At 37.7% G+C, this 288,358-nt stretch overlaps 13 protein-coding genes across 16 annotated transcripts; 5 read left to right on the top strand and 8 right to left on the bottom strand.

Annotated features, from left to right (window-relative positions):
* The first annotated feature begins 283 nt into the window (after nucleotides 1-283).
* LOC141430358 (eukaryotic initiation factor 4A-like) lies at nucleotides 284-3,318 on the top strand. Its single transcript, XM_074091026.1, has 3 exons — nucleotides 284-569; nucleotides 665-835; nucleotides 1,526-3,318. Exons 1-3 carry the CDS (start codon nucleotides 392-394, stop codon nucleotides 3,223-3,225), a joined length of 2,049 nt encoding a protein of 682 aa, XP_073947127.1. The 5' UTR covers nucleotides 284-391; the 3' UTR covers nucleotides 3,226-3,318.
* A 2,442-nt stretch (nucleotides 3,319-5,760) lies between these two features.
* Nucleotides 5,761-17,846, bottom strand: Tmx3 (Thioredoxin-related transmembrane protein 3). The gene is made up of 8 exons (XM_074091028.1): nucleotides 17,440-17,846; nucleotides 16,952-17,201; nucleotides 15,251-15,434; nucleotides 14,692-14,836; nucleotides 14,399-14,621; nucleotides 13,960-14,176; nucleotides 10,267-10,462; nucleotides 5,761-8,376 (listed from the first exon to the last, which is right to left on the bottom strand). Exons 1-8 carry the CDS (start codon nucleotides 17,477-17,479, stop codon nucleotides 8,354-8,356), a joined length of 1,278 nt encoding a protein of 425 aa, XP_073947129.1. The 5' UTR covers nucleotides 17,480-17,846; the 3' UTR covers nucleotides 5,761-8,353.
* Nucleotides 17,847-18,055: 209 nt separating this feature from the next.
* On the top strand, nucleotides 18,056-32,967 carry Psa (puromycin-sensitive aminopeptidase). Its single transcript, XM_074091024.1, has 12 exons — nucleotides 18,056-18,583; nucleotides 18,661-19,616; nucleotides 19,861-20,050; nucleotides 20,471-20,584; nucleotides 20,868-21,002; nucleotides 21,884-21,976; nucleotides 22,967-23,116; nucleotides 23,586-23,863; nucleotides 26,783-27,002; nucleotides 27,533-27,655; nucleotides 28,421-28,641; nucleotides 32,231-32,967. Exons 1-11 carry the CDS (start codon nucleotides 18,212-18,214, stop codon nucleotides 28,631-28,633), a joined length of 2,844 nt encoding a protein of 947 aa, XP_073947125.1. The 5' UTR covers nucleotides 18,056-18,211; the 3' UTR covers nucleotides 28,634-28,641; nucleotides 32,231-32,967.
* Nucleotides 32,968-35,064: 2,097 nt separating this feature from the next.
* LOC141430359 (F-box/LRR-repeat protein 16-like) lies at nucleotides 35,065-55,956 on the bottom strand. Its single transcript, XM_074091027.1, is given in 9 exon segments — nucleotides 35,065-39,499; nucleotides 42,935-43,083; nucleotides 44,529-44,724; nucleotides 51,590-51,758; nucleotides 53,039-53,161; nucleotides 53,264-53,694; nucleotides 53,697-53,753; nucleotides 53,756-53,943; nucleotides 55,780-55,956. Coding segments are annotated over 8 exon segments (1,356 nt in total). The 5' UTR covers nucleotides 53,838-53,943; nucleotides 55,780-55,956; the 3' UTR covers nucleotides 35,065-39,350.
* Nucleotides 55,957-56,680: 724 nt separating this feature from the next.
* On the top strand, nucleotides 56,681-84,777 carry Nup160 (nuclear pore complex protein Nup160). The gene is made up of 27 exons (XM_074091107.1): nucleotides 56,681-56,898; nucleotides 57,000-57,105; nucleotides 57,337-57,553; nucleotides 58,755-58,860; nucleotides 59,136-59,331; nucleotides 60,351-60,520; nucleotides 61,342-61,505; nucleotides 61,590-61,683; nucleotides 62,392-62,543; nucleotides 63,632-63,771; nucleotides 64,375-64,456; nucleotides 65,769-65,898; nucleotides 66,313-66,521; nucleotides 67,403-67,529; nucleotides 67,609-67,705; nucleotides 68,958-69,098; nucleotides 69,991-70,212; nucleotides 71,302-71,420; nucleotides 71,926-72,098; nucleotides 72,443-72,538; nucleotides 73,815-73,947; nucleotides 74,523-74,684; nucleotides 75,682-75,830; nucleotides 77,292-77,373; nucleotides 78,177-78,208; nucleotides 80,169-80,366; nucleotides 83,732-84,777. Exons 1-27 carry the CDS (start codon nucleotides 56,805-56,807, stop codon nucleotides 83,834-83,836), a joined length of 3,696 nt encoding a protein of 1,231 aa, XP_073947208.1. The 5' UTR covers nucleotides 56,681-56,804; the 3' UTR covers nucleotides 83,837-84,777.
* PMP34 (Peroxisomal Membrane Protein 34) lies at nucleotides 83,863-88,545 on the bottom strand. Its single transcript, XM_074091029.1, has 3 exons — nucleotides 87,965-88,545; nucleotides 87,808-87,868; nucleotides 83,863-87,717 (listed from the first exon to the last, which is right to left on the bottom strand). Exons 1-3 carry the CDS (start codon nucleotides 88,025-88,027, stop codon nucleotides 86,990-86,992), a joined length of 852 nt encoding a protein of 283 aa, XP_073947130.1. The 5' UTR covers nucleotides 88,028-88,545; the 3' UTR covers nucleotides 83,863-86,989.
* A 4,004-nt stretch (nucleotides 88,546-92,549) lies between these two features.
* Nucleotides 92,550-103,428, top strand: Strump (WASH complex subunit strump). Its single transcript, XM_074091030.1, is given in 13 exon segments — nucleotides 92,550-92,765; nucleotides 92,767-92,846; nucleotides 92,932-93,034; nucleotides 93,383-93,574; nucleotides 94,523-94,734; nucleotides 95,194-96,272; nucleotides 96,275-96,610; nucleotides 96,697-96,965; nucleotides 97,151-97,278; nucleotides 97,590-97,991; nucleotides 99,556-99,779; nucleotides 99,953-100,103; nucleotides 102,297-103,428. Coding segments are annotated over 13 exon segments (3,360 nt in total). The 5' UTR covers nucleotides 92,550-92,723; the 3' UTR covers nucleotides 102,439-103,428.
* A 199-nt stretch (nucleotides 103,429-103,627) lies between these two features.
* On the bottom strand, nucleotides 103,628-105,213 carry LOC141430363 (leukocyte receptor cluster member 1 homolog). Its single transcript, XM_074091031.1, has 2 exons — nucleotides 104,890-105,213; nucleotides 103,628-104,517 (listed from the first exon to the last, which is right to left on the bottom strand). Exons 1-2 carry the CDS (start codon nucleotides 104,910-104,912, stop codon nucleotides 103,647-103,649), a joined length of 894 nt encoding a protein of 297 aa, XP_073947132.1. The 5' UTR covers nucleotides 104,913-105,213; the 3' UTR covers nucleotides 103,628-103,646.
* A 643-nt stretch (nucleotides 105,214-105,856) lies between these two features.
* On the top strand, nucleotides 105,857-115,370 carry LOC141430383 (uncharacterized). Its single transcript, XM_074091060.1, has 5 exons — nucleotides 105,857-108,819; nucleotides 108,922-109,097; nucleotides 109,704-109,914; nucleotides 110,669-110,812; nucleotides 115,157-115,370. The coding sequence occupies exons 1-5, from the start codon at nucleotides 106,186-106,188 to the stop codon at nucleotides 115,304-115,306; spliced, it is 3,315 nt and encodes a 1,104-aa protein (XP_073947161.1). The 5' UTR covers nucleotides 105,857-106,185; the 3' UTR covers nucleotides 115,307-115,370.
* On the bottom strand, nucleotides 112,375-114,944 carry LOC141430385 (uncharacterized). The gene is made up of 3 exons (XM_074091063.1): nucleotides 114,676-114,944; nucleotides 113,365-113,544; nucleotides 112,375-112,916 (listed from the first exon to the last, which is right to left on the bottom strand). The coding sequence occupies exons 1-3, from the start codon at nucleotides 114,766-114,768 to the stop codon at nucleotides 112,476-112,478; spliced, it is 714 nt and encodes a 237-aa protein (XP_073947164.1). The 5' UTR covers nucleotides 114,769-114,944; the 3' UTR covers nucleotides 112,375-112,475.
* A 6,615-nt stretch (nucleotides 115,371-121,985) lies between the features above and the next one.
* LOC141430386 (chromosome transmission fidelity protein 8 homolog) lies at nucleotides 121,986-139,522 on the bottom strand. The gene is made up of 2 exons (XM_074091064.1): nucleotides 139,432-139,522; nucleotides 121,986-122,336 (listed from the first exon to the last, which is right to left on the bottom strand). Exons 1-2 carry the CDS (start codon nucleotides 139,449-139,451, stop codon nucleotides 122,015-122,017), a joined length of 342 nt encoding a protein of 113 aa, XP_073947165.1. The 5' UTR covers nucleotides 139,452-139,522; the 3' UTR covers nucleotides 121,986-122,014.
* Nucleotides 122,246-138,823, bottom strand: hay (ATP-dependent DNA helicase hay). Its single transcript, XM_074091062.1, has 15 exons — nucleotides 138,672-138,823; nucleotides 138,358-138,505; nucleotides 137,134-137,274; nucleotides 136,646-136,840; nucleotides 135,622-135,767; nucleotides 134,952-135,103; nucleotides 134,232-134,398; nucleotides 131,009-131,179; nucleotides 128,349-128,569; nucleotides 127,623-127,806; nucleotides 126,398-126,741; nucleotides 124,858-125,000; nucleotides 124,626-124,709; nucleotides 123,357-123,535; nucleotides 122,246-122,336 (listed from the first exon to the last, which is right to left on the bottom strand). Exons 1-14 carry the CDS (start codon nucleotides 138,730-138,732, stop codon nucleotides 123,359-123,361), a joined length of 2,334 nt encoding a protein of 777 aa, XP_073947163.1. The 5' UTR covers nucleotides 138,733-138,823; the 3' UTR covers nucleotides 122,246-122,336; nucleotides 123,357-123,358.
* A 1,330-nt stretch (nucleotides 139,523-140,852) lies between the features above and the next one.
* Nucleotides 140,853-199,726, bottom strand: LOC141430389 (uncharacterized). Of its 4 annotated transcripts, XM_074091074.1 has the most exons (6): nucleotides 198,921-199,005; nucleotides 166,496-166,623; nucleotides 150,125-150,239; nucleotides 146,188-146,365; nucleotides 143,428-143,532; nucleotides 140,853-143,383 (listed from the first exon to the last, which is right to left on the bottom strand). In XM_074091074.1, exons 2-6 carry the CDS (start codon nucleotides 166,602-166,604, stop codon nucleotides 143,240-143,242), a joined length of 651 nt encoding a protein of 216 aa, XP_073947175.1. In that variant the 5' UTR covers nucleotides 166,605-166,623; nucleotides 198,921-199,005; the 3' UTR covers nucleotides 140,853-143,239. The 4 variants fall into 4 exon arrangements, with proteins under 4 accessions (XP_073947175.1, XP_073947172.1, XP_073947174.1 ...); XM_074091072.1 differs by lacking the exon at nucleotides 140,853-143,383 and having other exon boundaries at nucleotides 143,437-143,532; nucleotides 150,125-150,222; nucleotides 198,921-199,726; XM_074091071.1 differs by lacking the exons at nucleotides 166,496-166,623; nucleotides 198,921-199,005 and adding an exon at nucleotides 161,220-161,671 and having other exon boundaries at nucleotides 140,853-143,532.
* Between the last annotated feature and the right edge of the window lie 88,632 nt (nucleotides 199,727-288,358).

Genomic DNA, 288,358 nt, shown 5'->3' on the forward strand with positions numbered 1-288,358 from the left:
TAAATTTAGGGTATTTATAGAAAATTATTTAGGGTAATTTTTAGGGTAAAATTTTTCGAATAAAATGTACGATTTCAAGAAAAAAAAATGTTTCAAAACGATGTAGTAGTTTAGTTTTTTTAGGTTGTTAATAAATCCCATTTATTTGCTTTTTTTTATTAAAAAAAAATTAGTGTAAAAATGTGTCTAATTTAGGGTAATTTCGTGTAGCGTTAGGGTAAAAAAAATATCTGAGGTGGCAACACTGAAACTGACTGTCAGTTTGACGTATGTTTTCGTAATGAATTTCGTTCGTACTCGTACGTACGTTTGTATTTTCACCCGGCATTGGATGGAATTATAATTTTTATATTATTAAAGTTCAATTTGTTAATTGAGCTACGAACTAAAGATGCTGCTGGCACATAATTTAAAGATTCATCGGACTCAGGATGTAAAAATATCTCAAAACGTAACATTCGAGTCAATGCTTTTGAATGAAATTACCTTACAAGGTTTAAAAGATTCCGGTTTTTACAAGCCTTCTCCTATCCAATTACACGGAATTCCATTAGGAAAATGTGGATTTGGTAAGCGGCATTCCTACGTTAGCCGGAAATCCATAAGTATATCCCCTATAAAGTAAAATGATACAATAACACAATATATATATATATATTTTTAGATTTACTACTAGAAGCTAAATCTGGAACTGGAAAAACTGCTGTGTTCACCGTCATCGCCTTGGAAAAAATTAATTTAAACAATGGCTTGCAAGTAGTTATACTTGCACCAACCCGAGAGATTGCTTCACAAATTTGTGATGTGATAAAACAGATTGGATCAAAATACGCAGGTAATTCACTTTTCCGATTATACACACGCACACACACACACACAAATATCACACCTGTATTCCTAAATGGGGTAGGCAGAGCACACAAAAAGTTACTCGGAGCCACTTTTAGCAATTTTAGGTACAATAGTGATAGGTGATTATGCATAATAAAAATAGGTTTGTCATCTTTTTTGGTTATGGTACTTTTGTATTTTATTGTTACATAAAATAATGTATCATTTTAGTTTGAGTGGACATAGTTTTGCAAAAATGATCCATATATATTATTTCTTCGCTTTTGACGCTACTGAAAGTGAATCCAAAATAAATAAATAAATGTTGCGGTTTGGATCATTTTTGCTAAACTATGTCCATTTAGACTTAATTCAACTTTTGGAATGACTAAATTAAAAAGGTGCATTATTTTGAGTTGACCCACAGTTGATCTGGGAATGCAATATACTGCCAAATTACAGCTCAATATAAGATTTGAAAGTTGTCCAAATTTTACTTCCAAGATTGTTAATTATAATAAATAAAAAATAATAAAAGATATTTATTTAATAGTTTGCTTACAAATTCTACATAGGTACATAACAAATAATAAGTACAATCAAACTATCAAAATATATATATGTACTTATAAATTTACAGGTAAAGATTTCAATTCAAAATTTTAAATCATCACTATCTGCTGTTTTGTTATAGGTCTGTCTGTAGAAGTTGTTATGGGTGGCCTGCCCGTTGCAGATGATATTGAAAAACTTAAAAAGAATGTACATATAATTGTTGCCAGCCCTGGACGCCTGCACCACTTGATAAAAGATAAACATGTTGACACATCTGCAGTCAGGCTTTTGGTTCTTGATGAAGCAGATAAGTTAATGGAAAAAAGTTTTCGGTCAGATATTGACTCAATTTTTTCCTCATTACCACAGCAGAAACAAGTTATCTTGAGCAGTGCCACATTCCCAGAAGACTCTAAGCCTTTTATTAATAAATATGTTCAGCTCCACCAGCACATTTGTCCTGATAGTAATAATGTCTTATTGGGTATTTCACAAAAAGTTACGCTTGTAAACCACCATACCAATATAGTCAGGCAAACACAATATAGGTTTGAAGAACTTCTTAACATATTGTCAAAAAAAGAGTTTAAGCAATGCTTGATATTTTGCAATTACCAAGCTAGAGTCACAGATTTATATAAAATGTTGAAAAAAGCCAAGTGGCCAGCAGAAAAGTTATATGGTCAGCAAGAACAAACAGACCGCTTAGAGGCACTGAAGACTTTACAGGAATATAAATGTAGGATATTGATAGCAACAGACCTTGCGGCGCGAGGGTTGGACTCGTCTCATGTGGATTTGGTTGTGAACTTTGAATTTCCTCGAGAGTGGCAAACATACTTGCATAGAATAGGAAGAGCTGGTAGGTTTGGATCATATGGTCTAGCTGTCACCATTCTCAGCAACAAAGAAGAAGAACAGTTTAAACAGTTACTAAATTCCTTACAATTTCAAATAGATATAAGAAACTTTTGGACTGATGATAAATATGAATATTCAAATTTTGAAGCTCCTGAAACAACAGAACAAACAGAGTGCTTATTAAACTGTCATGATGATGAAACTTCGGAGAAGGATACAGACTTATGGGATGATATGGTATCTCGATACACAATCTCATATAAAATAGAAACTTTTGATGAATTGTGTGAATCTCTCAAAGAGGCAACTAGTAAAACAGAGACTTCTGCTGAAGATTCTTTCCATAATGCTGCAAATGATGATACTAATGCATGCACTGAATTTGATAATCAGGCTGAGATCATCAATGAACATGAACAAGACATGTGTAACCAAGACATTCCTACACCAGAAACTGAGAATGTGACCATAAGAAATAATAAATGTAGTAAAACTACCATCAAAGATAATTTAGAGACAACACAAAATAGGTCACAGATGGTGGAAAATAGTGAGTCTAAAATTTTCTTCCAAGATGACATTACTTTTAAAGGAAAGTGCCCAACTAAAGATACCAAAATTTCTAGCAAACAGAAAAAGTCTGAATATGACGAAGCTGAATCAGAAAGATTATACCTTGCTTATGTCAAGGATAGTATGACATCAGACGAAAGCAATGATGGTGGATATAACACTGCATCTTATGGTAACAAGAGGTCACAGTTAAATTCTAACAGTTACAAAATATTTACAGGACCCATTTCATGTAATAACTGTGGTTCTAATCCTCATAAAGAAAAATTAACAAAAATACAACAATCTAATGTGTATGGGTACACTACAAATTACATTAATTGGTACAATTATTTGAAATTCAGAACAAAACAGATTGAAATGGCTGAGTACATAAGTGAAATGTTAAAGTTGTATGTTAAGTAACTATAAAATAGAATTGTTAGGTTTGAAGTAAAAAAACGTTATTAGTAAAGATTTTTTTATTAATCTAAATTTGAATAAAATTCAAAAAAATTACATCCAGTTTTTTAATTTATCAAAAGTTTAGATACTAAACTAAACACACACATAGGCGGCACATCTTACACTGCCGCCGCACGAAACTGCGATGTGCGGAGCGACAAAAGTCGCAGCCTAATTGTACAGTCGCGTGCACTGCAGGGCTACTACGAAATTCGAAACTCGAAGTTCGTGTCGTGCGGTCCCACTGACAGTTATACTATTTAATACGAGAGCGAGTGGGACGGTACGATACGAACTAGAGTTGCGCCCGCTCGATCTTTAAAGGGAGCGCTCCGATCTCGGTCAATCGGTCAAATGAACTAGTTCGGTCTTTTAGTTCCTTTAGCTCCGAGGAGCGGCTCCGACCGAAACAGGGAAAAGGGAAGGGAAGGGAGCGAGTTTAGACTCGAATCGGTCATGAACTGAACTGGGAGCTAAAGATCGAAATGTTAAAAAATAAGGAGTATAATAAAAATATAACGTTGTAATCAAGATAAAAACAATCAAATATTCATTTGTTGTCGTAGTTTCGTTTAACCGGGTTTCTAATTATGGTTCTTTGGTATCATCAAACAAGCAGACAATGTACAATGTAAAATAAATGCGTGTCTCTCGCACATACGCTTTCAAATAATACTATTTGTCTCGTTCACATCGACCGAGCACCGCGCCATGCCGTCCGCTCCGCTCTTTACCTATTCGTTTCCTCGTTCACTCGCTCACTCCCAGCTCCCGCTCCGTATTAGCTCCGGAGCCAAAGGAGCGCGGACCGAGACCGATTAAGATCGTTTACGAGGAACTAGTTCTTTTCGGTCCGCGATGGGAATTCATTATTTTTAGTTCTTAGTTCAGGACCGACTCAAGCCTAGTTTAGAGTTTCGTAGTAGCCCTGCTGCACCCCCGCATGGAGATACGGAGTCGGTGTGTCATACCATACAGCTTTTGTACATAGGTACCTTATCAAGATTCTACAGTGAAATAGATAAAAACCGTACCACCGCTTACCGCAACGGGATGCGGTGGCAGTGATAACCGCCTTACTTAATAAATTAAAAACGTAAGTGTCGGATCAAGCAAATAAATACAGACGCACCTTTGCGACAAAACTGTGACATATGGTAATATCGCAACTTTGGAGATGGCACAGGTTTGTTGCAAAGAAGCGAGATGTAGTCACAGGATGTAATGAATAATGTTTTGCTGCCGTATTTTGTATCAAGAGTTCGTATTTATCTTGCTATCTCTTGCTTTAGTAAACTTTAGTAACTTGAGAAAGAAAGATAAATCGTCAGTACTTTGAAAAAATCTGGTATCTCAAATCAATACGTCAACAAAATTGAACCTTGACCCAATGGTCATTAAGTGCACTCAGAAAAGTTATCCATTTTGAGATACGAGTTTTTTTTAAAGTAGTGACGAAATACGAACTTTTCCCACAAAATACGATGGAAAAAACATCTAGATCTGTACGAAGAGTTCCGTAGTCAAACTGAAGTTAAGGTGGTTAACAAAACAAACAAAAACGACAATGTCGATATCGCGAGACTGTACCTTCATAGGAATATGAACCCATCAATATTTTTGTAAATCAATCAGTTAGGGCTTTGAACCGGCGTTTTTCATAGGCACGACAGAATGAAACTAAATAATCCATTCTCGCTACGGGACCCTTACAATGTGAAAGAGGCTTCAAATATAACGTTTTAAACTTTCGTGATTCTCACTCATAGTCAAAATACCACAAACGGGACTTATCACGCTATTATTACACAAGTAATATTTACCTTAGTTGCCGAAACGTCGAGGTAAATATTACTTGTGTAATAATAGCGTGATAAGTCCTGTTTGTGGTTTTTGACTATGAGGCTTCAAATATAATACCTACATGCGAAAGGAAAATTACTTTACATTAGCTCTTTTTCTTTTGCAATACCTCCAATACTCGTACCTATTTTAATTAATTTTGTAGTAGGTACCGTAAATTTTAAAAATACCTTATAAATGCACGAAGTAAATACAAATGTAATGTAAAAACATGTAAGAAAACATTAAAATCGTTTATTCGGAGAGTTAATCAGCTTCTATTATTGGCATGTTAAGCAGCTGTCCCATTGGCGACGATTATTTAGAAGCGAACTAGAAAATACACCTCAAATTCCCGCCGTAGTTGTAGCACATCGTAGTTCTCGCTGGCAGTGTGAACAATCTATGATCAACTATCAATACACTAGTTTGTACACGCGGCTTCGCATGCGAAAATCATTAGATACAACAGTTGAACAGAAACGTTTTAACTTTCGTGATTTTCACTATAAGTCTACCACCAACGGGACTTATCACGCTGCTAGGCAGACTTGACACCCCACACTTCAGCCTGCTCGTGACCTCGGCCACTGCAATGTTGCCGAAACGTCGAGGTAAATATTACTCGTGTGTGTTAGCGTGATAAGTCCCGTTAATGGTATTTTGACTATGAGTTGAATAGAAATTCCGGGATTTTACAATATTCCTGCGGGAATTAATTACTTATGCGGGATTTACACTCTCGCCTCGTACCTCGTCTCGCGACTCGTACGCGAGTGTAAATGCGGCATTAGATAGGTAGAAGTAATCCACCCGGGCGCCAACCCATGATCGCCACCACTGAAAAAAGCCAATGTGGTGCTCTATCAGTTTTTAAAACAAGATCTATTCTATCCTATCAAATGCATATTTCGCTAAAGTCGAACTTTCAAGTTGACAGACATGTCTATTCGCATTATTGTTTTATGATATGCAAACAATAAATCAACTTTAGGGTGGTAGACCACATATTTGGCTGATTGATGGTAAATACATACCAAATTTTATCTAAAGCCATAAACACACACACGCGTACAAACTTTCGCCTTTGCATTTATTTATAATATTAGTAGGATGTACTCTCTTATTGGCACAGGATCTACATCTCTATTTTACGGTTCTTGAGCGAGAAAATAGCATGTAGCTAATGCTATCCTCGTCAGCATTGGGACAGCTGCTTTGGCTAACCTACTCGTATGCCGTGACTAATTTGTTTGATTTGATAGCAGGTACTAATTATTTTCCCTGTAGAAATTTTATGGCACATGATTGAAAAATTGATAGTTCTTATCGCCTCACCTTCGTACGATTTAACTAAGTAACTTATATGTAAATACCCTTTTAATGTTTGATAAGACAAAACATGCTGTTATTGAAAGAAACATTCATCATGTGAACAGATTTCTTATTTGATAGCCATTTATCTATTGGTTAGAATAAAACATTAACAAAACATTCATATTTAAATTACAGTAATTCCTTCGAGGGAAACTTTAATACATTGAATAAAAAAGATCTAAGAATACTGTAGGGTCTCTATTTTTCAGGCCTATTAAGTACACTACATCCAAATTAATGTGGTGTTAAGGGGAAGAGAGGACAAACCAATAGTTTTTGTTGTGTTCACAGTAAAAAATAAGGGTCACTCGCGCTATCGGGTTCAGATAACCGCGTAGTCTACCTAATAGACCTAATAAATAATAAAAAACGGTTAAGTGCGAGCTGGACATGCGCGCTAAGGGTTCCATACAAAAGTAAAAAATACCCTTTCAAAACGTCTTTTGATAGCCACGACTTCGAAACTTAATTTTTTACAGCCTGAAAAGACCATAGTTTTTAGAATTTGATGTCAATTTTCTAGTGACCGACAGAGGTCCACCAGGCCGACAACGAAGCGTTCCTATGAGAACTCCTAAATTCTATATACGTAACATCATTTGAAAATACCACAAAACTTAGTTATTTTAAGTAAAGTATTCGTTTTAAAATAATTTATGAATGTTTTTAAAATTGACTACCTATTGTAAAATACTTTGGTAAAACATTGAAATTAAACAGTAAAAATGCCATATGTCCTTACTATGCAATTGTACTAAATTTCAATTCGATCATATCCTACTTAATTATTCTGCACATGAATGACAGCGGCAGTTGTCCATTCTGTGGTCATTTCGCAGACGGATGGAAACATGGACGTACTACCTAAACGGGACCGAGCACTTTCAGCTCAAAAGCACGACGAACGAGATAGCTAGTACCGATGCCCTTTGTCCCTTTCAATAGGGTGACCATACCTAAGATTTTTGTGAGACAAGTTCAATCTTCCTGCTCATTGTTTATTATAATCACCTAAGGTTTTTCATTAGCTAGTGTATATCAAACTTTCAAGGAAAACTATAACGGCTAAGTTTGCTTGAGAATTATAAGTAGTTTAAGAGTAAATAGCAGCCTAAGGTATAAAATATACCTAAACTTGGAAGATTCCGTATAAAATACGAAATCCTTAGAAAAATATAACTTAATTTTTTCCTAATGGCTACGGAACCCTATTTTGGGCGTGTCCGCGTTTTATGTATAGTTAAGCAACGGGTTAATAAAATTGCTTATGCAAGGCAATATGCCATCTTTACAATATCAACAAATTATGAAAAATCGTGCGCCAACTTACGAACAATAATTGACATAACTCAAGTTATCGATAATTATATTATTTTCTAAATTGATTAAGTACTCGGCAACTAATATTGTAAGTCAGCTACTTTATTTAATAATAGTAAATTGGACTACAGTAAGGACAGAAGGACACACAAAAATCATGTACATAGTCGTTAGATTTTAAATAATGGTATTTTATTGGCTGGCAAGATGAAAGAACGATACAAATGGCATCGGTTGTAACTATCCCTCTCATCGTGGATTAGCCTTTATATTAGGCGCTATGGAAAAAAATACTTTCTCTCCTTGCGATATGGTTCATTTTCGTAAATACGAATTTTCAGAGTACTTGGTCCCGTTTGGATAGTACGTCCATGGATGGAAATACGAGCAAGAGATCTGAGTTGGAGTCCCAACTTTCACGAGGCTTAAATAAATTAGACATAGTTTTATAACTTAAATACCTATTAAAAATCTGACAACACAAATACGAACTTAATGCTGATATTCAGCCACTGGTCTGACGTCCAATACCTAGTCACTTTGGGGTTGTTTAATCGTTCTTCTCGTGGGTTTCTGAAAGATAAAACAATTGGCTCAATAACAAATTATCTCAAACTATCGTTTACCCGCGGCTTCGCACGCATTTACATTTATTAGATACAGCAGTTGAATTGAAATTCCGGGATTCTATTAAATCTCGTGGGAATTCCCTAAAATTACATCGTGGTTTTCATTGACGTTAAATTAAAACACCGATGCCAAATTTCATGACTCTAAACCCAGCGGTTGTTATTTCGAGATTTCATCCCTATCCCGTGGGAATATCGGGATAAAAAGTAGCCTATGTGTAACACATAGGTATCCAGGTTATAAACTAACTTTTTGCCAAATTTCATCCAAATCCGTCCAGCCGTTTCAGCGCGAAGAAGTAACAAACACACACTCACTCACTCACAAACTTTCACTTTTATAATATTAGTAGGATAAGGACTTCTTACAAAATCAGTGGCTATCGGCTAACAGTGGGACGGAGGGGGCATCCTGCAGTACCAGGGGGCCTCTCAATGTCCACAAGTCTTGATCAAGTCCTCAATTAGGCTAAAGATAAGCTAGGTGCAGTCGAGGAAACTGAATCACGTACACGGGTGATACCTTTGTGCTATTTACTAGTGTCATGTTGACATCCCATACATTTTCCACATAAATTATAGTAAAATTGATTATGCTTCCACCCTGATCCGGGATTCAGTTTCCTCGACTGTACTTATAATCGACTCCTAAGTGTCTGGGTTCATTCAGAGTTGCCACCCGAGCCCGGAACAGGCTTAGTCCACTGTACAAAATAGTACGTTTTTAACCCCCCACGCAAAAAGAAGGCTGTTATAAGTTTGATCGCTATGTGTCTGTCTGTGGCACCATAGCTCTTAAACGGGTGGACCGATTTGAATGCGGTTTTTTTTATTTGAAATCAGGTTTTCTAGCGATTGTTCTTAGACATGTTTCGTCAAAATCGGTTCAGCCGTTTTTGAGATATTGAACTTTGAAGTGACAAAGTCGGGGGTTTTCCATCTTTTTGTTGGTTAGGTTATTGAGTTAAGTACACACGTAGACAGGCGGCACGCAAAACAAGTTAAATTTAATCGTGAATAAAACACCCATGTTTCTATGACCAAAGATAACCACGTGTGACAATAATGTGCCGTGCCGTCAAATTTTTTTGTTGTTGATTGGTAAAGAACGTCCCTGCGCTAATTAGGCCAAGCCATTAAACATTTACCTACAGTACCTACCTACACAACATTTTTCTGCACAATAGCGAAACGACAAGTAGACATTACTGCTGATCAATTTCTTTTCTTTCTGCATTAGTTGAGTTTAGTTTAACGTAAAATGCTTCATACATTAAGGGGCTGTTTCACCATCCATTGATTAGCGTTAACCGACGGTTAAATGTGATGCCGTCTCCGTCTATTCGATCAAAACCAATAGAGACGGCATCACACTTAACCGCCAGTTAAAACTAATCAATGGATGGTGAAACAGCCCCTAAGTATGCCTGATCAACAAAGGCTACTTTTCATGCAGTGTTAGTTTCCGCGGGACGCACACAAAGTTGCGGGCAACAAAATTGAATCAGGCGATACTTTGTGAATGTTCATATCAATGAACCAAAACCAATTACTTTGCTCACCCGCGATCTATGATAGCTACGTCTATGTGAAAATACGTACGCATAGGTACCTACGTAATATCCAACTGGAGAGATTTATCTAATGTGGTGTCTCCTACGCCATATAAGGCAAGTACCTACTAATAATAATAATAGGTGTGGCCGGAGGATCCAGTCCCGAATCGGCCTATTCAGTCACGAGCGCAAGTGTCGACGTGATGCTACTTAAATCATCTGTAAAAGATGTCAAGACCTATTATTAACATGTATAATAGGTAACTATTGGTCAATACCTGCGACTTCCTCTTCCTCGGCGTCCAGTATATCAGCGCAGCAGACGGAGTAGCAAATGAGCGACAAGAAGCCGAGCGGCAGACCGAACACGAGCGCGGTCAGGACGGGGTTCCCGCGCCACATGCTCGCGAGCGTCGTCCGCGCCTCAAACAAGCCTCGGTACACGCGCACCGGCCAACTGTTACCGCCGTATACCTGGATACACACGCATATATAGGGCTTATATTGCAAAGTGTAAAATTCGAACTACGTATCTTACCGTCCCGCTGACACTAATATTATTTAATACGAGGAACGGCACGATACGAACTTCGATTTTCGAATTTCTTAGTAGCCGCCCAGGCTGTAATGTCTATTAGTTATCTAGTATACTGTTTTCTGGGGAGTCTGTCTGTCTATGGCATCGCAGCTCTCAAGCTGATAGACCAATTTTGATGCGGGTTTTAGGGTTCCGTACCCAAAGGGTGCCAACGGCACCCTATTACTGAGACTCCGCTGTCTGTCTGTCTGTCTGTCTATCTGTCTGTCCGTCTGTCACAGGGCTCTATCTCTGAAGCCGTAAAAGTAAGACACTTGAAATTTTCACAGATTATGTATTACTGTGGCCGTTATAACAACAAATACTAAAAATAAAGTTAAAAATTAAAGGGGGTCGTCATACAAGAAACGTGTTTTTACAGAGTATTTTGGTTGGTAGGCGTTATTAGCCTTTTTCGATTTTAATGATGTTTTATAAAAGCTTCGATAATAAAATATAATATAGTGACTGTCTCATTGTGTGGTTTATTCGTTTTTGTGCAAAATTAATAAAGCAATTTATGAACCACAAACCTCAGTGAAGCCAACTTTGATAAAGCGCTCGCCAATTCCACACCGTATTACATAGTATTGTTTACCTATTGTTTTTTACACTAAAAAATCATACTAAGTATTTATTTACAAGGTTTATAATACAGTTTAAAATTTATTCTCACTAGTCGATCTTCTTATTATTTAATTACATAACATACGAAGTCCGGCGAATTTCCTGAGAATGAACCGCGCTGACAGCTTTTTTTTTTTTGAGCCGCGCGCGGCGCGTCACGGGCAATGGTTTCAGAAGCAAACAGCCAGAACTAAAGAGGATGAGAATTCCAATTGTTTTTTATTCGAAATACTTGCACAAGTGCTTACATTTCGGCGATATTTTAGAAGCTTTTATTTAGCTTGCCCTGTTTGTTTATTTATTTATTTATTGTTTGTTTGGGTCAAATCTTGAAAGCTAAATTTGACCCACTTCCAGTGGTCCGATCGACTTGAAATTTAAGTAAATTTGGTGACAGACAATACAATAATTTGGTAGTGACATCTTGGTGGTCCTGCCAGAATCTTCTCTGCAGGAGGCAACTTCTCAATAGTTAATAGTACCGACCTTCAATTTGGTACAGATATGTACTTTAGACGACAATGCAAGTACAGTCAACAAAAAGTACCTACGTTCGGCAAAAAAAAGCTTGTATTAAATTTTTTTTTTAACAAAAACTTATTCCAAGCATTAAGTATATTTATTTGCAGTGTAATGTAACTATGTTTTCATCACACTTGCTCGTAAACAGTGTCGTAACATGCAGGCTACCTTGGTTGCAACCCCCCAAATAAAACCCTCGACCTTAATGTGCTCCTCATGTAACCCGTGGTCGGTAAATGAGTCATTGCCCGTACTAATTTTCTTGTCATGAAGCCCAAGGTCGGTAAATGAGTAGGATACTGCATGGCGTGCAGGAGCGCGGCGCGTGCACGTCGGGCACATGCTGCGGGGGGAGGGGGAGGGCGGCGCGGAGGCTGGCGCTGTCAAGAGCGTAGTCAGCGGTATCGGCAATTTTTGAATAAATATTAGTTTTTCTTTTACAAATATACAATTTTACTCGCAAATGTGATAAAAAACATTGTATGTCGCACGGGCGGTACTAGAATTACGAACATCGACTCATTAAAGCCCTCAGTCTTCGACTTCGGGCTTCTAATAAGCTCTCGTTCGTAATTCCTTGTTTACCGCCCTTAAGACAGAATGTACTATTGCTCGGGCGGGTGGAATCTTTCAGCTCAAATTTGAAGTGGATATCTTCAACCGATTGAGCTGAAATTTTACACGCATGTATAAATCCGATGACAATGCAATGCAAGCTAGCTTGATCTGATGATAAAGCTAGCTGGTGACCATAGGAACTGTGTGATAAACGACACGACCGCATCGAGTTTGGACTCGTTTGTCGTCTCGACGAGTACTTTCGTAACCAGGGGCATAAAATACAGTCAACAAAAAAAATATTAGAAGAATTTTAAGATAAACTTTTACTGAACTGTTCACGGAACCCTTCCTTCATGTACATACGAGTCCGACTCGCAATTGACCAATTTTTGATATATTAAACTTTGAAATGACAATGATGGAGGTTAAGATTGTTTTTTTTGGAATCTTTTTGTATTTTTTATTTTAATTCCAATTGTTTTGTTACTTTTACTGTCATCCCGTAAAATCAATATCGAAACCAATTTGGAATTAAAATAAAAAATACAAAAAGATTCCAAAAAAACAATCTTAATTTGATTGCTTAATAACGACATTTTGTCCGGGTGAGCGGTTAGTTCCATTGGGCTGATGAAAGGTTTCTCGATGAGGGCTACAGCATAGATGTCGCTAGTGTCGCTGCTTAAGTGACTAAATAAGAAAACAAACAAGCTGAGATCTGTGGTGCATAGGAGAAATTCGTGTCTGTATCACTGTCCAGTGGTGGTTTAGTGGTATAGCACGTGGCACGGAATGCCGAGGACATGGGTTCGATTTCCAGCGCCGGTCTTATTTTTCTGGTTTTCTATGCATCTATATTTCAGTTTGTATTTTCGAATGTTGGAGGTTTTTCTAACCTAACCTAACCAAGGTTAGTGATCATTTTTGGCCCACTTGTCACATTCATCTCAATCATTTTGTTCCTGTATCACAAACCGACAGATGATTTGTGATGTACTTTTTTATTATTATTTATAATTTACGGATGGCGCTCAAGCAGAATTTTTTGTGACTTACTGACTCGGGCAGCAGCTCTTGCGCTGTGCTTAGACGCAACTACACCTATTCGTAGTAGTATGTGCTCTTATTCATCAGTGATGTATGAATGTGATGTGATGAATCATCACTCTAAACCCTTGTCACTAAAGAGCGCGGTGGCGGGGCGGTGCAGCGCGGCGCGGAGGCGTTGCCAGTTGTAATATTCGAGCTAACATGAAAGAGGGCACACAGAACACCGCGCGGGAAATAAGCGTGGCACGGTATTCTTGTGTGCCCTCTTTCACCTTAGCTCGAATATTACAACCGGCACCGCCTCCGCGCTGCGCCGCACCGCTCCACCTCCGGCGCCTGTGTGTTTCTAGCGTTATTATTATTTATTATGTCAGGAAGTTTATTTTTTTATTTAATTGTGTTACAATAGCTGATTTGAGTTGGAGACTGCTGGGGGAGGCCTTTGCCAACAGGCACACAGATGCTGAAGACTGAATAAAAAGTAAATGAAAAATACTGTTGTGTAATAATTAATAGGTTAAGATTTACATAATTATTTTCATTATTTTGTATTAGGATTGCATCTGAATAAACAAGCTTAATAAATAAATAAAAAAGTTGATTAGAATGAAACAAAATATGCAAAATTATTTACCGGTGCAACCTGATTATGGATTTGATCAAGGAACATCAAAACAGCCTCTGGTGTCATGAGAACAGGGTCATCATCAGGCATGTGGTGGTGGCTCGTGGTGGAGTTGAGGACCAGAAGGTGGGGGACGGTCAGCTCATACATGGCTATAGAGTTGGCTAACTCAAGGGAGCCCATCCATCCAAATTGGAAACGAGAATGTAATGTTTTTCGCTTTTGCCTGTAAATATGAAATAAAAACAAATCCAACAACCACAGCTTGAATGCTTAATACTATTTATAATTTTGTATAAATAAATGAATGGAATATTTGTTTTTTCATTAAAAGAACAAGCACTGTTGCTCCGTGGCAGGATACTTTCCTAAAGTATATTACATTGGTGTCAGACCTGTCAGTATGCATGCTACCATTCATTCATTCACGTCTTGTTTATTTACTAACCTAATAATTCCTTCAATCATGTCCTTAAAATCTCTTTCTGTTTGGGTTATCTCGCTCAGCTTATTCTCAGAGACAACAGCAATCACTATGTACTTCTCAGTGTCCATTAGGTGGTTGATGTTTGACCTAGTAATTTTAGGGAAAAAACCAAATCTTTCAGAATTGATCCATTTATCTAAAGTGTTATTCAAGGCTTCATTATCTTCTAACAAACCAGGGTGAGCTGAAAAATAAGATGGGACAATAAAAACATAGTCTATGTCTCACAACGCTTCCATTACTTCAAATCTTACCACCAAAGAAGAATGATTCCTCCTCTTTGTAGACAAATATTGCTGAGTCATTTGGTGGATTCAATTCATTTTTGACAATATCATGCGACATTGCATAAAACCATGTATGAGGTTGATACTTGTCAGCATGGATAATAAACATATCCTAAAAATAAAATGAAATAAATTATTTGTAAAACCTAGTATACAATGTGTTATATTTGATTTCTGTTGAGTTTAAGGGAACATTCAACAGGTCAAATAAAGTTAATTTGTCTAAGATGTGGCCTAACTCTATACCGTTTAAAATTGGTACTGCATAAAAGATAATCAAGAATAAAGATAATTAATTATGTGAAAATCAAGAAAAACATGGTGTACAGTATTACAAATTACAACTATTATATGCTATGCTGTCAGTTGTTTTTATTTAAGTCTGCTACACATTAATCCAAGAGACAGGAAAAGTATGTAATGTATAATTGTTTTTTTTAAATTTAAATGGAAAATCCTCAGACTCTCAATTTGCATTAATACTTCTGAGGGTTTTTTTTCATGACACTCAAATTTAGTTGCTTACCCATAATGGTCCTTGCTGCTTCCCAACAAAACCAAAGAATATAGGGTGTGTTTCCTTCAAATATCCAAAGCTATCTGCCTGAGTCACCCTCTGTACAGCTGGCTGGGACATTCGCACCGCATAGTTTACCATGTCATCTTTCATTCTCTCTCCATTGTACTCATGATGATGCGATCCTTTGATGCTGAAATTAATAGAAACCTAAAATTTACAACTCAACCCCTACTTTGTCATTCCCATCCCCATCCCAGCCTATATACGTCCCACTGCTGGGCACAGGCCTCCTCTCAGAACAAGAGGGCTTGGGCCATAGTTCCCACGCAGGCCCAGTGAGGATTGGGAACATCACACGCACCATTAAATTGCTTCGCAGGTTTCCTCTCGATGTTTTCCATTACCGCAAAGCTTGTGGTAAATATCAAATGTAATTCCGCACAGGAATTTCGAAAAACTCAGAGGGGTTGAGCCGGGGTTTGAACCCACAACCCTCTGCTTGAGAGGCGATAGGTCAAATCACTAGGCCACCACGGCTTTTTAACTTTGTCATTAAGAGTCATTATTTTATCAGCCATTGGAATTTTTGGAGTGAATGCCTAGATTATGGAGAGGACAAGTGTTACCAAAAATACTACTATATACTGCTTTTACATAGCTATTTTTCGTATTGCGTAAAACTCTGAATGTTGCTTTTTTACCCGACTGCGAAGAAGGAGGGTTATGTGTTTGGCGCGTATGTATGTATGTCTATTCCGATGTCCTCTCGTAACTACTCGATGGCTCAACCGATTTTGATAAATGATACGTCATTGGATTCGTCTTGATGACGCAAGTGACACTGGGTACATAAAATTCTTGAAAAATCAAAATGGCGGATTTTTGGCGCCAAATTGTAAGTATTCAAAAAATGTTTTTTATTCAAACCTATCGAGTGGGGTATCAAATGAAAGCTTATAATTAGACCATTCTAAATATATATATATATAGTTTATAATCGTTTTTATATACCATTTTCACAGAAAAGTGGGAAATAAAACAATCAAAAAACGCGACTGCCTTAAAAAATACTAAAAAATGCTCAAAAATGATTACCTAATGGGTCCTGACTGTTGAACTTTAAGTTAGCTACAAAGTTCTAGCCCACTAGACTTGTTTTCTTCTTTTTAGTATCTTTTAAGGCAGTCGGGTTTTTGATTGTTTTAATTTATCAACTTGAACCACTGGTACGCGACGCGGGTCCTTGCCAAATAATAATGCTATCTTTTTGTTTTTTATTTAAATCCGCAGTTGTTGTGCTTATTAACACAAATGACACTTGAATGTGGTATTTTTTAGTTCCCTTATAAAAGGGGTTAATGAATATCACTCTAGACTAGTATTTTACTTTTAAGCCTTTTATTTCAGATGCAAACTTTAAAAATAATATTGAAACAGCAATCATAATAATAATAATCTTAACAATCTGTGTTTTTTATTAGGCAAAGGCCTCATGTAGCAGTCTCCAGTCCCTCTCACACTACCAAGAGTTAAGTCAAATGATATTGTTGGTTGCAAAGGACAAGTACAATAAAATAAACATTATTTATTTATTTGACAAAAAAAAGCATTTACAAACAAATAATTATTACAAGAAGAATAACTGCTGACTTAGAATTATAAATAATTGGGTCACATGAATTCTCTAAGATACTGTTAAGTACTTACAATAAAATTGTTGGATAAGCACGAACTTTAAAATGGGTTGCCACCGCAGGGAACCTTGTGCAGTCAACTTTGGCCACCTTGATGTGGCTGTTGTAGAGTGACTGGGCTACGTGGGCCCATATGGGCTCAATACGGCGGCAATGGGCGCACCACGGTGCGTAAAACTTCACAAACCACATGCCATCACCACTAATGTCTATGAATTTATCACTTAACTCCAACACTCTTGAGCATGATACTCCATAGATCGCTAAAAATATAATACACGATTAAGGTTAGGCGCTAAATAAATTGAGGAGGAAAAACATTGGCCGGCAAGTTTTTGTTGTTAAAATATTTGTTACGACCATTAAAAATGTTATCTACAAACAATATAAAAACTGACTATTCTATCCGTTATGCAATACCATTAATTAAGTAAGACGTAATTTAAAGGAATAGACGGCCTCTAATATAAACAAAGAAAAATAAATAGCAAATATACTAACCTGTAAATACTATCAACCAAATCCTAATTATATTATTCATTTCGATAACCTACACTTTACAAAGCAATACAACAGAACGTTCAACACAATATTTATAATATGTTTGTACTCATTTAATACTATTTTACTTAATACTACTGCAATAAGCTTAAAATCAATACACAATACTATAAACTATAATTCCGAATGCTGAAAGAAGGAGAACAATATTAACCACAGTAAAGCATTTATAAAGTTATAATTTAGGTATTATTTCTTCTTTGTTAAGGGCAAAAATTGATTGCCAAAGACTACAGTATATATAAGGACTTATTTAAATCAATGTTGCCTAGTGTACATGTCATGCTGACTTGAATGTCAAACGTGTTTCAGCTACAGAAATAAACTGAAAAGTTTAGTAATGCCAATTTTTTACTTTTTTTTATAAACTTGCATGCAAAAATAATTTCCCGAAATAGACTTATTGTAACTATGTAATTTACATAATTTCTCGAAATAGAATAGATCTTGTTTATTAACTTTGTCCGAAACTTTTTAGTTACTGCGTTCTCACTAAATATATATTTTTCTCGATTTCTTCTTATCTATCCAACTGTCATATGGTATGATACGTCAAAAAGACGGATTTCACGGGATTTCATTCACCATTCCAACCTCAAATTCTTTTTTTCAGTATATACAACCTAACATAAATGCAACTCTATTCCTTTGCTCTATTCTCTCGAGCAGTATAACTTTCACTTTCATCAACGTCATCGCGATATCGCTTTCCATGACGCTACAGTTACTACGCGTCATACGTAATTCATTTGCATTTGGCTTTGAAAATTGCATTAATTTAAATCGCCATTGTAAGTTGTTACGTACGAGTGAATACCGTTATTCGGAGTGGGGGAGAGTCGGACGCGCGAGGGGGGCAATTGGCGGCGCGGGAGCGCGGCGAGTTCACTCTGTCACTCGGTCATTACGGTATTTTTCTGTTGCGCGGCCAACAATTACAGTAGTGAAAGAAAAAGTGACAATGCCCGAAAACAAACCGTTTCAGCGTCTCCCCTTAAATGTTGTGCCCAAACATTATGATCTAGAATTGGTGCCGGATCTCGGGAAATTAACGTTCACGGGAAAGACAGCAGTGAAAGTATCGGTAAGAGGCAATTTCATCATTCGTCCGGCCGTCGCAAATTATCTCGTTTCTTTTCAACGTGACGTATTCACTTTCAGATCGTCAATCCTACCAAAGAGATAGTGCTGCACTGTTTGGATTTGGATTTGAAGAGCGTGAAGTTAGAGTACGAGGATGGCGGGCCGGCCCTGTCGCCTGCGGAGGTGCGGCTCAGCGCGGCTGAAGAAACCGCGACCATCGCGTTCGCGGAGCAGCTGCCGGGAGGCGAGGCGGTGCTCCTGTGCGAGTTTACGGGCGAGATCAACGACAAGATGAAGGGGTTGTACCGCAGCAAGTACCTGACGCCGGCTGGCGAGGAGCGCCACGCGGCCGTCACGCAGTTCGAGGCGACAGACGCGCGCCGCTGCTTCCCGTGCTGGGACGAGCCCGCCATCAAGGCCACCTTCGACATCTCGCTGCGCGTGCCGGCTGATCGCGTTGCGCTCTCCAACATGCCCGTACGCGAGGAGAAGCTCTGCGGAGACACACGCTACGTGCGCTTTGACACCACGCCGATCATGTCCACATACCTGGTGGCCGTTGTTGTTGGCGAATACGACTATGTGGAAAAGACCTCCCGCGACGGCGTGCTCGTGCGCGTATATACTCCTGTTGGCAAGAGCAAGCAGGGCATGTTTGCCCTTGAAGTGGCCGCTCGTGTCCTTCCCTACTACAAAGAGTACTTTGACATAGCCTATCCACTGCCTAAAATTGATCTGATTGCTATAGCAGACTTCTCAGCTGGAGCTATGGAGAACTGGGGTCTGGTAACATACAGAGAAACATGCCTTCTAGTGGATGAAGAACACACATCGGCTGTCAGGAGGCAGTGGATTGCTCTGGTGGTTGGTCATGAGTTGGCTCACCAGTGGTTTGGCAACCTCGTTACTATGGAATGGTGGACTCATCTCTGGTTAAATGAAGGCTATGCCTCCTTTGTGGAATTCTTGTGTGTTGACCATCTGTTCCCTGAATATGATATTTGGACTCAGTTTGTCACAGAAACTTACATCAGGTATGTATGCATGTTTTTATTTAATAGATCATTAAAGTTTATTTACACTTGAAAGACCAAAGTTTGTACAGCTGGCATGTCTCATTAATTTTTATTGTCTTTGTGTAATTGAAAGTGCAGAATTGGCTCATGTCCAATGTAGTACATGAGCAAGCATTTTCACAAGTACATACCTACTGCTCAGTCACCTTAATTGTTTCCATACAGTGTTTTCACAACTATTAATAGAACAATGCATTTTCAGAGCTCTAGAATTAGACTGTTTGAAAAATTCCCATCCTATTGAGGTCCCTGTGGGTCACCCTTCTGAAATAGATGAAATATTTGATGACATCTCATACAACAAGGGTGCCTCTGTCATCCGCATGCTGCATAGATATATTGGTGATGATGATTTCCGCAAGGGAATGAATATCTATCTCACCAGGCATCAGGTGAATTTATCAGTTTCCTATGTAGATAAAGATTTACAGATGTTTTGGAGGTCTTAACATTGACTTTCAAGTATCTCCTCTATCAACTTATCTCTAATCCCTTGTAATCAAAAATGTGATGGCAGAGATATAAATCAATGTTGATATCTTCTTTTGTCAAACTCTTTATTTCATGTATTTTTGTACATGCTGGAGTAACTAAATACTATTTACCTTTTCCGGCATAGTCAAATAGAAGAAAACTTCTTCTTGAATTGTACTTTTTTTCTATAAGTGTGGGTATATTTATATTTATATAAAAGCATAACCTCAATCCATATGTCCCACATGTAAAAAAAATGATCCATCAGGCGAATTCTACACCTATCAAAACAAATAATTGTCAAAGACAACAATCTGATAAGTCTATACAAATTTCAGTACAAAAATACTTTCACTGAGGACCTTTGGGCTGCTTTAGAGGAAGCTTCAAACAAACCTGTTGGTGCTGTAATGTCCACATGGACCAAACAAATGGGATTCCCAGTTGTACAGGTTGGTAACTCTTCTGTTTCCAATTCCATTTTGCTGGTTATGTATGTATATGTCAAAATTGTAATAACAAATAATCAGCAGATGACTAGTCCTTCTACATATTTGTTGATTCTATATTAGTAACAATAGGTTCATTAAATATACAACACAATCATGTTGCATTAATAAGTAAGTTATATTCATTACCCATTGTGTGCACAAGTATTGTTTTTAAGTCAACATACCTTTGATAATTATACCAGCTTTTGTTATAATGTATAAATTTAATTGTAATTGTCCCTAGGTGCACTCAGAACAAAAGGGTTCTGATAGGGTGTTGACCCTCACTCAGCAGAAGTTCTGTGCTGATGGTAGCCAAGGAGATGATGTTTTGTGGATGGTGCCCATCACAATCTCGACACAAGAACACCCAGCCAAGGTAAACATGCACATGAAACCATTCCTGTTTTGATAAACTGGATCTCCACACCAAGTGTTTACTTTGCTGTTTAGAAGTAGGCAACATATGTATATGATTGTATATTATGACAAGATTCATAATATAAACTCGAATAGAATATGATTCATCAATTATTGTGATGTCCTTACTTTCCAGTGATAAGTCAGTCCTTTAAAATCAAAATAATATTGATAAGATAATCTTATCAGTGAGCCATACTGTTTGGGAAGCAGCATTGACCTACTTCGCCTGTACTTCCTTTTTGATAGTGTACATCAACTTCCTTACATGATAAAAATATTAAAATTCAATGAATTGCAGTTGCAACAAATGTTCGATGGTACAGATGAAGATTGCAAATGTCCAACGTCTGAACTCCTGACCACATTAGAATTCAAAAAGACTGAATATAATGTAATTCATTTTGAAATAAATAAATAGTATTGTAGATAAACAAAGCAGCTTCATGGCTTTTAATATTTTAAATCATGGTGATAGTTACACATGTAATAAAAACATAGCTTAAAAATTACAATCAATTTTCTGCACTATATAGATTATTTTAACTACACTAGATATTTCCATTATGTTAGTTTATTGATTTGTTATTTTTGAGAAAATTGCACAATGTAGTTTGAGTAACTGTTGTGTTATCTATATAAATCTTCTATCTTCTATATAAATATAAATAAATCGTAAAATGTGTTGCTAAGCGCAAAACTCGGGAACGGCTGGACCGATTTCATTTTTTATTTTTTGTTGTGTTCGTTATTGTCAGGAGAAGGTTTTTATGGGAGAAAATTTAGAAATATTGCAACGGGGGCGAAGCTAATGTTTAATAATAATCCGCTTTTTTCCAGGTGGCGCTTTCAACTGTTTTAGAAAAGAAGAGCCAAGAAGTTGTATTAGAAAATGTTTCAGAATCTTCATGGGTCAAACTTAACCCTGGCACTGTAAGTTACTCCAAAAACTAATAAATAAATAAATAATAAAAGATAAGTTTACATGTTATACATACATCACAAAATAATACAATCAAACTATCAAAAGGGAAAGCGACTCAGCTTATGCCTGCGCCTTGCAGAACAAAGTCCCTTGGCTAACAGATGCTGTTTTTCAGTCGCCACCATAAACCACACCATAAACCATATAAATAATTTAGTTATTGCACTCGAAGCTTTATAAAAAGTAAACAATCTAGCTTAGGCCTTAGCAGAGATATTATCATAGCATAATAAATACTCAAGTCTCGTTGGGATAACTAATTGTGCATAAGACAATTTTGCTGGTTTGTTGTTCTTTTTTACAATAGTGTCACAAAAAAAATGTGATGCACATATATTTTCTATTCTCTATTGTGCTAATTTTGAGTAAACACATAAAAAAAGCAAATGCTATTGAAAGTTTAAATAATAAAGCTTGAAATAACTATTATTTTAACTCTAGTGCATTGTTTCCCAACCTGTAGTCCACAGTCCCTTAGGGGTGCGCAGACAATACCAGAATGAAAGTTAAATTTTAAATGAGTTTCACAAGTTTAAGTTTTTAGGGATCTGCTATTATGGTAATGAGGTGCTAGGGCCAGATAAAGAAGTGGCCTTGAAAAATGTTTGGAAACACTGCTCTATATAGTGTATTTAATATACGTAGGCGCCAAATCCTTTGTAAGTAAAAAAGAAGAAAAACACAGTAGCCTTTAGTCATATAAAGTATGCGTCAGGTTAAGGGCTTCTGCTAAATCGCGCGGGCGCGCGGTGTGCTTGTTTCATGTCATCTAGCTAAACCACGCCGCGCGAGCACCCGCGCGATTTAGCGGAGGCCCTAGAACCACAGTCCTTCTAACGAATAAGCATGTTTGAGATAATTTGTTTAGTCAAAATATATTGTTGTGAATTATTTTTTATGATATTTGAAGGGATCAATAATGTAATGGGTGCATTCAGGTCGGGTACTACCGCACGCGGTATGAGCCTTCGATGCTGGCGCAGCTGGTGACGGCGGTGCGCGACGGCTCGCTGCCGCCGCTCGACCGGCTCGGCTTGCTCGACGACTGCTTCGCGCTCGTCCAAGCCGGGCACACGCACACCCACGAGGTAACATGTTCAACATAACATCGCCATTTAGTTTTATTTAACTTGCTGTGTTAGGCTACGTACCTATAGACTATGCGGCTAACCGCGACGTAACGTGTGTAAACAACATGGAAAAATATTAATCACTAGATCTGTCCAGTTAATGGTACTCTATCTTTTTTTCATCTCAAGCCCCCATTTACACTGCGAGCTGAGCGGACTCCGTACGGACTCAGTTTAACGTACAACGATCGGCTGCATGAAAGTTGGTCAAACTAAGTCATTAATGAGTGCGGTTCGTTCGCGGTGCCAACCGTTCTTTATTGTTTTCATGGCATTTTAGTGTACACTAGCCTTTATGTATTGATCAGACATTAACATGTCTAAATGACCACTCATGAACGTGAACTTTATCCGTGGTTGCGCCCGAATCGTCGTTACATCTTTACCAATAAACAAGCAAATCAAAATCACAAATATTTTATTGCAGTCCTTGAAACTGATCGAGGCCTTCAGCAACGAGACTAACTTCACCGTCTGGTCATCAATCTCAAACTGCTTGTCGAAGCTGAGCGCTTTGTTCTCGCACACCGCTCTGGACAAGCCTCTGAAGAACTACGGGCGTCGCCTGTTCACCCCCGTGACACGGCGACTGGGCTGGGAGGCGGGCGAGAAGGAAAGTCACCTCGACACTTTGTTGCGAAGCCTCGTGCTCAACAAGATGATCAGTTTCGAAGACCCCGAGACCATTAAAGAGGCTAAAAATCGGTAAGCATAAGTTTTTGCTAAGTAACTGGGTTATTCTGTTCATGTGAGCGTTCTCACTTTGAAAAGATGCCGGCGGCGTTCTTGCGATTTAGTGCAGACTTCATCGCCGTTTCTTACGGTGAGCTCGTGCTGCGAAATCTGACAGTTTTTTTGTTTGCAAACAGTTTATAATCTACGGGCTAAATCTTTTTTATCTTTAAGCGAGCAATAATTCTTGTGTATTTATTTATTTCGAGAATTTCGGGAAGAGCTCTAATGATTTTGATTAAATTTGCTATGTGAAGGTTTTTGGGGGCTTAAAATCGTTCTTGCTTGGTTTTATTTCTGCGAAAAGGCGTGCTTTGTGTTCTAGTCCGTGCGCTGCTCGGTCGCCCAGGTAATCTTCCTAGACGTACGACTGGTGCATTAAAGATTCGAGAAAAGAAAGGTGCGTGAAATTAAATTGCACAGCGGTGCGATGAATTCTGCCGCGAAACTCGAATTTGGTCTGGGAATTATATTCGCGTGATTTTTTTTTCGGACGTGCGTGCATGTGGTTTCGTAACATTTCCATATGGTGATGTTTCGCAACGCGAGCTTAGCCTTAGTAGAACGGTTTAAACTAAAGTGAATTTAACATAATTCTGGATGTTTTGAGAGCACTCAATTTATGGAGCAGCATGTACGTTAAGTTGAACTGTACTAAGCGAAAAGTCAGTATGAATTCGCATGTAACATTAATTGATAAACAGCACTGTTATAACTGGAAATGATAAAGTAGATAACACCACTTGGCTGTTCTTTGTGCTTAAAGTGATAAAAGGTATGATATGGTTGTAAAACTGGTAAGGTATTTGTTTCCATACAGTCCACTTCCCCTTTCTCGCACAGTATTCATTCTCATTCAATTGCGGTTTGCTAGTATGCTATTGTTTATATGTTGTGTGTGCAGGTTTCCTCACGATGTTTCCCTTCACAGTAAAGCTTGTGATAAATTTCAAATGTAATTTTGCGCATGAATTTCGAAAACTCTGAGGTGCGGGTCAGGGTTTGAACCCATCAACCTCTGCTTGAGCCCTCTCATTCTGAGAGGAGGCCTGTGCCGTAATAAGGCTGGAATGTCTTTGTGAGTACCGGGACCACCAAGCTTTGCTCGGAGTATTTTTTTTTTAAAGGCTGCATATTTAAATAAGCTATAAATGTAAACAGTAAACTAAATAAACCATATTAAATGAAATGAAAATAAAATTTTAAATTAACTAAGCCTGTCCGAGTTATAATAAGGTTTATACCTTAGGCTACGTTTCCACCAGAGATGTGCGAGGAATGTGTGTTTTTCATGAACCAATAGAAACACTTCATTTACCCTCACTCCTCTGGGCTATTTCCACTAGAGCGGTGCTAAGCGAGAATAGGTAAATGAAGTGTTTCTATTGGTTCATGAAAAACATTCCTCACAACGCATCTTCTCACATCTCTGGTGGAAACGCAGCTTTAGACCTCCAATTTTGCTAATATAACACTATCGCTAAACCACCTAGCTAATATCGAAAATACAAACTGAGACATGGATGCACAGAACAACCAGAAAAAGAGACCAGCGCTGGGGAGCACTAAGCAATCAAATTAAAATCAAATCAAATTAATTATTTAATTTGATTGCTTAGTAGCGACATCTCTTGTCTGGGTGAGCGGTTAGTTCCGAAAGAATGTGACGTCTCTCGACGAAACATAGATGTCGCTAGTGCTGCTGCTTAAGTAGCATACTAGAAATAAGCAACCTGAGATATGTATGCATAGGAAAAATTCGTGTCTAGATCCCTGTCCAGCAGTGGTGTAGGGGTTATAGCACGCAGCACGGATTGCTGAGGAACTGGGTTCGATTCCCAGTGCTGGTCTCTTTTTCTGGTTTTTCTGTGCATCCATGTCTCAGTTTGTAGTTTCGATATGGTTTCACGGGATACCCGTAAAAGTAACAAATTTGGAGTTGAAATAAAAAATACAAAAAGACTCCAAAAAAACAATCAACTAGCTGATGACAGTAAAGACGTAATTTCTGGAGACTTGGTAGACGTTGATCGATATTTTCTATCATACCAATCGATCGATCGTCGATCGATGGTAGGCTCTTGGTCGACGTTGGTCGCTATTTTCTACCACATCATTCGATCGAGTAAAGTTAGGCGTGCCGCGTAAACGGATAACCGGGATAACATTTTGTACTGGTGACAGTTAGATCTCTATAATTTTCTCATTCTAAAAACAGAAATCCGACTATAGCCTAGGCCGCAATACGGGTAAACCGCGTGACTTTGTGAATCAAGTAAACTTAAAGCCGCCAGTGCGGCCGCTTATAGTACATTGTGTCTTAAGCGCGGTAAATAAGGAATTACGAACGAGAGTCTATTAGAAGCCCGAAGTCGAAGACTGGGGGCTTTAATGAGTCGATGTTCGTAATTCTAGTACCGCCCGTGCGACATACAATGTTTTTATCACATTTGAGATTAAAATTTTATATTTCTAAAAGAAAAAATATAATTCTTCCAAATATTGGCGATACTTTAGGCTGCGCTCTTAGTAGCGCCGCTCTCCGCCGCAGCGTGCGTGTGCTGGTTCTTCAGCAGCAGTGCGCGCAGCACCATCAGTACACACATTGAATCATTTACCGGCCTTGGGCTTCATGACAAGAAAATTTGTACGCGCAATGACTCATTTACCGACCACGAGTTTCATGACAAGCACATTAAGGTCGAGGGTTTTATTTGGGGGTTGCAACCAAGGTAGCCTGCATGTTTCGACACTGTTTACGAGCAAGTGTGATGAAAAATTACTTTTCTTGATTCGCAAAGACACGCGGTTGAAAACCGCGGCGGTTTAGCCGTAGCGCGGCCTGGGCCTATCACAGGTGCGCGCGTGGCCTAACATTGATGGTGGTTGCAGTTTCGAGAAGCACGTGTCGGGCGCGTGCACGCTGCCAGCGGACCTGCGCTCGGCGTGCTACCGCGCGGTGCTAGCGGAGGCGGACGAGCCCACGTTCCAGCGTTTCCTGCAGCTTTACCGCTCCGCAGACCTGCACGAGGAAAAGGACCGCATCAGCCGAGCGCTCGGCGCCGTGCGCGACCCGCAGCTGCTCAATAAAGTGCTGGAGTTTGCTGTCTCGGTGAGAATGCACTGATTACCCTAGTATAGTTAGTTGATGACACTGCAATGCCGCGTGACCAACAATGAAATGCTGGAAGGCTTTAGATTTAATGTCTATGTGTTTATATATATACCTGCCGCGATATCTCAGCTCTTTTTATAAGTTACGCGGCATTAGAAATTGCAAGTTACGCGGCATCGCAATATCATCGTGGATAAGCCAAGATCTGTCTCTGTTTGTTTTGTCCAAAAAAACAGAGACAGAGGAAACTGAATCATATGCCTGGGTGGAACCGTACACCATTTTAGTAGCACACAGGTTCTACTCTGTTAACTGAGTCGGGTTCTTCGACTTTACCTTCAAGCTATATCTGCGCTCCTTGTTGCTGCTGGCTCTAAGGCTACGTACGCACTATGTAGCTAAACGCGAAGCGATACTTTGAGAAGGGACACCGCGAGGCTAACCACATAGTGCGAACATAGCCTAAAAGTGGTCGAACACATGAAACATTCATATAATAGTTTTTTTTTTTTTTTTTACTACAACAGGACGAAGTGCGTGCTCAAGACACGGTGTTCGTGATAGTGTCTGTGGCCGTGAGCCGGAACGGGCGCGACCTGGCGTGGCAATTCTTCAAGGACCACTGGCAGGAGTTCATGGATCGCTACCAGGTATAATTATACGAGAAATTCCTTTTAAAGGACTTTGTTCTCGTTCTGTTTTATAATTAAGGGTCCATATTTTGTGGAAGACAATGAAGAGCTAGCTGTTATGTTTAATTCTTACAAGGTTTTATTGTAAAAAGGTTATTTGCTTGTATGTTTGTTAAGGTCAAATATTGCAAATCGAATTTCACTCGCTTCCAGTGGTCTAATTTACTTGAAATGTGGTCTAATTACAACAAAAAGAAGTTTACCTTAAAAATTATAATGTATGTATGTATGTAAATACTTTATTGTACACAAAACACAAAAATAAGATTTACTGTCATTTGGTGCAAATGTAAAATGGACAACTCGAAATTATACCACAGAATAAGTACAGAACAGAAGCTTCACTGCCGTACAAAGGTGACGTTTAGGCATAAGAATCGTGCCTTCTGTACTTGTACTATTACTTATTCTGTGGTATAATTTCGAGTTGTCCATTTTCCATTTGCATCATATGACAGTAAATTAACTAGAAAACAAAAAAAGTACAAAGGCGAACTCATCCTTAAAAGGGATATTTTCATCCTAACTTAAACTGGAAAGGAAAACTCAAGGATAGGCGAACAGATTATATGTTAATGTAAAATGAGCCTATCAATATCTCAAAGGGCCGGCAACGCACCTGTGAGGCTGTGATACCCCTCGTTTTGCGGTTTTTCATCAGCGACGGTGATTTATTCCCATCAGGTTATTTATTGATCTTACATTAAACAAAAATTTGCTCAGGGCGGATTCCTACTGGCGCGACTAGTGAAGTCGACGACGGAGAACTTCGCGTCGGAGTCAGCCGCGCAGGAGATCGAGGAGTTCTTCCGCGCGCACCAGTCGCCGGGCACCGAGCGCTCCGTGCAGCAGGCGCTCGAGACTGTTCGGCTGAACGCGGCCTGGCTGCGGCGCGACCTCGCCTCCACCACAACCTACCTGCAGTCCTACCACTGACGCGCCCGGTAACTACACATTTTAAGACATTACCACCACGGCATCCTGTTGTCCTTAAGGCTACGTAAGCACTATGCGGCTAAGTATCGCTGTTAGTGCTTGTTCAAATGACGTGATTTATAGTCCGTCCAGTTGCGAGCTACGTGCATTCATTTCCTTTTTCAATGTCTACTACCAAGTATCGCGCGGGTACTGGACGCAATAACTGTGTTTCTAGTGGTTGTACCTTGTTTTGCCTAACAACTTTTTGCCTAATTTTAGGTAACCTAATATAACTTAACCTAATATTTCATTTTAAATGACCTAATTTTCATTTTGTATAAACTTATTTCGTATAATGTTTGACTGACATAATTATATTTTGTCTAACATACGTGTTGCATAATTTCATTTTGTACAAACTTATTTCGTATAACGTTTGACTGACATAATTATGTTTTGTCGAACATACATGTAGCAAATTTCATTTTGTATGAACTTGTTTCATATAATGTTTGACTGAAATAATTATATTTTGTCTAAAATACATGTCGCATAATTTTATTTATTCTAATCACGGTTAATCCGAATACAGTATATACATAAAACAAAGTCGGTTCTGGCGCTTCGCCGGCCGCTCCCGCGGTACGCTCGCTTCGCTCGCTCGGCTCGCTCACTGCTGGGTCGCAGTTCTACCTGACACACTCTCACTCACTTCGCTCGTCGTAGTACCTATTCCCAGTATGTTTATAGTTTAGACTTTTAGGTATTTAAAATAATGTAAACAAACGAGAGCTGTCAAAAATGACAGATCCAGAGGTTGTGAACCTTTATGACGAGAATAAAAATCTAAAATGTAGCTAGTACCAAATAGGTACGCTATTAGACTTCTTATAATGATTCCATTTTATGTAAAAGCATGAAATCTAAACGTTGTTGAATAATCAATAATATCACTGGTGAATAAAGTAATTGCTAGTCTTTCATTAAAATGTTGTGTGGTATCAATATCCTATCTACTAATCCACCACCGCAATACCATCCGAGTCAATATAATCAACGCTATTCACTAAACTTGGTTTTGTCGAAGGTGGCGGTGGAGATAGAACACAATCGTGGGTTTTGTATTCTTTGAAAACACTGTACACGGTAGGAATCGACAGCCATCTTTCTGGCGGTTTTTTGAGTTATGTCAGTTTTGGATGAATTTCTATCTTTTGGCCACGTTTCTTCGACATATTTAAATATGTTCACAAGCACATTCTTTTCCAATGATGGAAGATGTCCTGTCTTAGTTCGCTTCTTCTTCGGAGAAGGAAATGTAAGCAAGGAACTAGCCCGGCTAGTTCCCGGCTCGCCATCACCCATGTCTTCGTAAAATACACAACTCCGTAACAAAATAAACAAATTAACAGAAAACAACGAACTTAATAAAGAAGAACAATAAATGAAATTTCTAAAACACCACAAGTATCGCACTCGTATCAGATTACACCAAGCAATGGCGAATGTCAAACCGAAAAAGTTAAAAATCACGTAAATACGACACTTTATATTTTAGTCGCATTACATTCTGATTAAATAAAACCTTGCGTTTTAAACCTCTGCAAGATTGGGTATTTTTAGTGACAATTTAGAAATTAAATATTCATTTTACATGAATTAAATATTTTTGTATTCGTAAATGTGTACATATTCAGTAAAATTAAGCGTAATTACATGTTATTAGAATTGAACGAACTGACGTAGGTTGCTCATTTATTTTAAAATAATAAATATTGAACAGGAACCAAACATTGTCTCAGAATTAACCTCTTTAATGGTTTGTTTACATTCTTTTAAATACCTAAAAGTCTAAAAGATAGTATTGTTATTTCCTTGAACCGAATAAATAGTAAAATATATGGATTAATTTATTTCAATTTTAAACTACCTAATTGATCTTATTTTATAATAAACATTTAGGTACCAAAATTAAATTAGGCATAACATTAGTAAGCAAAACAAATATTATGATAATTCGATATTAGACAATCCAATGTTAGTTAAAACGTTATTCGGCTATAATGATGATTAGTTGAAATAAGAATCGACAAAGTGAGTTTTCGATAAAACAATATTCGACAAAACAAGGGTTATGCAAATGATGTTAGTTAAAACATTATTCGGCTATATGATGATTAGTTAAAATAAGAATCGAAAAAGTGAGTTTTCGATAAAATAATATTCGACAAAACAAGAGTTATGCAAATTATGATCATTTAGTGAAAATGAAAATTAGACAAAATAAGAATTATGAATAATGAAATATACAAATTGACTTCGACAAACTATTCATTATAGTAAAATTTGTTAGACAAAGTGAAATTAGACAAAAAAAAGTTAGACAAATCAAGGGCCCAAAGGGCCGTTCCTAGTGCCTCGAGTCACGCGCAACACACGCGAGTCGAGGTTCCCGCGACTGGCACTCGATTCATTTAGACGGAATGTATGAGCCTCTGGTATCTCATGCATGATCATGCGATTCGAAACTTGTGAATGCACGTAAATCGCGCCATCTAGAACGCGGCGGATAAAGCGGACAGTCACGTTCTAGAGTTACGCAGTGACCAACAGAAATGTGCCGGTGTAAAGCCTGTTGGAGTATATGGTCATCAGTTCTCAACAGAGGTTTTTCCGAACCGGTGGTAGATTTTTTTTGACATTCATACGTGCTTGTGATAAGCCTAAATTGAATAAAGATATTTTGACTTTGACTTTGAGTTCTCATTGTAGATGTACCATCAGCGAAATAAGTGGTCTATCAATTTTTAAACAAGATCCCACCAAATATATGTCGCTAAAGTCGAACTTTCAAGTTGACAGACACGTCTATTGGCATTATTGTTTTATGACATGCAAACGATTATAAACTTTAGGGTGGTAGACCACATTTTTGGCTGATGGTACCATTCTGTCAAGCTTTTATTTAACGTGTAATATTTGTTAAGATCAAATTTCACCGTGCACTTGTAGTGATCAACTCTATTTAAAATTGTGAAAATACAAGTCTGTGTGAAAAATGCAGTATAATCTCACTAATCCAGCTCTATTATAAACCAGAGGGTGCCGGATTATTGGAATGTTCGGATTAATGGATTATAGAGAAAAAAATATTATTAATAAAATAAAGCATTTCATAGAGAGAATACATATTATAATGTAATTAAAAGGTAAATACTAGACGACGACGCCGCGACTGGAGCGTATAGGCTCAGAGGGGCGAGGGAGGCGTGGGCGGAGGGTGCCGGATTAGTCAGATTATACTGTAATTATAAAAAATACAGTCTGTATTTTATGGCTCGTCACAAAACGGACACATAAAAATTTAATGTTTCCATTAAATCCAATTAGGAAAATTGTCTTTGTACAGAATTAATAGTCCTTAGTTCCGAGTAAGAAAAACCCAAAAATTCTTCATTTGAAAAAAAAGTCTTATACTGGAAATGCCGACAGAATGCTGACTGCGGTGCGACAGATGGAATACTGACTGCGGTGCAACAGTAAACTATTCAAATACGATTCTTTTAGCTACCTTAAGTCAAAACTTTTGTTATAACGATTTTATCTTTGTTTCAGGACCAAATGACTCAAGACTGAAACTACAACGAAATACCTATTTACCGAGCCGAGCTGCTATCATGTTGAGTTATATTTCCGGGTGACATTTTGATCTATGATCTACGTATACACCATGCCACTATGAAAAAGTATTTTCAGAATATTGTTAATTTTATTATTGTCTGCACATGTTTTCAACTGAACGCTTACTTTCCTACTTTCATTCTTGTAAGATCATAATAATGAGCACCTTATTTTAGATGTTTCGAAGTATAACTTAGAATATTAACATTTCCATCATCAATCACAGCATAAATTGTTGACACTTATTATGAAGATTGATATAAGATGAAACGGACTCGCCATGCGATTTTGATATCACAGAAAGGTTAGCAAAAAAGTTGCTGCAATTGTCAATATCCATATCAAATTTGTTTTTTATTTTTAAACCTAATAAATATAAAAATCGCATGTTTAGTCCGGTATATGCTTATTCTGTGCAAAGTCTTCATCAATAAGTGCCTACAGAGTACCGATATTCGATTGATTTGTAATTTTGGCAGTTGGAAATATTGTAACAAAACCAAAGATTTTAATGAACGTAACAAAAAACGGAACTAACGCGGCTGTATTTCAAATCTTTACTTTTTACAGTTTGCCGTGTTTGCATCTTTTGTTAGTGGTGTTTAGCTTGTATTTTGGGATTCAAAGTACCAATAATAATAATAATTTAAGTGCCCTCGTGCAAACGTCACTCACGTTCATTAAGATCTTTGTCGCACAAAGTAGCAATCTTGAAATTACATAATGTGTACATCATATTAACTAATTGTCATAGTTATGATCAAGTCACTATGGAAATTAATCATAGAGTTAATGTAATTTATGTGCCCGACTAATTTCCTAAAATTGTTTCAAAACTTTTTTAGAAAATTATCGCGAGTTGATAAAATTAGGTTTCAAAAGCTATAGGAAATCAATTGTCTCTATGACTGTTTGTGGCTACAGAAAAGTTGCGGAATTGAGAAGCTATATAATTACAGGACTTAACATGTATTATAATATGTAAAATATTATTTTAATTTATGATTAGATTATGTTACAAGTTTTGTAATATTGGTGCTGAGAGCATTATTTTTGTTTGTCTTTATTCTGGAGAAGTACAACGTTTCTAACGCAATAGTGCATATTTATACTGACACAACGAACTGAAGTAGCATAATAATATTTTATTTTATTTACCTGTGTGTAATAGATTTGCCGTATCGCACATATTGTCACAAACCATTCCAACTTGCACATACACATACAAATTAGGTGATTCTTGTAGCAAGACTATTTTAACCTGCGGCGTGCAAGTTCAGTCAAAATTTTTGTGATCTTAAATAAAATAATATAAAATGAAGTTACCATCGTTTATTAGTGTCTTATTGCTGTCATGCTGAATTGTTTTGTAAGACTGTGTTATTGCAATAAATGGTACAAGAATAATTTGTTTCATTTGATCGTTTTAACCCTTTTCCAGGCATATAGTGACCACTTAAATGTACACAAATATTAGACCTTGCTGAAATGTAAATATGGTACAAAATCAATCGAAGTCGTTAAAAATATAATTCGTTATAAAGCTAATGCCTTATAGAATTTATTTTTTTAACTAGCTTATAATGTCGTGTCCCACTGCAGGGCAGAAGCCTCCCCTTTCTTATTCCACTCGTCTCTACTCTTGGCCAGCTCTTGCCAATCTGACTGGAATCGGCCCAAATCGTCCCGCCATCTCCTCCTAGGTCTGCCTCTGCTCCGGTGCCCGACGCATGGAACCCAATCGGTGATTATTTTGACCCAGCGATCCGGATCCATGCGGCAGACGTGTCCCGCCCAGTCCCATTTTAATTTGGCGGTCTTCATTCCCACATCGACAACTTGAGTTCTGGAGCGCAGATCCGTGTTTCTGAATCTATCAGATCTCCGAACACCTAGAATACTGCGCTCCATAGCTCATTGGCAAATCTTGAGTCTGGACTTCTGAGCCTCAGTCAAAGACCAGGTCTGAGCGCCGTAGGTTAGGATGGGCAGGAACACATATCGACGAGCTTGCGTTTCACGGTTAAAGGAAGTTTGCCCTTCATTAGCACTTTCATGGACAGGCATTTTCAATTCGTTTATCAATTAAATTATTATTTTATACCTGAGGCTGCTATTTGCTCATAAACTACTAATAATTCTCAAGCAAACTTAGCTGTTATAGTTTTTCTTGAAAGTTTGATATACTTACTACCATCCTGAATTTTTTTAACTTTTCCTCCCACCGATTTAGATTTTAGAGGGGGGGGGGGACGCTCGATTTTAATGAAAATTTGCACTTGAAAGTTGAATATTTTGCAAACAAATCACTGAATCGAAAAATCGTTAAAAAGACCAATCCAACGATACCCCACACTATAGGGTTGGATGAGATTTTTTTTTTTACTATACCATTTTGTCAGCATAGTTTACATAGATATCCGTGCAAAAAATTACAGCTTTTTAGCATTGATAGTCCCTGAGCAAAGCCGCGGACGGACGGACAGACAGACAGACATGGCGAAACTATAAGGAAAATACAAACTGAGACATGGATGCACAGAAAAACCAGAAAAAGAGACCAGCGCTGGGAATCGAACCCAGGTCCTCAAGACTCCAAAAAAAAAACAATCAATGAAACTATAAGGGTTCCGTTTTTGCCATTTTGGCTCCGGAACCCTAAAAACGATTATCTGAAGTGTGCTTTTTTTAGCCATACGAATTCTATACTTATATTTTAATTATGTTTTGAGATTGGAGATAAGTGATGAAGAAAATAAAAAACCAAATTTGGTAAAACAATACATCTATATTGCACTATAACATCTCACTTAGGTATTGTATGTACAAGTTGGGTGTTATTTCAAATTCACTGAATACAATACATTAAATGGAAAATATACACTGATGCCAATAAAAGTCTAGCGGGTGCATTTAACATTCGGAAAATAGTGGTTTATACACAACTCAAGGTAAAAGTAGACACATTGAGTCTACCCAATAGGTAAGTACATATATTTTATTCGAGCGAAAAACACATGTCCTTATCTTATAGCTAATTGAAGATTAGAAGCTGTACAAAAATATCTCCGGCATTTATAATGTACAAACCTTTACAGCATAGCGGTGATTACAGACAAATAACGTTACAGGACACTGAATTTGAAAATCTTGTAGATAACTATTGTATTGCTTGTAAACATCTCATACAACCATGTTATAGAGCGATGGAGGAGGAATCACGTCTCTTTAACAATGTGAGATTTATATATGTAACTTTTTAATATTATTTTACTAATTTAATTGTTTATATACAAAACACGACGTATTTATATCATCCATGGTCCTGTACTTCTAAATATTGATTATAATAAAATTGAGTTGTTTTAGTAACCCAGTCTTGAGCATATGCCAAATTTTGACGAGTTTTCACTCAAGGATGTATAGTTATAGTTTTGTATTCCAAACTATGTTAATATATGGGATGTTTTAAGAAACATTATTACAAGTTTACAATTATATGAGAACTAGGGAATCTGCTGGCACATTCATCATAATAACAATTGACAGTTTTGCTGTTCCACCACAGATGATACAACATCCTAAAAGGCAACTTCAAATTAATATTTCATTTCAATTACGTATCTACTTAAATATTTTTATGTAGCTATATGTATTATTTTATTTACGGAGCACAAGTCAATTCAAATAAATGTCTTCAAGACTGTTATTCACAGCAAATGGAAGTAACACTTCTCTTGTTTTATTGTATACCTATACCGTAAAGTAATGCTGGTTTTTAAGGAGAGATCCTACATCACAATGAGGGCTACCGTTTTCGCGCTCACTAGTTGGCGCCACTGTAGACAAAGGTCCTGCCTGAAGTTAATGGTTTGTTATTACGGGCGTGAAAACAAATTTTATATTTAAATCATATTTAATACCTTAAAACCGTACCATAAAAATATCGAGCATGCCAGTGTTGGGTAGTCCCGTTTTGTTCGGAAAAAAGGGGAGGACAAAGGTTTCCGAAAGACAAAACTGTCTCAAAACACAGACATTCATTTCCCAGTAACGCATATTTGCCATAATGAATTTCAGATATTGCAAAATATTCTAATTATAAATAAACTGTGACTTTTGACATTTCGGAGACCTCTCGTTACACTAGCGCCTCTAGCGGCGAATTCATACGCGATAGCCCTCATTACGAACTCGTCATGTACAATCAGCATCAAATCTATTGGAGGCGCCAAAAATACGTGAACATCCATGGTAGTAGAATATATAACAATAAAGACTAAAAAAACGGATAATCTTTCGTCTTGGAACAATTCAATTGGAATTCAAGTTTCAATTACAGTTTTTGAAGAAAGTGGCTCTATGATTTATACTGATGTGCTCTAGTGGATGTTCATTTGAGCAAATTGGGATCAGCTGCGTCGATGCTGATTGTACGTTTTGTGGCGATGCACCGCCTTACTTCAAAAGGACGAAGCTATGGGGTAAACTATATTTTATAAAGTGGACAAAATTTAAAAAGATGAATACTCCGTCACGGCACTATTTGTTATTATTTTGTCTTGACTCGATGCTACGGCTCGTATATAAATCTATTAACAGTCTGTCTACTTGAAGTCGCCAGTCTATTTAGTTATTGCAAAACTCTTTCTTACTACACGCTTTAAGAATACTCTTTTTATTATTACATACTACTTTTAAACTGTCACATGATTACCAATTAAGAAACGCTAAGAACTAGAACATTTTGGTTAAAGAGAAACAAGTCCATGACTAGAAAAATCCAAACTGAGACCAAATTATTATCCGTTTGGCAGTATCTCAGGCGTAGTAGCCTTCCTATTGCTATAAAATAAAATTAAGTATTTTTATCTCAAGGATAATAAAACACCACACCATGACAATACCTTACTATCAAACCGTGCCTGAAATACCACCATCATAAAAACTGAAAATGCCAAAAAAAATACTAGCCTAATAGTAAAGCATACTAGTTGCCTTCAAAAAAAAAATGCCTCTCGATTGAAAGCATCGTTCATTTTACAAAAAAAAAAACACGTGCCATTTATAACTATTACGATTGGTGTTTTAGTTTACTAGGACACGACAGGTCAGTGCAGAGTACCGAAACTTACATTACTAAATTAATTAATATTTTAAGGCCGGACACACACGAACAGGTAGAAACGTTAGGTACCTTGCCAAGGAGAAGTATCGTCTCTTATTAGCACAAGGTATCGGTCATTCTTTCGTCGCATGGATACGAACTTTGTTTATTCACACATATGCACACACACACACTCAAACTCACAACTTCGGACGGTATAGCGACAAACTATAGTCAAACGTAAGCCAATACGACATAAATACTGAATTGCATACATTGTGAAAGTACGCCCACGTAGTTGGCATGTCATGGAGAGACATACAATTTATCAAGTTCGTTAAAAAATATCCACTATCACTTCCCCAGACGTACCACTAAAAGACGTACTCTCTTGTACCTTTAATTGATAACTTAAACTGTTTTCATTAACACCACACTTATTTATTACTCGTAAAAATAAATGCAAGGACCACAACAAAGGTAAATGCTAACTACCTTATCATGAAGGCTATGCTTGCTTCATGAAAATGTAAATTGATCAAAAGCATTTGACAGTAAAATAAAAATTGATTTGATTAATAACTTAATTTGTTTTCTACTTGATACTGAACATAAGATATTCTCGCCCTGTAATGCAGCCTACTCATTGTCTATAAATTAACAGCTGCTCTCGGATATTAAATGTAAATCTTATAACAAAACTTCAAAAAAGACACAAACACATTAGAAATAAAAGATCATGAAAAGATTTCGTTTTTTTTTTCAATAATATTGACTAGATTTTTAATGGATATGCGGACTGGAAAAAAAATTGTGTTAAGAAAACTATTTTTATCGCATAGAGGCCATTATTGAAGTCTTGTGGCTCAAATATATAATAATTATTCAATCACACAAGAGTGGTTAAAAACAGCAGATTTTATATACAAAGAAGTAGTAGTACAGAAAAATAGGGCAATTTACTCAGAGGATACAACCTGTTTTGCAAGACCCAAGTGCTACAAGCCTCTGGCCCTTATTGCATAAACGTGACCGAGATTAATATCACATCATTTTCAACTTCTGCTGATTACTTTAATATCAAATTACCCCAGCTTTTTTCATGTAAATTACCTTGCTGTACAGCGATTATTTAATTCTTAATATTGCTTTCCAAATCCAGATATCATGACGTCGAAAAAAGTAAGAAATCATAAGAATCATATGAATGTACACCAAGAAGAGTCACTCAACGATCAAGATTAGGCTTTGTTTAATGAAATTTTATATTAGCACAAAATTTCACTTATTTGTAAGAAACCACACAAATAATACACAATTAAAAATTATTAACAATCAGATTCGATTTAAACATGTACAAGCTGAAAAATTGCAGCAAACAATTGTGTAAATATACGTTAAATATAATATCGATTTCAGACTCTGTTCCCGACATAACATACAAAACAATTTGAGCAAATAGTAAGAGCCTGTTTACACTGTATTTTTGAATCCACTTTCAACTTGTTTACCGATGCTGCTGACGATTTAGAACATGCGCGGGCAATATCGGATAATTAATTCAGTATAAACGGACTCCAATGAATAATGCCTAGGTATTTCACAATAAATACATTCACAAAGAGAGAACTTATAAAACAATTGACTTGGCTTTATTATGCACATAAAAATCAATAAAAAATGCAATGATAAAAGAGAATATACATGCCAATATAAAATTATGATATGCTAAAACTTAATATAAAAGTTTGATTTGGACCAGAGTTCGTTCACTCAATTAAATCAGATACTGGCATGTTGTAAATAGTAATCGGGAGAAACAAATTCCACCTTTTTTTCTTTTTCTTATCAGACAGAAATTTTAAATTCCCGAAATAAATTGCTCGGTGCATGGTGTTGTCATGCCGTTTGGTAGTGCCGTGGCCTGGCGCTGTGAACTGACGATCGTTATTCTATGATGAGGCAGCGCGGCAGATGCTCGTGGAGATAGTCAAACAGTTCTGGGGAGGCGCCGGGGCAGTTGGTAAGTTCCAGTTCTCTCAACTGTCTCAACTGAATCAAGCTAGACAGACCGCCTGAAGTCAGTAGCGGACAACCTATAAAGAGGAAACAGAATAGTAGTACATAACTTACAAAAGCGTTTTGAAGAATTTTATTAGGTTAGAATTAGGTCTTGAATTGAACACAGGTATATACTGTTTAATCGTACGTCCTCCTCATTAGCGATGGCTTGACCATTGCATTGTTTCTAATTCTGCAAAAAAAACCGTACGTAGAATATGGGTACGCCACGATGTGTATTGGTCGGACCATTTCCCTTTATTCATTCAATGTGACTTAGGTATTATTAGTGTTAGAAAAGACGCTGCTGTCACTAATTGCCATAACAATATAATCTGGGGAAATAGAACACAGGAACAAATTAATTCATACAATTCTATATGTGATGAATTATTAGTAAAGATCGGTTTTCCTTCGGAATTGAATTTATGCGCAGATATTATGTGTAACAATGTAGAACATAGAAATATTTTAGATAACGTATATTTCAATATTATTGATATACTTAGTAAAGCTGCAAAATTGTCATACGTTAGGGTGAAGTGTCGAAGGAGGGGGGGATACATCGCGGGGTGGAACAAATACGTTGCTCCCGTTCACAGGGATGCCAGATTAAAATTTCTCGTATGGGTAGGGGCAGGGAAGCCGAGGCAGGGTCCGCTTTATGAAGATATGGTTAGATCTAGGAACTCATTTAAAACTAAATTGAAGTGGTGTCAAAATAGACAAGACCAAATAAAAATGGACGTTCTTGCGTCTAGTCATGCCTCCAAAAATTTTAAGCTCTTCTGGAGAAACACCAAAAATCTGAGTGTTAGGCCGAGTGTACCAGTGAGCGTGGATGGTGAAACAGATCGAACCAGTATAGCAAACCGTTTTAAAGATTGTTTTGCTGTTCAGTCTCCCTTGGGTCCGTCATCTGTCGAGGTGTGCGATGGTGAGGCTGACGTGAGTGTGGGTTGTGCTGTTGTATTCTCTGCCGATGAGGTTAGTGGGGTAATACGGGGCATGCAACGCGGTAAGTCGCCTGGGCACGACGGCCTTAGCGTCGAACACCTTAGGTACGCTGGTGAGCGCCTGCCGCAGATATTGGCGATTTTTTATACTCTGTGCCTTCGACATTCGTATCTGCCTGAGTCACTGATGAGAACAATTGTTGTACCGATTACGAAAAACAAGACTGGAGACGTGTCTGATATTACCAATTATCGCCCCATCTCACTTGCCACTGTACTGGCTAAGGTTCTTGACAGTTTGCTTAGTGTTCAGTTAAATAAATATACAAAATTACATGACACACAGTTCGGATTTCGGTCTGGACTATCAACTGAGAGTGCCATTTTCTGTCTTAAGCAAACTGTTAAGTACTACACGAGCAGGAAGACCCCGGTGTATGCGTGTTTTCTGGATTTGTCAAAAGCATTTGACCTAGTTGACTACAATATATTATGGAAAAAGCTAAGAAACACAAGTATGCCGAGGGAATGCATTTCTCTGTTTAGATTCTGGTATCAGAATCAAGTGAATATGGTGAGGTGGATCGACTCTCTGTCTGACGAATACAGGCTTGAGTGTGGAGTAAGGCAGGGGGGACTGTCGTCGCCAGGACTTTTTAATTTGTATGTTAATCAGTTGATCGAGGAGCTTAGTGGCACGCATGTCGGTTGTCATATAGACGGAACATGCGTGAATAATATCAGTTATGCTGACGACATGGTGCTGCTGGGTCCCTCGATCGGATCGATTAGAAAGTTGGTGGCCATTTGTGAGCAGTATGCGGAAACGCATGGGCTCAAGTACAACTCTAAAAAGAGTGAAGTGCTCATTTTTAGGGCTAATAAATGTGATCTTACTAATGTGCCTTCGGTTGTGCTTGCTGGATCTGTTTTGCGGGTGGTTAACAAGTTTAAGTACTTGGGTCACATTATCACCGATGATCTGAATGATGATTATGATGTGGAGAGGGAGCGCAGGGCGTTGGCAGTGAGGAGTAATGTCCTGGCCCGCAGATTTGCTCGCTGTTCGGATGAGGTAAAAGTGACTCTTTTCAAGGCTTACTGTACCTCTTTTTACTCCAGCGGTCTGTGGTGTCGGTACACGAAACAAGCCTACAACGCCTTGCGTGTACAGTACAACAACGCCCTCAGGATGCTGTTGGGGCTGCCGCGCCACTGCAGCGCGTCTGGAATGTTTGCTGCTGCCCGAACGGATGGCTTTCACGCTATCATGCGGAAGAAGGCCGCCTCTCTTCTCCGTCGTGTGCGCGGTAGCGGCAACGGCATCTTGAGGACGCTTGCTAAGCGTTATGACAGTCCCCTCGTATGGCATATGGTGAGGAAGGCTATAGGTGCCACTAGCTAATAGTTATAGTTATAGTTAAGTCTTTACTAACATAGAATTTAAGCATTTATTTTACACACTAACCAAAATACTTATACTTATATAGATGATTGTAAAAATTATCTGAAATAAAAATTGATTATTATTATTATTATTATTAGTCCTCCGGGTACCAAAAGAAAGTTGGGTGGTAAAAATGCCCACTCTGCAATACACGAGGCAATCGTATCAAACTTGAATTTTCGTGGGAGTTACAGTTTATAAAGAAATTTTTTAACAAAAAAGTAAAACCGACTCCAAAAAAATAAAAAAATAACGAAAAATGGAACCGACTACAAAACACTTGAAAATATTTTTCTAGGTACCTACTAGCTTGAAGTCGGTGCCTCAGCACGAGCCAGTAGGAATGGAACAATAGTCTTCTGCCTCACCTACATACTATGGGTGTCAATCCATCCTGCTGGGTCGTGCTGAGTCACCGACTTCGAGCTAGTAGGTACCTAGAAAAATATTTTCAAGGGTTTTGTAGTCGGTTCCATTTTTCGTTATTTTTTTATTTTTTTGGAGTCGGTTTTACTTTTTTGTAAAAATAATTCTTTATTTCTCACTTTTTAGTGATTCGTAGCCAAAGAACATCTCACGATGATTCCATTAAGCCCAAATACGGCTTAGGTACGTTGTTTTATAAGAGAGTTCCGTTGCCTACCTTCCGGCTTCAGCATCAGATCAGTTCGAAAGAATCATTAACTTAAAGCTGCTTCTTAGTCGCTTATCTAGGTATATCAATCATGATCATTTATAGACGAGCGAGCATTACTTAGCTTTGACGAGTTCCATTGGTCATCTACGGTCTTCTTCATCAGGTCCAGTTTACCAAATGATACTTTCTGAATGTAAATGCTTATTTTAATGCTAAAAATGCCAAAATCGCCATAGGTGTACCTATAAAATTTGAGGTTTGCCCTTGATCCCATCATCAGATCTTGACTTGGTGACAATGGGACCACCTCAGAAGAGTACCCTTTCGAATAAAAAAAGAATTTTGAAAATCGGTCCACAATTGACTGAGTAAAAAAAAATACAAACATTGGAACATAGAACCTCTTTTGATGTCGGTTAAAAAGTAGTACCTGCAAGTGATAGTAGCTGAAGCGAGCGCATCCCGCAGAGATGTTGCACCCCAAAGTCGCGCAGCTGCGAGCACCAGCGCAAAAACAGCGCTACCAGCGACTGCATCGTGCTTATGTAGCCCACGCCGATGTCTGTTATGTGCACGCAACTGGAAACACACAGTCACAGTCACGGTCGATTGTGTTAAACATTCTCGGCTGGCAAACTAACATAATAATTTTATTCATGAGTTTCAGCGTGCGTATTGAGTTTGATCTTGAGTAGGAAAGGATGGAACTGATTCCACGCCACCTCGTGAGCTGTATGCGACGATGCGTTGCGGCATTGGAGTTTCATTCCTTTCTATCAAGGATGCAAGCAACTTGCACGAGCATAAGTACAGACAGAGGAGGACATCCTCCATGAGGGAGGAGGGATAGGTAGTAATAGAGATGTATAAAGTCGGAAAAAACATAACTCGAGTTAAATTTCATATAATCGCGTATGCTGATCATCGCTTACGCTTGCTACAAAATGTCAAACATAATTATGTAATATAAATATCGCCAGATGACTTTAGTATAAGTATAGAGCTTTATAGTCAGTCTTACTTGTGATTGGCTCATTTATTTAACCAATCACAAACGTGACGCAAATGTCAAAGTCGTCAGGCAGATCTCAGATTACTAGCGCCTACTGGCCAACTGATGATGTTCTCCCAGACACGTCCGTGAACGACGACATCCTGTCAAAATGCGTAAAAGTAGACTTCCGAGTAGAGCGGCGTCACTAACGCAGCGACAGTAACGCGGCGATAGAGCGATAGTATTATGCAGTACGGAAACGTATGAAATAACGTTCGAACGCAGCGTCACTGTCGCCGCGAACAGCGACGGAGCCGCTCTACTCGGAAGTCTACCTTTACAGCCTTATTCATAAAAAAACCTTAATTGAGGTTTGATCGGTCTGTTACTTAGCAGACTGATTAAGCTTATTAGACGGTTGTCAAGAAGTATGATTCATAAACGCTTGCTAGCAGTCTGCTAGTTGTTGAGCTGCTGATAGACGGATTAGACGCGTTATGTTGGCAATCTTGACAAATCAAAGACAAAAAATGGCCTCACGATAATTAAAAAAAAATAATTGACAGCAGTGACAGCAAATTAGCAGGAAAAAAAAAGCGAGATGTTTGTTTTCCCGCCATTTCCGATACGCATGTTTATGTTTAAGTGGAAAAAGCCGTAATTATGTTAATCATCCTAATTTTATTTTTTTCATATTTATTGTTAGTAAAGTAGTAAAGTAGCAGTAATTTTAGAGGATTTTTAAATACAAATTCCTGAAAATAAATTACCCTGGTTTTTTTTAATCTTTGCGTAACTTCACCCTTAACTAAAAATATCTTCGGTATGGTTTTTTGCTCTTGTCAAAGTCAGCTGTTCAAACTTGTGGCGGCCATTTTGTGACTTAGCAGGGAGATAAAGGAGGGTCTACGGTCCTCTAACTTTAGCAGAGGCTCTTGCATAGGCACGAGCGTGACTAGCAAATCCAAACTTGGTTTCGAAGGTCCACTAGCACCAACTACTCGTAGCCTGTCAACGAAACCTTTATTACCGGTCTAGAGTGAGCTCCTCGAGGTGATTCAGGTCGCAGGCGATGTACTCGAGCGCGTTGTCGGTGACGCGCGGGCACCAGCTGAGGTCGAGACTGCGCAGGCGCGGCAGGTTCTCCGCGACCAGCTCCACGCCCTCGTCCGTCACCTTGCTGCAGCCGCTCAGCGACAGCACCGTCAGGTTGGGGAGGGAGTGCACTGCAAGCAAACGTGAAACTAGCATTACTTCGTATTACATTGCACGAGGATTGTATGGTCGAACCTAATAACTCGATCTATAATTCGTTAAAAATGAATGTAACAGAAATACGAAAACAATTGACAAGATTTCAAATTTCTAAGACTATAATTTGATTCGTTCTCTGTATTCTGTTTGGAAAAAAAAGATCACGTAAATCTGACGTAGACCTTGTCAAAATTAGGACGGCTCCTTTTTCTGGTGAAAAAGGGCAAAGGAAACATATCTATTCTGTGGTAGTGTTGGCAAATTAAGATATATTTTTTTAATATGGGGAAATAAATTATAATAAATATTTTCCCATGTTCAGGAGTAAAAACTCTTTCGATTCCTGTAGTATAATTTACAGGGGTTAAAAAAATGAAATCTTGTCAATTGACAGACATTGATATATAAGTACCTACAAAGGCGAACTTGTCCTTTTAAGGGATCTCTACCAGTCAACTTTTGTGTGGATGAGAGGAGCATCTATACATCTCAAGTATTTAACACAACTTTATTTTTAACACAGTAGGTTCGCTATTTAAAGGGATCGCTAGTGCGGATCGGAATTATTTCCAAATATCCCTGTCCATGATATAATCATTAACTTTATAATACGCCTTAGATATTAATGTCTTCTTGACTATAGATCTGACTGATCTATATAATTTTTATAATATACGACCAAAATTTTTTCCACATTTAGACTTTAATCATCGTCGCCTGGGCGACAATATCCATGACCTGTTTAGGTCACCTGTTGTAATTGGAGCAAATTTAGACAATTTATACTGTTTATGAATTTCTTCTGTACAACTCAGTTCTATTTCTTTAAAGGGCAACACACACAGAAAGCGTGTGCGGGTCGGGTCGTGTCCGCCGCGCGAGCCGCGCGGTTTGTTGTATTCACACAGAGCGGGCGCAGGCCCGCAGCGGCTATCAATGTTGTCAGTTTAGTGACTTAGTCCCTAGAAGTGACGACTTTTGCTTAAATCTTAGCAACCGCAAAAAAGTTGACGACAAAAATGGTTTATCTGGCGACTAAGAGTACAAATTAAAACAGTTCTAGAACCAATAATGGATACGTCATTTTTGTCAACTCAACACAGAATTATACAGTGCCGCGAGATATATGTGGAGTGCCGGTTTTTAGGGCTCCGGAGCCAAAATGGCAAAAACGGAACCCTTATAGTTTCGTAAAGTCCGCCTGCCTGCCTGTCTGTCTGTCTGTCTGTCCGTCCGTCCGTATGTCACAGGCATTTTACTCGAAAACTACAAGATGTATACCAATGAAATTTGGAGTACAGATGTCTTGTCAAAGCCGCTATTTATTTTTGTAGTTAAATTACAAAAATAAATATTTATAGGGGGGGCACTACACTCCATACACGTAACAGAAATTGAAAAAAAAAAAATATATATATTTAACTCGCATCAACGTGTGGCACATAGTTCGACAGCTCTTTTGAAAAGATAGTAAGGTTTCTCAACAACTTTTTGATTAAGTGAAGATTTCCGGAAATAATCGCGTGTGTTTTAATTGTGTTATAACGCACATAATATTACTTGATTTTTTTCGTAATGGCTACGGAACCCTATCTTGGGCGTGTCCGACACGCTCTTGGCCGGTTTTTAATATAGGTAGTGCCACGAGAGTTGAAGTGAATGATTACACACACGGCTACAAAAATAAATAACTTATTGCACAAAAGAAGAATAAATTAAATGCATGAGTAAATGTCAAAATCCTGATGTCATTAAGTACACGACATGTTGCTGTGTGTGTAATCATTCACTTCAACTCTTGTTGTACTACATGTTTTAGGGGGATTTCCAATTAATTAAATCAATTTTAGGGGTTTTTAACTTAAGCTTTAGGGATAAATATTTTAGAGAGTTGGTAACTCTGCGCTCGGCCCGCGCGCTGTTTGTGACGACGGGCGTCGGGCGCGAACGACCCGCGCCCGCTCTCTGTGTGTGTTGCCCTTTAGGATACCATATTATTTAATGTTTTTAAAGTTGAAACGCCGACGTTTTTCTCTGAGGATTCAAACGTAATCTTGATATACATATTTAACTTATGGACTATATGAGGTTAGTATTCAAACTTAGCCATTAGTTATGATAATGATGGTTAAAAATTGTTTTTTATCGATGTCGATAAACTTAGTCGATTTTTAATTAATCACTAGCACTAGTACATTTTTGCCCCCGTCAATCCGGTGTTTGTGCATAATAGTGTTCTACATATTTTCAGCGTCAATTATTTTGACTTATCGAGTGTAGTGTCTAATCTAGTTTCTGATGTCCTATATCAATCGTTCAAAAGTTAACTGGAAGAGGTTCTTTTAAGAGAAAAGTTCGCCTTTGTGCATACCCTCTCTTGTTCACTCAATTTTTTGTTTGATAATTGATTTGTTAAGATTAACATTTGGGAATTAAGGTAGTTTAGACACGCGTTCTGAGAGGCGTACGTCTCTAAGCCCGTGGAAATTAAGGAAAATCTCTTCTTAGTGCACCGCTAAATATGATACTCAAGGAATATGCCTGCCAAATTTAGAGTCTCTAGCCGTAGTCTCCAGTGGTTTAGGTTGTGCGTTGTCTGTCAGTCAGATTAATGATGATGATGACGATCCGACCGATTTCGGCCATGGCGACCACCTCGACTCCTAGTTAGTTATTTGGCGCTCATGCGCTCTAAGATGGCTTACATAGCCTATCTTAGCTGTGAACGTACGTCCGCACTGTCGGCACGTAAGCACACCGTCCACGTAATTATAATAAATGGCAGCAGGTGGCCGAGACTTACGCTCGTCGCGTTTAGTATCGAGGTCGGCTTTACGCTGCTCCTCAAACTCGCGAACTTGCCTCTGCACTGTCTTGCGCCACTCAAGCCGCTGTGCTGCCAAATCTTCCCATCCCAGTCAGATTAAATAGTGGTAGGGAATAGATTACAGTAGGGCCTCGGTAATCCGGAGAGACAAAAACAAGACCCTTACCGGATTATACACTTTTAGATTTAAGAATTATGTAAACTGTTTTTTGTTGTTGTTGTTTCGAAATAAATTTTATTCATTCATTCATTATCGAGGCGTCCGGATTATAGTATGTAATTGACACTGTATGTACTACACGAAAGGCGATAAACAAAAGACTGACGACGCATTGGCTCATGGCAGCCCACACCTACACACGCCCGCCTCCCCCGCGAAGCCCATTGCCCGGCCGGATTACAGCGATCACCGAACAAGCGGGAGTCCGGATTACCGAGGCCCTACAGCATCACTATTCTATATATTTTGCTTTGTTATAGCATTGTATGTACCATGTATTGAAAAATTAGTAAAGTAACACTACTTGCATATATCTATCGATAGAACACGTGAATACATATAATGACGCAACAAATAAATTAAGTAGCACAGTTAGAATCTAAAATTATAATTATGATGAATCTAAGATAATTAATTTAACAAGTAATTCGTATGATAAGAGTTGGCCGCAGTCCATAAGAGTACGTCCTCAGGGGTCAAGACGGGGTCGCTACCCCCCTTTCCAGGGCCAGACTAAAAATAGCACACACCCCATAATAAAGCGTCTGGATGATACATTCTGGATACTATACAAAGGCCGATATCTATGCGAAATCCCGCGTATCAATTATCGATTGTAGAAATTCCGTTGTAGGTATATACCTACTCGTAAAGTTAGTTGAATTAGATAACGTTATCGAGTTCATTAGATTTACGACAGTAGTCGTATGGCTTTCGTAAACTACTCGTAGTACTCAGGGCAACGATCTCGAGTTCAGTAAGTGTCGTACGTACTTCGTAGTTTATGAGGGCACAGCTTAGATAAATAATATTTACGACGGTTGGCGGTCGTCGTCCTGCATATTTACCCTTGAGAAAAATCATCGCAAAATCAGATATATATTTTTTTTGGCCACAATCACTCCTGATGGAAAGGGAGGATCAGGCCTACGATGGAGCACGCTTGCCTAGTATGCTCATTCACCCCATAGACTTGAAGGCGGCCAAATTGTAGTGTTCAGGAAAAACAGTCGCAGGCAGGGAATTCCACTCCTTTTCTGTGCGGTTGATGAAGGAAGAGCGAAAACGCTTTGTGCGGAAATCTTTTATTGAATGAAAATTAAGGTAGAGATTGTAGACGCAAAGGATCTAAGGTTGAACTCGAGATTGTTATTTTAAGTTATATATGTATTTCAGACACGGTCGGCGATGCAGATTATAAAAAGACCGCTTAGAATCGTTTAAATTTTTCACGCTACGTAGCGTTGCGCCGATTTAGCTTTTATTACAGAGTGTTCAATGTTCTTTACTGGCGGTAAAAATGACTACAACAGTCATGTGCCGTTTATTTATTTTGTGCTAGAGCAGAGCCTGTGAGGGCCGCATGTGCAAACAAGCACAATGTTAAGATCGGTCTCTTGACACGGATGTATTTGGAACACTCACTTGGACTAATTGGATGTTCTATGTTATGCTGTTTGAACATTTTTCTATTCCCGGTACACAGAATACTGTGCTGTTTTTGTGTACCTTTGTGTGGCTTTGAAAGTGAATAAAAATTCACTTTCAGGTACAGCATACAATAATACCTCAGATTTGAGAGTGAAATTCAGATCTGCTTTGAGTATTGCTGTAATTCTTTTGTTTGAAGTTTTTTTAGTATTCTCCAGCTCCAATAGGGCCAGCGGCGTAGCGTGGGTATCGGCCGCCCGGGGCGGAAGAAAATTTTACCGCTAAGTAAAAAAATAAGTAAATCCAAAGAACAAAAAATCAAAAAACCCGACTGCCTTAAAAATACTAAAAAGAAGAAAACAGGTCTAGTGGGCTAGAACTCTGGTAAGTAGCTAACTTAAAGTTCAACAGTTGGGACCCATTAGGTACGAGGGTGGGCTGATAAGTTTCCGAAACGGCACAGAAATAATACAATATGTATATGTTTTATGTTTTATTTTTCAACGTAGGTACCTTCTAAGTCCATGCACTTAGCCCAACGTTTCTCCAATGCTGTTATCCCATTCCGATAGAAGGTTTCGTCAAGTCCCTCAAAATACCCATTTACAGCTTCTATGACTTCAGTATTTGAGGAATATTTTTGTCCACCTAGCCATTTTTTAAGATTTGGGAACAGGTGGAAGTCGCAAGGTGCTAAGTCTGGCGAATATGGAGGATGGGGTAGCAATTCGAAGTGCAATTCCTTGATTTTGGCGGTTGCAACTTTAGCTGTGTGAACAGGGGCGTTGTCCTGGTGAAGTAAAACTTTTTTCTTGTGCAGGTGAGGCCTTTTCTCTTTTATTGCGTCACTGAGATTCTGCAGTAAGTCAGCATAATATTGACCGTTTATCGTTCTTCCTTTCTGTAGATAATCTACTAAAATTATTCCTTTTGAATCCCAAAATATGTTGCCATCACTTTGCCGGCTGACAAATCGTTTTGGCTTTCTTTGGTGCCGGTTCGCCGCGATTTGTCCACTGCCTTGACTGTTCTTTTGTCTCCGGCGTGTAGTGGTGGATCCACGTCTCGTCAACCGTTATGTATCGACGTAAAAACTCCCTAGGATTAGACCAGTACTTCTCCAAACATTCCGCCGAAAGATCCTTGCGTCGTTGCTTCTGCTCATTTGTCAACAGACGCGGCACCCATCGAGCATATAGCTTATTCATTGCCAAATGTTGGTGCAAAATATTAAAAACCCGTTCTCTTGAAATGTTGACCATCTCTGCTATTTCCCGCAATTTTACACGGCGATCATCCAATACAATTTTTTTAATTTTATCGATCATTTCTGGAGTCGTTACCTCATTTGGCCGTCCGCTGCGGGGAGCATCGTTACAGCTCTGTCGACCACGTCTAAAGTCGGAAACCAAGTGTGAACAGTGCTCAAAGATGGAGAAGAAGACCCCAAACACGGTCCAGTTTGGCTTTTATCTGAGTTGCAGTTTTGCCTTTCAAAACATAAAACTTAATTACCGCACGTTCTTCTGTTTTTACCATTTTCATGAAAATGGAAAACAAGTTTTCTTTGAATCGCTTTTAAAAATTACTAGATTTATTATAATTAATTCACGTTGCCCCTGCATTTACACCAAACTCGAGAGATTACAATGACATATATATTTTTTAATTCATTTGTTTTTTAACCTGTCATTTCGGAAACTTACCAGCCAGCCCTCGTACTAAGAATTTTTGAGCTAGTCACGATTGGAATGGGTCCCGACTGCTGAACTTTAAGTTAGCTACTTAACATAGTTCTAGCTTACTAGACCTGTTTTCTTCTTTTTAGTATTTTTTAAGGCAGTCGGGTTTTTTTTATTTTTCTTATTTATTGTTTTATTTCACACTTTTTTGATATTTCTGTGAAAATGGTAGATTAAAACAATTATAACCCGTATATATTTAGAATGGGCTAATTATTAGCTTTCATTTAATACCCTACTTGATATTCCGGATCGATTCAACTGCTGTATATAATGATTTACGCGTGCGAAACCGCGGGTAAACTCTAGTAATCTATAACAGGTATGTAACAATCAAAGAACCGTGACTTACGATATCTATCGTAACGTCGTATCGTACGTCGTATGCGATAAATGGCAGCATTCGCCACTATTGGCGTATGTAATCAATAAGGATTTTCGGGAGTTTTCGGGAGCCTCAGTGGTCCCGTTGTTAGAGAGTATAGCCAGGAAATGCAGGATCGAATCCTGTTTGTCGTACCCAAAATCTTGTTGTTTTAAAATAAATTTTAGATTTCTTTAAGAAAACAAACTGCTAATAAAAAAACAAATAATATAAGTAATCTAAGAAGACTTACCAATATTAACGACTCCATGATTGGTGAGCTCCCAACAGCTGTGCAGTCTTAATACACTCAGTGAGGCGCTCTGCTTGGGCGAGAAATATCCGAGCGCCGCATCCGTCACGTGGTATGCTTGGAGAGAGAACTCGTACAGCGACGGCAGGAGTTGCGCCACGGCACCAACCTGTCCGGAATAATACCAAAATATTGCATACAACATACAACCAGCTGTGGAAGTACTAACACATTGCAGCATGGAGTGAACCGAGGGAAAGATCATGACCTCGAAATCATTATTCAACACATTGAGACGCCTCCATCAAAGCAGAAGTGCGACTCCTAGTAGCAATTCTTGACACTAAGTTCTAAGGATCGGTATAGATGTTAGAATTTACTTTAACACATTGCAAAACATTGTCCTCGTTGGTGGAAATCGTAATTTGTTTAAAAGACATTTTTAGTGTGTAATAATAATAATAATCATGGGACACTTGACACCAATTGACCTAATCCCAAACTAAGCAAAGCTTTTACTATGGACACAAGGAATGAATGAAATGGATAAGCATACTTATATAGATAAATACATACTTATATTTTTAATGTATAGTTTGCAGTTGACTTAATAAGATAATAAATTATTACGGATCGAATATTTATAATACTTATAGTCTTACCAATCTTGTAACATTAAACAAGCCATGATTAGTTTTTTGGAGTCTTTTGTATTTTTTATTTAAACTCCAAAATTGTTACTTTTACTTTGACGGCGATTTAGGCCAAATTTTCTATCTATAGTTTAATTATGTTTGTTTTTAAATTTGATGCGCAATAAGATCGGTAAGACAGCACTATCATTAGCGTGGTGTTTCAGCAGAAGTATAAATAATAATAAAAAAAACACGATTTAACAAAAAGATAAAAACTCCGAGCAAAGCTAGATCACCAAGGCACTGACAAATAATGCTTGTACTGGGAATCCTGAAATCGTAAACTAACTAATACTTGTTCAGCAAATTATGACAGAATAGGTGGCAACTTGCCCTGAGAGGAGGCCTGTGCCCAGCAGTGGGACGTATATAGGCTGGGATGATGGATGATGAGGTGGCAACGACTTGACATAGCTATTCATTATTAAATTCTAGGATTACACCATTATACAGGTTGTTACATTAGAGGTAATACAAAATTAGTGTTTCGTGCTCAGTTAATGCTGGGTAGTATAATGCATTAATTCTTTTGTTGAAATTACTCCGATGGAATTTGCGGTTTCCATACATTGTTCATGATTTCTTATTTCAATAATGTATAGAAACCACTTTTTTTTTTACTTATTTCAACAAAAGAGTTAATGCATTATATTACCCAGCATTAACTGAGCATGAAACACTAATTTTGTATTACGTCTTTTGAAACAATTTATAAATTCAATAAAGTTGTAGTTTTTGTTTTGTTTATACTTACGGCTTCATCAGCAATGTTAATGCAGTCAGTAAGCGTGAGTGAGACAATTCGTGGAGTTAGGCATGCCCATAAACCAGCTTCTGTTATTTCATTGCAACCAGTTAGTTCTAGTTCAAAAAGAACCTAAAAAGTGAATAAACATGTCTGTATACACATTTATAGAAAGGTCAATAGTATTTCAATGGAGAATTAGAAATTAATATAAATGTTAGTATAGAAACTGACCTGCAAGTGATCCAAGATCGCTTCAAGTCCTCTATCTGTTATCGTGCATCCCTTTAGGCTAATAGCGTGAACATGGTGAGCTGATAGAGGAAACTGTCTTATAAATTCATTAATATCATCATCACTAGCTGAAACTAACACAACCCCGCGGATTCCTCTCCTAACTAAGGAATTGTAGAACCTTTGCATACAGACGCCGGTCGCGGAGCGGAGCTCACGGCAGTCGAGCACAGCGACCAGGCCGCTCCACCAGCGCGGCGACGAGTATAGCGTGTCGCGCCACTTGGTGCACACTTGCGCGAGCGTCCGTCGGTCGTTGGCGTTGAAGTACAAGAAGAATTTTTCCAGGAATCTCTCTTCTTGTATGTACTGGGCCCAGACGAGGGGTCGGGGTGAGGGGCGCCGGCGTCGCGGGACGCGGGGCGCGGCGTAGCGGCGGGCCCGCACAGCGCGTTGGCGACGCGCTCCACCACGCCGGGCGAGCGCCGCCGCCGCGCAGCCCCAGTCCCGTGATGCGGCGCGACAGCTCAGCCGACGCGCGCTCCACCACGCCTTGCGCCGACACCGACGACATCTTGACCTTCACGCGCCGGATGGTGTCCGCGCCGCGCCCGCCCGGCGTCGGGCCGCCGCCCCCGCCACCGCCGCCAGCTCCGTGCTCGCAACCCGCCACCGCGATACTGTTCCCAGATTAAAGTCATTTGTAGTTCCCGCAATCAATAATTCTTATTTAAATTTTTGTACTCTTCTTTGTATTCATTCACTTAATCAATCATATTAACATAATAACAAGAGATGCGCTGAGTACAACTTTTACCGAGTAACTCGGTTCAGTTTTGGGGCGAGAAAACAGATTTAGACAGGTTTGCGCGGCGCTACTAGCCACCGCGAGCACGTCGCGGGAATCCCCACCTTCTCCCCGCAAATTATTTAGTTGTTTTAAAAGAAAATCGCATTTGGTCCGCGCATTAATTGCTTAAATATTTACAATTGATAATTCTCATTTTTGTGTTTTTAATTAATAAATACCTACTCTTAATAACATTTTTAAACCAGCCTGTTTTATTATAATACATGATTCCTCTTAAATTATAATTTTATTTAGACTGAGTATACTCATCAATGGAACCGAGTTATTGGGCCGAGTATGAGTATCAAAAAACAGCGGAATACACAGAGTACCGAGTAGTAAATGAGTACTCGGCCCATCTCTAATAATAACAAATAACTAGCCATGTTGAAACTGTAAGTGGATTTTTTTTAGTCTTTTTTTATGTCTATGGTCTAGGCCAGGCGTTTTTAACCTTTTGATTTTAACGGCACACTTTTCGTTCATCAAAGTTTCAAGGCACACCAGTAAAATATAGCAAAGTGCAATATACCCATAATAAATAACGAACAACAGAGGCTTTCTAATAATGTCTAGTTGACACCTTTAGGTACGAAACCCCAAAAAGCCAAGTGTATATTAAAATAACTATTCATGATTTCAATGCAACATACACTTTGCAGCAATCGCAGGATACCCGAAAATATATGTGGCACACTGATGTGCCGCAGCACACCGGTTGAAAACTTCTGGTCTAGGTACACTAGGTATAAGTTGTTTAACCTTAGGTAGCTTTATCATGTCAATCTACCACTCAAACATATTCCAGCTGAGCCGAGTTATTGAATTTAAGTCTTATTTAAGTCTTATTTAAGTAGTAAAATAACTATCCACCAGCAAAATCTTAAATAAACAGTATCTGAAGCTTGGTTTGGGCTACTAGTTGAGAGATTAGTTAGATAGATATAGACTAGGTTTTTCTTTTAAAAAATTTCTATTACTACTTTTGTTCACCTAGCTTGTACCCTATGCAAGCAAAATGATCCAAAAAAGTTGTTGGTCTTATGATCAGTGGTTCATTTGGGGCCTGGGGCAGCAAACCGGAATGAGGCTCTCTCAAGCTTAAAAGTTGATATAAAAGTTGATGATTAAGTATATTTTTAGCATTGTCCAGGACATTTGGAGGCCCCACTGGTAGTCCGCCCCTGCATAGGACATGTAAAGTAATTTTTAGAGCAATACCCATATCTATATGAAGATTTAAAAGAAATGTAATGATTCTACTAGATGTAAAAGTAGGAATTTAATAAAGTTGAGATATATTATAAAATATTGAGATTGATAAAATCAAGGAATAATATTCATGGAAGTAAAGCTGTTAGAACAGTACTTTTTTGTTACTTTTTAAATACGGTTTATATTGAAAGTATATTTATAATATAATGTAAAGCTAAAATAAATAAATAAATCCAGCTGTTATAACTTTTCATTAGCCTGTTCTTGGCTGAACTAATACTACAAGTTGATGTGGGGAAATTAAAATATTTCTCTGTGAGTTGATTTTATCATTCTTCAATGTAGGGACATGAAATTATAGTAAACAGTCTACAAACGATATCTTCGGATTAATAAATTTAACTCGATAAAAACGAAATAAACAAAAAAATCGATGCATCTTCATACAAACCTATATTTGTATAAACGGGCATAAAAACACCATTATTATTTTTATGTCAGCACATTTGATTTCTTTTTTCTTAGCACTAGTCACCATTAGCGATAATAATTCAATATTTATTTTCCTAAAACGAAAAATAAGAAAGAAGCTGAAATTAGTTCCGCTGAGCACCTTTGATTTGAAGAAAAATGTATCGACTAAATAGAAAAGTTGATTGCAAGTGGCCAAATTTCGTGAGTGCCAAGTTATTCTTAAATTATTCGGTTACACAAGTTTTTATCTTGTCTATGTCTGCCAAAAATATAATTTGAAAGTGTGTTCCACCGGCTGGATAAAACGCTGCTCTCTTAAGGTGCGTCCACATGCAGTCGGTCGATCGTTAGCAGCGATAAACCTGGTCACGTGACCCAATTTTAAATGTGATTTTGATTTTCTCGCGACTCAAAAAAGTAGCGTCAAGTCGCCGCATCGAGCAGAAGGGCTACTACAAAACTCGAAGTTCGTAACGTACCGACCGTCCCTTTCGCTCTCGTATTAAATAGGCTAAGTGGAGGGACCGCACGACACGAACTTCGAGTTTCGAGTTTCGTAGTAGCCCTGCAGCAGCGACAAGATGGCTACTTGCAGGAATGTTTTTGGTCTTGGAAGCTGATTTCTTAATCTCATTTGAAGCAGTCGAAGCAGTGGTACAAATAAAAGAAATTGGAGTGAATGAAAGAAAAATAACATTGTTTTTGCCAAATTGAGGTTTTTTTTTTTCAGCGATAAAGCTCAACATTTTCAGCATCGCTGTTGTATGTCACGTGAACGATTTGCATGTGGCCGCGCCTTTAGACCAGCAGAAAGCAGCTTTCATAATAAAATTTAAAAAATATTGACTGCTGGCTGGCTGTCATTTGTGGTGGGGGGGTGCCCGCCACCCGCCGTTCCGTTTATTATTATAACCTCTTCAAACAAACTTGTTCTATCTAAATATCTTACGTCCTGTCCTCGTACTATTTGATTACATACGAGTTTTTATTATCAGTAAAATAATGGAGTTTATAGACGCCGTACCAGTTACTTTCAAAGAAATAACGCCGACTAGCAATGTCCCCGAAAAATGGAAAGAAGTTGTTCTGAATACGGGCAAGTAAATTACAAATAATATTCACCAAATATTTACGATAATTTATATTCTTTGTCCAATACTTCTGCCGCTTCCGTGATTGAAAGTTTATCTATTTTAGGTGGTACACACAGCACTTTGCAAGACATTAAATTGCCCCAACGAGCTGGGGGTTACTGGTATAAGGATTCAAAAAAGGCCAATACGAGGAATCGTTTTATTTATTGGTATGTAACTAAGATCATTTTATTAATTTTCATATTGGAATAATATATCGCAATAAAAATATAATTTTTTCCTTTATAATACTGCAAAATTCTGCAAAGTACATAAGTTGAAGTTAAACTTATAGTGTACTATAAGTTAAAATTAAGCTTAGTGTGGCAGATTTTTATTCAAATGATGAGAGTTTACATTCTTAAGTTTCAGAATTATACTAGGTAATCATTGATTTTCAGGCAAACAACATCTGATGCAATTGAGCTATCAGAAGCTTCATTAGATATAAATCTTACAAGTTCCAATTTAAGATGCAAGGTCGCACCAGGGACACCACCACTCAGTGGCATGTCTGTTTACGAGAGGACTGCTTCACAGGATATTGTGATCCTGGCTGCCACTGTGTCCTCAGTGCACAGACTTATATTTCCACATCCAGAAAGTATAGATAAAAAGGTAAATTGAAATGTTAATGCCTTGTATAATTCCTAAATCATAACAGTGTCTTAACATGTGTGCCGGTACTCGGATTTTGAAATGTAGTAGAATGACACTAAACTGTAGTGATTCATACCAGGGATGTTATGGAGCTCCTTATCCGTAACCAAATCTATCGGATATCTGAAATAAAAAACTATCCATAACCGTAACCAAACCGATATAAAAAAAAAAATAGTTCGGATAGGGGCAGAGTCTAAATGCGACATGTTGTGACAGGTTTTGTTATTATTATTTATTTATTATTTCTATTGCTAAGTCGTAATTTACGACTCGTATCTATTACAATTAAAGTCCTCATTTATATTTCTATTTTTATTTTACTTACACTTCCTTAAAAATCCAATATCTGTAACCAAAACCGCAACTATCGGATAATCCTTAATAATTTAATATCTGTAACCATAACCGGTATTATGTTTGACATTATATCCGTATCCATATCCAGATCCGAAATGTTATCCATAATCCCGGATTCATACAGACACTAAATAAAATACTGCTATAGCCATACTGTTGAATTGAATAGCATAGTATATTATATTGACGGTTGAAAGGAGAAATGACTATGCAACATTTTTTTAAGATAGTGAGTTATATACATGGTCGGAATCAGTAAATTTTTCTCTGTTGTTTGAGGAATGGCTCAATTTTTTCACAAAAATGTCACATTTCTCGTTTCAACCATCATTATCAGAGACAGGTATTTGGATGGTATGAGTCTGTTGAATGGAGGCGTAAATGTGATTCTGAGTAGATCGCTTTCAGTAGAAGCAATGCTGATTTACAAATTCATTAGACCGGCTTTTGCATCCACAGTCTGGGTTTTGGGTACAAGGAAGAGTGTAATATGTATCTTCTGCTCCCCATGAGGTTGCCACAGTCACATTTGGTGTACCAAAGCCTTGTTAAACTATAAGTTTTGTTATTTTTACTGATACTGTAAGGTTGCGGTACTTACTTTGGCCCTTGGGATTAACTCGGTCGTGGTTTTATTATGAAAATATGGCACTTTGCTATGTGGTTGGTGTTAATTGATTGATGTTTTTTAGTTTATGTTTTTATGTGGTTTTCATATGGGCCAAAGTAATCCCTCCAATGGGTCAAAGTACCCCGACCTTACGGTACATAAATTACCTCAACTTTTTCTATGTTTCAGTCCACATTTGGAGCTATGAGCAGTTCCACACCGTCAATATTCCATGACACAAGTGCTGTCAACAACCCAAACAACTATTATATTCTCAATCAGTATTCTAGCCCAAGTAAGACTTCAAAGTCTAGTAATACATTTAATTTTGTAAAACATCAAGAATCACACACAATTTATTAGAAACTTTTGAGCAGTATTTGTCCTTCTAGTCTTCTTGTATGATTTGTATGCCTTAACCTACTAAAAGGCTGACATTTTTATTTGGTACTTATAAGATTTTAAACACTCACTTTTTGACAAATTCAGCTTTTTTAAGCTTGATTTATTCAATACTATATTTCTCTACAGTAAAAATATTCAGACAAAAAATAATTAATTAAATTTCAGCATCAGGAGTAGCCCACACTTGTGCTTCTTTGCTTCTGGACAATGGAGAGGCAGTGTTTGCCCTCGCGTTTGGCTTTGGAGGCGATGGAGGCCTGTTACTTGTCAAGTTGCCTATAGCTGGCTCTGCGGTCACCACCTTACTTAAACGAGAATCTGCAGTGCCAAGATTCTTATCAGGAATAACAGGAGCACTTAGGTAAGAAAAATTTGAGAAGTTATACTATTAACTAGCTACCCTCCCCGCGTTCGCATGGTTGTAGATACGAAAAAGGGCAGCTTACATTTTACAGCTCCCTTTTGCTAGTATAGGTACCATATCAGCCAAATAAGTGTTCTATAAATTTTTAAACAAGTTCCTATCAAATGAATATGTCGCTAAAGTCGAACTTTCAAGTTGACATACACAGACACATCTATTGGCATTATTGTTTTATGACACACACACAACTGAACTGTAGGGTGGTAGACCACATTTGGCTGATGGTACCTACATATGTATGTACTATTATTGCATAGTTTAAAACATCAAAGCCTAGTCATACAGACCGGAAGTGACTTTATGTATAAAGAAGTACCATAAATGAGATATTTAATAAGTTTACCAAGGGTGCTGTAGCACTCAAGTGCGCGAAACTTAGGGGGTGCGACGCAAACCGAATGCCACATTTTTTTTTTGTTTACGGCAAGAAACGGCGCACGCTGACTTACACCCTGACGCTCAATATTGTTGCTCAATTTGTTTATGTTTATAACATGCACGCCCTCAGATCGCTTTTTCACTGACCAAATTATATTTTAGAATATGTCACTCTTCAATCAAAGTTAAATTTTCAAATTATAAAATTTGTTTTGGATTGTGTCACTATCGATCTGGAGCAGTGATATGTATAAAATATATAAATTATTCAGGATTATTCGATATTGCATGCCTATGCTTGCATGCAATAAGTATTATAAATATAATAATAGAATAGAATGTAACAGTCACAAATTGATTTATAAAATGTAACACCATCTTAGTACGGTCAGCGTCAGAAGTAGCTGCACGCTTTGTAGTTTGTCGCTTTTCAGCCACGTACGTAACGCCATGCAAGTGTCCAGCAGCTTTTGATGCTGACTGTACATGCAGACTATAACCTATGGAGGAGCGGTGCCTCCTGACATTGTTATTGAAAATAAAGTTTTTTTTTATATATATTTTACTCCTTTGCACAGAGGAAAGAACGTAGACAGCATAGAGACCTATGGAGTGGTGCTGACCAATGGGCTGGCTATCGCTATATGCGGCGACGCGTGCCTCCGCGCGTGGGCGATCAACGACGGCGGCGCGCCGGCGGTCGTCACGCCGCCGCTGTCGCAGACGCTCGTGCGCCCCAAGCCCCCACGTAAGCCCTAACATTTTAGACCAGCTTTAACATGAAGGTGATAAAATAGTGAAAGCTTCCATCCAACTACGGCCACCGTACATACTGCCGCTAAGGGTCCCCGCACCTATCGACACGAAATCGGCTTTAGCCGATCAAAAACGCCCTTTGTCCACGCAATAAGAGCGAAAAAGGAGAACCTATGGGGTGATCCTAAGGCACTTGTCCCACCGCCGACGATAAGCGAGAAGCGAGCAGAGCGAGTAACTAGAAACGAGTGAGCGAGCAGTGAAAAGCGAGTGTTCGAGCACGACGGGCGATTACTCGCTCCACTCGCTCGAGCCGGGCGGCCGCCAAGCTAATAGCGCTGAGCTAGTTTTATAGCTCTTGTCGCTGCGACAAAAGATGTAAGAGCGAGTTCTCGCCGGCAGTGTGAACCGCCGGCGATCAACTATTAATATATATGTCTCTTTTACTCACACAGGATCTTATATCTTTTGTTCGTTTCTTGAGCGAGAAAATAGTCGATAGCCAATCGTTTCCTCGCCGGCGGTGAGACAACTGCCTAAGACTGCGCATCTGACAGAGATGTACGAGGAAGCGGAACGGTGTCTGAGGAAAGATCTACAATTAAACTTGCTTAAGTTTCGTATGCTGTTCGATTGTCTCACATCTGACAAAGGTTATTGGTGTTGTTAGAGTTGAACAGCCCAAAAGCAAGAGTTTCTTTGTCAGAACTCTTGTTGAGAAAGGCAACTTCGGTAACTTTGGTGTTGCAGGTGTATGAATAAAATTGAAAACCCTTGAAAAAAATATACCTAATATTGCTGTTATGCTTTCAGCGCATGGTCACATGCTGCAAAAGACGATCGGCTCAAACGGAGGCGTAACGCTAGTCGCTTACCTCTCCTTCCCTAACGAATGCGAATTTGTCGTCATGAAAATGTTAGACGCTGGCGGCGGCGCAGTAAAGTTCTCTCACGTCTGCCGCATCTTCGGACCACAGGTAAGTACATTTCAACTGCAAAATTTCTAATCAATGAAAGCGGTTTTTCTTAAATTTCAATAGAAATTGTATCCTGCGTTTCAGTTGGATCTTTTGGACTACACAATAGGATATGGAGATGATAATGACGTCATTTGGGCCCTTTGGAGCCAGCCTGATGGAGACACTATTATAACAAGTAAGCTTAAACTTTTCAAAGTCATAGTAAAATTATTTTTAAACTTAAGCATGAAGATCACTTTTATGTTGCACTGTGGGTTCTATTAATATATCCGCCGCTCCAATTGAAAAGGTGAAAAAACATGTCATTACTGTAATGTTTTTTTTAAACTAACTTTTTTAAAATTACCTAAATATATTCTAAATGAAGAAAAATATAACCTATTTCTCAAAAGGTTAAAGAAGTTTTTAATGATAAAATGTTTTTATACTGTAAAGGAATACATGGAAGACTTAGACCAAGTAACATAATTATATTGTTAAATATTATTAAGAAAACATTAAAATACTAATATTAGCATTATTTTTTATTTAGTTTGAAATTTTGTTTTATTTATCTGTTGTAATAATCTACTATGATTTAATATTTATTTGTCATCTCATAATACCATGGTTGCAACGTATAATGATTATGAATATGAATAAAAATTAAACTATTCAACTAACGACTGTACAGTCGCCATCAAATATAACTCTAATGCCTTGAGAATAGAGTGCGTATTCCGATATTTTTGATCGCATCGGCCGCTCCGAAATATCCGATGGAGATTGGAAGCTCGCTTATTTCAAAAGAGCGCGTTAAACCTTTTCGCTACACTCCTCGCACCCCTCAGCTACCTTTTACATCTGGTGGAAACGCAACCTTAAACTGCTATGTATCTCTCAGGCAGCACATTAAGCGCTGAGGTGTCGTGGCGATGCGTGGCCGCCCGCGAGCCGCCGCCGCCGCTGCCGCCGCTCGGCTCGCACCAACAGTACCGCGACCGGCTGCTCACGCCGGGCCTGTTCCCGCCCGCAGTCGTCAGGAAAGCTCTCGCGGTCAGTACTTGCCTGTATCATCATCATCATCATCATCTCAGCCTATTTACGTCCCACTACTGAGCACAGGCCTCTAAGAATGAGAGTGCTTGGGCCGTCGTTCACATCACACGCGGGCACAGTACGGGTTGTGAGCACACACACACACACACACACGCACGCACGCACGCACGCACGCACGCACGCACACACACACACACACTTATCTTACCATGTAATCAGAAACTGAATCATGTCTTTCCGCCTTTACCCGCTAAAATAACTGTATGTACTGTTTAATTAAAGAATACACACAATTTAAAAAACCACTAAATATTCGAACCTAACTATTACCACACCGGGGACTTATCATGCTAACAATGAGTAATAGTTACCTCGACGTTAATCCACTGAAACGTCGAGGTATTCATTACTCGTTGTTAGCGTGATAAGTCCCGCGTGTGGAAATCACGAAAGTTTAAAACATAAATCCAAATATTCATTTAAATATCTACACCATTCAAAATAAGATCAACATCTTCAAATCAAAATCTAAATGGGTTGGATTAGCGAAAAAAAATAATGACCATCTAAAACAATTTATTTTCTCCGTCTCCTTCATGTTAAAACCAAAAAGTCGTTTCTGGGAAATTGCATACGTTTTTATAATAAAATTCCAAAAAATATTACAAATGAAACGGATACAAAATTCAGATCTATTGTCAAGAAGGCATTTATATTTAAGGCGTATTATAAAGTTAATGATTATATCATGGACAGGGATATTTGGAAATAATTCCGATCCGCATTAGCGATCCCTTCAAATAGCGAACCTACTGTGCTAAAAATAAAGTTGTGTTAAATACTTGTGATGTATAGATATCATTTAATAATATTGTAAATCCGTTTAAAAAAAAATACATCGTTTAGTTTCTTGCCGGATGCTTCTCAACAGAGGTTTTTCCGAACCGGTGGTAGTTTTTTTTTTACATTCATAAGTGCTTGTTATGTTATAGCCTAAATTTAATAAAGATATTTTGACTTTTTTTTGTACTGTAGGTAACAAAGTCAAGGGCAGCAAGGTTTATTATGTTTTTTGCATGTGATAGATCTACCGACGCACGTGGGGCAGCAATGAGTCTGTGGGAGAGACCGACCTCAGCGAGTCCGCTATGAACGCCGTGCAAGCGCGACTCCGGCACCTCACTGCCCGGGCCGCCACGCCGGATCATTCGCATCTAATGCATAAGTGAGGCTACTTTACTATCTTTAAGAAGTTTTTGTTAAAAAAAAGTTTTTAATATTAGCTTCATTGGCTGACTATACTTTTTAAACCCCACCGCAAAAAGAGGGGTGTTATAAGTTTGACGCTAATGACTTTCTGTAGCATCGTAGCTTGGTCGTACGGATGGATCGATTTCGATGCGATATTTTTTACGTGAAAGCGAGTTTCCGCCGGTTTCAACTTTTCTATGTTGGTTAAGTTATTGTTGACTATAGTACTTGCAGTATAATCAAGTGGGTGAAATTTGACTAGCCAGAATTGAGGACAACTTCTGACCTGAATCTCTAGGAAAGCGAAAAAGACGTTTTTCCGTCGGTACACATAGTTTCTCGTCGGCCAAGACGATGCTCATTTTTTTGCTCTTATTGCGTGTGGGCATATTAATGCGATTTTTGATCGGCTAAAGCCGATTCTTCATCAATATAGGTGTGGGGAGCTACAGAATTTTTTGTAATAAAAATTTTAGGCATTGTGCACCATATCAGGCGACGCAGTTATTTGTTTTCTTTTCCTTTTTAAGATATTGGATTCTTAGCGCCTGTTTATGTTGTATTTGTTGTGTTTTAGGTGCTGGTCGGATTTGTACAGTTGGTGTATGCAGTACATGGAAGGTCTACAGAAGCCATTGGGTTTAATGGTATCAAATGCAGTGAGTTTTCAGATGGTTTTATAATAATGTTAAAAGTCCTAGTGCAAAATGGCCCATTAAGCTACGCGTCCACCGCATCGGAATCGGAGCGTACGGAGCGGACGGATTTGTTGGTTTATATAGATTTCTATGGTACTGCGTGCACTGGATCAGCATTTCTGCGCCGGAGAAATCTATACAAAGCAACAAATCCGTCCGCTCTGTCCGCTCCGTACAGCTCGATTCCGATGCAGTGGACACGCAGCTTTATATACATGATGGCGGTCGATTGGCTATTTGTGTTTGCTTATAATATTAATACCGTATACCATATTATGTTTCCGTAACCGAAGGGTCCAAAAATAGCCCTATTGATGTCACTCACTTGTCCGTTTGTTTGTTGTCCGTCAGATAGGTTTTTACAGCTAAACGATTGAAGACAGTCTACAAAATTTCAAGCCCCTAAGTATCTTGTTGACCAAAGTCATACAAGTTGTCAATAGTAGATTGTACAACAAGAGCATAAAACGAGCCATTTTACCCGAGAGGTTCATATAGCCACCCCAGCCGGTACGGAGGGAGGTACAAGTTAGACACGTTGAGAGGAAAATAGGTTTTATGCTCGAGTTTTATACTCTGCTTTTCACTTCAAGATTTTACTTTTTAGACGAAGATTTTATTTTATGCATACATACATTCAGTCATTTTATGTCGCCTAGATCCAGTTGAATAAAAATAAATAAAAATAAACACGAACTTTACGAACATGACATGTGAAAAAAATATTTTAAAATGTTTTTGATGGGCTCATTTAATACAGAAGGGGGAGCAAAAAAGAAAAAAGTGTACATTACATTTTGGTGTCCATGTATTTTACTGACAAATACCAATATTTTGATGAATCAAGTGGATTTAAAACACCTTTGTTTACCACAAGAGAAATCTATTCCTTACTTCTGTTTTGGAAAGGTTGCCCGGAAGAGATCGCTCTGAAGCGATAAGGCCGCCTATTGCTTACCTTGGAAAATCTTTATATACCCGTGTTTTCTGTACTGCTTACTATGTGTTGGTGTTCAATGAAAGAGCCATTGTATTCATCCCAGCCTATATACGTCCCACTGCTGGGCACAGGCCTCCTCTCAGAACAAGAGGGCTTGGGCCATAGTTCCCACGCGGGCCCAGTGCGGATTGGGAACTTAGCCATTGTATTGTATCAATATTTTTCCTTGGGAATTACGGCCCAAGCTCTCTAATTCTGAAGCCACCTTCCTGTGTCCAGCAATAGAACGTATAAAGGCCTTGATGATGATGATGATGATTGTATTTGTTGCAGAGCCGTTCAGCGGGCAGCGGGTGGTGGTGCGGCGTGGTGCGGCGCGCGGGTATATCGCTGGTGCGCGAGTTGGAGCCGCTCGAACGCATGATGCTGTCGGCAGAGTTGGCCGCGCCCGCCGCTCAGCCAGGTCACTGCCTGCATTACTGCCCGCCATTACTCAATAGTACAATAGCGACACCCGAGGAAATACTACATTGCATGTTAAGGGCGGTAAATAAGGAATTACGAACGAGAATCGAAGACTGAGGGCAATGAATCGATGTTCGTAATTCCAGTATGTACCCGCCCGTGCGACATTCAATAGTTTGCATCACATTTGTAAGAAAATATATAAAATTACTTTATATTTAAAGTAAACATAGGTACTTTATAAGACAAAAAATATTATTTTTACGAAATAATATTTTACTGGTGAGTGAACTATACTACACTAGAAGGAAGCGCGAGAGACGTCTTTATTCCTAAAAGGCGCGTTTCCGAAACGCACTTTAAACACGCAATGTGTAACAGCTTTAAAACTCATCGTCGTTGTTTTGTTTAGCAGGCTTGGGTATATCCGGCGAGCTGTCCCCGGACGCGGTGCGCGTGGTGGCGGCGGGCGCGCTGTGGGAGCGGTCGGCGACGGCGCGCGGCGCGGCCGAGCTGGAGCGGCGGCTGTTCGCGTGCGCCGCGCCGCAGCACCGCCTGCTGCCGCGGCTGCTGCACCTGCTGCTGACGCCGCAACAGGACCACCAGGAACAGACCTTGCCGGTAACAGCACGAACACTTAGGGCCGCCACATATACTCGGAATTCTATTTCGGAATCATCATAAGTTCGAAACTACTGTCCGTGTGTGGTAGGTCCATTGATTTGTATAGATTTACTGCGTTCGAAATTCCGAGTGTATGTGGCGGCTTTTAAACTATACTTTGTCAATTTTTTTGTGACACTCGATAGAACCATGACAGAGCCTCTGCTATCCTTCATCATCATCAGCCGAAAGACGTCAACTGCTGAACAAAGGCCTCCCCCTTAGAACGCCACAATGAACGACAACTCGCCACTTGCATCCACCGGTTGCCCGCAACTCTCACGATGTTGTCAGTCCATCTAGTGCAGTGTTTTTCATGTCGCGGCCCTTTTGGTTTGAAAAATATTTGGCGATCCCAGTTAGTTGTATTATCTTACGTTGTAATCATACACAATAACGGTGAGAGTATTTTAAAGATACTGCGACCCCCTTGAGGGACGTCAGCGACCACCCGGGGGGTCGCGATCCATAGATTGAAAAACACTGATCTAGTGGGAGGCTTCGTCTTTCGGGTCTGCTATCCTCATTTTTTTTTTGTGTTTGCGGCAAATGCTGACTGCAATAGGATTCTACCGAATTTCACGCACGAGCTTGTCGAGATATAGTTTAAAGTACGTTCTACTAAACGCCTGCTGCGATTGTAATAGCCACTGTATTATTTAAGGCCCGTGGAGGTGGAGGTCGCGAGGTGGATTTCTCGACGTAGATGACGTCAACCACAAAATGGTGGGTCAGAGTGGGGTTCGAAAGAGAAGACAGAAGAGAGAGATGTCGTCAGAACTTGATGAACTTTCCAAGTTATTATTTCTCATTCGCACACATTTTTTCTTAACTTTCAGACATTGGCTCCGCAACAAATAGACGAGTTAGAAGCAATTTTGGAACCAATTAAAGACTTACAGAACGCTGTTCTGGAGCTCAACGACGCTTTGAGATTGGATGTCCCTGAAATAGATACAACGAAAAGTGAGTTTGCTAAAACTAAAAACTGTTTAATAATACAACTTATGTGATATTTAATTACATACGTGTATTTTTTTTACAGATGAAGAGGAAGACCAAAGTGAATATGAAAGTTTGTTCGCCAGCGATCTCGGCGTTTCAATCGTCACAGAAGCCATCCGGCAAATGGCTGAAATGAGGTTAGTTACGCGTAAGAAAGGAATAGTATTTCCTATTAATTGCAAAATTACATTTTTTATTTACACGAATAAATAGTTACTCGATCGACTTGGTATTGCTGTACAAAATATATGGGAGAAACTTGTTTTGACAGCTCTTAAAAAATACGTCAATTGATTTATGGTGTCATCAACTCATCGATAATGTGTAAAGGTAAACCAAATATATATGACTATTGTCAAGAGGGCGCTATTGTTCTTATTTATATGGCAATAGTTCAGCAGGGCTACTACGAAACTCCAAGTTCGTGTCGTGCGGTCCCTCTGACACTTATACTATTTAATACGAGAGCGAGAGGGTCGGTACGATACGAACTTCGAGTTTCGTAGTAGCCCTGCAGTATAGTCGGAACAATGACATCTTGACTTGTCTACAACGTTTACCTGTTAGCTCTGATGTTAATTTGGAAAGGTTTTGTAGTGAAATAGTTTCATTCCCCTAGCGTTTTTTTTTTCAGTAATTTATTATAAACATTATTTACAATGATTCGTTGTTGACTACTAATCGTTTTGGGCATTTTTCGTAATTGTTCGAAGAAACCGCCACAGTGACTCTGACAATCATTAAAATTATTGCCAGTGTAAGAAATTAGTGCCAATGAAATTCCGCAACATGTCGAATAGTCATATATTTCTGGTCAGGCTTTACTAAACTAAATTATTTTGAGTGATCTAGGCTAGTGCGGTTTGATCCCGCCGTCAAGCGATACTCAAGCGATACTTTGAAGAGGGACGGCACGCGAAAACCGCGCTTCTAATAGTACGTAAACTCGAACCAACTGAATCGTGACCCACTGTGGAAGTTGTGGAACCGTAGAAAAAGTCATAGTGACATCGACGTACTCGTATAAACGACGTGTGAACGGTTCTACACAAAGTTATATGCCACTAGTTATTCGATAAAACGTGTACGATAAAAATCGGGCAGGACTGCGCCGTGTGAACCCAGTCTTACTGTGAGAACGTTCTGCGGTAGGTCAGGAATCAAATGGTTCGACTGTACGTAGCCTAAGGGGCTGTTTCACCATCCATTGATTAGTGTTAACTGGCGGTTAGGTGTGATGCCGTCTCTATTTGTTTTGTTCGAATACACGGAGACGGCATCACATTTAACCGTCGGTTAATGCTAATCAGGGGATGGTGTAACAGCCCCTAAGAGTGTCATCTACCGTATTGTACTGAAGACTATAAAATTATCGTGTTATTTTTGTAGGTTGCGCGTGGTACGCGGGGCGCTAGTGGCCTTAGGGGTTGTGCGGGGCGCGGGCGGCGTGCCGGGCGCGGGACACTGCGCGGTGCACTGGCAGGCTTATCGCGCGCTACTGTGGCTGCGGGCGGCCACTCTGCAGCGCGTGTGAGTATAACAGCGACGTTAAGAGCCCATTTAGGGCGCGTGTGAATTGGAGCGGAGCGAGGCAGCAGAGCGGAGCGAGGAGAGTTTCATAGGCGCGAACCTAGATAACGGAGTGGAGCGAGAAAGTAACGCGGAACAGAGTTGCGGACTGTTTTTCATCCCCTGCTTACCCGCTCTTCTTCCTCGCTCCGCTTCCCGGTTTTGCATAATTTTTTAAGCTAGTTACCGAGTCCCTATCCACTGAAGAGGAACACTCTATATCGATTATTAATCTTTGGATTCGACCTTCCGAGCTTCCTCTGCGCGGTCTTGATACTGTGTGTCTTGGTACGCGGCTGACTGAAGTAATATGACAAATACGAACGTTTCCGAGAAAATACGATGGAAAAGGATTAATAACTACATCTTCGTATACGATACGATATTTTATAGGTACAATCCGTACAATACGGATAAAACATAAGCACACTTGCACCATTTTATAGACCGTGACAAACCACATGTATACACGTAGGGTGTCCCTTGTTTTGCCGACAAACTTTACGTCGAATATCATTTCGTCGAAAACGTTTCAAGGAACATTTAGTACTCCTATTATTGTTAGGTGTAATTTTGTTTCGTGACCAGTTCATTTCAATTTTTAACCCCCGACGCAAAAAGGAGGGGTGTTAGTAGTTTGACCGCTATGTGTGTGCTATGCGTTTTTTTTATTTGAAAGCAGGTTTTCTAGCGACGGTTCTTAGACATGTTTCATTAAAATCGGTTCAGCCGTTTTTGAGATATTGAACTTTGAAGTGACAAAGTCGGGGGTTTTCCAACTTTTTGTTGGTTAGGTTATTGCTATTTCATGTTCATTTATCGGATCGTATTAGAATTGATCTGCGTTATTCAGTGGCGTCGGGTCCATGGAGCTGTTCCGCCTGAAGCTGGGCGCCCTTGGCGGCGCGGCGGCGGGCGTGGGGGGCGTGGGCGGCGCGGAGGGCGGCGGCGCGGCGGCGGCGTACGCGGCGGGCGCGGGCGGCCGCGCGGCGCGCGCGCAGCTTGCGGCGGCGCGCGCGCCCAAACACTGGCACCAGGCTTTGCCGCTTATGGCGTACCATCTCGCGCATCAACTGTATCCTTTGCTATGTTGTTTTGCGACTGATATTTCTGAGGATTATACGAATGTTGGCGGTCGAGTCTTGGATGTTAATTATGTATTAAATACTAGCTGTTGCCCGCGGCTTCGCTCTGTTCCATTTTTTTTAATACAAACCTTTTGCTGACAGTAATTAAATGAACTCAACTAAATAATGGGTATCCGATTCGGTGCCATCGTTCAGAAGTTATGCGTGTACGTACATTTCTGAAATTCCTTTAAGTATGTTTATCCGTTGCCTAGTACCTAAACCAAAAGCTTTACTTTTTAGAATTAGGTCAGAAGCTCCCAAAGTGTTTCCAGGGGCCCGCGGGAAACCAGACGGGAGTCCACTTTGGCGTGAAAAAAAATGAAGATTTTACGAAATTTGGGAATACAGTAGAAATGTAGCAGCAGGGGCTCTAACGAAAACAGTAAAACTTTGAAAGTAGTCTACGAGACAACAGTTGGGAACCTCTGAATTCGCCACTAGAGGCGCTAGTGTAGCGTGAGGTCTACGAAATGTCAAATCTCATAGTTTTTGGGTGAGCTACGCGGGTTTATTTATAATTAGAATAATTTTGTGAATATTTTGCAATATCTGAAATTAATTATGGCAATTATGCGTTCCGGGTCAATGAATATCTGTGTTTTGAGACAGTTTTGTCTTTTGGAAACCTTTGTCTTCTCTTTTTTCCAAACAAAACGGGGACTATGTAACACTGTGGCATGCTCGATATTTTTATACGGTTTTAAGGTGTATTAAATATGATTTTAATCTAAACTTTGTTTTCACGCCCGTAATAACAGACTTTGAAAGCCATACTTAAAAACCTCACGCAACAGTGCGCCATCTAGTGAGACAAAAAACGATAGCCCTCATTGTCCCAAGATGTTTACTTATTTATTATTGTAGTACTTGAGGGGTGGGGTTTGGAGAGTCAAAATAGGTGGTGTTCTTATGTCGAAGTCAGAATCCTATTAAGTAACTGCGGCCCAAGCCTTCTCATTCTGAGCCCTGAAGTGGGACATAGGTAGGCCGAGAAGATCAATATAGCAACGTCTTTCCTTAGCCAAGCAAAACAGATGGGCAGTGAGTGGGGGCTTCGAGTTCGGGTGGTGGCTGGCGTGCATCAACCAGCCTCGCCTCGTTCAGAACTACGTCACCATGCTGGAGCCCTGGTGCGAGTGGAACGCTTGCTCGCGTAAGAGACATCTCAGTCATTTTTTAGGGTTTCATACCTTAAATTGAAAAACGTGCGGTGCTGTTCATTCCATGTGCTGCCAGGTAGCCACTGTGCTTTATTCATGTTGTTGGAAAAAAAAATTACGTACGACTTTATGATATCGATTGCTATTACGGGTCAACATTTTAAGTAAACTGTTATATGGAATCTTCTAAATTGATTTAATATAAGGTGTGAAAAAATCTGAGTTAAACATAATATATTCTTAATTTTATAACCGTCGCTGCTTAGTAAATGTCGTCTGTTTTGTAAATAGATCAAGATCACACTTAAAAACTTTTTTTTAGAACAGTTAAATCGGTATCACAGGCCTACTGGACGAGTACCCATATTAACATTTCTTTTTGATATTCCACGCCATGCAACCAAATCGCCGCCCACTGCTAATTATGACTGATACTGCATTAGACAGCAGTGGCTGAAAATAATCTTTAACCGCTTGTTTTAAATCACTTTAATACAGGTCAATTCATTTTGGGCCTGTCTCTCCTGGATTTATCGGACGCAGAGGGCGCGTACACCGCCTTCTGTAAGGCCGCGAAAGGCGTCAGTACGGAGCCGTTCTTACGGCAACTTGTCGCCGCGCCCGACGCGCGTCTTACGCAGCATCAGGCGCTCGTGTTGTACTATATGAAGGTAGGCAACTGTCAACACCCATTGTCGATATATACAAACCACTTCGTAAAAAGTTAAAAGATTGCAAATAAAGTCATAAAAACGCTGTTAACTTCGTGAGTCCTCTACTCTTTATAGAACATATTAACACTTATGATCCTAATGTGTACTTGATAAGGGACAAATTGTTCATTGAAGAATTTTAAGAATGTTGAAATAATATCCAAAATAACAAAGCTGGTGACCGACGTCTAGGTCTTAAGTACTACATGTGTTAAATGAAAAAAGTTTGGACTCAAGAGGATTACAAATGATTTGCACTCTTATGGTTTATAATAAATATGTCGGTTTTTTTTTTACTACAGGTTATAAAACTGTTCGAAATCCACGACGCGGGCGCTTGCGTGGTGCGGCTCGCTGAAACTGCGATAAGTATCGCCGACAAGGATGATCCGAATCTGGTAAGTCTTGACCACATTACAGTGGTCGTGGCCACGAGTAGACAAACACGTGATAGATAAGTCCCGTTTTTGCTACGAATAAATAATAATTATTTGTTCGTAGCGCTTTTGGTATTTTGACTATGAAAGTTTATCTCTTCATTATAATATTTGGCTACAATTATTTTTCCTTTAAAGTCGCTTTATTGTGACAGGCTGACTGTGGTCGTCAGTTGAGGTTCAGTAGTCCACTGACCTTCATCACGACTTGGAAAAATATCGTGTATGTTGGTGGTTTCCCCTTGGCATTCACATGATGTGAAGTCCGGAGTTAGTTGGGAATTCCCATCGGAATTTTTGAAAAATCCCGGAATTTCAATTCAACTGCTAAACCCGAGGCCTTCTTGTAGTTATCGAACACACTCGGAATCGAAATCGTTTTCCACTTCTCTCTGTCACACAGTGTAGGATGCGGCTAGAAAGAGATCGCCATAAAGTCACAGATTATCACCATCTATCTATGATACCAGATGGTATCAGATACCATCTATGTAACACGGCTAAACAATAAAGTTTATTCTATTCTATTATTATCTAACGCACTCAAAATCAGTTCCGTTTTCACCGTTTCTTTCTGTCACACAGTGTAGGATACGGGTAGAAAGAGATGGTGAATGCGATTGCAAGCGCCAGCGCGTTACCCTAGGGCCTAGCTCCACAATGCTCGCGAAGTTCTCGACATAGTACTCGGGAAAGTTGACCGAGTTGGACGAAGTAAGACGAAATGCCTCTCAACGCTATCGTATTCGCCTAACCTCGGTCAATGAGGGCTACTGTTTTCACGCACACCAGTTGGCGCCACTGTAGACAAAGGTCCTGCCTAAAGTATAGTGGTTACTTTGGTATTACGGGCGTGAAAACAAAATTTACATTTAAATCATATTTAATACCTTAAAACCGTACCATGCATAAAAATAATATCGAGCATGCCACAGTGTTGCGTAGTCCCATTTTGTTCGGAAAAAAGAGAGGACAAAGGTTTCCGAAAGACAAAACTGTCTCAAAAGACGGACATTCATTGCCCCGTAACGCATATTTGCCATAATTAATTTCAGGTATTGTAAAATATTCACAAAACTATTCTATTATAAATAAACCCGCGTAAAAGTGACATTTGACATTTCGGAGACCTCTCGCTACACTAGCGCCTCAAGCGGCGAATTCATACGCGATAGCCCTCATTCCGCGAGCAGTGTGGAGCTAGGGTTAGACAATACGGGCACTGTTTGTGTTGCAGCCGATGTTCCAGTGGGTGGTGTTCAAGTGGCACCTGGCGGGCGGGAGCGTGGAGCGAGCGCTCAGCGCCGCCGCCGCCAACCCCGCGCCGCACGCGCGCGCCTCCGCCGCCGCCACGCTGCTCACCACGCTGGGTACGCCTCCATTTATCCTACTTAAGAGCGTTTATACCTGCTGAGCTGGCAACGTTGCATTTTTGTTAGTTTTTCCATAAAAAAATAATGAAAATTAAAAATGTCGCCCTATACGACGAAGTCCAAAATTCGAAATTTGTATGTTGCTGTCCCGCTGACATTTAATATGAAAGTGAGAGGGACGGTACGATACGAACTTATAGTTTCGTTGTAGCCCCTCAAGGCGCGACCACATGAAAGTCGGTCGACGATTGTTTCCAGCGATAAACCTGGTCACGACCCTATTTTAAATTTCCTATGACTCAAAAAAGCACCGTCAAGTCGCCGCGTTGAACAGCAGCGTCAAGATGGTCAGTGGCAGTTGTGGCAGTATTACAAATAAATGAAATTGGTGAATGAAAAAAAATAACAGTGTTTTTTTCCGAAATTGAAGCGGTTTTTTTCCAGCGACAAAGCTCAACATTTTCAGCTTTGTGACTATATGTCACGTGACCAGATTTGACGTTGGAAACGAGCGTCAAGCGACTACATGTTGCCGCAGCGCGCCTTCAGGATCTAAATGTGTAACGTTGCAGCGGCGCGCAAGCAGCTGAGCGCGCTGGTGGCGTGCGGCGCGCTGGGCGCGGAGGCGGAGCGCGCGGCGGCGGCGCGCGCCAAGCTGCACGACGCGCACGCCGACAATCCTTACTACGACTTCCTGTATGCGCTGCACATCTCGCGACACCACTACAGGAAGGGTGAGTCACCAACTACCTGCCTACTCGTCCGCTCGACACGGAAACTGGGATGCGGAGCTGTGTGTGTGTGGACGATTTACTGTCATTAATTATTCAGTACAAATGGAAAATCGTCCACATGAATTGACTATTTTGAATTTGGACCATATTTAATGTGAGCCGAAATGAATTTTGTCAAAATTATGCTAAAATATATTTAGAAGCCAAGGGCGGATATAAGGGGGCAAATGTTGTTAAAAATATATGAATAAAATAACAAATAATTTTTTCGCCCGACCGCCCCTTGTGTCCCTCCCAGAAAAAAATCCTGGATTCGGCCTAACAGGGCGCTAACTGAATAAAAAAAAACCGGCCAAGAGCGCCCGAAATAGAGTTCCGTAGCCATTACGAAAAAATTAAGTAATATTTTTCTAAGGATTTCGTATTTTGTAGGTACGGAATATTTCAAGTTTAGGTATATTTTATACCTTAGGCTGCTATTTACTCTTAAACAACTAATAATTCTCAAGAAAACTTAACCGTTATAGTTTTCCTTGTAAGTTTAATATACTTACTACCATCCTGAATTTTTTATAATTTTTCCACCCACCGGTTTAGATTTTAGAGGGGGGGGGCACGCTCGATTTTAATGAAAACTTGCACTTTAAAGTTGTAATTTTCAAACATATCACTGAATCGTAAAATCGTTTTAGTAACACCCTAATGGTTTTAAAAGACCTATCCAAAGATACCCCACACTACAAGGTTGGATGAGAAAAAAAATCACCCCCACTTTACGTCTATGGGAGGTACTCTAAAAAAAAGTTTTCTAGCATTGATAGTCCCTGAGCAAAGCCGCGGACGGACAGACAGACAGGCATGGCGAAACTATAAGGGTTCCGTTTTTGCCATTTTGGTTACGGAACCCTAAAAAGTGAACTTTGTCCCATGTTCTCTGTTCCACTACTAATCTACTATTAATTTTGAGAAGCCCTCAAGCGTAGTTGTCTGTTTTCAGCTGCGTCGATAATGTACGAGCGCGCGGCGCGGTGCGCGGCGGAGCGCGCGTCGGCGGCGGACGCGGCGCGCGCGCGCTGGCTCGCGGCCGCGCTCACCTGCCTGCGGCTCGCCAAGCCCGAGCACGCCTTCCTCGCGCGCCCCGGAGAGGTCTGCTTACATTTTAGGCTTCTATACAGTATACAGTCAAGTGCAAGTAAGTACATTGTGCTTAAGGGGCGTAAGAAGGGGATTACTAACGAGTTTGTAATTCCCTTACGGCCCGTGATACACAATGTGACTAATATTTTTAGGTTAAGAATTTGTATTTTGAAATGCCCTTCCAGGGCTATCGTATTATTACTTTATTAATAATGTAATTTTGATGATATGCAAATAAATTATTTTCATCACATTGCGAGGAAAAAATGCAACAAATAAATTATTTTGTGTCGAAACACTTTCCAGCTCGGTAAAAGAAAGACGCTAAGAAAACAACTGAATAAAATATAATGGCTACCCGCCAATACAGGGGGATACAACCAAAATTCGCAGTTCTTGTCGTACCGTCCCTCTTATTCTCGTAATAAATAAATATTTGCGTCAGCAAAACGATACGAACTTCTATTTTCGAATTGCGTACTAGCCCCCCTGATTGTAACTTTTTTCAAGTCGTCTACCATATTTATTACTAAAAAAATATTTACTAAAATTATTGCAAAACAATTTGTAAGTTTAAAATATAAAAATAGCGAAGTTTCATGATGCGTGGAAAAATTTTATGGTGTAAAATTAAGTTAAAGCTAAGTTTTAAAGATTTAAATATAAGATGTAAATAAAACGTTGGCTGACTTGAAACCTCTTTAGTCTGAAATGGCGTACCTACTTACTTTTAAAACTAAAGTAGTAACTCCCTTGAGAAGAAAAACTATACATCCATAACTCCCGCGGGAACAATTGAGGCCATTGTCCTTTAGTACACAGGCATGGAATAACATCATTGACGAGCAAGTGTGATAAAAATATGTAAATCTATTCGAACCACTCAAAAATATGTTACCACGGCCTTATTACGTGGGCATAAGCGTCTATGGTAACGAAGTGTAACTGAAGCACCCTGCACCCGTCTAATGAGGGCTATCGCGTATGAATTCGCCACTAGAGGCGCTAGTGTAGCGTGAGGTCTTCGAAATCTCAAATCTCATAGTTTTTGGGTGAGCTACGCGGGTTTATTTATAATTAAAATAATTTTGTGAATATTTTGCAATATCTGAAATTAATTATGGCAAATATGTGTTCCGAGGCAATGAATGTCTGTGTTTTGAGACAGTTTTGTCTTTGGAAACCTTTGTCCTCCCTTTTTTCCGAACAAAACGGGGACTATGCAACACTGTGGCATGCTCGATATTTTTATGATACGGTTTTAAGGTGTATTAAATATGATTTTAATCTAAACTTTGTTTTCACGCCCGTAATAACAGACTTTGAAAGCCATACTTAAAAACCTCACGCAACAGTGCGCCATCTAGTGAGACAAAAATGATAGCCCTCATTGGACCAGACTTTTTACTACTTAGAACGAAAGCCTTAAAAGCCAGAAATCTCAAAAGTATTTATTACTTATTGCTACAGGTAATCGGTCCGGATGAGTTGGCGGCTGAACTTCGGGAAGAGGTCCCTGATTCACTGGACCCTATACAGAAAGCGTTGCTAGGTAATTTGTGTTTTTCTATCTTATCGAGGCCTGAGAGTTATTCATGGTTCATGGACATCCAAATTGCAAGTAAATAGTACATTACTGCAGAGGCCATGAAGTAAGGGATTGATGGACGAATTCGGGTAGACGGCCGAGTTGTAGACGAGGAAATATTTCATCCATCCATCCATCCATCCATCCATCCATCCATCCATCCATCCATCCATCCATCCATCCATCCATCCATCCATCCGTCCATCCGTCCATCGCATCGCATAGTAGTAATCAGTCCGATGTCCTTCATGGCCTAGGCAATTTAAAAGTTAATAATGCTTCATGTCCATTTCGTGACATTAACGCATACATTTCAGAGCATGTTTGAGAAATATATATTTTTCTGACTATCTGTTCTGTTTTTAGATTTCGATCAGAATACAAAAGTGTTTGCGTCAACTAATTTATTATTTTGCATAATTTAAAAAATCAGTGAGCAAAATCGCAGCGGACAAAGTAATACTGATACATGTTTCTACTGCACTAATCCAAATATTTGAACTTTATGATCCATTTCAGAAGCAGAGATAGATAAGTCGATCATTAAATGAAATGAAAAACCTATTTCCATGAATCCCGATAATTATGCATCGTTGCACATTATAGAATTCATACGCCTCATATATAATTAGAAATTGAATGCATGTTTGAGAAATAATATATCATTTTTTAGCAACTCATCGTGTTCTTTTTAGATTTTACATTAGTCAGAATACAAATGTATTGTGTCTGTCAAATAATTATTATTAATCGTTTTGTTTTTTTAGGAGGTGACAACATAACGATTAAAATATCACACGCATCTATATTTCAACGCACTCAGGACTAACGAACATGCTGCTGTGACATATATAGACGCTGCAATCAACGATTTTGCTCTCGTTGTCTAACTATTGTTTTTTAGGAGGTACATGATTTCGACATCATGCACCTAAAGGACGCAGACGCGGAAACGCTTGCTGGCTAGCGAGCTAGATTTCTGCTTGGTTGCTAGCTAATGGTATGCATAAATAGCGAATAGTTGTAGCGATATTTTAGCGGTTTTATTGTTTCCGACCAAATATCTAACAAAACTATACTCGTGAAAAAAAATCTCTACCTATAAAACATGTTAAATATGTAGAGGAAAACGAGCAAGCTTATATAAAGGAATCACCGTCGGTTTCTGATATTTTATGACAAGTTTTTTTCTTGGCAATTACTTGGCTCGCCCATTCATAATTAGGTACTATAGCTATGTCTATGCAATAAATGTGTGTTCGTGCAGCTCCTCCATCTCCACAATGTAAGAATACAAAAATCACACAAACCGAACTATCACACCACCATACTTCACTGAGGCGTTTCGAACTCAACCAGAGTTCATCCTCAGAGCAAAAACACCGTTCACCATGTTATTTTTATTAATTATTTTTTAATTTTGTGTGGAAGTTAAGAGCGTTTTTATCTGCTGAGCTGGCAACGTTGCATTTTTGTTAGTTTTTCTCGATTATTCCATAAAAATTGAATGAAAATTAATAATGTTGTCTGATAGAACACTTCTTAATATATACGTTAATGTGTCTACTCCAATAATTATTCGTTATAGACTTTTATTTTCTTTAAAAACCGGTCATAAACATTAATTCGCTTCTTAAGTCAATAGAAGATTATCTCCGTATTCAATATTTTTATTTTAAAATTTCGATGTTTTCCCACTTGTCATATTAGTAATCAGTAGCTTTAATGAGGGTAACTTATCATACAGGATAAAAATCCTGTACAGTCAAATGCAAAAATATGGAAACGGCCAAAGTTACAAAAAAATATGTATGTCGGCGGCCGATGGTAAAATCCGCCAGATCACGAAATTCCTAGGCATATCGCGAAATGGCGCCATATCATGATATATGCCTAAAAGTTGATCAGGCATATATCACGATGTGTCTGAGAAACGATACGGCAGATCGATTAGAGCAATGCATTCGTCGATATTCCTAGCTCTATACCTAAAAAGGATACCTCTAAATCTAAAAAGGATAAATTTAGGTACGACGAGCAATGCGAGGAGTGCTGGTTAGTATGAATTGTGACCACAACGCACGAGCAGAGCGAGCGAAGCGAGCGTGCCGCGGCAGCGGCCGGCGAAGTGCTAGAACCGATATGGCGGCGTTTCATGATATGCCTAGGAATTTCATGATTTGCCTGAACGTCACTAGGCAAATCGTTGAACGGTGAATTTTGAACGATATGGCGGATGTCCCTTAGCCGATTCATAAAATGGCGCCATTTCACGATATAAATAAATAAATAAATATCATGGGACACTTCACACCAATTGACCTAGTAAATAAACATACTTATATTGATAAATACATACTTAAATACATATTGAACATCCAAGACCCGAGAACAAACTTTGTATTATTCATACAAATATCTGCCCCGGCCGGGAATCGAACCCGGAACCTCAAGCCTATGCCTAGGAATTACGTGATCTGCCGGATTTTACAATCGGCCGCCGACATATACACGACTTTATGCACTTTGGCCGTGGCGATATCTTTGCACTTGACTATACGATACTATAACTATAGGTAGCTTTGCTATATATAACTATACCATACTATAGGTATAGGGATCTGAACTTGTATGTAATAGTGTTAAAAAATTAACATCAAGTATAAAGTTCAGATAGAATGGTCGATTGTGCCGATGACGGAGGAAACGGAGCGATGTAATCTATTCTCTTGTGCTAAGATTATTTGTGGTGCGTCCAGGATAAGGACGGCGCAGGCTGCGTGCGCGCGCTGCTGGCGGGGGGGCGGGTGGCGGAGGCGGCAGACGCGTGCGCGGGCGCGCTGCGCGGCGCGCTGGTGGCGCTGGCGCCGCACGCGCCTCCCGCCGCCGCGCCGCTCGCCGTTGCCGACCTGCTGCTGGCCGAGCTGCGGGCGGCCCCGCGCCCGCACTACACTGAGGTCAGTGACCCGTACCCTAACGTGGCTGGTGCAGACGGCAGACGCGTGCGCGGGCAATTCCGAACAATGACTGATCAGGCGGCACGGCCACGCCCCCACTGGCCGTACCATCCTTTCCACCCACAGTAGCCACAATTCAATTCAATTGGGTCTATATAAATATGTATAAGCGTTAAGCATAAGCTATTTAATACCACCAATCAAAGACATTCTTATGAGCAGTCAAGATGTGATTCTCCCATAGATATTGTATGGTATGGTAATACTAAACTGTGACTTCACGTGTTAACCAACTCAATTAAACAACTTTTTTTTTTCAAAATTATTACATGTACATTTTTACGGTTATATAGTCCATTCCGGATAACATTAGAGGTCACGGAAGAAGTGTTTCTAAAAATTTTTTGTGAAGTCGTAATAATGATGATGATGGATGATGAATAAAAGAAGTAAGAAGATGAAGTCATAATTTTGTTTACTTTGTAAGTAAATTAATACGTAATGTACTTACAAAATAACACAATATTAATACGTAATTTGCTACATAATATTAATTCGATTTATATTATACATAGTTTATAACTGTGTTTCGAGGACTCATCCGCTCTCAATTCCCGTTTAAAAATATTGTACTCGTAGTTACTGCTATATGAAGTTCAAGCTTTTTTCCATTCCAAATTTCATCGAATGCTTTAGTTGTGAAAAGTTAATTATTCGTATATGAACATGAAACTACCGTGAGACTCACTCATATTAAATGATATTGTAACTGATAACTCACGTCTTAAACCGAGTTTAGCTCGACATGTTTCGGGCTATTTCGTAGCCCTTCTTCTGCTTCTGCTTGTGTGCGTGTTGCGGCAGCCGCCGAGTCGCGTGCTCCTGAGAAGAAGGGCTACGAAATAGCCCGAAACATGTCGAGCTAAACTCGGTTTAAGACGTGGGTTATCCGTTACAATATCATTTAATATTCGAATATGATTAAAGGTCATCACATTTTGATCCAAACTGGCGATTAAAAACTATGAATTTATAATGCACAGAATATTTCTTGAGTTAACAATATTATAAACGTTCTGTTTCTTGCAGAAAGTTCTTTACCTCTGCTTCTTTAGACGTTTATGTTTTCAACAAAAAAGAAAAAGATTTTTTTATTTTTTTTTTAATTATGATATGAAAAATAGCAAAGTTAATCTCACTAGTATTAATTATAGTTGCGAAAGTTTGTAAGTCAGTATGTTTGTTTGTTATCTACCTTTTCACGTCTTAACCGCTGAACCGATTTAGGTGAAATTCGGTGTACAGATAGTACAAGTCCCGGGAAAGGACATAGAATAGTAATAGGTATCCCGGAAAATTGCACAGTTCCCGCGGGATAGCAAAAAACGAATTCTACGTGAACGGAGTATGAATAATTGAAACTAATATTGACGTCTTCGATATTTTAATTAGAATTAAGTCTAGACCATTATACAAAAAAAAAAAATGACTTCCTAAAGCGTGCACTATAAAGAGCCTAATTTCCTTCTGTCCATTCCTATATTGAACAGACTGTAGTACTTTTCGGATAGGACGGGTACGGTGACACATGTCATTAAGCAATTAAAGGGTTGTGACAATGTAAATTCGAATCGATTCATTGCGATTCTCGATTAAATATGCCAAAGGTGTGTATCGATTTTACTACTGATAGTTTATATTTTTAACTAGTTTTTGCCTGCGGCTTCACCCGCGTAGCAAGTGTTTTTGCTTGTCTATCGTGATCTCATATACCATGCGGTCTTCTTTGGCACTATATCAAAACTAATAACGGTAAAAAACTTAACAAAAACCGTAATAACAAAATTGAATAACAAAGTATCAGTTCAAAACATCAAACAATACGAAACACTCGATACAAAGACACATTTAAGGACCTACGCTCTCGTATTAATTGACAGATGATGCGAGTCAAACGATTTGACAAGATTGTGGAATCGATTCGGTCGATAAGCAGTCAAGCTCTATTGAAATAGTGTTCCGTTTTACGCGATGAAAGTTGACGAGATTAAAAATTTTCTTTTTAGTTTTCAAACATAATAATATATTTTTAAGTAATTTTTGTTTATTATTACGAAATCTTTTAAGCTATAGAGATTTTTTTTGTTCTTTCTGGATTCATGTATATTTTTTTTATAAATTATTGGCCTGAAACGTTCATGGCGTGGAATGGAAAAAACGCAAGTGTCACCGTACCCATCCTATACGAAAATTACTATAGTTGAAAATTAATTCAGCTTTAAATTAAATGTCTTTTTAGGGTTCCGTACACAAAAAAAACGGAACCCTTATAGTATTACTCGTGCGTCTGTCGGTCCGTATGTCACAGCCAATTTGCCCCGAATCGAACACAGATGTGCAAAGTATTTTTTTAGATTACAGGAAAACCTATATTACTTAATTCTATCAATTGAAAATAAAGTGGTAAACACATTTTATTATAATACGTTCACTTACGGAAAATAGTTCACTAAAACACCACTAGATGTATTAATTTTAAAAAAAGCATCGTAAAAATATTTATAAAAAAAATAGGGGGAAACATTTGACTTTGGCATTGTACGGAACCCTCTCCACGCGAGTTCAACTCGCACTTGGCCGGTTTTTTTATTAGAACTGTGTCTTAGAATTATTGATTAATGGTGTCAAATATGCCATCGAGATTTGTTAGATGATTTCCGCGAACGCATATTTTATTCTATAATGTTGTATTGTATTCCGTAGATATCCCGATTTAATTACGAGTATAAAATTTGATTTGTATTTGCATTGAAATAATAATAATACCTAGCTACATTTATAATACATACCTAGTCATGCCACAGCTCGCTATTACCATACAAAATCTACGAGTGGATCATGTTTACTACTAATATCATAAATACGGCAGTTTGTTTGTTCCGCTCTCAAGCCTTAGCATATTAGAAGTCCAGAAGAAAAATAGAATATCTTTACCCAAGGACGCGCGATCAACGAATTCTCCGCAGACGAAGTCGCGGCCAATAGCTAGTAAAAGTAATTATTTAAGTTTGTTCACTCGAATAAGCGCCCTGTTAGTTTGTTTAACATCGGCATATCAAAAACAAATTTAGAGCCACACCTTGTTTTAAACTCACGGTGCGTAAGGTTAGGCTTAAAAAGTGAAGTTTCTAGATTTACGGCGCTCGCGTCATCAGGTACTCAATATTAAAGGCTATTTGCGTATCACCAAGGCTAAGCCAAAGTCACACAAACCACAAGTATTACGTTCAGTTCTCCATAAAAATACACGCGCCGGTAATTTGACGATCACCGAGGTTGTTGTTAACAATGTTTTGTTTTTTCAGATATACGAAGAACTGGACCAACTAGTTAAGGAGTACACAGAAGTAGTAGTGAGAACGTCGGAAGACATGAAGCTGGCTCATTTGAACTATTCGGTTGTCAAGTAAACCTAACAGGAAATTAATACAATGCATGAGTTTTAAATCAATTTATTATTTAATGTCATGTTCCTCATCAAATTATACTACAACCAAAACCATCAAAATAAATAAATTATCCCTTCAACACACAATAAAAATAAAGATAACAATTCACATCTAGTCTACATTTGTAGTAAAAAGTTGAGCAGATCTTTTTACCATAAAGCCTTTGATGTAGTCGGCAGTAGAAGTGGAGTGGAGGTTGTAGTGCTCAAAGCTATGTACAGTCGCCATCAGATATAGCGGAGCACACAAGGTGGTCAAAAATATCGGAACATGCACTCTATTACTGTATTTCTATTATTGCATTTCTATTATTTTGCAGGTGGTAGGACCTTGTGCAAGGTCCGCCCGGATTGCTACCACCATCTTGCTCGCTAATCCTGCCGTGAAGCAGCAGTGCTTGCACTGTTGTGTTTCGGCGTGGAGAGTAAGACAGCCGGTGAAATTACTGGCACTTGAGGTATCCCATCTTAGGCCTCTAGGTTGGCAACGCATCTGCAATATCTCTGGTATTGCAGATGTTTATCGGTGGTGGTGATCTCTTACCATCAGGAGACCCACTTGCTCGTTTGCCATCCAGTAGAATTAAAAAAAAAAAAAAAAAAAATTTGACGACCGGATGGCTAAGTGGTTAGAGAACCTGACTACGAAGCTTGAGGTCCCGGGTTCGAATCCTGGCCAGTGCAGATATTTGTATAAATTACGAATGTTTGTTCTCGGGTCTTGGATGTTTAATATGTATTTAAGTATGTATTTATATATATAAGTATGTTTATCCGTTGCCTAGTGTCCATAGCACAAGCCTTGCTCAGTTTGGGACTAGGTCAATTGGTTTCAAGTGTCCCATGATATTTATTATTATATTTAGTATATTATTATTAAGGCATAGAGGCCATGTTTCGACATTTTTGATCATCTTGGCCGCTCCGAAATATCTGATGGCGACTGTACGTACGTACATCCCACTATAACTATACTGTTAATGTAATAAAATAAGTGTGTGTAGATTATTTTGAGCACCATAACTGCCTATTCACTTCTGCTACTTACTTTAGTGTTCATAGTGAAAAATAAATATGAACAGAAACCTAGGTTTCGTATTGAAAATTGCGTCATGATCAAGTTATCCATAAATGCATAATTTATTATTAAAACTAGATTACGTTAAAGCGTAAGCATAAATGCTCGTTAGATTTTCCCAACGGCGTTTTTTAGCACTGGAAACAAAACTAATTAAGACAACGTGGCGCGACGTACGCTTTTCGTGCTGACCCAACATAAGGTCAATAATTAAATGCCGTGTGGACATGTTAAGCAAACGCCAGCAAGATGCGATCCTTTACAGCTACCGGCAGAGACGCTAGCTGCACTGTGGTACCAGGCAGCAAACGCCATTGCGATATGATAAAATAACAGAAAAAAAATTATAACAAAAAATTGAACCAACTACAAAAAATGATGAAAATATTTTTCTACCAGTCTGAAGTCGGTGCCTCAGCACGACTCAGTAGGAGTGATTGAAGTATAAATAGTATGTAGGTGAGATAGACGATTATAGGTCCACTCCTGCTGGCTCGTGCTGCGAGGCACCAAGTTCAGACTGGTAGAAAATTATTTTCTTGGTTTTTGTAGTTGGTTAAATTTTTTGATATAAAATTTTTATTTAAGCATATGGTAAAAATACTAATTTTGTAACGAAGAAAATATACATCCGAATTAGTGCCTCCAAGTTTGAAAAACGTCATCCATACTAATATTATAAATGCGAAAGTGTGTGTGCTTGTATGTTTGTTTGTGTTTGTCCGCCTTTCACGTCGAAACGGAGCGACCGATAAACGTGATTTTTGGCATAGAGACAGCTTATGGGTCAAAGAGTGACATAGGCTACTTTTTAATCCGGAAAAATGCACAGTTCCCGAGGGAATAGCGCTTGATTACCGAATTCCACGCGGGCGAAGCCGCGGGCAAAAGCTAGTAATACATAAATCAACATTTTATTTAGGCTTATTGAAATATTAGCCAAAGATATAAATATTTGCTGTTGTTCAAATGAAATATATAATGATGTAGAGCATATATAGGGTAAAATAAAAGATGTCAATGTCATGGTGTAATAGTTACAAACTAATTAAATGTATAGGACGCCACAAAGTAACCTACGCTTTGTTCAAGATAACAAAATAACCTTCACCCTAACTAAACCAAACATGTCTTATTTGCAATAAGCTATATGCTACTGACATTGAAGTTTCTGTATGCCTTAAGTCATAATAGGTATAGAGATGAGTATGATCAAAGGTCAACATCCGCTTTACGCGTGTTTAACAATCAAGTCATATATTATACTATGTAAAGGTGTCAACATTTTTGTTTAAATTCACTAATCTTGTTGTTATCATGCTAATGCGTTATTTAAAACGCTCTAATCTGTATATCCGTGTTTATAAGCAGGTATGTACTTGTTATATCATAAATGACACATGATTTACGTATGTAGCATGTATATAGGCTCGTAGGTATACCTATATACCTACTTGTAAGTTAAAAACTTAAACAAATTTCAATGCTGACCATTAGGAAGACACATTGTAAACTTTATTTATCTTTTAGAATCTTGTTTATGCTCAAATAGCCTGGTAAGACCAATGTAAACTTAAATAACCAGAATTTGAAAGAAAGTAACTTTCCTTTAACATTTGCTTGGACTTATGTTCTAAATATAGTGCACTGGCCCTTATGAGATTAGAGGTGTAATTAGAATGTATAATGTCTTTTGGTTCTCAAGATATCAACCACATTGAAATTAAGTTGTACCTAAATGCCTTTCTACTTGAGAATGAGGTCAATTTTTAAACTTATTTATATAAGACTTGAGCTAAAGTACCAAAAATTGTTTATTCTTTGTAAATATCATTTTAAACATAAAAAAAACTGATATGAACAAAACAATGGCCTTTTAGTTAATATTATATGTAATGGTTTTTTTTGACATTACATCAATTAGGTATTTTAAAACAATACCTATGTCCATAGTTTCTCTGAAGATATTCAAGAAAAAAATAGTCAATTAAATTTAATTTTTTGTTCTGGCATATAGAAACCAATGAATGAATGCATTTAGCTGTGTTTGGCCTTTACCCTCATTATGCTAAATACTACCTTCACTAACTTCTCATAAATAAGAAACATTAAAGCAGCTGTCATTACTGTTTGCAATAACTTGGCTTCAAGCCCACGGAACATGAGCCAGGGATTAGATTTAATATCTTTCCACAGAGGCTTCATGCTGGTTCCTGAACGCAGTCTCATTTGCACCAACTGCAGGGGATAAGTGACTGTGGTTGCAATAGCTTTTGCAAATGCACCCATCAGAAATGCAGAGTAATAGTTGTTGTTAATACCCTTTGAAACAAGATGCCGTTTCAAAGCTTCATACACCATAAACTGTATTGCGGGGTTTGAAACTAACAATAATGAAGGAATAGTACCAGACCACAATCCTTTTGCTCCTTCCGTCTTAAAGACAGATATTAAGCCTTCAAACAGACTGTCAAATGAATTCTTTTCCAACTTCATTCTTGTGTTTACTACCCAAAGAGGGGAAGTAAGAAGAACATTGATACTACCAGCTGCAATACCATACATTAAATCCTGTAATGCTGATGTGTTAGTAGCAGCACATCTACGTAAGCCATGGAAAGTATAGAAATATACAAAGTTGGAGATTGAGAGTGACTGCAAAACTGGAGCCAAGCCACGGTACAAAGACTCAATACCTTCCTCATTTGCCAGTTTTAGTAGAAGTTCCCATGAAGATGAGCCTTGATATTTATTGGAATCCTCAACTGTAAAAAAAAAACAATAAGTTAGGGCTAAGAATTTTTTTGAAGAAGTTCAACATGAACTCTAAATAAAGCTCTAAATAATTTAAATACCTTGTAGCCTTGACCGGAGAGTATCTAATGGATAAAATGCGGCCATGCTTGCGACGCTTCCCTGAGGAAATAAAATAGGTCATAACAGCAACTTACCATGTTAGACCATTTTTTTTAAGTGCAAATAACATGAAACAAAAAAATACAGGTTACTTACCGTAGCTCCGGCCATGGCATGAACGAGTGTCTCATAGCTGAATAAAGGATTTTGAGGTGCCATTTTAAAATTATTCCAGTGCCTCCTCTAAATAGGCCACTTAATTTATTATTTTTATTTATTTAGTCTTCGGCACAGAATATATAATAGTACTTCTTCGGCTAGACTTGAAAAATACGTGACTTATTGACACACTCTATGGTTATTCAGGGTAGCCATCATCTGTATCTGTATAACTTATAAATGAAATTTTCTCTTTACATATTGAAGAAAACAGGTTTTTATCCACACAAATTAAGCACAGCGCATAATTTCTAATGTTCACGTTCGTTCACTCATCATACACAACTGGACTGGACCGACTGATTATAATAAATAATGTACTCTGTGGGTGGGGGGACCAACCGACTGGACTGGACGTCGAGTGGTGTCAGGAGTACAACGGTTGTACCTACAGTACTTGCTTATAATATACTCTAAGTTCAGGCCTACACCACGAAGTGCAAAACTCGAATTTCGTATGTTGCCGTCCCTCTGACGCTTACGTCATTTAATACGCAAGTGAAAGGGACGGTGCGATACGAACTTCGTTTTGTGAGTTTCATAAGGGGGGGCTACTACAAAAATCGAAGTTCGTATCGTACCGTCTCTTTCACTCTCGTATTAAATAATATAAGCGTCAGCGGGACGGCAAGATACGAAGTTCGAATGTTGCACTTCGTAATAAAGAGCATTCGTTTGATATTAAAATAATAAGTATGCTACCACTCGTTATAAATTGTATTTGTCACGTATAACTATTCCGACCAAACCAGATCCTGATCCTACTTTCCTATCAAAATTCAAAACTCCGTGATATTTTTTAATGGCTCCGTTTCCTCACTGTATGTTCTATCCTTGTTCTATCCGAACTTGTATATTGCCATAAAAAAAGCATTTTGTTCGTAGATTGATTTTACAAAGATTGATAAAAATGGGTGTCTTGGTTTAATGGTTTAATGGGGCAACATAGTGGCAACGTTGTCGTTTCTCATCATCAGTTATCTGCACAAGTGTCGTTTCTCGAATATATAATAATAATAAGCGCCATCTAGTTTCTAGCTTAGCTAGCATATATGTTCGCATAACTATAGGTAGAGTCATTCACGTTGACGCGTGCCGTGGTTCTTACTACAGTGTCAATATGTCTAATTTTGTCAATCAAAATCACGCGTCTTCGTGGATGGCACTAGGTATATACCCGTTAATATCCTATGAGACAGAACAACTAAATATCACTGTTTATTTCTTCGACGTGAATATTCTGCCCTCATAAGGCCATTGGCAGTATCTCATTTTTAGACATTTCGAGTAAACAGAGAAAATGTGTAAATTGATTACGCGTCATGTTGTAGATAATAATATACGGCCAATTTGCTTAGTTAATCTAATAAAGAATGTTTCATGCTACGTGAAATGAAGTTCTGTTGTGGCGACGTCCTTACGGGGTTCATGGTATAGCTTCGCAATATACCTACAACTTTCGCCATATACTAGTTTAATAATATGATCATAAGATGAACACTATTCGAGAACTTTAGATATAACTCTTAGATTATTTAATCTCGTTTACTATCACATACCCTCAAGTAGGATACGTGAGGAAATCGGGCTTCCGCCCACTGGCCTCCCAACAAATCCCATCACAGGCAGCCCAAACCACCAGAACCAACACACGGTTCAATACAAAGGTTTGATTACATTTAGTTACTATGAAAGCTCAACAAGCAATTTCGTCATACAAACTTTACTTATCACGATTAGTGTTATTCTCTTGATCATATTGCTTTATATCGGACACTACATATGTAAGGAAAAGTATAAGGAACTCACCAGTGGTTGTTCTCTTACTCGATGCACTAATGCAATGTGCAACTTCTTTCCTATCCTCCTTACATACTCTTTATTCAAGTTAATGTCCTATTCAGTTATCAGTCCCGCTTTATTTTCGACTGTTAAAATTCAAACTAGTGACAGCTGTCAAGTGCCATAAAACAATTACTTTATTATACTGCCAGTGTTACCAATACAATGTCAATTACAGTTTAAGGTTAGCTCACCTTCAGGTATAATTCGCGCCTAGCCGCGACATCTGTCAAATAAACTATCTATTAAATAGTATTTCCATAAAATAAAAATCGGTGATTTAATCATTCGAGATAATGAATATTCGATGAAATGAAAAAATAGGGAACGTTCACTTTTAACTAATATTCGATTAAAATTTTGTCGACATTTCAAGGGTAAACCACCGAATACGAAGGCACAAATATTTTTTGGCATAACAGAAGATGTCACAGCCCCATGAATTTCACAAGAAAAAAAAAAGTTACTGTCAAAATCTATAAGCGACATTGCGGTTTTTTTTTCTATGGAAGTGTAGCCGTCTGACTGACGCAAGACTGACGTTAGTTATCTCTGAGTAGTCTGTCTGTGGTTTGTTTGATTGACTGACAGTGACATAACACATGACATTACAGAAGGAGTTGACGAGTTTTCACGAAGTCTTGTTCACGCTATGGTCTCTTCTCAATAGATGTAGGCTTCATCATTTGCATAGAAGCTAGCGAAATCTAGCGCTCCTTGTTAAAAATAACTTACCTATAAAATTCTGCTTTCTTGCCATAACCAAATATAATAGTGAAAGTACATCAATATGTTTTATATCATATTAAACATTCATCTTAATAATTAACATTTTATTCAAAGATTAATTGAACTTTCTCAAGAAATTGAAAGGAACAGAGAACATTTACTAGTAACATTGCTACCTACTCGTTTATGGACTGTACTGCAGGGCTACTATGAAACTCGAAACTCGATGTTCGTGTCGTGCGGTCCCTCTGACACTTATACTACTTAATACGAGAGTGAGAGGACGGTACGATACGAACTTCGAGTTTCGATTTACGTAGTAGCCCCGCTGTATCTGTCATTGCTTTTCCGAGGTAAAAAAACAAAATGTCGGTTATGTCTGCAAAGTTTTAGAAAACTTGTGGTTTTACAGTTTTTCCAACCTTTTTTGCCGTTTTTTTAGTGAGTTGTGTTTTCATTTGTGTTTTAGTGCTTCCTCCTCCGTTAAATTCTCGCGTCGAGACGAGATAGACTGATTTTAGTATCTATTATCTACTGAACGTAATTGTTAAATATTATGTCTTTTCTCATTTGCTGCGTGCCTGGATGCATGACGAGAAGTGGAAAAGGTAACCATTCTAATAAATTAGTTTACCAATTGTAAGGTTGAGCTTTCAGTCTCTCATAAAATACCTATTGAAGTAAGCTTGGCAAAGGCGAATGATATCGCTAGGTATACATTCTAACTGTATTTAAAAGGTTAATAATAATCATTAACCGTTGTTGAAATAGGGTTTCTTATTTTGATCAATGTTTTTGGCACCACAGCCATCGTATCACATCGTTATTATGCCGAAAAATATGCTGAGAGCCCTATGTCTCTGATTAAGGATAACAGATGGAATGATGATGAGGCTACCTCTGCGCTTTCCAGAGAAAAAAGGTCTTAAAAGACAGACAGATCATATAAGCCTTTATATACCTATATTATAAGGGATCATATATGTGATCATTTATGGGGTTCCTTTTTTTTCTTTTGTGGCACAAGTTCAAATTTGTTTTATGAGAATAAAGCACAATTGCATATTATATGTAAGAACAAGTGTGCACTTGTGCTTTTTATGAATCTGAAAAAAGAGTATAACATAACTTATTTTTATTTTTAGGTGTAAGTCTTCATGCATTCCCAGATCCGGCGAAGGAAATGAACAGATTTCGAACGTGGGTTCAGAATGTTGGTGGTGATATTGTTTACCTGGATAGCCCCTTAGTCACATTTTACATGTGCTTAACATGCATAGTCTATTGCAAAAACTTATATATCAATAAATGGCGATTGATGAAACTGAATTAAAACCTTTTGCTTCCCTTGCTTTTTATCCCAACCCGTCATAGCGCAGAGATCTAAGCAAAATAGTAGTAAGACCATTAAAAGTAATACGTGGTATATTAACATTTGGTAAGTACTGATTTTTATAGTAAAATTTCCTAAGTGCCGTGAACTTAGTTGTCTTCTTCTATTTTGCACTATCTCATACATTTTTTACTTAATTTTATCTATAGGCGTAATATTGATAATCTACAGGATGAAATTTAGGACTTAATATAAAATTTGTGTTTCATGCTCAGTTAACGCTGGGTAGTATAGTGCATTTACTCTTTTGTTGAAATAAATCTAAAAAAAATTGTGGTTTCTATACATTATTGAAATACGAAATCATGAACAATGTATGGAAACCGGAAATTTCATCAGACTTATTTCAACAAAGAAGTAATGCATTATATTACCCAGCAATAACTGAGCATGAAACATTATTGTATAGATAGCTATGTATACGTAAGCGTACGCACGCACACATGCATAGGCGCGAGCTTTAACAATGAGAACTAGATGGCACCTCTTTCCATACAAACCAATACAAGTTCTGAGATACCCGTCTATCTCCCTATAATACTGTAGTCTTTGGTCTTGTTGATTTGTTGATGAAGTTAAAATTCTATGTTATTCAGTAATATATTACATGTACTAAAACGGAACCCACAGCTCTTTAACTTTCAGTGAGCTAATTGTGTATATAACATGAGTAATTCTAAAGCTTAAATTTATTACTTTAGCTTGTTATGAATCTAATCATAAACAGACAGGATGAGAGTTTTTATGGCAGAAGATAATCTCTGTGCTCAGAATTTTGTTGAAATTAGTTTCACACGGTAATGCTATAATAGCTGAAATTCTTAGGCTTAAAGACCACATCCCATCAATATTCTTGTAAGTATTAACTAGAATTATAATTCAACGTTTGCTGATGTTTATTGGTATTTTTAATGAGAATATTTATTTATTTCTTTCCCAGTTTAGAAAATAGAGAGTTACAGCAAAAGTATCAAGATGTTATCTTGGATTTTGGGTACTTTAGGATTGCAGATAATCAGGAAAAGAAAATCAATGCAAATGTGGTAATTACACTCTTATTAATTATATATTCATTGTTTAATCACATTACTCATTAGTATCAGATTATACTTCGTTTTTTTAGCATTAGAAAAAGGGTAAACAATCTTGATGACTCTTTTTATTGAAAAACGTTTTTAATAAATCAGTAACTATTACTTATGATACCAAATGCATGTAAATGATCATAATGTCCTTGCTAATTGCTACATATTTGCTGTGACTTATATTTCAAGTGTTTTTCAAGTAAAAGACAGGTCAAGATCGCTTACCTTCTTTCTAATGCTGAAAAAAATAAAATATAGTGCTATTAGCATATTAGCATATAATCATGTTTCATGTTTTGGTTTCAGAAATTGCAAGATTTGGATGATGATCTCAAAGAAAAATATTTGGAAATAGTAAACAGGTTCTACTTGCTTTTTGAGAATATTCACCAGTACATCATAGATTTGAACTCGTTTGTAGAGCAGTTGTATGATGGGGCATTTATTCAGCAAAATATTGAGACAGTTATGAAAGATGTTGAAGGCAAACAGCTACTGGTTAGTATGTATATGTATTAACACCAGGGTTCAAGGATATATATCAATACAAAAATTGGTTTAAAAATTAGATATTTTTAAGTAATTTTTGGCTAGTTTTTGGCCTTTGTTACTGTATTTCTACTTCCCAAATGGAGATGGCAGTAGTTAACAGATACTCCCTAATAGTAAGTTCTAATCCATTAATGGCAACACTTCTGCCGGCGTTAATGGCGACAGTTGTGTCAGAAAAATTTTGTTACGAAAGACTATGTTTTTGTTGTATTTATTCTATTATTTTTTACAAAGAAAGTAATTGATAAAGTTCAGAAACAATTTTACTTAATTTATTTTACAAATAATAATATGTCTTTCATACAAAATGGATATATATTAAACTTTAATATATTTTTTTTTTATATATGAAACAAGCAAGTGGGTCTCCTGATATATAAACATCTGCAACACCAGGGGTATATTCCAACCTATCTAAGATGGGATACCTCACGTGCCATAATTTCACCGGCTGTCTCACTCTATATATAGGATATATATCATATATCCAATTTTTTGATGTATAATAAATATCAGATATTTTCAAACCCTGATTAACACTGATATAGATATATGGAGAGGAATAGCCTCCTAATCTAGCACAATAATGTTTGTAATTCAATGAAACTAAACAAAAACCAGATAGCTAAGTTGTTAGTGACCCTGACTATGAAGCTAGCAGTTGCGGGTTCTATCCCTGTGGCAGGCAAATATTTATATGATAAATAATAATGTTTGTACTTGAGTCTTGGATGTTTGTATATGTATTTAAGTACATATTTATCTATAAATGTATGTCTATCCATTGTCTAGCACCCATAGTACAAAGTTTGCTTAGTTTGGAGTATTATTATTAACTATTACAAGTTCCAGAACTCAAGTTTTACATACATACATTTCTTTTTTTATTTGCAGTGTGAATCTCTCTATTTATATGGAGCAATGTTACTAATATGTGACCTCTACATACCAGGGATGATCCGAGAGAGATTGCTAGTAGCATTCTACAGGTACAGCACAAGCCAGTCACAATCCAATGTTGATGATGTGTGCAAGTTACTAAGGGACACTGGCTATGATCAACAACATAAGAAAAGACCTGCCGACTATCCTGTTGAATATTTTGGGTATGCATTTCTTTGAATTGCATGTTAGGGTGAGGGCACCAGTCATGCACAGGAACCAATAATGGAATATTTTTCTGTTAACCCAATATTAAGAAACGGATGCTACTTTTTCTAAAACTAATAATAATAACACTTATGTGCAGATAACTGATGATCATAATTGGTAAAGTTCATGAACGGTGAGCTATAAAGCATTGAATCCTGCTGTCCATTACTGGATACTACTGTGCTTAACATGTCCATGATTGGTGCCATCACCCTAACTTCAACATTAGCATAAACTTTTACTCCTTTCATCTACTCAAAGGTTGACTGGTAGAGATCCCTTAAAGATAAGTTCACCTTTGTACAAGTATCTCAAAGTTTGTCAATTGTGTTTTGTTTCTTTTCTGTAGTACACTAAAGAATTTACATACATACTTTTATATGAGAATTTAACTTTGTGTAAACTTTGTATAGACGTGTTAACATCCACCCATACTTTATTGAAAAAGTGATTGGAAAACTGAGATCTGAGGATATATACAATCAGTTAGCAGTGTACACCACGCCGGAGCATCAAGCCTCTGCTCTGGCAACACAGGCCAGCATGCTTGTTGTATGCCTATTCTTCATGCCCCAATATCTACACAGTGATGTATCCAAAATGCGTGAGATAGCAGATAAATTCTTCCCCAGCAATTGGATTATCCCCATTTATATGGGAGTAACAGTAAATGTTATTGATTACTGGGAAAACTTTAAAGCGGCTAAGCTGGCACTTAGTAACACCTGCAACAGCAAGATGGTAAAAGAAGTTTTCTCAAAACGGGGAAGCGCTGTGCCCATGCTGATAAATAAGACCCATCAATTGTTGAAAGAAGGTGTAATGACTGATGATTTTGTTTTGGATAACATAAATAAAATTTTGAACTTGCTTATAAACTCAAATTTTGTTTTGCGCTGGTTGCTTTTGCATAACAGTCATGTTATATTTTATGATACCAATAAAAAAAGCAAGCAGCTCAAGGAACTAGTTTTAAAAGAATCCGGTTATGATCCATTAAAAATTTTAGAACTGCTTATAAGTACTGCTGAGCTGGAGTTGAAAGTTAGAGAAATGTTGAACAGACTGCTTGAGAACAGAAACGAATCATGGAACACCAGCAAAACTGAAGCACTGGAAGCTCTTAACAATTTAGCAGAACTTTTTTCGGGCGACAAATCTTTTACGAAAGTTAAAGAAAATGATCAGTTAAAACAGTGGTTTACAAATATAGCAAATCAGATAAAGTCAGTTGGGGAGTCAATCACAACAAAATCAATGAAGAAAATAACTCAGCTTATCCAAGCATTAGATGAAGTAGAGGAATTCCATGGCATTAAAAGCGCCTCAACTGTTTTACAGTTCCTTTCGGAAAGTAAAGATGCACTAAAGAATGCTTTAAGAGCTGCATCCCTAAAAGAAGACTCTCTGGTGACCCTAGAAATTGCAGCTGATGTCAGTTATGCATGGTGCATTATTGACTCATACACACAGATTATGCAAGAGAGCATAAAGATGATCCAGCTGTTACAAGTAGGCTCAGAGCACTGTTTCTCAAACTTGCCAGTGCTATGGAAATACCATTACTGAGAATAAATCAGGCTCACAGTGATGACTTGATTTCAGTATCTCAATATTACAGCAGTGAGCTGATAAAGTACATTCAAAAGGTTCTGCAAATCATTCCAGAGATGGTGTTTAGTATTGTAGAGAAAATTATAGATCTTCAGACATGGACTATTAAGGAGATACCAACGAGATTAGACAAAGAGAGGTTAAAGGAATTTGCTCAATTAGAACAAAGGATGGAAGTTGCCAAACTCACTCATTCTGCATCTACATTTACGACTGGTGAGTTGAGGATTTTAGACTGTTAAGCCGAATTTTACGTGAGAATATAATTGAAAGGGAATTTAGTGAATCTGTTTTTATTTAAGGCATCTTGGACATGCGGTCTACTTTGGTGGGCGTCATAAGAGTGGACCCAGCTGAACTACTGGAAGATGGCTTGCTGAAAGAACTGGACACGCACATTAGCAAGAAATTTGTAGAATTTCTTGAACCTCAGAGTAGGAAACCTTTGGCCCCAAACACATTATTGATACGATTGCAGAAATTAGCAGAAAGCATGGATGGTTACAAGAGATCTTTAGAGTATATCCAAGATTACATAAATATACATGGTTTGAGGATTTGGCAAAAACAGGTACTTAACATCTTTCATCATAGCAAATACCAAAACTCTGAAAGTATCATAAACTTTTAAAGTTAAAAAAAAATGTATAAAAAAAATTGTGCATGAACTTTGGCAAATTTTTAAGTTGATAAAAGAACCTGACTGGGTTTTGTACTATGAAGAAAATATTTACTGACTGAATATTATGTGTTTAGGTATCTGCGATAATTGTTGAGAGTGTCGCTAAGGAAATCAGTTTACGCAAAGGAGTGACGCTATACAGCCCTTCCGCAGGATTCATGGGTAGCCTGGCGAGGCAAATTGCTCAGCTAACGGATGCTAGGTAAGAGTATTATGTCTCTAGCTTATTTACTACTAGGTACTTTACTATTTTAAACCTACGTCTGGGCACAGGCCTATTTTCGCGATGAGGCAATGCAATGAGACAGTAGGAATGAAAGATTATAAAAAACCGAGCAATTGCGAGTCATCGTGTGTCGTGCGTGCATCGATCGAGGGTTCCGTACATCTCTAAATAGTAAGAAAGAGCTGTTCGTAATTTCACTGTCTCACTTTTTTTGTTGGCCGGTTCACTTGAAATGCCCCACTAAGTGGTTTTTCATAAACTTAATTGATCTGTTTATTGATTTGCAGAGTATGCAGCTACATTAATATATGCACAGCATGGTTCGACATCAAAAGTCAAACTGAAATTGTTAATACAAAAACTTTCGCAAAATTAAATGAAGCTATCGGAGTGGTTGGCTTGCACGGGCTGGACACTCTGTACGCGTTTATGATTAAAAACCAACTGCAAACCGTTCAGCAAATATTTAAGAGCGGTCAGGACAAGATAAATGTTAGCAATTTGAATGTTGATGTAAAGGACATTGAGTTAGCCATTACAAAGGGCCAAAAGGTTTTACAGCAATTAGCAGATGTGATAGTGCTAATCGGCACACTTCAAGTTCTTAGAAGACATATAGCATATCAATTGAACAGCACGGCTAAGTTTGACTCTGCGCATTTGGAATCCTCCCTGCAGACAATGAATGAGTAGGTAACCTTATTATGTAATTATTTGACCTCTTCACCGCCACAAAACAAACGAAGTGACGTGCTCTGTACGCCACAGAAAATCCAGCGACAAATCATCTTGATTTTTAATTCCATTGCAGAAGGATTAGTAATTTGGAGTTGAATGTTGGTCATGTATAGATGACCGTGGCGTGTGAGGCATTCCATTGGCTGTCACGACTGGATGTGACTGGGGCGGTGAAGAGGTTAAAATTGGACACGTATTTTTTCTTTCGTCAATCAAACAAAAAATGACAAAGATGAAGCTCGTCAAAGTTCAGGAGTGGAGGCCCGGGACGTTACATGCCGCCTGCCGCGCTAAAAAGCGTCACACGGCGTGACGTCACGCGCGCGACACACGCGGATCTTGACTGGCTATATCTTCATGTTCTGTTTAATTCGGAAATAGTCCAATATTGTACGATTTGATCCAACTGATGGACTTATTTGATTTTTTAAATCAACTAGCCTATTTTCGTTGCCATAGTATGGCCGAGGACTTTGCTTCATGAGTCACCATGGAACCATTTCACAGTGAAAATGGTATCAAAAATACAAACTGAATTATAGATGCATAGAAAAACCAGAAAAATAAGACCAGCGCTGGGAATCGAACCCAGGTCCTCGGCATTCCGTGCCACGTGCTATACCACTACACCAACACTGGACAGTGATACAGACACGAATTTCTCCAATGCAACACATATCTCAGCTTGTTTGTTTTCTTATTTAGTCACTTAAGCAGCGACACTAGCGACATCTATGCTGTAGCCCTCATCGAGAAACTTTCAGCACCCCATTGGGACTAACCGCTCACCCGGACAAGAGATGTCGTTACTAAGCAATCAAATTAAGATTGTTTTTTTGGAATCTTTTTGTATTTTTTATTTCAATTCCAAATTATTTTTTTGCTTCTTCTACTTTCATCCCGTAAAACCCATATCGAAAATAGAAACTGAAATATAGATGCATAGAAAAACCAGAAAAATAAGTCCTCGGCATTCCGTGCCACGTGCTATACCACTACACCACCATTGGACAGTGATATGATACAGACAGAATTTCTCCTATGCACCACATATCTCAGCTTGTTTGTTTTCTTATTTAGTCACTTAAGCAGCGACACTAGCGTCATCTATGCTGTAGCCCTCATCGAGAAACTTTCAGCACCCCATTGGAACTAACCGCTCACCCGGACAAGAGATGTCGTTATTAAGCAATCAAATTAAGATTGTTGTTTTTTGGAATCTTTTTGTATTTTTTATTTCAACTCCAAATATTTTTTTTTGTTACTTTTACGGTCATCCTGTAAAACCCATATCGAAAATACAAACTAAATCTATATTTCTATGATCTATATTTCAGTTTTGGAAAGGTTGGAAACCTTTTGGAAAGGTTCCATGGTGGATCATGCATGAATTAAAGTCCTTGACCGTATACACCTACACCTACAAAAGTGAGTTAATTACAGAGAAGCTTGAACTTTCCAATACGGCCTGAACTTTTAGGACATTTTGTATGCGAACATATTTTTTCCTTACAGATCATTGCTGAATGAATTAAAAATAAATCCAGAATCAAATCCAAAAGTCACAGCGGAACTTTTGAAGTATTTGGAAGACTATCTTGTTAGGTGTGGAATATATGAGCCGTTTGAAAAGATTTACATCAGGAATGCAGCTGAATTTTCCATCGTTGACATGGGCCGTGTTTGCGCCATTCTATTGATATCACAGCTAACCAAAATGCAGTTTTGCCAGACAACAGGTTCGTCAGTCATTCTTAATTATACCTACGAGCAAGCGCCATTTTGTCGCTTGTCGCTCATGTCTTTCTGTTACTATGTTAATTAAGTTAAACAGAGCGCTACAGAACAATATACGACCCTTGGTAATCTGCTAGATAAGAAGCATGTTTTATGATTTAAAATTATGTTACAGGTGACCTTATTTCAAGGAAAGCTGGGGAAAACATTGATGGCTACCCATTCCTCGTAGGTATCTACACATTGCTGCGCCAAGTTGGAAGAGACAATATTGAAACGTTTGTGTCGTTCTTGAGTGCTTATATGAAAAATGCTACTCTTTCCAAGTAAGTGCAATTAAAACGCATCTATTTTTAAACATTTAGCCATCAACTTAGTCAGCCGCCGGAAGTATTTGAGGAAATCCACTCAATTAAAAAAAGCTGATTTTCGTTTAAGTACCCTACTACTAAGATTGGTTTTTTGGAATCTTTTTGTATTTTTTATTTCAATTCTAAATTTTTACTTTTACGGTCATCCCGGTAAACCTAAATTGAAAATACAAACTGAAATATACATGGCAACACTCAGTTCCATTTTTTCTAATTGTCCGTCTGGCAACACTAGTTCTAGGAAAGCTTTTTCTCTGTACCCACGAAAGCTCTGCAATGCAGGCTATATTGTTGTTAAAGTTTTTATTTCATAACTAGCTTTTGCCCGCGACTTCGTCCGCGTGTACCTACTTTAGTTATCAGGGCATATGTTTTAATTAACCCCCGTTATAATTGTGACATGTGTATCTGTGCGTATAGCGAAGTACTGCCGTAAACGGTAGGTAACAGTTTTCTACAGTAGGTACCTACTTACTTCGCTATAAACAATTTTTTTTACTAGTTTTGAAGCTAGTTTATGAAAAGTTTTGCGCAAAGCACGAGAGTAAATTAATTATTTCGTATGCTTCCGGCGAGAACGAACCTTACTCTAGAACCCGAAGTATAATTCGAAATTGCACTGTATATAATATTTTGTAAATTAGGTAAAAGATAAATAAGAACGGTAAATCACACAAAAATCACGCTTCCTTAATATTATCGATTTTATTATGCACAACCCGATGAGTAATTTTTAAGTTAGGTAGGTACTGCAATAAAATTGCAATTATTTGCAAATTTATTTCACACATCATTTTAAATATGTATTTAATTTCCACATTTTAGTTGTACATTTTGTATGAAAAACCCCCTCCCCTATTGAAGTTGCCAACATCATACGGATCATTTTAAATTGTGACCAGCCATATTTTTAGTCTAGAAATAAGGAAGTCTCATAGAAACTCCCCCCTAATAAGTCGAAAGCTACTTCTGCTTTCTTTATCTTTGCCTACGCAGATAATTTTTATTTGTATTCAGGACCCTAGTTAGTATACCAATTTTCATACTGCTAAGTCCAGAAATGAGAAAATTTCCATACAAACTTTACCCCCCATTATACCGCTTTAGGGGAATTGTATCCATTTCACCTACACAGATAATTTTTGATTGTAATCGAGAACTTATACTCCTATTTTCGTACTTCTAAGTCCAGAAATGAGAAAATTTTCATACAAACTTTACTCCCCCAATTTCCCCTTTAGGGGAATGTAATTTCAGCTATTTTCATACTTCTAATACCTTTCTTAGTGCTCACTTTCATTATGAAAGGAACCCTTGTACCAAATTTCAAGTTTCTAGGCCCAGCGGTTTGGGCTGTACGTTTATATATAACCCAGTGTGTCCGTTTTGCCTTTTATGACTAGCTTTTGCCCGCGGCTCCGCCCGCGTAGTATTCGGTTATCGCGCGCTGTTCCCTCGGGAACTGTGGATTTTTCCGGGATAAAAAGTAGCCTATGTCACTCTCGGGCCCATAAAATATCTCTATGCCAAAATTCACGTCGATCCGTCGCTCCGTTACGGCGTCAAAGACGGACAAACGCACAAACATACAAATACACTTTCGCATTTATAATATTATATAGTATGGATAAACCAATATATTCCTACTATGGTATCTTATTAAACAATTATAATACGGTATTTGACAACTCCTGATTTTGCCATATCTTAATATTACTATGAAAATATAGATATACAGATAGTGTTTAGCGGATTTAGTGATTTTTTTGAAAAATCTATATACCTGGCTCTTTCTCAAACGCTTTTCTCTATGCAGCAAGTATGGCGGTACTGGCGTGTGACGTCACATGCCAGTATGTCTTTCTCGGTCTAATCTTGAATTTTAAACCTTTATAACTTTGTTATTTGTAAAGGTAGCTTAAAAAATATTTTTCTATTCGGTAACCGGCATTGTATAGTTTAAATTTATAAAACATATACAAAAATAGTCAAATACCGTATCTGGACTGTATTTTTGTGGCCGCTATACTATTATCTATTCTGTGCCCCTACTTGCTAAAATAAAAGGTTCCTAACACGCAACTCGTGATTAAGTAGTAGTTCCTTGTAAACCTGATAAAGTAAATTTTTCGATGTTTTTTTTTCCAGATCAAAGTCATCTGAAGTGTCATATGAAGGTGCCTGCATCGGCAGGGTTTTGGAGATTTTTTGTGAAACATTTAAATATAATTATAATAAAATTGAAGACAAATTGCCTATAGCAATGTTGACACAAACATTCCAAAAATAGTTGATATGTAACCAATTATAAATAAGCTTTGTTATGCAAGTAAATAAATGAAAAATTCACTTGTAAATACTTAACATATATATTAAATATTAAGTTCATTATATTTTATAACACAAGCTGTATTGTTTAAGTTACTCATTGCTTGATTTATTGAGGTGTAACTATGAAATATAATAAAATTCTTATACATATCACTATATCTTTTATTTCATGTCTCTTATGGTATTCATAGCATCTTATTAATCACTTTAACAGGCATAGTGCATAATCAACCACATAAATCTACATAAAGATTCAACTTGGCTCCCTTTACAATATGGTACAAAATGTTTTTTTTTTTATATGTTTCATATTTAATTAATCCTACATCAGTAAACAACAGGGCCTGGAAAAGGTTAAACTGATGTGCATGATTTTTAAACATCTCCATTAATACTGATGTGGATTGGGTTATCCTTACCAATTTTCTTACTCAGCATTACAATAGTGCTCAGTGTGTTGTTTTAAGAAATGAGAAGAATTTTGAATAAAAAAAATAAAAATATTACACTGTGAGGACAGGTACCATCAGCCAAATAAGTGGTCTATGAATTTTTAAACAAGTTCCTTTCAAATGAATATGTTGCTAAAGTTGAACTTTCAAGTTGACAGACACGTCTATTGGCATTATTGTTTTGTGACATGCAAACAATTATCAACTTTAGGGTGGTAGACCACATATTTGGCTGATGGTGCAATAGAGAGATCTCTCTCCAGGCAGATGTTATGGCTGGCTGGGACAGAAGTGTGAAGAAAGAGTGTCAAAAGTTGTATTTATGCATCTGAGTTGAGAAACTTTGATTGTGTGATGCAGGATGTTGCAGTTGTTCTCTGTGACGACTAGATGGCGCTAGAAGTAGCAACAACACTATAATTTCATTCAGAAATTATGATCAGTGTTTTCTTAGCTATCTTAGATATGTTAGATAGATAGCTATGTGAGATTTTGCTTGCCAATTGTGGTAGAGCATACATAACAAGTATTCTTCTGTGTATGTTCCTGCAAAAATGTTCCTAATTTGATTTCATCTAACATTGTAAGTATATTTTTTACAATATGGATATAAATCCTTTTTTTTTCACTCATAAATCTGCCTAATTATGTCTGTAATTATTATTTCTTTATATCTGCAATAATTGTGAAAAGACATATAAGTACTATGAGGCTACTATGTATAATTTTGCCTTGCAAGTTCTGGATTAAACTGAGAGTTATACTTTGGTTTTATTCTTGTAACAATGGGTTCTTGTTTTTTTGTACTTGCAGGATTAAGACCACTTAAGAATGTTTCTGTCTTGAGTTTCTCTTGCTGTTCTCGTCTCAAACGAGCTTCTCTTAGTTTAAGTAACTTTTTATGTTTCTCATCGTTTTCTGCTTTGAGCTTGTCTTTTTTGCTCTTATGTTTATGACTTCTTCTTTCATGTTTTTTATAAGTTTTTTCAGTTGGCTTGGATGGTTTGGATTTAGGTTCAGTGCTACTTTTTCCAGAGCAATGTTGGAGGAATTTATTAATGGGATCTAGTTTTTGTTTTGACTTCCAAGTAACTTCCCCATTTTTTATATCACTTTCACTTGTCTTTGGCTTCCCATCTGCATCTCTAAGAACTAACTTTTCATAAGTATCTCTAATTTCGCTTGATCTTGAAAATCTAGATGCATCTGGTAACACTTCATACCAGTTTTTCTTTTTAAGTGCTTCATTTGTGTCTTGTCCCAAATACGTAAGGTAGCCAATTTTTTTCTCATAGTCTTCCTTTTTATCTTTCGCTTCTTTGTCATGTTCTTTATTTGATGTTGTTACAGCATGTTCAGAGTCAGAAAATAAATTAATATGCTCTAGTGGTTTACTCTTTTCTGGCTGCTCAATGTCAACAATACCCAATTCTAACAATTTCTGTTTACTTTTATGTTTAAGTACACTAAGTCGGGCTTCTCGGTCTGCATTTTCAATTCTCAATTTCTCCTCTTTTTCCTTCTCTGCTGCTTCAGCTTCATCCTTTCTCACTCTCGCAATATTCTCCTTCGTCCTGACATGCCATCTGTAATTTTAAAAAATTAAATATAAATTGAACTATGATATGAAAAAAATGGACAAGGCCATCTTTAGCAGCACTGGACATTTCAATTAATGGGGCCAAAATCTGCACCCCCTGTTCCAGTCTATATACCTGCTATGGTTTATATTCCGTAAGTTATTTTGACACTAGCATCGACATCTAAGGTAAGGTACATAGATATCAACGCATTTTAGAAGGGGGCCCCGTCACTGGCCCAGTCAGGGGCCCTGGCTGGGCTCCAAAGTGATCAATGGATAAAAGGGTCCTGTGTGTATGGCAATCCAAAACTTCATATTTTCTATTCATATATTTTCTTCCTTATCAATTCAGTACTATGTAACCATGAAAAATTACCTCTTTTTGGGAAGAATATTCATGATTCAGTGTTTTTTGTGATTATTTCAACCTGAATTCGTCCAAAATCTTCAAAGGAGGACAAAAAGTGCAGTGCACTGTACAGGAATCAATCAAAATAAATGAAAATTAGTTTGTTTCTAAACAAATAATTAAATTCACACAGATAGATACTAGCGATCACAGACTATAAGAGATCTAGCGATACCAGTGATGGACGATATACATCAAATATACATCGATGAATCGATGTATTTTAAACCCTCAATGTATAGTAACGATACGATGCATCGTATTGAACCGATGATAATACTTCAGCAGGGCTACTATGAAACTCTTTCCCGTCCGGATAATACCGGGATGGAAATACCGACCCCGTTTTTCGTGTACCCGCCCATAGAAGCTACTGTCAGTTTCTATGAGCGAGTACACAAAAAACAGATCCGGTATTTCCATGTCGGTGTTATCCGGGCCGGGAAAAAGTGTCACCTTTATTTCAGCTAATATAGATAGTTATAGATCTTCAACTTCAACTTTTTTGTTTAGATCATTTTTTTCAGTTAACTTATATTTCAGTTTGACATTTATTATTTCAAAGTTAAGGTCCGTTCACATTACCAAAAATATATGTTGTCAATTAAGGTGAGGGCAACACTAACACACTTTGTTCTTTTTGTTTCGGTAATTAGCTTGTGTAATATATTTTTTTTTAATGTAAGTCAATTTTTGACTAGCGTGAGTAGCGTGTGCGCATTATTGATGATAATGTGTATATTTTTGCGTTGATCTGTTTTTTTTTAACGCTTATGTTGGCTAACACTAACACGTTTGAAAAATATTTAGAAAGTTCTAGTCCTGGAAATATAAAAATCCACAAAATTTCAATTGTCTATGGATTTTGGCTTTAGATATAATACTTAATTTTATTAAATACTGATTAAATGCGTCATTTGAAAATATACTTTGTAGTTATTGGACGAAGGCAGACTTTAATCAACAAACTGATTCGATCATAGCAGATAGAAACGTAAAAATTCTCAACATATTAGCATAAAATGGACGCGGAAAAACTTAGCTTGATACTTTGGTGTTAAAAAATTGAGTGAAAATTAAGTGAAACCGATGAAGATTATATAGTGATTGTTTGATAATTCACCATGTTACTTCTTTCACCATGACCACATAAGTCATGTAACTTGTTTGAAACCCGGACTTTATTTTGTGTTACTACTAAAATCGAGTTGTTTGATTTATTTATGCTTAAAGGTTATAATACATAAACTTAAGAAACGAAATATGGAAGTTGTTGAAGAACATTTAGGACATAATTCAGTGGCTGAAGAGGTGCAAATAAGTGCAAGTAATGAAACGGTTGGTACCGCGGAGGATGCTGGTGTTTCCCACAAGTCGAACGGTGTTGCCGAACTCGATGCCACGGCTAATCTCGATTTGGCGGCTACTGAAGACTGCGCAGCCCCAGATCTAGTAAATGTTGATAGCACAGCATCTCATAACGTTACGTCCTTGGTGATGATGAAAAGTTGCGAATCAGCAACAACTGTATCTGAAAATCCCTCTGCAGTAGAGTCTGAAGTAGTGGACTCCACTACAGATACTGTTAATCACCAGGACATTGAAATACAACCTGATAATGAGCCCACATCAAGAATCGATGAAGAAATTTCAGAATTATTTGTTGAGAGTACTGAAACTGTTGTAACCCATAGTGATTTACCAGTGTCTGAGGAATGTTTGATAGATAATGCGGAACCAAATGATGCAGTACAGTTCAAAACTGAAATTTTAGTGGAAAGAAATGAGAATGATGTTAATGAGACTGATCAAACTGGTGTAAACAGTGAGGTGCTTGATTCCTCGAAGCATATTCTTAGCGAGTTGAGACAAAATCTAGAATTGAGTGATGTACTGCACTCTGAAGTAGATAATATGGAAAACAATAATGGTTCTACAAGGGAAGAGGTATTAAACAAAGAGGAGTTGCTGGATATATTGGAAGGAAATGATGTTGAACAAGCTGATGATCAGTATGTGAAGATCATACAAGCAGATCATTCTAATATTAAAACTGTAGAAGCTCAGATGGCTTTAAAACAACTGACTAGGTTAAAATCAACATCAAAACAGAGAAGAAGCTTTGAAAGGTTACCACGCAAGAAAAAAGGTGACAAAAAGTTCTCACAAAATAACAGTAGTACCACTGAAACTAAATTGAAAACAGAAAAAGCATCTGAAGTATCTGCTGATGAGAGTGAGACTAGTTTAGAGCAGAGTAAAGGAAAAAAAGATAAGAAGATTGTAGGTGTAGCTGGTTATGTATCAGATAGTAAAATTAGTAAGAAAGATAAAAAACAATCAGAAATGACATCAGGAGGAGAAGAAGTGGTTCCAGTAGAATCAGCTAAGAGTAAAAAAGAAAAGCAAACATCAGTAACAAGAACAGATGAAACAGAATCTTTGCAATTAGATACTAAGAGCAAGAGAAATAGAAAGGCAGTTGATACCAGTTCCAAAGTATCAGAAAACCCTTCTTTGGAAAATAAGGCTAAAAAAGATAACACTGTTACAAGTAAAGGTAATGCAGAAGTAAGTCAAAACAATGATATATTGGAGAGTGAAAGTAATAAACCAAATAATATAAAGGAAAACATTGTAAATGTGTTGGTAAGAGACTGGGAAGATGATGACCATGAACCATTAAAAGATGTTGCTACTGAGAAACACTTAGAAGAAACGGAAAATCTTGTTAATTCTACTGAGCAACTAACAGTAGCTCAGGAGGTTGTAGTAGATCATGAACCCATCGATGGGTCATCTATGGATTCGTCTGCAAGTTTTGTCAGTGAGGGACAAGCCATGGCAAATAAAAGTGGGGATGAGAGCCAACCACAGCGCAGACTTGGTAGAGTTATAAAAAAGAAGGTAATATTTGATCCAGATAATCCTGATACATTTACAAAAGGTAAACTAACCAACAAAAACAAAGAAACATCTGACAAAGAACAACCTACCCCAAAAAGAAGTAAGATTGAAGTTCAACAAATGCCAAAAGCAAAGTCCCCGCCTGGAAAATTACACTGGAAGAAGCCTCCACCAAAAGCAAGTAAACAAAACAAAAGACTAACAGAAGTGGATAGATTGCTGATGGACGAAGGAGCTGTGAACATGATATACCAGCTTACTCCTGAAGCCCCAAAAGGTAAAAAAAATATGAGGACCAAAGCAGAGTTTATTAAGAAAATTCAGAGCTCAACACCAGAGACTAAAGAAATGAAGTTTAGAGAAAGAAAGAAGGAAAGCATCAAGGGTGAAGAGGCCGAAGCTAAGAAAATAGCAGGAGGGAAACAAAGAGGATCCCTGAGTAGCTCAGTTAAGTCAATATCGGTTTGTGAAGATTTTGAAGCTCACAGTGCAGATGACTCTATTATCTATCGCCGTCATTCTTCAAGCTCTTACTCCAGCAACTGTATGAGTCCCCTGCGTGTGAACGAGCTGGACTCGAACGGCGCGCCAGGCGCTGCGCGTGTGTCACGGCAGCCTTCAGACACTCAAAATATTTCCATTGCTGATGAAGAATCTGTCAGCCAAATATCTGATGTATTCATGTTAGATGTGAATGCAACTTCGCCAAATGAAGTTATAAATAAAACAGATTGTTTGTCCATCAAACAAAAATTAAACTCTAAACTGTCTCATGTTCTAAGCAAAAGAAAACGTGAGAGTATGAAGACTGACAAACCTGCTAAGCAGAAAAGAGTCTCTGCTAAACATGATGAAAGAAAAGAAATCATTGTTAAGAATGAGGTAGCAACAGGATTGTCCAAGCTCAAGACATTGACTGTTACATTTGATAATAATCTAGCTGAGATTAGCGTTAAAAGAAAAGAAGATCAGCAACAGTACAATATTCAGGTTTGTAAATCATTTAAATTAATCATGTTTGTAATTAATGTGCATATATATATATATATTTACAAGTTTTTTTTTTTTGTTGACAATATTATAATTTTTCAGACGCTGAGGGATTTAGATACTGCCTTCGCATGTATTGACAGAATGGATCATATAGCTGTGACGTTGCTGACTTCTGAATGTGGCACTTTATGTTCATCATTAGATTTAAGTTCCATATTAAATGACGAAATGGAAATAAGGACCACAAATGCATTCAGTTATGCAGAAGCTATAAGGTACTAGAATACAAAAATAACACTTTTTTTGTAAAAACAAACTCATATTCCATTCCAGTAGCTTTTCTGTTTCATTTTGTTCTTACTCATTGAAATTAGTACATTCAAAGAATCATTTATTGAGTCTACACCATTCAGTTTTACTAGGTTGGCGCTCAGCGGGTTTGTCAGTTGCAGTAGCAGCTTTTAGAGTAATTCAGTGATTTAGTTTGATTGCACACACTTAACACAACTTTAAAATTGGTTTGCAATAAAAACAAATGCGCTTGAATAAAGACTTGGCTTTAAAGGTCTTGTTACCATGCCATAAAATCCAAAAAAAAAACAATTGTTTCTATACACTGTAATAATAATAATAAAGTAATAATTTATGTGTAATGTATGTATGTTTTTATAAATTCTGAATTCCACACCTGAAAAACTTAGTTAAAATTCTACAAAAAATCAGAAAAATCTAAATATCTCTGAAATTGATGACACTTGCTAGGGTTCTGTTTCTGTTTGGTAGCAGGTGACCTGCCCACCTCCCTTTTAAATTAGTTGTGTAACTTGAGGAACAGGAGCCAGAGATGCTGATGAAATAATAAAAAAAAACTAATGTTGTAGGTCGTTGATGAGCACAGTGGAACAGCACAGCAAGCTGCTTTGCTGCGGCGTGTGGGGCCTGTGTTCCGGCGTGGGATTGGCGCTGGCGGCGCTAAGCGACGTGGCCGTGGCGTCAGAGTTCGCGCGCTTCGCTCTCGAGGACGGCCGCGTGCCTGTGCCGCTCGCCACCGTCGCCTTTACTTCGCACATACGCCGATTTCCCAAACCCTTGGTAAGTCTTCCCTGTCACCTTGTTCATTGCGTGTGCTACCAGGTAAACACTGTGGTGAGCGTCTCGGCCGCGCCATGAACAATAAAAACGCTCGCAAGCGCATGCCCGCTTACTTAGTTCTCCACGGACTCAACGACCTGAAGGTGGATACGATTTGACGGCGCCCCCATTTAGCTTCTGTAGGGTGGTATAGAATAGTGCCCCATTTTAATAATTTATTTTTCCTGGTTTGAATTAAATAATAGACTTCAATTTTATTCTGTGGTATTTATTTATTTTCATGTAGGTACGCCATAGGTTAACCTTATTTTGCCTGGTGCCCCATTTGAGATTTTTTTTTTCCGAATCTTTCCCTTTTAGTTTACTTACTAAGTTTCTCTGAGTGTTCTACCACTGCCCCTCTGAAAGCTTTCAACGCTCACAAGGGTGCACATTGAGAACCGCGCGTTATAGTTAAGACTTTCTGTAACAGCTTTGTTATTGTAGCTTTATAAAAAGTAAGATGTTCAATGTCAGTAAATTTAATAATCACAATGTGTCTAATAACGATAATTATGGATGATTGTAATTGGTTACCTACCTGGCGTACCTTAATTAGGTCCTAGCCAAGATGCCTATGCAAACTTAAACGCTACGCCGCGACCGAGTTTCTATTTCAAACCTAATAGCACTTCTAGGCATCTTGTTACTAGTGGGATGCTTATTGATACTAAGCGGCCCCTTAATTCAAACTAACACTAAATGAATTCCACAGCTAGACAGTCTGGTAGTGTTTGGGCACCAGCTGTCAGCGGCAGAAGCGCTGGCGGGCGGGCTGCTGAGCCGCGTGCTGTGGCCGCTTCGCATCGAGAAGCAGCTGCGAGAGCTCGCGCGGGACATCGCCAGCCGGCCCTCGAGGGTAACTAAATCTTCACTTATTAACTTATTAATAATAATAAATATCTGAAGAGTTGTCAGACTTAATTGGCATTGGGTAGGCATATGTGTGTGGGTCAATACTAGGATAGGCAGCGTTAGATTGCGCCGCAGCACCGCGCTGTCACCCCTACACCAAGGTAGGCACTGCAAGGCGCTACCTACCCTGCTGCCTAGGTACTCAATGCACGCCAATGGGTAGAATAAATTGCTTGTAGAACCGACGGCCGATGGGGCACTAAGACGAGGCGCTAGAGTGGCGATCGCGAATTGGAAGACGTAGCGTCGTAAAGCACCCAACAAGATGGACCGTCGACATTCCAATTACAGACTGACAACTACAACAACAACAACTACTGACTGAGTCTGTCTTCAGTCCCACGATTGGTATTTCTCTTACTTTTCGCCATCAAACAAGTCGTATACATTTACATTTAAGTTTAAATTGCAGCCAACCAAAATATAAATATCTGCCCTGACCCATTGATCGAACCTCAAGCTCTGTAGTCAGGTTCTCTAAACACTCTGATATCTAGTCGACAACAACAAACACTAGCTAGATGCTGTGAGGAGTGATTGGCAGTAGTGGTTGCCATCCCTAAGCGATTGGTTGCCACACCCAGAATATCTGTTTGTACTGTATACCTACTAAATGACTCGTGAGGTTCTGTAAATAACCGTACAGGAAACTGTATTTTGAAATCACACCTGAAAATACCACTCGTAAGTGGTAAAAATTTGTAAAGCAAATTAAAGCTCAATGTTATTAATAGTAAGGGAGCCCACGATGCTAAATCGGGATTTACTCGAGCTTCATAGAGACCTATTGGGTTGCGAAGCTTAGATGATAAAAAGAAAAAATCGTCATATAATATATATATATATATATATATATACTCAGCGGCACAAAATTTGGCCCACCCTTCATACAAAATTAACGATTCTGCATACATTTGAGAGCCAGATTTTTGCCGCTCAGTATACCTTTTCATCGATGGGGATTTTCAAAAATGTAAAAAAAAACTTTTGCATGGACATACTCGAGCGCGTCAGATGGTTCTCTATGGTTTGCCCGAATTTCATATGCCCGAATGTATCGTTTTCTAGAATTCTCATTTGCCATAAAGTAATTTATTTCTGAAATAGTAATTTCTTCTGAGTTGCTATTACACTAACCTAACCTAACCTACTGCATTCTATATGTTGCCATTTAAAAAAATCCTGAAAACAGCACGGTTCTATATATTTTATGGCAAAAGTTGGTATGGCGAGTGAAATTCGGGCATATTAAATTCGGGCAAGTAAAGGTAAACGCGTCAGATATTGATATCATCCATATCCTACGAATTTTTTAAATTTTACGCTCCCCTACTATATATACTATATATGGTCCCAATTTTATTCAAATGGTAATTTTATTGCAATTCATATTGAGTGGTATTTCCATACATGTTTGAAAAAAATCGGTCTCCCAGTTTTGTCGATTTTGTTTGTTTACTTTTTGATTTGATTTCGTTTTTTTAAGGGTACAAAATAACTCTATCAAACTGTGTAAAACATTTTATTATTGTTTTGATGCTTTTGGCGGAACCGGACGCGATTTCAGAGGTATAGTGGACTCGGTAAGAGTGTCAGTTATTTATGATTTAGTAATCTTCGTAACTATCTTCTTCCCCTACGCGGACGCAATACGCTCTCCATCCCTTTCCTCGATACAGCAACTCTGTAATGCGTGCTTGTGGCAACCCTCCGCCGTGAACGCAAATATTTCGCTTAGGACACAAGCAGGACTGGTACAGAGCGTATAAGTCGTCGCTAACATTCCCGCAGAACTCTCCAGTATAACAATAAGGCAGTGAGACGCACTGGTAACCTTGTATATCTTCACTTTCCATTGTCAAATTAGCTTTCCAATATTTAGGCTGGCGGCACTGACATTTAAATATGATTTTCGGTGGTGTCAGTTGAATGTTCTTGTGATGCAAGTCTTCGATCTCGTTGGGATCGATGCGATCGTACGCTGATTCGACAGTCAGAGGAGTGTCTTCGATAGTACACATTGGCCAATCCTTTGTAGGTTGACAAAACTAAAAATAAAATTAAATAATTAATTTATTTTCAACGGTTTTAATTGTTTCGCTGATTGGCTTGGATAGACTTACACCTATATTTAAAAAAAAAAAAAAAACGTGTAGAGATCTGACTTTGATTAAATATGATTTTAAGTGTATATTTCTAAAAACCACACGGCATCATATTGTGACAAAACTAGTTTTTTTTACCCTTTGATTTAATACCAAAATCTTAAAAAGGACAGAATTGGATTTACCCGAGTTTGAAGTTAAGCTACTCATTTTCGAGAGTCGACTACGAAAGCTAATAGAATACGTAGTAGCGGAGAAGTAGTAAGGAGACTGCTGCCTTTATCAAGTTTTTTGTTGATAAGTGCAGCAAATGCTGACTGCAACAGAGTTCTACCGAGTGTCACGCACAAACTTGTCAAAATATACCTAGTACAAGTGTTAGATGACGCACCTGGAAGTGCGCTCTGTTGTTGAGCTCAATACGTCTTTCTGCGGGCACGAGCGTGTCGCAGCGGCGGCGGCGCGCGCAGCGGCACAGTCGCACGAGCGCGGGCGCGCGCCAGTACCGCTGCAGCACCGCGGCGCACGCTTGGCGCGCCGCGCATAGAGGCAGGCTGCGCTCGCTTTCCTCCTGTCAAGTTATTATATTTCTGTCGAGTAAGACCTCCAGGCAAACATAGGTGACCTTTTTTAAGAGCCTTTTCACAGTCCCAATTTGTGGGTGAGCTGAAAGTGAAGCGAGCGCGCATCATTTCACCGCGAGCGGGTATCGAGTTAGCTGTGTCTGTCGCAGAAGACTATATTGTTCAGTCGTAAAAAAAAAAATGTCGTCTTCGGTAGTATACGCAGCTAAATCGTTTAGCATTTGCGTCGAAATCGTAACTCGCTCGTGGTGAAATTGTTCCACACTCGCTGCGAAAACGTTGCACGCTTGTCTCACTTTCAACATCACCTGTTAGTATAGTGAAATTATCAGTTGGGTATCAGCCGCCCGGCGCAGACGAAAAATTTGCCGCCCTCTTATTTAGGTATTAATAGTTCTTTGTGTCACGAGGGAGCAAAATGGTGTATTTACGGCGAGGGCGTACATTGAATCCAGAATGTAGCGAAGGATTCTACAATAGAATCCTGAGCGTAACGAGGGATTCTAAAGTAGAATCCTGAGCGTAATAAGGGATTCAAGTGTTAACGCCCAAGATGAAAATAATTTTGCTCCCGAGTCGCTCATACAACTTTTCACACCGAGCATTAAGAAACTTAAAAAAATCTAAATATTATTAAAGAACAACCAGCATAGAAAAAGGCGTGGCTTTACAATTATCAACTTCAAAAAATGGCATTTGCAATAAAACACTTAGAAAAGCCTTGAACAGAAAAGTTGCATTTTGCTCCCTCTCTCTCGTATTTTTTCACACATTTTCCCATTCATTTTCACATTTTCACTAAGATGTCGTTGTCGTTATTGTAGAAGGATTCGCCGATTTCGTCACAGTATAAGCCCCGGGTGGACCTCCCCCCCCACTACGCTATGCCACTGGAAATAATACCTTAGTATTAGGTATTGCAGTATCACCGACGAAATTAAGTTGGTAAAAAGATACTTTTCTTCGGTATCAAATAGTCTTAATCCGGCACTGTCCAAACCTTAACTTAGCATGGGAGAAAATCACAACAAGAACATTATCGATAGTTAAATTAATGATTATTAATTAAGAGAAATAAATGTCTTTAAACCTAAACCTATTATTGAACAAATACTCACTAAACCGTAGTAGTACAAAACAGGATCTTCTTTATTATCTTCACTGGTGACGCTCAAAAACAATGTAATCAATATTATGTCTCGGGCCCACATTGGAGAGCATTGATTGCACTATTTACAAGCGAATTACTGTTACGGTTCGCGTCGTGAAACGGTTAGGTCGAAAGTCGTAGCCAATATAGATAAGGCATAACCTTGTATAGTTCTATCTACTACGAAGTCAATAATTATAACAATAGCTAGCTTATTTTGGAGTATCAAGTTAATGCCAGCAAGCCCGATCGTGATACGATTAGTAATCATAATCGAAAAGTAAGAGCCATAGTCAGTGGGAAATTTATGGCATTGATTGTGACATCACTTTCAACAACCGACTTGAGTTTTTCGTAAGGATAAAAGTTCTACTGATAAAAGCTGCATATTCCATTGCGTGTCATGTAACTAGAGTTTTAATGTAATAAATTAATAATTGTTATTGCAGGGTCTTCTTCTGAAGAAACAGCTCCTGACCCTAGACAGAGGTGAAAAAACATTCCAATCGTGCTTGGAAGTGGAACGGGACTTGCTTGCTGACTACTGGGTGTCAGCCGAGGGCCAGCAGCTGCTCCGCGCGGCCCTGGGCGCACCATAAACTAACTCTTATAAAACAATTAAAAATAATGAAAAAAAAGTTATTAAAATTTTGATTTATGACACTTTTGGACTTTCAGTTCTCTTAAGTGATTTTGCTGAAAATATTCCTATGAATTTAAACGTGGGTTTTACGCTAAATAATGTGTAAAGGTTTATTACCTTGTGACTGCAATTGTTTTGAATTAATTGTTATATTTTTAGAAAGTAAAATATGTCTGGATGCTTATTGGTAGTGAAGATGGGCAAAATTTATGGTGCCTTTAATTTGCAATATTTGACAAAATCATTGGTTGATTGGAATCACTAGTGCAGCAGAATGTAACTTGTATTATGTATATCTTAACACAACACAGCTAAAGTACTTCTGTATTTGTTGAATATTTTATTTACGTCTGCATAATATCTTGGGTTCCATTGTAATGAAATGAAACATCATTTTTAAGAACTAATAAGACCATCAATAGATCATCTAAAAGTTTATACAGCATTGACTGTCTATACAAAAAAAGAAAGCCTATATGTATTGAAAAAAAAAAAGATGTTTTTAATGAATGTATGTATGTGCTAGGTTAGTTAAAATTAATGAGCCAGATTTGTAGATGTTTCGAAGAATTAATGTTGATCATACATTGTGTGTACGTTCTACATATTATAATATATTTTGATTAATAATAAGATTACACTACTCTAATACATAACGTATATGTCAGTGCAAATATAATAGGTTCACTACCTTGTCTAGGTTAAGTTACAAGTAATAAGGGTTGTTCTGGAAAAACTGTTTCTCGGATGTTAGCTCAAATTATCCATCACAATTTTGAAAAACTTGATATGGATCATCAAACACAGTGAAGGAGTTTTTGAAGAACGTGGTGTTGTTAGATTTTAGTTATGTTACATTATGTTACGTTATAGATGAAATCGTTTATGCATTTGTTTTAGATGTTTGAGTTTATGTTTAATTCCAAGTCAAAATTTCACGCGGACGTCATAAAAAATATTCATAATCGTCATTGATTGAAATCCTAATCGCCCGCGTGGTGGAAGCTTTTGTAGCGTAAGATTAAATACTATTCCACGACATTCTTAGCACTAGTAGAGCTGGCCTACTCCGCAAGCCCTTGCTGCAATCGACGAAGTCAAATCTGACAAACTAATTTTCAAACTGAATTGTACAATTCGGTCAGATCTTAATTTCGTTACATTTTAATTGTAACCACAATATGTATATCGTTATCTTCATTATGAGAAAACTTGTATCTCAGTCAAAATATAAGCTAAACTAAACCTTCGCACCTTTAAAGTAAGTACTTACACAATTGTGAAGTTCACTTATATTAAGTACGAGCTTTTGCAATAGTGACCACTGACCATATGGTATACGCATACAAACAAGCTCGCACACGAATAAAGGTACTTATTTGGCGATCTTTGTCTATAATTTCCTACTTCAAGTAGTATTTTCTCATACGCTATCCGGGATAAGTTCTGTTTGATTCTATATTAAAATTGCCCCTGGCTGAAGTGACATATTTTCTTTACTTGCAAGGTAACTTTTAAGACACCTGCGAATTTCAGTAATTTTATGTAGAATCTAATATTACTCGAATGCGTTTATTTAGCGATAAATACATATTCTAGTTGCAATCATCATCTATAACTGTGCCCAAACAATCAGGGTCTAGAAGACCTAGCTAGTAAAAAAAAAATAGTTTTGCCTACGTACCTTCAATTGTTTTTAAACAATATTTTATAATGTTCTTCAGGTTCTTCTCTTAATGTATCCAAAGCTTTATATATAATTATTCATAAAAAAAAAACTTAATAAAGAGAATATTTTCGGGGTAAAATCTCGCGAAATTATGACTTATAATAAGATACAAAAAATAAGCCAGTGGCGATTTTGGAGACTGTCAGAAGTGTACTGTTTCTAATTGAAGACTTATTGGCGTAATCAAGTTATTAGATTCTTTGTTGTATTGTAATATAATAATGTAATTTCCTTAATGTTTAAGAAACTTAGTATTAATTTATTATACAGCCAAAGTTCTTTTAGGGACACTTTTGTATATCATATTACTGAAGGTCCAATCCAATTAAGTTTGCGGACAGTAAATATTATTTCAAAAATATCTCAATATTATAGGTTTTTATTTTAAATTTGTTGCTTTCCTTTGCAACCAGCAAAGAGAAACGTGTAATACTGTCACGGTATATACTTCATTTTTTTAGAATTAGAAAGAAGGTAAGCGATCTTGATGTGTCTTTTTATTAAAAAACAAGTTTAAAAATATGTCACAGTAAACATGTAACAATTAGCAAGGACATATGATCATTTACATTCTTTTGGAATCGTAAGTAATGGTTATTGGTTTAAAAAAAAACGTTTTTCAATAACCTAACCAACAAAAAGTTTGAAAACCCCCGACATTGTCACTTTAAAGTTCAATGTTTCAAAAACGGCTGAACCGATTTTGATAAAACATGTCTAAGAACCATTGCTAGAAAACCTGAATTAAAAAAAAACGCATTCAAATCGGTTCACTCGTTTAAGAGCTATGGTGCCACATACAGACACACACATAGCGGTCAAACATATAAAACCCCTCTTTTTGCGTCGGGGGTTAATAAAAAGAGTCGTCAACATTGTTTACCCTTTTTCTAATGCTAAAAAAACGAAGTATAGAGCTATGCATATCGAAGCAAAAAATGCAGAAGTAACATGGTATATCCATGATAATGTATACCTATACTGTTCATAGGTCAACTGTCAATGTCCATAGAATCATTTTATTTGGCGTGGGAATATGTTAACGTTACATAATCCCTTGATTTGTTTATTGAATTAATAATTGTTTGTTAATAAATAGTTGTTTACAAAAGGGATGAATAGTACTATGTATTAAAGGTATCAAAAACTGTCGTAAATCTATTTACTTTCTATACTATAAAATCAAAAACTTGAGGATTAGTCTTAAATATGTGTTGTTAAGTAGTGGCATTCCTTGATTTATAATTTATATAATTTCTTAGCAACAGTTTCTACACATTTAGTTAATTCTATGAGTTCTATAAGTAGCCATTAATATATTATCTTTCTTTTGATTAATATAAATAAAGTGCCTTTCATAATATATAATTGTTTTAACACCATAGATAAGTTTAGTTATTAGAACCAACCAGTTCAAAGTCATTAATTCCGCCAGGATAGTTAGGTATAGGTGAGGTATAGACGTAATATGATTGATTATCTATAACAAGTAAACTAGGTACCCCTAGATTAGGTTTTTTTATATAAGGGGGAAAACGAGCATGAGGGTCACCTGATGGGAAGCAATCACCGCCGCCCATGGACACCTGTCAACACGAGGGATGTCACAGATGCGTTGCCGGCCCTTTGAAAGACTGATAAGCTCGTTTTTTAAAGATCCCTAAGTTGTACCGCTCAGGAAGCAGTGTTCCAGGAAGCGGTTCCATAATTTAGTAGTGCGTGGACCCTTCGGTTACTTTGGAAACCAAATCCCGTGAAACCATATCGGAAATACAAACGGAGACATGGATGCACAGAAAAACCAGAAAAAAACCCTGTTAAAGTAATAAATTTGGGGATGAAATAAAAAATACAAAACGACTCCAAAAAACCAATCATAATTTGATTGCTTAGTAGCGACATCTCTTGTCTGGGTGAGCGGTTAGTTCCGAAAGAATGTGACGTCTTTCGACGAAACATAGATTTCGCTAGTGCTGTTGCTTAAGTAGCATATAGTAGAAATAAATAAGCAACCTGAGATATGTATGCATAGAAAAAATTCGTGCCTAGATTCCTGTCTAGCAGTGGTGTAGGGGTTATAGCACGCAGCACGGATTGCTGAGAACCTGGGTTCGATTCCCAGAACTGGTCTCTTTTTCTGGATTTTCTGTGCATCCATGTCTCAGTTTGTATTTTCGATATGCGTATTTGGATCAGAGCAATGAGTTTGAGAACTTCAACTTAATCGATTTGGTAGATTTGGAAAAAAAAAATACGGTTCTGTTTTTCCTTTTGGAAGTCCGTCCGTATTGATATTGTGTCGTTCACCATTTGAGCACACTTAGGTACTGCTAAAAAGCGAAGTCCTGCCGTATGCCATGCATTCAGTTCAATATGGCACCATAAGCTCCTTTTAAGCCAAACCGATATAGTCTTTTTTCTGGTTCTAATGAGGGCTATCGCGTATGAATTCGCCACTAGAGGCGCTAGTGTAGCGTGAGGAACTAAAATCTGTCAGCTCTAAGCTCCGGATTTATGTATAATTACAATATAATTTGTGAATATTTTGCAATATCTGAAATTAATTATAGCAAATATGTGTTCTGGGGCAATGAATGTCTGTATTTTGAGACAGTTTTGTCTTTCGGAGACCTTTGTCCTCCCTTTTTTCCGAACAAAACGGGGACTATGCAACACTTCATGCTCGATATTTAGAGGGAATTGTTGCATTAAGGGTTTTGTAACCGATAATAAAGAAAGATATATTTCACTAAATTAATAGAAAACAATCGAATTGAATGCAAAATGAAAGAAATAGTAGTTTTTTTATGCAGCTTTTACAAGGAGTCATTTCATAGTAATGATGATAAACCTGTCATCTACTTAATTCTCATGCTGACAATAAAATATCAGAAGTTAAGAACCAGTTAATGCCGTAAGTACCTAATTGTGAAAACTAATTGTAAACATAAAAAAGTAAACAGTAAACAGTTGAACTGTAATTATCATAATCTAAAATTGGTTTTTTGTAATTAGATTTAGTAATCAAGTTTAATTAGCTAGGTACATATTTTCGAGATAACTTCTGAAGATATCTAGAGGAGAATTGTTGTCTTCAAAGGGTTTGTAACCGATAATAAAGAAAGTTATATTTCACTAAATTAATAGAAAACAATCGAATTGAATGCAAAATGAAAGAAATAGTAGTTTTTGTATGCAGCTTTTGCAAGGAGTCATTTCATAGTAATGATGATATAACCTGTCATTACTTAATTCTCATGCTGACATAAAAGATTCAGAAAATAAACCAGTTAATGCCGTAAGTACCTAATTGTGAAAATTAATTGTAAACATATTAAAAAGTTATCAGTAGAAACAGGCGCTCTGTGGTTATCATCACTAAGATTGTTTTTGGAATTTTGAGCCATTCGTTTAATTAGTATTCATTTTGCGATTATCGAACAAAACATCCACCTTTTTGCTGTCTTAGTCAACCTCGACATTGGCAGAATCATCAAAAAATTGATGGAGTCACTCTCCTAAATTTGAATTGAAAATTACCAATGCATTAACACTGTAAATACTGAAAAAAAAGGGTTTTATACATTTTGAAATACATAAACAATGTACAAACTGCAAATTTCATGGACTTATTCAACAAAATTAATGCATTATGTTAAGCATTAACTGAGCTGAAAATAATTTTGTATTGCCTAATTTCACCCTGTATATTAAATATGAATATGAAGAGATGCTTGCAAAAATTGGCATTTGTTATAATTATTTGGTTATAATCATCATATGGTATAATTCTCATTTTATGTCATATAACTTTTAAGTTACTTCATTGGTTTATTTATTTCATTAATATTATCACTTTTTTATTCAGAACAAAAGGTACTACATTGAGATCAAAAGAAAATGTAAAGAGGAACAAGAAAAATTGCAATCAAGAGTGCAAGGTTTGCATTATAAATGTGAACTTATGTGGTAATTATTGTTTTGCTACTTTGTTTAACCAACATCACTATTTTTTCTAGGTCAGAAAATATGGAAGGGAATTTTACTGTGACATTTGTGATTACAAAACTGTATACAGATCTACATACCAAAGACATTTGCTGACACATGAAAAAGTAAGTGATTTGTTTTTTATTTTAAATACATTTTTTTATTTTATTTCATCATAATTATAATTACTTGAATTGTTTCAGTCCGGAAGACAACACAAATGCATACATTGCTCATATGCTGCTGTTCAGCCAAATAATTTAAAAATTCATATGGAAACAGTACACCCTTTTGGGGCAGTGGAACCTGTGATCATTGTATCGTAGTAATAGTTAAGTAGTATTTTAACTAGGTGTTCTCAAACTGAGTGTGTGAAATGAACCACCAGCATAATAAGTTGTCTAGGGGAACATCTACTTCCAGAAAGTAAAAAGAAAATTGGTAAAAGTAGTTGCATTATAAAAAGATTGGCAACCCCTGTACACACTACTTTAGTAAGATCAAACTAAACTTACACATCCTATAGCTCCAGAAGTGATGGATAGTAAGATCAAACTAAACTTACACATCCTATAGCTCCAAAAGTGATGGATAGTAAGATCAAACTAAACTTACACATCCTATAGCTCCAAAAGTGGTGGATAGTAAGATTAAACTAAACTTACACATCATATAGCTCTAAAAGTGATGGATAGTAAGATTAAACTTACACATCCTATAGCTCCAAAAGTGATGGATGATCTTGAGTATTGTATTGTATTGCATTGGCCAAATTTGTAAAATACTTGTGTAAAACTTTACAAATAATCATAATACCTAATTAATTTTCAAGAACTACTTATTCCTTATAAACTAATACCTACCTTTATGTGCTGTTTTGCCAACAAGGATTGGGACAGAAAATAAAACGAATTAATTAATTATTCACAATTATTTATTCCATAATCAAACTCTTTCAGCAACATTAGAAATAATAGGTTTAGGCCTGGATTTGAATAGCAGCTTTTTTTTTACCACAGCCTTCACTTTGTATTGTGTTTTACCATCATTTACTTGTTTTTCTATGACAGCCATGGGTTGTTCAAGCTTGACTTCTTTTCCACTGAGGACATGGTGTCCTAGGATCAGGACCGGCTGTTTGTTCCTGTTGTGGTAGTGAAGATCTCCAATGACTGTGGGGCCAGCTTGCATCCCCTTCTTTATTTGTACAAGACCTTGCAATTCCACTATGGCCCACTCTGGAACTCCACTCCCATTCTCGGTTTTACTGTAAAGAATTAGATTAATGTAGTTATCGTGCGTAATGTGCGTTGAGACAATGGATAGGTAAATAAGGAAAACAAAAAAATATAATCATAGCAACTTTATTCGACTAGTACTGAGATTTACTGTGCTAAAACACAAGTTTCAGTTTACTGGCGCTTATCGCAGACAGGATTGTCTATCACTAGACTGCAAGACACCGAAGATTGCTGCTGATGGTTTCTTGTAAAAATAAAATCCTGTGTGCGACAATTATATTATGGTCTAGTCTGCTGTATGTGCTGTATCGCTATATCGTCACTACTTTGAAAAAATCTCGTATCTCAAATCGATACGTCAACTAAATCGACCCTTCAAATAAGGCGCATAAAGTTCACTTAGAAAAATTATAAAATTTAAGTTACGAGCTTTTTTAAAAGTAGTGACGATATGTCCTTAGTTTTAAAATGACTAGGTAGTCAGCAGTATTCCATCTTGACAACTGCAACCACCATAAAAGGTAAATGGAGTAACGAAAAACTGGATAAATTATTAAAAATGTTCGTATTTGGTGCCAGATTGCGCTGAAACTATAAGTGATATCGCTTTTAAATGTATGAAAGGTTTATAGTAAATTTATCAAGGATTATTTCGTTCCTACACACTTTTTATGTATCGTGTACGGTTTTCTTTTAAAATGGAAAATACCGCGGTCCGGGACATATTCGAGGGCGCGTGGGGCGAATCCACCCGTGTGGGCACCATGTTGCCCACAACCCAAATAGACTGGTGATGACACCTTTCACTGTCTATAGAGACCGATAGGCCGATGTCTTGATGCGCGGCGAAAAGGAAATAGGTAATCAAATCCAAAAGTCGTTCATGACTCCGACTCGCACTTTGCTGGTTTTCGGGTGACTGTGACCACAACCTTTTTTGAGAGATGGATCCGCGCCTGAAAACGCTGGCATATTCCCTATTTGCGTGACCAATGTGTGCTTTATGTCTTCGTTACACGCTAGCGTGGTTTGCTGTTGGTTCGTACAGCTAGTATCGGAACTTCTTGAAGAGCGGGTGCTTGTTGTGTTGTCCGGCGCGGCGGTGCTCCAGATAGAGCGCGTCGTCTGCGCCGGCGAGCGAGGCGAGCGAGCCGCCCGCGCGCCGCGCGCCGCCCGCGCCCGCCTCGCGCTCGTCCTCGCACTCCGTCTCGGACGCAGCCAGCACCTGCACACGACGATACGATAGATCAAGGCTGCTCAATACATTTCATAGATGGTAAGTTTTTTATCTACACCCATATAGTAAATCCTCAATTATGCGTTCAAAAACCATAGGTAATGACCAGCATTACGACATTGGATTCTATTATGAACACGGCTGTATCGTAATGGTCAATTTCAAACATCATTACAGCACGGGGGGGGGGGGGGGGCAGCGACCACGTGCAGCAGCAGGTCGTCGCGCGCGCAGCGGGCGCAGCTCGTGGGGCAGACATACCTACCTAGTTCTCGTTAATGCAGGTCATTCTCAATGGTTCTTGAACACATGATAGAGGATAGATAAAATATTGTATGCAACTGTACGTAATTAGGCCTTAAAACACTCATGTGACCGTATTAGTAACCCACACTCGTGTTTTAAGGACCCCTATTACGATACAGTTGCATAAAATACTAGTACAAGCTTTTATTTAGCTTGCCTCGTTGTTTACTCATTTCGGGTACTCTTGGAAGCTAAATTAGACCCATTTCATGTGGTCGGATTGACATGAAATTTGGTATACTTATGTAAATCTGGTGACAATACATCATACAATGTGGCAGTGACATCCTGGCAATCCGGACAGGATCATCTCCTCAGGACGGAACTCCTCCATGGTTAATGGCATAGTTTAGATGACAATGCAAGTACAATCAGCAAAAAAGCTTGTGATTAAAGTGTAATTTTTAACAAAAAAATATTTTCTTTTAGGACTTGTTCTATCTCCGTCCAGATCGCGGCCGCATCTTACTCGTTCAACAGCAGTGCTTGGTTTTTTTTTATTGTAACGTGGAGGAGTAAGATAAATAGCTGGTGAAATTGCTGGCGCTTATTCTATCTCAACTTTCTAGACTGGCAGGCAACGCCTCTGCAATTTTGTTACATATTTTGAAGGGGTTGTTATTACTAACTTACTCTCTTGGAAGTTGGAATAAACATTTTACACTCGCTATACAGGACATATCTATGATCTATGAAGACGACTAGCTATATCAAAGTGTAAGTTCCAAAATACTTCGAAATATATGTACGCATATGTTTATATTGTACAAACCTGCTGTAATAACATCCCTTGTTCCTCGCGAGAGCCGTAAAACATATCTGGCTCAGTGTCCATCCCCTTCAACTCTGTAATAACCTAAAAGAAAATTATAAAAACTAGAATTATAAAAATTAGACAAGGGATTGTCCAAAACTAGCCCTTATTTTTTTTTTAGTTTATATTGATAAACTAAAACATATCGCCAAGTTTTTGCAGGTAAATTTTGTGATATAAAGTAAAATACCTTGTAACTGTAGCCTTGGTTGACAAGAAACCGTTGCCGCTTGCGACTGTAGGCCATTTCCAGGGTGTCCTGTGATACTAGAGTGTAGAAAAACGCGTTGTACTCTTCTGCGATAGCTCCCTTCTTTGCTCTTAAAATACGACCTATTTAAACAAAAGGCAATAAGTTAGAATGGGCACAACTCATACTAGTATTTCTCCCATATTTGATCAACGAAATCTAAGATGTTATAAAGCGAAAAAGCTTTTCGGGTTTTAGGATAAGATATGAATGAAGCATGTTGTGATTTAAAAAAAAAAACGGCCAAGAGCGTGTCGGACACGCCTGAAATAGGGTTCCGTAGCCATTACAAAAAAAATAAGTAATATTTTTCTAAGGATTTCGTATTTTGTACGGAATATTCCAAGTTTAGGTTTAGGCTGCTATTTACTCTAAAACAAATAATATTTCTCAAGAAAACTTAACCGTTATAGTTTTCCTTGTAACGTTGATATACTTACTGCCATCCTGAATTTTTTCAAATGTTTATGCTCGATTTTAATGAAAGTTTGCACTATTTGAAGTTGAATATTTGACAAACAAATCACTGAATCAACCCCCACATGATAGCAACCCCCTAATGGTTTTAAAAGACCTACAGACAGACAGACAGACGTGGCGAAACTATAAGCATAGTAAAAGGGAACAAAGTAGGTTCACTACGATCAAGTACACCGCGCGGCTAAAATGTGTGCGCGCCGGTTGGCGCCGGTACGCACGCACACACTAACCCCCTTATTCATAAAACTTAACAAGCCTATGTTAACTAACAAATGCTTTGTCCCTTTCTAACAAATACAAATGTCGAATTGACAGATAAGGACAAACGAATTTTAGCGGCATTTTAACTAAAATAGGTTTGATTGTCGTTTATGAATAAGGGGGTTATAATTTAAGGAGGATTAAGTTTTCTTTAGTCAAGGCTACGCTGCCGTCGGCGCCGTACGTTTCGATTTTAGCTCGCTCGTCTTGCGCTCGCTTCGCGAGATGATCACCTTTTACGTTCGCGTACTCGTACTTACGTATTTTTTGTATTAGGTATAGTTGTAAATTAGTAGTATATAAGTGTAGTGTGATAGTTGCGTGCAAGGACACATAAAAAAATAATAGATACCTACCTACCTATAAAAAATATAGTTATAGTATTATGTGTAGGAAACATGAGTAGTTTGTACACAGTCGCCATCACCACTTCGGCGAATTTATAAATAATATTTGTAAATTTAGTATAATAATAATAATAGAGCGGCAAAGAATTTGGTTTCTCTAAACACAGATATTACACAATTTTAAGTTTACTTTCATACTAAAATTATTTGCCGGTAGGTAATTAATTAATCTAAAATAGACATCGACAACCCTAAGCGTCCGCGCCGGAGTAGGCAGTTAAGTCTCTTAAAGGGTCGGAGTGTGCATACTTGTTCTCTTTTACTATGCTATAAGGGTTCCGTTTTTGCCATTTTGGCTACGGAACCCTAAAAATATGAATATATCTAGATACCTAATCGTTGAGCTTCCTGCCGTCGAGAGCCGCCGTGCGAAGAGATCTGAATCAACACATTAGCTTCGGGCAAATCGAAACTTGTGTCAGCGACTTTGCTCACGAATATCGTGTTTACTTTAGGGTTAAACTTGAAGTTCTGTAATATCTGAATCCTTTCACTCTGCGACGTGGGCCCGTAGATGTATGGCTTGTTCATTTTGACGGCGTAATGTCGGAGCGCGAACACGTTGTCCGAGAAAACAATGGTTTTGTCGCCGCGTCGCTCGTGGTACCGGATCAGGAATTGGCAGGCGCGGAATTTCGTCGGATTCATCACATACAGCAGCATCTTTTTGTTGATTCTGTAACAAATATTGCCGCTTTAGAACGGTTATTGTCAGTTACAGGACATGTAGCTGACCGCATTCGGCATTTTAAGTAGGCTCCGGACTCCAAGAGTGTCGCAATGACGTCACAATAAGATATTTAAAGATTTCATTCATAACATTATATAATTTTTTAATGCTGTCGGTAATAATTACGAATCAACACAGCCCTATGACTGTAATAAGTACGGCTTCGCACGCGTAAACTATTAGAATCAACAGTTAAAGCGAAATTCTGTGATTTTACTAAATTCCCATCAGAATTCCCAAATAAAATTACAAAGTGGATTACATTAACGTTGTATATAAAACTTGCGCGTCAATTTTCATTTCTAATCCTAGCGGTTGAAACGTCGAGACTTTATTCTGATTTCGTTAGAATATCGGATAAAAAGTAGTTTATATTAAGTATTCGAGATATCCAGGTATCTATCTACACACTAAATTTCATCCAAATTAGTCCAACTGTTTTTACGTGAAGGAGTAACAAACATACACACACACATACAAACTTTCGCATTTACAATATTAGTAGGATAATAGTTTAGTAGCTCCCCGATCATAAAAGAACAGATCTCTCGTCAGGAATAAGAACACATTTTAAACTTTCGTCATTTTCACTCATAGTCAAAATACCACAAGTCAAGTGCGGTGCGGGTAGTTCGAAGGAGTCGCGCTGCTAGGCAGACTTGACACCCTACACTTCAGTCTACTCGTGTCGTGACCACGGCCACGTAATGTAGTGGAAACATCGAGGGATCGAGGTAATATTACTCGTGTGTTTCAGCGTGATAAGTCAAGTTTGTGGCATTTTGACTATGAGGAATAAGAAAAGCTAAATATTTGAAACTGCTTACTTCTGTATGAGGTATTCCCGGTAGAACTCCGGCGTCATGGGGCACCACACTTCTGCGCACTGCACGCGCGCGATGTAGCCGTTCGCCTGCAGTTCCAGCCAGTTGGCTTCGTACAGCTTTGGTCCGATGAGGAAGTTCAGATCTGCGATTTTGTCGTCTTCGCGGAGTAGCGTCGCCGTTAGACCTGATCAAGCAATGTTGCATTAAAATGTGGTAAAGAGCCTAAGTTGTATTTTTTTAGAAATGCTAACTGCAGCAAAAATCCGAATTCTTGCTTTACATGGTGGATTCAATATGGAGATGGTTGGTTAGATAGGGTTTTCTGAGTTACATAGGGTCGAAGTGTTTAGGGTCGAAGTCTAGGAGGGAACATCCACACATCATGATGCTGTCTCATGACATGAGACGGTTCAATCAGTTTGTAATTGACTATACAATGTATACAAGGTATTTTCAAATCCGAAATATTGTGGTTGGGTAAGTGTGAAAAATACACCTGTAAATGTTTTACAGGATTTTTATTTGTGATTAACGAATATAAGTAACAGTAATAATTTGACAAATGTTTCCATACCTCTATTAAGTTGTTCAAAGTACGGATACGGTACGGATTTGAAAGTGTGTGCATTTGAATAAAAAATCAATTCCTTCATCCCCCTAAACTAGTTTTGTCGTTACCGACTCCATTCCATAGATATGTTTATCTCATCTCAGAGAGTGACCCACCCAGCTTGGCATGCGAGTGAACTATGGTGAGCACGCGTCGGAACATCTTGGCGGGGATGGTGTGCACTTCATCGAGCACGACCAGTCCCCACTCCTGCGCCTGCAGCCACTTCATGGTCTGCTCGGCCTCCCACGAGCGCCGCTGGCCGTGCGTTATCATGCTGTACGTCGTTACTAGGATGCCCGCGCCCATTGGCTTGTCTTTAGCCTCTGATGTGAACCTGTTGAATTTTTTTTACATAAAAATGACCCTTGATCACAGAATAAGTAATAGTACAAGTACAGAAGGTTCTCTCTTTTGATGTTGACGAAAGCCGCCATTTTATATGCCTACGTAATTTTTATTAGCAAAATCACCGCGCACCATCAAGCAACATTGAACTCTAGTGCTGCGCGCGACGGTCGTTATTATTCAGCACCAACGTTTTGGTTTAGGATAGGGTTGTTAATCAATAAAAAAATAATACTCACATAAGAGTAAATTCGGAGAAATACTTAGTTTTCTAGCATTTTTAAATTGATGCGCCTACGATCTCCGACGGTCACAAAATGGATAATAGTACAAGGTCGCGTGCCGAATGCGTCGTCGGCTGCCTCAAAGGTTTTGTACGCCCGCAGTGGGCATTGGTGAATCGCGAATTACCTATCTATCTGTTCTTTTGTCGCACTCGCACTTAATATTCGAACAGAATATAACCCAGTTAGTGTAATGTTATATACAGAATATGAATATATAAATAAAATAAACATGAGTGCAATATTTTTTTGCACTCATCGTGAACCAGTTTCACGAAAATCACACAGCTACACGTAGCATTACGCGACGCAACTAGTTCGAGCGAGAGACTGCGAGCGTGCGTGCCGGGCGATGCTCATAGCCCTAGTGAGTTAACCCACGCCGGGCGTGGGGTGTTTTGATACTTACAGAATTGTACCTATATCGCGGAGTGCGCCGCGCCTGCCGTGATTGACGTCGTATGAGAAATGAGGCCAAAGGTTAAATTAAGAACAAAGGTTAGGACTAGGTTAGATGAGGCGAATGTTTGTTATTATGCTAGAGCTGTTATTCAAGTGGCTGGAGTAAGTATATGGTCGAATGTATGAACCGAGCGTGTTTGAATGCGTTACGGTACATTTCAACCGAAGTCGGCCGCAAGTATTTGAATTACTCCTAAGCTTAAATTCATGTGCGGAATTACATTTGAAATTTACCATGAGCTTTGCGGTGAAGGAAAACATCGCGAGGAAACCTGCACTAACCTGCGAAGCAATTCGATGGTGCGTATGTGTAGTATGGCAATTGGCCACTTTCAGTGTTTAGCAGTAACACAATAGTTTACTGCTACATAAACGCATATTGCTTGTGTCAGCGACAATCATGATGTATATAATCTAAGGTTTACTTAATAAAGGGGTTCTTGTTCTCTTCACGCACAACTACAGATATCGTCTTATTTACCACCACGTACCATCTCCTTATATTACATATGAAGTTCTCAATCCGCACTGGGCCCGCGTGGGAACTATGGCCCAAGCCCTCTTGTTCTGAGAGGAGGCCTGTGCCCAGCAGTGGGACGTATATAAGCTGGGATGGAGATTAGCGTAATTCGACAATATTGGAGTTTACCCTTGGTTATTGAGTGGCAACTTGGTTCTGCTCTCTGTGAAAGTCTCTAGGAGACAAAATCTACTTTGCTTACACTTACTACTGCCGAACCAACCGTAGGTTTTTGAATAGTACAACAACGAACTAAAAGAACTAGTACATTTATATAATGGGGAATGGATGAAAAATGTAGACACGCTTGAAACTTTTTTTATTGATAGGAATAACCTTCCTAATATTAACAGCAAAAAATATCAGTTTTTTAAGTAGCATCAATAAATTTAAAAAAAATGAAAGAGTTTTTTTTACCACCAAATTACGACAAACCGGTCGGTTACGGGTTGTTCCATAGCCCAGAACAAAAAATAAAAAAAGAAGTTATGTGTCTTTGACTCGTTTTGACAGGTGACACTCTTTACCTGCCCGGATAATAGCAACATGGAAATACCGACCCTGTTTTTTATGTACACGCCCATAGACTTGACATGAGCTTCTATGGGTGTATACAAGAAAAACAGGGTCGATATTTCCACGTCGGTATTATCCGGGCCGGTAAAGAGTGTCACCTGTCAAAACGAACGAGTCAAAGACACATAAATTCTTTTTTAAAGTTTTTTGTTCTGGGCTATGGAACCACCCGTAACCGACCGGACTATCGTGTTTTTTTTATTTTTATTAATTGATGCTACTTAAAAATCTGATATTTTTTTTTCTGTTAATTAGAAAGGTTATTCCTATTGATAAAAAAAGTTTCAAGCGATTCTATAAATGTCATCTATTCCTCATTGTACGGTCAGTTCCTTAGCTTAACCATCCACTTTTTTATTGACTTGACACTTGAGAGTGGGGTGAATATTCGAGCGTTTTGGTCAAGACAACCAAAAACAAAGGACAAGTCGCTAGAATCTTGATCACGCTAGATTTAGCATCGGTATGGTCTTTAGTTTTAGCATCACCAGGAAAAAAATCACCGCAAAAACGTTGGAACATTTACCCAGCGATCCGTTTAGTCAACGCGCACGCACAGCTGTAGTAAGAAAGGAAATGTTAGTACCTGCATATCATACTGTCGTCGGCCGTGGACCAGCACTTGAACTGCTGCTTCCACTGCTCCACGGACACGCCCGAGTTGCAGAGCACGAGCGCGCGCTTGCGCACCGTGCACACCGCCGTCACCCCCACCAAAGACTTGCCCGCGCCGCACGGCAGCACTATCACGCCGGACCTGAGTACGAATAAACACGTTAGCACTATAAACAATACTTGATCAAGGAACAGCTAGACACGGCACCTAGCAGTTGCTTTCAAATCATCATCATCATCATCAGCCGGAAGACGTCCACTGCTAGACAAAGGCCTCCCCCTTAGAACGCCACAATGAACGACCACTCGCCACTTGCATCCACCGGTTTCCCGCAACTCTCACGATGTCATCAGTCCACCTGGTGGGAGGCCTGCCAACGCTTCGTCTTCCGGTTCGTGGTCGCCACTCGAGGGCTTTTCTCCCCCAACGGTTATCTGGCCTGCCCATTGCCACTTCAATTTGCATATTTTTTCAGCTATGCTTCCAACTGCCTGCCTGATAATTTAACATTGTGTCTTAAGGGCGGTAAATAAGGAATTACGAACGAGTCTATTAGAATTTTAATGAGTCGATGTTCGTAATTCCAGTACCGCCCGTGCGACATACAATGTTTTTCATCACATTTGGGAGTAAAATTGCATATTTAAAATAAAAAACGAATATTTTTTCAAAAATTGCCGATACCGCTGATTGCGCTCTTGGCAATCCGCAGCATGTGCATGGCGTGCGTGTGCAGCGCGCGCACGGAGCAGCAGCACACCATGCAGTAACAAACTCATTTACCGACCTTGGGCTTCATGGCATGAAAATTAGTACGCGCAATGACTCATTTACCGACCACGGGTTTCATGACAAACACATTAAGGTCGAGGGTTTTATTTGGGGGGTTGCAACCAAGGTAGCCTGCATGTTACGATACTGTTTACGAGCAAGTGTGATAAAAATAATAATAATAAAATACGGATCATGACGCCAATCAACTGACATACTTTGTATGACCCGTCAAAGCACGATTTTTGCATAGATTTTGTGAGACAATTTTTAGTTATGGTTATGATTTAACTTATTTGTCAACTTAATCGACATTTAGGTTGTTCGTTACCACACCAATCATCGGTGGACTGAATGGTAACACCGATTGATCGATCGATGATTGGTGTGTGGTAAGTTTTTGATGATCGACGGATACCGGTCGATAAACGATTGATCGACAGCTGATCGATGCTACTGCTCGACGTTGATCAATTTCACTTTTACGGTTTATCGCTGCTATAAAAAAAACCTAACATCGAACCTAAACTATCTAAGTCGCTTCTGCTCCGAACCGTCTTGCTCGCTCGCACAAATTTTGAAGTAAAACTTTGCAATACAAAAATTAAAGGGTTATAAACACCTAATTTTCTGGTTATAAAATTTACCAAGTATTTTAGAAACAAAGTATATCACTTGATATTATATCATATTAATGTTATATAAGAAGTTATTACGTATTATAAGCGGTATACCTTATGTATGTTATATAATATGAATTTAGCCCATAAACATGTTATTTCTTATGAAAGTATATAAAACAACTGTTAAGTATACTAATTGAACGTTACACTTAATGAAATTATAGTGTTTCATGTTATAAATTAATGTAATTATACATAATGAACGTTTATAATATGAAACTATATCTAACCTTTTTATATAACTTGGGACGCACCCCTCGACGATCATACAATTTGCGCAGTAGAAATTGTCGATCGACGTCAACCGATCCATTCTACCATACTAAAATAGAACAAGTAGGTCCACTCCGACCCTTTAGGAGACTTAACTGCCTACTCCGGCGCGGACGCTTAGGGTTGTCGACGTCTATTTAAGATTAATTACCTACCGGCAAATAATTTTAGTACAAAAGTTAACTTAAAGTTGTGTAATGTCTGTGTCTAGAGAAACCAGACATATTCTATGCCGTTATATTATTATAATTATACTAAATTTAAAAATGTTATTTATAAATTCGCCAGAACGGTGATGGCGACTGTATACATACTACTCATGTTTACCTACACATAATACTATAACTATATTGTTTATAGGTAGGTAGGTATCTATTATTTTTTGTGTCCTTGCACGAAACTATTACAGTACACTTATATACCACTAATTTACAACTATACCTAATACAAAGAATACAAAAATACGTAAGTACGAGTACGCGAACGTAAAAGGTGATCATCTCAAGCGCATCAGCGCAAGACGAGCGAGCTAAAATAGAAACGTAAGAAAACTTAATCCTCCTTAAATTATCAGTGTGCGTGCGGCGGGTTCGTGCGTACCGGCGCCATCCGGCGCGCACACATTTAAGCCGCGCGATGTACTTTTGTTCGTAGTGAGCCTACTTGTTCTCTTTTACTATGATTCTACCGTCGATCGTCGATCAATCGATTGCTGTAGTAGAAGCTGTTGAAGCTGGACGTCGACCAATCCATCATACTATCGATCAGCGATTGATCGACTGGTGTCGTAACACTCTTGTTTCTTTTAAACCAACTGTCGAGTAAGTCCCAAAAGTCGAGCTCCGGAGAGTGAAACGGGTTAATACTTAAAATGACAGTGTGCTAGAAAATCAGATGCGGATATTTTGAGGATCGATTATCGATTATCGTTGTTAATTAGTTTCAATTAAATTAAATTAAAAAAAAATGTTAATGCAAGGTAATTGTGTTTAATTGATTCTTACGTTATTAATTACATACCCTGAAATATCCGCACCTTATTTTCTAGCACCTTATATAAAGAGTGAAACGAGGACGAGACAAAGCAAATGAAGTGTTTTTAGAGTTGCATACCTGTTGGCAAAAACTGAACCCTTAATAGGAGCACTTTGTCCATCCGGCCGTCTGTCAAGTCCCTTATTCTTAGGCATGCGTGGAGGGAGGTATCAACCCTTACACGCAAATACAGAGCGTAGAGTTGAAAAGTATGACTAAAAGTTAGGGTCTGTTACAGTGGCGTGGCGTCAGATATTTTCGTGGTAAAGCCCAGTAAAGCCGAATCAAAGATCGCTTACATCTTTCATAAGTTCTGTACATCTTGTTGTTCTATTTTGTAAATATTGGGAAAGCCGGTGGGAATAGAATTTTATGAACGCTTCGCCACTGGTCTGTTAGGATTCTCTTTATAAATTGCGTCACTGGTGTACCTGGCCCGTCCGTTGCCAAACATCTTCCGCAGACTTTTCTCCTGGTAAGGCCGCAGTACCGCCGTGGGCTTGAGGTCGATGTTGATGTCAGGATTGACGGTATCGTTGCGGAAGTCGTACTCTGCTAGTAACGGATGCTCCAGTTCGATGCAGCGCTTTTGTATCACCTGAGAAGGGAGAGATCAGTAATAAAGGTGGTACACAAGATAAATCTTGTATGAATATGATCAATCATCATGTGAGCAACAAAACTTAACAACAGGCGTACTTATGTGAATTCAGGAACAATACAATAATCTGGTAGTGAAATTCTGACGATCCAGCTAGGATCGTTTCCACAGGCAGGACGGAACTCTTCCATGGTTAAAAACATCGACAAGACACTCGGTACGCATAATTGAAAATGATTTTATCAATAAAAACTTATTTTTTAATCCGGAAATCCGGATTAGCGTCTATTTGACTGTAATTGAAAAATGTTCATATACAGCACGTAAATAGCCCCTTCGCACTCCCGACCCGCTGTCGTCCTGTGTATTATAGATTACACCGACGGCTGACGAGGGCTTGTTGTGCGCGAGTGCGAGCGCCGCGGTGTGATGATGTTCATATACAGCACGTAAATAGGCCCGTCGCACTCCCGACCCGCTGTCGTCCTGTGTATTTTGCGCTTTATGAATGGCGCGCGATTGTGGGAGGCTTATTACTTGCATTGCATACCTCAATCTTATCAGGGTCAACTTCGAAGGCGACGGCGGTGTTAGCGGTGAGGTCAGTGGCCTCGTCTTCCTCGTCGTCTTTGTCGAGCTGCTGGTAGAACTGGCTGATGTCGTCCGGCACAGCGCCGTTTGCGGCCGGCTTGTCCTCGGTCGCTACAATACACAACAATGACTTTTAATCGGTGACCAGGTACCAATTTGTATGATTCAGTTATTAATAGCGGTCACGTTGCGTTGAAATCATAGATACAATACATGGAAACAAACTTTTTTTTTGTATGCGATTTATTTTTATTACAACTTTTAATACAAATAATTGTCTTCCAAAAGCTTGACACTTTGTCAAAATGCATAAAAAAGTCGTGAATAGGTTCCAAATTAGATGGAAAAGACGTAAGGATATTAATCATGAATATGCAACAGCATTGCCAACTGTCCTATTTTTCCAGGATATGTTCTGCTTTTTCAGGTGTCCAGAGGCGTCCCAGATATGTCCTGATAAGGTCATGGATTATATTTTAATTTTCAAAATTAAAAAAATGTTTACTTTGTTATTGCAGTCTGTATTGAAAACGAATAGTCCTCGTTTTTCAAATTAAATTCTGGTTGTTTATTATAATTCTTATTTTTTTTTGTTTGGCAACTCTATCGTATCCCTTACTATTACTGACCGGAGGCAGCGGGCAGGGCGGGCGCCGCCGCGGCCGCCGTCGGCAGCAGCGCATCGTCGCCGTCGCGCCGCAGCCGGCACTGCTGGATCACGGGGTCGCGCAGCAATTTGTGTAGAACTTCTACATGCTTACTCTCCACTAGGTACCTGATAACCATAATTTTTATTACTTATAAACTATTTACTACTATGCCTTGACAAGTTCGTACATGTAACACTCGGTAAAACCCTGTTGCAGTCAGCATTTGCCGCACTTACAAAAAAATGTATAAAGGTTTCCTATAGTGAGGTAACTCAGCCGTCTTCCCGTCCGTACTATGCGGTACGCTATTTCTCCCCTAAATGTTCATTTAATAGTTTCAGTCTGTGCGAGCCTCCAATTTCGATTGCGATTTTAGGCAGTTCGCGCCGAGACAAAGATGTACGTCCACTATCACAAATTTTATTATGCTAAGCTCTACCTAAGTGTGGTTGTGTAGTTAGTTATGCTATAAAAACCACCTATGGTGTGGTGGTGGTGATAGATGGGTTTGTGTGATTTGTGCGTGTTCTTACAGTGTGGAGGTGGAGGAACTGCATGAACACGCATATTTTGCATAAGCTTAGCTATCGTAAGGTCGCGGGTGAGCAAGGAAATTCTTTTAGTTCATTGATATGGACCTCCGCAAAGTAACGCCTGATTCAATAAATTATGCTATAAAAAGGTTAAAGATACAGGGTCGGCCTCAGCAATCTAGGCGCCCCGGGCGAGTCATGCGTTTGGCACCCTTTTAGATACGACAGGCCGCAAATGACAGGACGTGTTTGTTAGATAGAATATTCATATTTATTATCCTATCGTCTATGATGAGTCTAGTTTTCCTTTATCGATAAAAATAGGTATTCAAATAAAGTGGTTAAGTAGACCTGGCACGCGCGGCGCCTTGCAGTTCCTGACGCCCCAGGAAGCCGCACAGCAACCCCATAAGCTTATCTTTTGTTGTCTTGTCTATGTTATATATTATTCTAGAATATTTTTGTTTTACCTGTTGTGTTTGAGGACAAGTTTAACTTTTCCATATGATAGTGTGCATAGTGTTATGAATTCTATAATGCCAGCAGGGACGGCGCATTTGCTGAGCCTCTGCAGATATTCTATGATGTCTCCAGTTTGCAAGCCCACTGACACAGCTGCATATAAACTGTATGCTGTGAGCTTATACTCGTGTATATGTTGAGGCCTGCAAAATGACAATATATTTACTTAAGCTCATTTAAAGGTATTAGATTATAAAAGTCAATGAAGCTCTGACTGTTACCTCTTCACACATAAACTGTTGAATCAATTTCTATGAAATTTGGTATAGAGATACTTTGAGCCCCTGGGAAGTATGTAGGATAGTTTTTAATCTTTGAAAAATCGCCTAGTTCCTATGGGATAGCGATAAATGAATTCTTTGCAGACAACATTTTTTACAATCATAAAATTTTGCTGTGCTGCATCTATATGTATATCTATGTAGTTTACACATACCGGCACACTGGCTCTGCGATTGCTATCAGGAAGTCATGAGCATGTTTGTAGACTGGTGAGAAGGCTTCTAAAAAGATGTGTCCATTCGGGGCCACCCATAGTGGCCTGCTGGCATTGTCTGGCTTTAGAGCCATCTGGCTTCTGAAATTTTTTTATAACTATGAGTCCAATAAATTTTGGTTTAATTTTTTTATTTATTTTACATTTAATGTATTGACTGTTTTTTTTAATTTCTCTGAATGCTGCCTATTATAATTGTTTCTCACGGAAAACTCACGACTGCACAGAATGGTCTAAAATGGAAGAGACCTTTACTCAGCATTGGGTAGATCAAGGTTGAAGAAGATAATTGTTTCTATATACAATCATTTGCCCAATTATTAAAATTAAAAATATTTTTGTCACACTAATGATATGCAACATAATAATTCGAGCCTAACAGTAATTATTGTATCTTGACTTATTGATTGACTGATCAATAAGTCAAGATTCTTCTCAAGAAGAAGTATTTTTTTTTAATCAGATATATGGCACTTATTAAAGTACTAGCTGTTGCCTGCGGCTTTGGCCCAGATGCAATCTTTTTTTCAAAAACAAAATACTCTCATGCCAACATGCTATGGAACGAAGTATCCTGAAACTGAAAATAATTGATAAAATACGAAATACTGACATATGCAAGAAAACAAAATTAACAGACGCATTGCAACATGCCTTGCAACCAGGATAATAGATGAACAGTACAAACAACAGAGTGACTTGGTCCTGCTGGCAAAAGACAAAAAGGACGGCAAAAGAAAAGATGGGTTGATGATATTGTAAACACAGCTGGAAATATCTGGATGAGCACTGCTCAAAACAAACAAAATTGGAAAGAGATAGAGGAGGCTTATACCCAATAGGGGCCATAAAGTCAAATATAAACTTATTGTACTGTATGGATAAATAAAGCTTTAATAATAATAATTTATAATAATATTTTTATTTTATATGTACTTTTCTGTATTTTACTTTTTATAACTATTATAAAAACCTAATCCTAAGAATGAAAAAAAAAAAAAAAACTAATAAAAAGCGCAAACCTTGTCCTGACCATAAGAGATAGATACTAAAAACATATTATCTAATTCGGTGTCGTCGTTTGGAAGTTAGGCGCGTACATACATTTCGGTGATTCATTTTTATTTAATATAGAATATAGATTATTGCGAAAAAACTGCTTACCTATAATCTTTAGCACCAAATTCATCTTCAGGTACTTGATCATTCTTCTCAGCATCTTGCATGGCAGCCCCCGGCACACCAACATTGTCTGGATTATCATCTTCTACCAAATCTATTGTCATATCCTCTTCGACTTTTTTCTTTTTGCCTAAAACATGCAATAGATTCCACATAAAAACTGTGTTATTTCTTGGTTCATTATAGTATTGATTTTAGAGCAGAATGAAAATTTTAATTTGCCACTAATTATCATGATTGTAACTACTACAAGTGCATGTCTAGACTTGCTTAGTAACATTTTGCTTGTGACTTACTTGATCTATCGCTGCTGGATTGCTTGGAGTCATATTTCTTTACTTTTTTCGTAGGTCCCATGTTGACACTTGTTATTAAACTTTTATGGAAACCATGTACTTGCAACGGTGTTGTTTATAGGTACACCAGACACTAACTAACACTAACGTGAATGTCGTGAATTTGTCGTCTTGCTGTCAAAAACAAGTGACGTATATGTCAATTTTCAATGTTGTTTACTTTTTATGCAGTCTACTTATTTAGCAAGGGTTGCAGCCCATACAACCTCTATTATAGTTTTTTTTACGATTTTTATCTCGCTAGAAACTTATTAATGTCAAAGAAAATAAATAAAAAATTGATTCTGTGTAGTATATCACCGCATTTTGAAAAAAATAAATATTGTACGACCCAAGTGTAAATTTTTATTTTCTGGCGCTCGCGGTCGCAATCAAATGACAGATTTCGCATACAAAAACTGTCATTTGATTGCAATCGCGAGCGCCAGAAACGTTAGTTAACCATTGGTCTGGTCGGGTCGGGTAATTATCATAACGAGACGGACGGGACGAGGTCATTATTGTTTGTAATTATAAGAGGTTTTGGCATGCAAAACAACATACATGAAAAGAACCAATGCGACGCCAGATAATTATGTTTCAAATAGTTGATAATTGCCTCATAATATAACCAGTTACAGCTAGACACACAAAATTATAACCTCAATTTTTATTCATTTGTGTCAACTGCAAAATGTAAATAATAAGAAGCATAACATACCAGTCTATGTATATCAGCATTATGAGCCACTAATTGAACTGAGACTAAGCCAAATATATGATCATTTACTATGAAATCAAAACACTATGAGTCGCTCGCTCCTGCCCTGCCGTGACACCGGCAATTGTTATTGTTTTGATTAGCGCTCTAGTCCAGTAGTTCCAGTAGTAACAGTAGATGGCGCAACGAAACTGTCTGTCTATTACTTCTCAATAAAAAACCGGCCAAGAGCGTGTCGGACACGCCAAAAATAGGGTTCCGTAACCATTACGAAAAAATTAAGTATTGTTTTAAATTTGTATTTTTATACGGAATCTTCCAAGTTTAGGTATATTTTATACCTTAGGCTGCTATTTACTCATAAACTACTAATAATTCTCAAGCAAACTTAGCCGTTATATTTTTCCTTGAAAGTTTGATATACTTACTACCATCCTGAATTTTTCCAAATTTTTCCACCCACTGGTTTAGATTTTAGAACGCTCGATTTTACTTGAAATTTCACAAACAAATCACTGAATCAAAAAATCGTCTTAGCAAACCCCTTATGGTTTTAAAAGGCCTATCCAACGATACCCCACACTATACGGTTGGACTTTACGTGTATGGGAGGTACCCTAAAAACATTTTTTTTATTGTACCATTTTGTCGGCATAGTTTACGTATATATCCGTGCAAAATTACAGCTTTCTAGCATTGGTTGGTAGTCCCTGAGCAAAGCCGCGGACGGACGGACAAACAGACATGGCGAAACTATAAGGGTTCCGTTTTTGCCATTTTGGCTCCGGAACCCTAAAAACGGTAAATAAATTACGCATTGTATGGAAGCCCCTGAAACATGACATGTGTTTATAATGTATTTTTTCCAAAGGGAAATAAATAAATCTAATCTAATCTAATCTACAGACAGACAGACAAACATTAGCGTCAAACTTATTTTAACACTCATGTTTTTTTTTCGACGGAGCCGCGGATATTAAATGTTGAAAATAGCCTGAATGGTTTCGAGAAAAGTATGGTACGGCCGTACCTTTGTTTTTCTCGACTTGGCGGGGGCACTACCGTGCCCCCAGAAACAAATATAACGTTTGGCACTTAATAATATCATCAAGATAGGTATCATCCATGTAGCTAGCTCCGTGAGCTAATTGAACTAATCCTATTCTATGCATTTGTTACTTAAAGTTACAGTTGCAGATTTTGTTTCAGTGACTAGGTAAGTCAAAAATCAGTATACTCGTAGGTACGCAAATTTATCAAAGCATCGGTTTTTTCTGAAAAAGTTTGTCGTATGGACCTAAAAACGAAGGTGCGGTAACTCTTCGCGACGAAATCTCGCACTATTTTAACATAGTACACTTTTTATGGTACTGTGATTTTCAGTTTCACATTGGTAGGTACAAAATAAAAATTCATTTTTTTATTATTGGTAGGTCATAATTTAATGCAGTTTTTTTTTATTAGTAACATTTGCTTCTGCTTTTACTTATTTAATATGACAATGGAATATTGTTCGTATCTAGATAATTAATATTCTGAAATTATTTTAAACAACTTTTATATTTCGTTAGCATTTTGTACAATGGCTCGTTTACCGCCTGGTTAGGACGCTACACTATATTACAAAAAGTGATGGCGACGTAAGAGGAAAGGTGATAGCTTTATCGCAGATATAAATCTTGTGTCCACTTCTAACCAGTAGCCGCTTTCCCAGGACTATATCCGAGCGTCTGCCGGAAAGCTGAAGGTAGCTTTATACCTGTGATAAACGTACAGGCCCTTTACTATTTACTACGAAGTGCAAAATTCGAACTTCGTGTCCTGCCGTCCCGCTGACGTTTATATTATTTAAAACGAGAGTGAGAGGGATGGTCAATACGAACTTCGATTTTCGAATTTCGTAGTAGCTACTCTGTGTTAACCTCATGCACTCGCGAGGCTCCGATAACTATTTACCCGTCGACTGCGGCGGCCAGTCGCTCGATTACGAACAATTAAAAAACAAGAGACAAAAATAAAACACATCACTTAACTAATTTTGGTGTAATTGCAGTAATCAAGGCCAACAGCGCCAAGTGTAAAGATTGGCGAGCCGAGTGGTAAAAAGTTGCAAGGAACCACCTTAACATATACATTGTTCTTGTAGTCTAATAATAAACGTCATATAAGCATAAATAGGTACATAAACAATCAATTCTTGTCTTGTGTCGGTATAGACTGAATTGTAAACAAGTTATTTTGGCAAGATTTAATTGGGTCATATACAGTAAGTATTTAGGTATACATAATCTTTTTCTTAATCCAATCTCTTCAGCACCCGACCATGGTGCATGGAAGATGGTAATAAACGTGTGCGTATTGCGTTCTGTTGACACAGACGAAAAATAGGTTAGTTATTTTACTTTCGGGCACAATAGGGATAAAAGAGCATCTTAATTTCGTGTATTAGCTACCAATTCATAAAAATGGTGGATTCGACATTAATCAACTTTGTAACCCCAATTAACTTGATTAGTGTATTCAGTATAACATGACTGCGTTGGTACTTCAGTTCTGTTCGACACCAGTGGTCAAATCTAGCAAATCTCAAACACGTAATATAATGTCTAATGAATACGGCAAAAGTGTATATAGAATTTGCCACCAAGTACATTTATTAAGTATGCGCTAGCTGCTAGACATGACCAACTGCTTGGTTACAAATTTTCAAACAAATCAATTCGATACAGATACACATGCATGGCTGACTTGCAGAGTCAATTTAACACGAAACAAATTTCAAGAAAATAACACCTTATATAGCAGCTCTGAATTTAATATATGAATCAGGTCACGTGGACCTGGTTGCATGAACAACAAATGCCTAATTAAAACCTAAAAAACCAATATTTTAATCAACAATGTCTAGTCCTAATGAGATTTCTAATATGTGATCGTGATAGTCGGCATCGCGGGCGCAGACAGCGGCCGCGGCGGCTAGCAAGCAGCTTCGAGAAGATTTCAACATAAATATGGAATGTAGTTAACACTCAATTGAAAAGACCCTCGGATTCTGGCAATTGGCCATTATTAATCTAGTATTAAATTAGAGACAATATTTACAATAAAATAGTCACTATGCTATGTAAATTAATATTCCTTGCACGATATGTTCTTTATACACCATTATAAATAAATATAAAAGTTGTTTAAACACAGATTTATATTATAGCTGCTGTATAGAAATTATTTTTTAAAATAGGTTACTTAAACATGAGACTGTACACTGCAGACATTAACTTATTGACTGACCTTCTCCATAATATACAATATCATCAAGGTTACAATCGAAAGATTCATTAAATATTATATACTTTTAATTGTTTCTATTTGAATTAAATTTACCTAAGACAACATACTCAATGTAGACTTTATAGTGTTATATCTTTTTATTTATTTCAGTCTTAGTATTTGCGAAACTCAAGAACAATGCGAGGAACACGGACGCACACGCTACGAACGATACACACCTACACACACTAGCGGGCAGTGCAACCTCGTCTTATGAACATAACTTCTCAATAGAAACAATTATCTCTATGTCTAAACCGATTAAAGTATTAAGACTAGTTACGCTCGCGGCGGGTGGAACCGCCCCTCGTCACTCGCAGTCTGCGCTGCCGGCACTATCACTCGCGCGCGCCTCCAGTCCCAAATAAATAAATACCAAGTCTATAATACTCCGGGACGCGCGGGCACTTCGGCGAGTCTGATCGTCCCGATAATGGAATGTAAGCGTGATATGGTAGAGGGGTGCGGGCGTGTGTCGTCACGCGTCGGGCGGCGGCGGCGGCGGCGCGCGGCGCGGCACCATCACGCAGGGCGGCGGCGCGCTGGCGGGCAGGAAGGGCGGCGGCGGCCGCGCGCCCATGCGGCCCCACCAGCGCGTCGCCTTCTGCAGCAGCCCGTCCTTCTTGCCCGAGCCGCCCGCGCCGCCGCCGCCACCGCCCCGCCCGCGCCGCCCGCCCCGCGCCGCGCCAGCGCTTCCGCGCCCGCCCACTCGGGCACGTCGCTCACACACTTGTTCGGTGGAGGCTGGAAACTTCGCATCAACTCGGCTTGCTGGAATAGACGACAAAGTTTTGTGTTAGAATATAAAATAAACAGCTGGTGCCAAAGAAGAGCTTAAAACAGATGGATATGACATAACCAATGAAGATGAAATTTTTCTGTCTTCTTTTCATTTAATTTTGCTTAATATCTGCCTGACTGGAAATTTTCAAACAATTCGAGATAGAAGACAGACGCACACCATGTTTCAAAAAAAAAACAATATAAGACAAACAACTGGCTCCACTGATAGTTATTTAATAAACTCACTCAATTAAAATCAGTGTACGGTAGCACCATGGTCATACACTAGTGCTCTGTTATAGGTACCGTGCATTAGGTCAGTGTTTAATTTATACTCGTATCAGTACCTAGGCGACCGGGGTCATTTTTTTTGGAGAAGATATATTAGAATAAGCTTTTTAAATAAACGCTAACTGAATATTATTTTTATTTACCAATAAATCTATAAATAAAAAAATATCAAACTAAGTCTATACTTGGTTTGGATAGGTACTTAACTAAATGTAATCAAAACAAACCAAAACGATGTCAATGTTGGTGTCTTAAGTATAAGATATATGTCCAGATATTTTGAAATTTAAAAAGATGCCATCAGGTATACGTACGTACCATTAAATCGTAGAAAAAATATGATTTCAATGTGCGTTTGTCGTGAAGACTCGATAGGTATGCGAAATAATCTCAATAGAGTAATGTAAAGTCGCAATGAGTAATTTGCATGTTTGAGTATCAATTAGAGGATTCGATTGCATAAACAACATGATAAATGCGTGGAAAATCTATGTTTACAATATAGTGCGTCAATACCTACTTGAATAAAAACGAACGTTCTGAAAGTGGCGATAGCGGAACACTTTAGGTACTAAAATACCTACGACAAAATTTACAAAGATAATCTATCTCTTTGTTTAGATAGGCTTCCGAACGAGTCGCACGCTCGTATTTTCTTGTATATGGTCTGGCTAAAAGATTGAGGATATTACCTAAGTGTAACCCGTGTGGTGTCGGGTTCTAACCCGTGGTGTTATTTTAATAGCACTTCTCCATTTCTTCCAAGGATGTCGTAAGAGGCGACTGAAGATATAGGATAACGTATACCGTAGGCGACGGGCTAGCGACCTGGCACTGTTGTACCGTTTTTGTATAACTTAAAAACTAAAATTGCTAAAAGTGGCTCCGAAGCGGTAACGTTTCGTGTGCTCTTCCTAACCCATTTGGGAATACAGGCGTGATGTTTGTGTGCGTGCGTGCGTGTGTGTGTGTGTGAGTACCGTTTAGAAGTCTATATAAAAATTCCGTATAAATAAAAATTAATCATAAAATGTGTTGCTAAGCGAAAGTTTGCTAAGAGAAAGTTTTTGTGAAAGAAAATTTGGAAAAATTACAACGGGGGCGTAGTTCCCAATAAAATTTAATCGCTCAATGTATCTTTTCCCCACTGTAGTAGTAAGAAACCTACCTACTCGTAGCGAGTACAGCGAGAAGGGGAGTCGTGCCCACTCGCTCATTACCTAAGTATGTATTATGTTGCAAACTACGAGTAAGTACCTACTTGCATTTGTCAAAACTGGCGGCCGAACCGCGTGTCCTTTACGTTGTTATCGGGCAAATATCAAAGTACGCGCATATCGAAGTCGTATATGGTCGTATTGTGTCTTGCGAGTCTTAAATAAAAAATAGACAAATAACGATCTAGCTGTGAGAACTCAGTCTCAGTCTTATTTAGAAACTACTTGAAAACTAGTTATCAAATGGAAAATAAGAAATATTTTCTTTTCTCACATAGCATATACATCAAAATGCTATTCAGGTAGGTAGGAACGTAGGTATTTGTAATAAATGTAAGCGGGTGGTGTGTTATAATTCAGTCCATGAAAAACCCTGCATTATTTAGGTAAAGACATAGGACCGGAAGATGCATCGCGGCGTAAAAGTTGCCCTCTACGAGATTATGGACATGGATGAAGATTTTACAGGGTCGAAAGGTAGAACCCGGTGGATGAAAGAGGCGTACCTACTCGTACATATGTACATAATGTACTCCAGGTGGCAATGAAGAAGTAGCAGTAATTTATTGAATCAGGCGTTACTTTATGGAGGTCCATATCAATGAACTATAAACAATTACTTCTCACCCGCGACCTTACGATTGCTACGTCTATGCAACAAATGTGTGTCCAACAATGTAATGTAGGTTGTGTGTGCCTAATATTTGGTAGAAAGTTGAGTGCAGTGGCGTAGCTACCAAGGGGCTAGGCGGGGCAGTGCCCCGGGGCCCTCAAGCTCAGGGGGCCCTCGAAATTCTGCTTTACTTATAGCTGATGATAAAGTTGCTTAGCATTTTTAAAGTATTTGTATATAATTATAATGATTTTACTTCAAAAAACCTTACCAGTTTTGTTAGCAGTGGGCCCCATTTTTTTATTTGCCCCAGGGCCCTAGGTTACCTAGCTACGCCACTGGTTGAGTGGTTGTGTTGCTCTAAGAATGAACTCTGGTTTGTGCGATGTGTGGTTTGTGTGTATTCTTACAGGGTAGAGATGGAGGAGCTGCATGAACATTTGTTTCATAGACGTGTATCGTAATTATTTATAGTTCAAGAAGAAGAATACACGCTCTTTGTAGATAAGTTGTGGCGAGTACCTGATAAGGGACTCGCAGTTGCAGATGCGCGTCCTGCCCGTACTCGCCGTCCGGCAGCTGTATGCTGGGCGGCAGGCCGAGCCGCTCGGCCGCGGCGGCGGACCGCGCTCGCGTTTCCTGCTCCACCATCTCTTGGATACGCCCCACCATCGCCTGTATTCGCTGCTTCTCCCATTCTCTGAAAAGTTAAGTTTACTCTTTAAATGACTTCTTCAAAGCCAGTTAATTCCTCGTAGTACCACCAACTTGTTCCACCAGTGGTATACGAGAAGCTGTATTACAGCAAGTATAGAGTCGAAATCCCTGCCATACAGAAGTCAGGGTAAGGCAGTGTTGTTCAAGTGTTAGTGGCTTTTAATAGATACGAGAACACAATAAAGCTGAAGAATTAGTTTATTTGAGCTCGTTTGACTGGAACTGCCAGTTAAATTTCAAAATAGTATTTTAAACATTTTAAAAATGTGTAAATAAGGAATTTAAAATCGTGTATCGTGTTTAGGCGACGACCCTTGGCTGAGTGAGCTAATTTAGTTTATTGATATATACCTTTGCAAAGTAACGCCTGATTCAATAAATTATTTAGTTTAGTATAGGTACAATCAGTTTAATACATCAGTGGGTACAATACTTTTTCTACTAGTGAAAATCTTAGGTAGGTAAAGTTTGTTAACATACAATTTTTGTAAATTATTTTAGCGATTTTCTGAGAAGAAGGTATTCGATTAAATACCGTCTTCAAATAAAATAAATTTAAATATTATATAACATTATGCGCTAACAAAAACAAAATAAACATGGTCAAAATTATTTTTCTGTGATTAACTTAGTACCAGTTTAGTACTGACTAATTTAAACGAATCGCGAGCCAATGGTATATTAACTGATTTCAACCAATCAGGAAGCAGCAGAGCGCTTTGTGACATGTCCGATTTGAAAAATTCACAGAAGATAACAGTATGAATGACGATGTTTTTTTAATCTCTTAAATTTTTCGATAAAATGGCCATTACCATTGACATTACAAATATTTGGTAGGTTCATATAGATAGTCCAATTCTTAAAAGTAATCGAATAGGATAAGCTTCACATCGGGGAGCGGGTGATCTGATTTATTGTAAATTATTTCAAAGGTATAAAAACTGGGGCGCAGCTTATTGGCTTATATTAAGACTGTTCCACCGCTGCTGTACTGAACATTTTAGTGATAAAACCTGACAATACAAACACAATCGGTACTTAGAACTGAAGCAGTTAAACAACTTCACGGATAAATAAAGACTGACTAAAGCAGCTTGAGTGTGTTAGCTGGGAGATTAACACTGTTAGTTGTTACCACTTATATTGTACTCAACGCCTACAGGCTGGACTTAAGACATTTTTTTTTATTACAAGCAGTAGGTCACTAGACATGGTAGCCTAGTGGTTTCTATGGTCTCTCGAGCGGATCGTGGGTTTGAACCCGGACTCGGAACTCTTGCGTTTTTCGGAAGTAGGTAATTTGCGAAATTAATTTTCATCATTCTGTGAGGTGACCTGTGCCCTGCAGCGGGACGTATACAGCTGAGATGATGAGAATCTATGTTTGCCTACATGATAAATGTATGAATGTGAAGTTTGTAATTAACAGACATTGATACCACAAATCCAATGTCCGTCAGACTTTAAGGTGTACTGAACTAGGAAAGGAAACAATATCTACCGACAGTGAAATTTGTAATTAAAACATGGGCAAAACTGACTTTCAAAAATTATGCAAATCCTTTTATACCGGGCCGGGCCGAAGTAATGAAAGTCTGGAGCGTAAAATACTTCTAAATCTTCTCAATAGGTAGATACGTATCATGCAGACAAAGTCACAGAGAAAAGCCTTTGTTATCAAATTTTATCTTCCTTAATCCGCGACCATGACATTTTCAAGGAGCTCATTTGCGTTGAAGACAATAGGGCAAAAATGTTGTATACTTATTATAGTATCTCCACGCTATCTTTTTAGACCTTTTCGTGCAACAATAACTTTGTACATTTCATTAGGCTATTTGTTGTTAACGAGTTAATTTAGTTTAAAATCACGACCACGTCGTTATGTTTAAGAAGTTGTGGTTTTCTCTAAAGGAGATAATGCAAGTAAAATCGGCAAGCATGATCTCTAAGTACAGCCTTCTTGCATGAAGTTTGAATGTTTGATTAAATCTAGAGCCGTGTGCATGCGCACGCGCGCGATACGTGGAATATGACGTGAAGACGACGTGTAAGTAGTTTGCGCGCAACGGATACTGCGATAAATGGCGATAATGTAGTTCAATTTTGATTCATTATTAACTACTAGGTTAATTACGATTTTTTGCAGTTTAAAAAAGAAACAGAAAGCTAGATTGCTTTTAGATTTATAAGACATTATATCGTGAAATATAATTAACATGATTTACCTCGCCGTAGCTTCAGCTATTATCATAAAAAACAAATGAGGGTAGTCTGATTATTCGATATCGGGGCAAGTCATCAATTTTTTTAAATAAGTTTGTAAGATTACGTTCTATAAGCCAAGTTTATTAAATGTGGCAACAGTTGCAATTTACAAAGAGAAAGTTAAGATACATTATTATTCTTCATTTTCTACAACACAATATGTTTAAAAAAACCACTGTAATTCTTGACACCATTACATTAAAGGGTTCAGTTCTACGAAAATATTTATTCGTAGGTTCAGTTGCCCTCTTTCTAAAATGTTGCGAAATTCTATCGATTGACAGTAAAAAATAGTATATTTTATTTAAAATATAGTAACGGAAATAAAAAGTATTTTACATGCTTGGAACGTATTTGCAAACGCTGTGTGAATTGGTTGGTGGTTGGTGTGGATTGGTTGCAAGTTGCAACCTTGTCACGCATGCAGCCCATGCAGGGCGATAAGACAGTAATAAAAAATCGACACTGCATGTATAGATATAGGATTGGCAGTGACAATTGGATAATCAGTGTAACATAATGATAATAATAAATGAGAACTTTAAAGAAAATTAGTTTGAAGATATCTTCGACAGCGACAAGTCTTCTAGTTTTTGAGATATCAACGTATATGTGCACGTACGGACGACGCTACCCCAATGATACCCCCTTTCGTTATGCGTGGTCCAATAAGGTCTTTGTCGATTATGTTGTCTGTGTTAAATTTTGATGTGATGATTTATTTAATTGTGCCTAGGTTTAAGACATGTTTTAATGCCTTATTCTTTTCGTTTAGGAGTGTGTGAAGAAAAATGGTCCCGTCTATCCATCCATCTTTCTCTAACATACCGATCGGTATAGGTATTAATCTCTTGCACTACCTTCCGATCTAAGTGAATTCTAGATCTATGGATTAGATTCAAGGGACCTAATCAAAGACTTGTATACGGGGATTTGTATAGAGACCCCTTTATGCATGCGAAAGGTTATTTGAATCCCATCAAAACTTAAATGTGAAATGAGAGAAAAGTTCAATTATGGCTTTGCCGTAGTCGAGTAAAAAATGCAATTTATTAAATGACTTCTTAAAGCGTGCACTCTGCACTATAAAGAGCCTATTTTCCTTCTGTCCATTCCTATATTGAACAGACTGTAGACTACTAGATAGTCCGACTCGCACTTAGCCGGTTTTTTTTAATTTTATGTGGTGCTTTGTAGGAGACGGGGCAGGGAGTGCAGTCGGGAAAAATCCATTAATGATTAATGGGAAGGGAGAGCCTAGACAGTGTCAGACTCTCACCACCTAAAACACCAGGCTGCACATCCCCAACTCCCTGGAGCTAGGTACAGTTTGCATTGCATTCTAGTCTTCTAATTTTAATCCAATTATAGATAAAACAGAAAAAAGTATCGGTAAATTGGCCGGCTTTAGTTTCCTCCAAGTATAAGTTGTTCGTGTGTAGGTGCAATATGTAGATTTGATAAGACTTACGTGGAATGGTGATGCCTGTGGTCGTGTCGCAGGCGCGGCCCCCCCGGCGCGCCGAGCCGCTCCATGCCCGCGCACCCCGGCACTTGCACCGAGAGCATCTGCAAATCACAACACACTGCTCTCACTTATGTGGTCCGCCTCACTATTAACCTACAATCTATTCGCAGAAGGCTTAGCTCAGGACACGTCCACGATAGCCTATGCCAAATATGGAGTCCCAGCTCCGTAGGTAAATTGTATTCAATTTTTTCTGTTGGTAAGTATCTCTTTTTCTGATTTTGTGGTGTTCAACTGTACGCTACGTGTACAAGCCGCCTCGTGAGGCAATCGCAGAGAAAAAAATTCGTTTGGGAACTGGGATCCAACTTGTTTTGTTGTTGTATCCAACCCGACCTATAGATGATAGATGATATAGCTATAGATGATAAACACTGACGATAAAAATATGGCTTAGGCTTTGTATGATAGATTAGGTAGTATACACGTGTCCTAGGAGATATGAGTTTATCCACTAGTACTATGTAGACACTAAGTGATACCTACAATGAAAAATGAACAAAGGATTAAAAACCGGGAAAACATTAAAATTCACAGAGTTCGATTGCCCTAATATACAGGATGTTCGGCACATGGATCGTCAAATTTTTTTGGGATATTGTTGGTGTCATTTGCTATCTCTACAACTGGACCTTGGGTCTTAAGGGTCACGGTTTTGGAGATATGATTTTTTAAATGTTGTTTCTCAAAATTCCCGTAAACGTACGTTTTTTCTCTCTTTTTTTTTATTCGACTGGATGGCAAACGAGCAAGTGGGTCTCCTGATGGTAAGAGATCACCACTGCTCATAAACATCTGCAACACCAGGGGTATTGTAGATGCGTTGAAAACCTAGAGGCGTAGGATGGGATATCTCAAGTGCCAGTAATTTCACCAATTGTAATTTTTCAGTAATTTTCGTACGTAAAATTTCAATTTTTTGCATTTAATACATGATAATACATGCTTGTTCCAGTAATAAGAGTTTTTATTCTAATTGACAGTCTCAAAGGGACGTAGGAGGTTTTTATTCCACAAAAATACAGATTTGTGAAAAAATCCAACTTCAAAATTCAATTATTAAAAAATGTAATACAATTGAGAGCTTCATATTTTTTTAAACACTTCTCTAGCTTATTACCTTTCTAACAATATGCTACACATTGATAAAAAATAAATCTAAGTCAAAAAACGGGGATATTCCGTCAAAAGGTCGGAAATTGTTTGGAATCAGCGAGTAAAGTTACTTTTCTCAAAAATGTCTGTTAAAGTTGACATTATTCTTTACATATCAGAAGGTGAAGTGCATAGTTTATGGTCAGCGAAAAATTAAAAAGTTAAAAAGATTGCAGGCGCGCTAGCTCGACAATAATAAATTAGCGCGCCTGCAATCAGTCACATTTTTTTTAAATAGTTAAAAAGGCCATGGAAATGTTGGCACAAGTCGTATACAGCGAAGTCTAATGGCCGGTATCAGATATTTTGTTGGAACTCAGGGCTTTTTTTATTGGGTCTGAAAAAGCTTGTGGTATTTTCGGTAGAAAAATACACCTGCAGTTTATTTTTAATGAAAAAAAGGCGGGAAAGCATAAGAAAAATATTGGAATAAAATTAAATGTATATATATTTTGAGAAAAAGTTTATTCTATTTCAGAATTATTCACCATTTTTGAGAAAAGATTATATTAGTCTCGGCTGGAATAGCAATAGCTGGCTTCCTATTAGTTAAACGGACTCGCAAGCTCGTCCGTTTAATACTCATACTCAGCCAGCAATTGCCTACTATTATTTGTAACGCATCAGAACCTTAACTGATATTGACTGTAGTTTCACTTATGATCTACTATTTTTAAATACTTATATATAAGCAAGCATAGTTGGTCCAAAACTACGAAGGTGGGGAATTGGCTTCGGCAACTCAAAAAAACAAAAATCTGAATGAATTTTGGCAAATAAGCATTTAATACTATTGAAATTAGTCGGTTACATGTATACATTCAAAAATAATTCAAAAATAGGTAATTCTCATAGGTCATGATTTGACAGAAATCAAGGTTAAGAGGTCATATCGGGAACGCGTCCGAAACACCACCTTGTAACTTCAACTTTCTTGAAAATGTAGTAAAAGTCAACTTTAAATGTTTTCAATTATATAATTTCAACTACTTATAGTATTTTGGTTCCTAAAAACTAAGTATTTTAAACTAACATAGATAAAATAAATTTATTTTAAGCGCATTGCAGGATTAGTTAAAAGTTTGTCCAACAAAGTACCTATAAGTACGTCATATTCGTGAACGAAACAATAAATAGGCAAAACACTCATTTCTGAACCGACTTTTGGCGCTAGTGCGCTGTAGTAGTGTCACGGGAGTTTTGTGAGACAGGCGTTATTTGTTTTGTTCGCAAAAATATAATAATTGAAATGGTAAGTACCTTTGTAATCATCTTATATTGACCGTACCTTTATTATAAATCATTACGGTAACGTGTATAACTATCATTTTGATTTTCAGTTTATTTTGGAAATATGATCACATTTTTACATAATTTTCTCCGGCACTTAGTTTAATGTAGTAAAACACTATAAGAAATAATAATTGACTAACGTTTTTAAGAGTGCTTTTATTTATAAAAAATAAAATAAATCTCGTTCCCGATATGATGAATTTTAGTACAGAGTGCTTAAAATCAAAATCGCCATTTAACAAAAGAATGAGTGAAATCTGCGCGTGCCCCTTTTAAATCTATTAAGAACAATAACATATAAATTATTTTAAGTCTTTAATTTTGCTATTCCTTTCAAGATTTTACGTGAAAATACAAAATAGGAATTCGCCACCTTCGTGGTTTTGGCCCTAGTACCGTGGTGGCCTAGTGGTTTGACCTATCGCCTCTCAAGCAGAGGGTCGTGGGTTCAAACCCCGGCTCGCACCTCTGAGTTTTTCGAAATTCATGTGCGGAATTACATTTGAAATTTACGACGAGCTTTACGGTGAAGGAAAACATCATGAGGAAACCTGCACAAACCTACGAAGCAATTCAATGGTGCGCGTGAAGTTCCCAATCCGCACTGGCCCTGCGTGGGAACTATGGCCCACGCCCTCTTGTTCTGAGAGGAGGCCTGTGCCCAGCAGTGGGCCATAAATAGGCTGGGATGATATGGTATGGTGGTTTTGGGCCAGTTAATTACTAGTCTTTACTTTAGTTGCAACGAAATGAAATAGGTAGGGGTATAAGGTGAAAAATTCTGCTAATATTAGAAATGAAAAGTTCGCGATGATGTTTGGATGTTTTTTTGCTTGATCGAACATGTAATAACGTGGTATGGAGATAGTTTTAAGTCCCGGGGAATGACACCCATAGCTAGGATAGTCCTTATCTAGGAAAATTGCATAGTTTCATTATTCATTATAGTTCTATCATAGAGCTAAGCTAGTATAAAATAAGTAGAGATAGTACGTAAGTAAGTAAGCATCGTTGTATGGTAATTTAATTTATGACGGGGTTCGATTAGCTGCGCATAATTCGATGCGTAATTGTTTTTATACAAAACAGACATTGTCAATTTTATTAGACAGGAACTACCAAGTGAGCCACTCTTGAAATAACAATTTAGTTGGGATGAGGATTTATTCCGGAAAAGATCGATTCGAATAGATTAGAACCGAAGTCTTAAAAAATCGATTTACAAAAAAAAACTAAACAGATTTTCTGTATACAGATGATTTTTAATCGGTGATTAGGAGCTGAAAAATATTACTCACTCGTAAGCAGCTTTTTCAGGACGGTTCCCCTTGGTTTGAAAAATATTTGGAGACCCTCTGCCTACCTCCACTTAGTTATTTGTATTATCTTACGTTGATAATTACAAACATTGAATAGGTAATCATACACAATAACGGCGAGAGTAGTTTAAAGATACCACGACCCCCTCATCCGTAACCCACCGGGGGTCGCGACCCACAGTTTGAAAAACACTGGAATAGAGGACATGACTAATAAGTCATTAAATTAAATTAAATTTTGGCTGGCATGGCAAGGCATCTATTCTCACAGTTTAATTAATTACAATTAATGATTATAGTTAAAAACAATAAGTGGTGAAATATTTGGTGGTCATAAAGGATAGTTCAATAAATTACAGCTTTTACGCCGTATGCCTTAATTTTTTTTGAGGAAATAAAGGGTGTAAAAATATGTGTCGCATTAATACCGGTGTTTTTTTTAACATGCTTTATACCACTTCCTTGATGATTATACAATGTATTTTTTTTGTTCTTTATACTTATCCTAAAATTTGAAAATAAATGCTAAACACATTTGGACTAAAACAACACAGGCCGTAAATGGACATTTTGGAGCGAATTTCCTTACGTGAATAATACGGATCGATAGAGAAAAAAAACCTGTATAAGATGCCATACGAGTATATAGGGAGTGCCTTTACGCCCAAATGTCCTTTACGCCCTTTGAGCCTCAAGGTATCGAAATGTTCTCATTCGTCATAAATACATAATATACGTACATATATTATTATGTAATAGTTCTTGGTGTTATTGTTGTCGCTGTGGTAGCGCCGCACATACCGTAGTTAGGTTAGTTTTAGTAGGTAGGTAACCTATGGTGGGAGACTGAAAACTTTTGTACTGATTGTATATTGTGTTGGTACATAAAAAAAATCATTAGTAAGTATTTGATTATTCTTATTCTACATTAATTTTTAAAATGCTGTAGGTAGACACCTAACCTATGGGGAGTTCACACTGTTCCCAATAAGTTCCATTTGACATTGAAACTTATACGACAAAGATCTTAATGAACGTGACAATAAAAGAAAATAATGCAGCTACGAGTAAGTATAGTGCAAAAATTCACTTTTTGTAGTTCGCGGTGAATGTCACAGTTTGTATCTTTTGTGCGTGGTTTTCAGTTTGTAGTATTTTAAGATTAAAACTAATAATAATTTAACAATATAAATAAAATAAAGCGCTCTCGTGCAGTGTCAGCCACGTTCATTTCGACATAAAAATTATCGCAGAAAAATGTATTACTACGTACGTGTACGTACGACGTGATGCCTGTGGCCGATCCGATATCAATCGATTACTTAATTTAAAAAAAAATGGTACACCATCACCGATTGAAAATCATCGTGTATAAAACCAATAGTGGAAAAATTCAAAGTTCGTACCTATGATATTGTCCTTCTTTCTCTTCTAGTAACTGGGCGACCGAGCTTTGCTTGGAGTTTTTATTGGTTAAATCATGTTTTTGGAGAATATACGAATAATATCTGTCACAGCGGAGCGTGCAAAAATATCTGACACGTCCTTCCGGACCTAGGAATAGAGTCGTATCAGATATTTATGCACGCTTGATGTGTCAGATATTGGTGCTGGTGACTGTACCCACTAATAAAAGGTACCTAATTCTAAAGCATGTCATATCTTCAACATACTAGTGCAAGTTTTCGGTTACAAAATACGTCTCGATCGCGTTCGAGTTAAAATCTCAATTTAGGTATAGTAGGTAGGTGGAAGGAAACACGAACAGCGCCTCTACTCTAGCGGAACTTTAGCGATGTTCGTGTTTCCATACAAATTGAGATTTTAACGCGAACGCGATCGAGACGTATTTTGTAACCGAAAACTTACACTAAGGGCACTGTCCACTTTAACTCTTTATGTCTAAAGAAACTCAACAGACCGAGCCTTTTTTTCGCTAGTTCACGTTATCAAGGTTAACGATTTAATGGTGATTTAACGGAATAATCAAAGGAGGAACGAAGGAAAAACAACCAAATTTCAATAATGTGTGATAATGTCAAAAAATAATAATATCTGATACGATAATACGTTTGATTAGGGGCCATTCATTAATAAGGTAACGTAATGAGGTAATTATTGTCGTAGGGGATGGGGGAGACTGTGAAGGTTCGTATGGCTAAATAAAAAATCTCTGCGTTACAGTGGTTACAGTATCTCGATGGTAAGGATGTAAAGCTTTTCTTTAAGTATTACATAAACCAGGGTAAATCTAACGTGAGGAGCGACGTGATCCGAAAAATGATATGTATTGTATCTTTACATGCATGGGAAGAGGGAAAGCGGCTTAAAATGGGTCAAAGTTACGCAATTAATTAATGGGAACTATATTTTCTGTCACTTAGGGGCTGTTTCACCATCCATTGATTAGTGTTAACTGGCGGTTAGGTGTGATGCCATCTCTAATAGTTTTGTTCGAATAGACGGAGACGGCATCACATTTAACTGTCAGTTAACACTAATCAATGGATGGTGAAACAGCCCCTAAAATAAATAAATAAATATCACGGGACAATTCACATCAATTGACCTAGTACCCATAGTAAGCTTAGCAAAGCTTGTGTTATGGGTACTAAGCAACGGATAAATATAATTATATAGATATAGATACAAAAAAAATTGATTTGTCACTAAACTGCGATACCCTAATTATAATATCTATCCCTAGCAAATATATTAGTCGTCATATTTACATTAAAACCTGTAACCTAAATTATAGTTTGATCATCAAAACTCGATCAACAAAATAATAGATCGGTCACCTAATAAATAGATCAGTTCCTTAATAACTTTGCTTAGTTTGGGGCTGGGTCAATTGGTGTAATTTGTTAGAGGATATTATTATTATTATTTCATTCATTGTATATCATTATCGTCAAATTTCAGTTCAATTATTTGATGATAAATAAATATTATTTTCCAGTGATTAAAATTAATTTTTAGGTAGCCATTTCTATATTGTTTGGAGATTCAGTTTTAGTGACTGACACATCTATTATTTTGGAACCCAATATAATTATTTGATGATCAATAATATATTTTCCGAGTCATTATTCAATAATATTAAAGCAAGGGTCAACTAGGTTAGCAAAGGTCGTTTTTTAGTTTCAGCATCTCAAAAAATTATGCCGTATAGCCTTTTGTAAACTGACAACATTAACAATATTGATAATAAAAATGTTTATTGGCATTATGATAAACGTAAGGAGAATCATTTAGGTATTTGATTACATTGTGTACAATGTTTTCTGTATCGCCACAGAATAAGTAATAGTTCAGTATCGTTTACTATTTTGGTGTAGGGGAGACCGGGGACAAAAGTAACAGCGGGTTGAAAGTAACAACGGCTTTGTAGAGTTATGCAGTGATCAAAATACCACATGCAGCATATCAATCCTATATTTCAACCTCAAGTAAAATTACAGGTAGGTAATAACATGATTTGGCACCCTTGAAGTAAAATTTTATGATTGATTTATCATAAGGGCGATAATAACAACATGACTACTACTAATTGTAATTCTTTATTACATTGTTTATAGAGTCTTTTAAGTTATTTTTATGCAAAACATATAGTTTTTTTTGTTAAGGACGTATGAAATGAGAAATCTGGGATCGGTACCAAGGTAACGTAACGCCTGGGTTGGATAAAAAAAATCTGACTAATGGGGCTATCGTTTTTTGTCTCACTAGATGGCGCACTGTTGCGTGAGGTTTTAAAGTATTGTTTTCAAAGTCTGTTATTACGGGCGTGAAAACAAAATTTAGATTAAAATCATATTTAATACACCTTGAAACCGTACCATAAAAATATCGAGCATGCCACAGTGTCGCATAGTCCCCGTTTTGTTCGGAAAAAAAGGGAGGACAAAGGTTTCCGAAAGACAAAACTCTCCCAAAACACAGACATTCATTGCCCCGGAACGCATATTTGCCATAATTAATTTCAGATATTGCAAAATATTCACAAAATTATTCTAATTATAAATAAACCTGCGTAGCTCACCCATAAAACTATGAGATTTGACATTTCGGAGACCTCACGCTACACTAGCGCCTCTAGTGGATAATTCATACGCGATAGCCCTCATTGCATTGAGGTGATAAGGTACGCCAAAAATCAATAACTTACACTCAATTCTCCTCTTAATGTTCACAGGGATCGAGTTTAAATGGCGCTTAGGATTATGAAGAGCAGGAGCATTTATTTGCAGAAAATTTATTTAGTTTTTACATAAAGATAAAAACACATAAAATAAACTAAAACGGGATTCCTCTTCCAGCTCAGGGTAGCTCAGCGCGGGGACAACCCAAAACGCTGGCGGGGTTGCCCAGCTGCACTGCGAGGCTCAGTCTTTGGCCGAAGAAAAAGCCTGCTCTTCGGTCGCCAGAGACGCCGATTAGTTTATCCGACACTTCTTTCATAAACTTTTTTGCGTCGGACGCCCAAAGTTTTCGACCGCAAGTGCCGCATAAAAGTAAATTCCAAACATTAAAGTACCTAAACTTACATGAAACAGAAAGAAGTGATCATAGCTTATGTAGATCACTTCAGTAAAGTGGTGTTTCATGGGTTTTACTTTTGATTCTATCCATGTTACTTTCGTCCTACCCCTACAGGGCAAAAGTAACAATTGTCAATTATTTTTCAAAGCCTTGTAACTATAAATAATCGAACTCCATTTAATAAAAATGAACGCATATATATAGAGTGTAAAGAAAAGTTTTATATAGCTATATTCATTTAAGAAAATACATAATAGATAGCAAGTAATCGGAGCACAAATGCCAAATGTTACTTTTGTCCCCGGACTTCCCTACTATAATGAGTCATTGGGTCATTTTCCTGATCGAGACTAAACATTTCTATCGACTATAATCTATGGATCCATTGGTAGTATCCACTCGGTACCTACGATAAGGAGCCCTCAATATATACGTATCTATCGTCGTGATCTAGCTCGATGAGCGACGTGAGAATCAATTTTTATTTTTTAGAAAAAGTTCAATATTTTAACAACTTTACGGAAAATAGACCATCAGCCCTTTCCTCAAAAATTTGTGATATAGATATCTCACTAGTACTAATTACCTGCTGATTATTTTATGAAAGCAATCTTGACAGGATAAAGAAATAATCAACAATTACGTATACAATAAAACAAAATTGTTTTACATAAATTAATTAATCTTTACATCGATTTTAAACATACCCACTAAACCAGTATTATACAAGGTTTTGTTAAATAATTGAACGTAAAAGAGAGTTGCGTGGATATGCGTATAACTAATTGGTATAATCAACCATTCGTCTAAGGGAGTTAGGTAATTTAAATACATTGTTAATGCTTAACAAACATCCACATACATATTTAAGTTAGAGACAATGTACGAAATAATATTTTTGGTCTGAGTTCGATCAATAAAAATACTGTCATAAATATTCTCACGAATATATTTTATAATTTAATAGAAAGAATTAAGTAGCTTGGAATGCTCGTATGGAGTGGTTTACAAAATTTTAGGTGCTTCATTTATTACATTAGGAAATAATTTATGTTCAAGTAATACTTATGTGCAAATTATTCTTGGGATAAAACATGGGTTTTTATCTTTTCGAGAGTTAACAGTTATATAAATAACAGAGTAAGCTTATTCTATAGCAACAATAAATTCATTTATATGATCCTACAATTAAGAACAATTTGTAAACAAGGAACTTTAAACATCTGAATAGTTAGGTTTGTACAAACATGTACTTAGCACTTATTTAAATTTCAAATCTGAGAATGCATTATAATTATAATAATCAAAATTATCTATATATATATAAATAAATTTATTTACGTTTATCATTCTTATTATTTAATATTTTAATAATTTGTTCAAGCATTGATTAAGATAAAGTATTGTAGAAAGCAGTAGAAAAAATGAAACTTTTTGATTATGATTATATAGAGTGGGAGGATACTGTGCTTTTAGTAACGCTTTCTCATTCTAACACATGCATGGGCATGTTTACAAGTTTATTTTGATCCTATTTTTCCAATCTGAAATTATAATAGCCAAATCATATACATACATATGTTAAGTCAAATATTTAAATGAGATAAGTGTGATGTGACTGCATTACTATTCTGATATGACCTGGATGTTCCCAAACATTATTGCATGATAATGTCAACATATAACTACATATGTATAACAAGTTATAATTTACAGTATAATTTATTTAGGTTCTGAAAAATACAGTACATTTACACGACACGACACCCGATATACTGTCACGACACGACGTGACAGTATATTTTATCAAGATAATTAGGTATCATGCTTGTCAACTAACTTAGTTTTAGTTAATACTAAACTAGATTTGAACTATGCTTGTTAATTGATTTTAATGCAGTGGGCCAGGTAAGTAATTATGATAAGCATGTGACATTATCTGGGACAGGGTCCCATTTGATTCTTCTTTGCTTGTGTTGTGAAAATTTTAAAGTTGGTTCAGCATTTAGTTTTCAGTCTATACATGCTTGAATGTTTATTTGGTAGTTGTAGTGGTTAGGTAATGAATTTCAGGTTAAATTATAGACAATATAGTACTAACTTTAATACTCATATTGCTTTATTTTATTTACCCTAAGGAGTCTAGATGCGTTTCACCAGTGACCTGATTTAATTTCACTAATCAGTGATGATATGTACAATGTTGCATGTAATAAGTAACTACCATATATTCAAAATAATAAGATAAAAATCACCCAAGTAAATTGTATTTTGCTTTTGATAAACATATTTGTTAGACTGGTGCACATATCAGTAGACTTGTCACGACTATGGCGAGCGGCGATTACGGAACTGTCTGTCATGAAAATTTATTTAAATTCACACAAACAACGTCTGGGTGTGACGTTGCTATCTATCGGCGCGCCTCTTATCACTTGGCATGCTCCCGCCGTCTCGCGCCGCGCGCCGACCGCTGGGCCGCCTCGGGCCTCACTTCACTCGCTTCCATTACAAATCAAACACTCGAATATTCTCTCTCACCTACATTCATTTACTAACATTATTGATTCAGTGTTATCCTTACAACATCATCGGTTGACAGTAAACCCGCCACCACTACCTAACTAAAGCAAAAGCATATTTAATGTTTACAATCTAGGTATAGCTGGTATCGAAGCTTATGTGTGCATACTATTTATGTTTCTTATTAATAATACTCTACTCACTATTTGAAACGTTGTCGTCCACAATTCTTGTAGGTTTTCACCTGCGGATGACAGTTAGTGATGTGCTTGTATCCAATGATTAACGATGACACGCCGTGGAGTCAAATCGAATCGATCACTCGATTTTGTACGCTTGCTGAGGATAAATCCACACTGCCACTGACATTTAAGAATTTGTTTTCTTCGGGTGCTTCAACATTGATTTCAAACAAAACAATCACAGGGCACTAGACGGAGACTACAACACCCGTAAGCGCTTTTGCAACAATTAACTATCATTCACTAATAAATAAAATATGTTTTTTAAATGCAATAACACTATAAAAATAAATTACTTTTAAAATAAGAATAACATATAAATTCCACTATCGCGTATTTTGTCTTATAGTTGTTTTTCATATTGGCAGGAAGACGCCTGCCATCGAGCGAGTCTTGTTATTCAATGACGCGGACGCGGCGCGGTGTTCGCAGTCGCGTAGCGGGGCGAGAACGGGCGGGCGGCGGCGGTGCACCGGCTGCCGCCGATGTCGTCTCACACTAGCGCACTCAGTGGTGTGTCACGTCGACCCCGGCACACAGCGTCGTGGCCATGTCTAGCTACGCCTGTGTGCTCTCTCGCTCCGTACAGTGCCATGTATGTGTGCCGTTCATAGGTAAGTGTGGATAATGTTGTATGAGAACAGACCGTACATATGATTTGGCACACATGCAAAAGAAGCTCGATTGCTGCTACCGCGCCGCGCTATCGTTTGTATGTACCTATATGTAGGTATAAGCCAGCGATGCGATGACGCGTTTGTCGGCTTGCGAGACGAGACGAGACGGTTGGCATTGCTCAATGATCGAGGTAATCGTAAGAGTTGTAACAAAATCGAAGTAGCTACCTACCTACGTAAGTACATTTCAAACAAGCACAAAAATGTTACTATTAGCACTTAAGTAAATAAAATAAGTTGGTAAGTAAGTATATCTTAAGATGGGTAGGTTACTAACATGGCATAGATAGCAAAGTGCCTGGAGAGTTAAAAACATAAAAATATTAATTTATTGTCATATTATTAACAGACACAAAATATAACAAAAACATGTAATTTTCTCTGATTTAAACCAAACTAAGCCCAAGGGGGCACTTGTAGCAAAAAAGGTTACGCAGCACCCACGTCGTTGAACCTGTGTTGACCATTCCATGCCTTTTGCTATACAACACCTAACTCTGCGTTAACAGTTAATTTTGAGCAATAATATAAAATTAGCTCTAGATAACACATCAAATTAACTCAAGAAGGTATAACTCTACAAACTTAGCCTAATTTTTTCATGTACCTATACGCAAAAAAATATTTTCTCCAACTTGCTCGGAAATGTTCTCATTAACGTTGGAAAAATCGACCGGGAAGTCCATCGTTATATGCGTTGATGCGATAATAAATTTAAAAAAGTGGCATTACTTCCCGGACATGTCCACATTCGGACATGTGCAGGTTTTTACTTTTAATTTCATCTAAGACCGAAAATTCACAATACAGCCAGCCAATTGTCCAATTAAATAGTCACGTACAAAAGCCGAGATTAAAAATATACTGTTTTCTGCGTTTAGCTAATGCCAAAAATGATTGTGTCCAAATCATAATAAGGTGTATTTAGAGTTTATTATCTTCTCGAACTGCTAATATTTTGTAACAAAGGTATGTTTTATTAATGTGCGTTTAGGAATTGCCGCTTTAACTAAAAGTAAAAATGTATAATATTTATATTTACTGATTCTGTAAGTTTACTTTTAATTTATTTTTGAGTACTAAATAAATAAATCTTTAATATCGAAATTGAGGCGGGAACGTGAATTTCATTTTGTCAAAGATTGTATATCCTAATGATCTACTTACATTATAAAATTTCATCCAAATCCGGCCAGCCGTTTTAACGTGAATGAATATCAAACACACGAACACAAGCTTGCTCATTTTATATAATTTTAAGAAATAAAGGAGAATGGGTGCAAATCACGTATTTGGCTTTCAATTGGTAAGAAACTCGCAAGTCCGACTCTTACTTATCCTGTTGTTTTTTTCGTATAAATTAATTAATCCTAATTATGAATAATCTCGGGTTCATATGACAAATAAACGCTAGCAAGCAACATCTTTTTTATAGCAAAACCACATGTTTTTCAGTCTTATTTTGAGAAATCCTTCTTATTAGATAATGAAGAAAATTTTATAGGACATCATTACCTTTTAATCTAGAATATTATACCAACTCTTAAATTCCTGCAATAAATTAATTGATAAATACCAATAAAAAACGATTGTTATTTTACACAACTATTATGTAATATTAGGTATTGTTATAGTTATTCAATGGAAAGAAAAAGTCGCATTGCGGATAAATAAAACTAATACGGGACAAGATTTCTTTGCAAATGTATGGGATTTCAGCATGACATTAGTAAAATGTAGCCCTGGAACACAATTCAGTTTCCTCGAATATATCTATTCCTAAATGTATGTTATTTACCAATAGTCATCGGCAGTCTACCTGTTTTAGAAATTAATAAGTACATGACCGAGGTAGACTTCCGATAACCGTTATCTCTCGTCCTATCACCATCAACTGTTTCTGACTTGACGTTGATATTTGGGACATGTTGTTTACTGAGGTGGCTCATGTAAAAGGTGTTACATTAGGTATTAGTCCATGACGCCCTGCAAGGGCACACAACAATTATAATTATGAAGTTAATGGTATTATAAATCAATCAAAAAATAATTACTTAGCTAGAACGCGCAACAGCTGCTGCCTGAATACTACGTGTTAGGAAATACATATCTATAGCAGCTTTATAAGATAAGACAAGTAGTAAATAGTTTTATAATAATACCACAGCGTATAATAGTCTTAATAAAAAACAATAATTTGAATGATTCATGAAAGTTTGTCTTGCCCTGGTTTTACCTACTTGTGGTACTATTAGGTGCCCGCTCGTTTCATTCAGTGTCTGCAAGAACCGCCCTCTTAATTTGAAGCGTAAACTGTCTCTATATTTTATGCCTTTGCCCAAGCCCAGAAAAAAAAATGCCCACCTTAAACTGCAATGCGAGCGGAGCAACTCAGTTTAACGTTCAACGATCGGCTGCATAGAAGTACTTCCTCTGGACCTCTATGAAGAAGATTTAATACGAGAGCGAGAGGGACGATACGATACGAACTTCGAGTTTCGAGTTTCGTAGTAGCCCTGCAGCAGTGCATTAGTCAGCCGCTACCGTTGAGGGAGAAGGTTCACGCGTGGCGGATTACTTACTTTAAGTTTATAAGAGGAAACACAAGGGCCGTTTTTCCATACAAACGTAGTCCCCTGTTTTCCCCCTGGATAATGCCAAAAGAGCAATTTTTTTTCCAAAAATCAATAGCCCCTGTGCAAGATTGCACACCTTTTTGCAGTAGTTTAGTTTTTAATACATATTTATTTTCGTCTATGGATTTTTGATATGTGACTTTTGATTACCTATACTTTTGTTCCAACGGAAAACCAGTGTCCTTATGTTTTTCTTTTTTTCATATATTAATTATTAACCGCGATCTTAACCTTCAAAAAACCAGGCCAGAGCGTGTCGGACACACCCAAAATAGGGTTCCGTAGCCATAACGAAAAAATTAAGTAATATTTTTCTAAGGATTTCGCATTTTGTACGGAATATTCCAAGTTTAGGTATATTTTGTACCTTAGGCTGCTATTTACTCTTAAACTACTAATATTTCTCAAAAAAACTTAACTATTATAGTTTTACTTGTAAGTTTGATATACTTACTACCATCCTGAATTTTTTCAATTTTTTCCACCCACCGGTTTAGATTTTAGAGAAGGGGGGGGGGGACGCTCGATTTTAATGAAAATTTGCACTTTAAAGTTGAATATTTCGCAAAAATATCAATGAATCGAAAAATCGTCTTAGCAAACCCCTAATGGTTTTAAAATACCTATCCAACGATACCCCACACTATAGGGTTGGATGAGAAAAAAAAATCACCCCCACTACGTCTATGGGAGATATCCTAAAAAATATATTTTTTGTTTTTTATTGTAAGTATCATATTGTCGGCATAGTTTACATATATATCCGTGCAAAATTACAGCTTTCTAGCATTGATAGTCCCTGAGCAAAGCTGCGGCCGGACGGACAGACAGACAGGCAGACATGGCGAAGCAATACGGGTTCCGTTTTGCCATTTTGGCTCCGAAAAAAAAAAATGGTTATATAGGTCAAGTTTGGAGAAGAAATCACGGGACTACGAAACGTTGATTTTGTACTTTTAGGGGCTGTTTCACCATCCATTGATTAGTGTTAACTGGCGGTTAGGTGTGATGCCGTCTCTATTTGTTTTGTTCGAATAGAAGGAGACGGCATCACATTTAACCGTCGGTTAACGCTAATCAATGGATGGTGAAACAGCTTCTTAATAGGTATTTTCGGTCCAAGCTGCAGTTGTCTCATTCATCCTCTGCTCGCGGTTGTTCGGGCACTGCTAGATCTTACAAATAACTATTTTTCAATTCTCTCGTCTTTAGTGTTTCCTCTTAAGGCTAGGAAACTTGAATTTTTTACAGATTATGTATTACTGTGGTCGCTATAAGAACAAATACTAAAAACAGAATAAAATAAATATTTAAGGGGGCCCATACAGCAAACGTGATTTTTTTGCCGTTTTTTGCTCGATATTAATAACGGCAACAAGTAGACGCTTGAAATATTCACAGAATATTTAGTAGTGTTCACTTTAAAAATAAATAATTAAATTAAAATAAAATTAATATTTAAGGGGGGCTCCCATACAACAAACTTGTTTTTTTTTGCTAATGTCTACTGTTGTATAGATAATGGTACGGAACCCTTCGTGCGCGAGTCCGACTCCGGTGGCCGGTTTTTTATTACACTGTAAGTATTTGTTTAGTTGATGCAAGCCGTGGTGGCCTAGTGGTTTGACCTATCGCCTCTCAAGCAGAGGCTCGTGCGGGTTAAAACCCCGGCAAGCACCTCTGAGTTTTTCAAAATTCATCTGCGGAATTACATTTGAAATTTACCACGAGCTTTGCGGTGAAGGAAAACATCGTGAGGAAACCTGCACAAACCTGCGAAGCAATTCAATGGCGCGTGTGAAGTTCCCAATCCGTACTGGGCCCGCGTGGGAACTATGGCCCAAGCCCTCTTGTTCTGAGAGGAGGCCTGTACCCAGCAGTGGGACTTATATAGGCTGGGATGGATGATGCAAGGTATACTCACGGGGTAGGCTGCGGCGGCGGCGGCGGCAGCGGCAGCGCGCCGGCGTAGCAGATGCGGCCGGGCCAGCGCGCCAGCAGCCGCGCACACGACCACCACGCCGCCAATGCATGCGCCTGCCCACCACCACTCTGGAAACAACATAGTTACACATCAGTAAATATTACCTACTATATTCCGTTACATTTGGCATTAAAAACCAACGGGCAAAATCGAGTTTGTTTTTAAATAATCCAATGTTGAATATATAAATACTACTTATACATATTTATATCAGTACAGACCTAGTCATTATTGTTAAATAATCAAAGTACCAATAGCTTCGAAGCTAGGTCGCGGGCAGACAGATATACGAACAGGCGGACGGACATGACGAAAATATAAGGATTCCTTGTAGCACTATATACGGAGCCCTAGAAAACGAATAGTTTCAGAGTATCAAGTGAGAGTATCAAAAAATTTAGTTCAAATTTCATTAACTTTTTTTTAATTAATTCATACTCGTAATCATACTGTTGTTTGAAAGAAAGAAATATCGACTGTGATTGTTATACCGTGTGCATTATACCTAGATAATATTATGGCACCTGGTTCGACCTGGTTTATATGCCGTCACAGGTCAGTACCATAGATTACAAATTCAACTCCACATTTCCTAATTTTCAAGGCACGTAATGAATGGTAATGGACGCTATGGGCGGATAGCAACGAGACGGGCGCGATCAAGTACATACACAGTGGGAGTTTGTAAACATCCACATCGTGGAATTAGAATATTCCACCTATTTCTGCTACTCGTCATTATGTTGCTGTATACTACGTACGAACGAACAATAATGTTCAAGTGCGGGGTAAGAAGTCTCGTGGTCAAATAACCTAACACATTTTTGAAACACTTATTCTAACACTGTTGCCATCAGCTCTATATGATATCTTACTATTATACTAATGGTAAATGGGTAAAAATCGCCTTCAAGGCTTTTTTTATATTCTTCAAAAAAAATGCATTAGGACCCGAAGGGTGTGGGATACATGGTGTCGCGTAAAGCCCTTTTTAGGGAACTGCTCATTTTACCTCTTCCATGTAAGCTAGCCTGTCTGTTTACAAGAGGAATGCATACTTTTCTTGCATTAAAATCTACAATAAGTTACCCGAAAGCCTTAAGCAGAGTAATATGCACGAATTTAAAAGAAAACTGGACACTTATTTACTGTAACATTGTTTTTATTCAGTTAGAGAATTTTTAACATCACATGAGAGTTACAAGTAGATATTTCATAAATTGTATTAGGTATACCTATTGTAACGTAATGTTGTCATTTTTTCCCCCTATTTTTTATTATTGATTTATTGATTATTATTGCTGTGATTTTATTATTGTTTTATGATTTAACACTATTTGACATTTGTTTTTTTTATTGCCATGAATTATATTTTAGAATTAATTAATGTGTTAATTTTACACGTCGCCATCGCGGCAGAATATGAGAGCCTTCTATACCTTTTAGAACTGTTTATCTTGTACCATGTTCTCTGTAAATAAAAAAAAATATCATTTATCATTACCATATCATTATCATTAGGCAGTTTGTTACAATTGAGGGTAATATGTAAGTATAATGGTGTTCAAAATAGAAACTATTAGTACTTATTTAATGTTTTTTTAAACGATTGACGAAATCGTGATAAATAGAGATATTAACACAGGTAAAAAATTAGGTTTGAATTTTTAGTCAGAATACTTACATACACTCGTGCCAAATAACAGCTTTCTAATATGAATGTATTATATCATTGAGCCTCAGACATACAAACAGATACTACTTATGGTGAAGTGAAACTATCCTTTGTGTCGTTTGTAGACCCCTGAAAAAAAAACATTCGTTGTTCAGGGTTGACTCAATTAATAAATCTGGCAAATTGTACGTCTCTCTAGCTCCATTGATTTAGGTACAGTATAGGTACGTTGTCTGAGTCAGTTATTATTTAGAAATCCACTTCATTCCTTCACTCGTGGGAATTCCGGAATACCTTACTTGCTTGCCACATTCGAAATCTTTAATAAATATTTATTAGTTAGGGTACGGAGGTAGAGCTATTTTGAATCAAAAGTAGATTGTTCAACCACGGACTAAAACAAGCCTTAATGATACGAGATGTTTAGCCACCCGAGCAGAACGAGGGTGGCTGTAGTTCGAGTGTCATTATGGTTGTTTAGTCTCGCCTTAAACTTGTCAGTTTGAATGCGAGGAAAAAAACGACATTCTGTTCAAAATTACAATATTCATTTTTAAAAACGTAGGCTCAATGCGACTAATGGACATATGTTCACAATTCAAATAGCAAAAAAAAGTATGTTACGAAGTTATTTCTTTTCTTTTTTTTTGTAAAGGGATGCTTGAAATGCTTGCATATTTAGCCAACAGTTTCAAACTATGTACTTTAAAACAAATTGGACTATGCATAGGTAACAAAATGAATTCATCCTTGATATAATTGAATAGATTCATATTCGTAATCATTAATTGTGTATCACGAAATCAGATGGTGTATTTTTAAATATTTTTGCACAGTTGTCATTTTGAGGTTATTCCCACGCCTTAAAAAATTGTCTATACACAATCACCGAAAATGGCGAGAATCCTCTATTCACAAACACCGTGATTGGCTGTTTAGGGGTTTCCAACACAAATTAAGAAAATAAATATTGATAGATTGATTGAAAATACTTTAATCCCTAGAGATTAATGAGGAGCTTTAGTCCCGATATGCAAAGACTAAAGTAACATTTTAAGAGCATGAGAAGTAAAAAAATATAAATGCCATTTATTCCCTTTCCCGTGAGAATTTAGAAAAATCCCTTCTCAGTGTACTATGGCCCTCAAGGGATATATATGTCTGACATATATCAAGTCTTTGGGTCCAGTGGTATCGGCTCTGCGTTATCTGTCAATCAGTTAGTCAGTCAGCCATTTAGAAATGTTACTGGTTTCTCATTTATACGTAAGTAAGTAATACATAGGTTCTTGATACGATATTCAAATGAGTCTTTAGGTTTATCCCACCGTTAGGTATATACGAGTTGTAAATCTCAGTTAAGATATACATCTGTTGAGACGTAGAAGGCAAGTGTGTTAGACAATTGTATTTTTATTTAGATCGAATGCAAACTTTATGTAAAATGGGATAGAAGGAAATAACATAACATTAACATTACACGTGTAGGAGTCATTCAACTCTATCGCTTATTTTAGTTGCTAAGAACGTAGATTCAACGTAGTCATTTCAATAATATAATGAAAAATTGGTAGCGTTTCAGTAAAACACACGTGTATTTGCTTATTTATATCAAATCAAAAAAAAATTACACCGACGAGTGCCAAATGCAGAAAATAATCAAACAACATCCTATTTAAATAGGTCATCACATCAACAAATCTACTAGTTTAATACTTTACAAATAAATGGAGCTGCCAATAGCAGCTTAAGATCAAAGGCAGATAGAATCGAGTTTATCGAGTCTATGAGATTTCAAATTTGTAAGTTACGTAAACATCCACTTGTATCATCGCAGTAAAATAATTTAATGTTCAGTATTTCCAAGGCAAATTCCTGCATGCACAAGTACGTTGTATACTTACGTACATATGTGTTGCTTTGTATATTTTGGTCCAGAGTGCATTATTTCTATTTTTATATAGGAGTTTGTTTGCGTGGTCGCGCTAATTTTAGCGAACCTTAATCAGAATATCTCACTCCGCACGCCGCGCCGGCGACCCGGCCGCTTGTTCGCCGCAGCGGTACCGCCCCGCCTTCTTTACGGGATAGCTATCATTCCCCGTTGAAAATTACGCATATTACTGAATCTTGGATCTCCGAATCTTATACATACATCTAAAGAAACAAAACTATCAAATGTGTCGTTAATAAGTCAACAACATACTTCTCTATGTTTTCTCCACTGCTCTACATTTTAGTTAAGCGGCAAATTTGGGTCTTGACTCAATGTTAACTTTTTTTTTTATTCGACTGGTTGGTAAATGAGCAAGTGGGTCTCCTGATGGTAAGAGATCACCACCGGCCATAAACATTTGCAACACCAGGGGTATTGCAGATGCGTTGCCAACCTAGAGGCCCAAGATGGGATACCTCAAGTGCCAGTCATTTCACCGGCTGTCTTACTCTCCACGCCGAAACACAACAGTGCAAGCACTGCTGCGTCACGGCAGGATTAGCGAGCAAGATGGTGGTAGCAATCCGGGCGGACCTTGCACAAGGTACTACCACTTATGTTTAAAACAACCATGAAACTAATTAAGAATATTCTTTGTCACTTTCAGTAGTTAAAGAATGGATATATAATAGTTTTCCTTAAACGTTGACGTAGGTACCTATCTTTCTTGGTGCCTCTTCCTCGTGGAGGTCGGTGATCTTCAATTATCATGGCAATCTAAAAGTAGGTACATGCTCTCTGAATTTTAGTTTAGCTATGTACAGAAATCTGCAACAAACCTAACAAAAATAAACGTAGTTACTGGTAAGTGACAATGTTGCGTCAGGGTCTTCCAAATTACGCTTACGAACATTACAGCAGTATCAATTATCAACTACAAACCAATGCTGTGTTATTAATCTAAATAAAAATGTTTCATTGTAAGCAACATGTAGGTAAAATATAGGTACATACATATCTGCCCATGCTTTAAGAGATGAACGAGTATTCATATATAATTAGTTCGTAATTTATTCTTGGTTGTTGGGCCGATTGAGAGTGGCGTTAGCGTTAGTCTGAATGACTACGTTGAGCGCAGACACCGCAGCCGCAATAGAATGTCCCTTATGCAGTGATAGAGAGTTGTCGACGGGGGCCCAAACAAACGGCATGTGGTCGCGCGTACTCGACAAAAATTCGACATCGTTCGCCCAAGAATGCACAGTGACGCTATTTTTAGTATGTGCGAGGAGCGCGGGGGCGGCGGCGACGTCTGGTGTCGGTCTGCCGGGGCCTGTCGCCGATCACCGAAATAGCTTCTCCAGCTGGCGGTACCTGGCCACGTGGCAGCCCGCTCACGAGCTGCTACCTGCCCTCGGCACCTCGGGAGGCCCACGCGCGCTCTAAGGTCATCCGCCACTCAGCGTATCAGCAACAACGGTGCTTTGGTCTTTTTTTCTTACGCCCCCTTTTCCGTTTTTTATTATTTCGTAGGACCATCAGGAGTAGCCTCGGCATTGATCGTCGGAATGTTTAGCGTGCCGTGACAAACTGAACTCTATTACTGTCGTCACGCTGTCCATCTGTCTGTCACAGGGCTGTGTTTCAAGAACCGTAAGATTCAGCCAGCTGAAATTTATACATAATGTGTATTTATAAGTGCCATGGCAAAAACAAATATTTACTTAGTAAAAATAAAATGTATTATTAGACTTAGTCAGTGTCGTGTTTAGAGACGTACGAAACTTTTAGTGTGCAAACCTGACTCACACTTGGTCGGTTTTTCTTATGCCCTATTCCATCGCTCTATTTTCATGTCTGTGATATGATACTAACTTGCGCAAAACATCAGTGAAGTAGGTAGAAACCTAGACTCCTGGCACTACATACTGCGAAGTGCAATATGCGAACTTCGTGTTTTGCCGTCCCTCTCACTCTAATATTAATTAATACAAGAGTGAGAGGGACGGAACGATACGAACTTCGATTTTAAAATGAATTTCGTAAGACCCCTCCGGTTTGATACATTCTTACTGTAAGCTAGAGCGCTGACTGCGTCACACCACAAACAATACGCAACTGTCTCGCGGAAATTTTAACAGGGACCTCCACTTGGCTGGGAGTTACGCCAATTGCGTCAATTGTGTCGTAAAACTGAAACATTTATTGAGACGTTTGTACGACGTACAGTTTTAATTATTTAGCTACATATATTAAAATGGCGCAAACTGCAATTAGCGTGTAACGATAGTCAGACATGTTTATTTACAAAAGGAAACCATTTTTTATTTGAAAATTTTCAAAGTACTGCGAAATTAGAATGATTATTTTAAGTTGATGGAACAGATAATATAAAAAATTATACCCACACTTGTATTTAAATATGTAATAGGTTGGTTAAAAGTACGTTGTATAAACATTACCTACACGTATACTCGTAATACAATACAAAGTAGCTAAACATATATATCCAAGTAAATAATTTCGTCTTCTAAAGGGAATCATTATACCAAAAATTCAGAGGCCGTATTGTCTAACGCTTTTGACGCTCGCGATTGCAATCAAATGACAGATTTCGCATACTAAAATTGTACTAAAACACTAATAAGAAATAAAATATCTCCAAGAGGAATCGACACAACAAAATAAACATCAAAGCATTAAAATAGTAAAATAACAGATCTAAATGTTATAGGTACCTACAGTGACAGCCAAATATTCAGCAACCGAAAACAAAGGATTATCCAATATTTGACACAGCGTCTAAAGCCGTAAATATTTCGTCATTCTGATATTTTAGTTCGGCTGGGCAGGCCTTTGTAATAAGTCGGCCCAATAATGTGCGTACTATTTATCAAAAAAAAAACAACATTTCACAACGTTATACGATAATGCTATCTAAAAACCTGAAAGAGGGCTTGGGCCTTAGTTCCCACGCGGGCCCAGTGCGTGCGGATTGGGAACTTCACACACACACCATTGGATTGCTTCGCAGGTTATGCAGGTTTCCTCACGATGTTTTTCTTCACTGTAAAGCTCAAAGATGCGAGCCGGGGTTTAAATCCACGATCCTCTGCTTGAGAGGCAGTAAGTCAAACCACTCGGCCGCCACGGCTTTTTACGAAGACTAAACCTCTTTAACTAATCCAGCACCAGGAGGGGAGGGCGGAGAGCCGAATATCGTAGTAACCCCCCTGCATTGCACTGTATCGACGTGAGGAGCCCCATCCCGGCCGGTTAGTGGGCATTACGGTGTCATTTCTTGCTTCCGTGGCATCCCACAATGGCTACGAGGGAACTCGTGTGGTTTTCAGTGGATATATCCACCTAGTGATCGAGCCTCACATATCCTCTGTATCCCCAAACAGGGCTGAATAAATAAGGTGCATTTTCCACACTATAAAAAAGGCAATGGTCACATAAAATGACTTTGACGAAATTACTGTCGTATCGCAGACGTTCGACCCAACCGGCGCGACCTCGGCCTTATACGGGTTAAGTTATCTGTACCGAACATCGAATCCTTGGCCTCAATGCAAAGTGCACCTAACAAAATATCAACACTATTTATCTACATTCCTATCTTCCACTAAATATCAATATTACATTGATTCAATTATTTACATTTGAAGTTCAATCATTCCTGACCTTATATTATTTTTAGACCTACTAGAGTGCAATAGGGTTAAAGTTCAAATTTTTTGCTTCTTTAGACTCTGAGTGCCAGCCAAGCTCCAGCAGAATGATGTTCCTGAGTTTCGAGTTCTGGCCGGAGGGCGTGGTGTGCCGTTGTTTAGGGAAGCAATAGTTGTGCCTCTTTTGTTTTTTTACAGACATAAAAGGAATAGTTTCTCAATTCGATGTTATTCGTTAATTCTTTACCCCAGATCCATCATTGATAAACCGATATGATTTTTTTTTCGTCTGTTGAACCTTTTCCTAATTAATTTCGGTATGATTTCTTTCGTAGACGTATGAGATGTCAACATGACACATAGCACAAAGGTTCCTTCCACCCAGGTACGTGATTTAGTTTCTTTGACTGTACTTACGTACAAATTGTACGGTACAATCCTGTTATGATCAGCTCAGAATCTGAATCGCAGGGAAATCGAGGGTACTTGAAACATTGAAGGCACATCTATAGCACAATACAAGTAATATAGGTTACTTGTATTGTGTATTGTGTCTATAGTGATTTGGATATATTTTGTAGTAATTATCGTACAGTCGAGTTCAAAAACTTGTGAGCAAAAATTTATCAAAAATATCTGAACACGACTCTATTGTTAACGGCGTAGAAGCGTGATATTTTTGATAAAATTTTTGCTCACAAGTTTATGAACTCGACTGTACATTATGTAGTTACTTGAAAATCACCACTAGGTGGAGTGGAACTGATGAAATAGACCGCAGATGAAAACCGGAACTCCTCAATAGCAAGTAGGTATTTCACAGGGTGCAATGCGATTACCTTCTTCAGTTTGTCAGTTTGTATTTCGAGAACCATACTAGATAGACAGCTAAAATTTATATGTATACACAAAAACAACAAATAATAAAAATATCATCATCATCATGTCAGCCGAAAGACGTCTACTGCTGGACATAGGCCTCCCCCAAGGCTCTCCCCAAAAAAATACTAAAATTTAAAATAATTGGGTCCCATAACAAGAACCGTGCCTGTTGTTAACTACTGTACTTTATGAACTTAAACAGGTACCAAGACCTAGTTAGTTAAATTTTGTAGAGATGTACGGAATCCTCGGTGCACGGATCTGACTCGTACTTGGCAGTCCTTTAATAAATAATATAATAATAATAATAATTACTTTATTTGCTGAATATGGGTTTACAATGGTATGCGTTTGTAACAATATATAGTTAGGATCCTTCATATTCTGCTTTATGTAGCATGCAAATTATACACAGTATGCTATATTCTGTCAGGATTAGGTCGCATTTATAGCACGCATCGGATTACTTTAAACTATATTGAATTAATAGAAACAATAACAAATTAAATATTTAACATTTTGAATAGGTATGTCATATTATAGCACACATCAGATTACATTAGGTATATTGAATTAATAGAAATATGTAATAAGTAATAAATTAAATATTTAAACCTTTTGAATAGGTATGTTAAAATTATAGCACACATCAGATTACATTAGGTATGTATATTGAATTGGTAGGAATGGTAATAAATTAAATTAAGTTAAATTATTTTGCATGTCGAATAAGTATCTATGTGACATTCCAGGTACCTATATAATATATGGAGAATTATTCAACACACAATACACATAACGCAACAATGGTTTCTAATATATTTTTAAGTTTACCTAATATAATATGTAAGTAAGTATAGAAAAAGATAGAGGATTTAAGTTATTTTATTATTTTACTGGTAGCAATTGTGTACCTAATGTCTGTCAATTAGTGTTTTATTTATTATTAGTTTTTATATCGAAAAATTCACTTACAGAGTAAATGCATAATTCGCATAGCCATGTGTATAGCTTGCGTTTGAATTGTTTAAATCTATAGATCTTAGTTATTTTTATTTTTGTAGAGGTACCTATTACAAAGTAAAAGTTTTTAATAGTTATCCAAAACAAAGCCGTAATATACTCGAACATAATGTAATGATTCACAGAAAATTGTAAAACGTAAAGCAGCAGCAGTTTTTTAGCAGTTTCGTTCAAATAAGACGACTAACAACTAGCTCTTCGCTGTTGTGAATAACGTTTTAATCCTCGTGTATATCGAGTCCAATGTCCGATTTAGAAAAACTCGATCACAACAATATTAAGCGGCTTTGTGATAAGGGGGTACGGGGGAGGGCTGGTGGGGGGCCGTCGACTGTCTAGACGAAGTGTAAACAGCGTAATTATAAGGTGGGCGCGTAGGCAGGGCCCAGCGGCCTAGCGCCTTGCGTCACTGTCGCGGTTACTTCACTTGCCCAATATTTACTTTACAATAATTATAATTATATGAGAGCCATGGTGGCCTAGCAGAGGATCGCGAGTTCAAACATGGGCGCGCACCTCCGAGTTTTTCGAAATTAATGTGTGATATTACTTACATTTGAAATTTACCACGAGCTTTGCGGTGAAGGAATACATTGTGAGGCAACCTGCACTAACCTGTGAAGCAATGCAATGAGTGACATTTTCATATCCATTAATATTAAATTTTACTTTTTAGTATAAAGCGTCAAAATTAAAAATACAGTGTGTGGCCCAGAACCGGGGATACTATTAAAAACACAGGTCACAGGTAATTGGATCATCATGGTCCCACTTAATTAAAATCAAAATTTAACTTTTTTTATACAAAATTAATCTTAAATTCAATGTACCGTTATCCTAGAACCCAATTAACGTCGCCTGTCACACTACAAATATTAAACATTTTGCTTTACAGTGCTTCTTCGAATAAACTTTAGTGTAATGAAAAAAAAAACGAATTAAGTATTTTTAATAGTCGATGAACTAATGTTGTTGTGAACTAGTGTTGACCAGTACGATATATGTTTTTCTCAAAAATGTCCGTAAAAGTTGACATTATTCTTTACATATCAGAAGGTGAAGTGCATAGTTTATGGTCAGCGAAAAATTAAAAAGTTAAAAAGATTGCAGGCGCGCTAGCTCGACAATAATGAATTAGCGCGCCTGCAATCAGTCACATTTTTTTTTAAAGTTAAAAAGGCTATGGAAATGTTGGCACAAGTCGTACAGCCAAGTCTAATGGCCGGTATCAGATATTTTGTTGGAACTCCGGACTTTTTCTATTGGGTCTGAAATAGCTTGTGGTGTTTTCGGTGGAAAAATACACCTGCAGTTTATTTTTAATGAAAAAAGGCGGGAAAGCATAAGAAAAACATTGGAATAAAGTTAAATTTTATAATATATTTTGAGAAAAAGTTTATTCTATTTCAGAATTATTCACCATTTTTGAGAAAAGCTTTATATTAGTCTCGGCTGGAATAGCAATTGCTGGCTTCGTATTAGTTAAACGGACTCGCAAGCTCGTCCGTTTAATACTCATACTCAGCCAGCAATTGCCTACTTCCAGGCCACGACAATAATCTACTATTAATTATTTGCTCATGTTACAAGCCACACCCGGTATATCTACGGCTGTAGGATGGGTACTGAAGTGGCAGGTTACTGAAGCTAATTGAGAGAATACGATAAACGATACGAGTTCGCAGGTGGTAGGACCTTGTGCAAGGTCCGCCCGGATTGCTACCACCATCTTGCTCGCTAATCCTGCCGTGAAGTACCAGTGCTTACACTGAGGTTTTTCGGCGTGGAGAGTAAGACAACCGGTGAAATTACTGGCATTTGAGGTATCCCCTCTTAGGCCTCTAGGTTGGCAACGCATGTGCAATACCCCTGGTGTTGCAGATGTTTATATGCGGTGGTGATCTTACCATCAGGAGATTCACTTGCTCGTTTGCCATCCAGCCGAATAAAAAAAAAAGGATTTTACAATAAAATACGATGGAAAACCATTAAGAACTACATCTGTATTATATTTAACTTGACTTTACCGGCGGCTTCGCCCGGGTAAACCATTACATCTGGCAGTTGAATTGAAATTTCAGTTGTTTACTATGTTTCCATGTGAATTCCTAAAAACTACATCGTGGATTTTATAACATTGCACTTAATTGAAACAGCGCTGTGCCAAATTTCAGAGGTTATATTTTCGAGATTTTACCCCGATTTGGGAATATCGGTCAATTGGTGTGTAACACACACAGACAGATGTATTTACTCACAAACTTCATATTAGTAGGATTTATTCGTAGCGTCGCGTCGGTCGCTCTCAGATCGCGAATTGCATTGAACGGTGTCATAAAAGCAGTCCTGACTTTCGTCTCACCGCGGGATCTCCTTGAATTGAACTAAATTAACCAATATACGGGAGTTAAAAATGTAGTGTAGGATTTTGTTTGTCCGTACAATCGCTGTATTCGGTATGCGCCCTCGAAACGGTTCAATGACGCGCATTGCGGATTTTTATTATTTATCACTCTTATCTCGTTGGTTATAACCATAAACATAGCCTCTTAGACTTATACAATAATTTCACGGTAATTTTCTGATAATTCTACCACGTCATTGAAGAATAATAAAGGGAATCTATAGAGGTATTACCCCAAAAAACAATGGAAATTTAATGTTTACGAAGTTGGAGATTTAATTAAAACTGAAAACCCGTACGTTTAATAATACTTAAAACTATACTAGTAAAAACCGTATAACGGGGTGAGAAGGAATTGCGGGGGGAGTAGGGATAGAACTAATATTTTGTGTTTTCACTTGCTACCTAAAATTTCTGGCTCAGTTTTTTCTGAAAGGAGTTTAGTTATATATTTTTTATATTAGTGTAATTTTCTGAATTATTGAACTGTATTGTATTGTATGGAATTCTTTGAAGCATAAATAAACAGTGTGTGCCCCAAAACCGGGGATAGTAGAGAGAGAGGTTCTATATAGATCACCGGTAATCGGATCATCATGGCCCCACTTCATTCAAATCAAAACTTAACTTGTGTTTTTTTCCCTTACAAACTTAATCGTAAATTCAACCCATCCCAGAACCCAACTGAGGTCGCCTGTCACGCTAAAAATATCAAACATTTTGCTTTACATTGCTTCTTCGAATAAACTTTAAAGTGTAATAAAAAAAAACGAATAATTTTTAAAAGTCGCTGAACTAATGTTGTTCAGTTTGACGAGTACGATCTACGTTTTAATTATTTGCCCGTGTTACTACAGGCCACACTCGGTAGTGGATAGGAATACAGAGAATGGACTTGATGCGTATTATTAGACGAATTCTTATACGTAAGTACCTACCTACTTACTTTTTAGTAGTTTACGTAGTATGTTTTTGAGGATATGTAGGATTAAATTGTTAGTAGATAAATAAAACGCTAATTGTATTAGTTTACTTTTCCTCCTGTCTGTTATTATTAAATATGTAGAGTAAACTTCCTTTAAAACAGGAAAAGTTTGTTTCTGTTTGGATAATAAACAAAAAATAAAGTGCCCTTGTGCAAACGTTCATGATCTACGTGCGCGCTGCAAAAAATGGAATTATTCTATGGTCCTCTTAAGTTTAAAAAAATAGCGAAGAGGAAAAAAGTATTGAGAAAAGTATGGTTCGGCCGTGCCTAGTTTTGCTCGATTTTGCGGGGCATTGTTTAGGTATTGTAAATATTTTTTTTCTCCTAGGCAGCGAAGTTAATTTTCATAAATTTCCAAGAGCGTAAACGATGCACTTCCCACTATCCATTTTGAATTTTCGAACATGTCTGAGAAAAATATTTCTTTTTCAAGGACATAATTATAATCAGAATTTAAACAAAAACTTTCACAGCATGCGTCCCTATATGCGACCTTGCGGATAGACTGCCGGTCGGCGGTCAAGCGGTCACCTCGCAGGACGTGGCCGTCCCTCTGTGCTGTAATGACCGTGTTCCTAGAGGCGCGGCATCGGGACGGGACTCGGGGTTCGTCACCGCCGGAGTTGCTCGCTATTAATAAATAGCACAGCGGCCGCGTGCCGCCGGTGCCGAGAACGCTCCGCGACACGACGCCGCAAACAATCGCCATTGTCTATGTGAATGCTCCATTCCGACTACTTATTCAGGGACGTAAATGCATTTGCTACGATGAATGGCGTGTGTCGTAACGTATGATGTGATGACACGCCGTGTCAACACAGCCCGTACGTTCGACAACTGGTTATAATGGTCAGTTTTGCAGAGTATTGGGAAACGAGATGTATATAAGTAGGTATTGCGAACGATTTGGCGGTTTCCATGGTTTTTGAATACGGTATCGTTAATTATAAATCTTGCAGATTCTTGGGTAGGAACTATGCAATTTTTCATTTGAAAGAATAATCCTATGTTTTCACCATGATCATAAACTATCTCCATTCCATACCAAAGGTCACCTAAATCAATTGAGCGCTAACAAGAGACAGACAGAGTTACTTTCGCATTAATAATATTAAAGGGTGAATGAAAGTATTGTTCAATGCACAGGTACTGTGGGGACTCTTTTTATTTTTTATTTTTTTTATTATAATTTTTTTATTCGACTGGAGGGCAAACGAGCAAGTGGGTCTCCTGATAGTAAGAGATCACCACCGCCCATCAACTTCTGCAACACCAGGGGTATTGCAGCACCAGGGGTATTGCAGATGCGTTGCCAACCTAGAGGCCTAAGATGGGATGCCTCAAGTGCCAGTAGTTACACCGGCTGTCTTACTCTCCACGCCGAAACACAACAGTGCAAGCACTGCTGCTTCACGGCAGGATTAGCGAGCAAAATGGTGGTAGCAATCCGGGCGGACCTTGCACAAGGTCCTACCACCTGCAAAAACTGTAACTTGGTAAGAGCTTAGGTAATGGGGATCTACGCGCGTGACTTTAAACTCAGTTCAAATAAAATGGATATTTTTCAGTTATTTAGATTTATTGTAGAACTTATTATTAGTTTAGAGAGATAGTTTCAGCCGCTCAGGCTGTCGGGAGCAATCTATGCTCCGGCATGTAGGTATACCGCTGTCAATCGTCTTTTTAAAGTCAAATTCTAGAAACATACAATATGTACATATAAAAATACTACCATTGTACATAATAAAGGCAATCTAACCTGGCAGGTGGTCAGTTTCACCACAGTACACCCTACAGTACACTTATAGAATAGCTTTTTTTAGCCAACTGTGCATTTATAGACATACTTGTTTGTACATCGCAATTGGAAATATTGTTGACAAGGACACACTCTTCAGTTAAAGGTAAAATTTTGAGAATTTTAGTACAAATATTAAATACATTGACCCAGATAACTCACGTCTTAAATCGAGTTTAGCTCGACATGTTTCGGGCTAATCCGTAGCCCTTCGTCTTCGGAGCAACGCGACTCAGCGGCTGCTGCAACACGCGCACCCCAACATGTCGAGCTAAACTCGATTTAAGACGTGAGTTATCTGGGTCAATATATTTAATATGAGTGAGTCTCACGGTAGTTTCATGTTCAAAGTTTTAGTACAAATTAAAAAATTAAGAATTTTAGGATTCTACTACTCAGTAAGATTGTCCTGGTGTTTGATATCATCATCATCACGTCAGCCGAAAGACGCCCACTGCACCACTAACACGCACTAACTGCACACTCCAGTGTTTGATATGCTAATGCTCAAAATATAACAACCTGCTGTGTTGCTAATGACATGATTAAAAAGATGGCAACTACCTACTGGGGCCGTAAATAATATTTGGACGTTTACCTTAAATACCTATTTTGTAAAATTTTAAAACCTTTTTGCTTTCCTTTTCTTTGTAATCTTTTTTTGTTTACTTGAGTTCGTAAAAGGAATATTAAGTAAAAGGACCAACTAGATACCTATCATTAAGTTGCTCTTATGTAGGTATATCTAAGGCATGCTCCGTGGGCGCGGTTCAAGCGCCACTGATCAATATTGGACGAGCGCTATTTTTCTGCTGCCATTTCGTCGTCGTTTCGTTGTCCGTCTAACAGTGGTTCTTAACCGGTGGTCCGCGGACCACTGGTGGTCCCTGGAAGAACTCGAAGTGGTCCGTGAAGCCATCGACTACGAGCGTCAAATGGTATTTGTCAAATGGTCCCTCCTAACAGCCCTAGCCCTGTAATAGCTTAGACTCTAAGCTGTTAGAAGGCTGTATCTCAAGAACTCTAATAGATAGAAATTCGGGTTTCTCTCTATTTACATTTAATGTGTATTTTTTTGTCCTTACAACAACAAATATAAAAATTAAAAAGTTTGATAGGGTTACAGCTTTGTAGACGTAGGTACCTATATAAAGTAGATAGTCAAAATATGTTTAACTAATGAACTAAAATAATTTCTTTGCTCACGCGCGACCTTATGATAGCTAAGTTTATGCAAAATATGCGTGTTCATGCAGTTCCTCCATCTCCACACGGTAACAACACACACAAATCACATAAACCCATCTATCACCACAACCACACTAAACTGACGCGTTTCGAACTCAACCGGAGCTCATCTTCAGAGCAACACAACCGTAGGTACACCATGCTACCAGATGTTAGAATAACAAACCACAACAACCGTTTTAATTTGTCACTGTAACTCCCTAAGTACCCACCTATATTTTTTTCTTAAACAAAACAAACCTACTTACAAAATATTAATAAATTTTAATCGTCATATAAAACTACCTTGATTTTTTATTTATTTAATGTCAAGGCGTGTTTTATTAACTGATATTGCTAAAATTAGACCCAAGCCGTAGCATATGTACTATTTTACCTAATTATCTCCATGCATTCTAGAACATCGAGACGAAACCCCTTGCTGCAATAATGTAACACTTTATATGAATCTGAGTCTAATAAAGAATGATTTGATTCTAACCGATGTTTCGCAAAGTTTATCTGGGACCTCCGCAAAGTAACGTCTGATTCAATAAATTATGTTTAACTAGTAAGTATAAAGTGACACAGGCAAGACAGTAGATATTTACATTTTAAACAAGATAAACTGCATTTAGTGGCATCTTTATGTCATGATACTCTATCACATTTAGACATAACAAAATATATCGTTAATTTAATGGGCACCTACCCAATCGTAGCTGCTGTCAAGTGTTTTAAAAATATTGTGTAGTTACATCATTATACTCGAAATCGTTTGAAACCGGCGTAAGAATCACAACAGGACTGTAGCGTCGACATGATGGCCGGTTAGTAAATATTTTTTTCTTTCAACTATGCTTTAATTTCATCATAACCGCACTAAATACCCAGCACAAAGCGGGACTTTTCTGATTTAGAGCAGAAAAAATGTATGAAAATCCTTTATTGCATTGTTTTAGATTTTTTTTAATGCACCACCAAAGAGGGAACACAAGTATTTTTGCTTTAAAATTAGCCTGCATAGTATAAAAAAATCTAGTGTTAGGTTGGTCAACCTGACGGTCTTATGAATTTTGTCAGATTGCGTACAAAAAATTCTTGCTACCTATCCTACCAAAAACAATAAGCAGCTTATATATATATCCTATCTCTAGTTTTTTCCTATTGATACATAATACTTATCAATTAAAAACTTTGATACCTTCTACTAAAATATTACCTAGTCATTTTTATAATACGTTGGTAAACGTACATACATACATAACCTTACTTGTACAGTATCTTGAATGTTTCAAAGTTTCAAATAAGAACAAATGTTAAAAAATAGGGGTCGATTTTTGGACCTCGTCGACCTCCAAAATCAGTTCCGTTTATGTCAAACCCCTGGAAATCGATTTCGACCCCAGGGGGTTGACATCGACCGCTTTTAGGATCCCCTATCTAAGCAATTTGCGTGGAATGTGCCTCTCCTGTGCTACGTGCAGGGGCAAGTAACTTGACTCGTGTAAATAAACGGGCCCGCATATTTGCCAGTGCAGCCGTCCCATAACATGGGGCCCGGCGCGGTTAGTAAGAATATAACTAACTGCGGTTATTTCCATCATCCCCGCTCAGGCCAGCGCAACAAAACATCTCAGTGCATGCGGACGCCAACACTGTTGCAGCAAGTACTCATACCCTTTAAAATAAATTGCAAACGCGCCGGTCTGATTAGTTTAGATAACACATTAACAACAGCGTAAGTATATGCAACATCGTCAGAAATAAACGTTCGATAGAGAAATCCTTAGTAAAGCTGAACGTCAATAAATTACTTCCTTCGAAGTTTGATTATGTAGATCGTTTTTAACCGACTTCAAAAAAGGAGGAGGTTCTATGTTCCAATGTTTGTATTTTTTTTATGTATGTTCACCGATTACTCAATTGTGGACCGATTTTTAATATTCAGTACCTAGTCCTACAAGGAACCCTTATAGCTTCGCTATATGCGTCCGTTCTGTCTGATATCTGAAAAAAAAAACATGGTGGTAGGCATTGACATCTATGTACCAGACTGCATGTTTCTTACATCGAAACGGCGCACAAAATTAGTACCTACACAGCGCGGTTTTGTGAACAGTTCACTATAGTTGTTGACTTCGTGACACGGTTGTGTCAAAGTAATATTGATAATTGATAATTGATGCGCCGCGCATTTTGTTCTAAACAGCCAGTCTAGTGCGATGTGCCACAACCGGTCATCACCGAAAAGTTTCGGTAAGTATATACCTGAACGGATATGTGATGTACTAACGTACGCAGGGCACTTAGGACATTCTAAAAAAGGTACAATGGGTGCAATGGAAATTCCACCGTTTAGGGTCATCTCCTAATACAAGCGCGTCCATCTGCCTCGTTGAACAGTTTATACAGCATGAACGCATGCAGCTTCGTTTTCATAAGATTATAGTCTAAAAATCGATGTCAGTGCGCGTAACAAAAATTTGTTCATTCGGGTGACGGCCACTGTCTCCGCGAGTAATTTTTTTTTGTTTTTGGGAGTGAGTAATTTGTACTTTTATTATTTAACTTTTTTGTATATAAAGTAGTTACGGTAGCATCGAAATCCGACATATCTGAAAGTAATCTAGTTACATTTTCTTTTTTTTTTCAATTAAAATTATACTAAATCTCATTCGTGTCACTCTATATTTGTGTTACTTTTTCGAGTCACACTAATGATGTTAAAAATATAATGGAGTCGACTGTGTTTGAGGTCTCCTCCCAAATCGTTTAGTTTTAAAATAACCTCTGGTTATGTTTGTAAATAGGATCGCCTCCAGTTTAATGTTGTTGTCGGTTCTAGTTTCTGAGATATTGCGATCATAATGTCCTAGGTATAAAACTACTAGCTGTAAACTAGGGTACCACGACACGTCATTGTGCCCAGAATGCATAATAGGTAAGGTGTTTCCCCGACTATGACAAAACCAAAAAGTATGGGTTATATTTTTAGCAGTGTCTGTAATGTATGTATGTATTTGTATTTATATTTGAATTAACGTATGATCCATGGTCCTAACACTCAAATTATAATTATAGGCAATATTGATAAATGGGTTTTTAATCTATTTATTAGACATAAACATAGATTTGTTTAATTAAAAAAAAATCCTTTATTTTTAATGTTTAAAAGAGGGCTTACAATGGCGAAGGAGAAAAATAAGTTAAGAAGGATAATGTAAAAGCTAGAAAGGAGAAGACACTAGCAATATGAGAAAAATATAGACAAATAGAAGAAGAGATACAGAGAAATATGTTATAGCGAAGACTAAAAAGAAACGAGTTAATTTGATAGGCTGATTTTAAAATACTAATAAAAAAAAATAAAAAATCGTAAATTAGCTTATCTTTTATTTAATCCCAACAGTACTCGTAGTCTTTTTGTATCCTTAACGCAAAAATAACTACCCTATAGCTCTTCCTCTTACACTTAGAGGTATAACATCGAATTTAATTACCAGAAGAAAAATTATGTCACAATACTTGGTTTGGATAGGTAACTAAATGTACCTAAACAAACTTCAGCTGCCAGATATGGTACATTCAAGGCTTTTATACATTTTAACTTATCTATCGTTGTAATAAATACAAATGTTTAGATAGTTTAATGGGGGAATTTCAATATTAGACACCAATTGACGTTGCTTTGTTTACATTTAGTTAAATACCTATCCAAACCAAGTATAGCAAGTGTCAATTTTCATTAGTGTGCATTTCATCTCATTAGAGTTTTAAGGAATTTCATTAGTGGTATTTCAGTCTCATTAGTGCTACCTAAAGTATAGTTCTTTTCATATTCTAGCCCGTATCTATCAGTGATTTTGAAAGAAACTTGTTTATTATCATTTATTTATACGTTTTGAATCATAAAATCTAAAAAACAAGGGGGTTTGGCAAAAACATAAAAAATTGCCACGATAATTCACAAAGTGAAATCGACCCTTTAGGAGATATTTCGGCTTTTTGTAGATGTTAATGTTTAAGTTTCATTTTGATTCCAAGCAAGACCTGCCTTAAAGCTCAATGCTTATGAAAAGTAGAATATTTAATGCTTTAATTTTATTTTTGTTTCCATATAATATTAGGTATGTTTTATCGATTATTTGCTACGAGTATTATGTCGAAAAAAGAAATCAGAGAGCAGCACTATTCGTACTATGCTGGTCACATTATTTTTACATGTGACAGTTTGTTTCACCGTATTCCAAATTCCCGTATTTTCTATTGATTTCGTTTCCTTACCTTTACGCGTCTGTGGCAGATGCACAAGCCGCACGAGCCAGAAAAAAAAAACATAATTAGCATTAAATTTAGATAAAAATAATTGATTGCGACTCGACACATGTCACCGATAATAGTCACGTTGGTGAAATAGGGGCCAGTGCGTACGGATGAAGACATCATAAAGAAAGAAGATTTGACAGTAGTGGAACGCGTTATGTTTTCCCGTCATTTTTGCGCACGCGTGAGGGCAAGCTCGGCTCGATTGTTTTCGTCGTGTTACGGGGTATTTCGGGAGCGCCGCAGGCGCATGCGAACGGCTGCCCGCAAACTACTGCGTACCGGCAACGGTGGCATCTTTGCCTTATCCTAGCTTATCCTCATTGATAATTAGCCTCGTATGTACGGAACAATTACTTACTTATGCAGTTTTTAATAGGTAATTACATGAGACTCAGACATTATGTACACTATACATTAAGTATATACAGTTACTAGGCAAAATATTTCAGGAAAATTCAACTTCAAAAGCCTGGTTTATCTGTTTTATGATATGAACTTAATATATATTTCGATACGCAAAATATCAAAGGAACTTTGTAGACTGAACATAGAGGAAAAAAATTGGAAGTTGGCGAAAAAAATGGGCATTTGCTACCTTTTTGCTACTGTTCTTTACCTAGTCATAGAGTTAAAACGAAAACATAAAAAGGAGGACCCACTCACGAAATCTTCGCCTTACTTGAATACTGACGCGATGATTTCTATTCAGGCGTAAATAATAAAAATGTATAGTTAAAAATTATAACAAAAAATTGAACCGACTACAAAAAACCATGAAAATAATTTTCTACCAATCTGAAGTCGGTGCCTCAGCACGAGCTAGCAGGAGAGGACCTATAGTCGCCTACCTCACTTACGCACTACATATTGGGCTTCAATCACTCCTGCTGGCTCGTGCTGAGGCACCGACTTCAGATTGGTCGAAAAAAAATTCATGGTTTTTTGTAGTGGGTTAAATTTTTTGTTATAATTTTTTTTTCACTCTTTTTAGTGTAAATAATCTAAGATAAAATAGTTTAATGTCAACTGCTCGTTACCTTTTACAAAAGATTGCTTTTTACGATGCAGAGACTTTCATTATTAAGGAGTCCTGGTGCTTCACCACCCACCCCCACCCAGTCCATTTCACCATATGCATTACGAGGCGCATAAATTGCTTAGCAACTGTGTTAAATTAATTTAAATTCAACCCATGAAATACTTGTTATTGAGTAGTAACTCCGATGGTCAACTGTGGTCTTCATCATCAGTTCCACTTCACCAAATGATGATTTTCAAGAGCAAATGCACAAGTTACTACTAAATATATCAAAATTACCATAGGTGTCCCTACAACATTTGAAGATCCAATCATCAGATCCTGATTTGGTGCTTATGGGACCTAATTGAAAGAATTCTTAGACGAACGCAAAAAAAAATTCAAATCGGTTCATAAATGACGGAGTTCTGAGGTAACAAACATTGAAAAAAAAATACAACCGAATTGATAACCTCCTTTTCTATTTATTTTTATTTTATTTATTTATTGAGAAGAGAAACAAACGGTCGTATACAAGAATGTGTACAGAAATACTTATGATGTTTTGAAGTAGGTTAAAAATATTTCAGTGTGTAGTGAGTATTTGTGCTTACCTACGAGTACTTCTATGAAAAAAAGGGAATGTCGTATGAAAAGGACTCTCAAAAGATTTTTATATAGTTATGCATGAATAAACCGACAGGTAGGTCTATGAGTATTTAAGATATTATACTCGTAGACATTCTGTAAGTTAGTTCCGTAAGCCTTGTAATTTTAACGTATAGGACAACGCGCATTATTTGGAGGGTAAGGAGGAATGGGGTACGCGGTGCGTCGAGGCCGCCGGTTCGTCGGCCCCTCGACCTATTTTCTCCCGCGGCCATGCGCGTGCCTACCCGCGTTATCAGACCGATATCAAGAACAGCCCAGCCCAGTATTTGTCTTTGTTGTCTCCGAGACTATGGAAATTATAGGTATTCAATTGTTTCACCAAAAAAATAAGTGGAACATTACATTACGGGGCCGCAGAGCTAACGACTATCAAGTGAACGATTGAGCGCAGCTATGTATTACATTCTCGGTTTTTCTTGCATTTGCACTAACCAGCAATGAAAGGCGTTTAGGAAAGGTTTAGACCAAGCATGGAGGGTCGGTCGCTTGTGAGCCTGAAGGCGTGGCGTAGCATCGCAGCCGGACTAATACTGCTACGACTTTAGCTACGATTTCGCTACGCTTTCCACGTCACGGACAGTTAAAATCAATACATTATTATAAAATAAAGTCCCCCGCCGCGTCTGTCTATCTGTACGTATTTTCATGCGGTTTTCACCATCAGTTAGATAAATTTTCATGGAAGGTTATGTGTAGAATTTATATCTTGCGACGTGCACTGGCTTCGTGTGGGTATAGTTTTAGGGGAAAGGGAGGTAAAAATGTGAAGGTTCCGCCTTTGATTATGGACTTTTGTTCACCTCTTTTTGTTTTAAAATTGCACCCCTGCTTAGCCGGAGCGGGTCGCTAGTAGCTTTATTTTATTAGGTCGCTATTTTATCTACAGTACCCGGGCGACCGCGCCTTGCTTGGGATATAACTCGGTCACAAGCGTTTTCCCAGAGATAAAACCAAGCTAGACCGATTTTTCATTTCCGAAAATCCCTACATACATTTTCATTGAACTCGTTGGAGCCGATTCCGAGATAAATACACAAGAATTGCTCGTTTAAAGGTATAAGGTACTTATAGGTAAAGTTATTTAGAAACTGGATTTAATATAAATTATAACGTACAACTGTGAAATTAGTGAAATAGGATACTAATTGCGAACCTGATGCTTTACCAAATTATTTTGTTTTCAGTTATATATAAGTTACGGAAAGTCTTTTCGTGCTACCGTAAACAATTTGTTTCAAATTGGAATAGGTAGGTACGTATTTCGCCGTGTAAAATATCTTTTAAAATGTTTACAAATGCTGTTAATGGAAGAAACGATTGTTTGGTAAATAAATAGAGAAGTATATTAGAGGATTACGGGGGAGTGGGTAGGTAACTGTTGACTTCAAATATAAGGGAAAGGCCAAGGTGCTCAAATATTTAGGACACATTGTAACACTCTTTTAAAAATGGAAAAGTGTTCCCATGTATTTGAGCACCTGCTTGGTCGCTCCCTTTACATACATTTTTAGGGTTCCGTAGTCAACAAGGAACCCTTATAGTTTCGCCATGTCTGTCCGTCTGTCTGTCCGCGGGTAACCTCAGAGACCGTTAGTACTAGAAAGCTGTAATTTGACATGAATATAAATATCAGTCACGCCGACAAAGTGGTACAATAACAAAAAGTAAATACATTTTTTTAGGTTACCTCCCATAGACGTAAAGTGGGGTGTTTTTTTTTCTCAACTAACCCTATATTGTGGGGTATCGTTGGATAGGTCTTTTAAAACCATCGAGAGCATTTAAGGACAATTTTTCTATTCAGTGATCTGTTTGCGAAATATTCAACTTTAAAGTGCAAATCTAAAATCTAAACTGGAAAAATTAAAAAAAATCAGAATGGTAGTAAATATATAAAATTTACCAGGAAAATTATAGTGGCTAAGATTGCTTGCGAATTATTAGTAGTTTAAGAGTAAATAGCAGCCTAAGGTATAAAATATACCAAAACTTGGAAGATTCAGTATACAATACGAAATTATTTTTTTTCGTAATGGCTACGGAACCCTATCCTGGGAGTGTACGACACGCTCTTGGCCGTTTTTTTATTACATAACGCTGACTGTATTATTAATTTAGTATTAGGTATCACACTACATTACATACATATTTCTGCCACAGCCGATTGGGTCCGAACCTCCGACCTCCTACTGGGCCGAATGAATTGAAAGTTGATCATTTCCCTTTTAACTCCAAAGCTACGGGGCGTAAAATTAAAAAAAATACAGAAAATAAGTACCTAGTTATTTTTTTCCCGTACGCTATAATAATGCGGCGGCTTTCTGTGTTTCGTAAATGCGCAGTGTTGTTCAAATTAAAGTGAAAATTTTACTGTTATATTCCTAATTTTAAAAGAAAAGAATAAGTACATAAATTAAAATAAAACTAACCTAAATAATTTTGTCCTGTTCGGTGTTCTAAAACTAAAACTTTACAAGGAAATATCGAACAGGTTAGTAGACGTCACAGGGGCCGACGAGCTGGCAGCTTCCTCGGACAAAGAATTAGCCTAGCAATTTAAAGAGTTTAAAGAGGGAACGCTGCTAAAGCACTGCTAGCATCTTCGAAGCCTTGCCTAAGGGGTCTGGTTTAAAATATTTGTCTTTTTTATGTAGGATTAGGTTAGTCTTGTTTTAATTGGTATGTATTCTTTTCTTTTCAATGTAAATAAAATTGGATCACTGCTGGCCATGGCCAGGCAAAAAAAAAACTAGTTTTCATCCACCAAATAAAGTCGAGCATCTGCCTGCAGCCCCGGAAGCAGCCAGCTCTGGTTTGATGATGCCAGTTCATGCAAGTATATACAGCGTGTAACATTCAGATCGGTCAGTATGGGAAAGACTGAAACATGCTGAAACTATAAGACATACGAAGATCTGCTCTTAGGTACCATGTCATCGATTTTAGTAACAAGAAACACTCCAACCATACCTACTTTAAAAAGAAACATGTACTCAGTTTGGGAACCCGTGCGCCACAGAAAACGCCTCACAGGCCGCTACCAGCTTTCTGAGTGCACTGATAGATGGACTCAGCAGCACCATATCATCGGCGTAACTGATATTATTCATGCAAACCCCATCAACATAACACCCCACATGCATGCTGCTGAGTCCCTCTAACAACTCGTTTACATAAAGGTTATAATAAAGAAATAGTATTATTTTATTTCTTTTTGGTTTTTTCTGCTTACTAAAAAAATAACTATTCGGGTGGTTTCACGAATGATTTAGAAATGTTTCTTTTGTAAATGCTTAATTACGTATGTTTTCACATCTCAAAAACTGTTGTAGATATAAAAATGAAATATCTTATATGTACAGAGTCTCTGGCTAAATGGGATTTTTCTGATTGTGCACAGAACAAGGCTCGAGTCACCTAGGGATCATTAAATAGGTACATTGATCTATTCCCTGTATGCTAGGTATAAACTAGTGAGATTATTGTAAGACGAACTCTGGCTGGATAGAACTGGCGTCTGGAGTTCAACAACCCTCAAGGTCTAATACCAAGACCCATCCCAAAGAACGCGCCTTTAATGCCAACCCACTTGTTTTCGTGGTTTGCGCCAAAACAGCACATTTGATGGTCACAAAAGCCTAGTGATTAGTGACACGGCTAGTTATAATGGAGCTCGAGGTTAGGTTTCCATTCCCGCAAGGGGCAAAAATTTTCCTTGCACTCAAGATGTGAATGTTTTAAGCATTTAAATAGCTAAGCAAGCAAGTAGATAATTAAGTAATTATGCGATTATCAGAAATCCGGTGAGAGGGACAGGATACGATAATCCTTGAGTCCAGCAACATGCTGTTCTTCTGGGAAGAAGACCGAAATTCTCAAGGTAGAGTCGAGTTTCTCGTCCGCAACTCCGTCCTTCATTAACAACGTGGTAAAAGCCGATAGTGTATCGAGCAGGGTACCTGATTCGCAAAAACACTGACCGGTATTCGTTGAAAATTATCTAGCTAGATATATGCGCCGACCTCGACACACCCTGATGGTGAAGTAGAGTCTATGTATGAAGAAATCTCTGAAGCCATCCTTCAAGACATATTTCACCGTTGTTACGCTAAAGTGGACATTCAAAATGGCGACGAGTTGAGAATGAGGCCGAATGGCTATGTACAGCGGAATCAAAGGGACCAGCGGCTGATCGACTTCTTGGAGAAGGAGAAACTCCTTTATGAAAAACTCCTTTTTCCAGAAGCGACCTTCCAGGAAGTGGACGTAGAGAGCTCACGATGGCTCAATCAAATATGAGATTGATTTAATTGTATGTAACGACCAAGAAGCGAATATTAAGTGATGGCTCTGTAACCAAGAAATTAAAAACCGAAAGTGATGATCGTATTAGTAATTTCGTAATTTGTGTGTTTATGTTTGTCTTGCTTTGGGTACGTAAGTAAGGTATATGTCCCAGTGCTTGAAGTTGCTCTAACCGGGTGACAAAGTGGTTAGAGAACCTGACTACGAAGCTTTAAGATCCCGGGTTCGTTTCCCGGCCGGGGCAGATATTTGCATGAATAATGCGAATGTTTGTTCTCGGGGCTTGAATGTTTAATATGGATTTAAGTGTGTATTTAAAGAGTGCTGTCTTCGCCAACAAACTGCTTAGCAGTTTGGCGAAAATATTTTTAAGTTGTTATTTTTGTAAAATGTGATTAATTAATAAAAAAAAAAAGTATTATCAGAGGCATACTGAATATTAATGACAAACTGTCCTGGTCTTGCTCAAATCTAGAAACCCCAAAAGCTTTCCACTCTTTCAGATTTCACGCCGTAAAACACCTCAGAAGCTCTCGAATGAAACCTTTAGTTAATAGAAGTCCGGAACAAGATGAGGCTGCATTCTTCAGCTGACATGTAGGAATATGGCTAACTTACTAGACAACGACATAGCTCGAAGATTATGTAAATCGAATGGCAATAGACGGACCACATCACTCGAAGAGCAAATGACAGTTTGGGGAGAAAGTCCCTCCAGTGGTGACCATGAACCGGAAGCCGAAGCGTTGGCAGGCCTGGCCTCCCACTAGGTGGACTGACAATATCGTGAGAGTGAACCGGTGGATAGAAGTGACAAGTGGTCGTTCACTGTGGCATTTTTTAAGGGGGAGGTCTTTGATCAACAGGTGATGTCTTCCGGCTGGAAAACGAGCATGCGGGTCACCTGATGGTAAGTGATCACTGTCTCCCATGGACACCTACAGCATTATTAGGAATGCGGGTGTGTTGCCAGGGTATTATGTTGCATGATTAAATTAAGTGTGTATTAACGTGATCTGGTATCTGGAGCAAAAGAAGCATAGCGACGGTTAAGAATCTATAACACCTAACTATCAGGTATTGGTTCTTAATTATCGATAGGTAGGTATAGAGGCTTCGTTACCATTTTTTCACATCACAAAACCTTTATCAGTCTTATCTAAGTTATCTACTGATTACGAGTATTTAAGAACTGAAATTGAGGGTAGTTACCTAATGGTTAGTCAATATGGGGGTAGGTATTAAAGAACTAACTAAATAGTGACCAAGTGTGGAATCTTTTGATAGAGAATGTCATAGTGACATCGTATTCCCTGAAAATCACCATATGACTTACTGTGAACTTGTTTGACTATGGGCCAGAAATCAAATAGTTTGATAGTACGGTGATAATAGATACCTACTTTACCTTTTGCAGGTGGTAGGACCTTGTGCAAGGTCCGCCCGGATTGCTACCACACCTCGCTAATCCTGCCGTGAAGCAGCAGTGCTTGCATTGTTGTGTTTCGGCGTGGAGAGTAAGACAGCCGGTGAAATTACTGGCACGTGAGGTATCCCATCTTATGCCTTTAGGTTGGCAACGCGTTTGCAATACCCCTGGTGTTGCAGATGTTTATGGGCGGTGGTGAACTCTTACCATCAGGAGACCCACTTGCTCGTTTGCCTTTTAGTCGTATAAAAAAAACCTACTGAAAGGGAATTTTGGTGGGTATAAATTGTAATGGAAATTTTAAACGGATTTTTATCCCGGTTTGGCAGGGATCGATGTTGGATCGATACAGATAATAACTCGATTATTGTAGAGACCTGTAGGTATTCTTTTTTCCTCCTGTGTAAATGGTGTTCGCATTTAGTTATCTCGAAAATACAAAAAGACTCCAAATAACCAATCATAATTTGATTGCTTAGTAGCGACATCTCTTGTCTGGGTGAGCGGTTGGTTCCGATAGAGTGTGACGTCTCTCGATGAGAGCGAAAACATAGATGTCGCTAGTGCTGCTGCATAAGTAGCGTAGTAGAAATAAGCAACCTGAGATATGTATGCATAGGAAAAATTCGTGTCTAAATTCCTGTCCAGCGGTGGTGTAGGGGTTATAGCACGCAGCACGGATTGCTGAGGACCTGGGTTCGATTCCCAGCGCTGGTCTCTTTTTCTGGTTTTTCTGTGCATCCATGTCTCAGTTTGTATTTTCGATATGGTTTCACGGGATACCCGTAAAAGTAACAAATTTGGAGTTGAAATAAAAAATACAAAAAGACTCCAAATAACCAATCATAATTTGATTGCTTAGTAGCGACATCTCTTGTCTGGGTGAGCGGTTGGTTCCGATAGAGTGTGACGTCTCTCGATGAGAGCGAAAACATAGATGTCGCTAGTGCTGCTGCATAAGTAGCGTAGTAGAAATAAGCAACCTGAGATATGTATGCATAGGAAAAATTCGTGTCTAAATTCCTGTCCAGCGGTGGTGTAGGGGTTATAGCACGCAGCACGGATTGCTGAGGACCTGGGTTCGATTCCCAGCGCTGGTCTCTTTTTCTGGTTTTTCTGTGCATCCATGTCTCAGTTTGTATTTTCGATATGGTTTCACGGGATACCCGTAAAAGTAACAAATTTGGAGTTGAAATAAAAAATACAAAAAGACTCCAAATAACCAATCATAGTTATCTCGAGCCGCGCGCCATGATGAAATATTCAATTCAAATGAATGACATTTACTCGGCTTACTCCGTGCCGTCCCAGTTCAGACGATAAATAAATAAAATAAATAAATAAAAATATCACGGGACAATTCACACCAATTGACCTAGTCCCAAAGTAAGCTTAGCAAAGCTTGTGTTATGGGTACTAAGCAACGAGTAAATATAATTATATAGATATATACTTAAATACATATTGAACACCCAAGACCCGAGAGCAAACATTCGTATTTTTCATACAAATATCTGCCCCGACACGGGAATCGAAAACGGGATCTCAAGCTTCGTAGACAGGTTCTCTAACCACGACGACGACGACGACGACGACGACGATATGCATGTTATCAGGTTTCTGGTGCGTGTTTTATTTTATTACAAATAGTGACATCGCCGATTATACGACGATAGATAACTCATTCATTACTTACCTATCTTGAAAAAAAAAAACTATTAAAGTATTCTCCGTAATAGATAATTTTATATCAGTTGCCGCACTTGCTAGAATATGAGCTGTCATCGTCTTATACGCTGGCCTAATTAACATTTGTAGCGGTCATTATAAATAATTATGTAAGTAATTTCTATTCGTATACGTTCGCTTATCGCCGGTTCAATTGCTACTGTGACCTGTCTGTTTGATATACGATGCACGGTTTAAATTCCAAGAAACATGACGCAATATTTTGTCTAGCGCATGAATGCCTACTCAGGTAGTGGTGCTGAAATAGTGGGCATTGTGGACTGAAGTTGACAGGGTGCAAAGTTAAAGTAGATGATGGTGAGTTAGTGCAGGTGATGGTGCCAGGGCAATGGACAACACGACGGAACCTTTGCTCTGGTAACCCACATTCCCGCCACGCGACTCGCCGGCGCCGCACCCTGCGTCTGTCCACATGACGGGGTTACCAGATCACTCAACAAAAATTAACTAAGCCCGATATTCGCAATTGATCCTTTTGTGAAAAGATGACCTCGAACGGGATCTTTATCTAAATCTGCCAGTGGGTGAACTAAATTATCATCGTACCTACTGTGTGCTAGTTTAATGATCCATTGGTAAGATTTTAAATTTATCAACTCTTTACAGAAGTACCTACATTGATTTAGATTTATAATGTGGAATTTGCCCTAAAATATAAAGTGACCAGCTGTTGCCCCCCACTCTGTCTCACATAAATTCGTTTATCGCTATCCCGCGGAAACTGATCTCAAGTGATATTTGATGTTCCTTTATTAAGTTAAGTTATTGTAAGATTAATTAATTAATATAGGTACAGAAATAAGATATTGTAAAATAAAAGATTTTAAAACAGTAAATTGATAATAAAAATTATAACAACAAATGCTATACCCTACCAGGGTTCATGTTAACTTAAAGAGCTTATGTTACATGTATGCAATAAATAAATAAAATAAATAACTAAGCAATTTTGGGTTAAAAACTATCCTAATATCCTTCCCTAGGTCTCACACTATTTTCACACCAAATTTCATTCAAATCGGTTCAGCGGTTTTAGCCTGAAATGATCACAGACAGACGGACAGGCAGAGCTAGGCAGAGTTCCTTATTCATTCATCTGTTAGTTTTGATTTTAATTACATAGAATTGTTGAATCAGGCGATAAATACTTTGCGGAGGTCCACATCAATGAACTAAAAAACCGCGGTCAGGTCGCGAGTGAGCAAAGAAATTCTTTTAGTTCATACATATTTTGATTACATATACATAATCAAAGCATACATAGTCGTAGAATAAAGCACAATATATCAAGTGCTGTTTTCTAAGCCTAACATGGTTTGTTTCGAACATGGTTTGTACCTATAGTTTGAATCCAGTCCAGTGACAGCTGTCATCCCTGGAACGACGGATGTTACATACATGGCTCAGACTACAAATATCTAAACTATAAGTAAGTACAACATCAGAAATAAATGACTAGGTGTGTGTCGCGTTACGCGCAGTGTAGGGTTCCCTACTAATATGCGGCAAATATTCAATATTAAGTTTTGATTGACTGTTACTAGATAACATAGCCCGCTAGGCTGTGATAGTTTTTTATTTAAATTCCTTGTATGTATATGTATAGATACCACCAGAACTCTTTTTTTTTTCATTATTATTCAAGCCAACGTTTTAAACTGAGAAGGGAGAGGGAGGGTGAATACACCGCCTCTAACAAAAATTTGCACTTTATAGCCTATATTTTCAAACGGATCCCTAAATCCAAAATTGGTCTCAGCAAACTTATATGTTTTTGAAAGACCTATTCAATCAACGATAGCCAACATCGCAATATTGGTATAGACGAGAAAACACATCCCCACTTTACGAAACGATTGTGATTTCAAGTGTTTTAGACAATAAGGCTTCAGGGTGGACGGACTACGGACCCTAAAAACTGTCGATAAAATAGAATTATCGAGTTATTCATTCATTCCTATGTGAGTTGGTATATTATATAACTTTTAATTAAAAAGAAGTATAAAAAATTTATACTTAGTACCTAGTTAGTAGTAGTATATGTATAGTAGATAAAGTACCTATTTAAAGTTTTCTATTACCACAGCAGCTTAGAATTGATAAACGTACCTAAACATAACAACACATAAGACCAGTTAGCCTGCAAGAGAGTAAACTTGTATAATTTTAAGTTAACACAGCTACCCTGAGTTAGCAGTGTCAAAATGTATGGAACTGTCAACCCTAATCCAGTGTTAGGATTTAATTCTTGACTAGTAAGATAGATGCAAAGGGACCCTGACCTTACTGGCTTTTAAATTCCAAATTCGACGCACAGCAAGATTTATCATGTCTACTTCAGATTGAAAATTTTCAGATGTAGAAAGCATTTTCATGTAAGTACTGTCTTTATCTATGAATGTTCCTACACAACCTTTTCCTTTGTTGATCTTATCGTCCTACTACAATAACTGCACCCCCTGGATAGGTTCACTTACCTCAATTAGGTTATAATTACATAGGATTTTAAATACCCTCTGTGATCACCGAAATGGGATTAAAATAACAGTCTTAAGAATTTTAAGATTTATCTAGGTAGGTATACCTAACCTAGTCCTTAATCCTTATACCTAATTATATAAACAGTTATAATTTAATTATGTTTACCGTTAATTATCTTTATTTTAGTGTCTGTCCCTAGATAATTCTGTAGATGCCTTTCCTATTGATTTTGACAAATATTTACTGGGAGCTCTTTTTTCTGAGCCAGCCTTCTGATAACAAGCGAGATTTGCCAGTAGGTATTAGAATAATTGTATTTATGTTCGGTGTTTATTTATATTGTTGCTTCTCATAGTACCTAGTTGCACTGCTGAGTTTTGTTCTGTAACTTATTTATTCCGTCCTTTATGATGTTGTGCCCGTTTCGCTTTTATCGGGTAAAGCAGTAGGTCTGTACATAAAAGTTTATCACTAATGAGTGTTCATATTAGCGTTTGTTAGTTATACCTACCTACCGTTGAGTGTGAATGATAACTTAAGAGTAAAATTACAACGAGTGAGTAGGTAGTGCACGTACATTTTCACTAATAAAACAAATTATTAGTCAGATGTGCGCAAAATTCAACGTTTTCTACATATACTGACATGACATCCCATAGATATTAAAAGGAACTGTTTATCTGCTGAATGTCATATAGAGTTCCGATGATATGACGGTGTGCGTTGCGTGTCCCCTGGGGCGGTATTGGAATGAAGCGGTAGGTAGTGCACTGACCGGTGTGCGGTGAGGGGTCGGGGTCGGGCGCCACTGTCGGCGGGAGTCGGGGCGGCGCAGGCGACGCTGGGCCGGTGTTGTTGGAGGGCGCGCTGGCGCAAGCGGCCGCCGGCGACGCATCTTCCGCGGCGCGGGCGGCGAGCGGCGGCGGCACGCCGGCGGACGGGCTGGGGGGAGGCGCGCAGAGCGCGACCAGCCGCAGCAGCGCCACGCACCACCACCAGAGCACGGCGGCCAGCGCGCGGGCAGCGCCCGACGCGGCCCGGGGTCCTCACGCGACCGAAATACGCGCACCCACGAATCTGTGCACCGGCGCACCTCGCTCTCTTACCCGGGTACGTACGGCTCGGGGCTCGAGGCGACGCGGGAGCGCGCGCGCGGCCACACGGCGACTGGAGCGCCTCTTCCGACCGCGCACGACCGCGCCCGAACACTATTTCGGGACCGACGCTCCGCGCCGCTGCCGCCGCCCGCCCGCCGCACGCTGCCAATTTTACGCAAAATTGCGGGCGGGCGGTGATGCGATATGTACTGCACCGCGTCCACCTGCATCTGCACTATTCGAGCGCTAATTAAAGCATTTCCTTTTTTCATTGAGGAGGTCCAGCGGGTCAGGGGGCCCGGACCCGCGCCGCGCGGCGCCCGCGCTACCGCACGTGTGCTGCTCGTCCACTCAAAATAGTTTGCTGCTGGGCCGTGTCAATAGATACAATGTCGCAGCTATTGGCAAGGAAACAGAGACGCGCACTATCTCACTGTCTCGCGCTCTCTGTGTTGTGAATTCTTATGCACGGTTTATATTTAGGCGTAAAATTATTTCAGATATAGATAGGTGTTTGACATTACGTTGAACTCTCATACCTACGTCGGGAAGCTCCACCTGGATAAATATTCTATGATAATCGAGAGTTTGAACAACATTTTTCGTGCATCGTTGCAATATTTCGCGATTTGTCTGATACTTGTACCTATTACTAAATATGTTGGTTCGTCTAGATAATATACATACATTTCTTTCGCTTTTAATTTGTTTTCTTAGACAGGAACACCCATAAAATTGTTTGTTCTTTCAATTAAACTTAACACGATGGATTTCTCGAGAAATTTGGCTGCATTTAAAATTAATAGGTATCTATGCGAATTATGAATGAGAATGCAAAACAAACATGAATGGAAAGTTTGCAGCTGTAAAATTTTTCAGATTCTTGCCGTGTCGAATCGACACCTGCATAAGCAGTCTGATTAAATATGAGTAATGTAAGTAAAGTTCATTTTTTAAAGTCAATCGGCGTGTTCTTCAAGGATAAATCGCCTATAAGCTAATCGCGTACAAGCTACCGATTTTTTAATTCACATCACTCGGAAACATTATCCGAAGCTGGGAAAAAATCTGGGGATTGCTACAAAACTACAACCTCACTAATAATAAACTAAAAATAATATTGTATTGTAAGCCGTGGTGGCCTAGCTAGTGGTTTGACCTATCGCCTCTCAAGCAGAGGGTCGTGGGTTCGAACCCCGGCTCGCACCTCAGAGTTTTTCGAAATTCATGTGCGGAATTACATTTGAAATTTACCACGAGCTTTGCGGTGAAGGAAAACATCGTGAGGAACCCTGCACAAACCTGCGAAGCAATTCAATGGTGCGTACGAAGTTCCCAATCCGCACTGGGCCCGCGTGGGAACTATGGTCCTAGCCCTCTTGTTCCGAGAGGAGGCCTGTGCCCAGCAGTGGGACGTATATAGACTGGGATGATGATGAATGTATTGTAAAACTCTTTATTGTACATAAAAACACATGAAAATAACAGAACACAGGATAATAAGATGTACAAAGGCGAACTTATCCCTTAAAGGGACCTCTTCCAGTTAACCTTTGAACGATTGACAGGATATCAGACACAAGAGTAGACACTATAAGTACCTACAGTGAAAAGGTAAAAGGACCGAAATTTAAATTGACTCACTAATAAATATTGATTGTTGATAAGATTAATTAGAGCTGTAATTTTCTACTATTTAGCTTATGACCTCGACTTCAGCACAATTTTCTACCATTTTCAAATGGTATTTTTCAGTTAAAAAAATATTCCCTGTAGGAAAAGTTGTATACTTACCTACTCTGTTCCAACGGCAGGCGAAAAAACTTACTATCGACAACCTTTCGAATGTATCTCTCAACTTCATTTTAAAACATGATACAGCAAGCTTTATTGTCTTGACCACTGACAGTCCATACTTTGAAAGTTTGTGGGTACTAAGAGCAAATGATAAACAAGTGCATCGGACAAATTTAGTACATTGTGCATTAAGGGGCGTAAGAAGGGGATTACTAGCGAGCGTCTATTAGAAGCCGGACGCCGGAGGCCCGTGATTCACACAATGATTTTCATCAAAATGCTAGGAAAAAAATGCAAAAGAAAATATTTTGTGTCGAAACACTTCACAGTTCAGCAAAAGCAAGACACTAAGAAAACAACTGAATAAAATGTGGCTACCCGCCAATTCACCCCTGTATTGGTGGGTAGCGGGTAGACTACTACAAATTTCGAATATCGAAGTTCGTATCGTATCGTCCCTCTCACTCTCGTATTAAAATAATATTGGCGTCGGAAAAACGATATGAACTTCGATTTTCGAATTTCGTGGTAGCCCCCCTGATTGACAATTTTTTCGAGCCGTCAACCATTGATAATACCAAGAACCGTGTTTAGTTTAGAATTCGAATGGTCTTACGGCCAGATTATTCCAACATGCTAAAAAGATATTTACTAAATTTATTGCAAGACAATTTGATTTAAATTAAAAATATAAAAATAAAGTTTCATGAAGCGTGGGTAATTTTTATGTTGTAAAATTAGGTTCCTTATAGCTAAGTTTTAAATATGTAAATAAAACGATGGGTGACTTGAAACCTCTTTAGTCGGAAATGACGTACTTACCTACTAACTTTTTAAAACTTAAGTCATAACTCCCTTGGGGAGGAAAACTATACGTAAATCCATAATTCCCTTGGGAACAATTGAGGCCATTGTCCTTTGGTATACAGGCATGGAATGACGTTATTGACGAGCAAGTGTGATGAAATATAAATATACTTCTTCAATGTTCGTTTTTTCGCCTGTCGTTGGATGGAACAGAGTATAGTTAAAATCGATCATATTGATGTGATCATATAGTTCATGGATTGATAAAAATCAAAACTAATTCGTTTTGGTTTTTTGTTAACTAATGAACTTCATATTTTTAATCGACTTAAAAAAAGGAGGAGGTTATCAATTCGGTTGTTTTTTTTTAGTGTCGCATTTACTTTAACTCGCAATCGTCATCACTGTAATTAACCAAAATGCGGGAGGGGAAATAGTTATCTTAACTGACTTAAAAAAAGGAGGAGGTTATCAATTCGGTTGTATTTTTTTTGTTACCTCAGAACGCCGTCATGAAATGAAACGAATTGAAAAAATTTTTTTTTCTTCGACCAGGAATGCTTTCTATTAAGTCCCATAAGCACCAAATCAGGATCTGATGATTGGATTCTAAGGAAATCGAGGGAACTCTTCAAATATTGTATGGACACCTATACTAATTTCGATATATTTAGTAGTTACTCGTGCATTTGCTCTTGAAAATCATCATTTGGTGAAGTGAAGCTGATGATGGAGACCACATTTGACCAACGGAGCGACTACTCAATAACATGTACTTCATGGGTTGAATTTCAATTACTTTAACACAGTTGCTAAGCAATTTATGCTCCAGGTAATGCACCAGGACTCCTCAATAATGAAGGTCTCTGCATCGGAAAAAGCAATTTTTCGTAAAAGGTGATGAGCAGTTGACATTAAACTATTGTATCTTAGATCTTTTAAGTACACTAAAAAGCGTGAAAAAAAAATCATGAAAATATTTTACTACCAGTCTGAAGTCGGTGCCTCAGCTCGAGCCAGCAGGGGTGATTGAATAAATAGTATGGAGGTGAAGTGTAGACGACTATAGGTCCACTCCTGCTGGCTCGTGCTGAGGCATCGACTTCAGACTGGTAGAAAAATATTTTCATGGTTTTTTGTAGTCGGTTCTATTTTTTGTTATAAAATTATTATGAATAAAAGTAACGTAGGTTAACGTTTTATGTAAATATAACATTAGTTACCTGCCAGTGTCCATCTCGTCAAAATGGGCACAGCCGTTACGGAGATTACTCAAGACAAGCAGACGGACATAATTCCAAAAAACAGTTTTTTGGCATCAGTAATGCATAAAAGTACTATTCAATGGAAAAATCAATTGTGTAAACAAAGCAATTTGTCACGATTACTCCGTAGTTACTTGCATTTGAACGCCAATCCCGATCATATTCACATCTCAATGACCTCACCATTGTTTTTAACAACCATTTTATCATTAAATAATCGTGTAAATATGTTTATTTTATAGAATTAATTGGAAGACGAAAATCCGTTATATTTGTCAAATTGACATGATAATTTTTTCCTCACCGAAGTTGGTCTATGGTCGGTCTAGTCTTTGGAAATTTAGTGCTGTACCAACAAAATTAATTATTTGACTGAACCAACCTTACCTACCGATAATTATGGCTGGCTCTGCAAATTAATTTATTCGTAGATATTAATTATTTGTGTTAAGTTACACTATTTAATGAAGGTTTATAAAGGTTTTTAATCCTATCCTACTATCTTACTTCCTACTATATCCTACTAATCCTACTAATATTATAAATGTGAAAGTTTGTGAGTGAGTGAGTGAATATGTTTGTTACTTCTTCACGCTGAAACGGCTGGACGGATTTGGATGAAATTTGGCGAAAAGTTAGATAACCTAGATTACAACATAGGATACTTTTTATCCCGATATTCCCATGGGATAGGGATAAAATCTTGAAATAACAACCGCTCAGCTTAGAGTCATGAAAATTGGTATGTAGATAGTTTGACATCTGAAATAAAACATAGCCTACTTTTTATTTCGATATTCCCACGAGATAGGGATAACTTTCGAACTAATAACCGTTGGGCTTAGAGTCATGAAATTTGACCATGATTGTTTTTAATGTAATGTCAATGAAAACAACGATTTAATTTTCGGGAATTCCCACGGCAATTTTTAAAAATCCCGGTATTTCAGCTGCTGGACCTAATGATTTACGTGTGCGAAGCCGCGGGTAAACACTAGTTGGACGATAAAATAGTATTTTAGTAGAAATTATGTACATTTCTATTTACTAGTATCATATTTACTGTGGAGTCCATTGTTGGACCAAAAAATCATTTTGAATCACTTCCCTGTGTCTACTCTCATTTCCCTGTCTTATGTAAATTTAAAAATGCCTCTTCTAAATTATATCGAAAATACAAACTGAGACATGGATGCACAGAAAAACCAGAAAAAGAGACCAGCGCTGGGAATCGAACCTAGGTCCTCAGCAATCCGTACTGCGTACTATAACCCCTACACCACCGTTGGACAGGAGTCAAGATACAAATTTCTCCTATGCACACATATCTCAGGTTGGCTTTTTCTACTACGCTACTTAAGCAGCAAAAAAATCTAAATTAGTCCATATTTTAACTGACCCTTTCAATTCTAAAATACTCCATCATAGACATTGGGGAAAATATACGTCAAAAAATATAAGTGGATGTACATGTTTCACCATTTTAAAAATTCTACCCTTAAAGGGGCATAAAGGGGAGTTTAAGTTTTGAACATGAAGTGTAAGTTTGTATGGAAGAAACGTTAGGTATATATTTGAAGATATAATTCTAAAACTTCTTGAAAATGCTATTAAACATTTTAAGTTAGAAGGGACATGGAAACATTGTGAATGACTCTTGAACAGGACTAAGAGAATACGTGATTCGCCATTTTTAAAAATTAAACTTAGGGATTACATTAAATAATAAAATATGAGTTAATTCAAAATAATTATTTACTGCTGATTGAAGTATCTTAAAGAGCTTTCACATCACTAGAGCCAACGTCAGTCAGTCAGTCAGCCAGTCGTCAGTCAAGTGTCAATGTCAGTCACCACATTTGTTTACACAATTGATTTTTTCCATTGAATAGTACTCGTACATCCACTAATGAAAATGATGGGATATACTTTGTAATATGAATATATTATGTACAAGTAGGTAGGTATATAATATAAGTACTGTTGTTTTCATGATGCAAATGCATGTACGTTGAAATATCTAGAGCTCATCAAAAGGTGATCGTAGTGAATATCCCAAAAATATATAAATTCAAATAAAACATCTATAGGTAAGTTTCAAATCTTATTAAACAAAGTCAACGATATCATCCCTAAATATAAAGTAAAGACATGAAATACATTGAAACATAATATTGATAAGTAGGTAAGTAAGTTTAAAATATTAAACTGAGTCGGAGTTAGGAATAGCGCTACAGTAGTGCAGTGAAATAAAAAAAAGGTCCTACTCTCTAGCACCTGAAGCACTATGTGGCTCGACATTACAGGGCACTGTGTCTTTAAAAGTTTACGGTATATTCCAAAAAAAAAGGTTCTCTCTGTTTTTCTCACTCCTTATTTTGTGTATAACTACCGCATCAAATTCTTGTCGATGTCTTTTTTTTTAACACTAGCATGCAGTGTGTCTGCCTATTATAGTAAAAGTAGTTAAAACTTATATATGATTGTTCGCTTTTTAGCTGTTTGGATTCCACGTAACATTGTAATGTAACTACTTAATGGTATTTCTCTGGATAATTAATCTTAAGTAAAGACAGCCTTTACATTGTAGTACACATAATAAGAGAAAGAAACAGAATTTTTCAGCTCCCGGTATAAACGAGTCTGCATTAATACTGGACAATTCAGGTTTGTACAGTCGCCAACACTCTTAAACGACCCTTTCCTAAAAAGTATCACAACGTAGTACCAAATTAAATGTTCAGTAAAGCTAGAAAGTATGACCGAGATCCGACTAGGGAAACAAAGCGTATGCATGAAATTTCTAGAAGCTATAGATATTAAAATATTTCTTTACTTTATTCTATAACTTACTTCACGGGTACAAGCTTAATATCGTTTTTTTTTGTAATATTTATTATTCATAAAATAAAGAAATAAGATTGGCTTAGGAGGCGAACGAAAAACCAAACACAGTTTATCTCTTGCTGCATTTAAATATATGTAAGCATCTCAATATATGTATATTTTCTCTAAAGAAAAGCTAAATATCATTACCATCAAATTTTTCTACTAGCATAAATAAATATTTTAGAATTTTCTTACGTGTATATTGTATATGTTATCAGATAATTATAGCGATTGTTTATACCCTAATTTAGAACATCTAACGATCCAAATATCTATAATCAATCATTGTCGACGTTTAAAATACCAAACGGTCAAAATATCGATTGTCCACAAGTTCTACAGATATGTTGCCGATGTTTTTACATTTCAAAAACTAATAAATTAATAACATATTATTCAACAATTCTAATAGGTACCTATCTATAATTCATAAATAAAAAAACCTGCCAAGAGCGTGTCGGACACGCCCAAAATAGGGTTCCGTAGCCATAATGAAAAAATTAAGTATAATATTTTTCTAAGGATTTCGTATTTTATACGGAATCTTCCAAGTTTAGGTATATTTTATACCTTAGGCTATTTACAGCTTTTACACTTGCTTTTATGTTTGCACTTTAAAGTTGAATGTTTCGCAATCACATCACTAAATCGAAAAATCGTCTTAGCAAACCCCTAATGGTTTTAAAAGAACTATTCAACGATACCCCACACTGTAGGGTTGGATGAGAAAGTAAAAATCACCCCCACTTTACGTCTATAGGAGGTACCCTAAAAATTTTTTTTTTGTGTTTTTTATTGTACCATTTTGTCAGCATAGTTTACATATATATCCGTGCAAAACTACAGCTTTCTAGCATTGATAGTCCCTGAGCAAAGCCGCGGCCGGACAGACAGAGAGACAGACATGGCTAAATAATAAAGGTTCCGTTTTTACCATTTTGGCTTCTGGACCCTAAAAATGACAATTGTATTACAACATTGGCAATTTAGAGTAGGTATGTACTTATGAATGAATCTTTATCTGATTTTGTTATCTAATTGCTGTAGTTATTTAATTATTTATAATGTGATTTGATTATCTTAAATTATTTAGTATCATAGCATATTCAAAATCTTCAAATAAATTCAAATTTAAGGTAGATATACTTTTTTTTAAGCAAATAAAAGAGAAAGTAGCCGTCAATGTCGTACGTAAGGAGGTTAAGGAGGCAGCTTTGAGTAGAGAGAAGTGAAGAACCATTCATCGGCTACACGGACAAGAGTGTAACTCTTAAATAAGAAGAAGATTAGTGATGTAACGAATATTCGCCTTCGCATTTGCGAATATTCGCACATTTTTGCATATTCGCATTCGCATTTACAAAATTTCTGCGAATGTTTTGCGAAAATGAATATCAGAAAAAAATAAAATTATTAGATAATAGTAGGTTAATAAAAGCAAAATACATTCATTTCTTATGTTTTGTATACAAGAAAAAATAACTTAACCTCGTAATCACATTATCAGTCTGCAGTTAATCATTTGATATTATTTATTTACTTTGCGATGCGTTCGTATAAAGTCGGTAATTCTCGGAACAAAATACAAACGGAACGCACCTCCTTCGAACGAGACTGCCTTAGACATTTATATTATCGCAATCGCGATGTCGGTAGCAGATATTTGCAAAAATGGCATTCGTTACATCACTAGAAGATACCTTTTGGCTCTGTAAATGAACAATCCATGACAAAAATTGAACTTAATCAATGATGGTACAATCCTCATTAAAGCAACTATTTAGGCAGTAACTTTGGGATATAACGCTGTCTAGAAAAATCTCCAATAGACAGAATGAAAATGAACAATTTTTGAAAAGTCGAAAGCCACCGCACAGTGCCAGTGTTGCGGGATATTGTGACGCAATTTTTGCCTACATACATAAGTTAATAAACAACTCGACCGCGGTTAAATCTATGATTTTAGGCCTTGATAATTAAGTCCTGTTTTCACTTGTCTTTGTCTGTTTGTCTGTACGGGTATGTCACATACATTTTACTTATAGCTTATATTTAGTTCAGAGTGTCGTTAGTTAACCGTGCCTTTATATAGTTAACGTTAAACAATAATGAAACTTTGTTTCGGAATAATGTTTCACTTCCCAGATTGATCTGGATAACTGTTTTTTTAACATGTTTAAAAAACAAAGGCTCAGTCGTTCAGTGGCTGAATATTTATGTATCAGAATCTTCATCACATTTTGCCATCTGGTTTAATACGGCTGTGTGTTGGCGATTGTACTCGGGCTAGACGGGTCAGTGCACCGTGGGATGCACATGCAGCCGCGCCCGCTGCAGCCTTTGCCGATGCAATGCACGAGCGAAAGTTTTTTAACCATTTTGTATTAATTATGGCGCGTTTTAGTCTCTCGATATGAAATGTACTATTTTAGCGTCATATTTGTATTCTTTGAAAAGTAATCCAGATGACAGACACTAAAGTAAATTTAAATTTACGTTTATGGACAGACGACTGGTCCACTGTGCTTAATTGTAAGCTTCAGTTTTTTTCTACTTGTACCACTTGGTATGGGAAAATATTAAAGTTTCTTCCCAAGTTGGGGGTAGTGGGAAAACCGGTCGCCGCCGTCGCTGGTGGCTTAAACTTTCGTTAGCACTCGCTCGCGTCTCCCGCCGTCTGCAATTACATTTCGTAATTTACAAATTGTCTTTTTATGCGACGCCTTGCTCGTACCTACATGTTTGTACAGAAAATACTTATTAAATTAAGTGTACACGCGGGAAAGTTAATTGTTTAGTGTCGCCTCTTTAAATGGTCTCCATGTATTAATTGGGTGTAGTTGAAGTCCGCAACTTCGTCTGCATTTTGCGAGTACTATACCTGTTCCAGGATAAAAAGTAGCATGTTATTAGTTATTTATTATAAAGTATTAAGTTAAATATTGTTTAATCAGTTCAGAAGTTTGAGTTTGTTTCTTCGTATACATACAAACAAACGTATAAACAAGAAAACAAAGCTTACTTAAACAGATTTTTACTTAATAACTCTTTATTGTAAAAAGTCCTTATCATTCACTTGTTTTCTCATTCAGAAACGACTAGTTATGTACCTACTTACAGCTTGCCCATAAAGAGTAGAAATTAAAAATTGGCAACACTATAGTGTCATCCCTTTCAAACCAGGGAGCAAAAAAAGGGAAGACACTACAATGTTGCCACTTTTTAATTTCTACTCTTCATGGGCAAGCTGTAAGTAGGTACATAACTAGTCGTCCCTTTCAAACCATTAGGGAGCAAAAAAAGGGAGGACACTACAGTGTTGCCACTTTTTAATTTCTACTCTTTATGGGCAAGCCGTAGTTAAATATTTATAACTTTATCACCTTTATATATATATTAGCTATATATCGTCACTACTTTAAAAAAAACTCGTATCTCAAAGTAGATAATTTTTCTGAGTGGACTTTATGAACATTACTTCAAGGTTCAATCTTGTTGACATATTGATTTTAGATACGAGATTTCTTCAAAGTATTGACGATATTTATATTGAAAATTATACAATTGTATAATAGATGTATGTTTGAGTCTTAAGTGTTGTTTTGCGTTTAGATTTTAATCCGAATAAAAAATGGCTTAACTTTAATTACTAAATTTCACTATGCTTTATCAGATCTTTACAGAAAGTGCGTCAAAAAAAAGTTTAGTATTTATTTAAAGTTTATAAATAACACAACACGATAAAACTCTTAATTTTCTTAAGGCTAAATTTAATTTTTTCTCTAAAATTACGCGTTGATGTCTTTTATACGAGATCCTAAAGATTAATTAAAAATGGATTAAAAATTAACCCTAAAACCTTTCAAATTATGATGGTACTTTTTACTAACTTAATACTTGTCCATACGTTTATTCCTATTCTGAGGTTTATTTCTCGATAACAGTTCCCTTATGTAGAACCCAACAATAATTGTAGGTAGGTAGGTACTTATATTAATAATATTTTAAATAGTAAATTTTTAATGAATGTTTAGTTTAGTGCGGATTAAATAATCTGACTTATTTAGTTTTTCGCTCATCACACGTTAAATTTAAAGTTATTAAAGTTTTACTTGCCTCAAGAATATTTCGGCGTAGGAAAGCGTCGTCGCGTCGCATGTGATATTTGTATTCATTTTGATATTATGAAGTAAATACTGTACCGGTACCCTTAATGTACGACTCGGAATAAATGACAATATAATTTACGAACGATAAGACCTACGACCGGCCCCTTTTTAGGGTTCCGGAGCCAAAATGGCAAAAACGGAACCCTTATAGTTTCGCCATGTCTGTCTGTCTATCTGTCCATCCGTCCGCAGCTTTGCTCAGGGACTATCAATGCTAGAAAGCTGTAACTTTGCAGGGATATATATGTAAACTATGCAAACAAAAACAAAATAGACGTAAAGTGGGGGTGATTTTTTTTCTCATCCAACCCTATAGTGTGGGGTATCGTTGGATAGGTATTTTAAAACCATTTGTGGTTTGCTCAGACGATTTTTCGATTCAGTGATTTGCGAAATATTCAACTTTAAAGTGCAAATTTTCATTAAAATCGAGCGTCCCCTCCCCCCTCTAAAATCTAAACCGGTGGGTGGAAACATTTGAAAAAATTCAGGATGGTAGTAAGTATATCAAACTTTCAAGGAAAACTATAACGGTTAAGTTGAACTTTTATAACAAGGCGCTGTACAAAATCGGAGCTGGTTCAAAAAATATATTATAGAAAAAATTTAGACTAATCGAATTGCGTTATAAATACTGGATCGATCAAGTTTAGGTACAGTCCTATAAACTTTATCATTTCAGTACATACTCGCACCTATCTTTAATTGTCACTTAAACTTTTCAAATGATATGAATTTAATTGAAGTACTTAAATATAAAAAATATTATGATCATAAATATTTAAGTATTTAAGCCGTGGTGGCCTAGTGGTTTGACCTATCGCCTCTGAAGCAGAGGGCCGTGGGTTCAAACCCTGGCCCGCACCACTGAGTTTTTCGAAATTCATGTGCGGAATTACATTTGAAATTTACCACGAGATTTGCGGTGAAGGAAGAACATCGTGAGGAAACCTGCAGAACCTGCGAAGCTATGCAATGGTGCGTGTGAAGTTCCCAATCCGCACTGGGCCCGCGTGGGAACTACGACCCAAGCCCTCTTGTTCTGAGAGGAGGCCTGTGCCCAGCAGTGGGACGTATATAGGCTGGGATGATGATGATAAAATATTTAAGTAAAACTAAATAAATAATTGAATGTATGTCTTTTGTTTATACGTTCCAATCATCGGCTGCAACAGAGAAAATACTTGACAACAAAGTAAGGGCTAGCGACACCGCGCCCGCGCCGAAAAAATGTCAGCAGGGCTACTACGAAACTCGAAACTCGAAGTTCGTGTCGTGCGGTCCCTTTGACACTTATACTATTTAATACGAGAGCGAGAGGGACGGTACGATACGAACTTCGAGTTTCGAGTTTCGTGGTAGCTCTACAGACGCGTTCGAGTGCTTTGACCGAAATTTAAAGGATTTTGTTTGCTTTGTTTGCAGGGACGTATCGAGGCAAGAGTGGGCAGCGGGGCAGCGTAATCAATCGGAGCTATCTGTTTACGCGGCGAGCGTCGACCTCGGCACAACACAGCGAACACAGCGCTTTCACTGCATACCGCCCGCTCATACCACACACAAATAAGGCCCCTGTGCTAATATGTAACCAACCATCTTATGCACGTCCATAAACCTAAATAAGTCTATCACGATGTCGGTCCGCTTTGGAGAAAACGGGGCATAGTTACTTAAATGCAATCATAATCTTGATAATTATGCGCAGAGCTGGTTAGTGGAAACTGCATAATTCCCGGCTGCATAGAAAGTTTTGTTTATGTTTTTATTTTGAACAATATACATAGTAAAAATAAATATATTTTTAAGAATATAGCTCTTAAATTTGAAGAACTTTTACTTTCTGCCAAAAAATTGCGATATGTGGTTCATACCCTACCTATACCTAGAATGGAAGTCTAAATAAGAAATATCTACCTACTTACCAAATGACACATTCAGACAGCGTAGATAAATATTTTAAATAAAGAATGATATTGAGGTTCAATGTACGATAACGCAAAATATAGTTTGTAGTTAAGTATGAAATAATTATATATTAGAAAATGTACAAAGTATAAATAGGTATCTATGTCTATACTGTTCAAACATACAGTACGACAGCAAAATAAAAATGATAAAAGAGAAACTCTAGTTTTACATACGAAATTGTTTCAAGTAATAAATTGAATTTTACTTCAAAAATTATTTATTAACTCAAAAGCTTAGTGCGTTAAAATTTAGTATGACGAAGGTGGCGTTATCATTTAATATATAGGTAGTAATTTATTGGCGGTACCCATTATTTGACAAATAAATCCCTTACCAACAAACCCCAATAACTTACAAAGTAATCTAGCGATAGGTACTTTACAGGCAATGCTTTACAGGCTATAATAATAATTATTATTATTTGTAATTTTTTCTTTAATTGTATTCTGTACTTTTTAAGTATTTTATTTGTAATTATATTATTTAAAAAAAATTACTCTGCTAAGTTTCTTGCGGCGCATTCTTCTAGGCAATGATGGTCTTTCCGAAAGCACTGGTAGTTTAAAAAACCGGCCAAGAGCATGTCGGACAAGCCCAAAATAAGGTTCCGTAGCCATTACGAAAAAATTAAGTAATATTTTTCTAAGGATTTCGTATTTTATACGGAATCATCCAAGTTTAGGTAAGTATATTTTATACCTTAGGTTGCTATTTACTCTTAAACTACTAATAATTCTCAAGCAAACTTAACCGTTATAGTTTGCCTTGTTAGTTTGATATACTTAATACCATCCTGATTTTTTTCAAATTTTTCCACCCACCGGTTTAGATTTTTGAGGGGGAGGGGGGGACGCTCGATTTTAATGAAAATTTGCAATTTAAAATTGAATATTTCGCAAAAAAATCACTGCATCGAAAAACTGTTTTAGCAATTCCTCAATGGTTTTAAAAGACCTATCCAACGATACCCCACACTATAGGGTTGGATGAGAAAAAAAAAACACCCCCACTTTACGTCTATGGGAGGTACCCTAAAAAGTTTTTATTTTTAATTTTTTATTATACCAATTTGTTGGTATAGTTTACATATATATCCGTTGAAAATTACAGCTTTCTAACATTGATAGTCCCTGAGCAAAGCCGCGGACGGATAGACAGACAGACAGACAGACAGACAGACAGACATGGCGAAATTATAAGGGTAAAAAATGACATGTAAAAGTGCCCATTGCGGCCTATTTACTGAATAAATGATTTGAATTTAGAATTTGAATTTGAATGCTTAACCTATACAAAAATAACCATCGCAGGTTACATTTTAAATGTTTATAACAAAGGATCCATAATTGGTCCTTCGCACCGGCGGCGCAGCGCGAGTGCGGCGGCTGCGCGCGCGCAGAGGGCTGTGCGCGCCGCTATCGCCCGCGCACCCGGTGTTCCGCTTTGTTCTCCTTTATCTTTGTTGACATAACATCACCGAGGCACTGACACACCGCGCTAATATACTTATCGTGCAAATGCAAGTTTTGTTTCATAGACTGCGTTTAAACGGCTATCTACATCTGCATCTATATCAAGTATGTGGACTAAGCGGTATCAAAAAGTATAAATCAGTATTATTATTAGCAATTTTGTGTTGGAATTCACTAATACTATTTGCTTGTACTTTAACAACGTGGCCTTTTTTTGTAAATTATTACTATCTTTAATTTTATCATTTAATCGAATAATTTCATTCGAGTGATAATTTTGTATTGTATCTACCCATGTTTCAACCCTTTTTAACCAACTTTTAAAAAAAGGAGGAGGTTATCAATTCGGTTGTATTTTTTTATGTTTGTTACCTCAGAACTCCGTCATTTATGAACCGATTTCAAAATGTTTTTTTCGTTCTTCGTTCTTTCGTTTTTCAATTAGGTCCCATAAGCACCAAATCAGGATCTGACTATTGGATCCTAAGAAAATTGAGGGAACTTGTCAAATATTGTAGGCACACCTATAGTACCTAATTTCTATATGTTTAGTAGTAACTCGTACATTTGCTCTTGAAAATCATTATTTGGTGTAGTGGAACTGATGATTAGTGATGATGGTAGACCACATTTGACGATGAAGCGCCTACTCAATAACAAGTACGGGTTGAATTTTAATTACTTTAACACAGTTGCTAAGTAATTTATGCTCATCCTAATGCATATGGTGAAAAGGAACGGGTGACGAAGCACTAGGACTCCTCAACAATGAACGTCTCTGCATCGGAAAAGCATTTTTTTGTAAAAGGTGACGAGCAGTTGACATTAAACTATTGTATCTTAGATCTTTTACACTAAAAAGTATGAAAATGAAATTTTATACTTAACAAAAGTACGCGTATAGTATGTAGGTGAGGTAGACGACTATAGGTCCACTCCTACTGGCTCGTGCTGAGGCACCGACTTCAGACCGGTAAAAAAATATTTTCATGGTTTTTTTTAGTCCGTTCAATTTTTTGTTATAATTTTTTCTAAATTATTGGAACACAGGGTCCGACGGGATACAAGTCTCTTCCCGCTCCTCTTGTAATGTGAGGATACGACGCGGATTTTAACTTTCTATGTTTTTTTTAAATGTAAGGTAAACGTACGAGTGATCGACACGCTAATGCCTAATAGATGACACCCTGTTGTCACTTCTATTGTTAATGACATAAATATAAATAAATAAATAAATATCACGGGACAATTCACACCAATTGACCTAGTCCCAAAGTAAGCTTCGCAAAGCTTGTGTTATGGGTACTAAGCAACGGATAAATATAATTATATAAGATAGATACATACTTAAATACATATTAAACACCCAAGACCCGAGAACAAACATCCGTATTTTTCATACTAATATCTGCCCCGACACGGGAATCGAACCCGGGACCTCAAGCTTCGTAGTCAGGTTCTCTAACCACTAGGCCATCTGGTCGTCTAAATATCATGACATGAAATTAAAGATTGCAATTATTGGGACAGTGACGATCACTCGTACGTTTATCTTATTAAATTTCAAAGAATTCAACGGTTATGGCTTATTTAATAATTACTCGTATAACAAGATTTTTACCAAACCCTAAATTATACCCAAGTCAAACGGTCAAGATAAATTCATTTGTTCATGTCAAAACAAAGTTGGACAGAAGTTGTCACATGTTCCGGCTACAAGCAAATAAATTGCAGACAGTTTATCGCGTGATAGCAAGACAGGAATGCTGGCTGTTTCGTTGATAGCTTGATATAAGATAGCACGTTGATGTACATAACTACCTTAGCTACATAACCTACCTTGGTTTATCTACTTACAACAAAATTGTTAGTGAAGTGGAGGTCCACTACACCACCCTACCTACCTAGATAGTTTTCCAAGAATTTTGCTGTTATCTGAGGAATATGAGACACCTTTTACATAAAGTTTTGTGATTATGATTAAATATCAGATTTAATCGGCGTAAACATAGAAAAGAAATAACTTATACCTATATTCGACAGTTTTTATCCGATTGCGCGATAGGGACCTATTGCATAATAAAGTACAAGCTAATATACTATTTGATTTTGGTTGTAACTTGTACTTTTCTGTTGTAGGTACAGCTACATATTTCCTACTTATGCATTGCGTGTGATGCTAGGTAATATCCGGGGGGCTACTACGAAATTCGAAAATCAAAGTTCGTTTCCTCTCATTCTTATTAAATAATATTAGCGTCAACGGGACGGCAAGATAATGAAGTTCGCATTTTGCACTTCGTAGTATAGGCATATTACATTATTCTGTGGATAGGGCCAGTAAGACCACAGAAAAGTAATAGTACTTACAAGTCGCTCATCCAGTACTTACAAACAACATAACAACAACAACACAATGACATATTTACAAGAAAACAGGTTTAGTATTAGTAGTTTTAGATTTTAAATTTACGGTTTGATATCTTTAATCACTTTTTTTATGTAAGTAATCGCGGCATCACAAAGCAATGAGGGCTATCGCGTGTGGATTCGCCGCTAGAGGCGCTAGTGTAGCAGCGTGAGGTCTCCGAAATGTCAAATCTCATAGTTTTTGGGTGTGCTACGCGGGTTTATTTATAATTAGAATAATTTTGTGAATATTTTGCATTACCTGAAATTAATTATGGCGATTATGCCTTACGGGGCAATGAATGTCTGTGTTTTGAGACGGTTTTGTCTTTCGGAAACTTTTGTCCTCCCTTTTTTCCGAACAAAACGGGACTACGCAACACTGTGGTTGCTCGATATTTTTATGGTACGGTTTTAAGGTGTATTCAATATGATTTTAATCTAAACTTTGTTTTCACGCCCGTAATAACAGACTTTGAAAGCCACACTTTAAAACCTCACGCAACAGTGGCGCCATCTAGAAAGAGTAAAAAACGATAGCCCTCATTGTGTCGATGTCTGTTGGATGAGCGAAGCAGTGCGGCGCGCAATGAACAGAGAACACGCTTGCCGCTCTGCTTCCCAACACGCTGCCCGCTGTACCCGCTGGTCGCCAGTGGGAATTACTAAAATAGCTTTCGACGAAATTGCAGACTCATTCCGGTTGTTGCCAACCGGCACTGGGTGTAATCTAAAACTACCCCAAAACCGCACAAAAATCGCACGTAACATGAGTAGTAATGTGTAAGTCATCCTTGTGCGGTTTTCTGCCTTACCTCGATGATTCGGTAATATTATAGCGTTGAGTACCTACTCGACTATTCGTCGACATATCAACGGTCGAAATACGCGATGCCGTGACTATGCAGTTTTAATATCGACTATCACCTCACCGTGACCTTTTTTGAAGACAGATAATTTTTATTACTTACTTTAGTATAGCTACTCTATTATTACCAAGTACATGCATGAATTTGTAACTCTTTTTTTATTGTTTCGCACCTCAGTTTGCAAAATCGGAACCTTTATAGGATCACTTTGTTGTATATTTGTATTCTCTTTGTTTGTCCGTTCGTACATACGTCTCTCAAGAACTTTTTCTCAGGAACGCGTATACTCGTATAGATATCTACAGATAGTGCCACGACAGTTGAAGTGAATGATTACAGACACAGCTACAAAAAGAACAGATTGCGCAAAAGGAGAATGAATGAAATGAATGAGTAAATGTCAAAATCCTGCTGTCATTACTTACACGACATGTTGTAGCTGTGTGTGTAATCATTCACTTCAACTCTCGTGGCAGTACCTAGGTATTACAAGCTGAAATTAGTAGGTACTTACGCTCGATTTTAATGAAAAGTTGAATATTTTGCAAACAAATCACTGAATCGAAAAATCGTTTTAGAACCCCCGTAATAGTTTTAAAAGACCTTCCAACGATATCCCACACTACAAGGTTGGATGAGAAAAAAAAAACACCCCCACTTTACGTCTATAGCAGGTACTGTAAATTTTTTTTTAAACTTTTTATTGTACCATTTTGTCGGCATAGTTTACATATATATTCGTGCAAAATTACAGCTTTCTAGCATTGATAGTCCCTGTGCAAAGCCGCGGACGGACAGACAGACCGACAGACTGACAGGCAGACAGACAGACATGGCGAAACTATAAGGGCTACGGAACCCTAAAAATGGAGAGAAGCTGGACGGTCGAAGATTCGCAATTCGACCTATAATCAGAGCGGCGGCGCGCAGTGCGCGTGTTGCAGCAGCCGCTGAGTCGCGTTGCTCCGAAGACGAAGGGCTACGGATTAGCCCGAAACATGTCGAGCTAAACTCGATTTAAGACGTGAGTTATCCGGGTCATTATAATCTATAATCAGAAGTTGATAATATTAAAAGTTACCATGCAACTTAATACGCCAAACAAAGATATTCCATACTTGACTTAATACGACTTAAAAATCTTGACCGCTGTCCTTGGAACGTTCTCAACGACCGCAAACGAGCGGGTATACCTACCTATACTGGTCTGACTTTAGCTTTAGTACATCTGAATCACTAATTACAGTGCTCTAAGGCTGTTTTTCCTCTAGAGGTATGTTCGTATTAGGCTGCATACTAAAAGATGGGTAACATATAGTGACCTAGGCCCACTTGCAGTAAACACATAAATCTCGAGTTAGCGTTAAGTTCCGTTTAGTAGTGTCAAATTGTATGGAACTGTCAAGCTTAAGCCTGGATTAACTACTAAATCTAGATTTATTTTTTCCTGCAAGACGGCCCTAGATAATAAATCACATCTCCAGCATTAATCTACTGAAATAACTGTAAAATACCTTAGATCATTAAAATTAGTTTCAAAAACACTACGAGTAAACCAACAGGAAAATGTTATGTATGAGGGGTTTTTAGCAATATTTCCAAAACTATAAAAATGCATAATTCAAAGCAATACATAATTGATTATGTTTACGGTACCGTAGCCAAGATGGTAAAAACTGACTTAAAGTATTGTCTTGTCTATCTGACTATTTGTCTGTCTGTCCATTCCATATGTTGCAGGTATTTTATAACAAACTTTAAAAAAAAGGATGAGGTTATTAATTCGGTTGTATGTTTTTTTTATGTTTGCTACCTGAGAACTCCGTCATTTAAAAAACGATTTGAAATTTTTTTTTTGCGTTCGTCTAGGAATGCTTTCAATTAGGTCCCATAAGCACCAAATCAGGATCTGATGATTAGATTCTAAGGAAATCGAGAAAACTCCTCAAATATTGTAGGAACGCCTATGGTAATTTCCATATATTTAGGAGTAACTCGTGCGTTTGCTCTTGAAAAATCATCATTTGGTGAAGTGGAACTGATGATGAAGACCAAATACGACCAATGGAGCGACTACTCAATAACAAGTACTTCACGGGTTGAATTTCAATTAATTTAACGCAGTTGCTAAGCAATTTAAGCTCATTGTAATTTATATGGTGAAATGGAACGGGTGATGAAGAACCAGGACTCCTCAATAATGAACGTCTCTGCATCGGAAAAAGCAATTTTTCATAAAAGGTGACGAGCTGTTGACATTAAATTATTGTATCGTAGATCGTTTACACTAAAAAGGGTGAAAAAAAAATAGAACCGACTACAAAAACCATGAAAATAATTTTCTACCAGCCTGAAGTCGGTGCCTCAGTCAGCACGAGCCAGCAGGAGTGATTGAACCCAATATACTCGTATAGTTGTAGGTGAGGTTGTGAGGAGGATTATAGGTCCACTCCTGCTGGCTCGTGCTGAGGCACCGACTTCAGGCTGGTAGAAAAATATTTTTATCGTTTTTTGCAGTCGGTACTAATTTTTTTTCATAAATTTTTTGTTACCTATTGTAATAATGATTATGGCAGAAATATTTTGGAAACAGTTGGATGTTTGCTTAGGTAGGTACCGATTTCTGCAGTCAAAACAAAAAAAGTGCGTTTCCACCCGAGATATGCGAGGAAGCGTTGCGAGGAATATGTTTATCATCAACCAATAGACACGCTTCGTTTACACATCCTCGCACAGCACATCTCTCGTGAAAACAGCTGAGCGGAGCTCTCTCGCGGTCAGTTGCAGAGAATTGTGACCCCACTGCAGCACATACATATATGTAGGGGGGAAGGGGGGGGGAGGTCACCTCTCTTTGCAGCTGACTGTATGTTACATACATTTATAACCTTGGCTGTCCTTGCTCCTTGCGTTAAAATATTCATGAGAGCGAAAGATATGCACTGTATCTCTTATCACTATCAGAAGCGATAACCAAAATCTAAAAAATCTATATTGACTAAATATCTACTATATCGTCACTACTTTAAAAAAACTCGTACCTCAAAATATATAATTTTCTGAGTGAACTTTATGAACATAATGTCAAGGTTCAATTTTGTTGACATATTGATTTTAGATACGAGATGTTTTTCAAAGTAGTGACGATCTGACGATATACATGTCTTCAAATTATTCCAGAATATTTTAATAAACTACTTATTTAGATTTATTAGGTTGGATTAGTTTGAAAGAACACTTCTGTAAATATTTATCAGGATTTTTAATTACCTATGGTTGACAAATGTTTTCATAGTTTGATGTGTAAGTACTGCGTAAAAGGCGTGATTATTACATTTTGAATGAAAAACTTTGATGAAAGCATTTTGCATGTGTGTTCGGTCAAAACGAATGCAAAAAGTGCTGAAATTTTCGGACGAAATTTGAAGAAATCCTGCTTATTCTATGTTTTAAGAATTGAAAAAATGTAGGAAATGAAACATTACAAAGTTGATTTTCCACTGAACAAACCCTCATTTCTTTCTCGTACTACGTCGTATATATGTACTAATACTAGCTCAGACAGGGTCGAGTTGCCGACTGCAAGTTGCAATTCGAGTCCCGTCTGCTGCGGAAAAAAAACTACGACCCGCAAACTTCCTGCCAGGCTCCGGTGTCGTCTGACTTCGTTACTTGATCATCCAGCTCATAGATATGTATTTCTGGACAACAATTAAGCTTTCGATTATTTAGAACAGTGTAGTGTAGGTATATTTCGATTGAAGCAAGAAACAAGGTATGAATGAACTTATAGGCGACTTGCCTGCACCTATTTTAAAACAATGAGGTAGACTGTCATAATTATTAACTGGTAAGTGATATAGTATAAAGAGAGAAACATAATTGACAAACGTTGAGATACGTACTATATTCTGTTTTTTCTGACATGATACAAATGACAGATGCCAAACTGACGTAAGTAGAGACCCTCCTACTGTTACACAAACTATCGATACTTTTGCGTGTCCTAAAAGTGGCAATAGCATTATTTGATGGTTTAAACGTTACGTTACGCTATCGAGATGAGAGTCTTATTTGAATTTTAAAATATAGTATATTCAATATTTGAAGTTTCACTTTCCGACTCTGACTACCAATCTTGAAAATTAATAATAACTTCGTTTATTTTACCGCTTTTATTTTTACCGATAACCCTCACCTCTATCAATTGCGGCCTATTGAAACAACATTTTAAAGGCGTTCATTAAAAAAAGTAAGTTAATATAACACAGTGCCTACGCAGTAACTAACCAATTTGCTAGCGAATTTGAGACCAAATATTCGAACAATCAGCAGTTTTAATGTGATTTAATTTTTTCAAGCATTATATATCTCTGTTGGAAAACATATTAATTGTTACCGCCTTACAAAGTTACATAATCATCATGTGTCATTTGAATCATGTTAGAACAAATAGAGTATAAGAACAAAGGCGAACTAATCATTTTGAAGATATACCTACTCAAATTTTGAGTCAGTGATGGGAGTACCTATTTAGTTATGAACCGACAAAGAGTTACGCTGTTTTCCTTCACCGAAAAGCTCATGGTATATTTCAAGCGTACCTAATTTCAGTAACGAATTTCCTCCCTCTGCTTGAGGAGGCCATAGGTCAAACCAACATGGAGATGCTTAGTCCATGGTTACCTTATCACCATGGGCTGGTCCTACATACATATTCGATGATAATTATGTACCCACATAGTATGGTAAGCCGTGGTGGCCTAGTGGTTTGACCTATCGCCTCTCAAGCAGAGGGTCGTGGGTTCAAACCCCGGCTCGCACCTCTGAGTTTAACGAAATTCATGTGCGGAATGACATTTGAAATATACCACGAGCTTTGCGGTGAAGGAAAACATCGTGAGGAAACCTGCACGACCTGCGAAGCGATTCAATGGTGCGTGCGAAGTTTCCAATCCGCACTGGGCCCGCGTGGGAACTATGGCCCAAGCCCTCTTGTTCCGAGAGGAGGCCTGTGCCCAGCAGTGGGACGTATATAGGCTGGGATGATGATGATGATAGTATCAAAACTGTTTGAAATATCTTAATGAGTCGCTTTGTTTACCATTATATTTCTTTAACCTTTATCTAAATCATATGTCGTGATGTAGTGGTATGTGTAATTAATGTATTTCCATAAGTTACATGGTTTTGCCCTTGAGCATATCAGTGGGGTCGCGTGCGGCGACCGATTAAAAATATATGTGATACTTAAATGTTATGGGCATTTTTATCAAAGAATTATCGTTAGTTTGAGTGGTTTTATGTATTTTAAGCGTCAGAGTTTCTTAGGGTCCCGTACCTAAAAAGAATGAAACGGAGCCCTCATAGAATCACTTTTGCCCATCTGTCAATATCTACCCTTTTTCTCAGGAACGCGTAGATGTAGGCTGCTCAAGCTGAAATTAATATCAAATACTAGTCTGCTACCATTTAAAGCAGTAAATAAATAAAACTTCTAACTCAAGTAGGTTGTTTAGGAGGGTATACCTTCCGATTGGTCCTGATCCTGTTTAAATTAATGAAAAAGTTCTTTGAAGTCTGTTTTTTGTTTTAAAACTATCTTACAACAGCAAGCGTTAAATTGCGTCGGTGTAACCTTCTGGACGTATCTATGCAGTCTTTACTTAACGCGTCAAAAATATTTACTTTAAGTCTTCTGTATAATTTATAACCACTGTTTATGCGTTCTGAAGGTTATTTCATTTGTTTGCTCAACTCGAAATAGGCACCTCAGCTACTAGTAACGAACTCTTTGCGATTAATACTGTCAGGGGTATAGGTTACGTACGTTCCAGGCGGGCTACTACGAAATTCGAAAATCAAAGTTCGTATCGTACCATCTCTCTCACTCTCTTATTAAATAATTAGCGTAAGCAGGGCGGCAAGATACGAAGTTCGAATATTCCATTTCGTAGTACAGGGCCAGACATAACAGTGCAACTGTGAGAACCTGGAACAAAGACTCCCACATGCCACATGCATCACTCCCTCATCGACCCTTATAACTGTTTATAAATAGTAGCTTAATCGCAACTTAAGTTAACGGACGCATTGTCCTTTATTTTTAACTTAAGTAGCTGTTATTCGCAGCTTCGTGAGCGAGTTATTCGGTTATCACGTGTCTGTGGGAATTACACAATTTTCTGGGATAATAACTATTGCACGGCCCTCTCAGGGTCTTAACTATCATCATATACCTAGAAAGAAGAAAACAAGAAAGAAAATACAGTTATTATGATTAAACGTCATAAAATATCACAATTACAGAACAAAAGAAAAAAATTGCGATAGTTAAGGCCCCATTCAGCATAATGCCACGGCAAGCCGGGGCGCTGAGGACCTCACCTAAAACGAACGATATCTAATTTCATATAATTTAGTTCCGCAGTTTAGGCATAAAGAGGTAACAGACAGACAGCCAGACAACTAAGAGCTACTTACTAGGTTATAATTTCGAGTACTAGAATTAGTATGGATTCAGAAAAACTTTTCACCACTTTCTAATGGTATTTTCGACAGTCGAAACTCGGCCTACTGGTCTGAAACTGTTTTTAATTCGTGGATGATAGCAGAGTGCAGGTGTTTGCATGTGTGCGTGCGGGCGCTGCATCGCGCGCGTGTGTGCGTGCGTATCGGTCCGGCGGCGCAGCCTCCCGCGTCTGCGGCCTGTCTAGACGCGCCCCCTCCCGCGACGCCCGCGCCCCGCGCCCCTGCGCCTCCGCAGCCGCGGTGCACCTCGCCCGTTGCTCCTTTCACTGTACTTACCTGCCTCAGCTATTGCTTTCGCTGATAGAGCTTGCTTACTTACAAAGCAACACAAGCATTCAAATTAGCTTCCATTTACAACTGACTTCAAATAAGTTTTTGTTAAAAATTTCCTTTTTAATACAAACTATCTTGCTGTCTGTACTTTTTAAGGGTTCCGTAGCCTAAATGGCAAAAACGGAACCCTTATAGTGTCGCAATGTCTGACTGTCTGTCTGGACGTCTGTCTGTCTGTACGTCCGTGGCTTTGCTCAGGGACTATCAATGCTAGAAAGCTGTAATTTTGCACGAATATAATATGTAAATTATGCCGACAAAATGGTACAACAAATAAATAAAAAATAAATTTTTTTTTAGAGTAGCCGTAAAGTGGGGGTGATTTTTTTTCTCGACTATACCTATATCGTTGGATAGGTCTTTTAAAACCATTGGGGGGTTGCTAAGACAATTTTTCTATTCAGTGGTCTGTTTGCGAAATATTCAACTTTAAACTGTTGGGTGTAAAAATTTGAAAAAAATCTGAATGGTAGTAAATATATCAAATTTACAAGGAAAATTATAGCGGCAAGATTGGTTGAGAATTGTTAGTAGTTTAAAAGTAAATAGCAGCTTAAGGTATAAAATATACCTAAACTTGGAAGATTCAGTACACAATACGAAATCCTTAGAAAAATATTATTTGATTTTTTCGTAATGGCTACGGAACCCTATTTCGGGCGTGTCCGACACGCTCTTGGCTGGTTTTTTATTAACTGTATTTGCATTGTCGTCCAACCTATGTACGTAAGTATGTGAAAGTTCAAGTTGACGCTCAATTTTAATGAAAATTTTGCACTTTAAAGTTGAATATTTCGCAAACAGATCACTGAATCGAAAAATCTCGAAAAGTCTCAGCAACCCCTAATGGTTTTAAGAGAACTATCCAACGATACCCCACACTATAGGGCTACTCGAGAAAAATAACTCCCCCACTTTACGTCATTGGGAGGTCACTAAAAATTTTTTTTTGTTTTTTTTTTTTTATTTTTATTTTACCACTGTCGGCGTGACTGATATTGTTATATTCATGGCAAATTCCAGCTTTCTAGTACTAATTTTCACTGTGCTTAGCCGCGGACAGACAGACAGACAGACAGACGGACAGACCTGGCGAAACTATAAGGGTTCCTAGTTGACTCATCATCATTTCAGCCTTTATACGTCCCGCTGCTGGGCACAGGCCTCCTCTCAGAATGAGAAGGCTTGGGCCGTAGTTCCCACGAAGGCCCAGATGCGGACTGGGAACTTCACTTGGAATTGCTTCGCAGGTATGTGCAGGTTTCCTCACGATGTTTTTCTTCACCATAAATCCTAGTTGACTACGGAACCCTAAAAATTTAGGCAACTAGGAGTAGAATAAGCTAGTGTCATAGAAAAATCTGATGGACCTGTAACATTATCAGAAAATATTGGACGAGTATTTTTTCTTTTGGCAATTCAACAAAAAATGATGAAGATATAACCAGTTAAGGTTTCACGCGCAAGCGCAAACACGGCGCGCGACACTTTTATTATTATTATTATAGCACGGCGTCACGGCTACTACGAAACTCGAAACTCGAAGTTCGTATCGTACCGTCCCTCTCGCTCTCGTATTAAATAGTATAAGTGTCAGAGGGACCGCACAACACGAACTTCGAGTTTCATCGCGCTTCATCTTTGTTTTGTCATAAAAAGTGTCCAATATTTTCTAATAATGTAACTAACAACGGACTAAACAGAATAATGTATTTTTTTCCCTGGAAAGTACACAATTATTAAGAAATCGCAACACTGGCATGTAAATATCTAACTTATTCTTAGTAAACTGAAGTACGTAGCTATACTACCAACGCATTGTTAGCAAATAAGTACACCGACATGGTATCTATTTACCCCCTTATTCATAAAACTTAACAAGCCTATGTTAACTAACAAATGCTTTGTCCCTTTCTAACAAATACAAATGTCGAAGTGACAGATAAGGACAAACGAATTTTAGCGGCATTTTAACTAAAATAGGTTTGATTGTCGTTTATGAATAAGGGGGTTAGTGTCTAATGTAGCCTACATTAGACACTAACTAGATACTGTGACTAGTTCAAACAAGACACGACAGCTGATAAGATAATGTTCATCTAGTGGTATCTTTCTAATATAATTTGTTATCTGACTCGTTTACACACGGCGATCACAATGTAAGTCCAAAAATAGCAATGTGTTTAATTTTTAATTGGTCAAGTCTGGAACATAAATCCTATTAAAGCGAACAATCCTATGAGCATTTAGGTAGTTCCTAAACAACTCTACTTACTTACATCTGTCTCTACCGAAGACGCGCCAGTGTTTTTCAAACCTTTTCCGCCTTTCTTTAATGTGCAAAATTCCAAGATGTATTAATATAATTGGATAGACTGTGTTCTATGTGTAATACAGGATGTAGAGTGGTGGTGACTCACAGAATCATTTATTGCTTGTTAACGATCTTTGACGCAAAAAATAGTCGGTTTATTATGTGTTACTGACTGCTACCGTAACATCAAAAACACCATCACGTATGTACGAGTAAGTTATACCTACCTTGTAGCAACGGTTATACTCGTAGATGTAACCAACAGAGGGGAAAGGTCTAATGTGTAACCCATTTTGAAGCAGTTCATTTTCTTACAGATTGAGCTGTAAGAAGAGTAAGCTTTTTAGCCATATAGGCGCCTAGCATTTTTTGGCTCGTATTTTAGGTATTTTGCTTAGTTGAGTGGATGAAATCGCCGTAAGAAGTTACTAAGGTACTAAAAGATTTCTTTGATTCCGCAAGACAGCCAATATTTTTTATAGAATGCGTGTTTGTTTTTGGGGGATCGAGCTTATGCTCAACTCGACAAACGCATTTTTTCAGTTATAAGACCAAGCTCGATCAAATAAATCACTAACAATACTTAAAAACTTCAAGTTTAAATTTTTACAACGGTGTTATTTTTTCAACGGTCTATTATTTTGACTTATAGGGTCTGTCCACGCAACCTTAACAATTATTGTTCGCCCCTGAAAACCGTTATTTGTCATATTAACTATATTATGCTTGTTGAAATAAAGGATAATTGACAAAGATAACGAAGACTCAACATCTAAAAACATTGCACGGCTTACATGCAGCGTACACAGTAGCCAAATAGCCGGGCTGGGGCTGCAGACAGGCAAAAAGGTCTGGATAATGCGAGAACCGCGGGAACCACAAGCCGCGCCGACTCGGACAACGTAATAAATAAGCCGCCTCGATGCACCGGTTGCAATGTACGTGCAGTAAAAAGTGCAGCGAGCACCTGCCGGGGCTCGGGTGCCACTGCCTGGGAGCCTGGGCGCCGGGCGCCGGGCTCCAGGTGCCGCCGGGGCGCGGACTATACGATAGCATTAACGATCGCAGAATATAGCAGCTTGAAAACGCTCGTCGACATTGAGCGAGTGAAAACCGGTGTGCATTATAATGTAGTTATCGGAGAAAATGTGTAACTCCCTAAAAAAATATCTATACGTTGGGTATAATACTAGTATTTTTCATTAATATTGCTATGTAGGTATAATATTAGTATTAGTTTACATTGTTTTCAAGGACCAAAAAATCGTATTTTTTTTTCACTTTCTATATAAGTATACAATACAATATGCCAATTAAAATCCTTGTTCCCGTTTAAAAAAACCATTTTCAACTTATTAACTTTAATAAATGTAAGAAAATCATCTTCCCTTTTCAGGAATTCCCGTAAAATGACTATAATGATCATATACCGGTCTGTGGAAAAGGTGAAGCACAGAGGACAACTTTATTATCCCTCACAACACCAAGATCTTTGGCTGCGAAGACGCCCGCAGCAATAACGTCTATAGGTACAATAAACAAGAGCCAGAGCTATATGTAAAACATAAAACCAAACACTAAGGAAAATTCCCAGTGATGTGCCAATCAAAAATAACGAGAAGTAAAGTCTGGTGTAGAGCAGGGCCGGAGCGCGACTTGGCTTTGCATACAAATATGAAATGTCTGTACCGACACGCGATATTATTAGGGAAATGAGACGGGTTTGTTAGCTTCTTTAGTAGTTCAATAATTTTATAAATGCAACATTTGTTTTTGTTCGTTTCATCAAGAGTTTTATGTTCCGTAGCTAAAATGGCAAAAACGGAACCCTTATAGTTTCGCCATGTCTGTGTCTGTGTGTGTCTCAATGCTAGAAAGCTGCAATTTTGCACGAATATATAAGTAAACTATGCTGACAAAATGGTACCATAAAAAGTTTTTTTTTTTTTTTAGATTATCTCCCATAACGTCCATAGACGTGAAGGAGGGATTGAAGCCCATACGTACGTAAAAGAGGTAGACGACTATAGCCGTGTATCCACTAGAGGCAGCCTCGGGCCGAGCGGCTGCCTCGCTCCGAGGCCGCGCAAGTGGAGACGCTGCCAAAGGCACGGCTCAGACTGAGGCTCCTTTGAGCACGGCCAAAAAACCGATAAAATATGGCTCGGCTCACGGTGCTCGGCCTGAGGCTGCTGTAATGGATACGCGGCTTATTGTCCCACTCCTGCTGGCTCGAGCTGAGGCACCGACTTCGAGCTAGTACGTACCTAGAAAAATATTTTCAAGGGTTTTGTAGTCGGTTCCATTTTTTGTTATTTTTTTGGAGTCGGTTTCACTTTTTTGTTAAAAAAATCTTTATTTCTCCCTTTTTAGTGATTTGTAGCCAAAGTACATCTCACAACGATTCCATTAAGCCCAATCACGACTTAGTTATTACTATTATTATTATTATTATTGAAATAATACACTAGCAGCTCTTAGAGCTGACGCGTGTACATCACAGCACTTGTGTTTTTAGTCTCTCTTCTTTAAGTATATGGTCTAGTTGCTTTGTTTTATAACAGAGTTCCGTTGCCTACCTTCTGGCTTCAGCATCAGATCAGTTCGAAAGAATCATTAACTTTAAAGCTTCTTCTTAGTCGCTTATCTAGGCGGGGCGGCGGGGTCGGTTAATCATGATCGTTTATAGACGAGCGAGCATTACTTAGCTTTGATGAGTTCCGTTGGTCATCACGGTCTTCTTCATCAGGTCCAGGTTACCAAATGATAGTTTCTAAATGTAAATGCTCATCTTAATGCTAAAAATGCCAAAATCGCCATAGGTGTGCCTATAAATTTTGAGGTTTGCCCTCGATTTCCCTAGGATTCCATCATCAGATCTTGACTTGGTGACAATGGGACTACCTCAGAAGAATACCCTTCCGATTAAAAAAATAAGTTTGAAAATCGGTCCACAATTGACTTCGGTGAACATACATTAAAAAAAAATACAATCATTGGAACATAGAACCTCCTCCTATTTTGAAGTCGGTTAAAAATATTAGTAAACAAAGAAATGAGAAATCACCAAAATGAGCTTTTTTGTTAAATCACCTTCCGAATATTTGTTTTTTACTTCTCCGATGACCTTTAACTTGTGCGCAGAGGCTGGATAGGTGGCGAAATACGTCCCATTTCAAATGAAACTCCTCCATCCAACTAAAACACAATTAAAGGTGGTTGGAAATTGAGCTTCATTTCGTGACGCTTGCTGGACCATAGGCGACATCGACTGTCAAGAATTCGTTAATCGCTATCCCGCGTGTACCTACCGCAATTTTCCGGGATACCTAATTCTCAGGGTTTCAAACTACCAAATACTAAACTTAATTTATGTCGCTAAGCTATATCTATTATTATAATTATTATATTTATATCGCGTTTATAAGTTAAGCTTGAAGAGATAACAGACAGACAGTTAGTTTCATATTTATGACATTAGTAAGGTAAATGTACGAGTGCTCGATACGCTAATGCCCAACAGACGACACCCCCACTGTCATCTCTATTGCGATAGTGACGAGCACTTGTACGTTTACCTTATGGAAGGAAGAGAATTCTGCGCGATTCAACTATGTCTACATAACAAAATTTTTGAATAGTGTTCAGAATAATTATTAAAATAATGTTAACATTACGTGCCCAGCCGAACAAAACAAAGTTAATGTAATGGAAATAGGCAGACGACCTCCTGTTCTAAGTTACGTAGGTACCTAATAGTAGGGGAGCCCAAGAGGGGATTTCGGGATTTACTAAAGCGCGACAGATTAATATACAGGGGGATACCTTGTACCCGGTTAAGTCCTTCCACCAACTATGAGCCCCATATACATGGCCGCCCGTCAAGGATAAAGGATCAGATTAGTAAAAAAAAATTCATCATCTGAAATTCCCGAGCGCGTCAGATTAAGGTAGGATGAGTTAGTTACATACTAAAACGTGTGTATTCTACTAATCTGACAATTTGAGAGTGACGTAAAGAAGGGGTAGGGCTAGAAAGTTGTAAAAAAAAAACGTCATCTCGACATTCTCGAGCGTGGTTAATTTTTTTTTTATTTTGAATGGAATAATTCAAGAATTACGAAAAATATATAATCTGACGGTTTCCACAAGCCGAAATAACAAACATTCATCGATAAAGTTTATTGCGTGCAGCTACGTGATGCCTATATTCCCCTCTCCGCGTTTCTATTCCTCTCTCACTCTTACTCTATCTATTACTCTCTCACTCCGTCCCCACTCTGGTTTCTGTTGCCGTGACGCCATCACAGCTGATCACACAGACTCGTTCGTGGCATGATATTGTTTACAACGTATTTCCAACGTTTTTGCCCCTTGGAGTGGCAAGCGTCCGGGTCCCGGCACACCCTTGTTTGGCAGGCGACCGGCTCCCGGCACGCTGTCAAAAACCCTTGAGTGGCAAGCGACCGGCTCCCGGTAGATGGCGGGTGTCGTATTTCACTAACAAATATAAACTGGTAGACCTATATCTCGCTTGCTTATTCTTGCAGAATGCGTTCATAAATAGACAAGGATGGCATTTATTAACGGCCGCGACAACACTACGGAAGAAATTTCGTTCTTATTGTTTACTCAAGTTTCACTGTGTGGCCTGAATCTCCTACCAACAATTCAACTGTATTGAAAACTCTAGAATTGAGTCAGGAAATTGCAAATGAATGTCAAGCTCCCTATATCCAGATCACCTATGATCTGGATACGCAATCTGAGGACGGAATAGAGTCAGAGGAAGAAGATGATTCTACCGATAAAGATGATAATTGAGAAAAAATACTCAAAAAAAAATATTTTTTTATAATTATTTTTTTATAAATACAGTATTCTACTTAAAAAAACATACACTTTTTTATTTGCATGCTATTTCCTGAGCTTTTCAATAAATTAAGTGCAATGATTTAAAAAAATAAGAAAAAAATTTTTTTAATTGTCAGATTAGGCGAATCCCTCCAGATAATCGTCAGATTATGAGACAGCACGTCTAGGGCATGAAGATGAACCATATATATCTTAATCTGACGCGCTTGAGGATTTCAAAATGGCGAATTTTTTATGCACATTCTAATAATGGCTACGACTTTGCGTCACATCCAAATCGTCAGATTATTATATAAGAGCCTTTTTTTAGGATCTCTTAACATCCCCTTAGAAAATCTGACGCGCTCGATTAAATTTTTTTTTTTCATTTTCAACCCTTACGTACGACCACCCCCATCATGGAAACAATCAGATTAACATACGTACATTTTTAAAAATACGTAGGACATGGATGATATCAATATCTGACGCGCTCGAGTATGTCCATGCAACAGTTTTTTTTTACATTTTTGAAAATCTATAACAATTCCCCCCACCGATGAAAAGGTATATATTATATGACATTTTTTTCTTCTTATGATCTAAGCTTCGCAACCCAATAGGTCTCTATGACGCTCGAGTAAATCCCGATTTAGCATCGTGGGCTTCCCTACTATAAGCATCACCAATATACTGAGCCCCTGGTGCCGGCTGTACTACAATTGACTGAAATAAAGTTCGACAACTAACTATAACATCATTATTCTGCTTTTTCATTACCTATCAACATTGCGGTAATAACTTTTTTTGGGGTGAATCGTTTTAAGGACCAAGCCACTATCCTTGCTTTTGTTTACTTGCTTTAGTTTTTAATTTTATAGGTAAGGTGTTTCATAGAAGATGCAGTCGGGAAAAATCCATTATGGACGAAAGGAACGGAGGAACTTGACCAAGGATATGCTGCGGCCCTACGTATCAATCTTTTTTTTTACAGTAAATAACAGCCAAATATGCATCAACTTGGCCCGCCATAAAATATATTTCGTTAGTATATATTGGCACGCGAAGGAAAAAGTTTCCCCATCCCTGAACTAGACAGTGCCGGACTTTCACCGGCTAAAAAACCCGCTTGCACGTCCCCAACTCCTTGAAACTTGGATACTTAACTACCATCCGTTGACCAGTGATTCTGCAGAAGGCAGAATGATGCAGACAGGCAGATGTTACGAGCCGATGTGAAAGCGGCTCTATCACTCACTCAAGGGCTTGATAATTGATACTGAACTACCGATCTGAATAATCAATCAACGAATTGTTCACTTTCACAATATTTATGATGTATTTGCACACACACACACACACACACACACACACACACACTCACACACACACACACACACACACACACACACACACACACACACACACACACACAAACACACACACACACGCGCACACTCACACACTCACACGCACTCGGGCCAATCAACTATTTTACCGACACTTTGGGCGTCTCCTGCGTTACCAAAAAATCGTACTTCCAACAAGATATTTCACGGTTTAATAGGTTGAACTTACGCAGGATGGCATGTATTCAAATACACCATTATTAAATTACAGAAAAAACATGTTTACTTACAAAAATCTGCAATTGTTTGAAAAATGTCGCGGACAGATTAGTGTCGGTAAAAAAGTTGATTGACCCACTCACACGCATGCACGCACGCACGCACGCACGCACACACACACACACACACACACAAAACACATGTTATACACGTGACACATGTCTAAGTCACTGTCACTGAGTCACATTAATTGGAGACCTAGGTTTCTGCTAAAATTCTGCACAGTTTGTGTAGTTACCGGTGTGCCGCGTAATTCTTGAAGTTCGGCTTGTTTGTCATATACACTGTAGAGCTGTATGTCGGCGCGTGCGAGAGGCGCGGCCGGCACGTGAAAGCAGTACTTTGGCCTGTCTGACCTCCTGGAGCAGACGTCTAGACACGTAGACGTGGTCTAGATACTTCACTGTCAAATAGGCTATTTCACCCCAACCACAATGCCTATGAAGGTGTACTTTCGATGCGCTACATTTGCGGAAATTTAGAGATATTGCTATATGGGCCAGAACTAAGTAAAGAAACGAAAAAAAGATTTATATCAATTTTTTTTTTCATTTTATATAGTCAGTGTTTCTACGACATGATGACGCCCAGATTAAAGCTACTACCACGACCTCTTGAACTTATGCGCAGATATTATTATAGTTAATGTTGTGCGACTTGGCCGTTAACTTGTACCCACTCACGTATAAAGAATGTTGAGTCTTAAGTCTTATCCAGTAAATGTTCAGACTCAATACGCGGACAATATAAAGAAATCACAGTAAGGAACCTTAGACTTGGCACGACTTTGTCTAGATTTCATTACTTTTTAGAGATAAACAAGCAGCTCCATCGAGACTTGGCTAGTTTTTTACAGAATGTTTTTGGTGGGATTTCACTTCTTTTTGTAGAAAATTTGTAAAGGCGGTATGTCGATCTCTAATAGTTTGGTTGAACTCTTGTGTTTTCTAATCAGGGTCACCATGTACTCCAGATCTTTGATTATCCTAGTTTTTATAATTTTTTCCTTTATGTGGCCATTAAACCCTAACTCTGTACCAAATTTCAGCTCTCTGAGTTTATGGGAAGTACTAGTTCTATTTTGATGATGAGTGAGTGTCATAAATGCGAAACTTTGCGTTCGCTTAACTTCGGAACTAAATGACCTACAGACTTGAAATGTTGGATTTTAAGTGTGTGATTATAGCTTACTGGATGACGAAAATTTCTGCGTTTGGTCTTATCCAGAGGTCCTCAAATAGGGGCCTGAAAATGCGGCGAAATGGTTCCAGTAAAGGATGGTACGGCAGTGTTTGCTTCGCGCTCGACTTGGCCCGTGGTAGTGCCCCCTACCGTGCCGCCAGATTGGTCTAGTTTTTTTTAAGGTAATCGGCTATGACAGATGGATAAACAGACAGCAGACAGACACAACGTATATACGAGTGATCTTATAAGGGTTCCGTTTTTTCTTTCGAGGTAAGGGAAAGCTTGTAACCGGCTAGCCGGTCGGAGAAATAAAAGGCGTGTGGTTACAAAATAAAAATATAATATAAAAGAAAATATATACAATTATTTCAGTCAGCACTGCTCGTGTAGATAAATTTAAAAAAAAACACTGGCCTGAGACTTGTAGGATAGGTAGGGAAACAGGGCAGGGTGTTGAGGTAGCCTCGAAGCGTCCAATCGCGACGGCGATCTGCTCCGAGGCAGCAGAACGGAGAGGAAGTGGAGATGATGATTTGGATTCAGCAGGAAAAAGGAAGGGCTGCAATAGTGGCAGCCCTTATATCACAAGTAAAAGTCAGTGAATTAGCTATCACAAAGTGAAATAATTAATTTTTTCTATAAATAATCAAATTTCGGCTTACGCCCTGCCAAATAGTAGAGCCAATCGCGGAAAAAAAACAAATGAGTATCAACAATTTAGAATTTAGAATTTTGTTCCTCTGTAAGCGGCCAGTTGCGCACCGCGGAGGTTTGCCATGTTACAAGCTAAAGGAAGAAGTATTGATGTGCTACAACAGAATCCTAGTTAATCTGTTTAAAGTCGGTACCTCAACACGAGTCAGCAGGAGCATACCTAGCCACCTACCTACAGTCGTATATATACTACCTTTTGGGTTTTAGACCGACGTCAAAAAGTGACGAAGCTCAATTTTTTTATTCACTTATTACATCCATACAGCCATAGAAATTGAACAGCACGGAAATAAATCAAGCAACCTTTATGAACAACGATAATGGCGATTTGTCAGGAGTTGGTATGCTATTATAATATCCATTGAAAAATCTGTATGCAAATCTACGGTCGACCTTAATGACAGTCGAATTGGAACTATTACGTTTCCAACGTCTGGTTGACTTCCTGGGACAGTGAAATCAGAAAAAAACTAACCATTATTATTATGCAGAATTGCAGGTAGGGTGGGGAAATTGATTAACTTAGTAAATTTAGCCTACGGCGTCACACATCCCAAAATACATTGAATGAAGCGGTAGAAAAACTGGTCGGTGAGCTAAGAATAAGTTGACAGACAGTGCTAATATTTGAAGTTACTTTGAATAAGTAGTCCAGATTACTAGTATTTATTTAAATATATTATATTACTTAAAAGATAATAAGGGACCACATGAGTTTCATCGTTAAAATAAAAGTATGAATAATAATGTGTATTTTTAAAAAACTTTATATTCAATTTAGGGTTTTAGGTACATATTACAATACAATTCGAATAAAATAAAATAGATATACTTTTTATTGGATATTATGTGTTTGCGTAAAACTATAAACATATTTTTATTTTCCTGTTACCTACCGATAAAATCCATGAAGCCGTTTTTTCTTTACATCTAAGTCTAACTACTAAGTACGTAGGTTTATTTATGTGTATAGTCCATTACTGTTGATTCACAGCATTTACTCGTGCCATCATTATTGATCTCATAATGTCATTGGCCAGCTGTGTGTTATGCTGTGAAATTAAGCCCAAGGATTCAAAAGACCTGACGACCTTCTTCAACGGAATGCAAGATTGCGAAACAGCTAGGGGTCTTAGTTACGGCTTCCGTTTTGAACAAATCAAGTAAAATGAATAAGTAAAATGACTTCATTGACAATATTGTAGGTTCTTTTCAATTCCAGGATTTTTCTAGCTAAAAGGGTGTGGTATTGGAATGCAACTAATCAAAAGGGTAAAATTAAGTTAAGTTTAATAATTTTGGTCATCCTCAGGTAAGTTAGTTTCGTTCTAGATAATTTATTCTCCCGTGGATGTCGCTGACTCGGCTAACAATGAGTGCATGCCATTCCTGAATGGCGCTGTTTAGATTTTGGTAACACCCTAATGAAGGCCTGTTGATTTGAATAAAAGACAACCCTCGTCTTATTCATTGGTGTGTTCGACATTCGAACACTAATTAAATTTTAGGCGGCTAAACAATTTTTTTTCATTAAAAATAAATCATTGGCAGATATTTCGTTTTCTAGAATTTTTTTACCGTACAACGGCAAAACAAAAACTACTAGACACTGGCAAAATTGTCCTCCAATGGACAGAGCCATATTTTTTAAAGAAACAACAACAACAAATCATTGGCAAACATTCTTTACAAGAGTAGTCCCACGAATTGTCGCCGAGGCTCGGTCTAGTTTAGGAAGGTGTATTGTATTTCGTGTAAGTATTGCTTTGAGTTATTAATACTTACTCAATTTGTGCACATCAGTAATACGGGTGTAATCATCCAGCATTACGATACATTAATATTATGACAGCTGTCACTAACACAATGCGTGCGTCGCTGGCAGCAGATTGTGTCATGTGCAGCTTTAGCGAGTACCTACTCGTAGAGCTGCGGTCGTGACCGTATTAAAAATTCGTCTGCGGCCTGTCTAGACGCGCTCCGCTTACAATGTGACGTGATACCACAAATGTAGCTGTGTTAGTTTGGTTCAGCGTATCGACATACCTACGTATTTACTTAGTCACGCATCCTAAACTCAAATTTTCCCTATTCGATGATTCAAAGTGAACGCGTGATTCGAGAGAATTAATAATGTAGGTGGCGAATTTAATTGAACTTAACACTCATGAAGTTTGCATTTGTTTAAAAAAAAGGCACGATTATTAATGCATTGGAGTCTTTCACTTCGTTGTTCCATAAGACATGGATGCCTTTTTTATATTTTGTGGATTGATGCTTACTTAACACCACCAGTGTTTAACTTTACCTCAGACTTAGAATCAATAATAATTATCTTTGGTTTGGACCCGTACATGGGTTTCATTTGGACCTATAAGTTAAAGAACTTCCAGATTAATTGCTTGAGGTGTTAGAACCTAACAGATCAGCGAGACAGAGAACTAATAATTTAATAATTTGCAATTGGGTTTGTTTAAACTTAGCTTGAATTAACGAACCACATTGTTATTTAAAGCACTCAGCTTCATTGTTATAGCAGTAACTCCGAGTTAGCTTGAAATGGTCAGCTACGGGTACAAAAGGAATTATTTGTAAGTGCACTCGCGGTGTTAATATAAGCGGGGTTCTGATGTATACTTTGTACGAGTGCAGAATGCAATTGTAATGAAATTTTCTCGTCTGCACTGCAAGTTGGAGACAGTTCAAACTCTCTAGACTTCGCTGCAAGTCGACGCTCTATCCGTACTTGGCAACGAACTCTTTAGTTTATACAGTCGAGTGTAAAATATGTACTTCTGCAACGCTTCAAAAATATGAACCACGTAAACTTATTCATATGTAACAGTAAATAGGTCGTGGTAAGGTCAAGAACATTAATTTAGAACCCATTTCGTGAACAAAATCCTTTGAATTGTCATGCAAAATGACTTATATTCGATCTTAAGTGGGTACCAAATTAACCTTCGTGACTGTTAAGTACATAATTATAGCGGTTCGAATCGACAAGTAGGTTTACATATTTTTGCACTTGGTTGTGCTTATTCACTTTTAAGTCGTAATTAATGGGATTAGTAAAGCGCCACCTTTTGTCTATCCACCTGGACTATCTGTTTGCCGGTTAGTAACTTTGAACCGTGATACACATCTACACGCTAGAATTTCTCGAAGGTTGTAGGTTAGGTATATGGTATCTACGAGTAGGTACCTACGAGTATGAATTATATGAAAAATAAAAATATAAAAAAATATAACTGTAAGTAAGTTAGTATTTAGTGAATATCCCAGCGTGGCTGGAGAGATCGCATTTTTGTAAATTTTTCTTGGTAAAAAATAGTAAAAGCAATCTTCTATGTCCATGGTGCCATGATCTTAATTTTAAGAGTTTCAGTATTTTAATACCATAAAACAAAACCTGATAAAATCTACTTTTTTTTTTTATTTAAACTTTACACCGTAGGTACTCAAGTTTCTTTTATTTTCAAGTTGAAATTTTCGAACGGCTTTGGCAAAAAAAGATGTTCCAACTGCAAGGGTTCCGCTTTATGGGCGAATCCGATTTATCCAGCGATAATTTTGTAACGATATAGGTACCGGGTGTGGCATGTAATACGAGCAAACAATTAAAACCTACGATCTATATCGTACTCGTCAAACTGAACAACATTAGGTAATTCAAATTTCACCATTTTCGAAATTGGCCACCGAGATGAATTTAAATTTAATGCTGCCATAATTGACACACTAACTTTTGAGTACTTAACTCAAAATTTCAAATGGATATTTTACATAACATAAAACTGTAAATATTCAGAACAGAAAACAATCATTTTTAGAATTTTTGTCCTCTTTATCTGTCATCATCATCAGTTAATGGGTATGTATGAACCACTATTCGTTCAGGATGAAATGTGTCATGACTTCATAAAATCGGGTAGAGATGGGGTAGAGACATTAATTGATTTGCAAAACAAAAGCCTTACATTAATGTTTGGAGTCTTAGATAATCAGAGATGTTTTTGTGCTCCATACCATTAATTCAGAAAGACTAATTGTGTTTTTTAGGATAATATATTCACCTTATGCAGACAGCCGCGAGATAATTTGATATTTTTGTTACTTGTAATCCGGGATCTTTTTCACAAGAAAACTTTTTTTCAATAAAATTAACGCACTGTGTTATTGATTACCTACGTAAATTAAATTGAAGCTGACACATCTAAATATACTTATACTATAATAGTGGAAAATTTCGTATTCAAAGAGCAGGGCGTAAGAAGCATCGTAAAAACACAATTTAGTGGCATTATATTCAATGCACGCTTGCAGCACAGACCCGGTCCGGGGCACAGTGTGGCAAAAGGTCCTGATGTGCCTTTCTAATACTAATCGCAGTGAAACAAACCTAGGTATAGCTAGCTATCGATTCCTTTAAAGTTAACAGTGGCATGGCGCTGTTACAACTCGATTCAAACCAACTTGGCTAAATTTTATTAGTGTCAGTAATGGTTCTCTGCCTTTTCCCGACTCACGATTCCCAACTGTTTCTTTTCCCAACACACGATTTTCTATGAAACCATGTTTATATAAATTCCATAAATCTACCTAACCTAGTATGTTCTTATTAAGCATAAGAAAATACACCCAAAATTTTTTTTTGGTTTCGGGGAATATTGAGAGATGGGAAATGAAACATTTAGCAAATTAAACATTTGGCAAACAACAATTCTGTGAATAGGCTTCTTCTGCCTTTAATATGGCATAGGTAGTGTGTGAACACTAACTGCGAGGTGTTGCACCCTTATGCATGCTTCTCTCACTCAGTTACAAACGACAATGTTCACTCCGCGCCTCTGATAGACATATAAGTACCTATGAGCTCTAAATGTAAACAGAAGATAACTTTACTTCAGACTTTAATTATTTTAAAAATGACGCGAGGGTTTAAAAAACGCAATATTGTTATTGTTAGGATTGCTACTACCATCTTGCACGCTAATCCTGCCGTGAAGCAGCAGTGCTTGCACTGTTGTGTTTCGGCGTGGAGAGTAAGACAGCCGGTGAAATTACTGGCACTTGAGGTATCCCATCTTAGGCCTCTAAGTTGGCAACGCATCTGCAATACCCCTGGTGTTGCAAATGTTTATGGGCGGTGGTGATCTCTTACCATCAAGTGACCCACTTGCTCGTTTGCCATCCAGTCGAATAAAAAAAAAATATGTCGCGAGGCGCGCTGCATAGCACGTTTAGCATGTACAAAAAAAAAACGGCCAGCCAGACTGTAATATGACAGTTGGGCCGACTTGAGTCTAGACGCGTCATTCATACGCGTCTATCTGCAGGCCGATCTCGACGCGACGGGTAAAAAAGAATAATTTACAAAGAGCGTTAGAAAAACGCAGTCTCCATTTAAGAACTGCAAATTGGCTGGTGGCAAGCTAGCCGTTCTAGATTTTATGAGAGGCTTTGTATATTGTACCTGCCTACAGTATTAGCTGCAGGCAGCACTGTAATCTAGTATCTATCTGTATCGTTCAGGGGATGATTTTAAAACCACATCTGTATTTGGATAGTAATTATTTTCTACTCATTTCACATTTATAAATCATCACAGTTTTTCTTCACTTTGGAACGCTGTTTTTACAGATATAATTTCAAAACTCGACCCCCAGGGCATCTTTTGCCTCGGCCCGTAATGCTTACTTTCTTACATTAATATCTATTTGATTTTGGACAGCATTTATTTTACTCTTTAGTGTGAACGTTTGTTTATTTTATTGTTAACTACTTTGTGTAGAGTCAATTTAAACACACACACACACACACACACACACACACACACAAACATCACGCCTGTATCCCAAATGGGTTAGGCAGAGCACACGAAACGTTACCGCTTCGGAGCCTCTTTTAGCAATTTTAGGTTTAAAGTTTGACAAAAAAAAGGTATAATAGTGACAGGTTGCTAGCCTGTCGCCTACGGTATACCTTAACATCCTTTGTCGCCCCTTATGACATCCACGGAAGAAACGGAGAGGTGTAATTGTAACCTGACACCACACGGGTCTATTTATTATATTATATTATATATATTTATATGTATAAAGCAATACGTTTAAAGTTTAAAAATTAAAGCAATATGTTTATAGGGCAATTTCTCAGTCTTTATGCTAGTTACTTGGGAATGGATGACGATCCTTTCTCCGAGAAGTCTGGAAGCTAAGTTGAGTTTTCCTGTTCCTCTCAAAAGTCAAATGTCGATTGTATCGAGTTGAAGCCGCATATACCCACATAGTGTCTGACAGGTGATAGGTATGTAGGGTTGGTTGGTCGCAGCGGCCGCTGCACCTTGTGGTGGAACTGGTCGCAAGGATGGGGGGCGCGGGGGCGCTGGACGCGCCGGCGCATCGACCCCGCGCCTCCTCGGCGCAAGGCGCAAGCGCACCGCAAAAAACCTAACCCCAATTTCGGTAGCTGTTTGGTACGATCTCTCCCGCCGCCATCTGATTGCGATGCTATGCGTATATACTTAATCAGCACGCGTGCTACGGCCCCGGCGACGCTCAATCGCTATGACAAACGGTCACCCTAAACAACTCACTAGGCATCTGGGCCACTTTATAAACCAATGGGCATCGTGAACACCTGTCGCTAGCTATACACAGAAACATAATTTTCACCTTTGAATTTCTCATTCTTTATCTTATGGACTTGGGTTTTATATTCCTTGCTGATGATGATGCTATAAGAATAGATTAGACGTTGCGCAAGTATTTTTTTCATTTAGTAAGTATTTAGGTATTTACCAAAATTACTTGCGAGTAAGTTACTAAAGAATGTGAATATTATCGCTATATTACCTACCCTATCCTCGCGAATAAATATTAGGTATCATTTTAAAACAGAAAATCGACTCAATTTGTCTTTGATCCACGTGAATGCGAACTACATATTTCTGGCGTCGAAAAGGTCACATAATCTTAAGCGCGTAGGTATCAATTTAGGCAACATTTGGTTGTGTTTACTTTTTAATGTTAAATATACAAGCAGATAGCCTTGAACTCATAATGAACTGACCGGCGAGACGCTCGCTTTTGAACCTCCCACAAATTGTATAATTTGCTAGCTGATTGTCCATTGTGCGGAGTGCATGGTCGGCTAGGCGTAGACGCGGCCGCGCCGCCGCGCTGTTAAATCAGGTGACAATATACCCTTGCTTGAATATACGGTGATTACGTAATCACCGGTGTCATTAGATGAGTAGACACGCGTACAAATAAAGAGTCATGATACCTACCTCTTTTAAACCTTGCGATGACGTTAACAAATTAATCTACAGGTGCACAGGGAAAACCAGCATTTAAGTTGCTTCCTTGACTAGATCAAATTAAAAGATTTCGTGGCAATATGATAACTGATTTTATCTTTGACTTGTCATATGAACTTCGTGATAGATAATAAATCTTTATCAGTTTTAAAGTCCGACTTGAAACGACCCAAAAGTTTAATTAACGATCCACGTGTAACATTAATGAATATGAGTGTCGTTAACATTCGATGCGGGTTGATTCGGGGTTCTGTTTCCTAAAAAGGACAGAACAAACCCTTTTAGAGTTACTTATTTAGGTACCTGGGTGATTTCTTGTTGATTATATTCGGGTGTACACAACTCACTTGTAATGACTGCAGTAAAGTATATGTAGGTCAGACAGGTCGCAGTTTTAATGCTAGATCGGCAAATAGGAGTGAGCATTCTGATAGATCGAATTTTGCCAAACATCTGTTAGAATTAAATCATTCTTTATCGGACTCAGATTCGTATGAAGTGTTACATTATTGCGGCAAGGGGTTTCGTCTCGATGTTCTAGAATGCATGGAGATAATTAGTAACAATAGTATGGGGTCTATTATTAATGAGCAGGTAAATATAGTATCATCTCTCTTGCTACGGCTTGGGTCTAATTTCAGCAATGGCAGTTAATAAAACACGCCTTGACAGTAAATGAATAAAAATTCAAGGTAGTTTTATAGGACGATTAAAATTTATTAATATTTTGTGGGTAGTTTTGTTTTGTTTGAGAAAAATATACGTGGATACTTGGGGCCTTACAGTGACAAATTAAAACGGTTGTTGTGGTTTGTTATTCTAACAACTGGTAGCATGGTGTACGGTTGTGTTACTCTGAAGATGAGCTCTGGTTGAGTTCGAAACGTGTCAGTGTGGTGTGGTGGTGGTGATAGATGGGTTTGTGTGATTTGTGCGTGTTCTTACAGTGTGGAGGTGGAGAAACTGCATGAACACGCATATTTTGCATAAGCTTAACTATCATAAGGTCGCGGGTGAGCAAGGAAATTCTTTTAGTTCATTGATTATATATAGGCATGAATAATAATAACCATGTGTTTTTAAGTGATAATGCTAGATGACTAATAGGGGGACGATAGTCCACTCTATTTAGTGGTCACGTCAGCCATATATCAGCTGTGATATCACCTCTTATCACATTTATTGGAACAAAAATCATTCAGTTATATATCAGCAGCAAGTTGCAGATGAGACTATGCTCAGGCTCACCTATGCTACTCATTCAGTAGCTCTCCTTATTACATATCATTGCTGATAGGACAGTCTTGCAATCAATACTTACAATTTATTTATTTTTATCGCCAAAAGTTAACTAAAGAGTAATTTAAATAAAAACTGCCACCATTGTTTTGATTCTAAAGAAAACTGCATTTCGATATTGCATGCTGCGTGCTTATCACGAGGACGCTTATCGGTTACTAAGAACACACATTGATACTCGTGTCGTGTGCCTACTGCACTGCACTGGTAGTTAGGTTTCCGAGAATCGAGTCAAAACTAACGCGAGATAAATTTCCCGCCGCAGCCAGACGAACTTCTATAGCTATCTTTATGCATACAAATATTTGTTCCGGTGTGGGAATCCAGTGTAATTTAATTGAGTTGAAACAGCTTTAGGCATTCCGTAGCACAGTAGATTTGTTTATTGTTTGGACAAGATAAAGCCTTGTCTCAGGGCAAGTTTCTAACTAGCCACAGACTGTACCGTGTTAATTGCTTGCCTAGCCGACAATTACGCGCCAGACGTGATAACTTGCTGTCTTTCGAACGTGCAGCTTGTATATATGTACCTATGTACGAGTATATCTAGCATAAATCTATACATATTCGTGTACATAGGTGTGCGTTGATAGGCCGTTACTGGTATAATTCTAATTCTAAGTATCCGTTATCAGTTCCGTCGGAATTCTTTAGGAGTATGTTCTTTTGTTTTTTTCCACTACATTTACCTAGGGATTTCCGTTTGCCATAAATACGATGTAAGAAATAGGTATGATAAATATAAATCTTAAGCATTATGTCAATTCTAAAAACACATTCGTAATGTGAAGCTACGAATATAGCGAAACACAATTTGTCTAACGGGGCTAAAATAAGGTCGTTAAACGTGATTATGTGTGTGTGTGTGTGTTACTGTAGGTATCCTATATATATGAAACTAACCTCGCTGTGACCTCGGGTCGCGATGATAGAAATGGCCTGGTATGTTTCACGTGCATGTCATACCATTTGATTGATAGACTTCCTGGCAGTCAGGCGTGTATCTGCGCGTGTCATTGTAAGTAGATTATTTTTGCTTTAGCATTCCCCTTCGGTCCTTCAGGTTCAAAGCTTGCTTCAATAGCATAGCACTCGCTACAGTCCTGTTGGTTGTTTGATTAACAGCATTTCTCAAGATTCAATTCAGTTTATTTACTATGTTTATTATAAATTGTATTGCTTTTCTGGATGGTTTTTTTAATCCACTTTGATACTTATTAATGTTAGTTGCAGAAATACAAGTAAAGCCAGTAAAGGCGATTGTTTTTTTGAATATTCTTCCGATCAAATAAAGTAAATTTTTCATATTCGACATTTTCATTTAACCCATTATGCACCTACGTTAAGCCAACGTACCTAATAGGGACGCTGCTAAATTTCCTAATGAAAGATTTAATAGTTAATTGCTTTTAAAATGTAGGTAAAAATGTACTTTGGAGTCTCGGTGTCCATTTGGACCTTTTTCTCTGGATTAATTCGTACGTGGGAAATCGGTCTCAGGCTGTTGTGCTGGGCGGGCATTCATCTGAGCATAGAGAGGCTTGTTCAGAGGTACCACAGGGTTCCCATTTATATAAGAACCATTATTGTTTACTTTTTATATTATTGACATTACCACTGCTTTAGGTTTCTCTAGCGCTCTACTTTATGCGGATGATACAAAAATACTCAGAGTTGTTAAAAGGTATTGTAATCAAAGTAGTTTATTTTTAAATTCTAAAAAATGTTCGGTGATAACGTTTACAAGGAAAAAGAACCCAATTATTTATGAATATGAGACATGCAGCAATAAGTTAAACAGGGTTCATGAGATACGTGATTTGGGGGTCATAATGGACTCCAAATTTACTTTCAATCGTCACACCATATCTAAAAATGGCTATAGACAGCTTGGATTTATTCTCCACGTGGGCAAGCAATTTAAACAACCTGCTACATATAAGTTGTTATTTAATAGTTACGTGCGTAGTCGCTTAGAATTGGCATCGGTCGTGTGGGACCCTCATTAGTCCATAAGGATAGAATAGAAAAGGTGCAAAAGAAATTCGTAACGGCCCTAGGAAGTTTAGAACAGGTCGGCAATATGTTGATTATATATCGTCAGCTGTACGCCACAGCATCCAGCCTCTGACCATCAGACGGACATGTACCGATTTTTTTACACTTTTTAAGATCCTGAATAACCTGATAGATGCCCCTGAACTACTGAATGTAGTGAACATTCGCGTCCCCCGGAAACACGAACGCAGCTACCGTAAAAAGGTGCTGTTTAGTGTAAAGAAACATAGAACCCGGTATGCGCAATTCTCCTTTCTAAGACGTGTATGCAAACTGTATAATGATGGTTTGATAGTTGTATGATTGCAGATTTGTTTTGCGGCTCGGTGGTAAAAAATGTATCAGAGATTTACTGAAATGTATATTTACCTATATATGCATGTTGATGTTAATACTCGTATTGCGTAGGTATATGTTGTGTGTTTAGACGTGTGTCATATTTTTTAATAAATGTTAACTGTACTTAGTTAATATTAGACTTTTTATAGGTAACTATAGGTCTATTTATATAAAACTAATTCCTCGAAGAAGAAGAATCCCTAGCTTTAGCTAAAATGTAAAATTATTATGTAAGACTGTTTGTATATATGTAAACTCTTTATTGTACAAAATAAGTAAACAAACACAGATGACCAACAATGAAATACATGTACAAAGGCGAACTTATCCCTTTAAGGGATCTCTACCAGTCAACCTTTGTAGTTTCTAAATAATAAAAAAATGACTCTTGTAAATTAGGCATCGTTGCGTTGAGGGACAAGGTTATATTGCGTTAAGGCTATATTATATTGCGACACTCTGACTGCAGCACACACATCCGTAGTGCATGTATTGTATTAACCCATCTTGATAAGAACAGTGGCAGATAAGAAGTATTTTAATGCGTGTGACCCCACCCCTCGCATCTTCTTGATTTTCTTCAATTGCATCGTACCTGTGGCGCAAGCTATTTAAGGACCTATCCTGAATCCGTCCCACTATTCTTAGTGGCAGGTCTTAGAGACGGCTGCTTCTACTTCCACCAAACATAGTAAAGAACCATCTCGATCGAATCGGCTATCAAATAAATCCCATCAAAATCAGTTTATTCTTCTAAAAGCGATGCTACGGACAAACACACTACACCATAAAACTTATATACCGCCTCTTTTTGCGCTGGGGGTTAAAAACTAATAACTAGTGGATAACAAATAAAAGAACTTTATTTGGATTTTTTGAAATAACAGAACATCGGCTAGCACAGGTGGAGCGTCATGGTTGAATGTCCGCGATCCCATGGCGCTCCCATAACGGCAGAGTGGAGAAACGCCGATGTGCTTTAGTGGGTATGCTAAGTAAAGTGAGTCCCACATAACTTTCCATGGAAGTATGCGTAAAGCATTTTCACATAACAAAAAAAAGTAAATTAAATTAGAAATGGAACGCAGTGAATGCCTCCAACAGATACAGTAGAATGATTTCCGCTATTACGTTGCTGTAATACACAAAAATTACACGTCATGGGCGCGGTCACGGCTCCTACCGGAAAATAATGAAGTATAGCTACTGGTGACAAACCTAGTTGCTTTGCATTGTATATAGCAGAGACAACATTGTAGTTGAGTGCACCGCTAGGTATATTGCAGTATTACCGTTTAAAAAGATAAACCGGTGATCGAAACAGTGCATGGCTGGCCGGCGGGCGGGCGCGAGCGCGGGCGCGCGGGGCCGTCTAGACGCTACGTCACGCGGCCTCGCGATACCGCGGCGGTAAACAACAATGTGCACTGACCGAATATGGCACTCGCTCGCCAAAGCGGTCACCCTGCCGCTCCACGCCGTATCCCATGGGACAGGGCCGATATTTGTAATCAATACCAGCAGGTGGCGCAAATAACGCAAACTCCAAAACACAATCTGATACCCCATTGTTACTAATTATTACAGAAGAGATAGGTAAAGGTAAAACGCAAATATCCTTTCACTGATTTCGCGGAAGACGTTATTGTACTGCGTGACCACGTAAAGCTCTTGGAATGCTAAGCATAAAGATTCCAATAATAAGAAATATAACTGCATACGCATACGGACGAGACTGAATAATGGAAATCCCAGAAGACAGATCCGGTGAATGGATTACAGTTTCCTCAAAACAATTAACGTACAAATATATACTGAGCGGAAAAAAATCTGATCCTCAAATGTATGCATAATAGTTAATTGCGTACAAAATAGGTAAGTAATTTTGTACCTAAAGCGGGCCAAATTTTGTGCCGCTAAGTATATATCACAGGGTTATTAGTATATCATTGAAAATAGTATCTAGTAATTTTCAGTGCCTAAATGAGTTCCCAACAAAATAGTTTTTAAATAATATTATTGTAAGCCGTGCACAAAGCGAGCTGTTGGATGTGTATTTATTATTATTTCTGCAAATAATTGCTGCTTATTTTTATTAATTGACGGAAGACTTTTAATTAGTAGCTGTACCTATATTATCAAGCTATCGTTAAAAATGATACCTAATCTTGAAATAGGATACACGAACACGTATTATGTTACAGCCGCGAAACTAGGTTGACATAGTTTTATTAAGGACAGGGGCATCATGAATATCCAGCAATTAGTCATATTAGTGTTAGTGCGTTGTATCGTCTTAATGAATGAGCCAATAAACAGTAAACAACAATCCGTAGTTGGTTCGTTTACGGAACGGGCTGCAAAGCTGGGTAATAAAACATACCTACTCTACTTTGTTACTCATTATATGTTTAGACTTATCTTCTGTTTACGTGATATTTCTATCAAACAATGTGGGTCGTTTTAAAAACAAGCTGAATTGTATGTTTACTTGTTTAAGGACATATGTAAAATAGTTATAAAATAGATAATTAGAAATCTCTAGATGTGACAAAACCTTTTTGCGTCAACTCTACAATCAGGTCAACTGTACCTTTTAGGTCAACTGCGCTTCAAGTTATTCCTTGTATGAAGGTAGAGTGACCAAACCTGACTATACAGACTACTCGTAAACAAGCAAGAAGATGCTATTGCTCACACGACTCTACTTTTAGTTGGAATTTGGGATTAAATAATGAAATAAGATGAAATAGCTCTTGCATTATATTATGAACCTTGGCATTATCTGCACTTTTCATCAGGTATGATATGGTTCACTGACAGGTCAGTTTTGTTTTATTTATTAATATATATAAAAAGATAGACCACGATAAGAAAATGATTGAAACACCTGCCATAGTTCCATTCCTCATTTCATCTCGGTCTTATAATGTTACTATTCCATCTTTCGTCAGTTAGGCACCTATGCAGCTATGTCAATGCAAACTCTGCCCGACTGGTTGGTCTAGGTACATTCGAGCACTATTAAACCATAGACTAAGAGGTCAATGGTCGCCTAGTCCATTTCTAAAGCTGTAGTCACACGTATGTACGCCGTAACGTTGTATTATGATATTCAAAACGATTATATTTCTATAGATACAGTCGACCAGTGGATATGAATAGCTTAGTTAGAACTACATCACTGCAAATTGCTTGGCCTTGTGGTACGTTAGTTGGTATAGTTACAGAAGGATAGGAAATATTGTTTGTATGTTACTCATAATTTATATTATTTATAGTATTCTGTGGGAGTGTGGTACTAACCCGGTCGATCCAGCCCATTCGTACTGCAGCCAGCAAGTGGTTACAGTAAGGCTCTACCACATATACTTGCTTAATATTTGTGATTTAACCAGTAAATTTATCTCAGTCTATGTACATTGGAGGTAAGCTTGCTCATCTTTTAAAGTGTTTTTCCGAGATCTAATCAAAGTATTGTCGACGGTAGATCTTGAGTTCTGATTAAGTCATCGAAGCGTTATCATTATCACCGTCACGCCACGCCCGCACGAGACGGTGGTGTGCGCAGTCGCATCACTGACTATCGGAGGCCCATTTTACGAACGAAAAGTTAAATAAGAATATACTCGTACAATATAATACCTGTCTATTACCTCTTTTAACCTGCTGAACTGAATCTGATTTAGATGAATTTATAATGTTAAAGATAGTTTGGACATAACAAAAGTAGTTTTCATGGACACCAGTTAGTTTAATATTATTATTATTTATGAAGGACAAATAATAACAGACAAGGGTCTGAATTATATAGATTTTTGGGTTCAAGATGTATTCACACCTTTGACGCCGTACGCTTTGAATACCGATCCATGTATGGAAACATTTGTCAATCACAATAAATAAAACACACAGATATGGATAGATAGACCTAGTATATCTATATCTGTATATATAGTGTATCTATATCTGTGATAAAACATCATGTGAAACATTTAGAGGGGTGTTCAGACAAACTTCATAGTGGTTCACATCATCATTCAAATGTGAACTGCTAAGGAGTGGAATTCGCTCCCATCGTCTGACTGTATTTCCAGATAGAGATATGCGACGTGGGTCCTTTGTGGGTAGTGTTTTTATTAAGTAGCTGGCAAACGAGCATGCGGGTCCCTGATGGTAAATGAGCACCGCCACCCATGGACACCTACAGCATTATTAGGACTGCGGGTACGCTGCCGGCCTAAAAGGGGGGCTAAAGTTAGGGGTGAAGGAGTAGGGGAGTTGAGCCTCCGGGTCTCAATCTCATCGTACGAAACACAGTAGCAAAACTATTATTTCAAGCCGGTATTCTGTGGGAGTGTGGTACTAACCCGGTCGAGCCGGCCCATTCGTACTGCAGCCAGCAAGCGGTTACAGTAAGGCTCTACCACATCAAAAATATAAGAATAGGCTGTTAAATATTAAGATTGCTCATTTGAAAGATTGATTGCTTCATGTTTCATCAGGTAATATAGGGTAAGCAGCAGCTTTTTCGATAAAGAAACTTGCCCAATAATCTGCTGCAATGACATCGTACCTATATACCATCAAGAGATGAGAAAAGGATAAATTGAACGACAAGTAAGATGTCACGAAGGCAAAAAACAGAACTTGACATGGCATAAGATATAATGTGATACAGGGTACCGAATATAGACCAAGTATCATACCGAGCGTGGCCTGCAATACGAGGCAAAAAATTAAAACATAGATCGTCCTCGTCAAACTAAACAACATTAGTTCAGCGGCTTTTTAAAATAATGGAGTATTTGAATTTTCCCTTTTGGATACAAATTAAATACTGCTATCGTACGCCATCCTAGAATACAACTTACGTCGACTGTCACGCTACAAACATCAAGCATTTTGCTTTACATTGCTTCTTCGAATAAACTTTCAAGTGTAATAAAAATTAAAATACTAATTATTTTTAAAAGTCGCTGAACTAATGTTGTTCAGTTTGAGGAGTATGATCTATGTTTTAATTGTTTGCTCGTATTACAGGCCACACCCGGTATATGCGTTAATGAGATAAAAGTACACGTGTCTAGTTAACAAATGTTGACGCTTACTTAAACAGCACTAAAAAATTAGTAGTTTTATGAAACAGTGCTTCCGAAGATAGCGTAGCTGTAAACACGGCACTTTTTTTAAATGCCTGCTCTGAATGAAAGTACAATTTTAGTCCAGTTCATTGATCAGTTGCAGCGGTGAGCGCTATGGCCGGACGGCATCGTTCCGTTGTGAACACGTAATGTGATGTAAATTCAATGAACATTTCAGTTTCAAATCGTTGAGCTGTGGCGTGGACATGTGGGTGCATCCGGCTGCCTCTCATTGGCAAGATGAATAGTTTGTTTCATTGAGGAATTAAAATACCTGATCTGGTTGGAAAAAAACCATTTTACAAAGCTTCTAATTAACTTTCAATGAATGTATGTACAGTCAAGTGCAAAAATAAGTATGTATTTTAACCACTCAAAAATATGATACTACTGCCTTATTGCGTCGGAAAAAGAGTCTGCGGTACTTATTTTTGATACTTTGAATAAGTTCATATTTTTACACTTGACTGTACGCGCGGGTCAAATATTACAAGTTAAATTTGACGCACTTTTAGTGGTTGGATTCACTTGTAATATATAATTTAATCTATCTATCTATCTAATACCTTTAAACGAGCAATTCTTGTATATAATAATAATAAAAATCTTTATTGCCACAAACTTAACCTAGACATTACAAAGAATACTTAAACTTAGGAAATTATAACAATGGACACAGTAAGAGCAATGGGTCCCAATCTCAGCAATGTTTAGTTACCCAGCGCTGGTTTTCAGACTGGTCCCTTCGAAGAGGGCCGATCGCAGTAATTATCACAAATACAAAAAGAAAGAAAAACGACTATATGTATTTATACGCTTATTAAAGAGTTTTAGCCCGAGCAAATCTAGGTCGCGCAGGTACTGGTATTACACTTATGTAAACATGGTGAGAATACATATGTTAGTGGCATCGACTTGAAATTTGGTACAAAAATGTAGTTTGTATGACATCGCAAGTACAGTCAGCAAAAAAAGTTTGTATTAAAAATGTCATTTTTAACATTAATCTGTCATCTCCCGGGATAACAGGATCAAAGGAATTTGGGCACAAATTTGAGCGTCTGGGAGAGGACAGGTTAACTTATTTACTTCTCATGCTCGTAAATTTCGTATGCTGCATCTAGGCGACATAAAATTACTTTTACTTCCGTGGTAAAGCGACACAGGAATTCTTCACAGAAAAAGTTGCGGGCAAGTATTTGGTATTAATTGTGATTAATTACCTGGAAAAACCTAAGTAGCTCAACTGGGAGTTCCCGGCTGAACCGGATGCGGAGAGTGACCATAATGATACACCAAATGAGCACTTTAATCAGCATCAGGATGATCTATTTTTAAAGCAAACAATAATTATAATTAGCTCTAGTCGAGTTAAGGTCCTTTAAATGTAAACAAATACCGTTTAGTCCGTTTTAGGGTTTCGTAGTCAACTAGGAACCCTTATAGTTTTGCTATGCCTGTCCGTCTGTCTGTCCATCGGCGGCTAAACTCAGAGACCGTTAGTACTAGAACGCTGTAATTTCGCATGAAATATACATATCACTCACGCCGACAAAGTGGTAAAATAAAATAATTTTTTAGGGTACCTCCCGCAGACGTAGTGGCGGTATTTTTTTTTCTCGACTAACCCTATAGTGTGGGTTATCGTTAGATAGGTCTCTGAAATTAAAAAAAAAATCAGAATGGTAGTAAATATATCAAATTTACAAGGAAAATTATAGCAGCTAAGGTTGCTTGAGAATTTTAGTAGATTAAGTGCAGCCTAAGGTACCTATAATATACCTAAACTGGGAAGATTCCGTACACAATACGAAATCCTTAGAAAAATATTATTTGAGTTTTTTGTAATGGCTACGGAACCCTATTCTGGTCGTGTCCAACTCGCTCTTGGCCGGTTTTTTTTCAAAGAGTTAATAGTAAATTGAAGTACCACGAGATTCACGAGCTACATAATAAGCTAAAATACCTACATGACTGCGCGCGTGGCTAAGAAGTCCTTTTTGTTTATTTTCCCAACTCAATAACGAAGTTATTTGATTGAATAATAGGTTGTTCTAGAGATCATGGTTCAAAAAGAATTACCTAAACCTGGACAAAATGTGCTTATTGACAACAGGAAAAGCGAAAAACTGGCGGCATTGATGGTGGAATTGAAATGAAATAAGCACATTTCTATTCCTCTTAGCTATTACTCCTATTGTACTGTGGTTTCACAGTTTTCGTCATACTTAATTTGACGCTTTGTAGGTATTCATGTAATGGTCGCATTACAATCAAATCGAAGCAAACACAAAGTATCACAAATAGTCTCTAATAATGTATAAACAGATACGTTATTAAATTTCACAAGAGATTGCGAAAAAACTTCATAGATTTTTTTTCTACCATAAATGTCACGCTCGTTTGCCTTCAGGTAATGTACGCAGTAAATTATTTTGCAATTGAAATAAATTGTTACACAAGCAGGGAACAAACGAGGTGCACGGCATTAATGTGACGCGCTCAATTTAACAGCAACAGTGCTGCTCGACAAACCAGATACTGTCTAGACGGACTCTACCGCTCTCACAAGGCACACGTGCCATGGTCTAAGATAGGAATTAAAATCGATCTTCATTTGTTAACCGGCTAAAAATTATATTATATCAAATAAAATAAGTTTGTGAACAAACCTATATGCCAATAAAAATGTTCATGAATATATTTAACTAGCTGTTGCCCGCGGCTTCGCCCCCGTTGTATTTTTTCTGTATTTTCTTCCATAAAAACCTTCTCCAGGCAGTAACGAACTCAACAAAAAAAGAGTTAGCGAAATCGGACCAGTGGTTCCCGAGTTTTGCGCTTAGCAACACATTTTAAGATTCATTTTTATTTTTATAGATTAAAATTATAAAAAAAATGTTTTAAAATTTTACTAACGTGCTGGCCAAATGAACTAAACACCAATGAAAAATACCTATATAATATATGCAACATGCAACACTTAGGTTGCTTACCGTTTTCTGGTCCCTATAGTTATTACCTGGCAGCCGCGTACAAACAAGTATGTTGATATTAATAATTGCACCCATCTGTTAACCACTCGAAATATACGTAAAAATAAAGCAAATTTTATTACAAATACTGTAATTGGGTTGCTTGAGAAAATCAGTTCTTTTTTATAGAATAGATAGACAGAAATATTTTAAATTAAATAGTTATTTTTTATAATGTTTATTTATTTATTTATTTATTTATTTATGTTAATTTAATTTAATCAAAGTAGATTATACACAACACAAGATACAATAATATGATAGGAAACAAAATTAATAAAAACAACATAAATATACCTAACTATAAAAAGAAAACACCATCTAGGAGGCCCTCCTGCGGCATAGACCCCAACACACTGGCGGCATTACCTCTCTGTACAGTTAGAGAAATTCGCTGGGAGAGGTAAGCGCCAGCTCTGGGGTGCCTGAGGTCTCTATCAGCCGGGACGACATGGCTCCCATGAAGGCCTTCATGTCAGCCGACCAGGGACCCATTGTCTCCACTGCGAGCGCCGCAAACTCATAGTCCTTTAAAAGAGAAGAGTATTTGCGGCGCTTGAGAATTTGGGCCTGGTCAGCTGCAGCCCCGGCTTGTGAGCGGGTTGCCTGAATGTGGGACTGCGCGAAAGTGTCGACACACGTTGCGTCCCACACCAGAGCCCTACCCAGCTTCCATGGCACCAGAGTAGCCCCGTCGGGGCGCTTACCATCGTCTCTGACCATGCCAACGGGTTCAAGGATTGCGGGCACAGAGACGGTGGCAATTATTGATATATTGATATACCAACAGTGTTTACACAGGAATGTTTTAAATATTTTATATTATTTTTTATATAATTAATTATAATTACGTGTATATTCATGAACACCTTTTTTTGGCAACCCATGTGGGTTTTGTTCAGAAACTTAGTTTATTTGATAAAATATAATTTTTATCCGGTTAACAAATAGGTGACATCGGATCCTCTTCTAATATACTATGCCGAGGCACAATAATACCTTGGTATGGCCGGTAAAAGTTATAGGAACAATTTATAATAAATCGAATGTGACGCGAGCAAAGACTACAGTATATATAGGGAGAGACGCGAGCCACAGTTGTACAATCTATGCCGTTGGGAAGTGCCTTTGATATCGGATGACATTTCTACAGATGTACTTTTTACCGTATCAGTCGCAAATTTACAAACAGTCGAGTTCATAAACTTGTGAGCAAAAATGTGATCAAAAATATCTGAACACGCTTCTACGCCGATAACAATAGAGACGTGTTCAGATATTTTTGATTAAGTTTTTGCTCATAAGTTTATGAACTCGACTGTATAATTTTCAATAGGCGCCCACCCGCTCCGTGCAAACCGCGTCAGCTATCGTAGGCCCTAAACCTGTCGTTCAGGGTCAATTCAATTAAAATACGGTATTTGACAACTTCTGAATTAAGTTACAAGTTATTATTTAACTGTATGTTGTACTGTACTGAATGTTTACTGTGTGTGTGTAATGTATGTTTATTCGTATGTTGTAAAACATACAATTATGCAATTTAATGAATTACGATACGAGTAATAATCAGAGTCAAATCTTGGAAGTCAATTTTAAATCACTTCCAATGGTCGGATAAATATTAATATTAAATTTAGAATAAATTGTGTAGGTCGGATCACAATGCGAATGGATTAGTGCAGCCAGCAATAAGTAAAGTCAGCAAAAAAGTATTGTTTTAAGTAAAAGTTAAGTATTTTATATTCCGCCTTTAAGTTATGTTGCCCAAAAGATATGACCTGGCTAAAGTCGCTGATTGCTAGATGCGGACGATCGACGACCACTCCTTAATTATTTTGTTAAATAACCTAACCTAACCTAACCAAGAAAAAGTTGGAAAATCCCCAACTTTGTCACTTCAAAGTTCAATATCTTAGCTGAACCGATTTTGATGGAACATGTCTAAGAACTATCACTAGAAAACTTGCTTTCAAATAAAAAAAACCGCATTCAAATCGGTCCACCCGTTTATGAGCTATGGTGCCACAGACAGACAGACACACACACACAGACACACATAGCGGTCAAACTTATAACACCCCTCTTTTTACGTCGGGGGTTAAAAACGGTCGTGCAAACGATGGTTCTCTGCCGGTTGGGCAAAATATTTTTCACAAATATTTTATTTCCAAAATATCAAATTTCTCTGAATCCGAAACCATATTATTTTGGGACTTTCATAAAACAAACCTAACCTAACCTACTGTGCTCTTTCTGACAAAATTTTAATACTCTCAATTTCATGTTTATATATGACTGTTTGTTTCACAATAAATAAATAAAAAAAAACTTGAAAAAAAGGAATTTAATACTTGGGAAATGAAACATTTGGAAAAAAAATGTGCGAAACGGCAATACAGGGCAAACGATATAGCTTTGAGAAAAACTAGTATTGAGTCTAAAACGTGTGAGCTTGTTGGGTGTGTTTGATTTATGAGGAAGCGGAGGAGGGAGAGTTTTCATAAGAATTTTTGCGTATTGCACAGACCTGTGGCACAGACATAGCTGTTTGGCAATAATAGTCTTTCCGAAAGCGCTGGTACTATAAAAAAGTGACATGTATGCCCTTTGTGGCCTACTTGCAAGATATATACGTTATGATTTTGATTTTGGACGAGTGGGTGTGAAGTACTTAGCAAGGTAAAATTGGTAGCACGCAAGACCGCGTCTGGTTGCAAGCTAAGTTCGACGCAGGTTCTACTACATAGTTGCTAACTTCACGGGTTTAATATCTACTATAACGTAAGTAATGGGTACGTAAGTAATTTTAGTTCGTGTATATTTAGCTCTGTACTAAACACCTCAGAAAATAGGACATCTATCTGCCATCAGTACATGTTGCCGCACAAGACAGCGATAGTCAATGACGCGTGTTGCGAAAACCTACATAAAGATTTTTTTTAACAAAAAAGTAAAACTGACTACAAAAAAATAAAAAAAAATAACAAAAAATGGAACCGACTACAAAACCCTTGAAAATATTTGCTAGGTACGTACTAGCTCGAAGTCGGTGCCTCAGCACGAGCCAGCAGGAGTGGGACTTTTACATACTATGGGTTTCAGTCCCGGTTAAAAACGGTGAATTCTATTGTGGAATTAGATGACATTGCTTTTTTGTGGCTTAGTCTTTATTTAATTTCTAGATAAAAATCAATAATTAATGCGACAGTTGATATCGGACCGGAGCGAAAGTAAGATTTCTGAGTAACCTGATTGTCGGCCATTATAAAGTGAGATTGTGCCATTAATTGTAAACTTTATGGCATGTAGAGTGAAGGAGCATCAACTCTGTGTATGCAAATACTCTACTACTAAAAGAAAGAGCATGCAACGAGCCATTTTACCCGAGGCGCTCATACAGCCACCTGAGCCGGTACGGCGAGAGTGGATAGACACGTCGAGGGGAAAATGGATTTAATGCTCGAGTTTTACACTCTGCTTTTCACTTCGATGGAGAGAATTAAATAGCAACAGTGGAAAAAATTGTTAAATTACTATGTACCTTTTATTTTTCATGCATTGCTATATATAATTATAAAAGTTTAGTTTTATTTATTAATTTTGATTGATTTAATTGATTTTTAGTTTCACATTAAATAAAAAATATTAAAAAATTATATAGAGACTTTTTTGTTTATGGCTCTTGATACCTTGGTCTTAGGCTGCCTTTACACCTGTGAGTTTTACTTAAGTAAGTCAGTAACGTAAGCAACTTAGGCTAAATTTTCATATGTACGAGTAAACACTCTTTGTAAGTGGTTTACCGTAATTTCTTACTACTTTCATAAATTGGAAAATTACTGGTCTAAACATGTTCGAGTTTGCGTCTCACAGCTTATCGAACTAAATTGATAAGTTGAGAAGTTACTGATTACCAGAGCCCGGAATTTTCGCGGAATTTTTGATCGGTAACAGTGACTTCTAACTTATCGACTCTACCAATGGACATTTATTAGCACTGCAACAGACTTTTAATATGAAATTGAATTATTAAATTACATTTTTTTTACTATTCATTGCTTTCATTGCATAATGCATATTTATAACTATTTCACATTTTCAATGGCTTGAAAGTTAATAGGGAATATTACTGCAATGTTCTGCCATCAGAATGCAGCACTATATAGCACAAACCGTAAACAGCTTTTTGAATGTCTTAAATACACCATAATCTCATAATGTTTCACTATTTTTTAAAATGTAGCTCTATCGTTACTTTCAATGTAAATAATATAATTTTATTTTGTTACCAATAAATAAATCATGATCCGTCATGGTGACAAACTATAAAGTGAACGTTATCATGGCGGTTTGTGCTAGTGTCGGCCCCTGCGCAGAGCTTTGCGTTACATTCGCTATTGTAAGAGATCGTTTTTTTAACGATAAAACCGTCTATTGTTGACCTCTACTTTTAATCTTTTTTAACATGTTGTGTATCGATTATTATTGGATATCGGAAGTCGCTATGTGAGAAGTCACTATGACAGATCAAAAATCTCGCGAAAATTCCGTGCTCTGTAGTTTAAATTTTCCACCGATAAAATGGCTAGACAAAAACAAAACAAAGCCGCTTGAACTTGGCGCCGATGAAAAAGGATTTTAGTTCCTACTGGTTACTGTAGTTGCTGGTGTAAATAGGCATTAATTATTTAATGTAATGTTTATTTTCAGTGATAAATACAACCGTAAGTAACTTGCATAAATATAACGGAAGTAACTCACAAGTGTAAAGGCGGCCTTAGATGAAGACTTTTAACCGACTTCAAAAAAAGGAGGAGGTTGTATCTTAGATCTTTTACACTAAAAAGCGTGAAAAAATATATTTTATAACAAAAAATAGAACCGGCTACAAAAAACCATGAAAATAATTTTCTACCAGTCTGAAGTCGGTGCCTCAGCACGAGCCAGCAGTTGTTAAACATCCTGATAGCCCCTTAATTAGCGTACACCCGCTCACGTTACCGCCTCCGCTCCCGCGCCGCTCCGCTGGTCCTCGCCTTGCGTCTACCCGCCACGCTTCGTCGCATGAGAAAAATGTTTTACCGCCTACTGTACAACAAAATATCAATAGAAATCGTAGCAGAAACTACGAGCGATACCCGTCGCAAGTATTCTTCAGGTCATTCACAGCGGCCGACGTCTGTATGTTACATTGTTCATTGCCACTAATACAGCGTCGGATAACCATTGTTCTTGGCTGGCATTTGAACTAATACACTATTATGCTAAACGTGCGAACACTTAACACTGCATAAAATAAATTTATAGCTAATGCTAAATTCTGAAAGTAAGGTTCCACCTATTATTCGTAGATACCCCTACCAGTATGGGTACTGGGTAAGGCCTGTCAGGTTATGAAGCCTAGATGGGAAATATCTGTAATAAAATACAAACTAAAATTCAGACTTTGGTAACTTTCTCGCATAATTATAATTGCCAGCAATGTACAGCAAAGTAAATTGACAAGTAATAATCAATGTTGGCTGTCATTTACACTTATTTGCTTAGGTACTAACTGCCAAGGCTCGGATACCGGTTAAACCAAACCGTTTTCATGTACTTGGCGTAAAACCTTTTCATTTTGGTTTCGTTCGCGAAACCGTTATTTTTAATCCGGTTTTTAAGGGAACATTTCCATAAAGTTCTTGTCAGATTAACCGGTTTATAACAATAAAAACCGGTTTATTCCGGCGCAGGATAAACGTCGCCGCCCGTCGCCGACCGGCCAGCAGTCAGCACTCGTCGAATAAACCGGTTTATTTAGGTTATAGTTAAGTTCTTAAAAACGTTCGCTTTCTTATGAAAGTTCGGAGTAAAACCGAAATAAACCGGTATTTACCGCTATTTTATAAACCGGTTCCGAAACTGCCTTAAAAAAAGCCTGGCTGCCCGGTAACACACTGTGTAGTTAGGTACCCAGTAAAGAGCTTTTTAAAGGAATATCATCATTCCTAGTATTATAATTTTATTTAAAACTAGCTGTTGCCCGCGGCTTCGTCCCCGTTGTAATTTTTCTAAATTTTCTTCCATAAAAACCTTCTCCTGACAATAACGAACACAACTAAAAAATAATTAGCGAAATCGGTCCAGCCGTTCCCGAGTTTTGCGCTTAGCAACACATTTCACGATTCATTTTTATTTATACAGATATTGTATTTACGCAGCAAAGTTGTATATATATCGTATAATTGTAAACTATATAAACATACCCGAAGCATTACCACAACAAAAACATATATCATCGTCATAAGAGTCATCACGTATTTGCGGATATGATTCAAAAATTGCATCACCATTCGTCAATTTCTGTGAGTAAAATTGTCTGTTGCTTCACTTCTAAATTGTTATCATTATCAAAAACGTTACATGGAAATTATTTCAGCAGGTTGCAAGTTATGCTTTATCGCAACACAAACATTTGCCCAGACAGACAACCTAACCTGAGTTGTGTAATACGAGGTCCGCGTCGCTATCAAGGTGTTATCATTGCACTGCAGTTTACACAACACCGGTGAATGCATACTGCAATTTACATTAAGATTCCTTATTTGAGGAATAAATATGGTGGCGTTTTAGTGCAGAATTCGATAAAATGTTGTATGAGAAGACCAACAATACCAGCATTGTTAGAAAGAAAGTTGTGAATCGTATTAAAAGCCTACTTTATTGTGCTGTATTAACCTATTGAAAATCGTATTAAGTATTACAATCACGTAGTCTTTAGTGTCAGAAATGTAGGACTATTGCACACGATAAGAAAGTTGCGCTGCGCGTGCCCGCCTCGGCATAAATCTAACGAAGATCCTGACTACTATAAAAATACCCACCTCATTCTTGAGACTGAATTTCCGAATGATGTTACACTCGTCTGACTCACATTTTATTACAAGACCGTGATAAACGGCGTTCCGAATTTCATCAAATCTTTTTTTTATTTACTGGGTCGGTGGTTGGTTAGTATAAAAGTGTAGGGTGCTTGATATAATATTCAGGTCTAGCAGCGACTAGACTCTTGGCACTCACTTGCTCATCTGTATTCGTACCTAATATGCTAATTTAGTACTATACCTGTAGGCACTTTAGCTTTGTCATCGAGTACCTACTACAGCATACTCTCTCGATCAGTAGGTATAATGTAGGACTCCTATGAAGAAGTTACAGATTACCTGTGGAAACGTCGCACTCTGCCAATATAATGTTGGTTCTTATAGTCAGAAGGCTTGAGGTTAACTATCTCATCTACTTCTAAAACGATAAATAAAATAAAGAATACTGCAGGCCAATTTGACACTAATTGACCTTGTCCCAAAGTCAGCGAAGGTATTATGGATACAGCCACAGGGCAACGGATAAATATAGAGTCTAAATTAAAATGGTGTCAAAGGTCTAAATTTTAGACCTTCCAGAAATTTGATTTACTTAAGTCTAAATTAAAATGGTGTATTATTTTGAGTTGACGCGGTGTTAGTCTGGGAGTGCGATAAATACACCCAAAAGATCAAGACTTGAGAACAAACATTCGTATTTTTCATACAGTATTAGGCCTGAACATGGAACGAACCCGGGACCTCAAGCTTTGTAGTCAGGTTCTCTACCAATCAACTATTCGGTCGTCAGATTGACGGCAAGTGCCAACGCCACACCGAGCAACAAAGTGTTTGTGTGGAGCGTTCGGCGTTGGCAGACGCGGTGGTCGCTCGCTGAGTCACGCGCCCGCTGTCTGCCATTGTTTGGCGCTGGCGGCGACGGCGGCGCGCGGAACTAGGCCCGCGCCCTCGCGCCGACCTTGCCGAGCCGAGACACGGATTTATTGATACGTCACCGCCTCGCCGCCCGAGCCCGTCTCAACAATGCTACGGCGATTCGCTTGCGAGTTCGCCTAGCGTGCTTCAAAATGCGCGGGTTAGCCATTCGAGTCTAGTAGGGCTTACGATTTTAGCTCGTTGGACTCCAAGTGGCAGGCAAGCATCAGCAATGTCCCATGCTCCGAATTTTGGCGGAAGGTGTCGTCTTCTATCGTGTAAGGAAAGCGTAGACAAAAAAAAACCATTTTACAGCGCATGGCGATGCTGTATTTTTTGACTAGGATATAATGTATTAAAACTACTAAATTTACGTGCATACGTAAGCTCAAGTCAGCCTTATAGTAGATACCACGGTAAACACTTTTGTGGAGGAGTAACATCTATACCTACATATATGTATGCATATGTATAGTTAAATGCAATATTTTTGACCTTTGCTTCTTTTTTTTAACCGAAGTAAAAACGGAGGAGGTTCTCAAGTCGAAGCGTATAATAAATATTTTTTTACAGAGCAGTCCGATGTTGGCAATTTTTTTTATTGGAAAGATGGTTCCATATATATTTTAAGAAAGATCCAACCCTAATGGTAGGAAAACAGGGTATGATTGATTGTTCAGTCACTGATTGTAATGAATGACGAGGCATAACTTTTTACAGTTATCTGATTTTATAATTCATTTTTATGTTCTTTCTTTTCTATTATTACTTTTTATACCTTGAAGTTGGTACCATATATTTAAATTTGGAAAAAAACCCCAAGGGTGGGAAAAAAATATATAAAATAAAACCGCCGATAAAACTGCAAAATAAAAAATAATTAACCTTTTTAATTTAACCTTAATCTAGGTACTAGTTTGACGTCGGGGCCTCAGCAGAAGCCATCAGGAGTATATCTGATGGGCTTCTACCTATCACTCCTCCTGGCTCGTGCTCCGACTTCTAACTAGTACCTACCTAGATTAAGGTTAAATGAAAAAGGTATAATTTTTTTCGCTTTTCAGTTTTTTCGGCGGTTTAATTCTTTTGTTAAAAATTTTAACCTACAGAATATATATTTTATATTATTGATATGGACCTCCGTAAAGTTATGCTTGAATCAATCAAGATGTTGCTAGGTTTATAATTAAGAAAAGTGGAACTTAATTAACAACAGTAATTTACCTTGCTTCTTCGCTAAAACTGAGCACCACAGCTACATAGATGCAAGGTACCATCTAAGTAAATAGGTGAACTAATTTATATGGACCTAATTACATGACTTGATTACAGATTTAGTTTAGTTTCAACATTACTATATGTAGATATATATAACATGTAACTGTTAACTTCTTCCTGTGGGTGACGTAAAAGGCGGCTAAAGGAACTGGGGGGCTACTATGAAATTCGAAAATCGAAGTTCGAATGGTACTGTCCCTATCATTCACGTATTAAATAATTATAAGCGTCAGAGGGACAGCAAGATACGAAGTTTGAATTTTACACTTCGTAGTATAGTGCCAGATGGGAGAATGGACAGCAGCGCTCTCTGTGGCCAACTACGAACTCCGGGCTACCTGCAAACCGCGATGTGGAAGGTAAAATAAAATCACCACGATGTCAAGAAGAAGAAGAAGTCATGAAGGTTCACATCTTATTCTCAACCGAGTGTAGTGTTCTTACACTCTTGACATAGTTGTCGTGGTCGGACTTAGCAGAAGAGAATACATAACTTGATGGAAGAAAGCTGTAAAAATTAATAAGTACGTAGTCAAAACAATTCGGCAATTTAATCTATGTTATATATTCTAATATGAACGACACGTAATGCAAAATAAAAGATAAAACACTGATAATGTATAACGCTCCTTAAAGTGACAGATGGTTATAAAGGAAAACTCCACCAATGGGCAATGACAACTTATCGTTTACCTTGCGAAAGAAATAGGGATAATGTACACGAAACTGTTAAGTGCACTGATTAAATTCGCATTTTAAATCAACCAATACCCATAAAAAAACAAGACTTTAAAAACATTTTTTATTCAAACACATACTTAACCCTGATTAATTCTGCAATAAAATGTTTAACCCTTAGAAAATAATTTTAACAGTTGGCATTGTATTGCAAAATGACAGTGAGTTGACTCAGTATTGCAAAACAGCGTCCTGCTCTGTGGTAGAGCCTGTTAACGACGATTTCGTTATTTAAAAACATACCTATTGAATTATAATTGACAAGCACGACGTAGCGAATCACAATGCAATGGGATGTCCTAATTTTGACAACATATAATAAATCGAAAACCATTAGGAGAAATAGGCTTTGTGAAGCGTTTTCAGAAATCAGATTCCAAAAATGTGATAAACTGAATTAAATAAACAAAATTTAAGTAATGACCCTCATTTGACCCCTGCAGTTTCTCGCAACAAAGGCAGTTATAAAGCAGGTCTACACACTTAAGCAAATTGACAGTTTGAAATGTGGCTGTCCTGCTTATAATAGCAAATAGTGACAAAGATAGAACTTTAATCACATGATGCGCACCCGGCTTTAAACAGTTGTCATTTATCGTAAAGTCCGAAATGTATACGAGTAGGTATTTCCAATGTATTTTTACAAATTAAATTATTAAGTTACTACGTTACAAGTAAATACAAAAGAATTTAAATATCAGATTTAAATAAAAATATCCATTTACTATCACACCATTAAGTAAACAAACATAGGAATAATCGAAGCTAAAAGAAGAGAAATAAATATAACTATTTGTCATGGTTCATTTAGGACCCTAAGCCGTGCTTGAATTATTGTCAAATTGTAATGCCACAGATTATGTTATGTACGACCTAAAGGTACGACCTGATTTTTTCTAGGCAATGGAACGTGGCTGTCTCACTGTGACGTCATCCAGAGTATTTCGTAAAATAAATATAAAAATTAAATACTCATCCAAATTCAAAAACAATGAAAATGATAATATCTTAAAATATCCTATTCTTTCCAAAAATAAAATAAAAACTATAGGTTTTTTTTTTGGTGCATCCCAATTCCTTTAATAATCATTTGAAAATATTTCTAAGAACATTGTACCTACACTCTAAACGTCTTCCAAACAACTTGAAACGCATCAAAACTGGCTGGCGTAAACAAAAACTTGTTTGAATTTGGAATTGAAGTTAATAGTGCGGGGACACATGGTAGGCGCCAGACGTCTAGACGGTTCGTCGCGTCAGCCTGAAGGCTCTTTAGGAAGGCCGCCGAAATTCCACCTCCCCCCTTTGCCCCTCGACACTCTCCGACCTGCGCCGCGTCGATTACGTACGTGACTCCACAGTTGACGTAGACGCACCGTATATGTTACCGGCACTGTGCATATTTCGGTGTTAATAAAATTTTTAATGTAAAAAAATAAAATAGACGTTTATTAAATAAATTGCTGCTCTTTACTTGCTTTCTATTTGACATACCTACATAATATGTGGCAATCAAAAAAAAAATGGTTTTTTTTCTTTCTTTCGGTTTTAATTGATACTTATGGTTTGTATGAACTGCGACAAGACAAGACTGTCCTACTAAATGAGGCAATCGTACTTTAAGTTTAACTAGTATAAACTTATTCAAAGACGTTTTGTATAAGTGCAATATTTTGTTACCATACAAATGTCCGTCGTGGACATTTATACTTAGGCACTTTTGTGTATACGTTATCTGTGGCCACATTTTCGAGCAGTGTCGTGAAAAATAAATATTTATGGAGGATTCTAATATTAAAGATTATTTCAGTTATTAAATGAAGAAAAACACTAATTTATCTGCAATCTGTATGACGAAGTTGCATTATTCCAGGGAATTGCGGTTATTCCAATTACACAATCCAATACCAATAAAATTGTTAAAGTAGCCGTAGTAATCGAATTAATTATGACGATAAATCGAAGTAATTAATTCCTGGTTTAGAGGTTTCTTATGTTTGCTAATAAGGGTAATTCAGTGTAGGTAAACATGTCAGAATGAGCCTCAGTCATAGAGGTTTTTCACTTAACCAGGTCCCATTGAACCAAGTTAATTCAGTTAAGTATTAGGCATCCTATGAAATATGCACAATATTTTAGAAACTATCTGAAGTGCCTAAATTTCATATTTTACCAGTAACATGATATACATATAAATACGTATGCCCATCCAAGTTTCCACCGATTATGAAGAGGTGCGCTGAAGAAAATTAGGTTGATAGAGCGTTCGTATCGTAATCACACCTTGATAAAATTTGTCGTCGGTAGGTTACAAAGGTGAAATATCAGAATATACTATCCACGTAACTTACTATCCATTGGTAAACGGATATAAGCCTTATTTGCAACGCAATAAATCTAAATGGGTATGACTGAGTCTCCGTTTGTATACATATTTTGTATTTATATGATCACTTTGCACAAGAATTTTAGTACCAGAGCGCGAAGCCAACAAACTGTTTTACAGTTAGGCGTACTATAAATATATTGTTATGTATGTAATAATTAATTATTTAAATTAAAAAAATATATAACGGTGAAGGAAAAAGATTATTTAGCAAATGATTGGCTTAGGCAAATAACATTTGGCCATTTTTTATATGGCATAGGTTTACTTCAATTTGATTTGTGCGAGCGAGCGTAACGAGCGAGCAAGACGGTTCGGAGCAGAAGCGTCTTGGATAGTTTAGGTTCAGAATGATGTCAGGTTTTTTTTATAGCAGCCAGGATAACTGCCACTAGGAAAGTAGGTTGGATGCCATTCAATATGTTGCTAAGTTAAGGTGTGCCAATCAATAGGTACATTTGACGAAAACATAAATGACATCTTTAAAAAAATCCAGGTATAATTTGCATAATAATAATTTACCAAATCATTAGTTGGGAAATGATATCAGTGCGAAACGTTGAGTTGGGAAATAACATTTCGACTAAATTAAAATATGGGATTAATAGTTTGGGAGCTAATAATTTGCTAAATAATTTTCGCCGAAACATTAGTAAACCGCCCTAGCAATTCATACCAGTACAACTTTTTACACAGAGGCCGTATTGCCTAACGTTTCTGGCGCTCGCGATCGCAATCAAATGACAGATTTTGTATGCGAAAACATACAAAAAAAAATCCGTTGTCAATGAAATGAAATTATGTGAAACGTTGTCTTTGAAGTCATTATTCGATTAAACGTTTGTCGGCAATTCAATGGTAAACCCTGTAACAACGGACAACTTAATGTTTAAATACCTAGGTACATCAAAAGTATACTAACAAAGGTATCTCTGGCTGCTTCTATCGTTTGATGTTATAATATGTGTGTGGCAGTGCTAATAGGGTCAAACTACAACTTTTTGACAAAAATGAGATATAGGTACCTTCTATAAAGAACGAAAGAACAGGAAATAGAACTTACTAACTGTAAGAAAGTCATTGTCAAATTAAGCCTTTGCGAGATCAGAGGCCGTATTGCGTAACGTTTCTGACGCTCGCGATCGCAATCAAATGACAGATTTCGTATATAAAATAACAGTAGGTATAATTATAAATCCCAGTGTCATTAATTGAGAAAACCGCAGTCAAAACTCTTTATCTATATTTAATTTCGCTGGGCGATGGCATTTAAAGTCAAAGTCAAAGTTTTATTTGCTCGAGTCATGGTACAAAGGCTGTTATAAAAACCGGCCAAGAGCGTGTCGGACACGCCCGAAATAGGGTTCCGTAGCCATTACGAAAAAATTAAGAAATATTTTTCTAAAGGTTTCGTATTTTGTACGGAATATTCCAAATAGGCTGCTATTTACTCTTAAACTACTAATAATTCTCAAGAAAACTTAACCGTTATAGTTTTTCTTGTAACTTTGATAAGCTTACTACCATCCTGAATTTTTTCAAATTTTCCACCCACCGGTTTAGATTCACAAACAAATCACTGAATCGAAAAATCGTTTTAGCAACCCCTGAGTGGTTTTAAAAGACCTATCCAACGATACCCCACACTACAAGATTGGAAGAGAAAAAAAAATCACCCCCACTTTACGTCTATGGGAAGTACTCTAAAAAAATTTTTTTTTGAATTATTTATTGTACCATTTTGTCGGCATAGTTTTTTTTTTTTTATTCGACTGGATGGCAAACGAGCAAGTGGGTCACCTAATGGTAAGAGATCACCACTGCCCATAGACACGCGCAACACCAGGGGAATGCAGATGCGTTGCCAACCTAGAGGCGTAAGATGGGATACCTCAAGTGCCAGTAATTTCACCGGCTGTCTTACTCTCCACGCCGAAACACAACAGTGCAAGCACTGCTGCTTCACGGCAGGATTAGCGAGCAAGATGGTGGTAGCAATCCGGGCGGACCTTGCACAAGGTCCTACCACCTGCAAAACATAGTTTACATATATATTCCTGCAAAATTACTGCTTTCTAGCATTGATAGTCCCGGAGCAAAGCCGCGGACGGACAGACAGACAGACAGACATGGCGAAACTAAGGGTTCCGTTTTTGCCATTTTGGCTACGGAACCCTAAAAATCGGTGTGCATCAACACAATTTACTGTACATTGGACTAGAAAGTTTTAAAATCGAATCGTACTTTAAATAGTAGGTAATCATGCTAATGTAAATTTCATCATTAATTATATAAAAATAATATTATATTGTAGATAAAAAAAGGATAAGTAATCAATTAATATTATACCTACTTACCACATATTTGCATTTCAAAAATTTTCAAATATATAATTATGAAAATGTCAAAAATTATCAAATGCTGTATTTATTTATTTATTTATATTTACCTGTTAATGATCCCGAAAAAACCTGAGGAGTGGTAACACTAAGAATGCATTTCAAATTATACAAGCGAGATTATGGGTGCATTCGCGACGTCAATGTACGGATTATTTGAGATGAGTGAATTGATGTCGTCGGGGGTGCAGCGCGGCACGAGGGGGGGGGGGGGGGGAGGCGGCCGATGCACTCACTGCAGCCATGTACGATGCACGGGCTGTGCCCAGCTGTACCAAGTACTTACTCACCTTTATGTGCATAGGTGCACTGAGACTGAGTTGTCTTTTTAGGATAGGTGTGTACTGGTTTATGTTCTGTTTGTCAAGTGAGAGGCTAAATTATTGTTGTTAGATGCGTGACAAAATTAACGGTAGTAGTTTATGTGACTAATAATTACATTTGCGGGTTGGCTCCAAAATCTGTCCCAATCTAATAAAACTCCACCATACATGTTCCATTTTATCACAAACACGCTGTTCGCGCAGTAAATCTTCTTTTGGCTATATGCTATTTGTATTGCATTGCAAGGATGCTCTATGGCAAAAGAAAAAACTCAATTGTGTTATATTCATAAGTTTCATACATATTGAAAGCCTTAGAGACTGTAAAATGATATTTATAAATAATAATATATCATGCATATAAACTATCCTGCAAGACCTTCGCTTTGATCATCGGTCGGAGATCCGAATAAGGTGACTGCTTCTGTACTATTTAAAAATACTTTTTGACACCAGTGGGGCCCCTAGTCTTCCGCCATCCCAAAAAATATTTCTTTACACGCCGTACCACAACCCTTTCTTAGTTATTCTTTAGGTAAAATTGGAGCAAATGTAAAAAGAGGTGCGTAGAGTTGGAACTAGCCCGAGTGTACCGGCGCCCGCCGCCCCGCTGGACGTTGCCTCCAATTCCATGAAGCTCTCCAAATCTCTGTTATGCAAACTTATTATAAGTACGCCAACCTTAAATAAAGTTTCATTTGCATTATGTAACCCAGTGTTTTTCAACCTTTTTCATGACACGACCCTTTAATTATAAAGAAATATTCCGCGACCCCTCCTTGTTTTCATGTATTTTATTTTGTGACAAATATTATTAGTTAAAGTTTTCTTAATAAATATGTTTGAACTTTTTTTTTACTGAAGTAGTTTTACGAGCAACTAATAGGGACCCACACGTTGAAAAACACGTAACCGATGGAAAATGTTCTTAATTACGGTCTTTTTGAGCTTGTCTGACGTCTTGCTTGCAATTGGCTAATAACTAAATGAGCCAATCGCAAGCAAGACGTCAAAAAACCTCACGATGCTGACGCCATCTAGCGATATTTCGCCTGTCTTTTAGCCCCCATTGTCATGAAATTTCATTTGGAAATAACTAGGAACTAACCTAGCGAACTTAGAGATGTTGAAAATGCCCGATGTTGTCATTGCAAAGTTCGATATCTGAAAAAACAGCTGAACCGATTTTTAACAAATATAGCTAAGAACCACCGCAAGGAAACTCGCTTCAAATACAGTGAGAACTACGGTGCCTCAGACAGACAGGACATTGGCGTCAAACTTATAACACCCCTCTTTTTACGTCAGAGGTTAAAAAGAATACATGTCTCAACACCTAGCTCTGTAAATATTTTTATCAATTTGGGATGATAGATAATACGAAATTAATCATAGTTTTATACCTATTGTTTAGAATTAATTATTAATTTAAACGTTAACTATATTTTTTATATAAACAATAAATTTATTAACAGTTTAAAACAGCAAAAAATACGCGAACACCCTCCGACACATAATACCAACTTGAAGTCTTCTAGAACAAAATACGAGTAGCAATAATTGGCCGCCTCGTCCGCTCGCTCCCCGACCGTGCTTTTGTCAGAACAGCAGGCTCGAAGTTCGTATCGTACCGTCCCTCTCGCTCTCGTATTAAATAGTGAAAGTGTCAGAGGGACCGCACGACACGAACTTCGAATTTCGAGTTTCGTAGTAGCCCTGCTGAATGCCTGTTACCACGAAATTCAGTTCGCGCAGTGACAAGCGACACCCGTCATACAGTTTGGGATAACTACGCTATTCTGAGAAGTCATTGGAATATAACTTTCGGTGAATCATCATCATTATCAGCCGTAGGACGTCGTTCATGCATTCATTCATTCATTCATTTGTACATAGGCCTGCCCCATAAACCTCTACTTGCTTCGGTTGAAAGCGACCTGCATCGATCGTGAATCGGCTGGAATAAACTCGGCGAAAAAATAATGTAAATACATAAAGCATTTAATAAAATTAACTAAGTGCAGGTAAAGTCGGGAGAGAACAGCTGGCGCCCAGCGTGGGCCGCAGCAGGCAGCTATCCGCAAATGAACTTATCTGGAGTCCGTTTACACTTCATTTATCTAAGTTTCTTTAGTACAAGTATTTATTCAAACTGCTATTGAACGCAATTTGAACGAAATATAATATTGTAAAGTTTAACCAAAAGTCTAGACTCTAAGAGTAAGTTTGCTCATTAATTACTAAGAGCTAAGTTATTCCGGTGCGATCTAGCTTTACCAAATTATGTGGATAACATTCATAGTTAAGGTCGGTTGTAGATACAAATGGTGTTTGCAGTGGCGTGACGCTGTAACAACTCGATCCTTACCTATTTGTCTAAATTTTTACGTGACATCAGTGATGCCAAAAATGGCAATGGTTACACAACCATTGTAGTATTGTTAGTAACCATCCTCTGGGCTTTTTCCGCTCTATCCTACCTAACACAATCAGTTTCTCGAGGTTGTCTGACTCCCTTCGAGCGATATGGCCAAAATAGCCGAGTACTCGCTGGTAGCAGATCGTGCATAATCTGGTTCTGACATTCAGCTGGTCGAGAATGGATGTGTTGGTACTTTTGCTGTCCAAACCCACATCTCAAAAGTTTTGATCTTTTTCCGGTCAGCCGTAAGAGTAGACCAAGTTATACAGTCATCTAAAGGAATGAGAAGGGGTCAATCTCGGAACGAGAGATAATAAGCTATCGATTCAGAGGCATACGGAAAGGTCGCACGATTCTCATCTTTGTGGTATTTGCTTTGCTTCACTTCTTTTTATACACATGATAATTTATCACGAACGTCATACAAAACACTAAACCTCAAAAACCTGGTACGGACAAGGAAACAAAACAAAGCGCGGTTGTCGACCCGAAGGATGTTGGCGATAAAAAATACGAAGGAAGTGCGTCTGCGAGGCGGTAAGATGGAAGTCCTGTTTGGGCAGCGCCGCGTGAAAACGCGCGAGGCCGGATGCGCGCTAAAACGCGGCGCGTGTAGCGGACGCGCGCTCCGGCGCCCACGCCGCCCGGGCTCTGTCGCCGCGCCGACCACCAATAGGGAATATGCATGCAACACAAAGTTTCTCTTAAAAATTGTACCTTAATAGAAAACCGGAAAATAAAACGAATGACGTAAAATATCAATATCTGTTGAAAAATAAGCATATAAGTACGAGCATGGTTCAAGCACAGCGATTGAAGTTTGCATGCTATCTCTTTCTAGACAAATGAAATTTAGTATGAACTTTCTATGACCGTCGTAGTATATATGTATATGAATATGACGTTATAGTCTATGACGGATCTAATTGACCATTTAAAACGTCTACACATATCTTCGTGATTTTAATATATTAAAAAAAATCATTTACAACTCGGATTGTAAAGCAATGAACAAATATTTGAACAAATAAAAATATACTACCTTCACCGATTAATGGGCGGAGTTTGAAAAGTTGGGCCGTGTTGACGGTAGCAACGATACCAAAAGTGTGACTGGAAGTTTTTTACCTAACATACCTAATGACCTAATAGGTAGGAATTACTTGAATTCGAACGAATTCTAGCTTTTTAAGATACCGCAATTAGCTGATGCGACAAAGGATGTGACGGCACTGTAAGATAGTATTTTTTTACAAGCTTTTTCACCTGTCCCGTTGTCAGACTTAAAATTTGATATACTTACTTCTGTAAATTGCGTGACAATACAATAATCTGGTAGTCACATTCTGGTAGTCCGGCCAGGATCGTCTCCGCAGGACGGAACTCTCAACGGTTAATGGCATCGACTTGAAATTTGATATGCAAATTTAGTTTGGGGGCAATGCAAGTACAGTCAACGAAAAGTACAGTCTGCAGAAAATTCTTTTAGTTCATTGATATGAACCTCCGCAAAGTAACGTCTGATTCAATAAATTAGAAAAAGCTTATATTAAAAATGTTTTTTTTTCATTTAATTAGGTTTTTTCTGATACCTAACTAGATATGTCACTAATCTACAATACCCTAATAATTATAATTTCTGTCCCTAAGAAATATATTAGTCATCATATTAATCAAAACTGTTTCTAAGTATGAGTCATCAGAATAATGTAAACCTGTATCTTAAATTATAGTTTGATCATCAAAATTAAATTACCAAAATAATAGATCTGTCACCTAATAAACAGGTCTGTTCTTTAATTAAATGCTTCTACCTATTCTATTACAGGTCTGGTTGGGTACGACGACGAGCGAAGCGAGGAGGAGTTTTAGGTAGAACTAAGACTTTCATTGCGAAGCGAGCGTGCTGTGCCGCGGCAGAACTCAGAACCGACCATTTTTTTGCTAATACTTACGGCATGAAACTTCGTTATTTTAAATTTATTCAAATTACCATCCATCATTACCACCATAATCATCATCATCAGCATTATCCTCTTCATCTTCACCATTAATCACCATTACCATCATCATCATCACCATCAATGATCATCATCATCACCATCATACTATAATGCGAAACGTAAGGCCAGAGAAAGAGACAACCGCATGACTGCCTGCCACGTAATTTGATATTTAATATTATTTTTCAGTGATTAAAAATTAATTTTTAGTTAATAGAAATAAAAACATATTTTACAAAAAACATTTTTAAACATTTTTATACTTATAGTTTGGTGATTCAGTTTTAATGTCACTTTTATTTTCTTCAAACCAATTTAATCATGATCGATATTATTTCCAAGTAATTTTTAATTAATATTTAGGTAACCGTTTTAATATTATTTGGTGATTGAATTTAGGTGACAGATCTACTATTTTAGGAACAAATATTATTTATTAGGTCACCGAAAATGCATTTTCAAGGTGATCGGTACAATCACAACCTAAATAAATAAGTAGCAGGTAGGTATTGTAGGAACTAGGCTGTATGCCGCTGGCAGGTGGTAAAACTGACCACCTGGCAGGTTAGATTGACGTTGTTTTATATAAAAAGATAGGATTTTTTATATTGTATGTTTCTAGAATTTAACTTTAAAACCGACTGACAGCGGTATACATGCCGGGGAGCGCAGATTGCTCCCGACAGCCTAAGCGGCTGGAACCATGTATGTAAATGTATTTATAAGTGCTACCAAGTTCCACAATAAATCTAAATGATTGAAGAATAACCATTTTTATTTTGAACTGAGCTTAAAGTCACGCGCGTAGATCCCCAGTACCTAAGCTCTTACCAAGTTACAGTCCCCACAGTATGTAGGTACTCAGATTATTTTCTAAAAAACAAGCCTCCCGTGAAAACCCGGTAAAACAATACGCTGCGAACGACAATGAGTAATTAAACGCATTGTTCGTATGATTGCACGTGCATTAATAAGACAGCGTACCTACTGTACGATGTCGTTGTGCTTTGCACGCCCAGGGCCTGACACCTGCCACCTTGGCTCGTCCTACAATGCCCACCTTCATGATTCAGCCTTATTTACGACGGTCGGACGTTTTGCACAATGGAATGCCCGCTAAAACTCGAAACAAAGCTTTGGCATTCTGATCGTGACTAACGGCACGGGACGGTTTTATAATTTTATGGTACCTACTTGTTAAGTTCCGATGCGTCAGTGCAAAGACACTTAAAACCTTTACTGTCATCTTTGCAATTTTTTTTTGCAACGTCCTAATTTTTATATATTATTTAAGAAATATTATTACAAATGTCAATTTATTTATAAACAATGTTATGAGTAACGAAGGAATACCATTATTAACCCCCGACGCAAAAAGAGGGGAAAACTACACTATCCTTAATTAACATATGCTACTTTTTCTCCGGGAAAATGCAAAATTCCCACGGGATGGAAATAAGCGAATTCAACTTCGAGGCTGATTAAAAAAACACTAATAGAAATCTACAGACTCTGATAAACAATAAAAAAATTAAAAATGGGGTTAAAATTGTCATTTCTGTCCCACAAGAACTTAACACTTTCTCAGGACATAAGTAAATGACCTATTTCAATCAGAAACAGTATAAACAGTAGCTCTCTATGAGTGAAGAATGTTTTTGCTCGGTAGATCCACTTATTTATTTTTACCCCTCGGGAATTTTGCTTTTCGCGAGGAACTTTTGCCTTTGTCAATCAGGCATAGTATAAAGCTTTTTACTGCTGAAAGAATTTTTAAAATCGGCCCCGAAGTTATATTTACTTACTTCTATCCCTCGGGAATTTTGCATTTTCCCGGAGAATAATAGCCTGAGCCAATTACTATAGTCATATTCGAATTCATATTCATTTATTCACTGTCAGGAACGTCTATTAGTGTTTTTTTAGACAGACTTATTTCTATCCCGCGGGAACTTTATACTTTCTCAGGATAAAAGTTGTACTGAAATATTTTTTAATTGGTCTCAATGAATCTCACGTACCAGCCAGGTTGTATTGACGCCACCGCATAAACGTACAAAAAACGTAGTTTATAAAGAATTTTAGATTAGGTTCCTTACACATTTTTGCCGAGGATATTTTTGCAGACGTATTGTAACGTAACGTATGTAATGCATCATTTGAAATGTTATGTATTAATTGCACGTGACTGTACATACGAATTATTTTCAATGATGATTTAATTATATTTATTTGTTGTATAGTAGTTTTGTTGTTTTTTTGTAGGAAGGCCAATTGGGTTTTCAGAAAGATTGGGTTTTAAAAACTGTTACATCACCTTCCATAAAAAAAAACAATATTTGTATTACTTATGTTGTCTACGCGCACGAAGTCGCGGGTAAAAGCTAGTTTCGTATAATCCAATAAAATTGTGGTACTAAAGTGTAATAAGTTTTACCCTATAATAATCTCATTTATCTTGAAACATTTTAGATTTAGAAAGTAAGTATTTCATAGTTTTATATCAATGTCGTCTGAATTGGAATGCTTGAAATTCACTGGTAAAATGTCATCTTCATTGGTGAATGGTTGGCTTCATTGGTTAAGGTGTTAACTACATGTATGTACCTACATGGAACAAACAAGCAAAAAAAATTAAATAGAATACTTAGATAGAATAATAGAAGCCTTAAAACATTAACATAAGAAATAAATTCACTTATTTGGGAAACTTGACCCATACAATAAATACATTAGGTACAAACTAAAATACATATTTATAACTAAAAATATTTAAAAATAAAGTAATTACTGAACACGTAGGTAACTTCAGAACAGCTATATTAAGCACTCTATTACTGTTTTCATAAAGACCTCGATTGTCGTGTTTAAAACATACTTAGGTCAGTAGGTGTTACCTTGAGTTCGTCTCCGCGTAATTCGCTATCCTGCAAAGCTGCCGTTTTCCTGGATAAATGTAATCTTTTTCCTCAATAAACAAAGCAGCAGGGCTACTCCGAAACTCGTAACTCGAAGTTCGTGTCGTGCGGTCCCTCTCGCTCTCGTATCAAACAGTGTAAGTGTCAGAGGGAAGTTTCGAGTTTCGGAGTAGCCCAGCAGACTTGTTGAATTTCAATACCATTGGTCCGGTAATTTAGCCGCGCGAAACAACAGACACAGAATAATTTTATTTAGAACACATTATCAATTTGCATGACGTATTAAATTGCCTTAGTATTTACGATATAAATAAAATATAAAAGTAATTATGGTCGTAGTTACGTTATTTAAAGCAAACAAAGTACGTTTCTTCAATTTAAGTGAAAAATTATGGCGACGTAAGAAATCACCTTTTATGCGAAATAATAAAAAGTTTTTATGGGTCGTATTTTTATGTCAAACAGCAGAAGGTACCTATCGACGGTGAAGTACCAAGACCTCCCAACTGAAAGACCTTTGACATGCGATTGAGGACCTTAACACCCCCTAGTTAAAACTAAGTTGCATGTTCGAGATTTATTAGTTAGGAGGTCTTGGTACTTCGTCGCTATCTCATATAAAAAGGCAATTTTTGCACTTAACAAGGATAATTTTCGCCAAGATGTTGTAAGATAAACTAGTAAGTGCGATATTATCGCTAATTGGCATTTAAAAAGCACTAGAAATAACATCAACGTTAAACGTATGTTACTAAGCTAAAACGGCGCTCAACAGCTCCGACAACTAGGTACAAACTGTGTTATTTATTACGAAATCAAATTGGCTGACAGTTACTCTTGATAAACAAGGTCCCATCAGCAGTTTCTATCAACGAAGTTCTAGAAATAATAAATAATAAATTTTGACCCTAATGTGTCTACGGGTTTTGTAGGTTACCTACAGAAGGTAATGTTGCCACGTTTGAAGGTATTCTAATTAAACTTGCTTAATACAGTAGCCTCCGTTTTTTCCCGTAATGGGTAGGTAATCGGCCGGTTCGAGAACGCAGCGGTCGCCGCGGGCGTCGCAAGGGCGGCGCGTCGCATGCAGCGCCCCCTTTGCCCTTGCGGAGTCAGACGGTGCATGCACCCTGCACCCGCCTACCCGTAGTCCGTAGCACGACACTAGTGTTCATCGCGGACATATGAAATTCATCCTGTTTGCACCATACTGATTAGAAAGGGATACTACTTGCTTTATATGTTTGCCATTAAATCAACTGTACTAGGCCCACAGCTCTGGCAAACCGATAAAAATGTAGCTCAACGCCAAAGACTTTATATAAGTCTACATTGTAGGTATATGTACTTCATTTTTATTTTTTGTTTTGAAACGGGCTTCGGATAAATTTTTGTACAAAACATTAAGTACCTAACTAGAATAAAATCATGCTCACGATATTGTCTATGTACTTCATGCTATGTTCCTCTCGACCTGTCAGATCCGTTAGGGAACGCCACGCACGGAATGGCTGACTGCCCGAGATACCATGATGCTGCGTATCAAAAGCCTCATGAGTCATGACTTAAAGGACAATCGGAAAAAATAAGCACTTGTCTACCTAGTTTTTGTTGCAGAGCTTCAAGAGCGCACTTTTGATTTCCAGACTGGCGGGTTACATGTTCAAGGATTACTTGTTGTTGGTACTTAGTTTTTTTTTCACGCGAGAATTATTTTGTTTTGTAAGTAGGCTCTAAAAGTTAAACTACCTACTACCACTGTGCTGTTACCGTGCCGTCCTCTTTGAAACTTAAAATCGGTTGACTCGAGGATGTATTAAGCATGTCGACGCACTAAGATGTCATGGCAGTAGGTGTTATTACATATTTATGTTTACTTTGTCCGCGTGAACTTAGATTTACTTTACCATTATAAAACGCAACATGTCTTAATTGATCGTTTTTTCGTTCCTTCCCAGAATTCGACAATAAAAAAAATTAACTAGACAGGGGCAATTTTTGACGTTGACATTTCTTATTTTGACTGCACAAATAGGTACGAGTACTACCTATCTCCTACCTAGGTATCTTTGTAAACTGCTACATTCCTATGTAGCAATTAATAAAATACCTGTGACAAACAAGGGTTCCGTTTTCTTTTACTAGCAAATAGAAAATAACTAAGTCTTTTTTTTGTTTTATCGCGCTAATAAAGAGTTAATTATTAATAAAAAGTTAAAAAATAAAAAACATGATTCATATCTGTTAGCGCTTAGCGGACCGTTCCTTTATAAGTCAAAAAATGACAAGTTTAAAAAAAACCAGTATTTTCAGCCTCTAAATTAGCAGCAATAAATTAACAATAAGTATGCACAATTATGGCTTTTTGCACAACATAAACATGCGGATCGGAAATTTGTCGCCCTGCTAATTTGCTGTCACTGCTGTCAGATTAGGCCAAGGTGGCCAACATAACGAGTCTAATCAGTCTATCAGCGGCTCAACAATAGCAGACTGCTAGCAAGCGTTTATAATCATACACAACCGTCTACAAGCTGTAACAGACCGATTCAATTAAGTTTTTTATGAATAAGGCTGTTAATAAATAAAATAAAATATTTTATTTCCTTTTACAAGTAGGTTTATAAATGACAGTTTCCGGGACCTCCCTTTAGGCTTACAGAGCCTGTGTTAGAACGTCCCGCTCTTCCTTTGCTTGGGTGATAGGTACTTGTAGGAATCCAGAGTATCCAGTGTGTCAGCCAGGTTCATTACATAAAAAATAAATAAATCTTACATCTAAAAACTTATCACGTAGTAGTAGTAAAAATAACACAAATACACATTTAAGTACAAATACACAGGTAAGTAGAAAATAAATGAAGTCCGTGTGTGTGCATGGATTTTTCAGTTAGCCCTTCGGTGTAACCTTGGGATCGGAAGATGCGTAAACATCTTCCACTAAATGAAGGTTTATGTTAAATAAATAAAAATAAATAATGAGTACTAATTATATTTATACATAACTTTGTTCGTCATCGTTCAAGAAGTTGCTCAGTTAAATACTCGTACCCCTAGTCTTTGCCAAATATTTTGACACACGTATATTTATTATCTATGGGATGTATACAGACGATATTTTGACGCAGCTGCATGCATCATGCATGATCAGAGGTAGCTGAAGAGTTTATCCCCTAATACCTACAATTAACCTTGAATCATTAAAAACTTTTATTTTAAAATAAGTATGTTATGATAAACCCACCAGGTCACCTTTTTATACGCTATAATTACCTACTTATGAACATCTCGGACCGGTGGAGTCGTAAATATATAGGTATAAGAGAGCCGCCAAAATGCTTAGATATATGTGGTGCGATATATTTAAGCACCTGGGCAGTCCCTTATATTTGACGCTGACGGTAGGTACGTATCTAAAAATAACCCGCAAGCCGCAGGTGCCGGTCGGCCTGATGCAACTTAACCAGCAAAACCTAAAAGAGCTTATTACAGGCCAACGACCTGAAATAACAATAAGTACCTACAAGTACTTAAGTCCCTACTCATCAAATGAAACAAATGTCGTCATATCAAAACGCAGGAAATCCAGAGGCAATAACCATCAAACATCTTTTATTTTCTGTAGTAGAGTAGGTAGCTACCCACTTAAGTTGATACGAGTAAGAGTGTTTTTTTTTAAACTGCAATGCAGAAACCTTTAAAGTAAACAAAGTAGATATTTACTTAGTTTACATATTATTTTGAATACAAAATGGAATGAAAGACATTTTAATTTAATTTATATTTAATTACTTTACTAAAAATTTCCATGCTACAATGTGGCGGAACATGCATTCATTTAATTTGTACTACTGATACATGGAAAATTTGTACCAACTGTGTCTAGGCATGTTTTAGCAAAATAAAGATAAATGAAATGAAATGGATAAAATTAAAAAGTTTAAATTTTTTATCAAATCATCATCTCATATCAGCCATAAGACGTCCACTGTTCGACATCATCATCATCATCATCCCAGCCTATATATGTCCCACTGCTGGGCATATTCAGCCCACGTAGAGCACCATTGAATTGCCACAGGTTCGACACATAGGCCTCCCCAAAATCATAATAACAAATTATTTCAATGTGAACAACCGACATTTTTTGATACGAAATAAATGCACTATATATGCGTCAGACCGGGTTTGGGACTGGTTTCATATAGTTTATTAGGTATTAAAACGACTTTAAAGGATTTTTTTATTGTCAATAAAATAATTGGGTAGGGTTGGGTAAAGTCAATACTTTCGTTCGGTCAATCACGAGAACACATGTAATCTTCTATCTATATAAATAAAAATGAATCGTAAAATGTGCTGAATCGTAAAACTCGGGAACGGCTGGACAAATTTCACTAATATTTTTTTTGTTGTGTTCGTAATTGTCAGGAGAAGGTTTTTATGGAAAAAAAAATGACAACGGGGGTGAAGCCGCGGGCAACAGCTAGTTGTAGCATAAACGTCGCAGCTGCCTCGACACTCTCACACACATAGGTAAGTTAAATGTATCTGGCTGGAAGTTACTTTTAAAATTTTTATTCATGAATTATTGTCAAGGATTTAGCAATTATGTGAGAAGGTACGAGATAAAATACCATCCTGTACAAAGAATTTAAATATTAACGTACCAAATTGTCAATAAACGCCAGATTTACTTTATTTATTTACATATAAAAAAAACATAGAAAGTTAATTAAAAATGGCCAAAAAAATATCTACCTTTAAAATAAATTTCGTTTTGCAGTAAAAGGACATTTAACTCGTCATACTAAAGTGGCTCTTGCATTGCCTGCCACATTCTTTAAATTGATGTCAACGCCTCTCTGAACCCCGGCTTCACGAATTTAATTCACAAAGCAACAACACTTATATGCGCCGGCGCACAATACCTATTCAGATTTATTATATCGGTAATCGACTGTCTGCCGGTCGCTCACCCTTCACTTTAAATGCATCAGCTAAAGGACATCAAAGAGTAGGTTCAATAGATTGTAGTTTTGTGGAAATCGTGGATTATATCGAGTAACACGACATGGGTGCTTTGTTACCTAGTCCGTATTTTAAGACCCTTTTCCACTCCTGAGAAAACGCCAAACGAGTGTCAAGCTGTAACCAATATTTATGCAAATACCTACTCAGATTTACTACCTTTTGGACTAGTGAAAAAATGAAACTTCTTTAAGCTAATGCTATCAAAAAGTACAGTCTTATTAGTAGATTGTTCAACAAGGCACTAAAACAAGCCATAATTACGCGAGATGTTATAGTTCAAGTGCTGTTTAGTCTCGCGTTAAGCACTCTACTTTTCACATTGAATGCGAGGAAAAAAACCGGCCAAGAGCGTGTCGTACACGCCCAGGATAGGGTTCCGTAGTCATTACGAAATAATCAAATAATATTTTTCAAAGGATTTCGTATTGTGTACTGAATCTGCCAAGTTTAGGTATATTTTATACCTTAGGCTGCTATTTACTCTTAAACTACTAATAATTCTCAAGCAATCTTAACCGCTATAACTTTCCTTGGAAAAAAGAACTCCCCCCCCCACTTTACGTCTATGGGAGATACCCTAAAAAAAATTTTTTACTTTTTTATTGTACCACTTTGTTGGCGTGACTGATATGTATATTCATGTCAAATTACCCGCGGGCAGACAGACAGACAGACGGACAGACATCGTGAAACTATAAATAAATAAAAAATTGTACATTCATGTCATGTTCATTTGCTTAATAATATAATATTACATGATTAGGTTGTAGGTGCAATATTTATTTAAACCACTTAAAAGTACCATAAGTTCCTAATTACGTCGGAATAAGTGCTAGTAATACAAGTAATTTTAAGTGTTGCACTTGCACAAGTATCTAAATGTTTTTACACTCGTCTGCTACAAGTACGAGCGTTATCCGCTACTTTCAATCTGGTTCGCAGATGTTAGGTATAAACAAATTGATAGTTGCCATATGTTCTGACTTTAACCTAGTAAGGTGAAGAGGTCGGCTGCATCTGACACCCCAAGGTCATGGTGTCTGGAGGGCACTCGGACGCCAACTGCCTCACACCATCAACACCAACATTAATCCCCGTCACTATGCTTCAATCTAAATAACATTAGATAACTCTGTTACCTATAGTCTGTACATACAAATGTACTGCAAATATTCAGCGTAATACTTCAACAATTGAACTACTCTGAAAACAGGTAGAGAATTAAAATCACGGCTGTATCCTACCAGGGAGTGGATTTTTGAATTCGTATCTGTGTGAAAATGAAAATGGAGAAAAAGTGGAATAGGAAAAAGTAACTTTTGTAGTTCATTTTCAATAAATGTATCTAGTAACAAAAAAAATCTAAGCTATGGTTTTGTAGCAATGCACAGGCTTATTTACTACATTTTCAAATGATATTTTTAAACATGATTTTATAAAATTGGTCCTTAGTTCTTATGCCCACCAAGCGGAGCGGACGCCGTACGGAGTCATTTTAATTCACAAAGGCGAGCTAACTGTTCTTGCACTGAATAAGAAACCATAAGCTTGTTGTTTCCTTCTTTTTTAACTCTTGACGCAAAAAGAGAGGTAGTATAAGTTTGACGCCAATGTCTGTCGCTCTGTCCGTCTGGTATCGTGGCTCTCAAACGGATGGATTTCGTTGAGATTTTTTCACACGAAAGCGTTCTATGTTGGTTAAGTTAAAAGTAAATGGTATTATAAAACTAATAACATAAAAAAATAAAAGTCCTCACTCACCTTTTGATTGACTCATCAACGCCAAGCCCAAATTCTTGGACTTAGAAAGTTGAAATTTTGCAAAAAGTAGCTTAATGATTCAGACAAGGCATCAGGGTGGATTTTGCTAGTAGGTACCATCAGCCAAATATGTGGTCTACCACCCTAAAGTCGATAATCGTTTGCATGCCATAAAACAATAATGCCAATAGACGTGTCTGTCAACTTGAATGTTCGACTTTAGCGTAGCGACATATTCTGATAGGAACTTGTTTAAAAATGTATAGACCGCTTATTTGGCTGATGATACCTGCCGTACAATTCGGTTATAATGACAAGAGACTATATCCTAATAAAATAGAATAATACTAGTACGTATGTATAGTCCAGGAAATATGAATCGCCCATCTGTAAGCTTCAATACGTGCATAACAAGTTACCAATTAATATTTCCTGAACTTTACTACCATAGCGCTTCATTTGCGATAGCATTTCTTTGTTTTCTGATGCCTGGAATGAAATATAAGACACCACAAAAGAGGTATCACTTAACACCACAGTCGTCAGTGCTGCCGAAATTAGAATAAATGGTGGTTAATTAATTTCCTCCGAGCGGGATGCTTGTTTACAATTTGTTTTTGTTTCGGTACTAAACGGATAGCACGAGCAGTTGCTTAGCTTTGTCGCATTTGAACCTGACGGCCCGATAGCCCAGTAGATAGCCGTGGTTAGAGACCTTGACTATGAAGCTTGAGATCGCGGGTTCGATCCATGATCAGGGCAGACATTTGTATGAAAGAAAGAAAGAAGATAAATTATTTATAACAGCAGCGACACATTACACAGAGGACCTCGGTAGAGTACCGTCCCTCTCGCTCTCGTATTAAATAGTATAAGTGTCAGAGGGACCGAACGACACGAACTTTGATTTTCGAATTTCGTAGTAGCCTTCCAGGTTAGAAAATACATAAGTAGTATTGCCGTAATAAAATAAAAAAAGCATATCGCTGGGTGAAAACCAGTCTGATGCGGTAAGACAAAATACGAATGTTTGTTATCAAAGCTTGGGTGTTAAATATGTATTTTATTACGTAGGTATCTATCTATGTAAGCATACCCATTTTTTTATTCGTTGCCTAGTAGGTACCTGTAATACTTACAAGCTTTGCTTACTTTGGGACTAGGTCAATTAGTGTCACATGCCTCGTGAGGTATATTTATAATGTAACAAAAACCAGTGTTCAACGTAGATTCAACGTTACATAAACACACTCTTGTTGTGCAAAACAACTTGACCTGTCTTTAAAACGTTCTCCTAAAAAAAAATAGTAATATAACTAGTCCATTTCTTACACCTTTCCAATGTAATTTGGAACGTAGGAGTCGTGTCGTGACTTATGATAGTTATGCGATTGAGCACCATACGCCACCATTGGCGTATGCAAGCAGTGTTTTCGGATGGGTTAGTTGGAGGCGACGTGATGCAGTCTGTCCCTCCGGCTTAGCTTAGAGACTGTGAAGCTTGGTTTACACGAGCTTAAAAGCTAATGCTCAGTACTTGTAACTTACACTTGTCAGATGTGTGTTAACATATTGCATAAGTGCTATGTATTAGTGCATAGAAGTGAATAGTAGTAGTGAGTAGTAGTTAGTGAATAGAAGCTGGCCCTTTTTACGAAGCAAAGTGCCTAACGCCATCTAAAAATCTACTAATACTTATCACTTGTCGGGTGGTGTGAACATTCGAAAAGTGCATAAAATCAGTTCTTGAAACGAATCAGCGGTGGTAACCCATGGCGAAGTCTTGTAACTCCTATACCAGCATTCTGTAACACCAATGTGTAGACGGCTACTTTTCCCTCTGCAGACAAGTCCCTAATCATTTATTTACAATAATGACAAGTACTTACTAAGTCCGTGTAAACCTAGCATTAGGTCGCGGTCACGAAGTTCAGGGTTACCTGGCCCTATAGGTACTACGAAGTGCAAAATTCGCACTTCGTATCTTGCCGTCCCACTGACGCTTATATTATTTAATACGAGAGTGAGAGGGACGGTACGGGGTACCAGGGAAAGACGGTTTTCGAATTTCGTAATACCCCTAGCAGCACCCGCAATGAACAGAGAACAGGCTCGCCGTGCCGCTGCCCGCTGACTTTTTGACCGCGGCCTTATTGCTGAATGAAATCAATATCACCTACCTACATTCAATAAAATTACCTACAGCCTTTATCAATATCCCATATCGATATCGAAAATAGAGATACCTAGTTAAATAGTGGATAAATAAGTCAATGTGACATGATACAATCGAGTTCATAAAGTTGTGAGCAAAAATTTGATCAAAGATATCTGAACACGACTCTATTGTTAACGGCGTTTAAGCGTGTTCAGATATTTTGATCAAATTTTTGCTCACAAGTTTATGAACTCGACTGTACTAACATATTTTGCGAGGAAAAGAACAACTTTTCACTTTTATAAACTCTCCTTTCGCGCTTATTTTCATCATCGTCCTTATCATATTGTAGTATGAAGCTGTAGATTGGGAATGGCAGCTTCAGGGGTGGTGCAGGAAAGTGTGGGGGGTGGTGGCGATGACGCGACAGGGGGGAGGTACGGGGTCAGACGGCGGCGTTCAAGGTTAAGGGCAGTACGGAAGTACCAGCGCGACCGCCCATGGCGTGCTAGCTAGAAGCCCGCATTTAGTAGGTAACTGCTTTAAATTTTCAAATCTTATCTCTCACTAATCTCGCGATTTCACAATTGTAAAAATTGACTATACCCTACCTGCAGGATATAACCCTAGCAGGGCCCTTATTTGGGATATTGTGAGCAATAAATCACTTTGACTTTAACAAGAGATAATTCGCGGCGCACCGAATAGAAACTGGGAATATTAAGCCTCAGAAATGAGGATTCGGTAGTTTTAGTTTAACATTTATTCGATACACAAAAAAAATACATTTAAATTAGACTAATTTAAAAATATTAATACAAGTAAAACAAACTATAATAACTTTTAAACTATAACTAAAAGAAATTTGAAAAAGTATCCCCCGCGGCATGGACCCAAAGATGCTGGCAGCATTTCCTCGCTGTATAAGTTAAATTGCGATGTTTTTGATATTCCCGCATTGAATACTGCCATCTTCTACTTGATTCTTGTGGCACAGAATATTTTACTGCGCCCGTGTCTTCGACCGTGAAGACTTATTTGCTTATATTTGCTTATCCTTATCCAGAGGACAATGTAATTTTCCACGTCAAAAACTATCCTATGGCCATCCCAGAGTCTCAAACTATCTTCATACCAAATTTCATCTAAATCAGGTCAGCGGTTTAATCTGTAAAAGACGGACAGACAAAATCAGACAGACATCGTACTTTTGCGAAAATAATTTTAGTAGGTAAAGAAGAATAATTAACGCAATTTGTATGGTTCTGTACCTACCTCTAAAGTAAAAAGAAATCTTATAGGAACACTTTGTTGTCCTTTTGTCTGTTTGATAGTCTGTCACGACCTATGTGGAGGTATCGAGTTTAAATTAATATCAACTGTAACTCAAATTAGCAGCCCCTGAAACTATTTAAAAATTCTATCAAAAGATACATCCTTTCACACAAAATCCTTGGAAATCAAAATCTATAGGGTACAACTTCCCATTGACAAAGATTTTTCATAAACAAGTGATAAAATTGTTCTATAAAAGTCTCCCTACCGTGTTGCGGTCAAGCGCGGGACGCTACCGCAGCGCGAAGGGCGGGCGGTAGACAAAGTACATACAGGCATTACGTAACCGCAATAATTTACATCAAACCCTGTGAGCTCTCGCTCACCCTTAAAGGTTTTGCTCTTGGTGAGAACAGGAAGCTAGATGCGTTTCCATTCGTATAACGCCTGTCTACGTAGCTGGGGCAGACTGTTCGACGGCGAGGAGACGCTATTAAGTGACGTCACGCTGCCACGTGTAAGGGGACGGGTGTCGGCGGCCAGACTAGCCGGTGTTGCCAACTCACCGGTACTTAAGCCGCTACACAGCTGTTTTAAGATTTTTTGAATATTTTTTTTATTATGAGAAGGAGGCAAAGGGCCATGCGGGTGATCCGATGGGAAATAATCACCACCGCCCATTAGTGCTAACTACTCAAGGAGAGTCACTGGTTGGTTGCCGGTTGTTAAAAAAGTATAAGCCCAATGATTAATGATTAATAAATTATAATTCAATGAAATCAAAAGACAACCATTCAAATTGCCGGGAAATCCCAATCTATAAAGGCAATTATTTCCAGCTGTAATAATAACGGAAAATTTGGTATGAAAGCAGCTTTTAAAGCATAAATAATAAGAAAGTTCTGAAAAAAAAAATGTTAAATGTCTTTGTCAATTACCCATCTAAAATGACGTTACACTGCGTGCATTTTATCTACTTGGAAGCAGGACTCGTTTAACACTATTTCATAGAAAAATTGTAGGAAAGTTATAAGTGTAACAAAGTATCGATCCATGATACTTATTTTAACTCATTACCTCTTGCCTCTAAAATCATCAAAACTTACCCAACTTGTAACCAAATACTTTAAAGTTTGTAGCCAAATGTGTCTAAAAAGTGGCTGCATTTAACGCAAAACCTGCTACCTTGGCAGCACTGCTAGCAGACGGCGCGCCCGATATCTAATCAGACGGCCCGAATTAGTTTTTACATGTACGCGTATTACCGATATATTTAATCTAGTCACGGGATCAATCTAATGAGCGTTTATCTAACTAGGTAGTAGATTCGTTTCGTTTATCTACCTAGGTATATAGTATATCGATGTATTTCGATGTCTGGCTGACTGCCGCATTCAGAGAGATTAATTAAGCTCAGTAAAGTTTATTCATATAAAAAATGACAATTATCTGTGTGATTATTCGGATATGTTTTCGAAGTGTGTTTTAACCACTTAAACACAGTTATTGACAAAAAAGGCTTGCATTGGCACATTAGAATGTACTAATAAAGTATGTAGCATGAAATAAATCCTAAATATACCTCAACAACAAACTACGTATGTAATAAGTATATAAATAAGGTTTATAAATTGATTTGGTAACAATAAGACTGAATTACAGTGGCGTGGCGTCATACCTACAACTCGATTTCCACCTGGACTGTCTAACTAAATATTTTACATGGATTATTACGAGTATACCTATCTAAAACCGGTCATATGCGTCAGATAATCTTGCACGCTCCGCCATGGTAGATATTACTCAGGTGAGACTGTACCTACCTACTGAATTTATTTAAGTAAGTAACTACATCATAATCGGGAGAATTATTCAATCACTTAAAGTCAAGAAACAATTTTTATCGCCCCTGCTGTATTAGCGAATAATAATTAGGTAATCTAAAGTTCAATGTATTTAACTATGGGCACTGACACATCAATTCCATTTCCAATCGTGTTACCTCGAATATTATTACCTGAATAGAATATGGCACTGAGAAATAACAGTTCTTGTTGGCGACTGGCTGGGACAAAGCCTCCTTTCTTATGCACCATCAGCTAAAGAAATATGTGGTCTACCACCCTAAAGTTGATAAACGCTTGTATGTCATAAAACAATAATGCCAATAGACGTTCGACTTTAGCGATATGTTCATTTGATAGGAACTTAGACGACTACTGTTGGGTAAGATA

This window comes from Choristoneura fumiferana, chromosome 8 (genome assembly GCF_025370935.1).
Source record: "Choristoneura fumiferana chromosome 8, NRCan_CFum_1, whole genome shotgun sequence".
NCBI classification, from domain to species: domain Eukaryota; kingdom Metazoa; phylum Arthropoda; class Insecta; order Lepidoptera; family Tortricidae; genus Choristoneura; species Choristoneura fumiferana.

Excerpts from the sequence above, each read along its gene's own strand:
- LOC141430358 (XM_074091026.1), top strand. The coding sequence starts at position 392 with ATGCTGCTGGCACATAATTTAAAGATTCATCGGACTCAGGATGTAAAA. Across the intron at positions 570-664 it reads ATTAGGAAAATGTGGATTTG|ATTTACTACTAGAAGCTAAA; the intron begins GTAAGCGGCATT and ends ATATATTTTTAG. Across the intron at positions 836-1,525 it reads GATTGGATCAAAATACGCAG|GTCTGTCTGTAGAAGTTGTT; the intron begins GTAATTCACTTT and ends GTTTTGTTATAG.
- Tmx3 (XM_074091028.1), bottom strand. The coding sequence starts at position 17,479 with ATGAATAATATAATTAGGATTTGGTTGATAGTATTTACAG. Across the intron at positions 14,622-14,691 it reads GGAATCATTCTTCTTTGGTG|CTCACCCTGGTTTGTTAGAA; the intron begins GTAAGATTTGAA and ends CTTATTTTTCAG. Across the intron at positions 8,377-10,266 it reads CGAGGAAGAGGAAGTCGCAG|AAACCCACGAGAAGAACGAT; the intron begins GTATTGACCAAT and ends TTTATCTTTCAG.
- Psa (XM_074091024.1), top strand. The coding sequence starts at position 18,212 with ATGACGCTACAGTTACTACGCGTCATACGTAATTCATTTGCATTTGGC. Across the intron at positions 18,584-18,660 it reads AGACAGCAGTGAAAGTATCG|ATCGTCAATCCTACCAAAGA; the intron begins GTAAGAGGCAAT and ends ATTCACTTTCAG. Across the intron at positions 20,585-20,867 it reads TGGGATTCCCAGTTGTACAG|GTGCACTCAGAACAAAAGGG; the intron begins GTTGGTAACTCT and ends AATTGTCCCTAG.
- Nup160 (XM_074091107.1), top strand. The coding sequence starts at position 56,805 with ATGGAGTTTATAGACGCCGTACCAGTTACTTTCAAAGAAATAACGCCG. Across the intron at positions 56,899-56,999 it reads AGAAGTTGTTCTGAATACGG|GTGGTACACACAGCACTTTG; the intron begins GCAAGTAAATTA and ends TATCTATTTTAG. Across the intron at positions 57,554-58,754 it reads CAGAAAGTATAGATAAAAAG|TCCACATTTGGAGCTATGAG; the intron begins GTAAATTGAAAT and ends TCTATGTTTCAG.
- PMP34 (XM_074091029.1), bottom strand. The coding sequence starts at position 88,027 with ATGGCACCTCAAAATCCTTTATTCAGCTATGAGACACTCGTTCATGCC. Across the intron at positions 87,869-87,964 it reads ATGCCATGGCCGGAGCTACG|GGAAGCGTCGCAAGCATGGC; the intron begins GTAAGTAACCTG and ends TTATTTCCTCAG. Across the intron at positions 87,718-87,807 it reads TCTCCGGTCAAGGCTACAAG|TTGAGGATTCCAATAAATAT; the intron begins GTATTTAAATTA and ends TTTTTTTTACAG.
- LOC141430363 (XM_074091031.1), bottom strand. The coding sequence starts at position 104,912 with ATGAATATTCTTCCCAAAAAGAG. Across the intron at positions 104,518-104,889 it reads AATATTCTTCCCAAAAAGAG|ATGGCATGTCAGGACGAAGG; the intron begins GTAATTTTTCAT and ends TTAAAATTACAG.
- LOC141430383 (XM_074091060.1), top strand. The coding sequence starts at position 106,186 with ATGGAAGTTGTTGAAGAACATTTAGGACATAATTCAGTGGCTGAAGAG. Across the intron at positions 109,915-110,668 it reads GCCGATTTCCCAAACCCTTG|CTAGACAGTCTGGTAGTGTT; the intron begins GTAAGTCTTCCC and ends TGAATTCCACAG. Across the intron at positions 110,813-115,156 it reads TCGCCAGCCGGCCCTCGAGG|GGTCTTCTTCTGAAGAAACA; the intron begins GTAACTAAATCT and ends TTGTTATTGCAG.
- LOC141430385 (XM_074091063.1), bottom strand. The coding sequence starts at position 114,768 with ATGTGGGCCCGAGACATAATATTGATTACATTGTTTTTGAGCGTCACC. Across the intron at positions 113,545-114,675 it reads TTTTGTACTACTACGGTTTA|GAGGAAAGCGAGCGCAGCCT; the intron begins GTGAGTATTTGT and ends ATAACTTGACAG. Across the intron at positions 112,917-113,364 it reads ACAACAGAGCGCACTTCCAG|TTTTGTCAACCTACAAAGGA; the intron begins GTGCGTCATCTA and ends TTTTATTTTTAG.
- hay (XM_074091062.1), bottom strand. The coding sequence starts at position 138,732 with ATGGGACCTACGAAAAAAGTAAAGAAATATGACTCCAAGCAATCCAGC. Across the intron at positions 134,399-134,951 it reads TTGACCCTGATAAGATTGAG|GTGATACAAAAGCGCTGCAT; the intron begins GTATGCAATGCA and ends CTCCCTTCTCAG. Across the intron at positions 123,536-124,625 it reads AAGGGATGTTATTACAGCAG|GTGCTGGCTGCGTCCGAGAC; the intron begins GTTTGTACAATA and ends CGTCGTGTGCAG.
- LOC141430386 (XM_074091064.1), bottom strand. The coding sequence starts at position 139,451 with ATGCTGATATACATAGACTG. Across the intron at positions 122,337-139,431 it reads ATGCTGATATACATAGACTG|TAAAACCGAGAATGGGAGTG; the intron begins GTATGTTATGCT and ends AATTCTTTACAG.
- LOC141430389 (XM_074091074.1), bottom strand. The coding sequence starts at position 166,604 with ATGCATTGGCGGCGTGGTGGTCGTGTGCGCGGCTGCTGGCGCGCTGGC. Across the intron at positions 150,240-166,495 it reads CCGCCGCCGCAGCCTACCCC|TGTGTTGTGATTTGCAGATG; the intron begins GTGAGTATACCT and ends AAGTGAGAGCAG. Across the intron at positions 146,366-150,124 it reads CACAGGCATCACCATTCCAC|AGAATGGGAGAAGCAGCGAA; the intron begins GTAAGTCTTATC and ends TTAACTTTTCAG.